General features: G+C 37.7%; 3 protein-coding genes across 11 annotated transcripts in view; 2 read left to right on the forward strand and 1 right to left on the reverse strand.

The window, feature by feature from the left end:
* Positions 1–1,534: 1,534 nt before the first annotated feature.
* Positions 1,535–74,959, forward strand: JMY (junction mediating and regulatory protein, p53 cofactor; the record flags this gene model as incomplete). The annotated part of the gene is made up of 11 exons (XM_082651162.1): positions 1,535–2,575; positions 31,607–31,780; positions 41,921–42,071; positions 45,866–46,035; positions 48,864–49,029; positions 49,508–49,695; positions 52,034–52,120; positions 62,734–62,829; positions 64,007–64,595; positions 65,641–65,948; positions 69,671–74,959. The coding sequence occupies 10 exons, from the start codon at positions 1,535–1,537 to the stop codon at positions 65,943–65,945; spliced, it is 2,967 nt and encodes a 988-aa protein (XP_082507288.1). The 3' UTR covers positions 65,946–65,948; positions 69,671–74,959.
* A 23,662-nt stretch (positions 74,960–98,621) lies between these two features.
* Positions 98,622–224,509, reverse strand: HOMER1 (homer scaffold protein 1). Of its 5 annotated transcripts, XM_082651018.1 has the most exons (11): positions 224,401–224,509; positions 223,148–223,467; positions 219,937–220,187; positions 178,988–179,144; positions 174,406–174,537; positions 170,517–170,624; positions 160,276–160,415; positions 125,125–125,281; positions 120,962–121,072; positions 120,264–120,344; positions 98,622–101,928 (listed from the first exon to the last, which is right to left on the reverse strand). In XM_082651018.1, the coding sequence occupies exons 3-11, from the start codon at positions 220,029–220,031 to the stop codon at positions 101,740–101,742; spliced, it is 1,170 nt and encodes a 389-aa protein (XP_082507144.1). In that variant the 5' UTR covers positions 220,032–220,187; positions 223,148–223,467; positions 224,401–224,509; the 3' UTR covers positions 98,622–101,739. The 5 variants fall into 5 exon arrangements, with proteins under 5 accessions (XP_082507144.1, XP_082507143.1, XP_082507145.1 ...); XM_082651017.1 differs by lacking the exon at positions 224,401–224,509 and having other exon boundaries at positions 223,148–224,247; XM_082651019.1 differs by lacking the exons at positions 223,148–223,467; positions 224,401–224,509 and adding an exon at positions 221,663–221,715.
* A 61,842-nt stretch (positions 224,510–286,351) lies between these two features.
* Positions 286,352–288,358, forward strand: part of TENT2 (terminal nucleotidyltransferase 2) — a 58,514-nt gene continuing 56,507 nt past the window's right edge. For 4 of the 5 annotated variants that reach the window (XM_082651163.1, XM_082651166.1, XM_082651165.1 and 1 more), the window contains exons 1-2: positions 286,352–286,674; positions 286,901–286,969. The gene's annotated coding sequence lies outside the window, so the exon portion shown is untranslated. The remainder of the gene's footprint in view (positions 286,675–286,900; positions 286,970–288,358) is intronic. The other variant, XM_082651164.1, reaches the window with a different exon arrangement.

A 288,358-nucleotide genomic window follows, 5' to 3' on the forward strand; every position in this document is an offset into this window, starting at 1 on the left:
AAAGCTTTTGGCTGTTTATTCAGATGTCAGGACAATACTGAAGTAAGTATGGCTAACAATGCCAGGTTAATCCAAATGGTCTTGCATATATTTTAGAAATATGGATAAAAGTAACAATTCCCATTGTACTTTACTGTGAATGCAGAATACCTGCAATATGAATTGGATACTAGCAGGAAAAAAAGAATGCCAATAATATAAACTAGATTATAAGATCCACTAGGCAATTTTAAGAATGTGTTTCGTCATAGTTCAGTATGAACAGAATTCTTCAGATCTACATGATTTTTTTTTTTTGGTATGTGCTTTCTGGTAACTTATAATTGAATACTATTTCAAAAGGCTCAAGTCAGTGATCTCACAACGAGGTTCACAGAACAGCACACAATGATGAATCCTGAAGCAATAAAACACTGATGAACTGAGATGTAAACATTCATACTATTGGGACATGACTGAATTTTCATTTAATTTAATTTTATTTTGGAGTTCTACTGAGTTGTCTTCAGACACCTTCCTTTCATATCTTAAACTGTATCGCAAGGGTGCTAGGAGAGAACCCAATAGTCTAGGGGATCCCAATAAAGTTTAGCACATAGTTCACATAACGTTACGGACTACTTTCTGAATATAGGAGTTACCCCTCTGGGTGAATGGAGGAAAATTTACACCTGAGAGTCCCTTTGAATGACTGGAGTTCAAAAATTCTCAGCTCCTCCACATTCGTTCTTCTTTTCCTGGGTTCGGAGGCCACCTGTCCCGCAGGGTACACCTGCCTCTCTCTGCGTGCGGATCACCAGCTCCAGAGCGCCGGAGTAGGAGGCTCAGTCGGAGGAAGAGAAGACTCAGGCGCGCGGCCGCGAGCAGGCGGGGGCGGGAGACGCAGAGAGGCGGGGCCGACGCGCGCGAGCGGGGTGTGCGCGCCTCCGCCGCCGCGTCACCAGCGTGCGGCACGTGCCCGTGTTTACGTCCCTCGTGGAGCCGCGACGTCAGCAGCCGAATGGCAACATTGTGGCGATACTGAGGCGCAGAGTTTAGGAGACGCGTCCCTCCGTCACGCCGGCTCCAGTGGGTCGGGAAGAAGAGGAGGGGCGGGGAGATCGGCCCGGGCGAGCGGCGGAGGCTCGCAAGCCGCCGGTCCCGACCACCTACCCGCCTGCGCGGCGCTAGGCAACCCGCGCCTCACCTCCGGAGCGCCGCAGACGCAGCACCGCGGCCTCGCTCGGGGGGCGGCCCGGGCGGGCGCGAGGCGCTGCCGCAGCGCAGGGCTTGTAAACAGATCCGGCCGCACGTGACCATGTGAACTACCTGCTCCTGCGACGCGTATTGTCTTTCCCGCGAGCCGCACCACAAAGGAGCGCGGTGGGTGCGAGTGCGAAGAGACTGGCGAGCGAGCGGGGAGAGCCGGCCGGCGCGCTAAGATGGCTGAAGGCTCCCGGCGAGGGTGAGCTGGGGGCGCGGTGCAGTCAGCCGGTGAGTCCTCGGGCGGGCAGGGCCGGCGGCGCCTTCCCCGCGGCCTGGCGCCGGAGCCACCATGTCGTTCGCGCTCGAGGAGACGCTCGAGTCGGACTGGGTGGCCGTGCGGCCCCATGTGTTCGACGAGCGCGAGAAGCACAAGTTCGTCTTCATCGTAGCCTGGAACGAGATTGAGGGCAAGTTTGCCATAACCTGCCACAACCGGACGGCCCAGAGGCAGAGAAGCGGCACCCGGGAGCAGGCAGGGGCGCGAGGGGGCGCTGAGCCTGGTGCACCCGCGTCCGACGGGACCCGGGGGCCGGGCAGCCCGGCGGGCAAGGGTCGCCCCGAGGCCACTGCCTCCGCGACTCTGGGCAGGAGCCCCGGGTCCCGGAGGCGCCCGGCCTGGGCGGAGGGAGGCTCTCCGCGGAGCGCGTGCAGCCTTCGGGGGGACCCACTGCTGCGGAGTTCGGCCGGCAAAGGGGCGGAGAGCCCTCTCCGGAGCCTAGTGCGGGCCAACTCCAGCCCGGTCCGGAGGACATCTGGAGGCAGGGATGTGGCGGGGGCTGCGACTGCGGCAGCCCCGCCGGCGCCCAAGGAGGCGCCGGTGTCGTCGGTGCGGGTAGTGAGCGCCTGCGGGACGGTCACCGAGGAGATCGAGGTGCTGGAAATGGTTAGGGAGGACGAGGCGGACCCGGCGGCGCTGGCGCTCTCGGACGCTGAGCAGCCGCAGCCCGCCGCCGAGCTGGAGTCCCCGGCCGAGGAGTGCAGCTGGGCCGGGCTCTTCTCCTTCCAGGATCTGCGCGCGGTGCACCAGCAGCTGTGCTCCGTGAACTCGCAGCTGGAGCCGTGCCTGCCTGTGTTCCCCGAGGAGCCCTCGGGCATGTGGACGGTGCTGTTCGGGGGCGCCCCGGAGATGACCGAGCAGGAGATAGACACGCTGTGTTACCAGCTACAGGTTTACCTGGGTCACGGCCTGGACACCTGTGGCTGGAAGATCCTCTCCCAGGTACTCTTCACCGAGACCGATGACCCGGAGGAGTATTACGAAAGCCTTAGCGAGCTGCGGCAGAAGGGCTACGAAGAAGTGCTTCAGCGGGCCAGGAAGCGCATCCAGGAGGTAAGAACGTAGTCTGGGCTCCACTCATTGCTTTTGGTTCCTCCTCACTGCCGGAGGCTGGAGCCTCGGTCTAGGTTGTGCGCATTTGGGGCGCTTGTGTTTCTAGCTAGACAAGGGAAAAGGAATGGCTCCTGACCTATGTCCCCCTTTATTCCTTTCAATAGTGGGGAAAACCGTGGCTTTCCTTAGTTTGCTTTGTGAAGGAACTTTGATAAGTCTTTAGAGTTCTGCCTCCCACTTATCACATAGCTTCTATAAAGTGCTCTGTTTGCTACTAAGTACTGGTAGTAAGATTAAAGCCATTTAGCAGAAAGCTGTCCCATAAGTATAAGCTAAATGAGTGTTTCTCTTTGTCCCTGAAGTTGTTTCCAGCAATAATTGCCCAGATTATTAACCTTACTTTCCTGGCGTCATGCTCATTTATTCAAAATGGTTTGTCTTATGGAGCAAAAACGGTCAGTTTTTTGTCTCCATGTGTGATTTGGCAACTTAGGCAAATTTACAAATCATTTTCCTCCAGATGAGTGGCCTGTCCAAATGAAAAAGCCCCTACTGACAATTGGATGCAAATGGACTTTGAAAGGTTTTATACACACTCTAGGAATATAGCAAGTCTTTAAAGAGAGCTCATGTTTCACTCTTGTTTTAGGGAGAAAAAAGGCCCTGGGCAGGAATGTTTATTATGCTTTTGGACTTGAGAAGTAAAAGTAGTGCAAACACTTTTTCAAACGAATCTTTAAAATAACAGGAAACAATGGGAAAAGGTCTGAATGGTTATACACAGGGAGCTCTACGATGAGGAAAAGATATGTATAATTTGAGGTCATGTGTACTTATGAGCTTCTGCTGAAAAAACTACTAAAGAAGTACTCTCGTTCTCAAAGCAATTTATTATTTTTAGTATTAGTATCAATTGAGGTTGGAGTTGGGGTGGGGAAATGCCCCCTTTTATCGTGTTTATATTGCTGACATTGTGTTGTCATCTGTCAGCCTTGCCTATGTTTCTGTACTACTTGAATCCTATTAGTGCTAGGAAGCTGGAGCCTTCTGGTTTCTTCATAGAATATTATGAAGTCTTTGCTAGACTTAAGGATTTAGGAAATAATACTTTATTGCTTATCCCACAGTGCTCTCTTAAAACTTAGAGTGAATCCAGGTTTTGACTTCTGTTAGTTTACTTTATGCTAAACATCACCCATCATAGTATGATCCTGTAGTTCCAGGAATCTGTTTTTATTTCCCTTTTTATCATCTCATTTCTGGAGTCTGTGTTCTACCTTAAATCCTTTCTGGAAGGAAGTGACAAATCTTAAAATGGTCACATTCTCTTTAGAGTTTTCATAGTGACCCGTATTTCTTTTAAACTGCAAGAACAAAGTTATTCATTTTACAAGTATATATTATCCTTTTTTTAAAACTTTCTGTGTTTTAATCCCTGAATGATGTAGGTATGTCTGCTTTTAACTTTACTGATACTCAGAAAAAATAATTATTTCTGGTTATTTCATTCAAACTGGGTCAAAAATGAAGGCTGCTGAAAAATATAGTTTATTACAGTTTTCTAGAACTCATGTACTTTTTTGAAAAAGAGTATTTTTCCTAATTAAGGTTATATTGACCATAATGTTTTATTCTCTTCAACAGAGAAAATTTAAACTTTTAAAGAGTATTTTGTTTTGGGAAAAACTCTAAATGAAGTCTGTTCATTGAACATTAAATACATAAATTTTTGGTTCTTCGCTTAGTTGAACAGTATTTAAAAAATAGCTATCAAGGACAACAAATAGGTTCAGTTATAATGCCCACCCTGATTTCTACTGGAAGGTTATTTTGGAAGAAATTAAGCTCAGTAGGGGGAAAGGATTGCATGATTAATTAGTGATGTCTGCCATGGGTGTGACAGTGGGAGTGTATGGCATAACTGCCATATATTGTTTTCTTCCCCATCTGCTTAAATTTTTTGCTGTCTTAATAGTTCGCAGTACCATTTTTTTTGGTAAAATCGTTGTATAAGTTGTCATTTTATCAATTCTATTGAGTTAGTAATTATGTCTGAATCTTTTTTTTTTTTAATTTCCCAGTTCCACAATTCTTGTGGAATTGGTTATAGGTTTTTAAAAACTAGGTATATGTGGTAAATCAAACATATTCTTAGGTATGTGTTGCTGGAAAATTTGATCCTTTGGTCATGTTTTTCCTTCAATTTCTCTGAATCTGTTTTCCGGTTCTTTTTTCTACAGTCTTCCTTTTCCTATCCATTTAAAGGTTTCAGTTTAGAGACCACACCTATTTGTGCAAAATGGTCAGTAAATTGTGGAAGGAGGGTTTTTTTTTTTAATAGAACAGACTGTACAACGAGACTGTAAACTTCTCAAGGTCACCAGCCTTGACAGTATCATGGAATTCTCTTCTTTGCCACCCCTAGTTCAGGGCCACACATCTTGTGAGCACTCTTAATAACAGTGGACAAAGGACACCAGTTTTTGTTGTTGTTGTTGTTTTTTAGTGTTGCAGGAATTTAAAAGATTTAGAAGTGTCATTTTAATGTAAAGTTGTGAGTAAATAAAAATTTTGAGCTGATAAATGTAAATTCCTCAAGGACCATACTGTTTAAAAACAAGGAGAAAAATCTCTTAAAACTGTAAATACTGTACATAACTTCCTAAATAAGGAGTTGTTATCTGGGGTTGGTGAATTTCCTATAAATTGAGAGGAGCTATAGATGGACTTTAATGGAGTACCTTAAGTAGAATGCATAGGTGTCTGTATATGCATAGGCATAGTCACAGTTTTGGAGGGAAAGGCTTAAAGGTGTTCTTCAAAAAGAGCCTTAAAACCACAATTATAAATTATCTGCTTTGTAAGCTTAGGACATAACCTCTATTGGAATTTAATTTTTGGAATATATTTATGATTTAATATGGGGTTATAAGAAGTAGTCCTATATGTGTCTTGTGGAGTATTGAAGAATTAAACCTTAAGTTTTCTGCCAGAAGTTTTTATTAATGGTTTACAAATTTGGTCAGTTGACTAGTTTGTGAGGTGGTACAATTTATACAATATTAATGAAATTATTTTTATGACATAAGAATTGTAGATTGTGTACTACTTAGGGCTTTAATCTTGAGTGCAAATGAAATGTGAAATTTATTACATGGTAGGCTTGTCTTGGACTTTTACAAGGATTTACTGTAAGTAGTGCTATTTATATAGCAAGCACTAAATCCCTGAATGAATCGAGTGCCACCAAGGCCTCTTGGAATGGTTTCAGCAGTAGCCTTGGTTGTTGGTTAAAGCTGAGTATCATATCACAAGCCATACCATGGTTTACCTTTGATGACGTGGATTTTGTAAATAATGGTTTCAGTATAAGGACCACTATTGAAATGATTGTGGTCCTTTAGATAGTAAACCTTAACCATGACGGTAGGCTTGATTAAAATCTAAAAATCATTGTTCACTTTGGAATTTATGATGTTTACAAAACTGCTCAATTCTAACTTTTCCAGTTGAAACCACTGAGAGAAGCATGTGTTTTCAAAAGCAGCCATGTAAGGCACACAGTAGACAGAGCGTACTCTGTTTGGAGTCAGGAAAACCTGGGCTTGAATTAGTACTCATCACTTCTGTGACCTGTTTAGTTATTTAACCTCTTTAAAACAGAGAAATGGGGAAAATGCTTAAAGCATTTCCGAAGACTTAAGACATGAAAAAGTACCTAAAATGTGTTTGGCACTTATAAAGGAGGCTTCCAGAAAGTGTTGCTTCAAGGCAGTGTAAATATTGGCACTACTTAGGTATTGGGGCGCTTCACATTACCTATCCCCTTTCATCCTCCACTCTATCTTCTGAGACAGGTGGCATTTTATACATATTTTACTGAAGCAGAAGTTGAGATTTGGCCAATTTTAAACTGCTGAGCAGTGACGAAACTCAGAGATTCAAACTTGATTTGTCCTAATCCAGACATAGGCCTTTTCTACACATGCCTTGTTTCCCTGATGACATTAGAAAGGATGTCAGTCTCCGCACCTGAGAATGGGACGGTGGCATCAGTAATTTAAAATCTAGGCAGGGAAATAATGAACTTTTAAATTAAGGTAACTTGTTCGTTTTACTTCAAATTAATCATGATAGGCATAGTGTAGGGCATAGTCCACACGTTGTGTTTTAGAAGTAGGTTGCCTGGGGTGCAAGGATGGGTTTATGTTAGACAAGAGTGCCCAATCACTGTTTTCCTTTGTATTTTAAAATGACTATAAACAACTCCTGACTTGAATTGTTTAAGAGAAGGAGCAAGGAGCTCTATGAAGATTGTTTACTTATCACCCCTCTTCCCAATTATGACTTTACTAATTTTCCTGGAAAACTAAGATTAGCTATAAAACTCCAGAGCACTGCTGAAGCCCCAACTACAGACAGTCCCCGACTTAAGGTGGTTCAGTTTTAAGATGATATGAAAGTGATACCCATTCAGTAGGAACCGTATTTCAAATTTTGATCTTTTCCTGGGTACCTTACTCTTGTAACACTGGGCAGCACGCTGCAGCTCCCAGTCAGCCACAGGGTCAGTAGGGTAAAGAACCGTTCTGTGCCCATACAACCTTTCTGTTTTCACTTTCAGTACAGTATTCAATCAATTACATGAGATATTTAACACTTTATTATAAAATAAGCTTTTGTTAGATGATTTTTACCCAAGTGTAGGCTAATGTGAGTGTTCTGAGCATATTTAAGGTAGGCTAGCCTCAGCTATAATGTTCAGTGGGTTAGGTGTATTAAATGCAGTTCTGATTTACAATACTTTAAACTTATGATGGGTTTATCGGGCAGTAACCCCAGTGTAAGTCAAGGAAGATCTGTGTATACATTAGAGAAATGACAGTCGTTTAGGAGTCCTAGGATGCTGGTCTTTGGGCCAGTGAGCCACAACCCATGATTAGGTATAAATAGTAGAAGCAGTCTCAGGAAGGACATAATGTACTTAGTTGCAGAGGACAGAGCTGTTCTGCCTGGATATTTCCATGAACATGGTGCAAACTGCTCTTTTACTGTAAAACAGTTAAGGAATAATGAAGCTAAATGAATTTTGTGGGATTCTTGAAAGTTGTGATGAAAGACAACAGTTGTGATGAAAGACAACAACGTTGTTTTAACAGCTGGAAACTGTTAAAATAATGACTTAGATATTTATCTCTTTCTTCAATCCTATGTCCCAATGAACTTTTGGCCATTTGTCATATTACTGAAAAAAAAAAAGGTAGGTGTAGAAAAAAAGTTGAATATATGTTTCTCAGTTAGTGTTTCTGTAAAACAGAAACATGGAGGCTGGTGGCAGGATGGCAGCTTTCCTGGTAAATAATTTATGTGGTGGTTTCTCTGCTTGCCATTTAACATCACATGATTCCTGGCCCACCAGGTATTTCACAGACATGTTTCCTCCTTGCTAAAACAAGACCAACTTGGACAAATACTTTCGTAATGTGAGTACTTATCTTGTGTGTGTGTGTGTGTGTGTGTGTGTGTGTGTGTGTGTGTGTGTGTGTGTGTGTGTGTGTGTGTGTGTGTGTGTGTGTGTGTGTATGTGTTGAAGGGAGAAGGTGAGTGGGAGGTTTGGTTTGTCAGACATAACAGTTGTTGTGGTTGAATTAGCAATCTTCATTCCCAAAATCTTAACATGTAACTTTAGTCTCACTGTTCTCCATTGCTGCTTTATTTGACCTTTTATTGATTGTAGAATATTGTTGGAAGTGGTACTTGAAAGCACAGGGTGGCTTTCCATTGATGGTTAGATGTATGTGTGCTTATATTTTTGTAATGGGAAATTTCCCTGTGGCTCTTTTTACTACTCATTAATAGGCCAGGATCTGCTCCCTCTGAATCTACCCAGTTTCCTTAGTTGTCATAGGAGAAAAATTAAGTTGTATGAGTAAGAGACATAGGCAGTGAAGACTGAACAATAGTTCTTGGTGCTGTTTGTTTTTTGATAGAGGTGGTGAAGTTCATTTGGCTTTTCAAGCTTCTTGTAGGGGACTGTTAATACCAAGTAGCCTTAACACAGAGTTAAGTTACTAAAACTGCATAGGAGCAGAGAAGGATTCATTCAGCAAAAAGCTAGAAATTTTTGAGTTGTTTTCTTAAGTGTGGGGAATTGCCCTTATGCTGGTCCTTGAATTTTAAATTTTATATAGTTATAATTGCATATAATAGACTTTTCAGATTATAGTGAAGGTTTTGTATAATAGGCTATGAAATAAAAATAGGCCTTGTAAGCTAGACATTTTATAGAGAGTGGTCTTAAGGATAAATGAAGTTCATTTAATGATTTGGGGCTTTATTGTAACTTCTAAGGTTACAGTGAGGGTGATGGCTTGGGGCTTAGTTTATTCAACAAATGTTATTAGTGCAATGAAGTAATATAGGCACAGGGAGAATACAGTGATAAACAAGAATGATCATTTTCTTCAGGAAAAAAATTTTAATTAAAATTGGTTACCAAGTCATCCTGCTGCTAACAATTAGTTGAGGTAGGGTACTTTTTAAGAAATGTCTCACTACACTATCTTAATTAATGCTTAGTGGAAAGAAAATTTATTGAACATGGCTCAGGAAAATCTGTGTTTTTGTCCTAGTTGTGATACTAGTTGCTTGACCTTATGCTGTCACTTACCCTCTGTGGGCGTTAATTTCATGTTTGCAGAATGAAATTACAGTCTTCTTTTCCATAAGGATCCAGGGCAGTTTACAAACACAGTGTGGCAACTGTTGGGACCTGAGCCACTTGTTTTATGTGCTTGTATCCAGGTTTGGGTCCCTCTGCAGTAAGGTGACTGTCTAAGACATAGCACTTCTAATGTTGCTAGAGTTTCTTCAGGCTTTGAAAAAGCTCTGATTCATTTTTGGTACACGAGGGCACTGAAGCAGGCAGGAGTGGTGTTTCTGCCTGTTTTTTTTTTACTTGTTTTCTAGTCCTCACTTTGTTCATTATCATTACTTGAGGGTTTTTTGTGTGTGTGTGCTTTTCCCTATGGACTTTATTGTTAAAACTGCTTTCCCATTATTTTTTTGATAACTGGCTGAAGTTACACTTACAAAACCGTTTAATTACTAAAATTATTTCTGAAAGCCATTCTTCCTCTTCACCTTGCTATCTGAGTCTGTCCCGTCTTTACTGACTCTTAACAGGGTAATAACTGGGGCAACCAATATGTAGAGACGTATGTGAGGCTCTAGGTTTTTTTTGTTGTTTTTTTTTTAATTGATTCATTAGTTAATGTATTTGTTTGGCAGCGTTGGGTTTTCGTTGCTGTGCACGGGCTTTCTCTTGTTGCGGCGAGCAGGGGCTACTCTTCGTTGCCCTCTATGGGCTTCTCATTCTGGTGGCTTCTCGTTGTGGAGCACGGGCTCTAGGCGGGTGGGCTTCAGTAGTTGCAGCACATGTGCTCAGTAGTTGAGCACGCAGGGTCAGTAGTTGTGGCACACGGTCTTGGTTGCTCTGCGGCATGTGGGATCTTCCCGGATCAGGGCTCGAACCTGTGTCCCCTGCGTTGGCAGGCAGATTCTCAACCACTGTGCGACCAGGAAAGTCCTGAGGCTCTAGTTTTTAATGATCACAATAACTAATTTTTATTGAATGCTTCCTGTGGGTCAAGCACTGTGCAGACGTATTTAAATATTGATACATTAAGTTAGCATGTTGATAGGAGTTAAGAGGTAGGGTTCAAGTGAGTTTGAGCCCTGCTCCTCCACTTAATAGCTTTATGTATTTGGGCCCACCTAATTCTCTCAGTGCCTTAGCTTCCTCATGTGTAAAGTGAGGAGAATAATACTGCTGCCTCATAGAGTGATTTAAAAGTAGCATTTATGTAAGGTACTTAGAACAGTGCCATTTACTCAATAAACACTTGATAAATGTTAACTCTTATTAATATTAATCTTCATATCAACCTAACAGGTAGGGATTTTACAATAGAGGAAACAGGTTCAAAGCAATTAGATAAACTTGCCTAAGATAACATATCTGTGTAAGAGAACCAGATTCAAATCCATGCCTGATTCCAGCTGGTTTTCTTAACCACTAGACTATCTTCACCCCTGTAGAAAGGGAATAAGGCTAACTGATAAACTTAGCCTTTGTCAAATTGAAATACATGGTTAATGTCTCATCATTGGACAGAAACATTAACAGTGTCTGGCTGATGACTTTTTTTGGGCCTTTGTCAAATTGAAGTACATGGTTAATGTCTCATCATTGGACAGAAACATTAACAGTGTTTGGCTGATGACTGTTTTTGGAAAACCTTGATTATGTTCATATACTGTAACCAACCATGTTGTCTGTCATTGGAGAACATTGTAATCCCAGAGGAGGTGAATTTAAATTTGTGCATGTATGATACATAAAACTCTAATGTGAGACAGAATGCATATGTCTTTCTTATACAGACTCATAAAAATAATTTTCCTGTAACCACAGGAAGAATAAATATTACACTGATGTTTAAATATCTGTTGTAATTTCTGTTCTATATTAAGCTAGCTAAGGGTGAGTTGGTTTAGATGGTGTGATAATAGCTTACTTTCGAGAAAATTTATTTTCTCCTCTAAACATTTCCTGATACTTTTTCCCCCCACAGTAGAAATAGGGAATTTGGTGTATTTTAAGGTAAGACCTGAAATCTACCTCGTTTCTCATGCTGTTTATTCCCATTTCAAACAATTGGTACATAACTTTGAATAGTTAATATTATACTCCCCTTCCCCTCATAACTATACTAAATAATTATCTTACTTTTCTGGCTAGGCAGAGGAGGAAGGCAGTTAAGGATGTTAACTCTCTTGATATATTTTCAGTTGGAAATCCTGCCTCCTTTTTTTTCCCTTTTATATTAGGTGATGTGAGTTTGGGTATTGGGGTTGCCAAATGAAAATGAAAGGTTATGCCAAGTAGGGTTAGAGAAAGGGAGTTTGGGATTGACATGTACACACTGCTGTATTTAATATAGATAACCAACAAAGATCTACTGTATAGCACAGGGAACTCTGCTCAATACTCTGTAATAACCTAAATGGAAAAAGAATTTGAAGAATAGATACATGTACTATATGTATAACTGAATCACTTTGCTGTACACCCGAAACTAACACAACATTGTTAATCAACCATACTCCAATATAAAATTAAAAAAAAAAAGAAATGGAGGATTAAGAGAGAAAGGGACAAGAATTAACTTTAGCAATAGCTGAACATGCATTATTTTGGTAAAAGGAAATTATGTGCCAGCTCACAGTGAAGCCTGTCAAGGTGCTTGATTTTTGTAAACAGTGTGTTAAAAGGTCTCTGGCTCCCTGGAGGGCCTTGGAGTTTGCTCTTGAGCAGGTTTTACTCTATATGTGAAGTGCTATGAGACCTAAAACTTGAAAGAAAAAAAAACTTATTTATTTTTATTGAGTTATAATTGATTTTCAATATTATATTAGTTTCAGGTGTACAACATAGTGATTCAAAATTTTTGTAGATTATACTCCATCTAAAGTTGCTGTAGGACTTTCCTGGTAGCACAGTGGTTAAGAATCCGCCTGCCAGTGCAGGGGACATAGGTTCGATCCCTGGTCTGAGAAGATCCCACAGACCATGGAGCAACTAAGCCCGTGTGCCACAACTACTGAGCCTGTGCTCTAGAGCCTGCAAGCCACAACTACTGAGCCCGTGTGCCACAACTGTTGAAGCCCGCACACCTAGAGCCTGTGCTCTGCAACGAGAGAAGCCCCCGCTCACTACAACTAGAGAAAGCCCGCGCACAGCAACGAAGACCCAATGCAGCCAAAAATAAATAAATAAATTTATATATAAAACAAAAATTTACTGTAAAATATTAGCTATGTTCCCTTTGCTGTACAGCATATCCTTGTAGCTTATTTACTTTATACATAATACTTTGTCCCTTTTAATCCCCTTACCTCTATTTCCCATCCCCCTTGCCCTCTCCCCACTGGTAACCACTAGTTTGTTCTCTATATCTCTGAGTCTGTTTCTTTTTTTTTGTTATGTTCATTCCTTTGTTTTATTTTTTAGACTCCATATATATGTGATATCATACCGTATTTGTCTTTGCTGAGTTGTTTTACTAAGCATAATACCCTCCAGGTCCATCCATGTTGTTCAGATGGCAAAATTTCATTTTTTTAAAATGGCTGAGTATTATTCCATTGTATATATATTTCATCGTATTTTCAGTCTTCCTAGACCCAGAAGATTGGTATCATTCACGTAAGGGAAAGATGATAGACTGGTTATGAGTAGGGACAAATAAGGTAGTGGTTAAGAGCTTGAGTTAAGCTGTGGAGGATTCACTTCTGTCTTTCACCAGCTACCTAACTTTAGGCAAGTTCTGGTTCTTTGCCTCTGGTTCTTTGTAAAATGGCATAATAGTTATACCTACATCACTGTGTTATATGTACGTACTGATTAGTAAATGCATACTGATTCAGAAATGTTAAATATGAATTTTAGAACTGAAGAACTATGGAGTCATTCATGCATTGGTTACTGCTTTCTCATGTTGCTCCTACACCCACTTTAGTTTAATCTCACTGTTTCATCCTTGGACTATTTCAAGGATGAAAATATTGAAACTATTCAATAGTTTGAATAGTTTGGATGTATGGACTATTTCATCTCACTATTTCATCCTTAGCTCCCCTTCAGTGTCTTCCTTGCATTGTAGCCTTTGTATACCTTGCTCCCAAACTATTTTATGATGTGGACCATTTTTAAAGTCTTTATTGAATTTGTTACAATGTTGCTTCTGTTTTATGTTTTGGTTTTTTGGCCCTGCGGCATGTGGGATCCTAGCTCCCCGACCAGGGATCGAACCTGCACCCCCTGCATTGGATGGCAAAGTCTTAACCACTGGACCACCACGGAAGTTCCCCAAACTATTTTAAAGCATTACTTTGCACATCTTCATACCCAACTCTTTAGCTGTAACATACACACACCAAACCAAACTCCTCCATTGCTTACCATTGTCCTGTGAACAGATTCCAAATTCCTGACATTCAGAGTCACGCATATTTTGGTTAGCTTGCCAGTCTCTTATCTCTTTCTCTGCTCTACGTGAACCTTTCATTATTCTAGTCAAGCTCTTTTACCCATTATTCACTGAGCTCACTGTACACCATGCTCCATTGTATAGGACACCCACCCCACCCATGTTGTCATTCTTTTGTCTAAGTTCCACCCTTCTTTCCAGGGCCAGGTCAGGTGCCCTTCCTGAAGAAAGTCATTTCTGACCACTGTCAGAAACCAGAGGACTTGCTGTCAGAAATTCGGAGATCAGAGAGGCCTTATGTTACATACGGTTCATATCATGCATAACTGCTGCCCTGGTTTTTCTCCTTATGGACCCCTTCTACCCTTTAAAATGCATTTAACCAGGAGACAGAGATGGGGTTTGTTGTTAGTTTTTTCTAATGCCTGAATTCCCCAGTGTTTCTGTACACAGCAGGTGCTCGGTAGATGTTTTTTGATATGTTATAAAGGTGGTTTCTGTGTATGACATGTATACATGTACCTAACATTTTTTTTTTTTTTTTGCGGTAAGCGGGCCTCTCACTGTTGTGGCCTCTCCTGTTGCAGAGCACAGGCTCCGGACGCGCAGGCTCAGCGGCCATGGCTCACGGGCCCAGCCGCTCCGCGGCATGTGGGATCTTCCTGGACCGGGGCACGAACCCGTGTCCCCTGCATCGGCAGGTGGACTCTCAACCACTGCGCCACCAGGGAAACCCACATGTACCTAACATTTTAATTAAAGGTGTCTCCTCCCCAGGAGTAAAATGAAGTCAAATTTGCCACTCACCTATGAAGTGAAGAATCTGAAAACCAATTTTTATTTATTTTTTATTTTTTTTTGCAGTACGTGGGCCTCTCACTGCTGTGGCCTCTCCCGTTGCGGAGCACAGGCTCCGGACGCGCAGGCTCAGTGGCCATGGCTCACGGGCCCAGCCGCTCCGCGGCATGTGGGTTCTTCCCGGACCGGGGCACGAACCCATGCCCCCTGCATCGGCAGGCAGACTCTCAACCACTGTGCCACCAGGGAAGCCCTGAAAACCAATTTTTAAAATATCAGAATGGGCCATTACTGTCAGTAGCCCTTACACTTTGTAAAATTGGATTTCAGCATTAACAGTTGTTGACAATCAGTGATTAACATAGAAATAACAAAAATGATTGAAACAAGAACAGAATTGAGCAGTACTTTGTGAATGTGGAAAATGTGTGTGGCATTGGTCCTTACTTGACAGTTGGGGAAACAAGTCACCTAGACCTAAGGGCAGTTCCTAGGGCCACAGATCCAATTTCATTGCTGGTATAGGCCTCTCCCATCTGAGAACCTCATTGCTAGTCTTGAGTCACCCTTTTCCACAAACAGATGATTGTTTGCATGTCTTAATAATTAATGATGATATTATTTGTAGATTTTTATGTTGCTTCTTAAACATCTTTTTTTTTTTGGCTGTGTTGGGTCTTTGTTGCTGCGCACCGGCTTTCTCTAGTTGCAGCGAGCAGGGGCTACTCTTCGTTGTGGTGCACGGGCTTCTCATCGCGTTGGCTTCTCTTGCTGCGGAGCACGGGTTCTAGGTGCGAGGGCTTCAGTAGTTGTGGCTCGCAGGCCCCTAGAGCTCATGGGGGGTGTCAGTTGCGGAGCATGGGCTCAGTAGTTGTGGTGCACAGGCTTACTTGCTCTGTGGCATGTGGGATCTTCCTGGACCAGGGATCAAATCCATGTCTGCTGCATTGGCAGGCGGATTCTTAACCACTGCACCACCAGGGAAGTCCTAAACATCTTTTTTTTTTTCTTTTTTCCTGGCTGTACCTCGAGGCATGTGGGATCTTAGTTCCCAGACCAGGGATCGAACCCACACCCTGTGCAGTGGAAGCACAGAGTCTTTAATCACTGGACCACCGGGGAAGTCCCTAAACATCTTATTAATTAAGGGGAAAAAAATGAGGCGCTCTTTGGGGATTGACACATTAAAGTAGGAAGAAAGTTATGAAACTCTGCTCAGGAGAGAGTTTAGCTTCTAAATTTTTTACCTAGGACTTCAGAAATTATTCTAGGATCTTCAAGGATAGTGGCAGTCCTATAATCCTGAAGTCAGAAAGAGGACTCTAGAACTAACTCTGATTGGCACGGTACAGGATGGGGACTCCACAGTTAAGCACAGGAGGTGCTCTTTTTCCCTCCTGTATTTGTAACTTTTCACTGGGTTAGAAGCCAAGTTGAATAGGATTAGGGAAGGGAGTAAATGGCACAAGGTAGTTTTGTTCTTTCTCTGTTGCAGTGGTTAGGGTTAGGGGAGTCTTGAAAGAAATTATTTAAAAGCTGTTGTCACTATCTCCTTTAACAACCTGATGAAAGTTGTGGGTCCTTGCCCTAGAGAAATTTTGCAATAAGCAGAGCTTTGTTTCAAAAATCAGTGTAGGTTAAAAGCTTAGTTTTTATCAGGTTAGATCAGGGGAGGCAAAAAAGTGTCCATTAGGAAAGCTGGAAAGAAGGGTAAGGGAGAAGTGTTCTACTTATTAGGCTAATATATTTAATTAATGCTTTATATAATTCTGCTTCATTTCTTTTAAGTGAATCGGTAGAGCAAAATAACTTTCTAAAATTGCATTAGAGATGTGTCAGATTTGGAAACAAATAATTCAGCTCTTTACTTTCAGCCCCTGTTCCCGCCTGTCCTCCTTTCCTCTGCATCCTGTAGTGAGCTTGTATTGGGTGCAGTTGAGCCCTTCTGAAATCATCCTTTGCAGGCATGTTGTATTCTCAGATACATCTGCGTTCTGACTCCGTTTGTGTCCATCAATGAATCTTCTCAAATTAGCAAACAGCATTTTCTCCATTTTAAATTCAGGCCTTCACTGTACATCCCAAACATCCTTAATCCTAAGCAAGCTGCCTCTCTTTCCAATTTCTTTGTACGCTTTTTTGTGTGTATTATTTATAGCACCTTTTACATTTCACAGTTCATAACCTGCAGATAGCCACAGTTCAGTTTATTTAGTCCCTGGATTTAGTCAGCTTTAGTTAGCAAAATAGAAAATTAAATACGTTACTATAACAGGTTGTGATTATATTTTACAGTTGAATTCTTTTATCTGAGTTTATAGGAAATGGTTTAGACTAAACAGTGTAATGCTTAGTAAATTGCATCTTTTGACATTTTAAAATACATTTCCTTTAAGATTATTTTCGGATCCTTAGATTAAAATAGATTGCGAGTAGAAGCTATAATTGGTTTTTAGGTAATCGAATGTTAGAAAAACATGAAACTTTATAGCAAAGAAGACAAATTAATAAATTAGCAGTGTTAGGTGAGATGCCTTGAGCTTCTCTGCAGGAGTATTAAGTTTAGTTGGTTCATAATAGCTTTGCAGAAGTACTGCTCTGTTGATCAAAGGCATTTGGGAAATAAATAAATGTTAATATTTGAATAGAATAACTGATTTTCTTTCTTGTGGTTGCATGTCTGTGTAGAGTCCTATTATGATTTAATTAACAAGCATATAGTGACTTGATGTTTTTGTGTTGGTACAAAATAGTATCTAAACTGTTTGTTGCGTTATATTTACTTTAGTGTCTCTGTAAGAAGAGCTCAAAGAAGCTTAGTATTTGAGGATTGTCTTACTGATGAATCCTGTCATTTGAGTGCTTGTAAATGGCTCGGGGAAATTTATTATTGAGGGACGTTGCTACCATGTTGGGTTTTTTCTTATTCTTTTAACAGTTTTGCTATTCCTAGGACTCGGTAGAAAATCAACGTAAATGTTCCATTTTCAAGTGGAATAAAAAATAAAGGGCTTCTGTGAATGCACATTTTCTTGCAAGGAGAGAATTATTGCCTTTATTAATACTATAAAAAGATAGTTTAGGGAATTCCCTGGAGGTCCAGTGACTAGGACTCCGTGCTTTCACTGCTGAGGGTTCGGGTTCGATCTCTGGGGGACTAAGATCCCACAAGCTGCAAGGCGTGGCCAAAAAAAAAAAATTCATGATTCATTGTAAAGATTACCATTGTTTTGCTGCTATTATACACTCACCTCACCCCCACCCCCCCATTTTCTTGTCCTGTTCTTCCTTAATCTGGTTATTTTATTTCTGACGTGCTGCAGCCTTGGTGTTAAGCCATGGTGGAGGTGAGCACCTTTGCCACGAGTTAGAACTGATTTCTGGGACTTGAGAAGAGTGTCGTGATTAGAAATTGATTATTCACACAACTGCTATTACTTTCATAATCCTCCTTTTCAATTGTAGCTTAAAATAGATGACAACACATGACTTAGCTACTTATGAATAATTAGGTGAGCAAAGGAAGAGAAGTGTGTATCATTTTCATATTTCTCATACTTTAGTAAAAGTTATATGTGTAGTTTTGGATATTGTGGCAAAGGGGATAATTTAATTTTCCTTTTTTGATGTGTAAGCCAGGATACTTTTGGGGTGGGAAAGTGAAGAAGAAATAGAGTATAAGACTTTCCTTTTAAAAAAAGAGTGTATTTACTTGATAGATCATGATTGAAAAGTGGAATGTAAACCCAGCTCCTTCCCCCATCTCCTCATCTCTTCAGAGGCACCTCAGAGGCAGTCACCCATAAGTTTCTTGTGTGTCTTGCAGATTCAGTTACATGTACAAAGACATAGAGTATATATATGTCCTATTTTCCGCCTTTAAGCAACTCAAATGGTAGCATGTTATATATATCTTGGGTTTTTTTTCCTCAATAAACACTATTTCTTCCAGTTGCTAGATAATGCTCCATTGAATCGATTTGGTTTGGTATATAGGTTTTTCCTGATCTTTTGCTGTTGAAATAGCATATCTTTTCCCACATGTGCATGTATATCTACAGGATAAAGTTCTGTAAGAGGAATTGCTGGGTCAAAGAGAAATATGCATTTTGTTGAAATTGCTTTCTGTAGAGGATGTATCAATTTACACTTTTTCAAACAAAAGGAGGAGGTTGCTGTTTGTTTCTGTATCCTTTTAAACACAAGACTGTATTTTCAAAACCTTTTGATCTTATCCATGAAAAGTTTCAGTTTGTGATTTATTTTGAGGTATGAATGAGTCTTCATTTGTTCAGGAGTAATTTCTGTGAACTCATTCATTCCATTTTTTACCTATTTGTTGTTTAGTTTGTTTTGATCTTGGAAATTGTCTATATTGCAAATATTTTTCCCATTGTTATTTGTTTCTTGATTTCGTTTTTTTGTCTGTAGCCAGATGATTTTGTTCTTTGCATTTAAATTGTTGACACTGCTGTAATTTATTTTGGTGTAAGGAATAAGGTGGGAATCCAACTTTTTTTTATTCCTGACTAAATGACAATTATCACAAACATTTCTTGAATGATTCATGCTTATTGTGCAGTAAACTTTCATATATCTGAACTCTTTACTACTTCATTGTACTTGGTGCTTATATTAAATATTTATGCTACCTGGTAGGCCATTGCCTTTCTCCACAATTACTCTTTATAAAAAAATTGTGGGGCGGGGGGAACTTCCCTGGTGGTACAGTGGTTAAGACTCCATGCTTCCAATGCAGGGGGCACGGGTTCGATCCCTGGTTGGAGAACTGAGATCCCACATGCCTAACAGCACAGCCAAAAAAAAAATTATTTTTTTGCTATTTTATTCTCTTATTTTTCCATGTAAACTTTATTTTTTTAACATCTTTATTGGAGAATAATTGCTTTACAATGGTGTGTTAGTTTCTGCTATTCACTGCTATAACAAAGTGAATCAGCTATACATATACATACATCCCCATATATCCTCCCTCTTACATCTCGCTCTCACCCTCCCTATCCCACACCTTCAGGTGGACACAAAGCACCGAGCTGATTGCCCTGTAATATGCGGCTGCTTCCCACTAGCTGTCTATTTTACATTTGGTAGTGTATATATGTCCATGCCACCCTCTCACTTTGTCCCAGCTTACGCTCTCCCCACCCGCGTCCTCATGTCCATTCTCTATGTCTGCGTCTTTATTCCTGTCCTGCCCCTAGGTTCTTCAGAACCTTTTTTTTTTTAGATTCCATATATATGTGTTAGCATATGGTATTTGTTTTTCTCTTTCTGACTTACTTCACTCTGTATGACAGTCTCCAGGTCCATCCACCTTGCTACAAATGACCCAATTTCGTTTCTTTCTATGGCTGAGTAATATTCCATTGTATATATGTGCCACATCTTCTTTATCCATTCATCCAATGATGGACACTTAGGTTGCTTTCATGTCCTGGCTATTGTAAATAGAGCTGCAATGAACACTTTGGTACATGACTCTTTTTGAATTATGGTTTTCTCAGGGTATATGCCCAGTAGGGGGATTGCTAGGTTGTATGGTAGTTCTATTTATAGTTTTTTGAGGAACCTCCATGCTGTTCTCCATAGTGGCTGTATCAATTTATATTCCCAGCAACAGTGCAAGAGGGTTCCCTTTTCTCCACACCCTCTCCAGCATTTATTGTTTGTAGATTTTTTGATGATGACCATTCTGACTTGGTGTGAGGCGATACCTCATTGTAGTTTTGATTTGCATTTCTCTAATGATTAATGTTGTTGAGCATCCTTTCATGTGTTTGTTGGCAATCTGTATATCTTCTTTGGAGAAATGTCTATTTAGGTCTTCTGCCCATTTGGATTGGGTTGTTTGTCTTTTTGATATTGAGCTGCATGAGTTGCTTGTATATTTTGGAGATTAATCCTTTGTCAGTTGCTTCATTTGCAAATATTTTCTCCCATTCTGAGGGTTGTCTTTTCGTCTTGTTTATGGTTAACTGTGCAAAAGCTTTGAAGTTTCATTAGGTCCCATTTGTTTATTTTTGTTTTTATTTCCATTTCTCTAGGAGGTGGGTCAAAAAGGGTCTTGCTGTGATTTATGTCATAGAGTGTTCTGCTTATGTTTTCCTCTAAGAGTTTTATAGTATCTGGCCTTACATTTAGGTTTTTAATCGATTTTGAGTTTATTTTTGTGTATGGTGTTAGAAAGTGTTCTAATTTCATTCTTTTACATGTAACTGTCCAGTTTTCCCACACCACCTATTGGAAGATGCTGTCTTTTCTCCATTATATATTCTTGCCTCCTTTATCAAAGATAAGGTGACCATATGTGTGTGAGTTTATCTCTGGGCTTTCTATCCTGTTCCACTGATCTATATTTCTGGTTTTGTTCCAGTACCATACTGTCTTGATTACTGTCACTTTGTAGTATAGTCTAAAGTCAGGGAGCCTGATTCCTCCAGCTCCATTTTTCTTTCCCAAGATTGCTTTGGCTATTCGGGGTCTATTGTGTTTCCATACAAATTGTGAATTTTTTTGTTCTAGTTCTGTGAAAAATGCCATTGGTCATTTGATAGGCACTGCATTGAATCTGTAGATTGCTTTGGGTAGTAGAGTCATTTTCACAATGTTGATTCTTCCAACCCAGGAACACGGTATATCTCTCCATCTGTTTGTATCATCTTTAATTTCTTTCATTAGTGTCTTATAGTTTTCTCCATACAGGTCTTTTGTCTCCTTAGGTAGGTTTATTCCTAGATTTTTAAAATTCTTTTTGTTGCAATGGTAAATGGGAGTGTTTCCTTAATTTCTCTTTCAGATTTTTCATCATTAGTGTATAAGAATGCAAGAGAGTTCTGTGCATTAATTTTGTATCCTGCTACTTTACCAAATGCATTGATTAGCTCTAGTAGTTTTCTGGTAGCATCTTTAGGATTCTCTACGTATGGTATCATGTCATCCGCGAACAGTGACAGTTTTACTTCTTCTTTCTGATTTGGATTCCTTTTATTTCTTTTTCTTCTCTGATTGCTGTGGCTAAAACTTCCAGAACTATGTTGAATAATAGTGGTGAGGATGGGCAACCTTGTCTTGTTCCTGATGGTTTCAGTTTTTCACCACTGAGAACGATGTTGGCTCTAGGCTTGTCATATATGGCCTTTTTTATGTTGAGGTAAGTTCCCTCTATGTCTACTTTCTGGAGGGTTTTTATCATAAATGGGTGTTGAATTTCGTCAAAAGCTTTTTCTGCGTCTATTGAGATGATCGTATGGTTTTTCTCCTTCAATTTGTTAATATGGTGTATCACATTGATTGATTTGCATATATTGAAGAATCATTGCATTCCTGGAATAAACCCCACTTGATCATGATGTATGATCCTTTTAATGTGATGTTGGATTCTGTTTGCTAGTATTTTGTTGAGGATTTTTGCATCTATGTTCATCAGTGACATTAGCCTGTAGTTTTCTTTTTTTGTGACATCTTTGTCTGGTTTTGGTATCAGGGTGATGGTGGCCTTGTAGAATGAGTTTGGGAGTGTTCTTCCCTCTGCTATACTTTGGAAGAGTTTTGAGAAGGATAGCTGTTAGCTCTTCTCTAAATGCTAGAATTCTCCTGTGAAGCCATCTGGTCCTGGGCTTTTGTTTGTTGGAAGATATTTAATGACAGTTTCAATTTCAGTGCTTGTGATTGGTCTGTTTATATTTTCTATTTCTTCCTGGTTCAGTCTCGGAAGGTTGTGCATTTCTAAGAATTTGTCCATTTCTTCCAGGTTGTCCTTTTTATTGGCACAGAGTTACTTGTAGTAATCTCTCATGATCCTTTGTATTTCTGCAGTGTCAGTTGTTATTTCTCCTTTTTCATTCCTATTGATTTGAGTCTTCTCCCTTTTTGTCTTGATGAGTCTGGCTAATGGTTTATCAATTTTGTTTATCTTCTCAAAGAACCAGCTTTTAGTTTTATTGATCTTTGCTATCGTTTCCTTCATTTCTTTTTCATTTATTTCTGATCTCATCTTTATGATTTCTTTCCTTCTGCTAACTTTGGGTTTTTTTTTTTTTGGTTCTTCTTTCTCTAATTGCTTTAGGTGTAAGGTTAGGTTGTTTATTTGAGATGTTTCTTGTTTGTTGAGGTAGGATTGTATTGCTATAAACTTCCCTCTTAGAACTGCTTTTGCTGCGTCCCATAGGTTTTGGGTCCTCGTGTTTTCATTGTCATTTCTTTCTAGGAATTTTTTGATTTTCTCAGTGATCTCTTGGTTATTAAGTAGTGTATTGTTTAGCCTCCATGTGTTTGTATTTTTTACAGATTTTTTCCTGTAATTGATACCTAGTCTCATAGCGTTTTGGTCGGAAAAGATACTTGACACGGTTTCACGTTTCTCAAATTTACCAAGGCTTGATTTGTGACCCAAGATATGATCTATCCTCGAGAATGTTCCATGAGCAGTTGAGAGGAAAGTGTAATATGCTGTTTTTGAACAGAATGACCTATAAATATCAATTAAGTCCATCTTGTTTAATGTATCATTTAAAGCTTGTGTTGCCTTATTTATTTTCATTTTGGATGATCTGTCCATTGGTGAAAGTGGGGTGTTGAAGTCCCCTACTATTATTGTGTTACTGTCGATTTCCCCTTTTATGGCTGTTAGCGTTTGTCTTATGTATCGAGGTGCTCGTATGTTGGGTGCATAAATATTTACAATTCTTATATTTCTTGGATTGATCCTTTGATCGTTATGTAGTGTCCTCCTTTGTCTCTTGTAATAGTCTTTAAAGTCTATTTTGTCTGATAAGAGAATTGCTACTCCAGCTTTCTTTTGATTTTCATTTGCATGGAATATCTTTTTCCATCCCCTCACTTTCAGTCTGTATGGGTCCTTAGGTCTGAAGTGGGTCTGTTGTAGACAGCATACGTATGGGTCTTGTTTTTGTTTCCAGTCAGCCAGTCTGTGTCTTTTGGTTGGGGCATTTAAACCATTTACATTTAATTATAGGTATGCATGTTTCTATTACCATTTTCTTAATTGTTTTGGGGTTGTTATTGTAAGTCTTTTCCTTCTCTTGTGTTTCCTGCCTAGAGAAGTTCCTTTAGCATTTGTTGTGGAGCTGGGTTGGTGGTGCTGAATTCTCTTAGCTTTTGCTTATCTGTAAAGGTTTTAATTTCTCCATCGAATCTGAATGAGATCCTTGCTGGGTAGAGTAATCTTGGTTGTAGATTTTTCCTTTCATCACTTTAAACATGTCCTGCCACTCCCTTCTGGCTTGCAGAGTTTCTGCTGAAAGATCAGCTGTTAACCTTTTGGGGATTCCCTTGTGTGTTAATTATTGCTTTTCCCTTGCTGCTTTTAATATTTTTCTTTGTATTTAATTTTTGATAGTTTGATTAATATATGTCTTGGCATGTTTCTCCTTGGGTTTATCCTGTATGGGACTTTCTGTGCTTCTTGGACTTGATTATTTCCTTACCCATATTAGGGAAGTTTTTAACTATAATCTCTTCAGATATTTTCTCAGTCCCTTTCTTCTTCTCTTCTTCTTTTTGGGACCCCAATAACTCGAATGTTGGTGCATTTAATGTTTTCCCAGAAGTCTCTGAGATTGGCCTCAATTCTTTTCATTCTTTTCTCTTTATTTTGTTCTGTGGTAGTTATTTTCACTATTTTATCTTACAGATCACTAATCGGTTCTCCTGCCTCAGTTATTCTGCTATTGATTCCTTTTAGAGAAAATTCTTAATTTCATATTGTGTTGTTCATCATTGTTTGCTCTTTAGTTCTTCTAGGCCCTTGTTAAACATTTCTTCTGTTTTCTCCATTCTGTTTCCAAGATTTTGGGTCATTACTGTCATTACTCTGAATTGTTTTTCAGGTAGACTGTCTATTTCCTCTTCATTTGTTTGGTCTGGTGGGTTTTTACCTTGCTCCTTCATCTGCTGCGTATTTTTCTGTTTTCTCATTTTGCTTAACTTACTCTGTTGGGGTCTGCATTTCCCAGGTTGCAGGTTTGTAGTTCCCATTGATTTTGGTGTCTGCTCCCAGAGGGTAAAAGGTTGGTTCAGTGGATTGTGTAGACTTCCTGGTGTAGGGGACTGGTGCCTGTGTTCTGGTGGATGAGGCTGGATGTTGTCTTTTTGGTGGGCAAGACCTCGTCCGGTCGTGTGTTTTGGGGTATCTGTGAACTTGTTATGATTTTAGGCAGCCTCTGTGCTAATAGGTGGTGTTGTGCTCCTGTCTTGCTAGTTGTTTGGCATAGGGTGTCCAGCACTGTAGCTTGCTGGTCGTTGAGTGGAGCTGGGTCTTAGCGTTGAGATGGAGATCTCTGGGAGAGCTTTCGCCGTTTGATACTATGTGCGGCCGGGAGGTCTCTGGTGGACCATAGTCTTAAACTTGGCTCTCCCACCTCAGAGGCTCAGGCCTGCTACCCGGCCAGAGCACCAAGACCCTGTCAGCCACACGCCTCAGAAGAAAAGGGAGACAAAAAAAGAAAGAATGAAATTTAATTAACTAAATAAAGTCATTAAAATAGAAAAAATTATTTAAAAAAAAGTAATAGAAAAAAGAAAAGAAAGGAAGAGAGCAGCTAAACCAAATAACAAATCCACCGATGATAACAAGCCCTAAAAACTATACTAAAAAGAAACAATGGACAGTCAGAACCCTAGGACAAATGGGAAAAGCAAAGCTGTACAGAGAAAATCACACGAAGAAGCATACACATACACACTCACAAAAAGAAAAAAGAAAGTTTTATATATATATATATATATATATATAAATTAAAAAAGGAAGAGAGCAACCAAATCAGTAAACAAATCTACCAATGATAATAAGCTGTAACTACTAAACTAAGATAAACATATAACCGGAAACAAATCAGATGCAGAAAGCAAACCCCAAGTCTACAGTTGCTCCCAAAGTCCACCACCTCAATTTTGGGATGATTCGTTGTCTATTCAGGTATTCCACAGGTGCAGGGTACATCAAGGTGATTGTGGAGATTTAATCCGCTGCTCCTGAGGCTGCTGGGAGAAATTTGCCTTTCTCTTCTTTGTTCACTTAGCTCCTGCGGTTCAGCTTTGGATTTGGTCCCGCCTCTGTGGGTAGGTCACCTGAGGGTGTCTTTTGGGAAGTCTGAGGTCTTCTGGCAGCATTCAGTCGGTGTTCTGTAGGAGTTGTTCCACATGTAGATGTAGTTTTGATGTGTTTGTGGGGAGGACGGTGATCTCCACGTCTTACTCCTCTGCCATCTTGAAGGCACCCCCTCCATGTGAACTTTAAAATTGGCCTTTTCTTATGCCATGAAAGTGTGAAGAGGTTGTTTTATTACCATGTGAAATTTATAGATTAGTGAGAATTGATATTTTTATTTTTACTCTTCCATTTATTTACTTTTTTTGTACCTTAACATTTTATTTACATGGCTCTTAAAATATTTAAGTTTATTCCTAGGTATTTTCTGTTTTGTTGCAGATGGAATCCTGGCTGGTTGTTTTGTATTTAATATGAAAGGGGCTGTTGGTTTCTGCATGTAAATTATAACACCTTACTGAATTCTATTTCTCTTGTGATTTTTCAGTTTATTCTAAATTGGGATTCTCAATTGCTAGTTTTTAAATTAATGGATAGAATTCTATCAAAAGAACTGGAAATGTCTTCATGATCATTTCGCTGTTTCTTTGTAGTAGTAAAAGGCTAAATTATAATTTTAAAAAAACAAGTAAACACATCAGAATGAAGGGAGTTATTTAATTTGATGATTTTAATGGCCATCGCTTTTATTTTTTAATTTTTTGTTTATTCTTTTTTTTTCTTCTTTTGCGGTACGCGGGCCTCTCACTGTTGTGGCCTCTCCCGTTGCGGAGCACAGGCTCCAGACGCGCAGGCTCAGCGGCCATGGCTCACGGGCCCAGCCGCTCCGTGGCATGTGGGATCTTCCCGGACTAGGGCACGAACCCGCGTCCCCTGCATCAGCAGGCGGACTCTCAGCCACTGCACCACCAGGGAAGCCCTGTTTATTCTTATTTATTTATTTATTTAATGTATTTGCCAGGGGTTGGGGGTGAGTTATTGCTTATAAACATCCAGTTTCATTGAATGGCCCATGTATTAGAGGTAAGATCCTGGCCAGGCCTGGAGTTAAGGCCAGGCTGACTTTGTCTCTTTGTACCTTTTTTTTTTAAACAGGATTTTCTTTTTGTTTTTTTTTTTGGCCACTTTGGGTCTTTGTTGCTGCACGCGGGCTTTCTCTCTAGTTGCGGTGAGCAGAGGCTACTCTTGGTTGCAGTGCACGGGCTTCTCATTGTGGTGGCTTGTTGCGGAGCATGGGCTCTAGGTGCTCAGGCTTCAGTAGTTGCAGCACGCAGGCTTCAGTAGTTGTGGCTCACGGGCTCTAGAGCGTAGGCTCAGTAGTTGTAGCGTATGGGCTTAGTTGCTCTGCGGCATGTGGGATCTTCCTGGACCGGGGATTGAACCCGTGTCCCCTGCATTGGCAGGCAGAATCTTAACCACTGCACCACCAGGGCAAGTCCCTGTACCTGTCTTCTAAAGATGAAGATCGTTCTGGAGTTGGCTTCAGTAGTAACTGTTTTTTTTAGATTAGCTAAAAATGCTTTAATAGGGAACTGAACCATGAGAAAAGGGAGTTTTGGCTTAATTTTAGTCTGAATAGTGGTAATTGAGCTAAAATAAAATAATACTTAAATAGTAAGAGAAAGAGTGAGAGGGGAAAATGATTTTAGATCCAGGAAAAAAAATGTTACATAACGTAATTCTACAGTTTTCAGTTTGAAAATTCAGTTTGAAAATGGATTATAATTTGTATAATTTACAGAGACTTTTGCCTCATGTTGTAGTTAATGTGGCCATATAAGGTGTTTACTGAAGCAGTGCTTCTGAAACTTTGCTGTGCATACTCATCACTCATTCTGATTCTGGGGGTCTGGAGTGGGCTCTGAGGTTCTATATTTCTAACAAGTAATCAGATGTTGCTGATCCCAGACCATGCTTCAAGTAACCAGGTACTAAATGACCATGACTTTAATATGGTTATTTAGGTAAGTTTAACTTTGTAAACTAAAAGTCAAACAGGTCCCATTGATCGAATGCATCATTCTTTTTTTCTACTTCATCATTGGTTTCACTGCTTATTAGAATGTGCTGCTTTTACAGTCTCAATGTGATGTCCTGCTCACTAGTGTGTACCCTCTACCCCAGGGAGCACGGCACTCTGCCACCCCCGTCCTCCCATCCAGGATTCAATTGTGTGACGCTTTTTATTCATGTGATTTCTCCAGACTGGGTTGCTCTTCTTCACCTGTCTAGCACTTCCCATCCTTCGAGACCCAGTTCAAATCCTAGCTTTAGAACATCTTTTTCAGCTGCTTTAGCCCACTATGAACCGTGATTGTCTTCTACAGTCAGTATTTTACTTACATGTCTGTTTGTTTGTTTCCCTAGTTAGATTGTAGACTTTTTAAAGATAAGATTTATCTTGGACATTTTGCATTCCCTTCATGACCTCATGGATATCTAAAAAAACACTTTGGACACAGTGTCTCTGAATCCGTAATTTTTGCCTCTAAAAACCTGTTTCTATTCCTGTGTTCTTTGTATCAATGAATACCAAAGACCTTAGGGTAAAGAGAAAATCCAGTCTTTCATCAAGTCCTGTTAATTTTATCTCCAAAGCATTTCTTAAATCTTTGCTTTTCTCTTCCTCCAATCTAGGCTTACATGGACTGACCCAGGAGATTATGAACTGATCTATCTGCATCCACTCTGGTGCCCCTTCTCACCACTGTAGTATAACTCAGGTCTATCATGTATGTTAGTGCCTCCAGAATTGTCTTTCATTATGTTCCCTTTCTCTGTTTACTCCATTTTGTAAACCTTATTTTATGGTATCCAGGGATATGCCCTTCTGTCTTTCTAACCCAGTCTTCCCTTTACACTTTTATCCCATTTTATCCTTCAGAATAAAAGTCAAGATTCCCTTACTTGGGAAAGTATTTATTCCCTAATGCTTCCCTGGAACCAGAGAGGTTTTTGAAGGAAAAACAAAACAACAGTCCTTTTATGGCATCTCTTTGCTTTCGGCATAAAGCAAGATCCCACTTGGTCTGGCCTCTGTCTGCATCTGTAAATTATTTATGTGTTATCTGTTGTTAAAATCCCTGATGTTTGAATTGATTTCTGTCTTCTAGTGGACCTCTATTAAAAACAAACAACAAACAAAACCAACCTACCGAAAACTACTTGTTAACAAAGCAGAAAGATATTGTTTGATTAGTCTGATCACCTTCAAACAGTAGGGCTTAACAGGGATGAAAATCAGTGTTAATTGGATATTACAGATTTATTTTTAATGATTCTCGGTTTTATTTAAAAAATAAAAAGCATGGATACAGTGAAATATAAAACTATGTCTTTAAATAGGTTTGCTATCATTTAAAAGTTAATAGACTAAAAAAAAGTTAATAGACTGTTTTATCACTTTCAGGTTTATAGAAAAATTGAGTAGAAAAGCATTGTGCTTTTGTGTTATATCTAAAAAGTCATCAAACCCAAGCTTACCTAGATTTTCCCGTGTTATTTTCTAAGAGTTTTATAACTTTGCATCTTACCTTTAGGTTTGTGATCCATTTTGAGTTAATTTTTGAGTTAAGGTCTGTAGATTTCTTTTTTCTTTCGTACGCGGATGTCCATTTGTTGAAAAGGCTGATCTCTTCATTGAATTCCCTTTGCTCTTTTGTCAAAAGATTACTTGACTGTGTGTGGGGGGGTTTACTTTTGGAATCTCTTCCATTGATCTATTCTTTTACCAATACCACACTGTCTTGATTACTGTAGATTTATAGTAACTAGTGAAGTTGAATGGAGAGCGTCAGTCTTTTAACTTTGTTCGTCAATATTGTGTTGGTTATTCTGGATCTTTTGCCTTTCCATATAAACTTGAGAATTCATTTGTTGATATCCACAAAATAACTTGCTGAGACTTTAAATGGCATTGCATTGATCCTATAGATCAAGTTTGGAAGAACTGACACCTTGACAGTACTGAGTTTTCCAATCCATATGTGGAATACTTCCATTTAATTTGGGTCTTTGAGTTCTTTCATCAGAGTTGTGTAATTTTCCTCATAGATTCTGTACATAATTAGATTTATACCTGTGTATTTCATTTTTTGAATACTTGTATGCAGAACTGTGGATTGGGAGGGAGGGTTGTCTGTAAAGTTATATGCTGATTTTTAACTAGGCAGGGGTTGGCGCCCCTAACCCCATATTACAGTTGTTCAAGGGTCAACTGTAATATGTACAACACAATATGATAACCAAAGCAAGAAGCTGGGAGAGAGGATAGTAGTGGAAACTTTAGGTATGAGAAAGAATAGCAGAATTTTGTGCTTTTGGGGAGATGAGACTGTCACCAAGTAAATGGACACAAAGAATAAGTATATAAAATAGTGTCCTGGGAGTCCCTGGCGGTCCAGTGGTAAGGTCTCAGTGCTTTCACTGCTGTGGGCCTGGGTTCAATCCCTGGGGACTAAGATCCCACAAGCTATGCAGCATGGCCAAAAATGAATAAATAAAAATAAAATAGTGTCTTGCCACATGGTTCATTCAAAGGTTCTTTAAATTTCAGCTTAAGCTTCCGTGGATAGCCTTTTCTCTCTAACCTGCTCTGAACTAGGTCATAGTTTTTCACCATCTCCCCACCTCTTATTCTTTCTCTTGGCACCCATTGTTTAATTGTGTTACTTTTTTTTTTTTTTTTTTTTTGCGGTCCGCGGACCTCTCAGTGCTGTGGCCTCTCCCGCTGCGGAGCACAGGCTCCGGACGCGCAGGCTCAGCGGCCATGGCTCACGGGCCCAGCCGCTCCGCGGCATGTGGGATCCTCCCGGACTGGGGCACGAACCCGCGCCCCCTGCATCGGCAGGCGGACTCTCAACCACTGCACCACCAGGGAAGCCCCCATTGTGTTACTTTTATTCTTTACTTTTTATTTAAATTTTTTTTTTTTTGGTGGTACGCGGGCCTCTCACTGCCGTGGCCTCTCCCGTTGCAGAGCACAGGCTCCAGACGCGCAGGCTCAGCAGCCATGGCTCACGGGCCCAGCTGCTCCGCGGCATGTGGGATCCTCCCGGACCGGGGCACGAACCCGTGTCCCCTGCATCGGCAGGTGGACTCTCAACCACTGCGCCACCAGGGAAGCCCTATTCTTTACTTTTTAAAAAGTAATAATTTTCATAGCATTTATCACAGTTTGTAATTTTTTAAAACTTTATTTAGTTTGCTTATTTACTACACAGTAAATTCCATGAAGAAAGGAACCATGTTTTTTTAAAAAATTTAATTTATTTTTTATACAACAGGTTCTTATTAGTTACCTATTTTATACATACTAGCATATATATGTCAGTCCCAGTCTCCCAGTTCATTCCACCCCCACTTTCCTCCCTTAGTGTCCATACGTTTGTTCTCTGCATCTGTCTCTCTATTTCTGCTTTGCAAACTGAAGAAAGGAACCATGTTTTTGTATGCCCAGTGCCTAACATGTATTAAGATGCTCAGTCCTTACTTGTTGAGAAATGAATGAATATCTTTATAAACATACATATACACATGAGTATCAAAGAATGCAAAGTAAGAAAGTTATAAAAATCTATTATAGTCAGTTTTAAACTCTTCAATAGAGTTGAGGGGTGTTTTCACCTAGAGTTTGAAGGAAGTGATAGGCATGAGTTGAAGTTTTTGAAGGAATGTTCCAAATTTGGAGGAGGAAAAGAGTGGCAAGATTATTTGGGGAAATCAGCAAAATAATGTTGGCAAGAGTTGATAACTACTTTGTAGATTAGCAATGATTATATAAGTATGGAGAAAACTACTAGATGCTGGGAAAAAAATTTTAAGAGTTAAGGGTAGGCAGATAGTATGGAATTCCAGAAAATGCAGAGAACAGGGATAATATGGTAACAGTAGTTAGAAAAGGATGTTTAGGCAGTGGTCTTGTAGTAAGACACCTAAGGCATGGAGATAAGTGATGAAAGCAATTAGTGCTCCTCGTTCTCTTTAGTTCTGCATTTCAGAGTTCCAAGGTCCTGAGATGATAGGGAATTTGCAAGTTTTATAGGTTATTACAGTTGGATTTCTTTGTAGTGAAATTTTCTTGTTCCACAGCTCTTGGATAAGCACAAGAATACAGAGAGCATGGTAGAGCTTCTGGACTTGTATCAGATGGAGGATGAAGCCTACAGCAGCCTTGCAGAAGCCACAACTGAACTCTATCAGTATTTACTACAGCCATTCCGAGACATGCGAGAACTTGCCATGCTACGAAGACAGCAGATCAAGGTATTTTTTTTTAAATCTAAATAGTAACCTGCCTGTTTCATAGTTCTCAGCGTGGCTGGCTATACATTTTAATTATTAGAGGAGCTTTTATAAATGTAAATATCTGATCCATTGTCCCCAGAGATTCTAGTTTGGTAGTTTTGAGATACATAGAGCCTGAACACCTCATTTTAAAAGCATCTGAAAAGGCGACTTTGCTGAGTAGCCAGGGCTGAGAAAAGCCTAGAAAATTTGTAAATACATTGAGATTCTCATCTTTCCCCCTTTCCTGTGCTTTTTTTCCCCTCTCTATCTACTCCTGTCTCCCTTTTAATGTTTTGGGTATTATCTAGTCTTAGACTTATTTAGTAGGAGTTTTGAGAACATTTGTTTTGGGAAGACCTTGTTTTGAAAGTTACAAGGCATTAATGGTACAGCTTTAAAATTCATGACATTTACTTTTGTGTGTAAAATATATATTACTTTTTTTGAGGCAAGTGTTAAGGGTTTGGTTTTATAGCTGACCTCAAATCAATGTTGCTGTGTTTAATTCACATGGAAATATTGCTGAACTAGGATATTAAAAAACTTTGTGTATTAATGCGTGAATTTGAAACATTATTTACGAAATTTATATCTGGGAAATTGCCACTTATTCTGAAAACTTTATGCTTGGGGGCAAGAATGAGTAGTATAATATTTGAAAAATTATTACAAGGTAAAGCATGTCTGTCTTTTTCCCTTTACTAATGATGAGTCAAGATATGGAGCAATACAGACTGTCACATAATTGACACACTCTCCTTTATTAATACTTTCGAAAAATATTGGGTTGTTAAGTCAGTTTTATCATAAACTTGGCATTTTGGGTAAAATGGTAACTAGTAACTAAGAATTTTTAGACACTACAGTTTCCTCCAATTTAAAAAAAATGAACTATAGATATTTGTCCATTGAAAACTTGACTGGAAGGCTAGGGATGAACTGGATGATATACATGGAGGCCCCATCTACTTCTACACTAAGCTGCAGTGTTTAGCTGAGATAATCTATATACAGCTTAACATTGATTATCAGAATCTATGTGAATTTTTGCTTTCATATTATATCATGGTTTGTATTGAGTATTAATATTAGCAAATGGATTGAACCTTCTTGTCAGGCTGTATTGTCCACTAGCGTCAGTTATTACTCCATTTTTTTCCCCTGGGAAGCAGAGTATAGGTGAGGAGGAACAGACAACATATTTCTTAAACTGTTAGCATTTTCAAAGGTAAAAATCGTATTTTACTGCATTGCCCCTCAAATGCCCCATCAACTATGATGATGAGCTAGTAAGAGAATGTGAACAAATTTGTGCCAAGAAATTCTACAACTTAGATGAAATGGATACACTTCTTAGAGAAATACAAATTGTCAAAATAGAGTCAAGAAAAAATAGAAAAAATTTGGTAGCTCTGTATTAACAAAGTTGAATTCATAATTTAAAACCTTCTCACAAAGAAAACTCCAGGGCCAGGTAAAGGATCATTGGAGGATTTAAAAGAGGGAACACTTCCCAACTCATTTTTGAGGCCAGCATTATCCAAATCAAACGACATTATAGAAAAAAAGAAAACTACAGATAAACGTCCCTCATGAATGTAGATGCAGTAATTCTTAACATAATATTGAAAAATAGGATTCAATAATATACTGTGATTAGGGTTTATCTTAGAAAGGCAAGATTGGTTTAACATTACAAAAACTAATCAATGTAACTCACCATATTATTAATAAAGGAAAAAAATCAATATGTCTGGGTGCAGAAATGCACTTGATAAAAAGTTCATTGCCCATCCATGGTAAAATCTCAGCAACCTAGAAAGAGAAGGGAACTTCTTTGAGCTGATAAAGGGTATGTGTGGAAAGCCTGTCTAACATCACACATGATGGTGAATGACTGAATTCTTCCCCCACTAAGATTGGTAACTAGGTAAGATTGTCTGCTCCCACAACTTTTATTCAGTATTTCTCTGGAGTTTGTCGCCAGTTCAATAAAGCAAAAAAAAATAAAAGGCATATATAAATTAGAAAAAAAGTAGATTATTTGTTTGTAGATCATGTGATCACACATGTAAAAAAAATTAAGAATCTAAAAAAGCTACTGGAAATAATCTGTAAGTTTAGTTACAAGGTCAGTATTAATGATTCAATTGCATTTTCTATCTTCCAGAAATGAAGTTGAAATCAAAAATTTTTAAATGCCTTTTACATTAGCATCTCTGAACATGAAATGTTTAGGGATAAATTTTATAAAATATATGAAAGGACTATATACTGAAAAATTATAAGATTTTGATGAGGAAAATTAAAGCATACCTAAATAAACGGGAGATAGACTATGTTAATAGATTGGAAGATAATCTATTAACAATAATCAATAATGTTTAGATGTCAGTTCTCAACTGATCTGTAGATTCAAATTAATATTCCAGTAGGGTGTTTTTTTTTTTAAACTAACCAGCCAATTATAAAATAGAGAAATCCAGACATTGTGATGATAGTATAGGATAGGCGTGTAAATGAATGGAACTAAACAGAATCCAGAAATAAACCTGTGGTTATATAGTCAATTAGTTTTCTACAAAGGTGACAAGGCAATTCAGTGGGGAGAAAGAATAGTCTTATCAACAGATGGTGCTAGAAGTGGATACCCATATAGAAATAATGAAGTCCAGGCTTCCTTATCTTATACCATACACAAAAATTAATTTGAAATACATGTTAGACCCAAACATAAAGCTCATAGTATAAAACTTTTATAACAAAACTAGGAAGTTTTTACAATCTTTCAGAAGGAAAGACAAAGGTTTTTTAGGTAGGATGCAGAAAACTTCAGCTAAAAAAAAAAAAAGATAAAATTGGACTTCACTAAAATTAAAATTAAATACTTTTGCTATTTTAAAGATTAAGAAAATGAGGAGGCGACACACTGAGAGAAAATAACTTGTAATACATCTGAAAGAGGAACTGTACAACTCAGTAAGACAAAACCCCCAAATTTTCAATATGAGCTAAATATTTAAAAAGACACAAAGAAATGGCTAATAATCACATGTGAAGATGCTCAACACACTCATCTAGGAAATCCAAATTGGTACCACAGTGAGATACTATTACACACCCATTGAAGTGAGTATAATGAAAAAATTCTGGCCCTCGCAAGAGCTAGTGAGGATGTAGAGTAAGTGGAATTTTCATACATTGCTAACAGAATTTTAAAGTCGTACAACCACTTTGGAAAACAGTTTGGCACTTTCTTCAAAAGTTAAACATATATGGTTGATCTTTGAACAACCCTTGGGTGTGGTTCCAGGACCCGCCAACGGTACCAAAATTTTCAGATGCTTAAGTCCCAAAGTGGCTTTCCAGATCGTCGTTCCCCATCCGTGGATTCAACTAACAGCAGATCTTGTAGCACTGTAATATTTATGGGGAAAAAAATCTGCATGTAAGTGGACTCATGCAGTTCAAATCCATGTTGTTCAAGGGTCAACTGTACAATACCTTACAACTCAGCTGTTTGTCTCTTAGTTACTTATACAAGAGAAACGAAAACATCCGTTCACAAAAAAGACTTACATACCAGTGTTCATGCCAACTGTATTCCCGGTAGCCCCAAACTGGGACAACCCAAATAACCATCGACAGGTGAATGGATAAACAAAATGTGGATAAAATGGATAAACAAAACCGTCCTGTATATGTGTGAAGGTATGGATGGCAAAGCAGTACGAGAAGGTGTGGATGGCAAAGTAGTACGAACATGTTTTGGAGGTGATGGAAATGTTTTGTATCATGATTGTAGTGGTTGTTTCTTGGGTGTATACAGCAATCAAAACTCATCAAATTGAGCACTTTAGATGGATTTACTTGAACACAGTGTATGTAAATTAAATCCTGATTAAATAGCTTATAAAAAATTGTGCTGAGCAAAAGATGCTAGACAAAGAGTATGTGCTGCGCAAAAGATGCCAGACAAACTGTGCCTCCATTTACATGGAATTCTAGAAGATTGTCCTAAACAGCTGTTGCCTGGGGTGGGGCCAGGGAGATCCACTGAGAGGAAGCGGATGTAACAGAATCCTTTGGGGAAATTGATGTGCTTCAAATCTTGATTATGGTGCCTGTTATCACGGGTATATATATTTGTCAAAATTTACACTTAAAACAGGTACATTTTGTTGTATGTAAATTATAACTCAGATGATTTTTTAAAAGAAAAATGAGCAGTATGTACAAGTTTATGTAGAGACACAAAATGAGGTGATCACCATTGCCTGAAGATATATGGAAAAAGGGGATGATCAAGCTTCACCACTGAAGAATAAGAATTCAGTAGGAAGTGAGTACATATGTCTGTATTGGAGATTGAGAATATTCCAGATAGATATATAAAAACAGGAATGGTATAGTGAACAGGCATAATACCAGGGCTTTTAGTCACAATAAGTTATTCAAACATACTGAATCACCAACCCAGCACCATGAGTGCAGGCCAATAAGTGGCATGGCTGGGATTGAAACACATGTTTGACTGCAAAGCCTGCTCATTTAGTTATACCACAGGGTTTGAATTGTTTGATATGCCTCAGTCTAAGGATTTGTAGGAGAGGAATGATGGTCAGGGGCTAGAATGCTGTCTCATCCTATGGAATTTGACCTTTAGCCTCTTTAAAATACACACCTCTTTCGGAAGCTCCCAGACTCTAATTCGCTGGTTCTTAAAATGTGACCCCCAGACGAGGAGCATCAGTATCACCTAGAACCTTGTTAAAAATACAGATTCTTAGGCCTCACCTCAAATCTCCTTTGCTGAAACTCTAGGGAGAAGCTCAGCAGTCTTTGTTTTAACAAGTCTTCCCGGTAATTCTGATATGAAGTTTGAGAACCACGTGTCGAATAAAATTTGAAACAGCTAAGAGATGGAGCACACTAAATTCAAAGTTGCATTCTCTCTGGGCCCCAGTTTTTCATCCATAAAATGAGATTTAAACTACATGATGCTTGGGAGATTCCCTGGTGGTCCGGTGGATAGGACTTTCACCGCCGGGGCCCAGGTTCAATCCCTAGTCGGGGAACTAAGATCCTGCAAGCTGCGTGGCGTGACCAAAAAAAAAAGCTTAAATAAATAAATAAAAATAAATAAACTAGATGATCCTCTCTAGATTTTTAGGCCCAGTGTCTTAACGAGTCAGGGTTAGCAAGGTGACCTACTGATAGTCTTCCTGGATTAACTATAAGCACTTCAGACACATTGTCCAACTTATTTCTAATGATTTGCTGGAAGTACATAAGCTAGAAACTAGAAGACACCCTCAGCTTTTCCCTCCCCTTTGTAGCCAGTCATGTCATTTTGCAATTCAGCTGTCTTCTAGTTGAAACTTGAATGTACTCTTCTTCCTCCACCCTTCCCCAGGACCAGGCAAATCTATAGGTGTCTTTGTGTGAAATAGAAAAAGTCACCCACCTCCACCCTTATTCCAGCAGACAGATGGGCATATGCAGCAGTACGCATGGCTTGGCAAACCCCCTGGTTTTGTGCAGCGTGCAATTTTTACACCACTGGACCACTATATACTCTGCCACGTACACTATGAAATATATAGTGCTACCACTATACATTAAGGTACTTACCTCTTACCTCAACTATTTTTTCCTTTGGTTTCCTTGTCTTTAGATGTCTCTTACCTTCAAAAAATGCCTCATTTCACACTCTTACCTGGGAATAGTACACTTAATATTTGCTTTGAATGTAAAAATGCATGAAATAGATGATGCCAAGTCTAGTCATGTCATTCTCTTAATCAAGAGTCACCTTCAGATGACTCCTGGGCCTGGAAAATTCACATTAAGGTTTCTACTACATCAGTATATTCACAAGTTTATCTTGGCATTTGTTTCACCTAAGAATTGGAATTTTTTTTAACTTACAATCTCAGCAATAGACAGAAGTAACACTTCAGCTTCTCATATAAAACCCAGTATCCAAGCTAGTGATGTACTTTATAATAAGCAATTCCTTGCCAAGAAATTTGTGTTTATAAACTAGTCTCACTGTCCTAGCTACCTAAACTGACACATTTTTTTCCATCTTAAAAACAAACACTGTTTTCTTTCTAGCCCTAAAATTGAAAACGGAGGTGTCATTGTTATTAGCACATGATCCACCTGACCAATGCTGTACATCTTCAAATTTGCCAAGTTAGGAAGAGAACTCAGTATCCTAGCTTAATGTCTTAGGTACAGTAAACTGTAATCATGTTTTTAAACAGTTGGCTGCAGCATTAGCTACTGAGTTTCAGAAGTCAGTTAAAAAACCAGCATTTAAAAACCATAGCATGTTTGTTTTCTGTATTTTTGAATATACATGCACAATGAAGGTAAAAATAATCTAACAACAAAGAACAGGTTATCGCCAAATAATTACCACCAGATTTTTAATATTATTTTTTCTCTTCAAAAAGATAATGCAAGATTTCTCATTTCTGTACAGTGTTTATGCAAGTGAAAAGGGTTTCTATCTTCATGATCTGAGTTAAGATTTTTGAATTTTGAGCACTGCCTGTTTTGGTTATTACATTTCTGTTCCACAGTTGTGTCTGTTGGTCTGACCAGAAGATCAAATCAGTTATTTCAACAGAGGGAATTTTAAGAACCAGGTATAAAGTTGTTAACAAGGTAGATAAGAAGGCAACTCTTAAGATATCAGAGTTAATTGCAAAAGCAGCCACCACTCCTAGGATCGGGGGTTACAAAGGGAAGAGGTGATAATTATTAAAGGATAGGTCCTGTGGAGGTGACCTCTGAGAAAGAAGACATTGCTCTTCTAGTGCTGGTGTGTCTGATCTCAGTGGAGAGGACCAGATCTCTGGGGATAGGGCAATGGTGGACAGGTGCTGGTTTGTCCTGAGCACACAAATGAGGTCAGTTCTGTGAAGGTTAAAAAACTGCAAACTCGATTCTGTTAACTCCTTCAAGAAGGTACTGCAGATGCTGGGATGAAGAAGCGAGTCTGGGATGATGGTCACAGGAACAGCAAACAGGAAAGTCAAGTGATACAGATAGGAAGAAGCAAATCTTCTCTTTCCTTCAACTCTGAAATCTCCTCCAGCCCTTTCTGTTGGCAAAGGCTAAATGTGGTTTTCAGAGCCTGAACCCTAGCATCACAAGGCAGAAGGTTGAACTTCGGAGTTGATAGAATCTAAATACATTTTGACTTTCAAAGTCAGGGAAAAAACTTAGCTAACCTAGCTTATGGTCTTAGGTATAATAAACTTACGAAGTTTAATCATGTCATTGAAAAGGACTTCCATCATAACGTGCCGAGTAAGAATTTAAATTTTTGCTACAATTTATTAAATTTATCATAATATCAATTTATTAAATTTCTTTTTCATACTTCTGAACACTAATCTTTTGCTTTTTAACTTGGCTTAAAAATCAAAGGTAATCACAATAAATGAAAGCACAAAACCTTGATGGTTTTATTACAGAAAACAAGTTTTCTAAAACCTTAAATGTAAACTGAAGTCTAAATATGCCCCTTACTATTGCTGAGAAGCCCTCAGTGGTTTCCAGGTGCCTGTCATATGCAATACAAACTCCTCAGCCTCCTCATTGAACTAACCTACTTCTCTAGTGTTATCTCCCACTACCTTCATCTGTTTTACCTAAACTCCAGCTAGGCTGGACTGCTCTCTGTCCTTTACCATGCATTGAACTTAGTTACTTACCTCAAGGCTTTTGTTCAGGTTAATTCTTACCTACAGCATTCCTTTTGGGTGGTTCTCTTTTCCCATATGCTCCCCATGTAACTGTCAAAATCCTACCCCTCCTTCAAAGCCCTCTGCAATTTATGGGCCTCAGTAAAGTTTGTCCTGATCTAAACAGCTAAATGTGTTCAAAGACTATGGTATCATAAAATACTTTCCAGAAAAGGTTTTAATCAATTTATAGTTCCACCAGCAGTATATTATGTGTGCCTGTTTCACCATGACTTCACTAACCCTCTTCCTACGATAAATGGTTTGTCACCCTACCATCTAAAAACAGCTATCTTGTGTCTTCTCCCGTCTCCTCTACCAATTTATTTTTAACTGGATTCTTTCTTTCTTTTTTTAATTTTTATATTATTTTGGAGTATAGTTGATTTACAATGTTCTGTTACTTTCAGTTGTACAGCAAAGTGATTCAGTTATACATATACATAATTCTTGTTCATATTCTTTTCATAACTGGGTTCTTTCTTCACAGGGGAAGACATAGGTTCTCCCTCTCAACCTGCTCTGTGATCTCCCATTAAAATAAAGCAAGAGTGCCTACCCTTAAGCCTTATCCTCTTCTCCACCCTTTTCCCCTCTATTCACTCACACAAATTTCTCAAAAGAGTATTATACATGTGTCTGCATTTCTCTCCTCATTAAAAACATGTATGGAAGTGAATTTTTATTCACTCATTCAGGAAATATTGTAGATTACCTAGTTCATGCCCAGCAGTGTGCTAGTGAAAAGCAAGCAAGCAGAGATAAAAACCACTTGTGCATTCTCTGCCCTCATGGAACATTCAGAGCAGAAAGGAGGTGATATAAAATAATATAAAGTATGATTGTGATAAGACTTAAGAATGAAGGCTATTTTTTAGATTGAAGAGCTTATACTGCCTATAATGGTGAGTCAGGGATGACATCCATGAACCAGTAATTGAACTGAGGTCTGAAGATATGGTGGGAATTAATAGGCAAAAGGAATTTGCCTGTACTCCAGAACTGTTGTCGCCAAGTTCACGCTGTTAGGTCCATGGGTGCTGGTTGTGTATCTACTTGATCCCTAAGCAGTGTTTGATAGTGTTGATTTCTCCTCCATTGAATCTTGCTACTTATATGATTACAATTCCTTACATGAACTTATTCACTCTCGTTGCTTTAAATGTCTTCTAGTGTGTCAAGGGTACCCAAGCTTATATCTCTGGACATGACTTGCAAAGTTAAACTTAGTATGCAAAATGAAATCCTTGGCAATTCCATGTACATATTTTTTCCCAGTAACCCTAGGATCATTCTTGACCTCTTCCTCTACCTTGCCACTGTCGCCTTAACATTGCTAATTAATTGTTCTGTGTGTGCTGAGCACTACAGTGAGTGCTCATACGTTTTTCCCTCTTTCTGGAAGACTTCATTTGCTTAAGGAGCAGTATATTGTTGCTTCAAGACTCAATCAGCTGTTTTAGACTGTTCCTTTGATTTCTGTTTATTGTACTGTTTAGAGACTATGACCTGCATTATTTCTACTTTTGAAATTCATTATAATTTTTTAGTGGTGTATGATAACTTACTTGATCAATTTTTTTTTAAGTGCCAGGGGTGGCACATTTTTCTCTATAATATTTTTTCCCCATCATCCTAATATGGTGCTATTGTTTAAGTTTTAAGTTTCTTTCTCAGTATGTGGTAAAGCAGTACAGAGGGTCTATTGCTGTTCTTCCTGGACTGTAACTTTCTTCCATATTAACATACCGGTTTAGCACTTTTCTATATTTTAATATTGATATTGTTACTTCTGTGACATTCACTTGGCATACCTCTGTCCATCATTTGATTTTCAACTTTCCTTTGTCCTTTTGTTTTAGTTGTGACTCTTATAAATAATACATAGCCAGTTTTTCTGTTACTTATATCCAGAGTCCTTCAGTAGGCAGATAGGCTGATTTTTATGTATTGTCAATCTTAACTTTATTTATTTATGTCAATGATTAAATAAGCATTTTATTGGCACAAATAATTCTTAAACTGAAAATACAATTATCGTAAAGGAGGAAATAAATTTCTCATCCCAGCACTTGAAAATCATCAGTCTTAAACATTTTGTCATATGTCCTTTATATATAGAAGAGGGAAGGATGAAGAAGAAGATAGAGGAGGAAGGGGGAACAATTTCTGCATCAACTGTCTTCAACATTATTGTTAATTTAATTGTTTTGTAAATTGATAGCTTCTACTGCAGAGCAGGGAAAAACAAGTATTCTTAGTACCAAGCACAATGCCTGGTATATAAACATTCAGTAAATGTTAAAAGAGAGAAAGAAATGATCTTTTCCATTTTTCTTTTTTCTCTCTACAGATTTCTATAGAGAATGATTACCTGGGTCCCCGAAGAATTGAAAGTCTACAAAAAGAAGATGCTGACTGGCAGCGGAAAGCTCATATGGCTGTGCTGTCCATTCAAGATCTTACTGTCAAATATTTTGAAATAACAGCTAAAGCTCAAAAAGGTGAGTTTCCCAGTAGAATTATTTTTGCTAGGTATTTTCAAAATGGATGGAGGTATTTTCAAAAATGAGTGGTTTAAGTATTTTATGTTCGAAATAGTTATATAGAAAAGAATTAAAGACCACTCATAATCCTAGCAGTTAAAGAAGACCACTATTAACAAGTTAAGGTATATCCTTTCAGTCTTTTCTAGGCATATGTGTTTACATATAGCCCACCTTTAAAAAAATTAAAAGTGATGGGTATTAGTATAGCATAATTCAATTCTGACAATAATCGTTCACAGTTACAGATGTCATAGCTTAAAGTCCCAGTCACCAGCAAGACTCCCTGCCCTTCAGACACTACTTGCAAATTTGGGGTGTCCTTAGGCCATCTGTACGTCTAACCAACTGGCTACAAATTTGGGGTTCCTACAGCCCTTTTAGGTTCAAAAATTCACTCGCAGAACTCAGGAAAACACATACTTACCATTACAATTTATAAAGGATACAAATCAAGCCAAATGAAGAGATACATCTGGCAAGGTCTGTCTGGCAAGGTCCATTCCTTCCAACTCCCTTCCACAGGAGGCCACAGAAATCGTTCCACCACTCCCTGAGAAGCAGTTTAAATTATTCGTTATTTTAATAATCTCTCTATTTGTATACCTGGCATTAAAGTCGTTATTCAGGTTATTCTTTCAGCAAATCCACGTTTCCTTAAAAGTTTCACTCGAAGCCATTGTGCTGAATGAGAATACTTCCCTTGATTCCTCAGCATCATCTGGCATTGTCATTAAAAAAAAAACAGTTTAATGGATGAAAAGTAGTACCATGTTTTTAAAATTTGCATTTCTTTGCTTATTACTGAGTGTTCATCTTTTTTGTTTTCATGTAATAATTGGTATTTGCATATCCTTCCTTTTTTCCCAGTTACTGTCTTCTGCCTATTTTTCTATTGGGCTGTTTTCCCCCTATTGATCTATATAAGATCTCCTTGTATTCTCTATATATTAGAAGAGGAGTAAAATAGGCCTTTATTTCCTTCCTTTTGCAAAGCCAGGTGTAGCCCAATTTTACTGCTTAGCTTTTAAAAACATCTTAAATGGGCCCTTTTCTGACAGGTATATGTATGTTAGAACATTAAGGTTTTTTAAACAAATTTAACATGATTCCTTGTAAACACCAGGACTGTTGCCTTCAGAGCTTTTTTACATATAATGATCACCATAGGGTGCTATTACATGGTGTTATCCTGTTAATGTTATCAGTCATCTTAGCAAGAATCTTTATTCTTGCCAGCAGAGGGAGAGAAGAATCTGGGGTTTTTTTGTTTTTTTTTTGTTTTTTTTTGTTTTTTTGTGGTACGCGGGGCTCTCACTGTTGTGGCCTCTCCCGTTGCGGAGCACGGGCTCCGGATGCGCAGGCTCAGTGGCCGTGGCTCATGGGCCCAGCCACTCCGCGGCATGTGGGATCTTCCCAGACCGGGGCACGAACCCGTGTCCCCTGCATCGGCAGGCGGACTCTCAACCACTGGGCCACTAGGGAAGCCCAAGAATCTGTTTTAGAGGTGTTCCAATATTGTTCTAGGGATATTCCAAGCATTCTGTATTCATACTTTTCTACATTATCTTTATATTCCTGAGCTGTTGGAAAATAACTCCAGGTGAAGTGAGCAGCCATTAGGCAGAAGAATACATTCTATCTAAAGATGTTGGAAGACAAAGTATTGACTAGCTCTTGTGGTAGATAACAACCTGAGACTGAATTAGGACAGGGAACTGCTCCACAGACACAGTCCTTAAGTGGGAAGCAAGAGATAAGGCTCCAGACTATTTTTGTTTATGCAGAATGTTTGACTATATGCTGTGATTACAAGTTCAGGTAAAAATGATAGAAGCAGCAGACTAGGTATTTAAGCAACTTGGGTACTCATATAACTCTCCTTTTATAGGTGTGTAACCTTGGTCTTAAGTCACCAAGTTTCACATATCTATGGTGAAGGTGTTGATAATGCATACCATGCCTATTCTATAGGATTGCTGGGCAGATAAATAGAACACTTGGAAAAAGCACTTTGAAATTAACACAACGTCGTATAAATATGAGTGATTGTGGTCACGTGTGCATGAGGGAGAGAAGAAACAAAACAGACCATGTATTTGATTAATATTGCCATGTGAAGTGAGAGAAACATTTAAATATCTGTTATTCTCTCATTTAATTTCCACAAGTCTTCCGAGGAGGTACTGTATTTCCTTATGTTTATTATTCAAGGGAATTTAGCCCAAGAACAGTTAAGTTTCTTCTGAAAGTTACATGTTGATGGGTAGAAGTGAGAATTTAACTCCAAACTGTCTAACTCCAAACCCCCTGCTGTTATTTTTTCCCCTACAGTGCACTACTGTATTGATCTTATGGTTGCATAAATATTATCATACATTTTTAAAAGATAGAGATTTAAGATGGCAGAATCATTTTGCTATGTAAGCAACAGAAGTAGTTATTATTTGTTAGAAACCCTAAAATAAAGGATCAGATCAATATTCAAATATGTTAGCATTTAAAGGCCAAAGAAAAACCAGAGAAACCAAAAGAACTATATTGAGAGGAGATTCTGAGTAAATAGATTGCTCATTTGTCATAAGAACTCAACAGATTTTTAAGACTAAATCAAGAAATGGTAACGTTCTTGAATGGAGGTAACTACCCAGGAGCAGGTTCCAAGTTGGTTGCATTTAGTCATTGGGATTAAGGGTGGGGGGAGAGCTGAGCATGAGAAACTGCTCTTTTCCACTATCAGCCTCTCTGTACAGTTTTAATTTTCAAGTATGTACTCGTATTATTGTCAAAAAATTGAGGCAAATGTTACTGAGATACTTCTTGCAAAGAGGGTTATGATATAGTAGCATTACAAAAGTATTAATCACCTCTGAACGTATTAAAGAAACTACTAGAGAATGTACACTAATCTAAAGACTACATTAGGTACTGTGTAATCACATTGCCTGACTCTTTTATGATAGTTAAAGCATGTCTGACCTATTAGGCATAAGGATCATAGGATGGTTGGGTTCATTTGTATAAGGACCCAAGATGAGCCAGCACCATGCTATTATCAGTGATAAACTTCTTTAACTGGAAGATACTAGGTGTTTGATTGTCAAGAAATGTTTCTTGAATGAGGCCTCTATTGTGGCAAACTAAAAAGTTCTTCCTTTTTCTGTGTGGTGGCAAGGAGAAGTTGGGTGTCTTCTTTGGGGCTTAGTTAGTTAAGCCCAGCGCTAACTGATTTTGCTCCAGCACTAACCTTAGCAGAATCAGCTCCATGCTAATGTCTAGGATTTATTTCATCCTACCATTATCATTAAAATACGTTTGGAGAACTCAAAAGTACATGAATTTAAATAATTTTTAAATACCCTTTAATAGTTATGGTTCTGATTTCAACTAACATACCTAGGAAAAACCGTGACAGAATAAAGTTTTATAGAAACTTAGAAATTTAATAACACTGGACGATGTGAAAAGAGTATTTTTTTAAGTAAGTTTTAAAATTAACCTGAAAACTCAGTTTCATTTTCAGAAAGTTATTTCTGAGAATGACTATTTAAAATTCTTATTGGAGACATTAGAGAGAATCTAACATACTGTTGAATTATATTTTAGAGCTGTTATAGGTAGTTTATCATGAGGGTAGCATTTGTGTGTTTATCTTTGAGTGTGTGATCAGTGGAATCTAAGACTTTCAATTCTTTAGTATCAAGTTGTTTCATGTCTTAATGTCTCAATGTCTTTTTAAAAATTATCAATAGCTGTATATGATCGAATGCGAGCAGATCAGAAGAAATTTGGTAAAGCATCATGGGCAGCAGCTGCTGAACGTATGGAAAAACTCCAGTATGCAGTTTCTAAGGAGACTCTGCAGATGATGAGAGCTAAAGAGATCTGTTTGGAACAGAGGAAACATGCACTAAAAGAAGAGGTAACAGGGCTTCCTTGGTGGCGCAGTGGTTGGGAGTCCGCCTGCCGATGCAGGGGACACGGGTTCGTGCCCCGGTCTGGGAGGATCCCACATGCCGCGGAGCGGCTGGGCCCGTGAGCCATGGCTGCTGAGCCTGCGCGTCCGGAGCCTGTGCTCCGCAGCGGGAGAGGCCACACAGTGAGAGGCCCGTGTACCGGGAAAATTAAAATAAAGAAGAGGTAACAAAAGCCGTGAGAAAAATATATTTAAAAATTTTTTTTAATAAGATGTGCTATTTGACTTTTTTTTGGTATAAGACTTAAATTTTTCTGACTCTACAGAAAGTTGTTAATTTTGCAGTACCTCCATGAGATGATGATAACTTTCACAATGGGGCCTCTGATAGAAGAGTTAGAGTTATGGCATTTTCACAGCATGCCAGCATGACTGTAGGCAGCAACTGTTAAAAGAAAAAGGAGCACTCATTTCCTATCTCCCCTTCGGTCCTCCCCACACCTAGGCAACTATTTTCTGTCTCTATAGATTTGCTGTTCTCAACATTTCATATAAATGGAATCATAAAAGATGTAACTTTTTTAATGCTTTTTCCCCCACGGAGTGTAATGTTTTCAAGGTGCATCCATATTGTAGCATGCATCATTACTTAATTTACTTTTTTTGGCCGAATGATACACCACATTTTGTGCATTCATCAGTTGATGAACTTTGGGGTTCTTTCTACTTTTGGAGCTTTACGAATAAAGCTGCTGTGAACATCCATGCGCAAGGTTTTCATTTATCTTGGCGTGAAATGCTATTTAGCCTATTGAGGAACTATCAGACTGTTTTCCAAAGCAGCTGTACCATTTACATTCCCACCAGCAATGTACAAAGGATAGAATTTCTCCACATCTTTCTTTACGTTACACTAAACAGTCTTTTATATATATTTTTTATATATATATATAATAATAGCCATCCTGGTGGGTGTGAAGTGGTATCTCGTGGCTTTGATTTGCCTTTCTCTGATGGCATTTATGTCCATTATCTTTCCATGTGCTTATTGGCCACTTATATATTTTCTTTGGAGAAGTGTCTGTTCCGGTCATTTGCCCATTAAAAATTTTTTTGTGTGTGTGGGAGCTGTGCTGCTAGGCTTTCGGGATCCACTGGACTGCCGGGAAACTCCCTAAAATTGGGTTTTTTAAATCACTGAATTGAAAGTGTTCTTTACATATTCCAGATACAAGTCTTATCAAATATATGATTTGCAAATATTTGTTCCCATTCTGTGGCTTGACCACATTGGCTTCTAAATACATTGAGTATGTATGTGTGAAAGTTGTATATTCTCTAGAGAAGAACAAAATGTCATCACTGCTTTTATTCATACAGCTTTATGTAAAATATATTCTATGAATGTGCATATGCATGTCTAACTCTTGTTTAAAAAATAGTGTATGAGGTGATCTGTAATATTTTAAGGGTACGATCTAGAAAAATCTTTTTGTTAATGGATTTTAAATTATGGATTTAGATTTGTTAACGGATTTATTTTTCCCTTACATTTTCTGATTTGCTACTGTTGTTAAAGGAAAAATTAGAACTTGTTCTGAACTTTTCCACACTATTCAGAATCTCTTCACAGATTTCAGCTCCATCTCTCCTTCACCTGAGGCATTTCCACTCTAGTCTTCTTTTCTAGTTAGCTTTCTCCTTTATGTTACTAGGTATCTGGAATTTTCTTAAGGTCTTGAACTTTAAAACTTGATATGCTAGCATTTTATTGACTGAAATAGAGTGCCACTGTCTTTATCAGATTGACTAGCTTTATTCTAACCAGGATGAATTGTAATGACAATATAGGGTGCCCAAAAGAGCTGCTGAGGTAAGATTTATAACTATGTGCTATTGCAAGAACATTTCTTACTGGAATTGGTCTCCTATGGTAGAGGAAGGGTGAGGCTGAAATGGGCCAGGGAGTCTGGCATGTTTATCTGTGGGGTCATTTTCCCTGGGGTTATCCTTAATAGTACCTTAATAGTCTGTTTTTGAATGTTCTCGATTGTGTTTGAATTCTTCAGAGGATTTGGTAAAGCTGTCAGTTAGTCATTCTTGCCAGGTTTATGCCTGTTGAATGATACAATATATGCATTGTGCTTTTTATACATATCTGTGATGATGGCTGCACTAGTTTTATTAGCATTAATTTAACATGACCACATGACTCAGGAGAAACAGACCAAATGTGATTTATTAAGCCCATCCCAAACAAATCCCTTGCTTTATAGTACAGTACAACTCTGTGGTTTAAATTATGGGGAGACTTTTGTTCTTTAAAAAAAATGTTGATATGTCACATCTCCTTAGGTTATTTTAAAAACAAAAACGTCTTCCTGATGTGACAGTGGTATTTGCCATGGTATAATGCTAAACATCAAACAGTTTCTAAAGTAACACTGAAACATTAAATATCACCCAGGCAAGCAAAATTACATTTGACTTAAGAATTTTTTAACCACACTTAGGAGTAAGTACTATTCCTTTTTAACCGAGTCTTGATTATCGTCATTCTCACCTCTTTTAAGCCACAGACTCTTGTCCCTTTATGAATTTGAAAGCTAGGAACACTGTACTCAGAGAAAAATATACATGTTCACACAGCTTTATACACAAATTTAGTAGGTTCTTAAATTATCTGTACACGAGCCTCTGATCCCACATTGTCTGCTGGTGTTCAGTTGCTTCATGGATTTATCCTGTCTGATTAGTTAGTATTCATTTCTAATCATACCTTAATTTCTTGTTCCCTCAAACTAGATATGTCCTTATTTTTATTTTCAATGCAGATGCAGAGTTTGCAGGGCGGTACAGAAGCCATCGCTCAGTTGGATCAATTAGAAGCTGATTATTATGATCTGCAACTTCAGTTGTATGAAGTGCAGTTTGAAATCTTAAAGTGTGAAGAGTTACTGTTGACAGCACAACTGGAAAGCATCAAAAGACTTATATCGGGTATGATGTGTGTCTAATACATAAGTCCACAAAAAGACATTTGAATGAATGATGGAATTTCCCCATGTATTTGTTTGCGTACATAGGGAAAATGTACATGGACACCAGTTTTATTTCTTCTGTTGAGGTTAAGAAAACTTAATGTAAAGTCAAACAAGTGATTTAGTAGATGTAGCAGTGCAACTATGTTATTCCTTCCTACTTACTTTGTAAGTAACTTGCTTTGTTGCTTCAGCCAGAATCTGTATTCTCAGATTTTTTATTTGGGAAACAAGGTTCTTGGCATTTTATATTGAGCACTTAACTATGTGCCAGGCACTGGCACACACATTCCCCCAAAGAGGTATATTTCCTATTTTACAAAGGGGTAATGGCTTTGCCTGAGCTTATAGAATCAGTGAGTGGATCAGAGCCCTGTGCTGTCTGGCTCCATAGCCCATGCTCTTAACCACTACCCCTTGTTGCTGTTTTGTAACAGAAAAGAGAGATGAAGTGGTATACTATGACACTTATGAAAGCATGGAGGCCATGCTGGAGAAGGAAGAGATGGCAGTGTCTGTGCATTTACAGAGAGAAGAGCTACAGAAACTTCAGCAGAAAGCACGCCAGCTGGAGGCAAGACGTGGACGGGTTTCAGCCAAGAAAGCATACCTCAGAAATAAAAAGGTATAATAGTTACATATTAATTGAATATAACCTTAATTTTACATCTTGCTTTTATTCCATTAAGTAATCTTTTATTTATTTATTTTTCCATTACTTAATCTTTGACCCATATCCAATAATTCTAACGCAGTTTGTCACTAATACACATACCTTTTAAAACTGAGTAAGAGTTATATCTTCTCAATACTTGGGCCATTGTATTGACATTATATGGTTGTCTGAGCATTATCCTCTTAAACACATTAGAACAGCCAGTGGTGATATGCTGTTTGCCTCAGCCACCCAAAGGTGACTCTGATCATGACTACAGGATTCCATGTAATGCAATTCCCGGCTCCTTTTTATTTTAAGGAGGCCAGGGATGCTCTACAATTAAGTTGACTGGTTCTGACCTCAGTCTTCAAGGAAATTTTTATTTATATATAAAAGTGTGTACCAATTTAATCTATATTCTTCACTCTTCATTCTTATATTAAACTAAATCTGAGGTAGGAACTCAGCCCTGTAGATTCTGCCCATTTACACCGCAGCCTCTGATCTGCTGTGACCTATCACAGCACACAGCCAAGGGTCTCTGAATGGTCTTACCCCCTGTCCTCCCCTTTCCCTGCCCCCAGACCCCCAAATCCAACGGCTTAGGTGACAGAACTGCAGAGGGAAGGAGGAATGACAAAAGAAGGCTGGAAAGAGAGGAACTTGGAAACACTGTTCTGAGAAGAACGATCAATCATACTTTACCAAAGATCAGAATGACTCTCTTTGTAACAGCACCCTACGTTCCTTGTGGTCTGCATGTCAGCATCCCCAGGGTCACAGGCTCCGTGGTTAACCTGGCACCCACAATAGAATTTCATACCCAGGGGTAGTTCTCTGGCTATAAGTAAATCATGCCCTGCTTCTCCTCTTGAAAGAACAAAGACGGTCTCTGGCTATGCCATGAGGACTTGAGGTCTATGCTTTGTGATTAAACTTTTCAGGAAGAATAATAGAAATAACATTGTTCTTCATGTATGTTATCTTCTTTTATTCTCCCAGTAGCCAAAAAGCATTCTGATACTTGATTTGGTGGCAAACCCAGACCTGAACATTTTTTTGTCCTACTTACTTTGACTATTCATCTGTTTTCACTGCAAAAACATCAGTAATACTTATTATGGGGTGTTGTGTCAGATCCTGCTGGAGTTACTAGGCAATAGATGGTGTATGCAACATATCACCTTTCTAAAATTAAAAAAAAAAATAATTTTGAAACACATCTGAGTTCTGTTCTTGATAAGGAATTGTAGACTTGTATCCTCATTTTATAACCAGAGGAACTAAGGCTTCCAGTCGTTAAATAAATTACCTAAGGAAAAGCAGCTAGTATGGGTCAAAGCAGGATACTATCCTAGGTCTGTGTGACTTGGAAGCCTGAGCCATTATATCACTATATCATGCCACTTCTCCCCCTTGGAGACTGCCTTGGACAGGTTCGATCTGTGATCAATACTTGTTAGGCAGTAGAGTCAACACAGTGTGGGTAAAGATAGGAAGGAGATAAAAGAGCTGCTTTAAAATACAGCTTCCTGGCCTGAAAGGTTATTCATGTATGACTTAACGAGGTTATAAGAGTAATCTTTTGGTATAGCTTTGAGAGTGTTAGAAACTGTTTATCTGGAGGACTTCTCCAGAAGGACCCAGAGAAAATGAAGACTTAGCATGGTGCCACTAGGAAGTTGCCAGATGATAGGGTATGTGTAAAGAGCACATGTCTCTTAATATTATTTTCATGTAAATCTGTAGCATACGATTATTGTACTTTCTAGTCTTTAAGGTCTCTTTTTAGCTCTGAAGTCTGTGATCAGAAGATTCAGATTTCATGATATTGTTTAAGCCAATCCGGGCAAAATCATGTTCTTTAATTCATCAGAAAGCACTTAAGAAACAGTGTTTAAGTCAAGCGTTATGTGTCCTTTTTTTGCTCAGACTAGTTTAAAGAGTACAATAATACTTAGAATCTTCTGGCCACAGTCTTCAGATTTGAAAGAGACTTTTGAGACTATCTAGGTACACCCCCCTTCCACTCTACCATGCCCCATTCCTCCCCTTCCAAAAAAAGGGAGAAATCAGGAATTCTACAGATGTTAAGTAGTTTAATAAAAGAATCTTTTAAGATCCTAATTATTTGGCTTATGCTGCTTCGATATTCCGGATGAGAAACCAGAGAAACCAGAGGTAGCTTACTTGATATTTTGCTGTGTAGGTATATGTTAAGATTAAAATTTAATTTATCAAATTGAATTAGATTTTGAGTCTTTCAAGTTTCACTTATATTAAAACACATTTCATGTATTTATAGGAAATTTGTATTGCAAAACACAATGAAAAATTCCAACAGCGCCTTCGGAGTGAAGATGAATATAGAACCCACCACACAGTACAACTAGTAAGTTTGCACTCTGCAAGACTTAGAATAAAACTTCGAATTTTACATATCTCAAAGTGAGTAAAATCTGTAGAGAATAAGAAAATGTTATAGCTAGATGTTAGCATTAAGTCACTGTTCAGCCATTCCTCAGTGTCCATAGGGAAATTGGTTCCAGGACACCTGCCCTTCCAACTCCCCCAACCTCCCCACCAAAATCTGTGGATGCTCCAGTCCCTTATATAAAATAGCCTAGTACTTGCATGTAACTTGTGCACATCCTCCTGTATTCTTCATCTCTAGATTACATGTAATACCTTATATAATGTAAATGCTATGTAAGTAGTTGCCAGTAGGCAAATTCTTCAAATTTTGCTTTTTGGAACCTTCTGTGGGTTTTTTGCCCCCTGAGTATTTTCAATCCGAGGTTGTTTGAACCCAAGGATGTGGAACCCACAGGTTCAGAGGCCCAATTGTGTATATACTTCCTTATAGCACAGCTTCCTCTACCAGTGCAGTACCACACAAGAGTGGTATATTTGTTACAGTCTGAACCAACATTGGCACATCATTACCACCCAAAGTCCACAGTTCATCCTTTGTTCTGTACATTCTATTGTTTTTGCTAAATATATAATGACATGAATCCACCATTATAGTATCATATAGAATATTTTCACTGCCCTAAAAATTCCCTGTGCTCCACCTTTTCATACCCCTCTCTCCACAAACTCATGGCAACCACTGATCTTTTGTTTTGCCTTTCCCCCTAACGTTTAATTGGAACCCTATATGTAGCTGTTTCATATTGGCTTATGTAACTTGTAATTTGCACTTAAGGTTCCTCTTTGTATTTGCATGGCATGGTAGATTATTTCTTAGCACTGAACAATATTCCATTGTCTGGATATACCAGTTTATTTGTCCATTCACCTGGTGAAGACATCTTGCTTCCAAGTTTTGACACTTAAGAATAAAGCTGATAATATGGGAAGGTTTTTGTGTGCACATTAAGTTTTCAGCTCTTTTGGGTAAAATAGCAAAGAGCGTGATTGCTGGATCTTATGGGAAGAGTATGCTTACCTTGTAGGAAACTGCCAAACTGTCTTCCAAAGTGGCTGCACCATTTTACGTTCTCACTAGCAATGAATTTAGAGTTCCGTGTGCTCCACATCCTCCATTTAATGTTGTCAGCGTTTTGGAATTTAGCCATTCTAATAAGTGTGTAGTGGTACCTCATAGTTGTTTTAGTTTGCAGTTCCCTGATGGTGTAGGATGTTGGGCATGTTCTCACAAGGCTTATCTACTGTCTGTACCTCTTCTTTAGTAAGTGTTAGATATTTTGTTCATTTTTAATAAGGTTATTTATTTTCTTATTGTGGATAATAGCCCCTTTCAGATATATCTGTTGCAAATACTTGCTCCTAATCTGTGGCTTGCCTTTTCATTCTTTGACATTATCTCAAAGAGCAGTGTTTTTTTTTTGTTTTAATATTATTTTTTTTATACAGCAGGTTCTTACAAGTCATCTGTTTTATACATATTGATGTATATATGTCAATCCCAATCTCCCAATTCATCCCCCCCACGTGCCGCTTTCCCCGCTTGGTGTCCATACGTTTGTTCTTTACACCTATGTCTCTGTTTTTGCCTTGCAAACTGGTTCATCTGTACCATTTTTCTAGATTCCACATATATGCGTTAACATATGATACTTGTTTTTCTCTTTCTGACTTACCGCACTCTGTATGACAGTCTCTAGGTACATCCGCATCTCTACAAATGACCCAATTTCGTTCCTTTTTATGGCTGAGTAATAGTTCCTTGTATATATATACCACAACTTCTTTTTTTTTTTTTTAACATCTTTATTGGAGTATAATTGCTTTACAATGGTGTGTTAGTTTCTGCTGTATAACAAAGTGAATCAGTTATACATGTGTTCCCATATCTCTTCCCTCTTGCATCTCCTTCCCTCCCACCCTCCCTATCCTACCCCTCTAGGTGGTCACAAACCGCCTAGCTGACTTCCCTGTGCTATGCGGCTGCTTCCCGCTAGCTATCTATTTTACGTTTGGTAGTGTATATATGTCCATGCCACTCTCTCACTTCGTCCCAGCTTACCCTTCCCCCTCCCCATATCCTCAACTCCATGTTCTAATAGGTCTGTGTCTTTATTGGTGTCTTACCCCTAGGTTCTTCATGACATTTTTTTTCTTAGATTCCTTCTATATGTGTTAGCATATAGTATTTGTTTTTCTCTTTCTGACTTACTTCACTCTGTGTGACAGAGTCTAGGTCCATCCACCTCACCACAAATAACTCAATTGCGTTTCTTTTTAATGGCTGAGTAATATTCCATTGTATATATGTACCACAACTTCTTTATCCATTCATCTGTCGATGGGCATTTAGGTTGCTTCCATGACCTGGCTGTTGTAAATAGTGCTGCAATGAATATTGGGGTGCATGTGCTTTTTTGAATTATGGTTTTCTCTGGGTATATGCCCAGTATATGCTGGGTCATATGGTAATTCTATTTTTAGTTTCTTTTTTTTTTTTTTATTATTATTATATTTTTTTTAATTATTATTTTTTTTATTTTTAGTTTCTTAAGGAACCTCCATACTGTTCTCCATAGTGGCTGTATCCATTTACATTCCCACCAGCAGTGCAAGAGGGTTTCCTTTTCTCCACACCCTCTCCAGCATTTGTTGTTTGTAGATTTTCTGATGATGCCCATTCTAACTGGTGTGAGGTGATATCTCATTGTAGTTTTGATTTGCATTTCTCTAATAATTAGTGATGTTGAGCAGCTTTTCATGTGCCTCTTGGCCATCTGTATGTCTTCTTTGGAGAGAGGTCTGTTTAGGTCTTCTGCCCACCCCCCCTTTTTTTTTTTTGCGGTACGTGGGCCTCTCACTGTTGTGGCCTCTCCTGTTGCGGAGCACAGGCTCTGGACACGCAGGCTCAGCGGCCATGGCTCATGGTCCCAGCCGCTCCGCGGCATGTGGGATCCTCGCGGACCGGGGCATGAACCTGTGTCTCCTGCATCAGCAGGTGGACTCTCAACCACTGCGCCACCAGGGAAGCCCTGCCCATTTTTTGATTGGGTTTGTTTTTTTAATATGGAGCTGCATGAACTACTTGTATATTTTGAAGATTAATCCTTTGTCCGTTGATTCGTTTGCAAATATTTTCTCCCATTCTGAGGGTTGTCTTTTTATCTTGTTTGTAGTTTCCTTTGCTGTGCAAAAGCTTTGAAGTTTCATTAGGTACCATTTGTTTATTTTTGTTTTTATTTCCATTACTCTAGGAGGTGGGTCAAAAAAGATCTTGCTGTGATTTTTGTCAAAGGGTGTTCTTCCTATGTTTTCCTCTAGGAGTTTTATAGTGTCTGGTCTTACATTTAGGTCTTTAATCCATTTTGAGTTTATTTTTGTGTATGGTGTCAGAGAGTGTTCTAATTTCATTCTTTTACATGTAGCTGTCCAGTTTTCCCAGGACCACTTAAGAGGCTGTCTTTTCTCCATTGTATATCCTTACCTCCTTTGTCATAGATTAGTTGACCATAGGTGCATGGGTTTATCACTGGGCTTTCTGTCCTGTTCCATTGATGTATATATCTGTTTTTGTGCCAGTACCATATTGTCTTGATTACTGTAGCTTTGTAGTATAGTCTGAAGTCAGGGAGTCTGATTTCTCCAGCTCCGTTTTCTCCCCTCAAGATTGCTTTGGCTATTTGGGGTCTTCTGTGTCTCCATACATTTTAAGATTTTTTTGTTCTATTTCTGTAAAAAGTGCCATTGGTAATTTGATAGGGATTGCACTGAATTTGTAGATTGCTTTGGGTAGTATAGTCATTTTCACAATATTGATTCTTCCAATCCACGAACATGATACATCTCTCCATCTGTTTGTGTCATCTTTGATTTCTTTCATCAGTGTCTTATAGTTTCCTGAGTACAGGTCTTTTACCTTCTTAGGTAGGTTTATTCCTAGGTATTTTATTCTTTTTGTTGCAGTGGTGAATGGGATTGTTTCCTTAATTTCTCTTTCTGATCTTTTGTTGTTAGCATATAGGAATGCAAGAGATTTCTGTGCATTAATTTTGTATCCTGCAACTTTATACCATATTCATTGATTAGCTCTAGTAGTCTTCTGGTGGCATCTTTAGGATTCGTTATGTATAGTATCATGTCATCTGCAAACAGTGACAGTTTTACTTCTTCTTTTCCAGTTTGTATTCCTTTTATTTCTTTTTCTTCTCTGATTGCCGTGGCTAGGACTTCCAAAACTGTGTTGAATAATAGTGGTGAGAGTGGACATCCTTGTCTCATTCCTGATGTTAGAGGAAATGCTTTCAGTTTTTCACCATTGAGAATGATGTTTGTTGCGGGTTTGTCATATATGGTCTTTCTTATGTTGAGGTAGGTTCCCTCTGTGCCCACTTTCTGGAGAGTTTTTATCATAAAATGGTGTTCAGTTTTGTCAGAAGCTTTTTCTGCATCTGTTGAGATGATCATATACTTTTTATTCTTCCATTTGTTAATATGGTGTATCACATTGATTGACTTGTGTATATTGGAGAATCCTTGCATCCTGGGGATAAATCCCACTTGATCATGGTGTATGATCCTTTTAATTTGTTGTTGGATTCTGTTTGCTAGTATTTTGTTGAGGACTTTTGCATCTATATTCATCAGTGATATTGGTCTGTAATTTTCTTTTTTTGTAGTATCTTCGTCTGGTTTTGGTATCAGGGTGATGGTGGCCTTGTAGAATGAGTTTGGGAGTGTTCCTTCCTCTGCAATTTTTTGGAAGAGTTTGAGAAGGATGGGTGTTAGCTCTTCTCTAAATATTTGATAGAATTCACCTGTGAAGCCATCTGGTCCTGGGCTTTTGTTTGTTGGAAGATTTTTAATCACAGTTTCAATTTCATTAGTTGTGATTGGTCTGTTCATATTTTCTATTTCTTCCTTGTTCAGTCTTGGAAGGTTATACCTTTCTAAGAATTTGTTCATTTCTTCCAGGTTGTCTGTTTTGTTGGCATAGAGTTGCTTGTAGTAGTCTCCTAGGATGCTTTGTATTTCTGTGGTGTCTGTTGTAACTTCTCCTTTTTCATTTCTAATTTTATTGATTTGAATCCTCTCTTTTTCTTGATGAGTCTGGCTAAAGGCTTATAAATTTTGTTTATCTTCTCAAAGAACCAGCTTTTAGTTTTATTGATCTTTGCTATTGTTTTCTTTGTTTCTGTTTCATTTATTTCTGATGTGATCTTTATGATTTCTTTCCTTCTACTAACTTTGGGTTTGTTTGTTCTTCTTTCTCTAGGTGTAAGGTTAGATTGTTTGACATTTTTCTTGTTTCTTAAGGTAGGATTGTATTGCTATAAACTTTCCTCTTAGAACTGCTTTTACTGCATCCCATAGGTTTTGGATCATTGCATTTTCATTGTCATTTGTCCCTAGGTATTTTTTGATTTCCTGTTGACTTCTTCAGTGATCTCTTGGTTATTTAGTAACGTATTGTTTAGCCTCCGTGTGTTTGTGTTTTTTACGGTTTTTTCCCTGTAATTTATTTCTAATCTCATAGCATTGTGGTCGGAAACGATGCTTGATATGATTTCAGTTTTCTTATATTTACCAAGGCTTGATTTGTGACCCAAGATGTGATCTGTCCTGGAGAGTGTTCTGTATACACTTGAGAAGAAAGTGTAATCTGTTATCAGATGGAATGTCCTATAAATATCAATTAAATCTATCTGGTCTGTTGTGTCATTTAAAGCTTGTGTTTCCTTAAGTTTCTGTCTGGATGCTCTGTCCATTGGTGTAAGTGAGGTGTTAAAGTCCCCCACTATTGTTGTGTTACTGTTGATTTCCTCTTTTATAGCTGTTAGCATTTTCCTTATGTATTGAGGTGTTCCTATGTTGAGTGCATATATATTTATAATTGTTATATCTTCTTTTTGGATTGATCCCTTGATCATTATGTAGTGTCCTTCCTTGTCTCTTGTAATAGTCTTTATTTTAAAGTCTATTTTATCTGATATGAGTATTGCTGCTCCAGCTTTCTTTTGATTTCCATTTGCATGGTATATCTTTTTCCATCCCCTCACTTTCAGTCTGTATGTGTCCCTAGGTCTGAAGTGGGTCTCTTGTAGACAGCATATATATGGGTCTTGTCTTTGTATCCATTCAGCCAGCCTATGTCTTTTGGTTGGAGCATTTAATCCATTCACATTTAAGGTAATTATCGATACATATGTTCATATTACCATTTTCTTAATTGTTTTGGGTTCGTTTTATAGGTCCTTTTCTTGTTTTTCCCACTTAGAGAAGTTCCTTTAGCATTTTTTGTAGAGCTGGTTTGGTGGTGCTAGATTCTCTTAGCTTTTGTTTGTCTGTAAAGCTTTTGATTTCTCCATCAAATCTGAATGAGATCTTTTCTGGGTAGAGTAATCTTGGGTTGTAAGTTCTTCCCTTTCATTACTTTAAATATATCATGCCACTCCCTCTGGCCTGTAGTGTTTCTGCTGAGAAATCAGCTGTTAAGCTTATGGGATTCCCTTGTATGTTATTTGTCGTTTTTCCCTTGTATCTTTTAATAATTTTTCTTTGTCTTTAATTTTTGTCAATTTGATTACTATGTGTCTTGGCGTGTTTTCCCTTGGATTTATCCTGCCTGGGACTCGTTGTGCTTCCTGGACTTGGATGGCTGTTTCCTTTCCCATGTTAGGGAAGTTTTCGACTATGATCTCTTCAAATATTTCCTCGGGTTCTTTCTCTCTCTCTCCTCCTTCTGGGACCCCTATAATGAGAATGTTGGTGCATTTAATGTTGTCCCAGAGGTCTCTTAGGCTGTCTTCATTTCTTTTCATTCTTTTTTCTTTATTCTGTTCTGTGGCAGTGAATTCTACCATTCTGTCTCCCAGGTCAGTTATCCGTTCTTCTCCCTCAGTTACTCTGCTATTGATTCCTTCTAGTGTATTTTTCATTTCAGTTTTTGTATTCTCTGTTTGTTCTTTAATTCTTCTAGGTCTTCATTAAATATTTGTTGCATCTTCTCGATCTTTGCCTCCATTCTTTTTCCGAGGTCCTGGATCATCTTCACTATCATTATTCTGAATTCTTTTTCTGGGAGGTTGCCTATCTCCACTTCATTTAGTTGATTTTCTGGGGTTTTATCTTGTTCCTTCATCTGGTACATAGCCCTCTGCCTTTTCATTTTGTGTATCTTCTGTGAATGTGGTTTTCGTTCCACAGGCTGCAGGATTATAGTTCTTCTTGCTTCTGCTGTCTGCCCTCTCGATAATTGATATGTTAATAGTATTGAGTCTTCCTATACATGAACAAGGAATATGTCTTTATTTAGTTCTTCTTTGGTTTCTTTTCTAAGAGTTATAGCTTGCTTCATTGATCTTGTTCACATTTTATTAGATTTATAGCTAAATTTATCTATCTGCTTTTTGGGGTGTGGTAATGTAAATAGTTTTGTAGGGGTAATATAAAAGGTTCATAATTCCAGTGTTTCATTGCTGTTACATTAGAAAGCAGTTGGCTTTTATATGTCATCCCTGTACCTTGCAGTCTTGTTATAATTGTGTATTAGTTCTAGTAGCTTTTTTGGTGGTTCTTTGAGATTTTCTACATAGACAATCAGGTCTTATGCAAATAAAGGCAGTTTAGTTATTTTGTAGCAGTCTGTATACCTTTTATTTGCTCTTCTTATTGTGTCAGCTAGGATTTCCAGTAGGGTGTTGAAAAAGAGTGGTGAGGGCTTCCCTGGTGGCGCAGTGGTTGAGAGTCCGCCTGCCGATGCAGGGGATACAGGTTTGTGCCCCGGTCCAGGAAGATCCCACATGCCGTGGAGCGGCTGGGCCCGTGAGCCATGGCCGCTGAGCCTGCACGTCTGGAGCCTGTTATTCTGCAACTGGAGAGGCCACGGCAGTGAGAGGCCCAAGTACCGCCAAAAAAAAAAAAAGAAAAAGAGTGATAAGAGGAGACTTCTTTGTCTTTTCCTGGTCTTAAGAAGGCTTCTAATTTGTTGTGATTAAGAATGACGTTAGCTGCTGTAGGGGTTTTGATGTTATCCTTCAAGCTCATATCGGCACATATTAGCTAAAACTCTTGAATTTTAACACGTAAGAGTAGCCAAACTACCCGTAAACTGTAAGATTCATCTGAAATCAACAGCAAATTTATTGTATTTTTATTGTTCAGTACCGTTTTCATGGGCCAGGAACTGCTCTGTAAGGAAAGTCAGACTGTGGGCCAGCTTAAGAGTTAAATGAATAAGAATGCCTCCTACTCTCACCGTCGGCACCTGCGCTGTCAGCTTGTGATTAAACTCCACACTTAGAATGCATTCCTTATTGCGTGAAGATCTTGGATTCTGATAAAATGCCAATATTTTTATGGATGGAGGAACTAATTAGCCTTTTAGAATGAATGAGTATCAAATCCTTTCTCAGAGTTTTACGTGGCAAAGTTGAGTAAAAAGAGGAAATTGATATTTGGGGGAATCTGAAAGATGAATGTCATTTGCCTTATAATTTTGCCTACTACCGACTTTGGGTGGAATACCTCACTGTAGGAGAATGAATCCATTAATCATCAATTCTTAACATGCAAAGCTAGAGGAAAATGAAAGTTGGCTTAGATCAAATCTGGTTTTAAACCACCTTTGTCACACACACAAGTGTACAGCTCATAAGTTTTAATTTTCACTAGATGAACATATGCATACAGCTAGCACCAGCTTGTTAAACAATGTTAACAGAAACTCAAAGCCCCTGTGTCACCATCTAGCATCATCTAGTAAGTATTCCCTACCCACCCTCCACCACCCCCTGCCCCCGCCGTCACAAAAGGGTAAATTATCTTCGTTAAATAACTTTCCCCTAGCTAGCCAGAGGGGGCCTGTTACTCACTAGGCTCTTAAATACAATACTGTGCTCTATGAAAAGTCCATACAAACCCATCAGTTCATGCCTGAACATGTCTGAAACTTTCTCTTTCCATTTGGGATCTTTTAGATAATAGTATGATCTGACTCTGGTTATACCAGCTATACCAACAAAATGATTGATCAGTTTTATTTCTGAACTTCACATTCAGCTATTTGTATATTATGTTTAGAGATGCAGGTTCACAGTTTGAAAATGCTGAATATCTCTTAGACAACTAATTTCTTCCTCAAGTACTAAGCACTATATTCATTTGCTAATACACTCTAAGTATAGAAAAATCTCTTCATCTCTGAGCCAGTGCCACTCGATAGGCCTTAGAAGACCCTTTGTCCCTGAGTATCCCATGGCATGTATCCCAGCGTGGGAAAGTACAAGCTCACTCCCAATTCCAGGTGGTTACCAGTTGTAAATATGAGACTTTTTCAGTTCCTTCCTTTTGTTGGCTCAGCTGTGTGAATGGAACTGAGTATGCAGTAGGAGTGAGGAGTTGGGATAAGTTCTTGCCTCACTGTGTCCTTGAGCCATTCTGGGCTTTCCTCTATAAAGGACAGAATCCACATGGGACCTTTATTTCTTTTAATGAAGAGCTCAGGTCATATCTTCTTTAATTTCCCATCTGGAAACCTTTAGGATTATATATAGCGATCTGGGATTGTTACTGAGAGATACGTGACTTTTTATCTACTAATAAATGGCCTTTGCGACTCTCTTAAGACTCCCCAGGTGAGAGCTCTCTAAAGGGAAAAGGTCTTCTTGACCTGCCATAAGAAGAGATGGAAGAATGTTCATGTTTACTCACCCTTGGCACCCCCCTGCACCCTGACCATAAGTTCCATGGGCTGATTTGTATACAAAGGATTCAACCCACCTCACCAAGAGAAAGTGGAACCAGTCTGTATTGTGTGTGATAGTCACATCTCTCTGGGGACGTGGTTGGCCATCGTGGCACTCTTCAGTGCATTCCCTAATTGGTAACTACCTGTCACCTGACCCTCAGCAGTGAGGTTGTCAGAAGCACTACTCCCACTCTTTATCCTCCTGCCAAGAATTCCGCTTTCTTTCCTTTAGAAAGAGCAATTCGTATTTAACTTGGCCAACATTGGGTGGGTGGTGATACTGTTAATCCAGTTTGGGAATACAAAATCAAAGAGGTTTGGGATTGGGGAATGGGAAGGAAAAAAATTGAATGAGGTATTAAAACACACACTTAGATTTGTGGCAAGAGGAACAGGTTCAGTAATAGTAGACATTATCTACAGAACATCAGGCTTAACCCATATATAATATCTAAATTACCGACCAAGTGGTTATTTTTTGTTTTTAAGGTCAACTATTTGAGTTAGCAGAATATAGCAGTTACAAGTATTGCATAATAAAATTGTTCAAGCCAGAACCCCAAAGATGAAACATTTTTCAGTTCAGAGAAAATATTTACAGAGTAAACGTCTTTTAATTGGTAGGTCATGCAGAAAGTGAAACAACAATATAATTTCAATTAAAACTGATAGTGTTTCATGCCACAGAACATTGCTTAATACATCATTCTTTGGAGTAATCCAGCTTACATATTGGGAGAACTCTCTTTTTTTCTATTAATGATAAAATATAATGGGACACATTGTAATAGAATTACTTTTTTTTTTTTTTTTTTTTTTTTTACCAGAAAAGAGAAAAATTACATGATGAAGAAGAAAGAAAAAGTGCCTGGGTTAGCCAAGAAAGACAGAGAACACTGGATAGACTTCGAACCTTTAAACAGGTAGTAAAAGTATGGTCAATTTATTATTTTTCATTGCTTTTTAAACAGAGGTACATATATACTTCTATTGTAAGATTTCTTTTATGAGAAAAACTTGATTTTCCCTTTATTATCCAGAAAACAATTTTAGTTATGGCAGTCCTTGGCTTACCACTTCAGTGATAGAAGAGGAATGGTCAGGGCCTCTGGGAAGCCTGGATTCATTAGTTCACAACTGACTATCCAATTTAAGCATCAACTTGTTATTAGTTCTGTGTACATCAACACTGTGGTGTAATAATAGGACCAATGGCAGAATTAAAGGGTGGATCAACACACGTGAGAAATGCTTCAGCAGTTCTCTTGCCAGGCTTATCCATGACTCTGGACACTGATATCACAGCAGCTAAGCATTTCCTTGGAATGTGCTTAAACTAGGTAGTTCTGGTTCTCAGCAGCACTCAAGAGCCTTACTTCTACTCTTTATTCTGAGGGGTCTCCTTACAGGTGAAGGGAGCTTTTGATCAAGTGAAAGAGTGGGGGTGGGTGGGAATGGGGTCCTTAACACAAGGATAAGCTTTGTGTTAAGAAAATGTCGTCTGCCAAATGCGTTAATGCTAGGTTTTACCATAGTAAAAGAATGAGAGTTCTGTGTATCAGTACTCCAAAAAATTTTATTCATTCTCCTTCTATTCTATCATAAAATGCATATATTGTTTTCAGAGCTTTAAAAAAATGCCACGTTACCCTTTGAAGAACATTAATGTTTTAATTTTTTATCTGTAAGCATTTGAAAATAATACATGTAAGAATCTAAGAACAGTTTTTTAGCTTTCTGCCTACCAATAGCATATATATATTTGACATCATTTGTTTTTTATTTTACACTGCTACTATTTTCCCATTTAAATTAGTACTTTTTATTCACTAAGGATCTTTCTTTAATCATATGGTAATTCTGAACAGTTGACCTCTTAAGTGGATAAGAGGGGAGAAGGATTTGATGATAAGCAAATAATAAAGAATTTGGTGATAATTATTTGTAAGGTATTACATTTTGGTATTTTGGTTTTCAGTATATTTTCCCTGAAAAATCACAAAAGCTCTAAAATAAAATCTTGCATTGGAGGGAGAAAATAAACAGCCATTTGTTCATAAATTGTAATCTAACCAGTTATAATAACTTCTGATTTCTTAGAGATACCCAGGCCAGGTCATACTTAAATCAACCAGATTGCGACTGGCTCACGCAAGAAGAAGAAGTGCAGCCAGTCCCGTGTCCTGTGAAGACCAGTGTGACCCTCTGCCAGGAGCGCTACAGGTAGAAGAGAAAAGTGAGGGAGTGGAGGAAGGAAGGGGCAAGCTCGGGTCATCACAGACAACAGAAGCCCAAAGCCTCACACAGCTTGAAGACAATTCAGCACAACTTGAAGCTACTTCGTTACCTCCCGGTGGTGTTACCTCTGAACCGCCTCCCGCCGCATCTCCTCCACTTCTGAGTAAGATTGACCCTAAACCAGGTTCTGCCACAGCAGATCCACTCCCCCCACCTCTTCCTCCAGCACCTCCCCCGCCACCTCCTCCTCCCCCACCACCACCGCCTCTGCCTGTCGGTAAGGACGGCGCCCCAGAGACACTGGAGGAAGGTCTGCCTAGAGTGGAGGGGAACGAGAAGAGGATCCCAGAGTCAGCTAGTGCCCCCTCAGCACACCTCTTCGACAGCAGCCAGCTCGTCAGTGCCAGGAAGAAGCTCAAAAAGACTGCTGAAGGTTTGCAGAGGAAGAGAGGTGAGTTAAAAAAAGATTTTTGAGTTCATCTGTTGACTGAGGCATGTAGTTAAAGGACGGTTTATTTCCTAGGACATTACAAAGCTTTAAACATTTTATTTTTGGACATTATTTGATAGCAAACAGGTTTTCAGGGTCTCAGCATGGCAGAATTCTTACCAACCCATGTTTGCACATGTGTACAGACACAAATATCGTACAGACCTGCTTGAGCTCTTAGCGATGCTTTTTAAATTATATCTTTTGACTTGATCTGTTTGGTAACATGTATTATGTGGCTCCTTTTGTGTTACAGTACGATTTTAAATCTCATAAATACAAGAAAAGGGAAGCTGTCTGGTCAGGAGAACATTGGCAAAACCATGTAACATTTGGCTACATATTTATTGAGGACCCTGGCATATCTTTTATAAAGAAGCAAAGAATAGGGAGTAATATGTATAATTTATTGCATGTCAGATATGCCTTAATAAAGATGTTTTTGAAACAGCAAATAATTTTGGCCCTTAGGAGCTTTAGCATTCACGGAGAGAACATTTTATTTGTATATTACATTTTAATCTGAGAGACCATCCTATAAAATATTTCTTACCATAGCCCAAGTAGAATTTCATATGTAAAGCAGTTATTAAAAAAAAAAAAACACACACAGTCACCATAATGAACCAGAATTTAATTTTTTAAAATTAAATGTGCAGTCCAGTCACTGTCTGGATTTGATTGGACTTTTGCATTATGGAAACTCTTTAGGAGTCTCACCCATAATAATACTAAAGATCACCCCCCAGCCCCCAATCTGCTCACTTCTCTCACATGAGAAATGATAGGAATACCAGTAATGCCTGACATGGAATTTGGGTCTTGGGATTTTTTTAAACAAGCATCATTAGTATCCCCTGTGTTCTGGCAATGTTGTGTCCACGCTTCATGGTCCCTTCTCTAGATACGTTCTTAGCATCCTGGGCTATCACAGTCCTAAAGTCTGGAGGTTATACAGTTCCTGACTCTAAGTGCAATCATAATTGTTCTCTTTCATTTTCTAAAGTGAGCTCACCCATGGATGAGGTGCTAGCTTCCTTGAAGCGTGGTAGTTTTCATCTGAGAAAGGTTGAACAGCGAACTCTGCCTCCTTTTCCTGATGAAGATGATAATAATATCTTGGCACAAATAAGGAAGGGGGTAAAATTGAAGAAGGTACAGAAGGAAGTCTTGAGAGAATCCTTCACGCTTCTGCCCGACACGGACCCTCTAACACGGAGCATCCATGAAGCTCTTAGAAGAATCAAAGAAGCATCCCCTGAGTCAGAGGATGACGAGGAGGCTTTGCCTTGCACAGACTGGGAAAACTAACAAGTAAATGGTCTTACTTTTCTTCAGTAGTGTTCCAGTAATACAGCTTTTGTATTGGATGATGAGGTCTGTTATACGTCATTGAATCTGAGGTTCATTATTTATTATACAGCTCATTATAGCCTGGATCATAACTTCAGGTTTTACTTCTGCAGTTTCTGGAAACATAACAAAAAAAGTACAGAGATGTTCCTGTGTAAATGCTGTGTTTTTTTATATCCTGCTCATTAAAATTTTCTCTAGTACGAGCTATATCCCAAGTAAAAAGGATAGTCTTATTCTAGTAAAGTGACAGTCTTATTCTAGCTTTAAAAAAACAGAAAAGGTTTTTTCTAACTTAGGTATTTCAGTTGCAAACTGTTATGCGTATTGAATTTTGATGTTTTGTTAGCTGCCCACAAGGGAATCTAGAAAAGTCATTGCATTGTCGGATTATTTAGCTTTCTAAGCCTTTAAAGTTTATCATTTAGGGCTTATTGTAATTACTGCATTGTCTAGATAAAATGGCAGCCGACATAATATACATACCTTATTGAGTACCCTGTGGGAATTGGTACACATTGGGCATTCTCCCAAGGTAATACAGAGCTGTCCCCCACTACGCTTTAATAAGCTAATTTATATAGTTATGTGGCACAAATTATGCTAAATACATAGAATTGGTAAAGATAACACATGCTATAAATCAAATAGTATATCAAATTGCTGAGGACCATAACTGAAATATTATTTGTGCAAAATATAAAGTATGCAAATATATTCTATTAATCATTATGCTCTCTTGATGGAATATGTTTCTATGGGCTTTACAAAAGGGGGAAGTAGGTGGGAGTAGGTAAAGGAAGAATCACTGTGCCTGATCTTAAGAACTACCAGGGGGAGCTTACTAAAAATGCATATTCATGGCCTTCACTCCCAGAGATTCTGAAAGAGTAGAACTGATATATATATAGGCATACATCTGGATTTTAAAGACTTATTACAAAAAGGTAAAACAAAACCCAGAAACTGTGTCATTAGTTTTTAAAATATTGATTAAATGTTGGAAGATACTCTTTTGGATATATCAAAATATTACTAAAAGCAGTTTTTACCCTTTTGGGCATGGGTCCATCAGGAAAATGTGCCAATTCCACACTCCCCAACTCCACCCCTCCCCACCAGCATCTGCACTGTAGCTTAACAAAAAGCATGAAGAATCTTGATAAGTGGTTGGGTGTTAACTTTAATGTGCTCTAACCAACATTTGATAGTAACACCGTCTGCCATGGCCATGGGTCTTGGGACTGTTGGCACCCTTTTTTCCTGTTAGTTGTAGAGGCCTTAATTATCGGTCACTTACTGTTTTTGGATCCCCAAATAATTTCAGACTATTTGTGCTTGTACATATGTACACCATGCTTTGTAGAGGAATGTAAATGTGTCCACTCAAGTGTGTGAGTGTGTCTAGAGACTCGGGTGTGCCTGACTGGGAATCTTTCCCACACTGGATGACTGTAGATTGTGTCCCACTTCACAGTGCTTGCTACCTCTTGCCTTGTCCCCTTCAGTATGTAGCTTCTCAGTAAACCCCTAAACCTATGCCAGAAGCTACCATGTTGGCACTGATTAGGTAATCCCAGTGCTGGACCGTCACATAAGCATGCATTTCGTATATTCAAGTAGCTGGGATGTTACTTATAGCTTTTGGCTGCTAATTTAACCTTATGTCAGGTGTTAAGAATATGTCCATAATGAATACCGCTCTGAAAATCGCCTAAAACCTTCCCTTTTTTTGGCTGATTGTTCATGGCTGGTGTATGTAGTATAATGTTGAGAGGAACAATGAAATACTGCCAGAAAATGCATGAACTGGGATAGTGGCAAAGTCACTAAAGACTAAATGTGTCCCACACCAGAAGCAAACCACAGACTAGTTGTGATCCCTACCAGTTGAGCAGCCATTGATAAAGAGCTATATATCACTGCCTGTGTGTGGTCTTAGGGAGTCTTTTTTTTTTTTAATATTTTAATTTATTTGGCTGTGCTGGGTCTTAGTTGCAGCATGTGGGATCTTTTTAGCTGCGGCATGCAGGCTCTTAGTTGTGGCATGCGGGATCTAGTTCCCTGACCAGGGGTTGAGCCCGGGCCCCCTGCACTGGGAGCGTGGAGTCTTAACCACTGAACCACCAGGGAGGTCCCTAGGAAGTCATTTTTAAAGGCTCTGAACTTTTAGACACTTTTCTACAGATGGCTAAAAAGGCTGTAATTTGTATTTCCTATTAATTGGTTTCTTTCTTATAGATTCAAAATAATTAATTACATACTTGTTTTTGAAGAACTAATTTCTTAAAACTTCATGAAATAAAAACTGAAGGTCCTGGACATGTTCAGCTTCATCCTCCTCTAAAAACTCATCTCAGACCTAGCCATAGGTAATAGTATCTTTGAAGGGGTTTTCTAAACATAAGGGAATATATATAATTGTATAGACTTTTTATTATTTCTAACTTGTTTCCTGTGGGGTCCTTCTTAAACTCATGAGTAACTATAATGATGGTGTCCAATAGAAATATAATGTGAGTCACATTAAAAAAGTTAAAAGTGATGGGTGAAATTGATTCTAGTAATATTTTACTAAATGATATATCCAAAAGAGTATCTTGTCAATATCTTTACTTTTTTGGGGGGTACTGAGTCTTCAAAATCCAATGAGTATTTTACACTTACTAGTAGCACCATCTCAGTTTGGATGCCACGTATTCATTGGTTACATTGAATAGTCATACCAAAACAACCAAGTTGTGCTTAATGGAAAAGTATTTTTTACAGAGTTTTAGATTTTAATTTAAGTCAAATTCAAATCACTTTCTCAGTCACGCTAGACATATTTCAAGTCCTCAAAAGCCACATGTCAGCCTTTACCTGACAAGTAGGCCATATATATGTTTCTCCTGTGCTGTGGGTCAGCGCATGGATCTCAAACACAACTATTTTGAATTTTACAAAGTCCTGGTAAAGTCATCCATTTAAAGACAGTACTAGCTCTGTCCTCTAAATCTCAATTATAATGACAACTCTCTCTGGTGTATTTTAAACTTGCCATTTGATAGTTCTTATTATACTGACAGTTTTTGAGGCAAAGATTTTGGATTGTATTTATCTTCTTAGTGTATAGTTTTGACATAAAATGTTAAGAGTAAAAGGAAGAAAAGTGAAAGTGAATCTAACATACAACCTTTTTAAAAAACTCTTTTTCCCAGCTTTATTGAGAATAATTGGCGTACATCACTGTATAAGGTTAAGGCGTACAGCATGATGGTTTGATTTACATATATTGTGAAATGATTACCACAGTAGGTTCAGCCAACATCCATCTTAAAGAAAAGAAAGAAAAAGGAGAGAAAATAAAAAATATTCTCCTGTGACGAGAACTCTTTAGGATTCACTCTCTTAGCTACTTTCCTGTATATCACACAGCAGTGTTAACTATGTCATCTTGACATACGATCTTTTAACAGTGATCAAAATCCATGTTCAAATTTTGTTTTACTTTTTTTTTAAGAATACAAACATATCCTGTTGTAAGATGTTTTTTATACATCATCTATATAAAAAGGTCATTTGAAAGAAAAAACCATCAGTGTTCATACTGGATTTTGTGAAAGGTGTGAGGGAATATATATACATACTGTCTTTAATAGGCTGTCCTTTTTAACATACAGTATTACTTTGTTTGTAAACAGGTGACTCAACAGAATGAAAAAAATACCTACAGTTGAACATCGGCTCTTACAAAATTGTAAACATGTGGTCCCACAATTGGATTCCATTAGATCCAAAGTGTATTGGCTCAGTGGTGTGAAAAAGGAAGCACAATTGGCAAGTTACCACTTTTCCAGTCATTCCAACAGATGGTGGTTAACATGAGTTTTAGATGTGCAATGTTCCTGACTGCAACGGAGAAAAGGCCTTGTGAAGATTCCTGTTTTTTAAGCACCTTCCCCACCTGTCTACCCATTTACATCCTTGTAGTGGCCAGTAAAGCTAGGAGTCGCTATGAGTTGGAAGAACACTGGGTTGACAGATCTACTGTGAGCTGCGTTGAGATTGCTTTGAAATCCATCGTTCAGTGCACTGAATAGTCATCTGCCCAAAATACAGAGCTTCTTCCATATCAGCTTAAATAGTGTGACATTCTGAAAAAGAAGTTAATCATGATAGCTATAGGGCAGGAATTGGAAGAAATCAGATGGAAATGCACTGATAATTCCCACATTACTCATCTACAAAGGAATTTTCATAAAGATGTTCCACAACATCTGAAAAGATACATAACCATGGAGATATACACCTATAAATGTGTTTAGCACAACGTGATACATTTAACATGACCTATTTTTAGAAGCCCACACACTTACAATTTGTAAGGTTTCAGAGTAAAAATTTCCATGCTTTTAAATAGCCCTTCATAACTGTGAATTTATAATAGTTTGAATTTTATGTGCAGCATTGTTTATGAGAAGCAATACTTTGTAATTTGATATTTCAAATTATTTTTAGTCTTTTTGGTTGAACTATTGCTTGATTACTATAACTCAACATGACTTTCCTATTGAGAATCAAAAATCAGGATTCAATAGTAGGGATGCAGATCTTAAGTCTTTTTTAACATGCACCATTTGTTTTTATTTTTATGCTCCACAATGGAAAAAAAAAACGTGCTCTACAAATGTACAGAAAGTAGATGGGCAGAAAAGCCTCTTTGGCATTTCGCTATCTTCACATGCTTGGAGTTGAATTTTGGGAGAGAGGCTTTGTTATCGTCACTAAATTCTTAAACATATGTATGTAGCTCTAGGTGCTGATTTTGCTGTAATGGAGTCCTGAAGAATGCGTGGAGCCGATACGAATTCTCAGCAGGACTGTTGTGGGCTTGAATGAAGGTAGATATGTTGGACCCAGTTTACAGTACTCTGTAGAGTGTAATTCTGTGTAAGACAGGTCTTGGCCATTATATGAATGGCTGACATACCAAAATGAACTTTCTTTCTTATGAGGCAATTCTCTGGCCTAGACCCAGAAAGCAGTCCTGAAGTAAAAGCCCTCAGATGTATCTGAATTAGTGATCCTGAAGGACAAAAATGCTCACACCTTTGTTACTTGAAAATGTTATTTCCTTTAAAATAATTATGGAGAAAATTTTCTGGCAACAGGTTATATAAAACAAAATCTGCTTAAATATTGACTATGTTTATTGATGAGAATATGAGCATTTTCACAATATATTGGCTTTATTCTAGCATCATTCTTACACCTTGTCTGAGAATATTAGAAATACAGATCTAATATAAAATTAATCTCAATCCCCTGATTACAGTGGGGATGGGTTGTAGATTTTTGTAACACACCTTCAGCAACGCATTGAAACATGCCTTTTAACCTAAAGAATGATTGATTTGATTGATATATTTGAAAAAAAATTTTAAAGCAAATTTGCAAATCTTAAATCATGTATCTATTTTATGCCTTTGGATGCTTGTTCATAACAGTTTTTTCAGTTTTGTTTCATTTATTGACATTTAGAAAAATACAGGAGGATCTTATGTCATTATTGACAGCAGAAGCACTGGAACCTTAATATGTCTAGAGGAAATTGCTACCCACTTAGTGTTATAGCTGGGATTCCATTAAGAGACAATGCTCACTTTTAAAAGGGTCCTATAATCTGTTTTCCTGAGCCATGTTGTAATAAGTCTCTAGCAAAGAATGCAGGGTGTTCAGATCTGCATGAGCCCTTCAGGAGTGTATCCACAGCTAGAAGCATACCCCACCACAGCACTCCTTGAAGGTTGTCCTCACACTTGTAGAGCCTCATTAGCAACCCCTGTGCTCATTCTCTGGTAGCAACTTTCTCTCCAACACATCCACTTCCCTTCCTCCAGATTCAGGTTCCTCCTTCCACAAAATTACATGTTACTATAGGTCATCAACCTTTGGAGTTCTCACAAATATTAGAATTTCAGATAACTACAGTCCATGTGTCCAGTTGAATCCACATGTTAATTAAAAAGCAGTTTTAGAGCCCAACAAAAATTATACAAGCATGGTTTCCTTCTTATCCTTGCCCCTAATAAAATGAGCATCTTTGTCCTTAGTATAAAATTTGTATATATTGTTATGATGGTACTTATATATGATCATGTTTCCAGTTCCAAATTTGCCTGTACTACTTATATGGTTTAAAATACTTGACAGTTACATTTCTGTTAATGTATCATTTCTGTATCAAGAATCTACAAACAGCTGCTTGCTTATGCTGAATCAATTTAGCAGTTAATTTACCAATCTAGTCTCAACTGCAGTATACTTAAAATAGGGAAACAAGTAGATGATGACTTGGATGTTTGGTGGTTAATGTTACTGCTCACTTGAATGTCAATTTTGAATATTTCTTCTACTAATACAACTAAAATTATGTATATATAATCAATGTGGCCTGTATAGAAAAGGTATTCCTAATGATTTAAAATCCTGGTGGTACTGTAGGGTAGCAGTATGAGGAAGAAATACCTGGCTAAAGAGGAATTTTAAAAGATGAGAATTGCTCACTTCGTGTATACTTTATAGGTTTATTGAGTTTGTGAGCAGTATAAAAACAATCATTCTTTAGTTCTTCATTGTGGAACTGAAACGTTTCTATAAAATGCACAGCTGTAACAGTTCATCAGGTGTAGTATTTCCACAGTGAGGATATGGGGGCTTTTCTCATTATGCGAACCCACAGAATATTTTCTACTCTATATCATGGGGGTGGGGGAGCCTTGTTTCTACAAAGCTGAACTATGTAGCAATATTTGTTAACATGTGGCATGACGTCTCTATGTCATAAAATGTGATGTGTTAGATACTTTGGCCATAGCAGACACTAAGAATTAAAACTCTTGTATCAGTGGGACAAAAATCAATGGGCAGTACCCTCTCTGTTTGGAATGGGACCAGTATACAATTAATACAATTTAAATTTATACATTCCCTAAGACTCCATTTTTAAATTGCATTCATTGCGTGTGTGCATAAGGAAAGCTTTTCTTTCACTAAATAGAAGCTTGTTTTTTTAACCTTTATAATTTAATTATTATGTACGTAACATCAGATACCAACCTGTAAATTGCTAATGGGTCCCTAAAGGCCTTATCAGGGAGTTGAAATTTCATATACTTATACCAGGTTATTTGTAAAAAGTCTTTTTGAACAGCTGTAAAACATTTAAAAACTGTGGCAGATGCATTGTTAACATGCATCCATTTGATAGTGAAAGCAGAAACCTGAACAAGTTTTACCTAATTCTTGCACTGAATTTAAATAATATAAAATGTGCATTTTAAATAGATTTTATTTCCCATTTATTGCTTAGCATAGAAGAACAACTATGCTTAGAGGATTGACCACAAGATTGATTTTTAGATGGAAGAGAGGTAAGAAAGTAGAAGCACCTTACTATTGGAGCATGTTGCATTCATTTAGTGCTACTGAACAATTCAGTAGTTATTTCTGAACTTTGCTGCAAAGTGCTCTTTATTTAAAGCACATTAAAGTCTCTGCTTAATTGCTTTGTAAAATGAAGCAGTGGTATTTTTTATCCTATAAATATAGTCTAATTTAAAAGTTTTTCCTACAAAATTAGTTTATATTGCTGCCTAAACTATCATCTATGTAAAGGATTTTTAAAGGCAAGAGGGAGTCTGGATTCCGTGTGTGTGTGTGTGTGTGTGTGTGTGTGTGTGTGTGTGTGTCTGTCTGTTGTAAATGTTTGCCCATTGAAATATTTCAAAGATATGTTCATTCTAAAATTTTCTGTTTTACCCACAGTAAATGTACCGCTTGGTATTTGAGGGACTTAATTGATGGAAATCCAAATTCATGTGTCTCTCCCCTTCTCCAAACACATTTATTATGCCACTGTAAGGTGCATGTACAGAAAATACTTCTGAGGCTGATATATGAAATATTTTATCAATGTTATCTTATACTGAATCTCAAAGCAGTCATTTGTTTTGAGGATTAAGAGAAAGTTTTGGGTTTTTTGGTCAGGTATGACTAAGAGAGGCTCCAATTGGTGAGTTAAGGGAAGTCTGTGGTAAGTGATTTGAGATGTATACTAAAGGTGTGGGTGTTGGTTAAAGAGTTCAATTTTAACAAGGGATTTTTTTTTTAATTTGCATGTTCTGTGGTTAACTATCAAAGAGTGCAACAGGTTATTCCAGCTTTTCCCAGTACTAATTATATTGGTTTTAAGAATTCTTCATAATCACAAGATGACATTTTCCCTTCATTGGTGACCAAAGAAGGGTGCACAGTACAACCCATGCAAGTGACTTCTGACTTTTTCGACTTGGACAGAATCCCCACTGTTCCATTGAGTTTCTTATTGTACTATATGTCTTGCAAAGTGTGAAACCATAATGTATAATTTATTAAAAATCGAAGGCTACAGATCCTTTTGCATGAATAAAAGCCCATTAGGGCGAATGAAACTGGTATGTTCTTTTAGCCTTTCTGGTTAAATGAAAATTTTAATGGCAAACCAACTCACCACTTACTAGCTTTGTGCAATATTAAGCAAAACACTAGCACACTGTGCTTGGCTTTTCAGGATGGCTTTAACACCGTTACACTAAATGGACAGTGTGCAGAATGTAAGTGACAACTCCTGCAAATTTTACAGTACTTACTTAAATATGCTCAGTTAACATTCTAAAGTATTAAAAGTACAAAGAAAAAAACTAAGCAAGCATTTAGAGCAATACTATGAACTCTCCAATAATGGTTTTGACTGTTGCCTTTTGCTCTTTAGTGCAACTTTCTGCATTGTAATTATTGTATCGCTTTGTATTTCATGTTTTTTACACTCACGACTTCAAAGTACTTGTACACTAAGTATTGCAATCACCTTTCTCTTCTTGTACATGCAATATAACAACATACAGTTTTGGTGCTTAACAATATTCCTTTTTTCTTTAATAAAAGATATTTATTGAGTTAAGCTCATTTTGTTTGTTTAAAATAGCAATGGTGGTATATAATGTCACTTCATTTCTAATAAGAAGGAGCATAGCAAGTTGTGCATTTGTTACCACATGATGAACAGGATTCAGACTCTCCACCCCTGTACTTCTGCCTCTTCCCGACCACTGTTTGTAACAAAATATGGTTTAGAAATGTTGACCTCCAAAGTTGGAGGGTCCTTAAATGCCTTTCATTTTAGCAGTCAATTTGTGATCCTCTAAATTGGGGGAGATTAAGGGAGACACTTCTCCCAAGGAAGGGCCCTACTTCCATGTATTCCCTCCATAAATATATCTGAAACTAAACAGAGGGCTTTGATTACTAGATAGTTTTTCTGTGAGAGTTTAGAGAATGCACTTAATAGAAGTGCTTTAGCTAAACTGATAGAATCACCTTCTGCCTCAAAACGAGTTCGTTAGTAACACATTAATTCCGCTCTCAACACAGTACATCCTAGTCCACCCTTGTGAAGATCATGCTGTGGCTGGTTTGGAATGGGCTTACTGGGTGACTTACCAAGACAGGCGACAGCCTCCCCTGGAAATCTAGGCCCTGTGGAATTCCTTAGTCCTTTGTGATTCTGTCGTTCATCCTGACCTTGCTGAGTTCTGTAAACTGGTTGAAACTTCATTTCTTTGCTACAGGAAGCTGTGTGGGAGAGGTTTAAAATTCTTTGGTGCAAACCCACCAACATACCGTCTATTTCTGACAGTTACTGAAGTTTAAGCACATTTCCCAAGCGCTCTGTCCCAGTGCCAAGTGGATACCTTTCCCACAGCGACCCACAGCTTTGTTGCTCACCAGAGACTTAGTTCTTCCTCACTGCTAACATTTTCTCCAGAGCTCTCTACTAATAATCTTGCTTGTTCACAAGAGCTCACCAGTTTTGTGCTCTCGCTATTCTCTGAACTCAACTATTTGTCAGCTTAACCTCTAACAGACCGCTGACCCGTTAATTCTTCTGCAGAGTTCAAGCGGGCCCATCCTCTAATCACAGTCACTTCCTACTTCCCCTCATTCCTGCCTCTTCCACCTGCTTTTCCAGTTGCTGTGGAGGACTTCATATACTCAGGCCATTAAGCATCTTTCTTCCCTGTCACCAATTCCAATGGCCAGGCCTTGCTGTAGAGTCCTGGGCTTCCTGGCTCCATTGCTGGTTAAGGAAATCGTGCACCAATGCCACAAGGCTTTCTGTGGGCCAACTTTGGTCTCCTAAGTCTACCTCTAGTATCTACATTTTCATGCTCAGCTCATGCCTTTCCACCTGCACATGTTTCTAAAATGCTGTTCTTATCTCATCATAATCTAAATTCCATCAGGTATGTTCATTTGGAAAGCACATAGGCAGTAGGTGTCTGGCCCTCCTTGTGTGTCAACATTCTTAATCAGAACATTGAAAGGAAAACAAGACATGAAAGGAAGAATCACAGAATCCGATTTAATCTTCACAATTCATATGAGGCACAAGAAAAGGGTTAGATAGTAAACGTGTCTGGGGTGACTACTGGTTTGGCAGGCTTTGCTTTAAACACTACCTGCCCAATTATCTCCCACAGCATCTTCAACTTCCTCTTAACCCTAACCCTGTAAGATGCAAGTGGTGCTCAGTGTTCACTTCAGATGGTCTGGAGAAGAGCACTTCATTCTAGGCTAAAACTAGGCCTGAGTCTCCTGTGTTGAGATGTGCTAGAGAAACACTTGATCACTAAACATTTTCAAGAAGAATAAAAACAGAGTTTCAAAGACATCAAGATGTGACTTCAAATAATATTCAAATAAAGTCAGTCCAAAAAAAGCTATTAAGTTCAAATCTCTTCAGAGGCAACTTATTTTAAGACATGAATGAGTTATATAGCAGATTCCTTTGAAGTGCTTTAGGTGTAACATAGTGCTATTATGCTCTGTGGCTTTAGGAACTTTGTTCCCCAGAACATAGTTCCTGCAAGGAGAGTCATGGGGACATATATATCCCCACATAAAAACTCCTAGACCATTATTTGTCTCACTTCCAGTGACGTCTGAGAGTTGCAGATGCTGGGATGTTCTCTTGGCCTCAGCAACTTATCTGTATTCATGTGCTTCTAGAGCTAGAAAATTCCTGGTGACTGCAACCAGTTTGAATTGTTTCAACCCTGAATAAATGTCTTAGTCTATCTCTGTGGTTATCTGGAGGCCTTTTATATTGAAATATTTAAAAGTCCTTTTATCAAGTTATAGCAGGCCTATGAGTATGAGGATATTGGTTTTTGAGGAAAAGCCTTAAGCAACTAAAGCCACTGGCCAATTTTTGTCAGAATAGTTTACCACCAAGAACAATTAAAAAGTTACTCATCCTCAAGGGCACTGAACTTCCTCCACCAACAGATGTTTTGTGTAATTGAAGATGATAGATTGGCAAACTTCAAAGAAACCTTAGCTTGTTTGTAACCATTTTCCAATGGAAAGAAAAGGAAGTCTTGCAGGAATCAGTCACAGTTATTCCTAAAACTTCTTAATGAAAGATTTAGAATAAGAAGCACTACTCGGAATTATTTTGCAGATATTCTACAGTGTGTAAATATCTATTTATGCTAGAACAGTAAATTCACATTATTGACTTGGGAGAGGAGTGAGATGAGGGAAAGTAGCCAACGTGGGCATTTTGCAATATAATCTTACTCAAAATTACATTATGCAAAAGCCACACTATGGCTCTATGGTGGAAGTAGTCCAGTTGGCAAAAACATCCTATAAATGTTTTAGGCCAAAATGATCTTTTTCATGCTTAAAGACCCTAAACCTCTGGAATCTTCTTTAAGTAAAAGTTCAAGTGTTTCAGTGGCTCAAATCTCAATTTAAAAATTCTCTGGTCTTACCTACAGGCCACTTTGTGACCCACCTCTTGTCAGAAATAGGATGGCCTACCCCGGCAAGTGTGTGGGTCAGGGCCAAGTTTTTGAAACAGAAGGTTAACTCTTCCAACAACCATCAGAAGATTCAACAATAAATTCACTGTGACCCAGAACTTGCTGATAGGTTTTTACATTTCAGTTATGAGTTTCTCTAATGTTATCTAAGCTTTGGTATTGCATTAAGGTGAATCATCAGAAGGTAACACGTAGAATATTATCTCCCCAACTCCAGCAATTCTTTCACTGCACTATATGTAAGCAATATTTCTAGACCTTCTTCATAACCCTTTTCTCAATCTTCTTAGTCTCACCTTTCCCCATGGTTCTAAATGACATCTGTGTCGTAATGATTCCCAATTTTATCTGGCCTGTACCTCTTCTCAGAACACTGGATCTGTATGTATGCAACTGCCCCCTGATCTCTTCATTAGGATGCTTCCTGCAATTTCAAGTATAACATGTCCAAAATGGTTCCCTTCCTATTCTATTAAAACCTGGACCCAATCCTTCTCAGTTTTATCTTTTTTCTTTCTTTCTTCTTCTTCTTCTTTTTTTTTTTTTTAATCAGTTCTGGAATTCAGAACCTGGAAGTTATCCTTGCTGCCCTTCTCACCCTCATCCTCCGTATCCAACGAGTCCTCTCAACCCTAACTTTTACATCTGGCATACATCCACTGCTTCCTCTGTCCCTAACCCCTACACTGGTCCAGACCACATCCATCTCTCAAGTAGGGTACTGCAGTAGCCTCCTAACTGATCTTTCACTGCCACTCTTTGTCTCCTTCCAACTAATCCTCCACTCAAAAGTGGTGAGATCATGTCTCTCCACTGCATAAGACCCTCCGGTTACTTTCCATTGCACTTAGAATAAAATCCCAAATCTTCTTCCTATGGACTATAAGGCTGAATGTGATTTGGCCCTTCTATCAGCCTCATGGCTTACTGAGCGCTAGCATTGTGTATAATCTCTCTCTTACCTTAGGGCCTATGCACAAACTGTCCTCTTTCTAGAATTGTTCCTTGTTTTAGTATGACCAACTTTGTTGTGTACCTCAAAAAGTTCATATGTTGAAGTCCTGACCCTCAGTATGTGTCCTTTTTTGGAGATAGGGTCTTTACAGAGGTAATCAAGTTAAAATAAGGTCATTAGGGTGGGCCGTATTCCACTGACTGGTATGTTTATGAAGTGGGGGAATTTGGATATAGACATGTATAGATGGAACATGATGGGAAGAGACATAAAGAAAATATGGTCACCCAATGACCCAGTTGAAATGTGTGTATCCTTGAATCAGAAGACATATGCAAGAATGCTTAAGGCAGCATTCTTCCTAATAGCCAAAAACTAAACAACCCAAGGGTCTATCAGCTGATGAACGGACAATTGTGGTATATCCCTAAAATGTGGTATAGTCAGACAATGGAGTACTATAGAATAAAAATGAATACAGCTACACAAAATAATCTGGATGAATTTCACTGACATAAAGTCGAGCAAAAAGCAAAAATATCTAATACATGATTCCAGTCAAAGTTTTTAAAAAATACGCAAAACTAAACTATAGTGTTTAGGATATTATTTAGGTGGTAAAACTAACAAAGAAAAAAAAAGATGATTGGCACAAAAGTCATGATAATGGTACGTTTGGGGAGACCAGAGCTTCATGACCAGAAAGGAGCATACAGAGGGCTTCTGTGGGGCTAAGCTTTTCTTTCCTGACCAGGGTAGTGGTGAGATGGGGGTTCGCTTTATAATAATTCACTAAGCTGTGTGTTTATGTTTTTGTATTTTTCAGATTATGTATTACATTTCCAATAAAAAGCTTTTTAAAAACCCTAGAGTTCTTTCATTAGCATTGTAGAAATTGCTTCTAGAATTCAGTTGCCAAAAAATTTTTTCTCTGAAAAATAATGTGCATGCTTGCTCTACAAAACAATGAGAACCGTATAATCTAACATTTCACTTTTTAAAATTAGTTGACAGTAGATCAGAGCCAAATTTAGTGCTCCAGTGGAAAAACCAGCTCATCTCAGACTTCGGGTCTACACAGCTTCTTTTAATTGGCTGTGTGTGTGCACGTGTGTGTGTTTTAAACTCTCTCTCTAGGTGTTTTCATATTGTAAGTTTCCTCTGGGGAAGTAGGTGGGAAAATCTTTAGAAGTTTCATCAGATAGGAGAAAAAGATTTTGCAACAGAGCATGGCATAGTGGTGAAGAGCAAGGACTCTTGAGACACGAGCCATGTGAATGTGGACATACTACTCTCTGTGCTTCAGTTTTGTGTTCCAAAGAGAGAGACAAATAATGATACCAACTTCATATGGTTGTTGTACAGGTTAAATGAGGGCACAGAAGAGTGCCTGGCACATATATGAATGTTAGCTATTATTACTCGGAAGATCTGATACCAAAATCCTTCACAAAGAACTGCAAAGATCTGAGTAACTTAGAAGCAAGGACATCTGAGAGTAGGATAGATGCTCCTGGATAATTTGAAAAAGCAGCAATAACCATATACATTTCTTTCTTCAGTAGAACATAATTTCACTTACATGACACAAAATATTATGTAACAGGCAACATTTTAAATTAACAACAAAAATCCTTACCTTCATGTTTACTCTTTGTAGAAAGAACTGGGTGTAGCTGAAAAAGTCAGAATTTCTATTTTCTGACCTTCTGTGGAAAGGCAGACCTAAAGAATCAAAATATAATCCGAAGTTATAAAGAATGCCAACATACTTCCAGTTAAATATGGTGGCTTGAAACATGCCTTAATTGATACTCCCTCCTAAAGCCCTAACATGACAGTAAAGGAATAAAGAACAAAAGAGGAGAAAATTATGGACAAAAAATGTGCAGGCTTTGAAAGATGTATGGGAGGTAAACGGCTTAAGCGAGTGGAGGGAGCTGACCTGAGAGCTTGCAGTGAGACACTTGAGGAGCCGGCCGAGTCCTGAGGGGTCTGGCACCGCTGGGGGGGCACTGTGTTCTATGAAAGGTGGGGAGAGGTATCAGGTGAAAAGAAGGAGAATGGTGGGAGTCTCAAACAGGAGCAAGAGACCTTCCCTCCCCCCACCTTCCAGACCTTCCTTTCCCACAGCAAGAGTCTAGAAGTTCATTCCCTGGAAAAAGTGAGCCAGAGAAGATCTAGACTCAAATAGCAGTCCAAGAGGAGGGCAGAGGTAATGCTGAACACTGTAGGATCGAGTTACAATCTACCTTCAGAATCACAAGGCCCCTGGCTGCCTCCTGCTTGGTTTTGACATGGCTCTCAGCGAGGCATCTGTCCCCACCCCGCCTCCGAGGAGTCTGGAAGATCCCTTTCCGGAGAAACTAAATCACCCCAGACAAAAGACCAGCACACGGTAATATTTGGGTGTGAGGAGAGATGGAGATTTACCAAATGACAAAGCTGGCCTCCCACCCAATCAACCTACCCCCAAAGCCACCAGTCCACCAGCTCCACCCTCGTGGTCCCCTAGAGCTCCCAGGGTCTCCCTGTAGAATATGAACAGACTACTTTGAGTCACAGACATTTTCGGAAAGTCCCCACACAACAGAGATCAAAACAAACAAGGTAACTCAGAAAACAGACAATTCAGGAAGTAGTAGGAAAAATTAAAATTAATTTTGCCAGAAAAGTAAGGCAAAATACTACATCCATGAAACAAGAATGTGTTGCAATAAAAAGGAATCATCTGAGAACAAGGGATGACACTGAGAAAAACTCTGACAGCTGACATTACACATGCAATACAAGGTTTAAAAGATAGGCAAGGAACTCTTAGAGCTGAATAAACAGCTAAGGAGATAGAAAAGATAGAGGATCAATTCAACTAATCTAATATCTGATTAATGCCAGAAAGAAGGGAGAAATAGAGGGGAGAAAATTATTAAAGAAACCATACGATAAACTTACTGCTTTGTTTGCCACAATGTGAGTTGGATTTTCTTCCGTGTGCAGTAGAAGGATTCTCAGATGGTCCTCCAAGGAGCATTCCAGGAAGATGAGGACTCAGAAATGCTCCCCGGAATGGACGACATAGAGGTTACTGGTTACCTTGGAGAGACACTTTTGGCAGAGCAGTGTGGGCAGAAGCCAGAGTGGAGAAGTCTGAAGAACAAATGGAAAGATAAGAAATGGAGATAATTCATGAGCCCACAATTCTTTCAGTTTTTCAGTGAAGAGGGGAGAAATCAACTGATAGCTCTAAGGATTAAGGGCAGATTCTTTTTTTAAAGGTAAGAGACACTAGAACATGCTTGTGTGCTGATAAAAAAAAATAATAGTAAATAGAAAGTAAAAGTGACTTGAAATAGCAATTGTATTCCTGTCTCTTAGGTAAACAAAAGACTACATTTATAATTAATAAATCAACAGAAAATGGAGAAGAAAATTAATTCTGTACTTCAGGTGGCCCAAACACCTTTGACCTCAATGATGGGAATGATTTAAATGCAAAGGATTAGAGGAGGTGGGGAGAATATGTTTTTTTGGTTGTTTTTTTCTTTCAAGTACCCATCTCAATTCTCCATGATTGTACGTAGATTATATAATCTATTCTGGTCATTAACGAACTTTCTAGAGAAAGTTTCAGCTCTTCGCCCGCAGTTTTTCAATGATTTCTTGTGTCACTACTACACTGGTTTGATTAGACCATTAAGGTCAGTACCTTTATTATCCACTTGCTCAACAAGGAATTCAGCGCTGACAAATGGCCTTGTGGATGCACAGGTGTCGGCAGTGTTAGGGAGTCTGTCCCTCACGGTGCTCAGTGGAGGGACGCACTGGGTACAGGGTTAGACCCGCCCATCCACGGTGCCCACACACGAAAGGTGTGTCCCCCAGCCACGGCACAGCATGGCCCTCAGGACAAGACAGAGTGACCCAGAAAACACCACCACGGGGAAGGGTGGGCCCCAGCACTGCCGACACCTCCAGGACGTGCCGTCGCTTGGTGATCCAGGAGCCCCCTCACAGAAGCAGGGGCCGCCGGTGTTGCTTCTTCAGCTTGGGGTGATTCCACCAATCCGAAGTCTTCTTCCAGAAGTTACTGTCCTAGTCATTCTACCAAACGCTACAACAGACCTTCTGGGGAGTCTGCGGGAAGAGCAGAACATGTTACCAGCACACCGGCCAACCAAAGGGCCAAGGGCACTGCTAAATTACACAGCTATCATCTTGGTCTCCCCTGCACCAGCACCAGCTGGCAGGTGCCATCCAGATACCCCTGGGAAGCAACATCACGACCCCCAAGGGGACGTCTCGGCCCCGTGAAACCCAGGCGCTGTGGGGTCAGATGCAAGAGGAGGAGGTTGGGGACAGTGCTGAGACCTGGCCCTGCCAAACTGTAGTTTGGAAATTAAAGCCATATTAGACTGGGGGGTGGTGGAGCTTCCAGGAGGCCTAATTTACTCCCTGGTAGCGGCTGCTTCACGGCAGAATCTGACTCAACTTCAATCAAGAATCTGCTGTGATGAATGTTCTCTCTGTATGAAATATCTGCTATTTCAAAAGCCATCAAGGGGAAATATATGAAGAGTAAAAGGGGCAGCAACGAACAAGAAGCACTTCCCAGTCACAGAGGATGCTTCTACCCAAGAAATAATTTTATTCTATTTTTGCAAATGCAAATAAGAATGGAAATTTAACATGGTCATTTCCACCATGGAGCAGGCTTTTGTAATTGCTGCCAAGTTCTACAAGAATCATAAATGCCTCACATTCATGCCCGTGCTGAGGTTGGATCCTTACGTTTCCTCGCAGTAGGGCCGGAACTGGGAATCTGCTGCTTTTCTCTCAGCTAGAATCCAACCATTTTACAGCTTTCATTAAAAAAAAATAAAACATTTTTAAAAATTTTAAAAAATAAAGGTGCAGCAGGCTAATTAAGCCTGGATTTAGGATCTGGCTAGAGATTTGGGGTTGTACTTTTTCAATAAGTGATGAGCCAGTGTATTAAAGGGGAGAGACTCCCGGAGAGCAGTGATTTTTAGTCCTGCTGGTGCTTTGTGTTCTTAGGCCACTCACTTACCCTCTCTGGGCCTCAGCTTCCTCCTTTGGGAAGTTGGACAGGAGAATCTCTGAGGCTCCTTCCAAATCTCACATCCTGTGATTCTACAAGTTGGTGCAACTAAAATCGGTCGCCCCTTGTGGCCTATAAAGGAAGAACATGCCCTACAGCTTTCTAGTTTTCTGAATAGACATTCATAAAGTAGAATGGAATCCGCCCCTGAGTAGACCCGTAAATACCACCTCGGGCAGAGTGAAGGACGAAATCGGTATGCAGGAGCCTGACTTGCTGCAAAGACAGGAAGCTGCTCACCACCATGTACCTGCCTTTGTTTGTGGAGCAACATACCTTGCTTAGCTTCCAAGGCAGTTCTTTGTTCTGGGCTTTACCTGAAATCAGAAGATAAGTTATTTTCCTACAAATTCATACATGCTGCCCAGAAACTAAAGGGCTTTCCAGAATGTTTAAGAATATTTTGGGTTTGTCATTCCTTTTTTGATATCATGGCCCCTCAAAACTTTATCCGCTGCCCATTATGTATTTTCTTCAAGCCCGAGATTGAACAGTCAAGAACTTACAAAAAAATTTCCCCTGATAACTTTGAGAAACAATTTACATAAGTTGTATTCATTTAAAGTGCACATTTTGATGAGCTTTGACAGTTGCATCCACCTGTGAAACTACCGTCACAATCAAAATACAGAACATTTCCCTCCACAAAAAGGTCCCTTGTACCTTTTGCAGACCACAGGCAAGCACTGACCTGCCTTGTGTAACTGTAATAGATTAGTCTGCATTGTCCAGAATTTTACATAACCAGAATGTACAGTATGTCGTCTTGTGTCTGGCTTCCTTCATTCAGCATAATGAGATTCATTTATGTTATTGCATGTATCATTTTGTTCCTTTTGATTGCTCAATAGTAATCCATTGTATGGATGTACAACATTTTGTTTATTCTTTCATCTATTAATGGGCATTTGGGTTGTTTCCAGTTTGTGGTTTGGGGGAATAAAGCTTCCTGTACAAGTCTTTGTGCAGACATGTTTTTATTTCTCTTGAGTAAGTAGCTAGGAGTAGAATGGCTGGATCATATGGTAGGTCCATGTTTAAAGAAAGGTCTTAATTTTTTGAGACAATAAATGACTTGCAGGCCCACCTTTGCCCTCAGATGATAGAAATCTTAGAGTTTCTTTCGAAGCAATGATTCTTAACCCTGTCCTCTTAATGTATTGAATATTCTAGAGATGGAAGAAGAGGTTGGAAGGAGTTATAGGCCATTTCCCTCATTTGCAGAGGAGGAAACGGGGGCCTGGGGAGATGAGGAGCCTGTCAAAAGCAGAGTTGCAGGTCACACGTGTGTGAAGAACACTGAATGGCAAACACAGGTGTGTGGAATTGTGTGCAATTGTTCATGGAAGGAAATGTCAGGAAGAACTGCATAGTCCCAAGATGTGGCTCATATTGTCAGAGTCTGAAAAGATCCAGTCATCATTTATAGTGGATGACATACCTTTTGGTTTTTTTTAACATCTTTATTGGAGTATAATTGCTTTACAATGTGTGTTAGTTTCTGCTGTATAACAAAGTGAATCAGTTATACATATACATATGTCCCCATATCTCTTCCCTCTTGCATCTCCCTCCCTCCCACCCTCCCAATCCCACCCCTCTAGGTGGTCACAAAGCACCAAGCTGATCTCCCTGTGCTATGCGGCTGCTTCCCACTAGCTATCTATTTTACATTTGGTAGTGTATATATGTCCATGCCACTCTCTCACTTCGTCCCAGCTTACCCTTCCCCCTCCCCGTATCCTCAAGTCCATTCTCTAGTAGGTCTGCGTCTTTATTCCCGAGGTTCCTTAAAAAACTAAAAATAGAACTACCATACGACCTAGCAATCCCACTACTGGGCATATACCCTGAGAAACCATAATTCAAAAAGAGTCATGTACCAAAATGTTCACTGCAGCTCTATTTACAATAGCCAGGACATGGAAGCAACCTAAGTGTCCATCAACAGATGAATGGATGACATACCTTTTCTACCTAGAATCTGGTGGGGAAAAAGATCGTTTTTAGCATGAGCTTCTGACCAAACCCTAGAAGCCCCTGGGACTTAACAGATGTGCAGAGAAGGCCACTTCTCCCACGCCAGCACTGCCCACCAAAGGGCTGGGCCCTGCTGAATTGGAGCAAATCAACACCTCTATGGGCACAATTTTACACCTTTGCCAGATGCAAAACCACTAGTAATGAACTTTGCTTGAATTCATTCAAGGGGAATCCAGTGTGGAAATATTTTTTCTCTTTTTCATTCTTGTTTGCAATAAAAATGGAATAAAACCATTAACTGACCACATCTCTTTCTTAATCCAAAACATAAGGCTAACAAAATTCTAATTTAAAAAATCAGTTCATGTCTGCTTTCTGTTGTCACTTGGAGGGATATTTGTAAAATCATCTTTAGCAGTAACAACAAATCATTTTAGATGAGATGCCACTGGATGTATAACATTTTAAGTATTGTAATCAGGTAGATCAGGAAGTGCCTATTTCATGGAAAAAAAACAGGTCATTTGCAAGTACTTGACCATAACCCAACAACAAATAAAATTACTTTCATTCCTCCCAGAAAAAAACTTTGAGAAGAGAATTTGTGATATGAAAAGAATATATTGGTCAAGTCTTTCTTGCTATGACTGTTTTTCTTGATACACAAAGTGAAAAGAATTGGAATGAAATTCAAAAAATTCTTTGACCCAAATAATAAAGAGGGAGAAATAACAGCTTATTGAAAAGCGTTATCTTTACCACATTTACAAATTTGTGAGTTTTCTCAAAGGGAGCCTAGGCTCTGCAAAGAAAACAAAAGCCCCCATCATCACGTAGCTGGTTTCAGAGCTGGAAGATTAAGTTGATTCTCAAAAGCATTTCTAAGGTTTTCATGCTGCTCCATGCTGCGTGTTTTTAAGGAATTCTACATATCCTGGCTCTGGAGAGCTGCTGCCAGCTCCCAGTCTGCAACAAAAACTGTCTCAGTGTTTAGACAAGGCAGAATCAAAATCTTCATTTTGAAATCTGTGGATCCCAGCAAGGCTGAAGTGGAAGGAGTTCTTTACTAGAGAACATGTCTGGGGAAAGGCTAAGAAGGTTCTCTAGGTGGAGGAATGAGGGGGTGTCATCACCTTTGTTACTACTGACCCCTCATTTGACCCCGACTCCAGCAAACCCAACCCCGGGACTCTTTCCAGGGGGATGAGACAGGAACAGGAGTGCTCTGTAGTAAGAGTACTAAGCTTCCAGAACCCCAAGGCCTGATTTTCCAAAAACCTGTCCCCGAGGCTCCTCTAAGTCCACATGAATGAGTCTATCCGGCACAAGTGGGAAGCTGTATTTGGAGTGTTGTTCAGTCACTGCATGTAACTTCCTTGTATGCATTTCCCCCGTTATGTATAAAGTAGGCATCTCAGGAATCACAGCATTAGATGGGAGCTGAGAATACTGTATGGATTCTTAGCTTTGTTTTTTCACTCCAAAGTTACAGCACAGTCTTGTGATCAGATGATAAAATCAGGCAACAGAAAGGACTGAATGAGTCACGGTCAGTAATTTAGGAATCTTCCTGAGGACCCTGCCCTGGAGACTCTAGCAATAGCCACCAAGCTCCAACCTTGTTACAGCCTCTTAAGTGAGCAGTCACTCCATTTTTTAGATTATCTTTCTGCCTCTTTTTCTCTCGTTGTTGAGGTTGGCAAAGAAAAACATGTCTCTTAGAGAAAAAAAGGAGTCAAGCCCATCTGAGTTCAAACTAGATTCCACTCTTTGCTAGTTATATGGCGTTGGGTGACCACTGGTTTCCTGGGGTCCCTGGGTGCTACTCTGTGAAGCAGAGCCACTACTGCCCTTCCCAGGGCTGTTTTAAGGACCAAATGACCTGACATGTCCAGGGCCCAATACACACTCTGTGGTTAATAAAAGTTCTTACTCTCCTCCCCTGAAGCTATTGCTCTTTCAAACAGAATGCAGTCAATTAAAACTAGAATTATAGGTTTGAGACATCTTGGTTTGACAATCAAATCATTAGCCAAAAGGAGAGTTTGGACCTTGTTTCTCTTTGTTGGGGTCCAAGCTGGTATTTAGCAGGCATTGGCTGAGGAAGCAGGCTACATTAAGTCCTGTGATGAGCCTTATTCAAAGGAGAGTTTCATCCAACTTTCAGTTCAGGTGGCTAAGCGCCATCTAAGTTGGGAGAATTAAAGCAATGGTGATTGGTGACTGCATTCTAACCTGGCATACGTGGCTTAAAGGTTAACTTAGTAGCCAGTGGAGGAAAAGGAGAATTACATGGTGCATCCTCCCCAGGGGCCAATCTTTGGCAGGACTCTTGGGGAAAAATTTTGTCTTGACAAAGTCTCTTTCAATCATTCAGTCTTCACCTTGGAGGAAAGCCTTGTATCTTCCTCACTGGTGATGGTAAAAGTAGATCCTGACACCTAAAACAGATGTGATCGTCCAAAAGATGTGACAAATGAAAGCATGCCCACAGTTATGAACCTAGCACAGTACATATGCTATTATTTACTTTTGTTGAGTTCTTCCTCATGATAGTTCAACAGTCAGAGCAAGAAGCTTGTTATCAGCTCTGAGATATGGAGAGATATGAGATATGGAGAAAAAAAATCTATGTCAATGACATAAGATTACTGGCCACTATTCTAACCAATGTGCCATGACAGATAAGCAGAGCTAACAGACAAAAGAGGAAAGCTAATTTTATCACTTCACTGGGGTTACCTTGTTTTCTTAAATGCTCTATAATATCAAGCAATCACATGTTTAAGTTTTGCTATTGTTAATATATGGGTTGACTATAGAGAAAAAAAGATTCTCTGAATTATTCAACAGAATGAACTTTGCAACTAATAAATGAAGACAGTTACTAACATAGACCAATGGCTAGCCTTAGACGTACAGGTTAAAAAAAACCTGCAAAATTATGATGACATATCCTTTATTTTTCTGTAGCTATTCTAATCTTGCCAAACTCAAAAAAAGATTTGAAGTAGCTTACTATAAAAATATTACCGGGACTTCCCTGGTGGTGCAGTGGTTAAGAATCAGCCTGCCGATGCAGGGGACACAGGTTCCACCCCTGGCCCGGGAAGACCCCACATACCGCGGAGCAACTAACCCCATGCACCACAACTACTGAGCCTGCAATCTAGAGCCCACGAGCCACAACTACTGAGTCCACACGCTGCAACTACTGAAGCCCGCATGCCTAGAGTCCATGCTCTGCAACAACAGAAGCCACCGCAATGAGAAGGCTGCGCACCACAACAAAGAGTAGCCCCTGTTCGCCACAACTAGAGAAAAGCCTGTGCAGCAATGAAGACCCAACGCAGCCTCCCCCCTCCAAAAAAAAAAAAAATATATATATACCTATATATATATGAGTACCATCAGGCCAGTATAACAAAATCAAACTACTGAGCAAAAAAACAGGAACAGGAACAAATAAATAAGGGCCAAAAGGAAGAAAAAAACCTAGAATTCTAAGAACACCTATCTGAGGAACCCTACAGCAATTAAGCCCAAAATCTGGTCTTGAGCTTCCTAGCAGCCAGGGTGATAAGGGAATAATGGATGTATGTAGTTGTCAATGCCTAGAAATAAGCAGCACAGGTCAAAAGAACAAATTTTTTTAGTCTTAATCTCTGAAAATAATTTGTGAGCGCTCTTTTCTTAAAAGGGGAATTGGGTAAGATAGTGAAAAAAAAAGTCCTGACAGCTCCTTGGCATAACATGCAAAAATGCTCTCCGTGTACATGAACTACGATCTACCTTGCAGGAACACTATGGAAATAAGTAAGGCTTCACCATTTTAACACAAATTAGGCCCTCGTAGTCGGAATCCCGGCATCCTCAGGCAACCAGAATGTGGCCTTGAGTTTGGACATGAGGAAGATCATTTCCTGGATAATAAGGAGAAGAGATGTCACAAAGAATTTTAGTTTGTATCCATGAACTCTCCTGGAGCTGGATCCTACTGATTTAGTATAAAATTAAATGAGAGCTATCAATTGGATTGTCTGGTGTCACCTGCTAGTTCTTCTCTAGTTTACTTTGGACCTTTCCTCATGGGCTCTTTTCTAATTCCGTTTTCTCTGCATACCCTTTTACATGTCAGGGCTTTCCAGGGCTCCGGTCCTGTAATCCTCACCCTCTGTTTGATTTCATCTACTCATGGCTTCACCAACAGCCTGTTTTCTGGTAATTTTCAAATTCATTTCTTCAGCCTACACTTCTCTCCCAAGCTTCAGATCCATGAGGCTTCTGGAAGAGTACCTCAAACTCACCAGATCCAAACGGAATTTATCTTTCTTCAAACCCAATCTGGAAACCTAGAAGTCCTCGACAGTTACCAAGTCCTGCAATGTCTACTGCTAGTATATACATTTTCCCAGGCCACAACTAGAGTGTGCAAAGAATATAATTTTGTTCTAAAATACATTCTGCAGAGCAGCAGAAATTGTTTTTGTCAATTCAACATAAACTCAGCCAATCAGAGTTTCCCTTCTACCATCTCCTCCCTGCAGTTACAATTAAGTTTCACCTCGTATCAAGCGCCTGGGAGGACTTGGAGAGTATGGGTCTTTGCTCTTTATCCACTTCTGTTGATGCTGCATTTGCTTACATGGCTGGTTCCCTCTGGCTCTCGTCACTGGCATGTTTCTGTACCAGCATCCACTGAGATGTCCATCTGGTCATTGGTGCCAGATCCACCAGGTGACCCTCTGTCCCGATTCACTGGCTCCTTTGCCAGTGGCTTCTGTGCCTGCTAGAGAGGGTGAGGCAGGGGAACTTCTCAGCTGCTTCCCTATGCCACCCTGGACCCCCAGGAAACTTCCAGGCAAAACTTGGAAACTGAGGCAGAGCTGTCTTCTGCACTTTGATCCTCCATCCTCTCTGGGGACTCACTTATTTGTCCCCCAAACTCTCATCTCAGGCAGTGTTGGCAGGAGGGGCAGTGCTCGGGGCTCCTTCTTGGTGATACTTGCTGCCCTCTCATTGTCTTGTTTCCCTTCCATTCCTCTTCCTTGACATGAGGAGGGAGGGTCTTTTTTAAAAAAACCTCATTTGAGGGGAGAAATTCAAAAGTAGGGACTTGCCTCTCTCATTACTACAGTAACAACCCAATCCTGAGGGCCAGGGAAGAGGATGTTTTTGCTGTTGCCTGAATTGCTGAGAGTGCAGGGGAGGGAAAGGAACAATAAATGTCAGGAAAGAAAGAGAAACTAAAAATTTCAAAATAGCACCCCAACACGTATCTCTTGAACATCTCATATTTAGTTCAGCTGTTTTTGCATCACTTCCTTTTTTTTTTTTTTTGTCTCTTACCTGGATTGCTACAATTGGAAACAAACAAAAAACCACCCTGACCCTGAATCTGGTCTTGCAGAACCTTTCTTTAACCCATTCTTTTCCCCAGCTTTACTGAGATATAATTGACATGTAACATTGCGTGAGTTTAAGGTGTACAACGTGATGATTGGATACATGTATATGTTGTGAAATGATCACCAGGATAGGTTAGTTAACACCTCCATCACCTCCCATAGTCTTGAACTCATTCTTGATACTGTGGCCAGAGTAACTTACTTTTTCTAAAATGTAAATCCAGTCCTACTACTTCCCTCCCCTGAGGTTTCAGTGGCTTTCCGCTCCCTTTAGGAAGAGTCAGAACTGCTGAGAACACAAGACAGGGTCCCATCTGGAATCTGTCCACCGTTGTCTGCTCTGATGCTCCAAGCTAAGCCACTGGGCATTAAACTGAATTTGAGCACGTCTCTCTGTTCTTGTGATAAGCCTTTCTCCTCGGCTCTCCATCCGTTCACCTGATCTTCAAAGCGGACTGCTATTCATCTTTTACATTCAAATGCCACCTCCTCAATGACACTGACTATCTCCCCTCTCTGTATATTCCCCAGAAGGTATGACTCCTTTCATGATAAGGTTAATGTCTTATGGTACTTATTGTCTAACATACATGCTTCTTCCTTCACTACAGTATAAGCTTCTTGAGGGTAGGGACTCTGTCTTATCATCTTTGTATTTCCAGGGCCCAGCACAGTCCCTTGTGAACATTGCAGGTGCTCAAAAAATCTTTCACTGAATGAACAGCCAAATATGGCAGGGGATGGACCAGAAGCAAAGCCACCCCACCATTAAGGTGACAAAAGGCTCCTGGCATAAGAGGGAGACAGTAGCTGGATACACCACAGTTTAAGCATCTCCTTTCCTTTTTAAACTTATGTCCTTCTTCCCCACTTTGAAGGCTATAAAGCACAGCATTTTGGGTTTTAAACTGTCCTACACACCCTTGGGGGTCCTCCAGGCATCCCCAGATGGTGGCCCTGTACAGTGGTTGGTGGACCAAGTCACTAAGCAAAGGTAAACATTTACACTAAGCATCTTCTCTTTTCTAAGACAGTAAGCGTGTTCAGTCATGCAGCACATTTACTGAGTGATGACTACATCCAAAGCATGTTGCTGGTTGCTGCGTGTAGTGTAATTTAGAAAGATTTTCATCAAGATCAGTTAAAAATTTTTTGGAGTTTTAGTTTTTAGGAAAAGTTATTTATCCAGAGTTCATTCTGACTCCCCGGGGACACGAGAGGGACTATGGAACATTTGACTTGATTAACTGAGTATTAATCAATCTTGAATATCCCTGATACTTGAAAAAGTAGCATCAAGGTCAGAAAGAAGGGGATAGAACAAAAAGTAAGAAAAAAATATGGAAATGCTTAAATAAACTATCATCCATCCACAAAATGTAATAGTCTGAAGAAGCTAAAAAGCATGAGGTAGGTCTATGTGTACCAACTTGCACAGATCTTCCCAAGAGATTAGGTAAAAAATAGCAAATTTATAACAAGACATACCATTTGATGAAATTTATGTACTCCCTCCCCTCCAAACAACTAGTTATTTCTATAAGCACATATATGTTGTATATAAATGCATATAAAAATGCTGGAGGGACATACATGGAACAGATTACACTAGTAATTTCTAGGGCTGGAACTGAAAGATCAAGGGTGACATTTGTTTATCTGTATTTTTAAAGACATTTGAAAAAGGAAAGCATATATGAACCACTTGCATAATTAAAATGAAAATAAAGGGGTTTTTTTTTCTAAAAAAGAGAAGCAGGGAGATAAGCATTCAAAGACATAATACCTTTGTGAAATGGAAAACGAACGATTTTTCTCATTAAGTGATAGATTGTTAAATATCGTGAGTTGATAAATTTTTGTACCTGCCTTCTTACAAAAGGTCTGCCGTTCATAGTTCAGACACGATGGAGTGGGAAGGGAACACGATTAGCGGGCAGAGCACCTGTGTTCTACTCTTCCTTCTGCCTCTTACTTGGCCCATCACTTAATCTTGCTGAATCTCAGACTCTACAAAATCTATAAAATGGGGATAACAATAACACTTAGGTCATGACATTGCCGTGAAAATTTGTTGTGAGCTGTTGTGAGATGGCCATGTGCCATAGACATTCTGTTTTATACTATTATATAGAACATGGGATTTTAATGCACAGAATATATTCTAAAATAAAGGCTCTGCCAAAGGAGACCAAGATTAATCACTACATAAGAAAAATATGAACAAAGGTGGTTGAAAAGTTAGAGTTTATTTGACAATTCACAAGTGATTTGCAAGTTTTATGGATTAGTTGGAGCCAAATTTGAAAACCAGTAGCTCCTCTTTTCTTCCTGGAAGTCTAACATGCTCTAATTTGTTGCCCAAGTAGTGCAAGCCGTGTCTACTCAAGGAATTCAAGCTAATTTTAACTTAAACTAGAAATAAAAATCAAATATACCATACAGCATTCTAAAACCAAATACAGAGAGTATTTTGTGGTTGTTGTCCTTGTTTGAGATAATTTCTACCAGAGATAATTTGTATACAGTTATCTGTTTATGAATCAGTATGAAAAAAAGAGTAAGGATCATTTAAGATAACAGAAATGTTAACTCTCAAAACTTTCTATAGCAATGCAAACACAAACGCCATCTGCTCCTAGTGGTGAATTTAGTATCAAAATAACACATTTAAAAAGGTACATGTAATACACTTAAGCCTCTAGAACTTGACTTTGAGGGGAGGCAGCTGAGCCACAGAAAGATAATAACCCAAGTTCTACTAGGAAACAGTGACCCTCACCCCTGTAACCTTTTAGAAATGACAGCCACCTGGAAAACCAATATATTAACAGAAAGAATGGTATGTAACATTTAATTTAATAAGTCAATAAGAAAAGTGAAGTTATTTTCATAAACAGCATTTGAGACTGGGTTTACAGAAGACAGACATTATCTTACGTAGACCCTACTTCTGTTATTTTGTTTCAGTTGCACAGTATTGAGAAAGTCCTGATTCACATTAAGAAATGGGAGCAGTTCTTTAACAGCTCACCTTGAAACACCAAGGCGCTCTTCATGAAGTTTATCAGAGATGGCTTTAGTCTGGCATCTGCACAAAAAGAGTTAACCTGGTACTGATGTTTGCTGGATTGCAGTATGTTAAAATGTTATAAACTGCATATCTGAGTTTGTTGGCTTTTAATTTTTTATGTTCAAATATATTTATCAAATATTAATGAAGAGTCTCAACAGAACACAGCTGGAATATCATGGCCTCAAGACATGAGTTGATTTGTTGATTTATTTATTCGCGTGTGAAATCTGGCTACTCTGCGCTTCCACGAGTCCCTCACTCTGTCTACTCACTGCTCTCGGTCATTCCTTCTGTCTCTTTCACAAGCTCTTGTCTTGTACCTGGCTCAAAGTGACATTTTCATCTTGCAATCTCCCCATTTCTCATGCTCTCAATTACAATTATCAATGCATATGCTGACAATTCCCAAATATCTATCTCCAGCTCATGTTTTTCTCCTAAGCTCCAACTAGAACTACATTTCTACTTGGATATTCCATAGGCATCTTAAACTCAAAACAGATCTAACCCATCATTCATCTTGCTTTGTCTTGCCGCCACCAGAACTAACCCTTTCCCCATGTTGAATTCACTGTCTGAGTAAATGGGATGGTAACACCTGGCTGTCCAACTCAAGAGATCTAGGAATCATCCTACATTCTTCTCTTTTCTTTGCCATCTACTGATTCCACCAAGAAGCCCCACTCATTCTACCTCCCCAATACTCTCTGAATCCATTTCACCTTTTCCATCCCAGTACAACCACCATAAAGCAGCCTCTCAACAGGGACTACTATGATTTGCAGAACTAACTAGACTTTTAAACCATATATTTTAACACTATATCACTTCTTTACAAAAAAAAAAATCCTTCAATATCTCTAGATTTTCTTCAGAATAAAACCCAAATCTTTTATATGACTTACAAGGTCTTTCCTGATCTACCCTTCGCCTACTCCTCCATCACCATCTTTTGCCATATACTTTTCCCTAACACTCTGTGTGTCAGTGTACTAACCCATTCTAACCTTCTAAATGTCTCAATGCTTTCATCCCTCTAAGCCTTTACACATGACACATTCTCTGCAATTCTCTCACACCCCTTCAACTAGCTAGCTCTTACTCCCTCACCCAAACTCAGCTAGGTATCATCTCTTCTGGAAAAGATTTCTTGACTCTTCTTCCCTCTGGGCTCCCTCATGCTAGTCCTCTTGATCAGAGTACTTATGCACTGTAAACTGTCTGTGTCCTGCACTGAAGTATGAGCTTCTCTCTTGTGTCTCTATTCTTGGGATATACCAGGTGCTCAACAAATATTTTAGGTAAGAGAATAGAAGGCATGACTTAAGAGACCAATGGATCACTTACAGACCTATTAACAAAATACTAACCCCACAACTGTGATTTCCCAATGAGAAGGCAACTTGCTCTATGAGTCTTTTTAATTAATTCAATTCAAACCCAACCCTTCCTTAAAAAGTTAAACATAGAATTACCATATGATCCAGCAATTCCACTCCTAGGTATATATTCAAAGAAATGAAAGTAGGACTCAAATCTTTGTATATGAATGTTCACTGCAGAATTATTCACAATAGCCAAAAGGTGGAAATGACCCAAATGTCCATCAATAGATAAATGGATAAACAAAATGTGGTATATCCATACAATGGAATATTCAACATCGAAAGAGAATGAAATTCTGACATAAGCCACAACATGGATAAACCTTGAAAACATTATGCTAAGTGAAATATGCCAAATACAAAAAGACAAATATTATATGATTCCATTTAATTGAGGGCTACCACCCATCTAAAGAACCTAGGGCCATGAGTCACTTCTGTAAATGATCTAATGGCCTGATCAGTCACAGAGGCCTTAACTTCTGTGGAAACAGAATTGACCACAAAGTTACCTAGTACTGACTGCAAAACCCACATCCTGCTGAACTATTATTTAGTGTTGGAGGATGAGTTTTACAGGTTTACAACTTATTTCATCAGGGAACTTAAGAGATAAATTGTCTTCCCAAGGCCTTTATAAACAGTTTGCTACTTAAATTTTATAGACTGAAATTCTGCATATGAAACGTACTTTCCTTGGATTATCTGAAGCCTGTAAGTTTAAAAAAACTGGGGAGTAAAACATATTGCATAAACATAACACCTGCAAACAAAGTATGACTTGCAACTGAATGATGACAAGCATTGTAAACCCTAAAGGAGCCTGAAGGAAGAAGTTCAAGAAGAGCAAATATAAAATATATAGTTAAGAAGTGTCCTAACAGACATATTCTAGACAGGCAAGCTCAAGGGAAAAACGGTACCAGCAACATGAGTAAGATGTCCACCTTCTGACAGTGGACTGGATGACCAGACTGACTGCTGTGGGAACATAGCAGGTGCAATCATTTGAGCCTTTTTCCCTCATCCCCCCTCCAAAGGAAAACCCCTGGCAGGGACCCTATACGTAGAAATGAAATGTCAAACAGTTAGTACAGTGCCTGTCACATAGCAGATATTCAACAAACACCCATTTCTATTCCATTTTATACTGAAGTTGTTGAGAAAGCATTTGCTTCAAGTACGTCTGCTTTCTAGCCCTGTTTTCTGAAACAGTCATTCCACTTAAGGTATAACAATCAAATAAGTCATATACACAAGTCATATAGATATGACTTACTATATATATATATATGCATATATAGTAACATAGTTATAAAACACAGATAACAAGATAAAATCATGAATGTAGTTAGAAAAAATACCCACAAATTTTTCTATATTACAGAAATGGGCTTAATTTTGGCGGGCACCCATTGTCATCTTAATTTGGTTTTATTAGGAGAAAACAGAGCAACATTTCTGTCCCTGGGCAGATCTGACGTGAAAATAATTGACAAAAGTAGGTCAGAATCCCATGGAATGGTGAGGTCTGAGTGCTAGGTGTCTTATATTAGGTTATAAATCCTGACAGACAATAATGACAGGATCTTCTGAAAGCCTTTGAAATTCACTAGGGCAGTCCCAACTTGTTTAGTTAAAAGCAGCAGCAAGGTAGGAAATAGAACTTCCTGTGACTCTGGCTACCCTGATGTGTCTTAGATAAAAACTGAAGTCATCACGATCCTACTCTTTTTGCTGGCTTTGTTTTCACAAAAAAATATCCTCTCCTTACCCACATACACTTCTGGTAGCCTTTGGAATGTGTCCTTTAATCTAAAAGATAAAAAGCGTACTTAAAGAGATCAACGAATTGACTAGAAATCTGTTGGGAGCTTATGGCCTTTCCCCTATTTTAGATGCAATTTCTCTCCCTGGGTCACCTGTTTTTGGTAAAAATAACTCAATTCTTTTTTATCTAATATACTAAGCAGAAATCACTTGGCAGTGTAGTGCTGACTGAGTTTTTCCTTGGATAAAATTGTTAGCAACTTGTAGCTACTTTACTAGGTAATATCAATATATAAACAAAAAGAGAAAAACATTCATTTCTTTTAATTCATTAACTATGCTTATTTGTGTGACACCTATATATTGGTTTCCCATAGAGAAAAACTGCCATAAAAATTTAAGGTCTAATTTAACATGAATATTAGTTAAAAATACACTTTCACAATTTAGAATAAGGTGAATGATACATCTGTTTCCATTCTAAAATGATCCTTTTCTAGTAATTTTTACAATATTTTCTCACATGAAAATTATCTTCTCAACAAATACTTACTATAGCATAGTATCCTACTTGAGAAATTTTTTAAAAATGTGTCTTTCTCAACTACTTCTTACCTGAAAGTTTTCCTCTTTAAGATTTATATAAATTAATTGACTTCATGAATGATAAAGGAACAATGTTAAATACCCAGAAGAAAAAAGTTCAATGAAGACTATTTCATGGCTTCAAGCACTGAATATCAGGATGTTAAAATCATTTGATATCAAATAAACAAAAGGATTTCTTTAGAAAACAAGAAACCACTGCCACCAAACACATTTTCCCAAATGGCCTGCCTCGCATTCCAGAGCTGACAGAAAATCAGGTCTGCAAGGAGACAGCAGCTGAGCTGCCTACTCCAGAGTTAAGTAAAAACATGGGAGGCCGGAGCACACATGTGAAAGAATACATTTAATTTTAACAAGGCAAAGAAATGAGTTTTAAAAGGTGGTGGTGGTTTAACTGAGTGTCTCTTTTAGTTCCACTTGAAAAAAAGGTGTAAGTTTTTCCTCTAACTGCTTCCCAACAGTTCAATGACAGCAAAACTTTAAATCTATGGTGGTGCTGGAGTTCTTCTATTAGGGACAGGAGGGATGCAACTTCATGAACTTTTTTTAATCTGCAGAAAGAAAGGGGGAGGAAAAAAAAGACAGAAAGAAAGAAAGAAAGAGAGAGAGAGAGGAGAAACAAAAACTAATTTTCCAGGCAGGGAAATACTTATAAAACCTTTTATGTCAAAGTTAGGATTTCACAACATAACACACTAATGCAAAATCCAGTAGCACCTGTAAGATTTAAGTAAATGCTGCCATCACTTAAATGCTTTTTAAAAAGTATCTGTAAAAGACTGAAGGAAAAAAAGATACATTCTCCAGAGAACAACAAATGTATTTCAAAATAAAAACTGTATTTTTGTTTTTCTTTTTTTCAATTGTTTTTTTGTACAAGAATTCATAGTTATAATAACTTACACACAATGGGATCAATCTCTGCTCTCCTTTTCTGTGTCACTTCAAGTCCACATGTTCAGGCTATAGTCCCCAACATTATTTTCTGATAAATATATTACCACAGTTTGATCTAAATATACATTATATAATACTTGTCTCTGGGAAAAATCAAATTTTAATATGCAAACTTTTATTTATATAATACAGAAATGAAGAAAACTACAGTAGGCACACAAACTAATTATGACTTGTAGATGATGATTTCTAGATACTCTCCTACTGTAAATGAATGTTTAAAATAGTCTTAATAAGAAAATTTTATTTATATGTGCACTTGTGTCCACCTTATCCCATATACTGTACACGTCTAATGACAAGCTGGGAATTTAAAGGTGCAGCCCTCAAGAAATTGTTGAATCACTAAAAAAAGAAAAAATTAGACTCTATTGGAAAGGAAAAAACTCACAAAATTTCCAATTTTAGATTTCGTGTCCATAGGAAAATATTAAAAATAATTTTCTCTATATACATATGAGTATATGTATATATTGAATTACAGATGTCTCATGTATCAATACAATTCAAGTGGAGACATTTTGGTGAGTTATTTTCCCATTAAATGACAACTATGTCAAAATTTAAAAGTATCTTATTACATCATTAAAATAATTCACTTACCATTTCAACAGCTTGTCCTATTTTTTTTTGAATTTTTAACTCTTCATAACCAAATTTCCTGATCCCTAGTGCTAAATCCCCTATTTTAATTAAAATCTGGTGCTCTGTTACTCAGAAACTGATGGATAAAATCACATCTACTTCAAAATTCCATCAATCAAATAAATTTTATTACCTGATTTATCAGAGAAATAGCTCTGAGCTTGTGTACCTAAATTATCCTCCCTATTATAAACAGGTGAGGCAAATACCCTAAAATAGATGGAGGTAACTTACATGATATCATAGCACATATAATACAAGATGATTAAGTGTCTGATATAAACTTCAGAGACACCTGAAAACTCACTTTAGAAACTAACTTTAGAAACAAACCATTTATTTTTCACTCTAATATAAATTAATATGTATGTATTTACATACATACACATACATATATATAAAACAAAATTGTCTAGTGTTGATTAGCTGTTTGTGAGTGAAAAAATGGTTACAAATTGATTAACCAGCTTAATTCTGTACTTAACAATTCAACTGTTTTGGGGTACAAACACAAAGTCAGTGCATTTGTAAACTCCATGGAGTCAGATACTCAAGCATACACTTTAAATAAGAACCCTCCTCAACGTCACAAGCATTGGACAGCAAGAATATATGGACTCTGATGCAGTTCCTACTCCATAAGCAGACTAGACAGCACTTGACTTACTTTTAAAACAGTTTCTTAAAAGAAATATATAAAGAAATGCATGTTTGCTGAAAGTCCTTTAAAATTACCTCAAAACAACATTAACTCCTGTTCACTGAGAAGAGCCCGCTGAATTGAATTCCTGTTTTGAAATGCCTAGTTAACAGTTTAGAATATTGCCTTGTGAGGATTGACTAGAGACGTGGTTGATGTGAAGACCCAGACAGAGTACACGGCTCCAATCCCAATAGTCCTCTGATTGGCTGCTCGATGGAAATGGATCGCCTTTAAAATAGCTATACACCTTAAAATGATCTATAATAAACAGTTTCCCAACAACCATTATTATTTGTAAATTGAAATGCATTAATCATTCAGAAAAGATTTCTTGCAAAATATATAAATAAATGTAACTGCATATTCTGTAAATATACTTAACATTGCTAGACCAGACCGCCAGTGACGGGCTGCTGTATTTCAGTACTGTGTGTCAAATTTATTAGAAATTTAAAAAGAAAAATTTTGGAGGGACTCAGCTGCCTTCATTAGTTGGCTTTAAAATGTGTAATAAAATGGGAGACAGTATCTTCTCATAAATACATGGAATCAATATGGAAAAGTAAACTATACAGCAGACAAGATTAGAGAACACCAGAGTGTACCAGAGTGGTCACCAGAGTGAAATATCTTCCAGTATAAAAAAAGGGAAGAACTCTATACACCCAGTTATAGTAAGTATGTTTCAATTAAAGATGCAGCTCACTCTCACTCCTGGCAAGAATTAATTGGTAATGGCACTGCTGCCAGCAGTGCAAAAATATCCTGAGAAATTATTCAGATTACAACAAAAGACAGGGCTTTCATCACTAAGTTTTTGCACAAAACACAGCTTTAGATATCATAAATAAATTAATTTAAAAAGCAGATAACCTTCACTGTGTTGAACACAAAAAGGGGATGTGACCCAGACATTTGTTAATTCTCCCATTGGCTAATATCAGAAAAAAAGATTGCATTAAGTGTCTGTTTATAACTTTCTAGTTAACTATGGCCAATAATATACATGGAGGTAATCTGTAGTTCAAGTTTTTCATCTCTTTTTCCCCAACTAGCTACAAGCTGAACTCTAAAATTTACACTGAAATATACAATTCCAATTTTCAAAAGATCCTCCTCCTGGACAAGGGATATTCAAATTTTTTGTGCAATCTTGATGCAGAGCCCAAACAGTCCTATGAAGAGAGACAGTATATTTTTTAATCAATTGGCACTGAAATTTAACTTTCCTTAGCTGCGTTCTAGTAGCTTGGCCAAGTTATCTCGTAATTCTGTTAGTTCAAAGATTTTTCCATCAAGAATTTCTAACAGTGTCTTCAGGTTATTGCGAAAAGCTTCTTGTTCATTCTGACTTTTCTCCAGACGTTGCTCCAAGTCAGACAGTTGTCCCTCCAGGTCTTTGTTCCGAATTTCTACTTCCTTTAGAAACAAAAGTGTGATATATATGTGTGTGTCAGTTTAAGACTTAAACAATATAACTTTTGTTATGACTAATATTGTGGTAGTTAATGCAGTTTGATAATTAGGATGATCTTCTGAGTCTCAATACAATTTAAGGAGGTTTTTAGATTTTGCCATCTGAGAAATACATGTGGTTTTATTGATTGGCTTGTTCATGAATACATCTGTCCCCCCAACACAAATTTCCTGACTGCTTGCTTTGTGCCAGGCAACACTAGTCTAGGCACTTCAAATACTGAGATCGGATGAAGACCCATTTTGTGGATTATCTGCATCTCTTTTCTATTTCTGCCCATGTTCTTTTCCTCTGGCACAACTGTTAGCAATCTCAGATGAAAGAAGGCAGAGAAAAAGAGACAAATTAATTTTTTCTCCTTATTGGAAATTTTGGAGAAAGATGTAGAGAAGAAAAATGACTCAAATAAGGTTTTAGGATCCTCTGAATATGTTAATTATTCTTTGTTTCGCCTCAGTATCAAATGAATGCATACGGTAGAGAATATAGCTCACCTGCTAAAAACTGTAGTGAAGATATATAATAACTGTACATACAAGAGAATTATACAACTAACAATTCCAATATACTACAGATTAAGGAAAGAAAAAAATGACAAAAGGGAAGTAAAAGTTCATGACAACAAAAAAATTTTTAACTTTTTAAACAGAATAAAATCTGGCATACTTAAAAATTATTTAGAAGTTACTATATATCTGAAGGACAGTAGATTGTTTTTAAAAAATTATTGAAAGGCAATCTGGTAAACGTTAAATGAAAATAACAGAACATGAAGCAGCACACTGCAACGAGGCAAAAATTAGTATGCATGAGGACAAACAATAGGAATTAAAGTACACACAGAAAATGGGAAACAGTTCTGGTTGTTGGGATTATGAGCACTTCTTTCCAAAATGTATTTGTCCTATAATACCAGCAAAATTAAACTTTTGAGAAAAATAATTGGAAAACTGACTTGAATACATATAAGAAAGTAACCATTGATTTAGCATTCTCAACACAAAGAAATATTCACATGTTTAACTAAGAGCAAAGCTCAAGCAAAAAGACACCACAGATGAGTCGGAAGAGCCTGGGAAAATACAAAAAAAGGAAGAAAGCAGTTATAATGATTTATAAAGAAAGAATTTAGGGAATTCCAATCTAATCTTAAAGTATTTACGGTTAGATGTTAAGCAGGTATGTTTCTAATCTTTTTCCTTTGAATAATCTACAAGGTGAAGATAAGTAAACTGAGAGCAGATTCTGAAACCAATAAAATATTTATAAATTCAGAAGCCAAGTTCATGGAGGCTCTAAACTATGGGGGAGAAAACAGACTCTGGGATCAAATGTAAAAATTCCACTCATGATTGCACAGCATGCTCTCTTGCCTGCTTAAACAATAAGCTTAAGAGTACTGTAGAATGTTTCCAACTGTAAAAATAGACCAAATGTCATTCACTAGAAAACACCCACTTCACCAGGCACCACCCAGTTTGCCCTCTAAAGCCGTCCTTAAAAATGAAAGGCTTCCTTGTTCTCCTTGCCAATCAATGAAACATCCAACCATTTTCAGTGGAAGCAAGCAAAACACCAAATTCCCTCAGCTATTAAAATTGAGCTGTTCTCTCCAGGAGTCTTGTGCTCTAAGCCATTTCTCTGATGGAGGAATTTCACTAGGCCCGTAACAAAAGGGATCCAATACAATGATGTTGGTGCTGGTCTATTCTGAGGCAGAGAATAAGATCCCAGAGGAAGAACAGACAACCCAGGATCAGTATGAAGCAAACTGATTGGTGGCATGTCCCAGTTTTCTACCTTCTGTCTATATTTTCCATCCCTTCTTCTTGACTTTTATTCTCCCTCCCAACTCATTCTTCTGCTTATTATCATTTTTGTGCTACTATTTCCCCTTCCCCTTTACCCATATGTGAGCATATGCCAGGGGCACCAAGATAAAGCACTAAGGCCAGAATTTGCTAAATCCCTTTTGAGTGCTTTAAAAGGCAGTAACTGAAAGTATATAAATACAAATGCTCTGTATTTGTTAGATATGGAGTCTACAACACTACAGTGATTAAAAAAATGTAGACAATTATTACCACCATCAATGGGACCAGGTCAGGTTATAAATTTAAATCTTGCATCATTTAATCTAAATAAAAGCTACAAAAAATTGTCTTTATTGATATCTGATTCACACCTTAAACTCTTAAAAGATAAATTATTGTTCTATTAGAGTATTAACCTTCATATATAACACGACATAAATCATCAAAACAAGTATTAATAATTCAACAGAAAAATGGGTTAAAGAAGAAGTTATTCAACAATTATTTACTGAGTGTCTTCTACATACTAAGCACTGAAGATAAAGTAGAAAATAAAGACGAGCCCTGTTTTGATGGAGCATGCATTCTAGAAGGAAGATACTGGTAACAAAGAAGTCAACAGAACAGACGTCTGTGTAACTGAGGAAATCACTGTGTGCACTGAAATCTTTCAACCATCTTTCCAAACTGTGTAAACCAATAATAAGAACAAAAAAAATGACACGAATTCCACAACTTCAACTAGAAGAAAGAGAACAATACAAACTTCAAGTTACCTATAATTAGGAGATATAAGCACCAGTTTCTAGCAAAGATATTTCTCAAGTTCTTATTCTCTTCGCAGAGGGCAAGGCAGGGTTGTGGGGAAATGCACAGAAGAAGGAAGAGGAGAATGAAAGGCCTAAGACTGAACTCTAATAATCCAAAGAAAGAGAAAGACCACTGAAAGTGCCAAAATACTGGTGGAAAACAAAAAGTCCTGGTAGACCAGAGCAGCCTACAAGAAGCGAATTCACAGTATACAGGACACTCGAGAAGGCAACCTTGGAAAGGCATACTTCTGAGAGTAAAAAGAAGAGAAAGGCACTTTGGGGATAGCTAATCATAAAATAAATGGTCCTTCCACTGGGAAATTCATTTAGAAAGACCAAAAATTATGATATGGGCAAAGGTATACCAGGCAGGGGTTGTAACAGTGGTAGAAAAAGTGGCAAAGAAAGACACCTTTAATGCTAAAAGTGACAACACACAATGAAGATATAACAATTATGTTTATGTACCAAGAAACACAGTAGCCACCTTTATAAAGTAGAAACTACAGGAGGTCTAAGGAGACATAGAAAAAAGTACACTGATAAGAGCTTTTAATATTCCACTCTCAATATAGGACAGATCAAGAGGAACAACAACAAAAAAGGTAAGGATATAGAAGTCTTAAACTACAAAATCAATAAAGAGCATTCATAAAATTGATCATATGCTAGATTACACAAAAAATCGGTAAATTAGGCAAAGCAGACATTACATAAACAAACCCTTGTGATCACAATGCAGTAAAACTAGAAATAAGTAACTAAATCATAAAACTAAAAGGCCCTTCCACAAGCAAATTAAAACACGTTCTTTTAAACACTTCTAGCGTGAAAGGGAAATAAAACCAAAACTACAGAATTTCAAGAAATAATGATAATGGAAACACTGTCAGAATCTATGGGACACATGAAAGCAATGACCAGAGAAAAATCTATAGCCTTAAACACAAATAAATAAAAATGAAAATAAAGGATTAAATTCCCTTCTCAAAATGCTAGAAAAACAATAAAAAAGTAAACCAAAACAAAAGGCAGAAATAAAGATAAAAGTAAAAATTCATTAGGTAGAGGACAGAAAGAGTAACACTAATTAATAAGTCAAAATCTCCTTTCGCAAAAAGCTTAAAATAGACATATCATTACTTAAGAAAGAAAAAACCTATATAAAATAAGAAATTATAAGAGTTCCCACTGAATATTTGAAAACCCAGATGTAAAGCTTAAACAGTCCAATACCTGCAGAAGAAATAGAGAGTAATCATGGAATTACTCCATAAAAAGCACCAGGCCCAGGTGGTTTCAAGGGGAAGTTCTATTAAACTTTCAAAGACCAGACAGTTCCAATATGACATAAGTTATTCCAGAGCATAGAAAATAAACAAAATCGTCCAAATTATCTTATGAAGCTAGTATAGCCTTGATACCTAAATCTTATAAATTCAGCCCCCACCTGAAAATGGAAGAAAGTTACAGACCAATATTACAAATGAATATCATGTAAAAACTGTCAATAATAGGGAATAAAAATCTGGTACCACATTAATAAAATGATACACCACAGCTAAGTGGTATTTATTCTAGGAATGCAAATGTGGTTCAGTTTTAGAAAATCCATTAATAAACCATATCAATGGATCTGTGGATAAAAACTATGATTATCTAGATAGATACTAAAAAAGCTATTAACAAAGTTCACTCATTTGTGGTAAAAACACTCAAGAAAATAGGAATTAGCCACTCTCATAATATGGTAAGATACCTATATTTTAGTGGTAAAGCCAGCATTTCAATTAATGGAAAAATATTAGAGGCATTTCCACAAAGATCAGGAACAAGAGAAGTCTGTCACCTCCACTATTGTTTAACACTGTACCTGTATTTTTGGTTTGTTTACTCCTCAGTGCATGAGATCTTTTTTTTTTTTTTAACATCTTTATTGGAGTATAATTGCTTCACAGTGTAGTGTTAGTTTCTGCTGTAAAACAAAGTGAATCAGCTATATGCATACGTATATCCCCATATCCCCTCCCACTTGAGTCTCCCTCCCTCCCACCCTCCCTATCCCACCCCTCTAGGTGGTCACAAAGCACAGAGCTGATTTCCCTGTGCTATGCAGCTGCTTGCCACTAGCTATCTATTTTATATTTGGTAGTGTATATATGTCCATGCCACTCTCTCAGTTCGTCCCAGCTTAACCTTCCCCCTCCCGGTGTCAAGTCCATTCTCTATGTCTGTGTCTTTATTCCTGTCCTGCCCCTAGGTTCATCAGAACCATTTCTTTTCCGATTCCATATATATATGTTAGCATACAGTATTTGTTTTTCTCTTTCTGACGTACTTCACTCTGTATGACAGACTCTAGGTCCAACCACCTCACTACAAATAACTCAATTTCGATTTCTTTTTATGGCTTAGTAATATTCCATTGTATATATGTGCCACACCTTCTTTATCCATTCATCTGTCGGTGGATACTTAGGCTGTTTCCATGTACTGGCTATTGTAAATAGTGCTACACTGAACATTGTGGTACATGACTCTTTTTGAATTATGGTTTCCTCAGGGTACCTGCCCAGTAGTGGGATTGCTGGATTGTACTGTAGTTCTATTTTTAGTTTTTTAAGGAACCTCCATACTGTTCTCCATAGTGGCTGTATCAATTTACATTCCCACCAACAGTGCAAGAGGGTTCCCTTTTCTCCACACCCTCTCCAGCATTTGTTGTTTGTAGATTTTTTGATGATGGCCGTTCTAACTGGTGTGAGATGATACCTCATTGTAGTTTTGATTTTCTCTAATGATTACTGATGTTGAGCATCTTTTCACCTGTTTGTTGGCAATCTGTGTATCTTCTTTGGAGAAATGTCTGTTTAGGTCTTCTGCCCATTTTTGGATTGGGTTGTTTGTTTTTCTGATATTGAGGTCATGAGCTGCTTATAAATTTTGGAGATTAATCCTTTATCATTGCTTCGCTTGCAAATATTTTCTCCCATTCTGAGAGTTGTCTTTTTCTCTTGTTTATGGTTTCTGTTGCTGTGTAAAAGCTTTTCTTTCATTAGGTCCCATTTATTATTTTTGTTTTTATTTCCATTTGTCTAGGAGGTGGGTCAAAAAGGATCTTGATGTAATTTATGTCATACAGTGTTCTGCCTATGCTTTCCTCTAATAGTTTTAAAGTGCCTAGCCTTACATTTAGGTTTTTTTTCTCTTTTTAACATCTTTATTGGAGTATAACTGCTTCACAATGGTGTGTTAGTTTCTGCTTTATAACAAAGTAAGTCAGTTATACATATACATATGTCCCCATATCTCTTCCCTCTTGCATCTACCTCCCTCCCACCCTCCCTATCCCACCCCTCTAGGTGGTCACAAAGCACCTAGCTGATCTCCCTGTGCTATGCGGCTGCTTCCCACTAGCTATCTATTTTACGTTTGGTAGTGTATATATGTCCATGCCACTCTCTCACTTTGTCCCAGCTTACCCTTCCCCCTCCCCATATCCTCAAGTCCATTCTCTGGCAGGTCTGCATCTTTATTCCCATCTTGCCCCTAGGTTCTTCATGACCAGTTTTTAAATTTTAGATTCCATATATATGTGTTAGCATACGGTATTTGTTTTTCTCTGACTTACTTCACTCTGTATGACAGGCTCTAGGTCCATCCACCTCACTACAAATAACTCAGTTTTGTTCCTTTTTATGGCTGAGTAATATTCCATTGTATATATGTGCCACATCTTCTTTATCCATTCATCTGTCAATGGACACTTCGATTGCTTCCATGTCCTGGCTATTGTAATAGAGCTGCAGTGAACATTGTGGTACATGACTCTTTCTGAATTATGGTTTTCTCAGGGTATATGCCCAGTAGTGGAACTGCTGGGTTGTATGGTAGTTCTATTTTTAGTATTTTAAGGAACATCCATACTGTTCTCCATAGTGGCTGTATCAATTTACATTCCCACCAACAGTGCAAGAGGGTTCCCTTTTCTCCACACCCTCACCAGCATTTATTGTTTCTAGATATTTTGATGATGGCCATTCTGACCAGTGTGAGATGATATCTCATTGTAGTTCGGATTTGCATTTCTCTAATAATTAATGATCTTTAGCATTCTTTCACATGTCTGTTGGCAATCTGTATATCTTTTTTGAAGAAATGTCTATTTAGATGTTCTGCCCATTTTTGGATTGGGTTGTTTGTTTTTTTAATATTGAGCTGCATGAGCTGCTTGTAAATTTTGGAGATTAATCCTTTGTCAGTTGCTTCATTTGCAAATATTTTCTCCCATTCTGAGGGTTGTTTTTTCACCTTTATGGTTTGTGGTTTATGGTTATGGTTTATGGTTTCCTTTGCTGTGCAAAAGCTTTTAAGTTTCATTAGGTCCCATTTGTTTATTTGTGCTTTTATTTCCATTTCTCTAGGAGGTGGGTCAAAAAGGATCTTGCTGTGATTTATCTCATAGAATGCTCTGCCTATGTTTTCCTCTAAGAGTTTGATATTGTCTGGCCTTACATTTAGGTCTTCAATCCATTTTGAGTTTATTTTTGTGTATGGTGTTAGGGGGTGTTCTAATCTCATACTTTTACATGTAGCTGTCCAGTTTTCCCAGCACCACTTATTGAAGAGGCTGCCTTTTCTCCACTGTACACTGTTGCCTCCTTTATCAAAGATAAGGTGACCATATGTGTGTGGGTTTATCTCTGGGCTTTCTATCCTGTTGCATTGATCTATATTTCTGTTTCTGTGTCAGTACCACACTGTCTTGGTTACTATAGCTTTGTAGTATAGTCTGAAGTCAGGGAGCCTGATTCCTCCAGCTCCATTTTTCGTTCTCAAGATTGCTTTGGCTATTCAGGGTTTTTTGTGTTTCCATACAAATTGTGAAATTTTTTGTTCTAGTTCTGGGAAAAGTGCCAGTGGTAGCTTGACAGGGATTGCATTGAATCTGTAGATTGCTTTGGGTAGTATAGTCATTTTCACAATGTTGATTCTTCCAATCCAAGAACATTTAATTTCTTTAATTTCTTTAATTTCATTTAATTTCTTTAATTTCTTTAATTTCTTTCATCAGTGTCTTATAATAAGTTTTCTGCATACAGGTCTTTTGTCTCCTTAGGTAGCTTTATTCCTAGGTATTTTATTCTCTTTGTTGCAAAGGTAAATGGGAGTGTTTCCTTAATTTCTCTTTCAGATTTTTCATCATTAGTGTATAGGAATGCAAGAGATTTCTGTGCATTAATTTTGTATCCTGCTACTTTACCAAATTCATTGATTAGCTCTAGTAGTTTTCTGGTAGCATCTTAGGATTCTCTATGTATAGTATCATGTCATCTGCAAACACTGACAGCTTTACTTCTTCTTTTCTGATTTGGATTCCTTTTATTTCTTTTTCTTCGCTGATTGCTGTGGCTAAAACTTCCAAAACTGTGTTGAATAATAGTGGTGAGTGTGGACAACCTTGTCCTGTTCCTAAACTTAGTGGAAATGGTTTCAGTTTTTCACCACTGAGAATGATGCTGGCTATGGGTTTGTCATATATAGCCTTTATTATATTGAGGTAGGTTCCCTCTATGCCTACTTTCTGGAGAGTTTTTATCATAAATGGGTGTTGAATTTTGTCAAAAGCTTTTTCTGCATCTATTGAGATGATCATATGGTTTTTATCCTTCAATTTGTTAATATGGTGTATCACATTGATTGATTAGCGTATATTGAAGAATCCTTGTGTTCCTGGGATAAACCCCACTTGATCGTGGTGTATGACCCTTTTAATGTACTGTTGGATTCTGTTTGCTAGTATTTTGTTGAGGATTTCTGCATCTATGTTCGTCAGTGATATAGGCCTGTAGTTTTCTTTCTTTGTGACATCTTTGTCTGGTTTTGGTATCAGGGTGATAGTGGCCTCGTAGAGAATGAGTTTGGGAGTGTTCCTTCCTCTGATATATTTTGGAAGAGTTTGAGAAGGATAAGTGTTAGCTCTTCTCTAAATGTTTGATAGAATTCGCCTGTGAAGCCATCTGGTCCTGTGCTTTTGTTGGAAGATTTTTAATGACAGTTTCAATTTCAGTGCTTGTGATTGGTCTGTTTATATTTTCTATTTCTTCCTGGTTTAGTCTCCGAAGGTTGTGCGTTTCTAAGAATTTCTTCCATTTCTTCCAGGTTGTCCATTTTATTGGCATACAGTTGCTTGTAATAATCTCTCACGATTCTTTCTTTTTCTGCAATGTCAGTTGTTACTTCTCCTTTTTCATTTCTAATTCTATTGATGAGTCTTCTCCCTTTCTTTCTTGATGAGTCTGGCTAATGGTTTATCTATTTTGTTTATCTTCTCAAAGAACCAGCTTTTAGTTTTATTGATCTTTGCTATCGTTTCCTTCATTTCTTTTTCATTTATTTCTGATCTCATCTTTATGATTTCTTTCCTTCTCCTAACTTTGGGATTTTTTTGTTCTTTCTCTAATTGCTTTAGGTGTAAGGTTAGGTTGTTTATTTGAGATGTTTCTTGTTTAGTGAGGTAGGATTGTATTGCTATAAACTTCCCTCTTAGAACTGCTTTTGCTGCATCCCATAGGTTTTGGGTCGTCGTGTTTTCATTGTCATTTCTTTCTAGGAATTTTTTGATTTCCTCAGTCATCGCTTGGTTATTAAGCAGTGTATTGTTTAGCCTCTATGTGTTTGTATTTTTTACAGATTTTTTTCCTGTAATTGATATCTAGTCTCATAGTGTTTTGGTCAGAAAAGATACTTGACACGATTTCAATTTTCTTAAATTTACCAAGGCTTGATTTGTAACCCAAGATATGATCTATCCTGGAGAATGTTCCATAAGCCCTTGAGAAGAAAGTGTATTCTGTTGTTTTGGGATGGAATGTCCTACCTCGTTTCATGTGTCATTCAAAGCTTGTGTTTCATTATTTATTTTCATTTTGGATGATTTGTCCATTGGTGAAACTGGGGTGTTAAAGTCCCCTACTATGATTGTGTTACTGTCGATTTCCCCTTTTATGGCTGTTAGCATTTGCCTTATGTATTGAGGTGCTCCTATATTGGGTGCATAAATATTTACAGTTGTTATATCTTCTTCTTGGATTGATCCCTTGATCATTATGTAGTGTCCTTCTTTGTCTCCTGTAATAGTCTTTATTTTAAAGTCTATTTTCTCTGATATGAGAATTGCTACTCCAGCTTTCTTCTGATTTCCATATGCATGGAATACCTTTTTCCATGCCCTCACTTTCAGTCTGTATGTATCCCTAGGTCTGAAGTGGGTCTCTTGTAGACAGCATAAGTATGGGTCCTGTTTTTGTATCCATTCAGCCAGTCTATGTCTTTTGGTTGGAGCATTTAATCCATTTACATTTAATGCAGTTATCGATATGTATGTTCCTATTACCATTTTCTTAATTTTGGGGGTTTGTTATTGTTGGTCTTTTCCTTCTCTTGTGTTTCCTGCCTAGAGAAGTTCCTTTAGCATTCGTTGTAAGGCTGGTTTGGTGGTGCTGAATTCTCTTAGCTTTTGCTTGTCTGTAAAGGTTTTAATTTCTCCATCGAATCTGAATGAGATCCTTGCTGGGTAGAGTAATCTTGGCTGTAAGTTTTTCCCCTTCATCACTTTAAATATGTCCTGCCACTCCCTTCTGGCTTGCAGAGTTTCTGCTGAAAGATCAGCTGTTAACCTTATGGGGATTCCCTTGTATGTTATTTGTTGTTTTTCCCTTGCTGCTTTTAATATTTTTTCTTTGTATTTAATTTTTGATAGTTTGATTAATATGTGTCTCGGTGTGTTTCTCTTTGCATTTATCCTGCATGGTACTCTCTGTGTTTCCTCGATTTGATTGACTATTTCCTTTCCCACGTTAGGAAAGTTTTCTACTATAATCTCTTCAAATATTTTCCCAGACCCTTTCTTTTTCTCTTCTTCTTCTGGGACCCCTATAATTCGAATGTTGGCGTGTTGAATGTTGTCCCAGAGGTCTCTGAGACTGTCCTCAATTCTTTTCATTCTTTTTTCTTTATTCTGCTCCCTGGCAGTTATTTCCACCATTTTATCTTCTAGCTCACTTATCTGTTCTTCTGCCTAGTTATTCTGTTATTGATTCTTTCCAGAGTATTTTTAATTTCCCTATTGTGTTGTTCATCACTGTCTGTTTGCTCTTTAGTTCTTCTAGATCCTTGTTAAGTGTTTCTTGTATTTTTTCCATATTGTTTCCAAGATTTTGGATCATCTTTACTATCATTACTCTGAATTCTTTTTCAGGGAGGTCACCTATTTTGTCTTCATTTATTTGGTCTTGTAGTTTTTTACCTTGCTCCTTCATCTGTAACATTTTTTTTTGTCGTTTCATTTTTGTTTTTTTTTTTTGATGGGTGGTGCTGTATTCCTGTCTTACTGGTTGTTTGGTCTGAGATGTCCAGCATTGGAGTTTGCAGTCAGTTGGAAAGAGCCGGAACTTGGTGCTGAGATGCGGACCTGCGCGAGGCCTCACTCCAACTGATATTCCCTGGGGTCTGAGGTTCTCTGTTAGTCCAGCAGTTTGGACTTGGAGCTCCCACCACAGGAGTTTGGGCCCGACCTACGGCCTGGGAACCGAGATCCTGCAAGCCGGTCGCTGGGGGTTCCTCCCGTCCCCTTAGGTGTCCGTGGTCCCCCACTGGTGCCTGGTAGGTGACCTAGTTGTGAGGAGACGCAAATTCTGCGTCCTTCTAGTAGGCCATCTTGACTCCACCTCTGTACCTGTATTTTTAACAGGTGTAATTCAACAGGAAAAATCAATAGAGGCATAAGAACTAGAAGAAAAGAAGTAAAATTATTTCTATTTGCAGAATATATGTTAGTATACCTAGGAAATCTTAGAGAATAAATGGAATAAATGACAAAACTAGTTCAAACAATGAAATAATTTAGTAAGGTAGAGGGATATAAAATTAGCAAACAGAATTCAACAGCTTTCATATATTGGGATGGCCAAAAAGCTCATTCCGGTTTTCCGTAACATCTTATGGAAAAACCCGAATGAACTTTTTGGCCGACCCAATATATAAACAATAATCAATTAAAAGATACGATGGTAGAGAAAACTCCATTGTCAATAGAAGAAAAGAAGATTAAATATTTACAAATAAACAAGAAACATGACAAATTCACAGCATGAAAACCCTAAAATGCTCCTGAAAAACACAGAAGTAGATGTGGACAAATAAGAAGACACCCCTTGTTCTTGGATAGGATGGAAACCACACTTCTGCTAAACTAGCATTATAAATTTTAAGCAATCCCAATGAAATTTTTTATAGAGCTAAAGTTTCCATTGACACTAAAATTGGTACTAACGTTAATACTAAAATTTGTATGGAAAAATAAACATGTAAGAATATATTAAAAAACAATGAAAAAGGAAGGCTATGAGGACTGATTGGCCTTATCAGATATTAAAACATACTGTAAAGCCTCTACAATTAAAGAAGTGTGGTACTAGGAATACATAAGAGTGACTAGTAGAATAGCATAGGAAGTACAGATATACACCAGAACACACATGGAAATTGAATATTTAAAATCTCTGGAAAAAAAGGCTAAAGTTTTAAATAAATGGTACTGATAAGTAGATAGACATTTGGAAAAAGATAAAGTTAGATCCATATCTCACACCACACACAGAAGGACAAACCCCAAATGACTCAGAGATCTAAATGTAAAAAATGAAACCACAGAAGTACTAAAGGTAAATATGGATGGATTCCCATATGATTTGAGTTTGGAAAAGAGCTATCTAACTATGATTGACAGCTAGAGCAATGAAAGAAAAGAATGGTGTATATTTGACTACTACATAAAACAACACCACCATCTTACGCAAAGTCAAAAACTTTTACAAACTGGGAGAAAATACGTGTAACATATAATTGCAGATACATAAAGAACTCTTCAAATTTTGTGGAAGAAGGATCAAAAAAGGGCAAAGACAAGAATACACAATCTATATAGGTACAAAAAGATACCGAAATGGCCTTTAAGCTTATGAAAGATGTTTAATCTCACTCATAATATGGGATACACAAATTAAAACTATCATTTCCCACCTATCATACATTGCCACAAGTTAAAAAAGTACTAGAACACATTTTGTTGGTGAGGCTGTGGAGAAACAGGCATTCTCTCATACTGATGATACAAGGGAAAACTGGCACAACCCATCATGGAGAGGAATTTGACTACATGATGTTCTCACTTAGAAATCTCACTCCAAAGAGTTCACCCTGTAGATACACCTCCAACAATAACAAAACACCTATGCATAAGGTTACTCATTGTAGTACTGCTGCAAAATACTGGAAACAACCTAATTACCCACATAAAGGAGTGTGGTTTTAAAAACTATCACACATGCAAATGAAGTACTATACAGCTAAAAAAAAAAAGAATGAACAAGGTCTCTCTCTATGAACTGACAGGACATAGAGTGACTTCCAGGACATAACTTAGATTAAAAAAAAGCAAAGTGCGGAAGAGTAATCTAGAGTATGTTACCATTTGTATAGGAAAAAAAGGGGAGGAAATTAAGAAAGAGACATATCTGTTCATTTGTGTAAAAAGAAACACAGAAAGGATAACCCAGAAACTAATGAGATTGGTTACCACAGGGGGCAGCCGGGAATGGGGGGCAAGAATGGGGGTAGACTGGATTGGACAGGATGACGTGTCCCTGAAGATATCTTCCTGAATAGTTCTGACTTTTAGAACCATGTTAATTGTTTCATATGCTCTGTAAATGCATACAAATACAAAATAAAGAATGGGGAAGAAAAAACTAAAATGGAATATAATAAGATACAAATGAACATAAATGTGTTTCAAATGAATAACTAACCAATTGAAAAGGGGGAGTGGAAGAACTAACCTAACTTTTGAACACAAGCTAAGGACAAAAAGAATACTGATCTCTAGTTAGTAGGGTTTTGTTGTTGTTGTTTTGGCAGTGGTATGAATTAGAAACTACTTTCTGTGCTTTCAAGGACTAAGCAAGCAAATAAACATATTGTGGTTTCTTTTTTGTGTGTTTTATTTATTTAACATCTTTATTGGAGTATAATGGCTTCACAATGGTGTGTTAGTTTCTGCTTTATAACAATATTGGGGAAAGGAGTTACTAACAGGAAAATGGGGAAGGCTAAAATGAACTCCATAGTACTGGACTGCAGCAGGAGGTATGAGTATGATTTCAGGTTTGTTTTTTTTCGATATAGCTATTGTAATGGACATAATGTGCTATGTGTGTACTTCTAGCTCTGATCATTAATAGGGCCTAGAAACAATGACATCTCAATAGCAAAAGGTATATCTTGTGCCCAGAACTTGGTTTCTAAACGCCAAACTTTGCTAAAAGAAATTTTTCTTTGAAGAAATAGCTAATTTCAAGGCTGAAGCTGATAAATACAACTAGGAATATCTAGTTGAGCTAAAACATGAAGTTCTTTAAATGATAGGGTCACATCCAAAGGACACAGAAGCAGGATTAAAAAGGTTCCCACTTGCCAAATCTGGGACAATTTAAACAACAAAATAAATAGACATGACAACTAAATACAACTTGTGATCCTGGAATGAAGCCTGGACCAGAAAAACAATTTTTAAAATTTTGTTATAAAGAGGATTATTAGGACAATTATGGGAATTTGAATAAAGTCTTTAGATAATTTCTTGATTTTGATGGTAATCTAAGAGACTGTCCTACTCTTAGAAAAAACATTGAAAAGATTGTCATACTGAGTGAAGTCAGACAGAGAAAGACAAATATCGTATGATATCGCTTATATGTGGAATCTAAAAAAATGGTACAAATGAACTTATTTACAAAACAGAAATAGAGTCACAGATGTGGAAAACAAACTTATGGTTACCAAAGGGGAAAGGGGGGCAATAAATTGGGAGGCTGGGATTGACATATACACACTACTCTCTATAAAACAGATAATAAGAGCCTACTGTATAACACATGGAACTCTACTCAGTACTCTGTCATGACCTATATGGGAAAATAATCTAAAAAAGAGTGGATATGTATATTATAACTGACTCACTCTGCTGTACAGCAGAAACTAACACAACATTGTAAATCAACTATACTCCAATAAAATTAATTTAAAAATTAAATATGAAAAAAAAGAATATACATTAAAGTGTTTAGAGGCAAAGGGATGGCACATTTGGAACTTATTCTCAAACATTTAGAAAAAAATATGAATATATACAGAGAGAGTTCCATAATGATAAAACGAAACAAATATGGCAAAGATGTTAACATCTGGGGGATGTGGGTGAAAGGTACATGAAAAATCTTTGTCTTATTCATGCAACTTTTCTGTAAGTGTGAAATTTCTTCAAAATAAAAAGTTTAAAAATAAATTAAAAAAACAAGATCATTGGGACTTCCCTGGTGGTTGAGAATCCTCCTTCCAATGCAGGGGATGCAGGTTCGATCCCTGGTTAGGAAACTAAGATCCCACATGCTGCAACTACTGAGCCTGTGCACCACAACTAGAGAGCCACGTGCCACAACTACAGAGCCCACGCACTCTGGAGTCCATACACTGCAACTACTGAGCCTGCGTACTCTGGAGCCCGCGCACCACAACTACATAGAAGCCCACATGCTGCAATGAAAGATCCTGCATGCCAAAAATACGACCCGAGGCAGCCATAAATAAATAAATATTTTAAAAATTAAAAAAAACCAAGATCATTTCATATGGTGATGACTGCTACAAGGAAAATAAGACATGGTAATATTATAAAGAGTACTGGGGGAGGGGGCGTGGCGGCCTGCAAAGTAGTGCTTAAATTGGGAAATCAGAGAAATTAACATGTGAGCCAAGATGTAAATTACATTAGAAACCAGCGCATTTGAAGATCTTGGGGCTCAGACCTCCAGGCAAGGATACGCCAGGTACTCTAAGGTGAAAATGTACTTGGTGCCTTCAAGATACAGAAAGATGACAATAAGCATATGGAAAATTCGTAATCAAAAAATGATAATACTAAAAAAATAGTAAACTACTCCTTTGTTCCTTATCAGACAGCAAAGATGGCAGGAGACCAATATCCAGAGGGTATCCTGCTGTTCCTGACATCAATTTCTCAGCATAAGTAATTTAAAAACGTTTACAACTAGTAATTCTTCTTAAAAAGCTCATCTTAAAGAAATAATGAGAAAGGATTATGTAAAAAGATTCATTATGACATTATTTACTATAGATAACATTGAAAACAAATAACCATCCCTGTAAGAATGTTGGAAGAAAATTATGGTATATCTATATAGGAGAACACTATACAGCCATATAACATATGCAGCTTATGACAAAATGTTGTTAGGAAAGTAAGACAACAAATTGGTATCTATATGTCTCACATAAAGAAAAAGTTATCCAAAGAAACATTGGGGGAAGAAAATTCTAAACACTTTGCCTTAGGATGATGGGATTATGGGGTTTCTTTCCCTGCTAAATTACATTTTTCTAAATTTTTTACAATGAGCATACGTCACATTGACATTTGAGGAAAAAAACACTTGCAAATTAGAAAAATCATATCATACTATTTTTAATTTACCCATAACTACAAATTTTTTATCCATATCCATACCTACAATCCAAATCCATGCACTGCAATTTCAAAGTTCCTCTACCATTCCAAAAATTTAATGATCCCAATTTTTTGGACTGAATTTATGAATGGAGGTTCAAGAGTGTTGGAACTTTTGACAAGCAGATCTTTAGGTAGGAGGGGCCAGGCTATAAAGGAGGAACTTTCTTCAAGTTGGAAAAAATACAGGTTATTTCTGTGGCTTGGCCTTTTAGAATTCACCCTTAGGTTTTCTGAAAGTTTCCCTGTCCTATTCCAGGTAGGCTGTTTTGATAAGTATTTTTGATATTCAGTGAAAGAGCAGGTAAGAATTGACAGTCACAATTCTAGGTGCCAGCTGTAAGATTCAATTACTGCTCAATCAATGATGAAATACATTTAGAAGTTTGATATGAATAAATCACTTCTTGGTTTCTCTGGGACAATGTAAATGTATACATAACTGAAAAAAAATTTCCCAAGAATTGTTAGGGATGGCTTGGATGCTTGGCTGCTGAAACAGTGTGGTAATGCAGAAAGAACAGAGATTTTAGAATCAAAACAAATCTAGGTGTCACTACTTTCTAAGTGCTTTAATTAAACTTGTTAACACCTCTAAACTGCTGCCTTCTCTTTGAAAATGGGGATACCACACCTGTTACTGTGAGAGTTAGAGCTAATATATGTAAGTGCTTAGCAACTGCCTGTATCAAAGCAAGTAATTAAACAATGGGAGCCAAACCAAAACAAAAGACAAAACTAGCCTGCATTTCCCCCATTTCTTCCAGCCCTGATTACATGCTTCATATTTTAATTCTACACCAAGATTTTCTCAACTTTGGCACTCTTGAAATTTTGGGCTGGATAATTCAACGTTCAGTAGCAACCTTGGCTTCAATTTACTAAATATCAATTCCACTACCCTAGCTGCAAAAATCAAAAATGTCTCCATACATTGCTGAACGTCCCCTGGGGCACAAAACTACCCCTAGCTGAGAACCACTAATCTACACAAATGGTTAAATATAGGAACACTGTTTAATAGGGCAGACCAAAACAAGCAACTTCATTTTTCCCAGACTGCTGAAAGTCAGTGATGGGAGAGAAAGAAGGAAATATCTCATTTCATATAAAGAAACTGTTTTATGAAGGGTCTCTGTTACAGAATTTGCGCTCATTTAAATGTAGGTTGGACAAGTTAACTTATCCAAGGCTTAGTTTCCTCATATGACTGTTCTATGGATTAAATGCATAATATAAGTAAAGCACAGTATCTGGTACATAATAAGCACTCAATAAATGTTGGTCATTCTTATAATAATCTAGGTACTCTTTCCAATCCTAGGCTTCCAGGTCCCATTTATCACCCTTTGTCCCAAATTCATCACTTCATACACACATTTATAACTACTCCAAACCCTGAAGTGGTCCTGACCCTTCTTGAGGTCATGGGGTATAAGAAAAGTGCCTGAGCTGGCAGCAGGAGATTTGGGTTGTAATTTTGAGAAATCTTCCCCAACCAAGGCTGATTACCACTGAAAAGGATATGTATATGTGAATTAGAGTCAGGAAGCATAATATTTATGCAGAGAAAAGTGAGTAAAATTAGTTAGGGCAAGGAAAGAAAAAGAACACTACCTTGATTTCCATTAGGGCACAACTATTGCTGTAATTCATACATTAGTTCAGAGTGAAAAAAAAAACGAGAATTCCAAAACTGAATATAATCCATTTGAGAAATTTTCTTTAAGTTCAGAGTACTTTTTATGTTAAAAAGTAGACATTTCTAAAATAATTTACTAATGACAATTTATAAAATGACCATCTATGATGATAAGCTATGTAGATGAAGTTATCAAGTAATTTTTGAAAAATCAATGATCAGGCATGAATCAGAAGTCCTGGAAAAGAAAAGTGACCAATAACCTATAAAACGGAGTTGCAGAAAAAAAGTCATTACTAAGTGAAAGAATGATTGATGACTCTCACTTATGCAGAAATGAATAAAAAATTTTATTATAGCTCACCTGTAGTTTCTGAGTCAAAGAGTCCCTCTGTTCTTGTAGTTCTCTGGCATTATCAATTTCTTGTTTTAATCTTTCTATTTCCTAGAAAAAGTAGAGCAATGTCTTTAACAATATTTTAACTATATCAAGGAGAGAGAAGGCCTTATTTTTCCCTGAAATTATTGTCCCAGTCCTTAGAAAAAAGATGACTTAAAAAACACTCCTTTATACTGATTTCAAGGGGTAAATTCATCTTTATGGGTATGTTGTCTAGTACAGCATAATCTTAAGCAACAAATCAGCTTGGTTGCTTTGGTACAGCACTGCTTAGAAACAGCAGTCTGAACATTTTAAGGTTGCTTCAAGCTTTGTGGATATAATTCTTTCCTGGGATATTAAATCTTTTGACTGGAAACTAGACAAAGAACAGCTTGTAAAATTCATTTAACTTCTAATGGTTTTCTGTTGATCGTATGAATGCAACTCTCATTACAGAAGTCAAGAGGCAGTATCTCAGTCTGACTGCCTCACTGTAGTTCATAACAGACACAGGGATGGGAAAAATATGAACAAGCTTAATATCACTCAAGAAAAATTTCATCCTAAAAACACCCCACAACCTGACCTAACTGCATAAAGTACCTTTAAATCTGACATAGACTATAATGTTTGTACACATATTTTAGTGAGATTACAGACAAGTGAGAAGTAGCAAATACCTCTTCCTTCACTTTCAGCGTCTCTTCCAATTCTTGTATTGTCTGATTTAATTCTGTCTTATGGGTATGCACCGCATTTGCTTGACTACTAACACATTCAAGCTCAGTAACCTAAAATTAAATGAGAACACAGATTAAATTACACGACAATTTCAAAGGATTTCTTGCTATAGACATATAAGTCCCTGATAGGTGACTAATGAATTTTGAATCAATATATGAAAATTAATTTTGAGAAATATTGACAGGGTAGGATGAATAGAATTGATTTGTTAAAAATATCAATTTAGGGGACTTCCCTGGTGGCACAGTGGTTAAGAATCCGCCTGTCAATGCAGGGGACACAGGTTTCACCTCTGGTCCGGGAAGATCCCACATGCCATGGAGCAACTAACCCCTGTGCCACAACTACTGAGCCTGCACTCTAGAGCCCGAGAGCCACAACTACTGAGCCTGTGTGCTGAAACTACTGAAGCCCGTGCACCTAGAGCCCATGCTCCGCAACAAGAGAAGCCACCACGATGAGAGGCCCGCACACCACAACGAAGAGTAGCCCCCACTTGCTGCAACTAGAGGAAGCCTGCACGCAGCAACGAAGACCCAGCGCAGCCAAAAATAAATAAATAAAATTTAAAAATTAAAAATAAAATCAATTTAGGACTAAGGATAAAGAACAAAGGAACTAATTAGACTTGGTCATGAAAAGGTTAAGAAAACTTAAATTAAGTGATTAATGACAGTAGAGAACCCCTGTAACAAAAGTCTTCTTTAAAAATTTCTTCTGAAAACAAATTCAAAATCAGCCATCTGCCCTCCATCTGTAGCCTTCAAATTAAATATGGGTTCTGAAAACTGGCCTTGCAGAAGTGAAAAATTTTTCAAAGACATTTCTAAAATGTAAAGGAATCTGGAAGAAAAGATATGCTTAAAATACAACTTAAATCATTTGATACTAGAATATCTTCACATCAATTTGTTCTTAGAGCAAAAGGGAACAGTTCTCTACTCAATACAAATTTACTGAGGGTCCAGAGAGCAACATAACTTCTAATGTGCACTTGCTATTTTTTGAGAGAACAGAGAACGGCATTATCCCTAAAAGTTATACCATCCAAAAACAGTCAAAATAGACAGAAGTCAACATAAACACACACACACCTTATCAAAGCTCTCTACACATGTCAGGATCTCATACATTTTGACTGACTAGAATATAATAAATTGTAGACTACTAAGGAAACAGCAAATCTCTCTCCCTCACATTTTCCAAGTATTGAATTAACCTCCATATTCTGTCACTCTACCTCTCATATCACTTTCTTGCTTTCTATTCATGCTCTAATAGCCTTGTGCAGACCCTTATCATCCAGGTGTAAACAAAAACAATGACCTGCCAGTGGACCTAATTATATCCTTTGTCTATTTTTATCTCTTCTGCAAACTGCTAATATCCATCTTTCATTGTGTGACTGTCCCATTAAAAGCCTTTCAATGGCTCATCTTTTTCACAGCATCAAATCTAAACTCTCAGGTCCTCCATAAGCTAGCCACAAACTACTTAAACATCTCATTGCCCAAGACACCTAGTTATGCACTTTCAGCTAAAAGCAGGCAAATCTCCCTGTCCTAAGAACAAACCACGCTCATATCCATCTTGTTGACTTAACTACAATGTCTTCTCTTACCTTTGAAAACCATTCAAAACTAACCAAACCCTCAACTCTCAGCTCAGAATGCACTTCTCTAGAAAGCCATTCCTATCTACTCAAGTGCTCAAGGCTCTCCTGACCTCTGGTCCACAACACTGAACATCTGTTCAAAAATCTTGGGAATTATTTCCCTATTGTTTAATATATATTAGTTTTCTTTGCTCAATTAGGTAGTATATTCCTCACGAGGAGTTCTAGCTTTGATAATGATGGAGTAGCTTTTACTGGATTACCTTTCCCTCAGATAACAATTGCAAATCATGGGCAAAATGTAAACATCAACTGTTAGAAGGCCCTGGTGAATGACCAAATTGGGCAAAAGACTGAAAGAAAGCATCACACTGGGTGAGACACACATTTACACATTTTTTGCCTGAAGGCACTGTGCAGTCTGGCTGAGTTGCTTGACTAGAACTCAAGCAAAAACCTGAGATCTTATTTTCTCAAGGAGTCTGAGGAGTTGGGGATGCCTCAGAACAGGTTAAGCAACTAGAAATTCAGGGAACTGTATGAAAAAATGACCTCTAAAAAGCGTATAGACACCCCTTCAATCTTTGGCTGACTTCTGAACTGAACATGTAAAAGCAGGAATCCAGGGAGTTCAGCGGTATGGGAGAGAAGCTAGAAGGCTGAAAGAGCTAACCCGTGGTAGTGCTCACCACAGAGAAGACACTTGGAGGTTAGAGTCCCACCAAATTAGGTCTTAGCAAGCACCTTAAGCTTCCCACTGAAACCCCAGAAGGGTTATGCCTTAGAAATAAAGATTTTCCAGGACTCAAGGATTCACCCTAGAATTAAGAACAAAATGGAAATAAACCAACTAGTAAAGCATAAGTCTATACCTCCCAAACTTCAAAGTACAGTCAGCCCTCCATACCCACGGTGGATGTGAAACCTGTGGATACAAAGGGACGAATGTACTATGCCATTTTATATAAGGGACTTGAGCACTTGTGGATACTGGTATCCAGGAGGTGGTTGGGGTGGGGGTGGGAGTCCTGGAACCAATCCCCCTCAGATACCAAGGGATGACTATACAAGTCATTTAGCTGCTCACTGAAACAAAATTCAACACTGAATATTCAGAGAAAGATAACAGAATCTATGGGCTCTATAACATCATCTCATTTACCATTTCCAATATACAACCAAAAATGACTAGACGTGAAGAAATAGGAAAACACAACCTGTAGTAAAGACAAAATATATATGTATATATATTTATAAATATATATAAAAAATGCTAAAGGAGGTTACTCAGGCTGAAGGGAACTGGTACCTGATGGAAATTCAGACCTACAGGAAGGAAAGAAGAGCACTGGAAATTATAATTATGTGAGTAAATAAAAATACTTTGTTTCTTTAAAATTCAATTGACTACTTAAAGCAAAAATTCCTCAAGGGCAGGGAATATGTAAAAAGGATAGCTCCTCAATGAATGTTTTTTGGATTATGAATCAGTTGTCCTAAGTTAATTTTTCTTATTGTGGCAAAAAACAATAAAAAACACAGTAAAAGTTTATCATCTTAACCATTTTTAAATGTATAGTTCAGTAGCGTTAAGTATATTCATATTGTTGCAAAAGTATATTCATCTTGCAAAATGGAAACACTATATTCATTAAATAACAACTTCCCTCTTTCCCCCTCATGAGTTGACTTTTATACTTAGGATAGAACGGTGTTTACTCAGGGTTCTTACTCTCCCTCCAGTCTCTACTCCAACTTCTACCTTACTTCCCCGGTCATCCTGGTCCACTAAGTACACTCCTCAAACTGTGCTCTAAGTCCATTTCCTTTTGTCTATGGGGTTCACTTCTTTGGCAGCTGTCTGGAAAACAGAAACTAGTGGCATCTGCTTCCTACTGGGTGAATGCATATGCTTTGAATAAAATAATTCTTTATTAAGTAATTGTTTAGTCTTCTGATATTAATGGTATTGCGATGTCTGATTTTTCTTTTACTGCCCCATATTTGTATTGTTACCAACTTTTATAAAGAATTTTCTACCTGTATTTTTCAAATTTACTGTTGTTTCTTTAAGAAATAACAATAAAATAATAAAAGCATTATCATTAACTCTGGAATTACATGTCAATTCAGTATCTCAATTTTCACAGGAATTACAGAGTCTATGTTATTATTCCTATTTTATAGATGAGAATACTGAGTAGAAAGTGGGGAACAACTTACCAAAGGTCAGACAGCTAATAAGTGGCACAACAGGAATGTGAAATCAGGTGTTTGGACTCCAAAAGCTGTATATTCTTCATTCCCATTAAACTGCAGAAAATATTTTTCTTAACCAATAAACATATAATACAAACCATATATGTTTTGATAACCAACAAAAATCTCCATAAGATGTTCCTGTGCTGAACCTACATGTAAATTTCCTCTGATCAAGAAAATCTGTTAGCCATAAATCCTTACCCATAGCAGCCCTGAACTTACCCGTTTGTGCAGACGTTCTGCTTCCTCTTGATATGCAGCAAGTTGCTGTTTCCATTGTTTCACATTGGCAGTGGACTCCAACAGGGCTGCAGTGAGTTTGGCATTATTTCCTTTGAGGGTAGCCAGTTCAGCCTCCCAATGTTTGCTGATTGCTGAACTAAAATAAAAGAAAATTCTACCCATTATGCTGAATATTGTTACATTGAAGAGACAACAGTACTCACTTCTATTATTTGGTTTATAATCCATGAATGTTTCAAAAACAACCCCAAAAGAATAAAAACACAAATATTTCACTGAAATGTTCCTAGTGAATAAAACCTACCAAGTAAAGAAATATAAAAGCTACCAAAGTAGGAGGCTTAATATGGAAGAGTTCCCTTCTTTATGACAGATACAAGTATCTACAGAAGAGATTCTACCCATTCTCTTTTGAGGAATAAACATTATATCTTGAAAAATATTTATAAGCAAAACCTAACAACGTACTTTATTTTTTAAGAGCGTCAAAGCCTGAAGTACAATTTCATTCCTTCATATAAAACATATGAGGATGCTTCAATGTTAATAAGGTCTGGAACATGTAATACAGTATTTCTTTTGAAATTGTTGATTTATGTCATCTTTATTCAGAATTTTTAAATGCCCCAAATACAAAATTTGCTGTAATAAATTGAATTCAGGTCATATGATAGGCTAGACCTAGAAACTGGTTCTAAACACTTAACTTCTGATAGAATTCCAGTGTCACTTATAGAACAAAACTAAAGCAATCACCTTTTTCCTCATTTAATGTTCTACTTGATAAGTTACCCAGAATTAAGTATCTCAACCAAGATAATTTTCTATTACAAAGACTATTCCATTAGGTGAGAAGACCCCTCTCTTGATAATTCCTTCTTAACTTTCCAATGAAGAAAGAATTATCTCATTTGAAAGAAAAAGATGGTTTCTCTTTCTCATTATTGAACCGTTTATTCCTATTAGTGAAATTCTACTAACTTCATCCCATTAACTAGTGATGATAATAGCTTTTTTAATCAGCATTTTGGGTTTTAAAAAGTCATTTGCATCACAGAGCAAATGTTTTGGTGGATTGATATTTTATAGTAATCTTAATATATATTGTATAAAAGAAAGTATCATTTCAATCATCAAGATTTCTAGAGCTCATCACCAGGAAGAAGACATATCAGCATAACAAGATCATTTCTGTGGCATTCTTCCCAAAAATGCATAGCCATCATTCCAATTTTGTAAAAACATCATATATATTCTACAAAATAACTGATAGGCACGATTCAAAAGTGTCAAAAAAAGGTAAGTTTGAGAAACAGAATGGAGGAGACTAAGAAGAAATAATGAAATGCAATGTGGGATCCTGGATGGGATCCTAGAACAGAAAAGGGACACTGGTGAAAACTGAGATCTGTAGTTTAGTTAGTAGCATTATATCAATGTTAATTTCCTGATTTTGATAATTATATTATGGTTATGTAAGATGTTAACATGAAGAGAAGCTGGATGAGGGTATATGAGGATTCCCTGTACAGTTTTTGCAATTTTTCTGTAAAAAACTGATTTCTAAAATCAGTTTTAAATGAAAAGTTAAAAAATTTTCTGAAGTTTACAGAAAAAACTTCATCAACCACAATGAAAGGACAAAATCAAACAATCAGTTAAGCTATTAATTTAACAATCCATTTCTATCCTTAAAAAGAAAGCTCTTTCCATTTCTTCTTTTGTGGAATGATTTTCCAGGTTCAGATTTTCTGAGTAAACCATGCACCAATTCACCTGCCCTAACTGAATTACAGATTTTTAAACCATCTACCAATTTTTATGCTACAGATGTTAGTTTTATTTAAATGGACTCTACAATCTGACAACAAAAATCTTACTGAACTAATTTAAACACTTGATACATGCAAATATCAAACCTCTTAAAAATTAAAGAGCAGGGCTTCCCTGGTGGCGCAGTGGTTGAGAGTCCGCCTGCCGATGCAGGGGACGCGGGTTCGTACCCCGGTCCGGGAGGATCGCACATGCCGCGGAGCGGCTGGGCCTGTGAGCCATGGCCGCTGAGCCTGCGCGTCCGGAGCCTGTGCTCCGCGACAGGAGAGGCCACGGCAGTGAGAGGCCCGCGTACCGCAAAAAAAAAAAAAAAAAAAAAAAAAAAAAATTAAAGAGCAGAAAAAATGATTTTGAATATTTCTAAAACACATTTGTTGAAAATTTCACAATTATAAAGTAAGATTACCATCTTTATAAAAGGAAAAAGAACAAAAATGAGAGTGCTTTATTTTTTATTTCTCTAGGTTTCATCTTACAATCTGTATGTAGCAAAGTCCATTAAGAATTTGAGAACTCAGCCTACATCACAATTATTTCAGTCATTATTTGTGTATTGTCCAAATGTTAGCCGCTAGCTGCATGTGACCATTTACATTTAAATTGCTCAGAATTAAAGTAAAAAATTCAGCTTCTCAGTCCCTTTGGGCACATTTCATATGCTCAACAGCCACACATGACTAGTGGCTACCATACTGGACAGCAAAGATACAGAACTTTTCATCATCACAGAAAGTTCTACTGGACAGTACTGTCCTAGATGATCTCTACATTTCCGTTTTTTTCCCCAATTCTTTGCATTATGGGCTGAATTGTGTCTGCTCACGAATGAATGTGTTAAAATACTAACCCCCAGTACCTCAAGATATGAGTATATTTGAAGACAGGGTCTTAAAAGAGGTAATTAAGTTAAATGGGGTAATTAGGGTGATCCCTGATCCGATATGACTGGTGTCCTTATAAGAAGATGAATTAGAACACAGACATGCACTGAGGAAGGTCATGTGAAGACACTGGAAAAAAGTATCTGCAAGCCAAGGAGAGGTCTCAGGAGAAACAATCCTGTCAACACCTTGATCTTCAGACTTCCAGCCTACAGAAAATAAAAGTCTACTGTTTAAGCCACCCAGACTGTGGTATATGTTAGGGCAGCCCTAGCAAACTAATACTACATATAACTTAAAAAAAACCCACTATATATCTGTAATATTGCGATTTATAATAAACATACATTTTGGTCTTTGTCCATGGTTCCTAGTTCAATAGTTCCCCAAACCCTTAGACTTTCCTAAGCAATAGAGCAATGGGAGCATCTTTTTTATAATATTTGGTCTTTTGTCCTTAGTTCCTGAAACTGATCCAGAACCATAAAGGTGAAATGTGTCCTGTTATTCATAATAAGCCCTGTTCAGCCACAAGTAAGTTTATGTTAATGAGGTGACTTTGGGAAACCCCTAAAGATGGGGGGACTGGCTGCCAAGGAAACCAACCATGAGAACAGAGTTGGAACTTTCAGTCCCAATCCCTGATTTCCAGGGAGAGAAGAGGGGCTGCAGACTGAATCAATGACTAATGGCCAATGAGTTAATCAATTATGTCTACATAATGGAGCCTCCATAAAAACCCAAAAGGATGAGGTTTGGAGAGCTTCCATGTCAGTGAACCAGAATGCATTCACATACCACTGTGCTGGGCCCCAAACTCCACAGTGACAGAAGTTCCAGGGATCCTTGGGTGAGGGAAGAGGCCACCACTGTGGAAAAGCCACAAAGCATGGTCAGGATTCTTTTCCTCTTTGGAAACAAAGCCTTAAATCACTGGGAGAAGGGGAGAAAATCTTGTTACCCCCACCCTCCCAGACACAGATGAAGACCCGTGATGGCTAGGGGAAAAGTAGGGAATAAAACTCTATAACCCTGTGAAAAGAACAAAAAACAGTCCTAGACTACTAGAGGTCCTAGATCATTAGAGGTCTCCAACCTTGGGGGATGGGGCAGGAAACTCCTGCATAAGACTGTTAGATTTACAAGGTTGAATTTGTCTGCTACTTGGAGGGGTACAGGATCACTGAGAGAACCCCACCCTGATACCCCAGGACACAGGGCCTGCCCAAGGTTGAGGCTGGACAAGGACAATAGAGAAACCTACCCTATCCCCTACCACCAAGCTGATAGCAGCCTTCTACTGGGGGGAGGTCAAGAGACAGACCCCCTCTGAGGCAAAGGTACATAGAAAAGACCAAAAGCTGAGGGTGGAGCAGAAACAGTAAGAAAATCTTCCAGCAACCCAAACCCAACTCTAAGCACATGGTAATGCTAGACATGTTTAAAGCCTGTGATGTACTCATGGTAACCACAGCAACAACAAATTCCAAATCCAGGTCAACCCCTGAATAAACCAGCTTAACCTTCACACTAACAACCTAGCAGAAGAGTCAGGCCCATCTCCAGGAGTAAATACTATTTATGTTTATTGAATGCCTTACTTTTGGCATTCAATAAAAAATTATAAGACATACCAAAAAGCAAGGGAAAAAACCTACTGCCAAGAGAGAAAGCAGTCAACAGAGTCACACCCATAGATGACCACAAAGTAGTATTTCTCAAACAAGGAATGTAAAATAGCTATGCTAAAGGTTTTAATGGAAAAGGAGGACACCCTGTATCATCAGATGTTGAATTTCAACAGAGATGGAAACTATAAGAGTCAAATGGAAATGCTAGAGGTAAAGAACATGATAATAGAGATGAACAATTCTTCTGACAGGCTCATCAGTAAACGTGACATGGCTGCATAAAAGTCAGTGAACTTGAAACTAAATAGAAATTAGCCAAACTGAAACACAAACAGAAAAAAGAATGAAAAAAAAGAAACAAGGTATTCAAGATGTGGGGCAATGTCAAACTGTTCAACAAATGTGTAGCTGGAATCCCAAAAGGAGAAGAGAAAAAAAGGCAGAAGAAATATTTTGAAGAGAATCTGGCTAAGAATTTTCAAAAAATAATAAAAGACATTAAACCTCAGATCCAAAAAACTCAAAAACATATTACATATAGAGGAACAAAAGTAACAATTACAGTAGGTTTCTGATCACAAACTAAGTAATTCAAAAGACAATGGAGTGACAGTCATGAAAGAAAACAATTCTCAGCTCAGAATTCTACACGTAACAAAAATACCTCTCTAAATGAAAGTGAAATAGAGTTTTTCAGACAAACAATAGATGAGAGAATTCATTAACAGCAGACATACACTATAAGAAATATTAAAGAAAGTTCTTCAGGTGAAAGACTATGATACAAGAGCAAAACCTGGATCTCCAAGGGAGACAGGAAAGACAGGAAAATATCTGAAAATGATTAAAATGAAGATAGTTATAAATGGTCTAAGACAATCCAAAGGAGAAAAAATAGTCTTTTAAACAAATGGTGCTGAAACAACTGGATAACCACATACAAAAGGAAAAACAAAGAATCTTGACTCATATCTCATATTCAATACAAAAATTAACTCAAAATATAAAACTATAAACTTCTAGAAGAATCCATAGGAAAAAATGTTTGTCTCCCTCAGTTAGGCAAAGGTTTCTTAGATACAACACCAAAAGGATGATCCATTTTAAAAAACTGAGAAAAGGGATTTTATAAAAATTGAAACATTCTCTTTGAAAGACACTATTTAAAAATGAAAAGAGATTCTGGAATGCAAGAGTGGATCAACAAAGCAAAAATCAATATAGCATACCACATTAACAGAATGAAGGGGAAAAAAACCATGTGATCATCTCAATTGATGTAAAAAAGGCACTTGACAAATTTCAACATCCTTTTGTGATTTTTCAAAACACTCAATAAACTAGGAATAGAAAGAAACTACCTAACATAATAAAGGCCATGTAAGAAAAGCACATAGCTAATATCAGATTCAAAGGTGAAAGACAGAAGCCTTTTCCTTTAAGACCAGAAATAAGAGAAGGATGACTATTTCATCATTTTAAATTCAATATGATACAGGAAGTCCCAGCCAGAGGAATTAGGCAAGAACAATAAATAAAAGGCATTTAAATTGGAAAGGAAGAAGTGAAATTATCTCTGTTGCAGATGACATGATCTTATATGTGGATAACTCTAAAGATTCCACAAAAAAGCTGTTAGAACTAACAAATGAATTCAGCAAAGATGCAGGATACAAAACTCAGCACACAAAAACTAGCTGTGATTCTATATACACTGAACAATCTGCAAAGGAAATTAAGAAAACAATTCTGTTCACAATAGTATTAAATAGAATAAACTACTTAGGAATAAACTTAACCAAGAAGGTGAAAGACTTGGACAATGAAAATTATAAAATGTTACTGAATGAAATTAAAGAAGACACAAATAAACAGAAAGACGTACCATGTAGATGGACTGGAAGATTTAATATTGTGAAGATGTCAATACAACCCAAAGTGATCTACAAATTCAATGTAATCTCTATCAAAATCCCAACAGTGCTTTTTGGAGAAACAGAAAAATCCATCCTAAAATTCATATGGCACCTCAAGAAACTCTGAACAGATAAAACAATCTTGAAAAAGAAGAACAAAGTTAGAGGTCTCACATTTCCTGATTTCAAATGTATTATAAAGCTACGGTAATCAAAATAATGTGGTATTGGCATAAAGGCAGACATACAGACCAAAGGAAGAGAGAGTCCAGAAATAAACCCTCACATATGTGGTCAAATGATTTTCACATACATGGTTGCCATGGCCATTCAATGAGGAAATGACAGTTTTTTTCAACAAATGGTGCTGGGAAAACTGGATATCCACATGCAAAAGAATGAACTTAGTTCTGTGTCTCACACCATATACAAAAATTAACTAAAAATGGATCAAGCATAAAAGCAAAAACTATAAAACCCTTAAGAAGAAAACATATGTGAAAAGCTCCATGACATTGGACTTATGATGATTTCTTGGATATATCACAGAAAGCACAGGTAATAAAAGAAAAAAATAGATACAGCTGGAGTATGGCAAAATTTAAAACTTCTGTGCATCAAAGGATACAATCAAGAGAGTTAAAAGGCAACCCACAAATTGGAAAAGATATTTGCAAATCATATATCCAGAATATATGAAGAATTCCTACAACTCAACAACAACAAAAAACAAGCAGCCTGGGCTTCCCTGGTGGCGCAGTGGTTGAGAGTCCGCCTGCCGATGCAGGGGACACAGGTTCGTACCCCGGTCCGGGAAGATCCCACATGCTGCGGAGCGGCTGGGCCCGTGAGCCATGGCTGCTGGGCCTGTGCGTCCGGAGCCTGTGCTCTGCAACGGGAGAGGCCACAACAGTGAGAGGCCCGTGTACCGCTAAAAAAAAAAAAAAAAGAATCCACCTGCCAATGCAGAGGACACGGGTTCCAGCCCTGGTCCAGGAAGATCCCACATGTCGCAGAGCAAATAAGCCCGGGCACCACAGCTACTTAGCCTGCGTGCTGCAACTACTGAAGCCCACGTGCCTAGAGCCCGCACTTTGCAACAAGAAAAGCCACTGCAATGAGAAGCCCGCACACTGCTATGAAGAGTAGCTCTCGCTCGCCGCAACTAGAGAAAGCCCGCGCACAGCAATGAAGACCCAACATAGCCAAATCAAACAAACAAACAAAAACTTTAAAAAAAAAAAAAAGGAAGGAAATTCTTATACATACTACGACATGGAGAAACCCAGAGGACATTATGCTAAGTGAAATAAATTAGTCACAAAAAGACAAACACCATATGATTCCACCTATGTAAGTTAGATAGAGTAGTCAGATTCGTAGAGACAAAAAGTAGCAGGGTAGTTTCCAGGTGCTAGGGGGAAGAGAAGAATGGAGAATTTTTGTTTAAAGGGTATATAATGTGTCAGTTTTGCAAGATGGAAGAGTTCTATAGATTGGTTCCACAACAACGTGAATATACTTAACAGTATTGAACTGTACACTTAAAAATGGTTAAGATGGGGCTTCCCTGGTGGCGCAGTGGTTTAGAGTCTGCCTGCCGATGCAGGGGACACGGGTTCATGCCCCGGTCTGGGAAGATCCCACATGCCGCGGAGCAGCTAGGCCCGTGAGCCATGGCCGCTGAACCTGCGTGTCTGGAGCCTGTGCTCCACAACGGGAGAGGCCACAACAGTGAGAGGCCCGTGTACCACAAAAAAAAAAAAAAAAAAAAAAAAAGGTTAAGATGATAAATTTTATGTTATATATATTTTACCCCAGTTTTTTTAAAAAGGAAAAAAAGGGCTACATACTGTATGATTCCATTCTTTCTTTAATGTATGATTCCATTTATATGACATTAGGGAAAAGCCAAAACTATAGCGACAGAAAACAGATCACTGGTTGCTAGGAGCTGGGGGTAATGGGGAGAGGCTGACTACAAAAGAGCAGGAGAGAATTTTGGGGGGTGATTGAACCCTTCTTTACCTTGATTGTGTTGATGTGTACACAACTGTACAAATTTGTCAAACCTCATAAAACTGTACAGTAGAAAAGGTGAATTTTACTATACATAAATTATACTTCAAATAAAAATATCACACAGCTAAAAGAAAAAAAAGTCTATCGAAGCACTCCTAGATACTCTTTCTATGACTTGTAGGATTCCAAATAATAGGAGCTCTGGAAAGTCAGGTCTTCTTAAAATGGGTAGAATGGTCTCTAAGCTGCTCCACTCATGTATTTGTCGGCATAGGAAGAGACTGGGTGGGCAGGAAACAGAACAGCTGTGACACATAATAAGAGAGTTGAAAATTAAAAGGAAGGAGATGAGGGCAACTGGAGATGGTGATAAGAAGTAGATAGGAGAAATAGGATTAGAGAGGCAGAGATATACACAAAGGAAAGGAATGGGACATAGACAAGGTATAATTAAAATTGATTTGGGCAGGAAAAAATTAAAACAATGCCTCTGGAACAGGAAAGAAAAAGATGAACAAAGTTTTGATATACTATAGCTTGTTTACTTCATATCCCTGAACATGTTTTGAACCTCTAATGTATTAAGTAGTGATGTCTGGCCACAGATAAGCTGATCAATGGATTCCCATTAACCTTTTTCTTATTTCCTCTGCAGAGCCCAAAGTACTGCTGATTGCACTAAAAAACAAATGTTGAAAAAACTGTCATATCAAATACTTTTTCGCACATTGCACAAGAGTACAGTAAACCATAACAATTTGAGACTTAATAGTGCCGAAATGAATACTACAGCAGAGCAGTTCAATGCTAAGTTTTTGTTTCTGCATTTTTTATACTTGGTTCCAAGGTAAATAAATATGTGTTGTTAAGGCTATTTTGCCATATCAACCAAAATTTCATCTTTGTTGGTAAATCTGAATCTTTCAGAACATTCTTGCTACCTGTACTTAATGAGCTGCTCCTCTAATAATCTGTCTTTCTACAGCACAACTTAGGAAATAAAATGTTTTTGATTTTGGTCAATCTGCCCTGTTTTCTCTCTACAGCTTCTTTATATATTCCTTTCACCATCCAGTATATTAGAATACCTTCCACAATTTCGGTTTATAATGAATTCTAGAGTGCCCTGAAGGAAGTTCCACATGTGAGCTATCTCAGACGTGTTCAGCCCTTACATATAATGTTAAATACTTGGCACACTTTCGCAAGTTTGCAAAAACAATGTTCCTTGCTTTAATCTACAACTCTAAGGTATCACGTTCCTGATTTTTAGCGGTAATGAATACCTTGGGATTAATTCTGATACCAACATTTTAAGTTAGCATTTTACATTTCAGAACACTTGTTTTTTTTAAAGAATATTGGGGTTCTCTGGCTACTAACTTGGTCCTTTTTTACAGGTACAGTTTTGATAGTTTCACATTAACTGTTTGCAAAGAAATTGCTTAGCTGGAGACACTGTTGAGTCAGAAGATATACTGAAATACAACTATGATCTCATGTCTGAATGCTGGAATAAAGGGCAAAATAATTCTTTATTCTTGTGACTGTTTGGTAGAGTTTCCCTTCAAAAAGGACCAGCTGATTTCCTGTTGGCTTGAGATCTAGAAGTCAGATGAAGGAGTTCAAAACACTCCAAAAACATCATTTGAAAGGTTCCTTAAACTGGAATTTTACTGTTTTCCTTCATCTAATGTCAGAGTTCTGCAAGAAAGTAGTAAACTTCATTAAATTAGTTACATAAAATCTAGAAGAAAAAGTACTTCAAAAGTACTATCTAACAAATAGACTGTCTAACAAAATAAGAATCTTATGCACAAACAATGCACTTATTTAACCTGTGGAGTGAATCCTCTATGTGAATGGTCAGTTGTAGCATTGAAGAAAGATGCCTCTCTCCCATGCCTCCAGGACCCAGGATCCACCATCAGAGTCTCTGGAATGGTAGCCCCTTGTATTGATATATATTTCCTAATAAGCATGTTAATTATGTAGAACTGTGAAAAATATCCAGATAAGCTTTTAAAAGAGGATTTAAGATTAGGTTGCAATAGGCTTACTTCTTGACATTAAGCTTGGTAGTGAGGTCACTCCCTAACTATGAAAGTAAGAGGGCTGATGTGAGCACCCCACAATACTGCCTTGTCTCAGAACCTGCCTGTTGGTTTCTCTCCTCACTCCCTCTCCACACCTGTGGATGCAGTTGCAGCCACCATGGCGTTCAACCTGTTTGTGTGCCACTTCTGGGCTAGGTGCTCTCATGCCCACCTACTGGCCCCAAGCTAGTGCCACTGAGAAACTAAGGCCTTCTTCAACAGTTTGGATCGAAATTTGTTTTTCTTAATACAATGTAAGCTATTCTTTTAGAGCAAATAAATACCTCTTAAATGAAAACAGTAATTTTGCATTGTGTATAAACGGTATTTAAAGAACCTAGTATACTAAGAATTTTTCTACTAGATATGGCTGAAAGCCCCAATTTGCCTAAATCCTTAACAAGGTGCCTCTCAAAGCTGACTGGAATTTTGGCAACTTCCTTCCTTATCTTTATGCTTATCCTTGGGGCCTTCTTATCAGATGTTCCTTTTGCTCTGTTCCTTACCCTCCTGTTGGCACCTGCTTCTGAAAGCTGCCTCCTCTGACCATTGCTTTCAAGTTTGCCTTGATAATGTCCCAAATTTTACTTTCCTTCCCTGCCTCACAATCCATTATCTTTGCACAGAGCCTGGTGTGTCTGGATTAACATACAATATAGAAAGTGATCGCTAATGGTAAACAGATGAAGATACGTTTGCCAATAAAGTTTTAAAGACAGCCCTGTCGTGAACTGGAAATCACATGGTTATAATTGGGAAACACAGTTTTTAGAAGTGAAATGGAATTTAAGTATTAAAGCTTTTAATAAACAGTGGTTTGGAAGAAAATCTCAGAGACAAGAGTAAAGTAGTTTTTAAAGAAACACTGTATCACTAACGTTATTGACAGCCCCAAAAGATGTTACTGGGTTGAAAAACTGGACATAGGGCTTCCCTGGTGGCGCAGTGGTTGAGAATCCACCTGCCGATGCAGGGGATACGGGTTCGTGCCCCGGTCCGGGAAGTTCCCACATGCCGCGAAAGAGTTGGACTCTGCATATGATGAAATTATAGGAACGTCTTAAACCATTTATTTTACATATATTACGTATGTACAAAAGAGTTACATAGATATATTAATATGTTTAAATATACGTGAAAGAGCTGTTATAGTCAGTTTAATTGACAATGTTTTTTCTTGGTAGTATATAAATAATAGTGTGTCTTATCAAAGGCATCTGGAATCAGATAAACTACAGAATTTTCCTTAGTTCTGGTAAAGAAACTGAAATACCACTGACTTTTCTGAGGAAGTTATGAAATTAATCTGAAGCAAATTACTTCCAAATGTATAATGCATGTCTGTATCAGTCTATAAATAGAAATTTCTAAGTTGTGAAGAATTCTGTTAAAAGTACACATTAAGCAAGAACCAACTGTGAAACAGTGATTAAAAGTATAGGCTCAGATACACTGAAAACTAATACAATGTTATATGTCAATTGTATCTCAATTTTAAAAAGGCACAGGCTCAGGACTCTGTTGTTGATATGGTTCAAATCATGGCTCTGGCCATTTGCTAGTTATAGGACTTCAGGGATGTTATCTAACCTCACGGGGTCTCAGCTTCCTCATCTGTAAAATGAGGATTAATACTAACTCTCCTCATTAATTTTGAGGAATAAACAGCCCAAATAAAAGTACCCTTGAAGAAAGCACCTAACCGTCATATGTTAGTGCCTTTTGTACATGTACAGGCAATAAAGAATCCTGAAAGAATCTTCAGTGAGCTATAAAGCTAAAGAGATTTACATTAAATATTTTAAGGGAGATATTTTTGACTAGTGATGTAAATAACTTAAGCAGAGATAATTCAAGTGAAACCACATCAGGTGTGCACTCCATGATTTCTGCTGTCACCCTTAGGTAAAATAGATGTATTATTTATAAGTTTAAACCTTTGGTGTAGACCTCAGAATAAATTTATCAAGCTAATGAAGGAGTGAGAAAATAAGTTAACAAATATGATTCTCATGAAGTGGTAAGGTTGCTTTCTGATTGTGAGGGGTGAGAAGAGAAGGTGAAATCTGAATTTGAACTATGCTATGTTTACCTCATAAAAACATAATGCACTTTGATGCAGAGTTTCCCATTTGACTTTAGAGGACACAAAAAGTCTAGCCCTAGGCCTGTTTTTATTCACTAAAATGGAGGGACCCATAAACCCACTAAAAAGAGGCCCTTAGAAATCCCCTACCACCCACAACTGTGCTCCTAGCAGTAATGGAAGCATATCTATGTGCTAGAGTAGCTTTCACTGGAGATGGCTTCATACTATAGTATCTGCTAACATCTGCACACGGCCTGCCTGGCACAGTAATGTCTGTGGTCTCTGCCATGTGCCTTAAAGTACCTGTGGTCAAGGAATGGGGATACAAGGTGAAGGGACCACGGAGGTCCCAATTTCATTTTCCCTTTTTACTCTCACTGCAACTCCCTACCTCTTTGACCTCTAAAACCTTTAAAGAGATTCCCTTTGAAAACGTAAAGCAGCCTATTCTCTTTAAAGTAAAGTAGGCGTGGATACCAACTTCTTGCTCAAAGATATTTATTTGTGAAAGGCTCAAACTACTTTAGAGGTGTTTAAAATATTTTAATGTAAATCATACTTCCCCTACCATCAGTGAATTTGAGAGGGTTGGATGCTGGATGTAAGGGAAGGGAGGAAAAGCTATTTAGTGGGCCTACTGCTAGTTCATAAATGAGAAAAGAAAAGAATTTACTCAAGGTCATACTGTGAATTGTGCATCTACTGCCTTTAGGCAAGTCAATAATTGTGTTGATTTCCCTCTTATAAAAACTGGTCAGTGACTAAAAACTTTCTTTGGAAACTTATTCAGAGAACGATGTTAGATTATCCTATTGGGGAGATGTCTTCAGGGAAACAACCTTAAATACTAAGAATTACATTCCTCTTATCTCTTATGAATATACATCTACCTTTTACAAAGAGTGAGATCAATTAATATTGAGGCTGTTCTTTTATTTACAGGGTAATAGCATTATAATCATCATACTTTATTCAAGACAGAAATGAATATTTTTATCTGTCTATCCATAATTTGATAGAGTTTTAGAGGCTAAGATGTCTCTGTTTCCTTGCAAAGTAGGTCACTTAAAGAAAATCCATGCTAAAACTGTTCAGCACAATATTTAGTATTGTTGGGGAAAAACAAGATAAATAAAATAGAAATCTCGCTCAGTACTAGCAGAATGGAAAAGATGCTATTAGCAGAGATTTTGCAAGAGCTAAAATTGAGTAGAAATATATGGATAATTTTACAGTAAAATCTGTTTTCCAATTTCTTGTCATGAAAACTTTTCATTTTTTTAGAAACCAATTGCAATAAATAATTTAATTGACCATTACTTAACACTCAGAATCAGAGAACTTTTGCATTTCAGTTTAAATTTGTTTTTAAAGGTAAGGCCAGAGTCAAAAGACATAACTTCAAATTACTTGAAAGTTTGAGTTGTAGAATGAACAAAATTTTACTTGCAACTATTATTGTTTTTTAGTTGAGGCAGATCATCATTACTAACTTCTTTTATTTAATGTATATGTGAGCTATGTAAATAATATGCAAAGATAAAGGCCCTGACCAGAAGTATTATGCAAACGAACTTTAAAAAGGGGGAGATGATAGGTGAATATACCTCAGAATTAATAATAGCTTAGTCTACTACTGATTGATTGGCTATTAACAAGACAGGCTTTTTTGGTTTTCCCTCTAAAGCCTGCCTGCTCAGCCTGGATGGAAGCCAAAGTAACTCCAAGAACCAACTTTATTGGCCAAGTTGATGAAGACTGGCTGTACTCCAACTGCAGATTAGTTCTGCAAGAGTCACCACTTTAGCAATAGAAAGATGATACAACTAAAATCACTGTCAGCAGGATACTGCTTTGTGTTGTTTTTCTAGTAACAGTGACAGATTTGAACATAACCATCCCACAAATTTAAGTTTCCCTTTTGCTCTAACACCTCTTCTGTAATCTGTGACTTGGAAAGAGTTTTTGTTTGTGTGAAGCTATCACATATGATGTCAAGATCAGTGATGTGGGCTTCATTTACACCAAGCTTAAGCAACTGAATTAACTAACTCAACTATTGAATCCAAATGCTGTAATGGATGGGGGCTTTCTGCCTTCTATATAGCAGCAACAGAGCTAAAACTTGAATTAAGATTCCTGCCTTAAGGTTTTTCCAACTAAACCATAAAGCATTTTTTCACATGTGCTCCTCTGCTCTATTATTTATCACAATAGGCTACACGCAATCATATGTAAGGGTGTTGAGAATGCCATGCAGGTGACTACTTTTCAACTAGCTTAGAATGTGGATTAATAAAAATAATTATCAGATTATACTAATTTAAACAGATTAAGTTTGGATCAAACAGATTTAAGTTATTGCTCCAAAGGTCTTCGACATCATAGCAAAATTTGCAAAACATATTTTGAAATGGAGAATGGTTACAAGTATGGATTGACTAATAAAGCAGGATCTCTATACTTCTTTTTGAGGATATGAAAACAATAGACATCCATATCACTAAATAACTCAAAATCAAAAGACTTTATATTATAGAGATGGATGACTTGTTTTATTTACATTTACATGTAAAAGTAAATAATTTTATAAAACATATAAATGTGAATATCTGCATAATTACTTTAAGGGCCTTCTATTACTTTTTGCTATGCTGTTTTCTACAAATGAGTGCAGAGTCTACTAAATCTAGGCTCTTCGCACTAAAATATGCTTTGAGGTTTATTTGGTTTATTAACAGCCTTTGGAAAATAACCCCAAATAACTATATATCCCAAGCTTCAGAGGAGCTTCTATCATATATATTAGTTTGCCCATATTAGTGAAGTCCTTATGTAAATATTTTATGAGCTTGTAATGACTGATTTTTTTTTTTTGCCTTTCAATTAATTAAATCTCTATGATTGTTACTGATTTATAAAAAACAAGTTAAAGGCTTATGAGCCCAGGGTCACTGCAGCATTATTCACAATAGCCAAAATATGGAAACAACCTAAGTGTTCATCAATAGAGGAATAAAGATGTGGTATACACACAATGAAATATTATTCAGCCACCAGAAAGAAGTACATCCTGCCAGCTGCAACAACATTGGATGGGCCTTAAGGGCGTTCATGCTAAGTGAAATAAGTCAGAGAAAGGCAAATACTATATGACAGCAGTCCCCAACCTTTTTGGCACCAGGGACCAGTTTCGTGGAAGACAATTTTTCCACGGAAGGTGGGTGGGGGGCGGGGGCGGTGGTGGTTCAGGCGGAAACGCAAGCGATGGGGAGCGACGGGGAGCAGCAGATGAAGCTTTGCTTGCTCACCCACCCACCGCGCACCTCCTGCTGTGCGGCCCGGCTCCTAAGAGGCGGAAGACCAGTAGTGGTCCAAGGTCCGGGGGTTGGGGACCCCTGCTATATTCTATCACTTATACGTGGAATCTAAAAAAGCCAAACGCAAGAAACAGAGACCACAATGGCAGTTACCAGGGGATGGGGTTGGGGAAAAGGAATCGAGATGTTGGTCAAAGATTGCAAACTTCCAGGTAGTAGACGCATAAGTTCTGGGGATCTAATGTACAGCAAGGTGATTACAGTTAATAATACTGTATTATATACTTGAAAGTTGCTACGAGTAGATCTTAAATGTTCTCACCACAAAAAAAAGAAATGGTAATTATGTAACCTGACACAGGTGTTAGCTAACACAATCATCTGCAACATATAAATGCACCAAATCAACACACATTGTACACCTTAAACTTATACAATACAGCAATTATATCTCAAGCTGGAAAAAAAATACTTAGGAGAAAGTCTATGCAAATATAGATCTGGAAAGCTAGCTTCCATGCTGAGTTTTTCAAGAATTATATTAAAATGACATGACTTGTGGCAGCTAACTTCATAGGCAACTTAAAAATGTTAATCTTTTGAGAGTATAAATACTCTTTCAGATGCATTTTTGTAAAACTGAACAGAGAAATTCAAGAAGGAAGACAAGCCTATTTTAGATTCCATTTACTGATACCACTTATCACTAAATAGATGTATATATTTTTCTCTTCCTCAAAGGAATTTCTACCCTAATTGTAGAAAAAAAAATTCTAATACATAGGGAACAATTAATCAGTCACCTGAGTCAACAAATGTTTTTTGCACACCTACTATGTGTCAAGCACTCTACCAGACAATGTGAATTTAAGGATAAATAATCATGGCTATTGTTCTCAAATGGTTTACAAGCTCGTGGAGTAGAAACACCTTTATCTTTTATATTTCCTTGCTCTCAGAGCTGCAGAGTGAAAAAACCCTCTCTTTTTTCCCATCCCAGTTTTCCTCTACAGATTCCTTCCATTGTCACCACCAAGACCTCAGATAAGGGCACTAAACACCCAAGGGCTTCAGGGCGAAGGCAGGCACCCCTCCCTCTGCCTGGATTACTCCTCCCCCAGTCTTCTAGGTGTTTTCTATTCTCTGGAAGATGACTGATAAGTGACCCCTCAAGGAGGCCTCCTCTTCTGATCTAGACAGACTACTACCTGCCCTCTCCCTCTCCCTTTAATCTCCTCTTACATGATACTTTTCATAACAGTAATTATACAGTCATTTATTTCTTTTTCTTGCACCCCCTCCTTAAGTTTAAACACCATGAGAACAGAGATGTTTGCCTTGTGCACTGATGTATTCACAGTACCTGGCACTCAAATATGTCAAAAAGAGTATAAAGGGAAGCATGAGATCAGAGAGTAGCTATGAAGACAGCTGGGGCTCTCTGGGGCTTGCAGAGCACTTCATGAATCACTACCTCTGCATCATCATCATCACCACCAAATATATGTTCCACTGCCTCACAAAGCTCCTTGAGGGCAATCTTAGTCCCTTTGTCCTGGCACACAGACATGCTCAATAAATGATTTTGAACGAATGAGTATTAAAAAGGACCTATACATGGATAACTTCCAGAAACAGCTGGTCATGTTTATTTTGACCACGCTTTTGCATGTGGTTCATGGTAATTTTTACATATATAATGGGTTAGCTAAATGATTTCTAATCCATGTGATTATATATGTGTATATAATATATATACATATAAAAACACTCCACAAAGATAATTGTGCTTTCCAGGTGCTCCTCACCTCTGGACACATCTTTAGAATCACTGGTTTATAGTAGAGCTACTTTTAACCTCTCTACCTTCAAATAAAATTTAGAATCTAATTTTGAACTATTCAGGGCCTATGACCATATTTTGTAGAATACCTCTGAAGCTATTTGCAAGTTTCAACTTGCTGCTCCTAAGAAATGACGTTTGCTATGAGACCCTCTCTAGATGCTATTAAGTTGTCATATCCTTGCACGCAAATCTGAGAACTCTTAGGACAAGTGTTCCAAATGTTTGTTCATGCCATGATGGTTTTGGAAACATAAAGGTGAGCTCTAAGCAGTATTAAAACCATTAGCCAGCTACTTAGTAAACACCCAGATTGTATTCTTAACTATATTACTAGATCAATAGACTAAAGAGCAAAGAAAGTGTATAATGTGTAAGTTTACTATGACACTAATATAAATTACCTAAATCTAAGATTCCCTAATGATTTTCCTTTGCTTGCAGCTATATAATCAAGAATACTATGACTATACACATATACAAGCACACACGATAAACTATTAAAATATCTGTCAGTGTAAATAACTCTAAAATAAATACGACCATGCTGACTTAACCAAAATATATAATACATTCTCAAATGAATTAAATGCCTACAGACCTACCACTTACTGGTGAATTTCAACCACATATTTAAAAACTATTGTGCCAAACAACAAATGAATTTTGTTAATTATCATCTTTTTCAACTTTGGTCTCCACGTGGGCTTAAAATTTATTCAGGATAAACTGGAAAAAGACTGGGGCAGAGAAGTGGAGGGTTAGAGTCAAATTCTAATTCTGAAATCTATAGATTTTAGAAAAATTCCCTAACCTCCTTACACCTCAGATTTTTTTTTCCTGGAAAATGAAGAAATTGTATCTGTTCTTCTTCTCATGAGACAATTATAAAATAAAATGAGTAGAGATAAAACTATAAAAAAGTATATGTATATACTCATCTAAGGCCCTTTAATAAATAGACTTCCATACACACCATACCACCTAATCTTTAGAAGCACTAAGGATAGTGCACATAGCCTAGCATTCAGAGTTCTGAACTGAAATAAAGTATTATAAGGTGAAAATGGATAAGTAATAATAACCTATTGTATAGCACAAGGGAACTCTTCTCAATACTCTGTAATGACCTATATGGGAAAAGAATCTAAAAGAGGCTGGATATATGTATATTTATAACTGATTCACTTTGCTGTACAGCAGAAACTAACACAACATTGTAAATTGACTATACTCCAATAAAATTTTTAAAAAGCCAAACAAACACAAGATGATCTCTTAAGGTAGAAAATAAAGGAAGAAGAAACATAAAGATGATTTTTCCCTCAATTGGTATCACTGAACTTCAGTGAATTAAAAGAAAGGACTATTCTCCCCTCGCCTTTTTGGGCACAATGCTTTCTACAAATTAGTTTAGAAGTTGTATTAAACTGTGAGGTATGATTCACAGATGAGACATCAAACAACACTATTTGAAGTGTTAAATGCCTACACTATTATTTCCAGCTGTAGCAATATATTACTTATTAAATTTTTACATCTTTCTTTCTCAAAGAACGGCATAACCGACCTCACCATTTTCCATTGGTTAATATCATGTTTCAAAGTGAGCCACTACATAAAGCAAGTTTCTTTCAGTTTGTTGTTTATGATTTGATACTGCTAAAATCCATTCCCAAGTATAGAAGATTTACTTGTCATTATGGGTTTCAATCTATAAGTCTAGTTATTAGGTAGTATTATAGCTCAGAAATTCATCCCATTATAATAATCCAATCCAGGACATTACAATACTATGCTATCTCCTGTGCTAGCACTCTAATTTTAAATGAAATTATCATTGAAAAGTAATAACTGATGGATCACACATTTTGAATCCACAGTGTCATCTGGAAGGAATTTAAATAATTTTAATTATGTGTGCACATAATGCAAAAGCATAAGACACTTCTTTTTCCTAATGTTCTATTTAAAGACAGAGATGGCTAATTTGACTTACGTAGTACAATTTTTTATGTAGCACAGTAACATATCAAAGTTCTTAATGATTATAAACTCAGTACTAAATCTCATGCCCAGCAACAGAACACTGCAAGAGGATATCTTATTTCCTGGATTAAAGGCAGGATCACTTCAAGATAAACAAAAGACAGGACCTTATAAATCATTACTCACCCCCATCCCTCCGCTTTTACTTAATAGATGAGGAAACCAGCTCAGAGTGATTAAGTAATTTGCCTGAAAGAATACTACTGGTGGCATAACCAGAAGAACCCAAGTTCACCTTTTTATTTTTGAGAGGTATATGATGGTAAGAACATCTTTTATTTTTAGAGACCAACAAAATAATCACAAAACCATTATATTATTCACATTTCCTCCCAGGAAATCATTCTCTCTAGAATTATGTCAGGCTCAGGATGTATTTTATAAACTGTTCCCATAATAAAATGGACACTGATACAAGATAGCCCTTCTAAGCTTTAAACATCAGAAAAAGAATACTGTTAAGGTAATGACTAATGTGGTTATATTTCTTCATTATTTCTGAAGCACATGTGCACCAACTTTAGTATTTGCTTTCTATGATATAGACTGGTTAGAACACACATACTATATTAGATGCTAATCATATTTGAGGGGAAAAGAAAGCACTGTCTACTTTTTTTAATCAAAAGATAACTTCTCAGTGTTTCTGATGTTAAAAAAAATCAGTATGGGCAACAGAAACCAGGTTCAGAATTATTCTTAAAGGAGTTTATTTTTATTAATGCTTACACATAAAATTTACAAATAATTTCATAATTATCCTCAAACTAGCTGTTTACACAGTGTTTTTCTCATTATTATGAGGTTAGAATTTCCAAGATATTATTCTCCCTGCAGTATTCAAACATATCAGCATTAAACTGGATAAAGAGGAAAACACTATGAACCAATGTATATGATTCATATCGGTAGTTGATATGAACATACGCATAAAATGCTTAAATGAGGGCAAATTATAAAATGTTGAAAAGAGGGATAAACCAAGTTAGCCAAAGAAAGGCCCCTCAACAGTCACCTCCCTATACAAGTTAAAGAAACTAATAATTTAAACAACATGAGTGAGTGAATTTTGTGGTATATGTGACCGTAGGGAGCAGTAGGATCTCTGGTAAAATAAAGCATACAAAGTTCAACTAAAGCCGTTAAATTTATTTAAAGTGAGGCATTCAAAAAATATGGTATTCTGGTTTCAAATGCTTTCTTGATACTAACACACTTAACCCAGGACTATGTCCATTCCCATTTTTAAAGCATACAGAATAAGTTATAAAACACACATTTAAATAATATGGTAATTTAGAAAATATTTTCTAAATTATTTGTTTACAAATGCCAGATTATAAGGCTGACTCCAAAGATTCACTTTGAATTGATTTGTCTTTTGATACTATACACAGTGAAAACAAAGCAGCATAAAGTAGACATTTGATAGCAATTTAAAAACCTCACTCTGGGAGTCATTATCTGATAATTCACACACTATATCTAAGTTTGATTTGCAAAATCGGGCTGGTTGATTTATGTGGAAGAGAGTATGTTATACAATTACTTTCTAAAATATGTTATGAAAATGAAATTGTATAAATGAAATCAAATTCTGCAGGCTAATAATTTTTCTCTAGGCATGAATTTTAGCTAATATTTAAACATTTTTCCTTTATTTAATGAGGCAAATTTCCTTTATAACCCTTTTTGCTGTGATGTGAAGCAAGTGCTTATCAAATCTCTATTCCTATATTAATCCTATTTTTAATGAAAATGTTACTAAAATTTCACCTCTATCTAATTAATAACACAGAGTTTTACTCAAAACCCAAATTCTGGGCACCTCTCTATAACTTTTTCCCTTAAATTTTATCTATTTCATTGTATTTTTCATTTCCTATTCATTAGAAATTGATGAATTGGGTTACCTTTCATCTCTCTAAGACATATGAGTAATTAAATCTCAACTAAATAAAAGGGGAAAACAGACACTTTTACTTTAGCTTTTCTTTAATTATAATTGTATAAAAGCTCTTCGTTGAAAAAAAATCAATGCAACATTCCATTCAGTTAAATTATTTACAAGGATGCTCAGTGATAAATCAAATACAACTTCATTATCTTACTTCCATTTTAATACACCTAATATCCATTTATAACTATAGGAAAGCACTTGTAAATTTTAAAATAAAATCTTATGGTTGTAGAAACTACCAACAAAGAGACAGTCAAGAGTTATAAATTCTACACTTTTCTTAGAAACATTTAAAACTTGCCTCACAACATCCCTGTGAGGTGGGGAGTTAAGTGTTGTCATATGACAACAAAAGAAATGGACCAAGAAATGAGTATCAGATTACATGTAGGAAAATAACTACATTAAAGTCTTAATAGAAACAGCATCTATGAACCACTTCTACTTTGAAGTCCAGGAAAATTTGATTGCTTATTTTTTTCACTATCTTTATCAGGAATAATAGCTATTTTAATTTTTAAGAAACAGAAAATTTTCTCCATCAAGGGCTAAGACTTCTGAAAATTAAGTGGAGCAAGTATAATAACATTTTGTCAAAGGAATGAAACACAAGATGCCATGCCAAGTCATTTTTTTTTCTGCTACTCAGAGATATTTTAAATACTATCTAGGCATAGTGAGGAACTGATACATTTCAGTATCTTCCCTATAGGTACTAATTCTTTTGGCTCTTCAAAGTTAAATCTGTGAAGACTGGGTCTTTTTAAAGTGTCATGTTTCTTCCATGTCAGTTACTCTCTCTCGGTCAGGGTCTATTTGCATCTTTTCAATTAGGATAAACTGCAGATCCTCTTCTTCCATGGAAATGGTGACTCCACTACGTTCCAAAACTAGAGGTGGTCACAGAAGTCATCTACCAAGGAAAACTGGTTGTTTCCGCAGTAGGAAAAAAATCCAAACTGGGCGACTGATCTTTTCTGACTTTCAAAAAAAGTAAAAGTACCCTATCCAGCAGGTATAAGGATGTAAGGAAGTAAGGGGTCCAGTTTTTCCATAAAAATAAAAAATGTTCAAACAGAAATTTTTCTTAAAGTGGGAAGCGGGGGAAAGGGAAATGAGTTCATTTAGGTATATGATTTTTCTTCTTTATTGTTTCTGCCCAAGATACCTATTTCTCTCCAAAAAACCAAAATGTAATATATGTCTAGTACTAGTTAAGGGCTTGACATCTAGTAGGTCCCATGGATTGTGAGACCTGTAAGATAAAGTACATCTCCTTTGCTATGGAAACTAAGACTTTCTGACAATATGTAATAATGACAGAATGGCTTAGCTATACCTTTTAAAAGAAGTTGAAAAGGTATGGCTACTATACAATAGCAGTGTTTGTGCACTCAGATAATACCCAATGATGTGTTTCTTCCTGTAATTTAACAAATTACTAATATTCATTCTCTATATCTCTAGAGAAAAAAAAATCTATTATTTCATAGAGCCAGAGAGGCTTCAGGTCGTCTCTTTAATAATAAGTTACCTTGTGAGTAAAGCATACCCTAAAATGATCCAATTACAAAAAATTATTAACCCAAAGGATCATATATACTTTCTAAAGTCACTTTTGCTAACATGCTTTTCCATAAACCTCATGTTATAGACGCCAAAGCAGCTATGAAGGAAATCTCTCTATGGAACTGTGTCTAAGGTTTCATATTAAGTATCATGGAGAAATTTTATTGTAAGATTTTTAAATTAATAAAAAAAACCTTTGGTTCCCCTGGTAAATGACACTAAAAAAATCTGACTAAATTTACCTAGTGACTTAATTTTCTACTTTGTATGGAAAGGCAGGCTTTAAAATGTCCTGCGGCATGATTATAACATGCTTATGTTGCTTAAAGGTTAATGTACAACTATGCTGAAAACTCTTTTAGACTATATGCATCCCGAAACACAACTCCTTTATGGTAAACTAGGTAGAACACTATTGGCGTAAAACAAGTACTGATCACGTAACTGATCATTTAAAATAATCATCAGCTAACATTTCTATAATGCAATAAGGAAAAAATGCAGGATTAGTCTTTTCAAGAGTAATATTTACACTAGAAATCAGAGTTATTTGCAGTGAATAACTTAATATGTGTATTTCTATTCATATTTAATAAGGACATGTTTTATATTCATTGAAATAATGCCATGATTTATCCAGTATCATTTAAAAAAGACTATTTACATTCTTTCTCTTCTTAAAAAAAGGGCATTTTAATCAGTTCTTTTCTCTTAATTAAAAAATATGAAGAAAAAAGTCAACTATATCACTTACAAAATCAGATAAGAAGTAAATGTACCACCATTCCCACTGTCTATAAAAGCTGCTTCACATATTCTGGAGATAAAAAGCTAGAAAACTGGAAGGTTTCATACGTTTAGATAGAAAATCTGAAGCCTAGTGATAAACTTTTAAAAATTAATGACAGTTTTATAAGGAAAATTCTTCCCCTCAAATCGAGTTCTTTTTTTTCCTTTTAAACTATCAAAAATGGTACAAATGAACCTATATACAAAACAGAAACTGAGTCACAGATGTAGAAAACAAACTTATGGTTGCCAAGGGGGGAAGCAGGGGAGGGATAAATTGGGAGATTGGGATGGACATATACACACTACTGTATATAAAATAGATAACTAATAAGAACCTACTGTATAGCACAGGGAACTCTATTCATTACTCTGTAATGACCTATATGGGAATGGAATCTAAAAAAGATTGGATATATGTATATGTATAACTGACTCACTTTGCTGTACAGCAGAAACTAACACAACATTGTAAATCAACTATACTCCAATAAAAAAATTAATTTAAAAAAATTACCTTTTAAGAACAATTCCATGTAAGGAAAGCATATGGTTACATTTGTCAAAGCATAGTTTCCTAAAGCTACCAATTGAGGGGAGGTAATCATTAACCAATCAGAATAAATATTAATGGAAAAAACACTAAAATGCTAGGAATATATGGGAACTTCCTCAACATCATAAGGAGCATCTACGAAAAGCCACAACTAATAGCAAACCTAACAATGAAAGACTGAAAGCTTTCCCCCTAAGATCTGGAACAAGAAGGAGATGTCCACTCTTGTCACTTCTATTCAGCATTGTACTGAAGGTTTTAGACAGGGCAATTAGTCAAGAAAATGAAATAAAAGACATCAAGAATGGAAAGGAAGAAGTAAAATTATCTCTATTTGCGGATGACGTAATTTTGTATACAGAAAATCTTAAGGAAGCTATGAAAAAACTATTAAGACTAATGAGTTTTACAAGTTTATAGGCCACAATATCACTCTACAAAATCAACTGTATTTCTAGATACATCATGACAATTAGAAAATAAGATTAAGAAACAATTCCACTAATAACAGCATCAAAAAGAATGCTTAGGAATAAATTTAACAAAAGAAATGCAAAACTTATACTCTGAAAACTAAACACCATTGAAAGAATTGAAGAGCTAAGTGCGAAAACATCACATGTTCATGAATTGACAGACTTAACATTATTAAGATGGCCATCCAAATTTTTCTACAGATTCAGTGGAGTTCCTATCAGAATCCCAACTGATTTCTTTACAGAAATTCACAAGCTGATCCAAAAATCACATGGAAATCCTAGGGACTCAGGACTGTCAGAATAATCTTAAATCTTAAAAAAGGAAGGATAAAATTGGAGAACTCACATTCCCAATTTCAAAACTTAATACAAAGCTACAATAATGAAGAATGGCATGAGGATAGATCAATGGGATAGAACTGAGAGTTCAGATATAAACATTTATGGTCAACTGATTTTTGACAAGGATGCCAAGAGAACTCAATGGGAAAAGAACAGTCTTTTCAACAAATGATGCTGGGATAACTGGATATCCACATGCAAAAGAATAAAGTTGGGTCTCTATCCTACATCATATACAAAAATACTCAAAATTGGCCAGATCTAAACATAAGAGCTAAAATCACAGAACTCTCAAGGAAAACAGGTGTAAATCTTTGTGCCCATGGATTAGGCAATGGTTTCTTAGATATGACAACAAAAGCACAAGCAACAAAAGAATAAAAAAAAGATAAATGGGACTTAATTAAAATTAACAGCTTTTGTGTTGCAAAGAACACCATCAAGAAAGTGAAAAAGACAACGCACAGAATTGGAGAAAATATCTGCAAATCATTTATCCGATAAGGAGTTAACATCTAGAATATATAAGTAATTACAACTCAACAACAAAGAGACAAACAACCCGATTAAAAATGGGCAAAGGATCTAAGTAGCCACTTCTCTAAAGAAGATATGCAAGTGGACAATAACTAAATGAAAAGATGGTCAACATTAGCCATCAAGGAAATACAAATCAAAACCACAATGAGATACCACATCACACCTATGAAGATGGCTATAATAAAAAAGAGATAATAACGTGTTGATGATGATGTGGAGAAACTGGAACACTTATATACCACTGGTGGGAATTTTAAATGGTGCAGCTGCTTTGCAAAACAGTCTGGCAGTTCCTCCCAAAGGTTAACCATAGAATTACCATATGACCTAGCAGTTCCACTACTAGGTATATACGTGGAGAACTGAAAACTATGTCCACACAAAAACTCGTATACAAATGCTCACAGCAGCATTATTCATAACAATAGTGGAACTTCCAGAAAGTGGAAACAATCCAAATGTTTATCAACTGATGGGTGGGTTAATAGAATATTATTCAGCAATAAAAGGAAATGAAGTATTGACACATTCTACAACATAGATAAAACTTGAAAACACATCCTAAGTAAAAGAAACTAGTCGTAAAAGACCACATATTATGTGATTCCATTTATACACAACATCCAAAACAGACAAATCTGCAGAGACAGAAAGTAGACTAGTGGTTGCCTAGGATTGGGGGAGGCAGCAAGTGTGTGAAGGGAAATAGGGAAGTGACTGCTAACTGGTACAGGCTTTGGGGAGAGGTAATGAAAGTGTTCTAAAATTGACTGTGGTGATGGTTGCAGAAACTCTTGTACAATTTTGGTTGTACCAGATATCACTGAATTATACACTTTAAACAGGTGAATTGTCTAGTATGTGAATCGTATCTCAATAAAACTGTTATTAACAATATTAATGGGAATATTAATAGCTAAGCAGACCCCGTTAGAATTTAAAAGGTAAACTAATTATTCTTTATACCAGTATATTTTTTAGTCCTGCCTAGCATATGGTATGTTTTTGATGCTAATGATCAACTTGCACCGATTTATTTACCCCTTTCTGTCATCTCAGTAGCAGTAAGAGCATACACAGTTTTTTATGCAACACATTTATTCCTTATCTCTTACATGCCTAAATGACTAGAAACAATATGGGCTACCAAGAAATACTGGTACCAATATAATTCTAATATTGTACCAATACAACTCAACAAGGCTTAGCCGAAAGCTAAGACTCTAGCAGGGGAATTTGGCAAGTGGTGCTAAATATGCGTTCAACAATGATTAAAAACTGAGACGTCGAGTATCGGAAAGGTCATACAGAAAACAAACCCTCTTAAGGGTTTAGTAGAAGGAGAGCTGCCACAACCAGGATGGACCCTAATGACCACTGACTCTGGAGTCCTTTCTGGTCTTACCTAGCCATCAGCAAACAGTGATGCTGAATACCTCCTTCCCTGGACTTGCTTCCATTTCTGTAAAATGAAGTAGCTGGACTATTAATAGTGGAGGTTCCTTCTATATCCAAAGTTCTAATATCAACAATTAGACTTCAATTTAGGCCAGCGTCAAAAAGATTAACTATTTTGTCTACAATGAATATACAGCTAATCTAAACTGTTAAAGGAAAATGGCAAACTGATAAACAAAAGTAAAATTTACACGTATTTCAATGGTTTAGTTGTATTCACATTTTACATACTCTACGAGGAAGACAGTCCCTGGAACAGGACTACTTTCAATACGTTTCACTGAATTACTTGTCAGCTTATTTCCTTGTGAAATGTATTATCCCACAAAGCAAGAGCTGGTCTCCATCTTCACTTTTGCCAAATGTACATAGTACAATTCTCAATTTCAAGAAATCTGTAGTCCCTAAATTCACTTATTTGAGTCAAATAGTACGTACTTGTGCTGAACTTTATAAGAGATGATATTTTTAAAAACACAGTTTGCTTCTAACTGGTTTTAAAAACACAGAATATAAATACTGCCTAATTTCACAGAAACTACATCATTGAATTACTCTGTACTGCTTCTGAAATAAAAATTATTCTCAAGAAAGGGATGAAAAATGATTCCATTACACTGAAAATGCACATTTTAGTATCTTTCACATTATTAGGTACTTAATAACACTGTTATTATTTATAACACTATCTTTAACATTTCTTTACACAAACTACGAAATTTTGAAGAAAATTAGACGAAGTCAGTTAAACTCAAGTCTTAAGTTTGACAAGAGTGACTGCTTTTCAAAGAATATAACTAGTTTTACATTTTACCTTCAAGGTCTTATGAAACTGTAGGTGTAACTTTAGCTGACTGAAGCACCGTACCAAGGGCATTCAGAGTATATACTCAATTTCTGTGAGGGAAATTGTTTCCTTCGTATGTTTAATGAATGTCTACTGTACTAAGCACCGGTGATACAAATGAATAAAGCACAATCCTTGTTCCAGGAGACACTGAAAAGCTAATGTTAACCTGTATATGTTGGTTTAGAGGCAAAAGGGATTTAATAGAGGAGACATAATTCAGTCTGAGGACATGAAAGAGAGCTTACTGGAGGAGATGATGCTGGACCTTATGAGGATATACCAGGGTTCACCAGTTGGTGATCAAGTTAGAGGGGCAGAGGTGGGTTGCAAGGAAGTATGGTGTGTGTGTGTGTGTGTGTGTGTGTGTGTGTGTGTGTGTATGTAGCGACTCTAAAGAGAAGGGAGAATGTTGCAAAAACGAGGGAGCAAAGACTTGCAGATGAGCAATAGCATGGTTGCTTGGTTGTAAGTAGTTACAAGCAAATGCAAGTAACTACTACAGAATCACAAAGTGATGAGTCTGGGGAAGCCTCATCTGATGATCATGGATTAGTCTACATACATCATGCCACTGAAATATTTTAAGGAGAAAAGTGACATGGTCAGATTTTTGTGTTTGAGAGTAGTAATAACACCTATCAGAGTAATATGTCAACAAAGAGCAAATATCCAGGATTCCAAATTTGCAAATCATATCCTCCCAAATACCACCACCAAGAATTTAATAATCATGCCAACGGATATTACTAGCTGGGAATTTGCTTAAAATCCTTACCTTGGGCTAAACCATATGTAAATCACAAAGATTTCTTTTGAAAGTCTAAGCTAGAAACCAGATGGGTCATCGAATCCTCATCTCTCTGTTTGGCCTTATTTTTTAAAAACTTTAGTATCTCCAGATGAACCGTGTACATTCCACCTTACCACAGACCTCACAATTCCATATCGTCATACACATCACAAACTTCACACATTTATGTGACTTGCTTGGCCTCTGCCTACATTCACTATTTCATCTTGTCCCTTACTATTCTAGTAAGAGGAAAGATAGAAAGCCAAATCCAAAGGAAGAGTATTTTTCCCTAAGTCCTAGAGCAGAACTGTTATCACACACCTCCCTTCCAATGGAAGCCCCACTATGGTCTTCTAAGAACAAAAATGGAAGGAAAAAAGAATTCTTAGAAGCCCTCCACGGGAAAAAGGTCATAATTTACCTAAGATCAATCTGTTCCACTGTGAATGATCACACCTCTAACTTCAAGCCAATCATCCTGAAAATAGAAACTAACAATCACTAGGGATGGACTGGTGAAAATTCTTCCCATTAATTACAACGGTAAGGCAGAGAAGAAGAAGGGCAAGGGAACGATCCCTATTGAAGGTGGGTTAGTAATGTCCTTATCTCATACGAATAGTATTTTTCTTCTTGCAAACAATCCATATTAAGTGATAATTCCCAACAAAATGCATTAGCAAATTTTTATATTTTCTTCAACATCTTTTAGAAGATATTAAAATAGAATAAAAATTAGTTCTTAAAAACTTAAGATAGGAAATTTAAGTATACATACCTAAAAACCTAATAAACAGTCTTGGTCACTAAACTGTATTTTTTCCTGTGCCTTATTCAAAAATACATGAATTGCTTCTTAGTTCCCAGAAAATGCAGACCTATATATACTGCCAAATTACCACAGCACCTCTTACAAAATGCTATCTGTTCACAATTATGGTACAGGAAATTCTGACATCTCCAAATTGTTTAGTTGCGATCTCTCACAAATTGTCTTGGCCTTCAAATTAATTTTTTAAAACTAATTCTAATTTTGAGGTTCAATGGTAGAGGAATAACAATATTCAAGTCAATTGTAACTAATAATAAGGGGAATCCTACAAGTTAAATTTTTCATCTGCAATTTTATTAATGATAAGGCACTTCTTGTGAAATCAACCCCCAGCTTTATACACAGTTTTATTCAAACAAGAGTTATCCACAGAAATTATTTATATTTTACTTCATAACTATAATCTTATAAGTTTTGCTTACTATCCATAAAAAAGAGAGACAAATGGCACAGCTGTGGAGAATATAGTACCCCAGAGCTCTTAATAGTCATTCAGTTTTTTCCTGTTTGTATCATCTTCAAAGCACGTACAAAATATATTTGATTCAAGATAAAACACTGCTTGTTTTTTTAACATATAACTAAAATGGTGTGTATATTTTCCAATGAAACTTAGTTTTTGAGATTACAAAAGTCCCTAGACACAGTTTTAAAGTAGTAGCTTTTGGAAGCTCTGATAATAAATGAAGAAATTAATCTATTAAATACAAATGGAATAAACCCACCCAGATTACGGTAAAATTGTAGTTATACTGCTTTAAAGCAAAATCAACCTACTAAGGAGTGATGATTCTACACATATCCTTTAATGAATATCTGTTGGAAACACACAAAGTGACAGAAAAAAAAATCTCTTTAACAGAATAGAAGATACATGCAGAAACCCCAAAATGCATAAATTCTAGCAGCACCATGAGAATACATTATCTAAACATTAGAAGAATTTAAATATAATTAGTGCTCAAAACAGCCTATTTTCCATTAAGATAATCAAACTTTTGAAAATTTATCAGTACAAAAATAGCTTCACGAACTACTGCTGTATACACATATCTGCTTTCAACTCTCAAAAATAGGATACCAGCAGTTATTTATCAATATATCACTATATATCTGAGGATCATATATTCACAATGAACAAAATAAAAAGTTTCAGTTTTCAGTATTATATTTCAGTATTACATTCTGACAGCGCTGGGAAACTATAAAATTAACTATTTCCAAGAGAATTTTAGATAGTTTTAAATCTTTTTTAAAAATCCTAGAATTCATTAAGAAATAACAAGTAAATTCCAGACAGCTGATGCTATGAAGCAAATCCCTCCTGGAATCAGAGTACAAAACTTTCCTCCATATATATATAAATACTATATTTATATATATAGTATAGTATATAGTAGTTATTTTATTTCGTATATAGATGACCCTTGAACAATGCAGGGAGTTAGGGGTGCCAACCCTCCGTGCAGACAAAAAGCCATGCATAACTTTACAGGTAGTCCTCTGCATCCGTGGTTCCACATCCACAGATTCAACCAACTGCGGATTCTGTAATACTGTAATATTTACTATCGAAAGAAATCCACTCATGAGTGGACCCTCGCAATTCAAACCTGTGTTGTTCAAGGGTCAACCATATAGCTAATCTAAGGCTACAGTCTCAAAGGATGCCCTGAATACTTCAGTAGGTCAGAGTGTACACCTGTTCAGTCCCAAAAGGATATTATCATTTAGGTTAAAAAAATATTTTTTAAGAAAAAATAGCAAGTTAGATAAAATTTATTACCATTTCCCCAAAGAAATTAGTAAACATTTTCATCCTCATAATCTTCCTATTTTACACATCTCTAGACTTTTAAAAGCATTTAAATAAATATACTAAAAAAGTGTTAATTTATCTAAACTTATTCAATGAGAATGTTTTTGCATAGTTTATAACAAGGACACAACACAGTACTATATAGCACTTGACTTAAGCATTGAGCAGTCCATACATTTTACAATTTAGTTCAGCAGTGTAATTTTTAAAAAAACAAAGAAAAGAGTAAATAAAGGTAACTCTATAATGCCAGTGAGTTAGATGGAATATAAAAAGTTGTACTAGCTTAGTAAATAAGTTTTTTAAAAGTTCAAAAGTAATTTTAAAAAAGTATTTGTGGATGAAATTATATGTCTGGAATTTGCTCTAAAAATAATACAAAAGTGGAAGAGTGGGTAGGATTAGAAAAGAAACAAGCCTGGCCATTTTTTCCTAAATGTTGAAGCTGGGAGACGTGCTCATGGGAGTTCACTGTAGTGTTATCTCTTTCAAATATACTTGAAAATTTGTGTTAGTTTAAAGACTAACAAACAAATCTTGCTTTTCTCTTTAAAGTTAAGTAATACTTTTTAAAAAATAAATAAAGTTTACAGAGAGTAAATAAACTATAAACACATTACTAAATTTTCAGGACCAAATGAAAATCAGGGTTTCCTTTTGTTATGTTAATTAATGAATTAATAAGATTTAGGTATACAATTTAAATTTTAAGAAGAGCACAAGCTGGCTTGCTAAGTAGCTATTACTACAATCAACTCAATCAACTTGACTGACTAGATCATTGTTCCCTATATCCTTCCACCTTTAAAAGAAAAAACAAAAAACACAGATATTCTAGTGATTTTGCTCCTAATTTAGCAATAAAATGGTATCAACCAGAACAGAGGAATGTTGGCAAAGTATCTTTTTTCCTATTCATTCTTTTCTGTTGAAATAAGTACTAAGGAAGAAAGACAAAAATAAATAGTATAAGTAAGCCTTAAAAACATAGATTTTAAATGTTCTCTGCCATGGGAAAAAAGGATAGTGTATCAAGTTTAAACATTTGTGAGTTTCAGATTTGAATAGAAATTATTTTAATATTCTTTGTGTCTCTCATTAATGAAACACTGATCTTATTTCTATATAGTTCTCCCAAAATAGAAACAGTTATTAACTTCCTGACACAACAATGTGCTTGTTTTGGGGATTAGACTAAAATGCACTATTAACTAACTGGCAGTACATAGTAGGGTCAAAAGAGCTGAGCTGTAGTTCTAAAGCTGTTACTAATGAACTGTATGACCTAGGACAAATCACCTAACTTCTGGGATGTGTCAAAGGCCCATGCTTTCAAACTTTGACGTTTTACCCTATAATCCAGCCCACACTTAAATATGTATGTTACTGAAACACAATTTCATCTCTTAATGTGGGTTTTATCCTGGTGTTACTTATTTCATTTTATTTTTCATTTTTTCAGAATGCCATGAATAACCTAAGTTGATTTCAAACCACTGCAGTTTGAAAAATCCTAGATTACACCATCTCTGAGGTCCCCTCTGTTATTTTGAGGTTCTAACATTAGCTGTAAAATACTCAATTTTCTATCTCAGGTAGAAATCTTAATTTCAATCAAGTAACAAGGAGAATATTCATTGATACTGATTGATGTAAAAACAAGTTCAGAGAATAAGTCTTCTAAAATCCTATGCTGAAGTGTTTTTTAAATAATAAGAAAACTATAAGATTATATAATGCCTTTAACATAATTAAAAGCTTAAATTGACCTGTTAAATTTCATTTTCAGAACTCAAATATCTCCCTGGCTAATCTACATATTCCAGTAGTCAAAGAAGCTGTACCTCACATCAAAGAAAGTAAACTCCTATTTGACTCCCCAAAACAGAGAAAATCAATAGATGACCAATCACAGTTAATAACTCCAAACACTAAGGATTAGCAAAATAATAAACACTCAGAAAATTTTAGGTACATAAAGTAAACTAGAAATAGCTTTTACAAATGATAAATACAAAAGTTCTTATTTCATAATGCTACAGTATCCAATGCACGTCTTGTTTAAGTGTTAGCCAAAGAAATCAAGTTTATAATTATGTTCAGTGTAGTTACATCTATTTATTAATTGGACGTGTTAAATATAATAGGAAAGAAATTTTTGCTTCCATCAACACAAATATTTTTAAAACTGCATATGAATCACATTGCTCTTTAGTAGTAATTGCGTATTTTAAAAACCAGTATGGTTTACAAATCAATGTAAACATATAGTCTTCAGATTGGAAGAACCAAAAATGTTCATGTGTTCAGTCATTTTTTAGCTATAGAAAAGAGAATACACTTATACTGCAATAGTTAAAGCATTACCTCTATGAAAATTCTAAAATATGCCTAACCCTTTTATGCAAAATTATTACCATTTTTAGGAACATATTAGAATAGCCTCATAGTCAGAGTTTTTCCCCATTCATTCCTAAAAAACTCTTTAACAAATTCCTTCTTCTTCCTCAGCTTGACTATGAGGTCCCTCAATGTGAGTCTCTAATAAGATTAGTCCTATGCCCCTAATATTCAACCAATAAAATCAAAATTAAAATTCTCATGAAAAAGACAGTTTGGAATATCTCACTTCACAATTCTTCTGAATATGCTAAAGAATTTGATCTTTTTGAACTGGTCCAAAGAGATGCACAACAAAGGAAAACTTTTTTCTGAATTTTAATTAAAATTATCTAGGTCAAAAGTTTCCAAAGAAGGATAAAAATTAACTTTAAGACAATGACTGAGAGGTATTTGTTTACATTTACAGTTTCACAGACCTCCTTACATCCTAAAAATACCACAATATGGCCAATAATTAATGTAACTGGTTTTGAACATATTTAGGATAAAGTGCATCTTTTTAAAGTATCAAATTCTTTAAAATTCAGAAGCATGTGAAGATTTATCTCCTGTTAGTTGGTGTGCAAAAATGAACCTGACATTAACATTAACAGGTCCATGCTGGAAGTTACACCAATAACTTGTCTTCTTCTTTGAAATAATACAGTGAGATTACCTCTAAGACTGGCAAAGCTTAATTTCAGAATAGGAAACCTATTTTTTTAAAAAAATTTTTATAACCCTCAAGAACATACATGAAAATGGAAACCAGGTTAACAGAGAGGGCTTTTTAGGAGCTGGGTTAAGAAATAAGTAAAAGAGATTTGCAATATGTTGTTTCACTGAAAAACAATTTGTACTATAATTAGCTCAGTAGCCCTTTTTCTACAAAGGTAATGGAAATGTCCACTCCAGTCCATCTAAGCAACTATAAATTATTAAAACTTTCCTGAGGTTAACAGTTAAAAAAAAAGTCTGACCTGGAATTTTCACTCAGGGTTGTAACTTTGCAAGATTTATCTGAAACCAAGTAAGTTTCTACACATTTTACTTAATCATGATGGTTGAATTGAATTTGTACCTATGTGAAAATGGCAATGCATTCTGAGTCGGTTCAGGCCTTGGCTCTGAGTTCTGGGTCACATCAGGTGTTCTTTCATCATCTGTCCCATTGATACTTTCTGGTGTTAAAGGAGACTGAAGATCCCCTCCTGCTGATTCCTTTAAAAAAAAAAAAAAAAGGGAGTGGGGATAAAAAAGTGTTACACTTTTGTTAAAATACACAAGATCATCTAAAAGTTAAAACTGACTCTGATGTATGCTTACTTATGAAATATAGTTATTTCAATTGAAATTGGAGTCAAAGACGTAAAAATGAAATTTGAAGGAAAAAAAATTTTAAACCAAAGCAACGCACAAGAAAACTGAAACAATACAATTTAAAAATGTAAACATAACACAATTTAGAAATGTAGTTTCAAAGAACTGAAAAACTTTTAGGTTATATAAGCAATTAATTGGTTAAAAGAAGATATTCAACTAATTACTTAAGAAGAAAAAGAAGATGGGACAAAAATGCAAGAAGATTTTATTTTTTATTTGGGAGGGTAGGAAGAGAAAGGGAACGAAATCTTCAACAAGTCAATTTTTTTGATCTGCCATAGCTTTCAATTCCAAGAGACATTTAGAAAAGTAACTGGAAATATTTCTATAGCACATTATATATAATGTATTTCAGCTTTTCTTGCCTGCTACTCATAATGAAATTATTTCTCTTTGCAATATTTCCTGTTTTATTTCTATCAAGGTAAATTTAGTTTATCCCACTGGAAAATAGATGGGATTTAAAACAAAGGTCACCCTGACACCTACTCTTATGACTGCCATCATCAGATTATCTAAATTTGATATTAGAAGTCAGAATGAGGGGTCATTTGATAACCCTGGTAACCAGGGGTGGTCCTAGCACCAGACTCTTAAAGAGCAGCTTGACAGACCCCTTGCAATCTCTGACCAATAAAACTTCACAATAAAACATCAGTGTCCAACAGGGGAGTAGTTGGGGATAGTCATAATTTGTCAACTTGAAAGAATATAAGATTTCCTCTCAAATAAAAATAAGAATATGTGTAATATAGGAAAATGCTTATAACTAGAAAAAAGAACAATATAAGGAGATATCTAGATTATGATAATTTATATATTTTACATAAAAATTATTGCACGTGAAGAAGCACCAGAAAGAAATATGGAAAATATTGATATTAATGGGGTGAGACCAACTTCCTTTTTTGGGGCTTCTGGTTTTATATTGCTGTATGTGTTTTATTTTACATTTAAATATTTTAACTAATAGTACCATAGTGCTATAAATTATACAAGCTATCAAAGATCAAAAGACTAGTTTCTTGATTCCACATCCTCACTTAACTATTTTTCAATTATTAATGGAATCTCTAGTTTGACCTTTAATTTCATTCTTTTAAAATCTTTCCTCTGGGGCTTCCCTGGTGGCGCAGTGGTTGAGAGTCCGCCTACCGATGCAGGGGACACGGGTTCGTGCCCCGGTCCGGGAAGATCCCACATGCCGCGGAGCGGCTGGGCCCGTGAGCCATGGCCGCTGAGCCTGTGCATCCGGAGCCTGTGCTCCGCAACGGGAGAGGCCACAACAGTGAGAGGCCCACGTATTGGGGAAAAAAAAAAAAAAAAAAAAAAAACTTTCCTCTGAATCTACTGTTTCTATTAACTGAGAGTCAGTGTATGAATAGTTTGTAGTATACTGTGAAAACATGAAATTTTGTTTTACAACAAAGTCAAATCCTACTGAGGGAACAGTATCCAAAATGACTATCTCTAGATCAATTATGGACCATGTCAATTAGCCTGAAAAAGTTTAAGCAGCCAGTAAGAGACCATGAGGTATTCATATTTGGTTTCAATAAATTGGGAAAATTTTTCTCCAAGAAAGGCCAAACTAAAATAATCAAGGTTGACTGTCCAATCAACTAAACAGTAAGTTGGCCAAGACCTAATTCAGTGGAAATGATAACAGAAAAAATTACCTTGTTAACCTGAAAGGGCATAACCAGTATTAGCAACTAAGGATTTGTTAGATTTGGTTGATAAGAGTGTGAGGGCCAAAAGTAGATTAGGATTAAAAGAAAGTCAGAGGAGGAGTAGTGTGATTTCTGGTTCTTATTACCTTCTGGGGTGAAATAAGAAAGATTATGAGGCATGGGTGTTGGGAGGCTATAACTGTTGATGATACTGAAGTAGACTCTTCTTAGAGACAAGCTAAGAAGGAGAGAAGGAAGAAAGGGATAGAGGTTGCAACAATTCCAGCATCTCAACAGAGCAAGATTTTCTTCTGAAATCTCGATTATTAGCTATATTTAACAAAAGGCATATTGAAATTACCCTAGACACTATACCTAAAATGAAAACAAAAGCCCAAAGCATATTTCATTTTCAAGGATGTTTAAAAAAAATTAACATTTGCTCAAGAGAACAAGAAATAGTTCCAACAGTACATAAGGGAAATGAAACTCCTTTGCCTTCTAACTATTCCAACTAGGTAGCCGCACAGGTAGCCAAAAGTGTTGTGTGAAACCTTCTAGAAATTTTACATAGGCTAAAAATAGCACTGCGAAACTAGTTTTATTTAACATATTCCAAACATCTAGTTGTTTTTTAGTTAAAATTTTGTGTAATTTCCTAAACATTCCCCTTTAGTTATTCCTTAAAGACCCTAACTTTCATAAAACCTGCATTTTATATCTTTAAATCAAACATTAAAATAAAAAGCATGGAGGTATATCTGTTAGACTACAAACTTTTGAGAAAGTAGGATAATTCCTCTTTAGAAAGAGATTCCTAAACTAATATGGCTAGCCACTTCTATGGTAAATGTTTAAGGAAAAAATTATCAAATAATATATTCTTTGATCACAGTTGATAAAAAAATTAAAAGTGTAAAATATAAATAAAAACAGATTTAATCAACTTCTATCACCTCTCCATCCTTATTTTGAGAAAATAAAATTCACATCTCACTGTTTCTGGGAAATTTCCCTCACACCCCACACCAAAACAAATAATCTGAAAAAGAAAAATAACAGTCAAATTGAAAAAAAAGTTTGCATATTAAAATATGAGAGAGTATCAAGGAAGCCAAAACTAACACATGTGACCACACTATAAAAAAGGAATCTGAGCAATGATGTAAGATTCAGAAAGTGCTAAAGAATTCTCTCTACTCATTTATGAAGTGGCAAGAAAGTCCTCCTGCAAAAAGCAAAAAGCTCCAGAAATATCTTGAATCACATGGAAAAGAAAGCAGGTTGGCCCTCACTCCAGGCCAGGCCTTCAGGGTGGTGTCACCAGTCTACTCTCAGGTGTATGTGCCATAGAAGGAGGATGGGGTGTCAAGGGTTAGCTCTACTTAAAGAAAAAAAACTCAGGAAATTGCGGACGATCAATTACTGGTATGATTTATGTAAGAAAGATTAACAATCAAAGAAAAGCCTTCAGCTTTAAATCAAAATACTAGTGAACAAATGAAACATAATATTATTGAATTTTAATTTATAAATGTAAAAGAATCTTTTTTTAAAAAAAGTCTTTACATTAACTGACTTTTTTTTTTTTAAAGATCTTTTTGTTTTAATTTTTTTTGCTGTGTTTCTGTGCAAGGGCTTTCTCTAGTTGTGGCAAGCAGGGGCCACTCTTCATTGCGGTGCACGGGCCTCTCAACTGACTTTTTAGATTAACTCATCAATTACTGGCTTTGATTCCAACAGATAAGAGGGCTTATGCTGTACAACCTCCTATCCTCCCAACCTGTCCCACCCCCTTTCCACCTGCTCTTCAACCTCATCAGGACTTACATCCTCTTGGCCCTCTGCTATTATGCTAGTTGTCAGGCTCAACCTGGCTTTATTTCTCTCCATACCCAGCCTGCAATAGAAAGTCAATCATCTCAATTATATTCTCAGTAGCATCATCCCAACTTCCGGGCTTCCTTACCTACCACAACACCCATCTTGCCAATTTCTAATTCATATCATCATTCCCTATTCTCATGTGCCCAAGCTACCAAATGCTATGGGAGAAAATACGTTAAATATGCTGGTTAGTGTCATGAAAATAATTTTGAGCTCTGACTTCAATTATGCTCTTGAAGTGATGAGTATTCTTTAATTTTACTTATTCCCACTTGACTCTTCTTTTTCTTTACCTAACAGCAATCTCAAACCTCTGTTCAAGCTTTCTCTTGTTCGGTTGTCCTTCCTCTCAGAGAATGATCTAACTCTTCCAGAAAAAATGGAAATAAATTGGCATAGACTTCCTCGATCTCACACCTATCTGCATCTAAATCTGTTTTTATCCTTCCTTCCTATCTCAAATAAAGTAGCTAATTTGTTTCCACCCTTCCCTCTCACATTACCCTCTTCTGCACAATGCTCCATCAATGATCCCTTCCTTCTCGTCTCTTTTTCCTTCTCTAACTCCTTCCTTCCATTTAAGAACACATTCCAGTCACCCCCACACATACATTCCAGAAAAAAAATTCTTAGCTCCATATCCTCCTGAGATTATCACGCTAACCCTTTTTCTCCTCATACAAGAGAACCAAATATTTGTTACCTTATTCTTATTACTAAGCATTTTGGCCTCAAGAATAACCTGAAGTCACTAACTATCTCCTTTCATTCTACAAAGTGCTTCACATTGCCCTTCCTTCCCAACAGTCCCTGTATTTACAAGTGGACTCCACTTTGTTAGGTTGAAAGTCCTCTTAAAGTCTCAACCTAGTGGAACTCTGCTCCCTGCACTGCAAAGTCATTGTCTCCAACTTAAAATGCTCTTCTCTTGACTTTTGTGCTAACATTCTCTGCTGGTTCATTTCCTACTTCTGTGTTTTTCCCTATATCTCCCTCAAATTCCTTAAGTGACCATCTTTTTTTTTTTAATTAATTAATTAATTTTTATTTTTGGCTGTGTTGGGTCTTTGTTGGGGGGGTGCACGTGGGCTTTCTCTAGTTGCGGGGAGCGGGTACTATTCTTCGTTGTGGTGCACAGGCTTCTCATTGAAGTGGCTTCTCTTGTTGCGGAGCACAGGCTCTAGGTGCATGGGCTTCAGTAGTTGGGGCTCGCGGGCTCTCGAGCGCAGGCTCAGTAGTTGTGGCGCACGGGCTTAGTTGCTCCGCGGCATGTGGAATCCTCCCGGACCAGGGCTTGAAACCGTGTCCCCTGCATTGGCAAGCGGATTCTTAACCACTGTGCCACCAGGGAAGTCCCTTTAAGTGACAATCTTTAAGTGACAATTTTTGACCCTTGTCTCTCCTGTCTTTCCATCCTATTTTTTTCTGGATGATATCATTCTCACCTACAGCTTTAACTATTACTCATTTGTTGATGATTCTTGAGACTTAGTTCCAATTCCAAATTTCTAACTACACACTATTCACCTGTATGTCCAATAGGATTGAAATTCATTCTCTGAAGTAGATATCCTCCTTTGAAGTTCACGCTACAAACCAAGAATAGAAGTTTCAGAAACATCTAACGTAATATCTTACTTTACCATTCTCCCTTGCCCTCACTATTTCCTCAATTCTTACATTTCCTCCAAGTTCAGTCAAGTTCACTATTATGTCTATTCCCTCCCTCTCTATTTTCACTGCCAATAACTAGTAGGTAAACCCAATAGAGAAACAGATAAATACTCCATTGGGACAAGTAACAGGATTAAAGACACATATCTCCACTGCCCTTACTTTGGAGAGCAAAAAAAATATCCAGAGAACTCTAGTGAACCTTTCCTGAAGTTGTAAAACTTGTTCTCGTGGTATTTGGTTCAGTAAAACCACACTTGTCATATGATACTAAGAAGGCATCATATTAATGTATAGGCATTCACTAATTCTAATGGTATATTTGTGGGCTAGATATATAAATAATATAGTTTACGATAGTAACAGTTGGCTACTGCAGACCACTTTTCAAAAAATCCATTTATAGCAGGAAAATCTAAAACATTCGAGATTTACTGCACTTGAAATGTCCTTAGAAATGATATAGTTCAAACCTCTGACCTTACAGATTCAAGAACCATGGCCAAAGAGATCAACTGACTTTCACAGGATCAAACAGCTAGTCACAGAGAGCCTAATAATCACTTACAATAAACCAGTGCCATTGGGTAAATATAATTTATCGTTAAAATGAACATTTTAAAAATTATGGTATTTATAACAAAGCTAAATAAACTTTATTTTTCTCTGAATACACACATTCACACACACATATAATCCGTTTTTTCTATAAAGTGAATTCTAAAAAATCTTGAGGAAGAGGTTTAGACATATTAAATATAAATCAAGGTAGCTACTACAATATATTTAATGCTATACAACCTGATATCTTAAATGGAAAAAAAAAGCCCATGAATATTCTTTGGCTTCAAACAAGTGATGGAGTAAATAGATTTTACTCAATTTAAAAGTCTTAGTCAACTGAAGCTAAAAATTATTTTTTTTCTAAACTCCAATGAAGAAAAATGTGGATTAAATGATCATATAGCCCCTTTTTCTTCAATGCATATTCTGAGGAAAGTGCCTAACAAGTTAACTGAAATACAGTATTTTTAAAACTGTGAACTATGTAAGAAATTTCAAGTTTAAAGTCAATCATCTCTCTTGATTTTATATCAAATTGACTATTTAAAATATTCCCATGGAAACATGAGAACATAAGATCTCCAACAGAGGAAAAGTTCTAAATTAATGTCTGTTATTTAAAGAGAGATGGGAAAGAAACTGACAACTAATATGTGATTCAAAGCATTCCTAGAGATGTTACCTTGATGAAGACAACATGAAGATTATCTGATATGACCACATATTTATATCAAGTATACAACCTTAGCTCAAGAGTCTAAGAGGGAATTGGCCAACTTTGTTCTAAACGCCAGACTCCTTTCATCACAAGCCTTTAGGGAGATGGAATGGTTTGTCTACAGCACTACTTCTCAAAGTCTGATTCCCCAGATCAACAGCCATCAGCATCTCTTGGAAACCTGTTAGAAATGCAAATTCTCAGGTCCCACCTCAGCCCTTCTAAATCAGAAATGCTAAGGTTGGGACTCAGCAATTTGTGTTTTAACATGTCTTCCAGGGGCTTCTGATATAGGCTTTATTCAATTAAGGCATCTGTATTTTTCTAAATAACTATGTCAAGGCTTTACATCATCATCTTCACCATTACAGCCACATTGGAAACTCAGCTGTTAACATTTATTAAGCCTTTACTATATGCTAAGCACTTTGTAATCCTTATTTAATTCTCACAATAACTTTGTAAGAAAATATCATCCTTATTCCCGTTTTATGGACTAAAGAAAATACTAACATGCCTAAGTTCAGAAAACTAAAAAAGGTTAGAGCCCAGATCAAAGCCAAGCTCTAGAGTGTACATTATTGCCATTATTGTATGACAGTGTCAACATGACATTACCATTATCATACTTATTCCACCCAACAATCCTGTAAGGTAAGTAATGTAATACTCATGCTGCAGATGTATAAACAGACTTGGGTTAAGCAATTTTTCCAAGATCACATAGAGGCAGAAAAAGAATTTATGTCTAGTTTGTTTGACTTGAAAATACATACACCTAACTGGTCTGCTATACCACCTCGAATAAAAGTGAAAGCTATGACCAACTCAGTGTCTACTATTATCAATTATCCCATTTAATCTCTCTACCCACTTTGCTGAATTCCTGAGTAACATTCTAGTCTTCAGGCAGAGTGTTAATTTAGTAGATTGGGTTAAACCAGTGAGAATCAAGCTGTGCTTTCTAGCTGAATGGAATCAGAGTGGCCAAAGGTCATACAATTCGAGTCAAAACAGAAATAGTAATGACCTCTGTAAGGGACTGTCATAAAAAAAAAAAAGAAAGGAGAGGAAAGAGAAATGAAAATACCATTTTCCCCCTATTTCTCTGGCTCTGTAATTAACAATCAGACTTCAAATATTTTAAAAAGATAAATTAAGGTCAGTATATTTTGGCTCTCAAATACTAATGAACTTAAGACATTTCTTTATTCTTTATATTTCACAGCACTTTCCAAATACAAACATCTTTGATATATTCCTTTGATGAAAGGCTTAAAGACATTCCTTCCACCAAAGAGAAGCAGGTATCTTAGCAGCAACTTGTAACACTTTATGACCAATTAAACAAACACAAGTTATTATTAGAGAAGCAGGAACTAAGTACAAGGGCAAAGTGTAAACCATTACAATTTTACTGGAGTTTTTTCAGTATTCTCTTAGTGAATGTGTTATAGCATCCTCCTGTGACACTGGAATCATTCACCTGAGGAACTGGAGCTCCCAACGTGTACTGGTACTAAATTTTAAATAGGCCTTTATGCTTAAAAGCATCGCTACGTTATCACAGCACTTAGGGAGACAGGTTCAAGGGAAGTTTCAAAATGATCATTCTTGTTATTCCAGGTCACTGCAAGTACAGAGGAGGTATCATGGAGCTTTGGCTTCAATCCAGAGTACACCTTTAGTCTATGAGGAAATATGAACTTTAAGCATACTCAACAGAACTCTTCTTTCCTCTGAAAACACTCAAAACTATTTATACCAGTAGGGTTTACCAAACAGAGTTGGGTGCCAGGGGTGGGGAGGAAGGTGAAGAGCAAAATATTTTCTAAAATGTTCCAATCATTTGGCTAGTCACAAAATTCCAAGGCAATTACTATTTACTCACTTAAGAAAGTTTTATGTAAATCAGCTACTACTGACATATTCCACAGAAACATTTGTTAATATCCAATCCTTCCTTTTATAAAATCTCCTAAGTACACTTCAAAAACAATTACTCTAGAGAAGAACCCAGCACAAAGCTGAACCTTACTCTTAAGATGACAACTGAAATAAAGATTAACTTTAGAAAAGTCTATTATTAAAAAGCTGAAAATTATTGGCTTTCTATAAGTGATATTATTACATTAAAACCTTTGTGAAAGTACTCAAATGTAACTATTTAATGAATTTTATTTAGAGATGTAATTAATTTCCAACTGAAGAAAGATTACAATGGACAAGTAATAACTCATTTTGTTAAAGGAAAAAGGGATGCTTTTTCTTTTTCTTTATTTATTTTTTATTGGAGTATAGTTGCTTTACAATATTGTGTTAGTTTCTACTGTACAGCAAAGTGAATCAGCTATACGTATACATATACCCCCTTTTTTTGGATTTCCTTCTCATTTAGGTCACCAAAGAGCATTGAGTAGAGTTTCCTGTGCTATACAGTAGGTTCTCATTAGTTATATATTTTATACATGGTATCAATCCCAATCTCAAAAAGGGATACTTTTTTAAAAACTACAACCTTTGGGTCTCAGTGCTGAGATGTAAAATGTCCCAACTGTCAGATTTAAACACACCTTAAAATCAGGTAGAACAAACTATATTGTTTATATATTTTTATTTTCTGTATATTGTGATGTTTTGACATCTTAAAAAACCTTTCTGGCTAGCCAATTCTTAGAGATAGCAGGGGGCTAAGGTGGGAGCATGGCTTTGATATGCAAATTAACCACACCAGGCCATACCTCCTCTATCTGGCCCCTCCATCCCAGGAGACAATATTCCTCTGCCTTAATCATCCAAGGAGCTCGATACGAGGCAACTAGGAACTAACTCTCTATAGTTTACGGCCCACTGAAATCATTCAGGCTAGCCAGTCCTAAACTGTTCACCCTGCCCTGCCATTCCCAACAGAAACCCCAATACAGGCTCTAGCCTTGGTGTTCCCCTGTACTCTTGCTTTCTGCCCTCTGACCACCCTGAGGCATCCCTGGTGCCCCACCCAGAGGTGTGATGTGCCTCCTGTTTCTAGGACCTGTGAGGACAATAAACTTCTGTTTTCCCAAGCCTCTCCTATGTCTTCTCTTGCGGGGCTGCACCCGACTGACCATCACAGAACACAGAATACAAACAATAGGGCAATCTATGTTTTTTATATACAATTGTTTTTAAGTTGTATGCACATTAAAAAACTGAGTTTTAATTACTAAACAGATTTTTTCCCCCTGAGATTCTTGTACACATTGGTATATAGGAAAAAAACCCTTTCTCCACTAGTATGGATTAACTGAAGGGTGCATTTCTATGTCTACTTTGGAATCCAATCACCTTAATTTTGCCATTATTTTCCTAAATTTATCTCTGGCATAAAGGATACCATCTAAAATGAACAAGGCTTATAAGTAAGAATAGAAATTAGATACCCACCTGTGAAGGTGTACTGGTAAGTTCCATCTTTTCTTGAGATTTCTCCTTGGCTAGTCGAGCAGCTTCTTTAAATTCCTGAAACTTTTCTGCAAACTGAATGTAGAAAGACTATATACATTAATCAAATGAAAATAGGTCTTAATGCCCACTTTCATCTTAGTTTTCTTCCATTTTATGGAATAACAGACTCTTACACAGCAACTTAGCCCTCAAATCAATTACAGGCATAATATGAAAATGACAGGAAAATAAACCTAATATCAAACATTTGCGCACTATAAAGTACTCTGACAGATCTCATTAAAAAAAATCATGATGGGGCTTCCCTGGTGGCGCAGTGGTTGAGAGTCTGCCTGCCGATGCAGGGGATGCGGGTTCGTGCCCCGGCCCGGGAAGATCCCACATGCCGCGGAGCGGCTAGGCCGGTTAGCCATGGCCGCTGAGCCTGCGCATCCGGAGCCTGTGCTCCGCAACGGGAGAGGCCACAACGGTGAGAGGTCTGCGTACCGCAAAAAAAAAAAAAAAAATCATAATAAAACTAAGTTAGAATTTGGTTTCAGCTAGCTTAGTTTTGTCTCTCCTTGGTTGTTCAGATATACTTTACTAAGACCAAGGTGTGGGGTACAGGTTGGGAGTGGAATCAGTAAAGATGGGCATACTATGTTTGTTTCTCATGGAGAAAACTAAATCGCTTAAGTGTCCATTCCTAATCATCTCTGTATCTGGAGCATGCTTTTAACTTTTACTAGAATATAAACTCTTGTATTATGTAAGGCATTTTATTTGCAGCAGTACAAACAGCAACGTTTACTACTGTCACTAACTGACATTACTAAAACTTCATTTCCAAAGATTCCTAAACAGCTAATACACAGCAGCAGAAAGGAAAAGCAGGACCCCACAAAGGTCTTTAAGATTGGTAACAATTTAAAAAAATTACTTTATATGAAATGCTAACTCTTTGGAACCCATGGTAATCAAATAAATGTCATGGCCACAAACAGTATCTATTTATGAACTGGAAGTGGAAACCAGTCTGCCACTGTTCTCAGAGAGAATAAGGCAAGGCTACAAAATAACCAAATTTAAAAAATCTAAAATCTTTGTGCAACTCAAAACATCTGTTATAGCTAGCAATAAAAATATGAAATTATAGGTCCCTCTTCGAACCCCATAAGCCAACCCTGATTTCATTGCCATCTTGGGAAGGAAAGCTTTGTAAGGAAAGGCTCATGATACTCTGACCTGCCAACAGGGAGACGGAGGAGGGTCAAAATTAAAGTTGTCATTATTACAACTTTCCTTCTTAAACACTGTTACCCCCACCTACAACTTGTAGATCAGGAAACTGAATCTGTATTATTATACTTATCTAATTAAAGAGAATATCTCATTACTGTAAAAAAAAAAAAAGTCTGAATATAGAGCTAAAAAGGTCTCATTCACATTGTTGGAATTGAAATAAAAGCAAAACCATAATTAATTTCTCTTCATGTAATTTGAAATAATACACAAAGTTTTTCTTACACTAATTTGGCATTCCAAAGTAGTTAATGTTTAAAATTCTTCTCAACTTCATAAAGACCCATGCTGTTGCTAATTTTTATAGGTTTAGGTTTCCATGATAACAAAATACAACTTGGTAAGCACTCTAACAATCCAAGCATAGTTGGAATTTTCCTCATACATCAACCTTAGGAGACCAGAAATTTCTTTCAATGCTGCTGCTCTCTCATATTTTGAGAGTACCTTGCCTAGAATTGCCTTCAGAGCCTTCTCCAAACTCTTACAATGTTTCATTTCATGTATGATTTTAGTGACAAAACAAGCCAGAATATTTACAGGCTTGCTTCACTTATGTAAAAGATTATGTACTCCTTTGGGTCCCTTATAGTTTACAAAGCGCTGACATTAATCTTCAAGGTAGCTTGGAAAATAAGTCATGATTTTGTGATCTTTGGACCAAAACATTCTGAAGAGACTGATCATAAGCTCTTAGAGCCAAGTCTAGTGAATAAACAAACTAGAGTTGGCTCCAGGAGCTACTGAGTTGTTTCCTAATGGTTAATCCACCCTCACAATACAATACTAGAATTCGCTACCAGTTTGGTCAAAAGCATATGCTAACTTTAAAGAGGAAAAATAAAATTCTTTAACTATAAAAGCTATTCTTAGAAAAAAGATCAGATAAGAGGAGACAATATGAGTGACAGAATTTAATAAACTATTTCTTTGCCACATTAGCTATCTGCCCAGTAACTTGAAAGATGTAGTAAAAAAACAACAACAACTTAATATAGTCAAAATTACTTAGGCTCAAAAATCATTTCATGCAGGTTTGAGAAATTAATCCACAATTTAGTTCCTTTGTTGTCAAGAAATTCAGCAAGTGTAATATAATTATAGTTTTAATGTTTTTGCTATAGGCTTTAATAGACAATTTCAAAAGAAAATTTCCAAAAAGGTTCTGAGTAACGGCAAAAATATTAGAATAAATGTGTAATTTCCTAAGGGGATTGTTTATGGAGGGACAATGCTTAACTCGATGCCTGTGTCCCTGCTATGTTGAAATACTTTAAGTCTAAAACTTATAACTTTACCATAGCTCAAGAAATATATTTAGAGAATATAATGGGTGTAAGAGAAATGAAATCAGTTAACACTTGTTTGTTTTAATCACCTTACAGAGAATGACATAATCATCAAGACAAAAGTTAAAATAGTTGTAAAATTGAGCTTTCAACTCTAATTTATATCAAAAAGATAACAAAAGCACTTGAAAACAACAGTGTTAAGGAAAGTTTGCAACTAAAACAAAAGGAAAGAAAGATTATTTTAACTACTGAACTATCTAATTATAACTTCAAGTCAATAAATATTCACAAAAGTGTAAGATTTTTTAAAAGAAATAATTTTTAAGAATCTCAATGATTTCTATAACGAACAGCTTAGGTTTCACTTAAGTATTAACGGTGTATATCTAACAAGAGACTGATTACCCTGCACTTGAGCTATTTCAACTCTCAAGCCATCAGATCCTATGTATACCAAATCATACATAAAATATGGTTCAAATGTAGGGCTATTCTTTTAACTGAATGCTTCAAACAGAAGTTTTAAGCATAACTCTTTGGGTCTGGTGAGCATCAAATGTGAAGGGTAAAAGTGAGTAATCCTCATCTCCTTGATCATCTTGTTATCCTGAGATTGTTTCCTTTTCCTTATAAACTCTTTGTGACATCCACAAGAATTCAGGATGCTGCTGGTATGAACACCGCATGGCTTTTGTTTATATGCAGGAAAACTGTTTTATTTCCAGTATTTAGCCTGGTGATGCTCTGTATTTTATCAGCCATTCTAGCCACAGTAATTTACTTGGTCAGTTCCGAGAACTCCTCACGGTGTCTCTTAGATCTTACTCTGTGTTGCATCAGAGGCCTCAGAGTAATTCTCACCCAGACAAAGCACCACTTTCCTAAACAGTAACTTATATGTGCCTGCTATTATGTCTGAAATATCACTATCAGCTTGAGTTTTCACAATTCAGAAGCGTTTGGTGTCTACCTATCTTACAGAACATCAACCAAGGGTGCTAACTCCCGAGCAAAGTCCATTCTGAAGTGATAATTCCCACATTTTATTTCCTATCATACCTAGTTAACCACAAAAACCCTCCTCAATCAATGGTGACTGTTTTTAATGTATACAATGTTTCCAACTGACAGTGGGATCCACTGATCTCTCACTTCTTGCTCTGCTGTCACTACAGTTGTTCTGAAAATACCAAAGAAATTTCTCCTACATTTTATACTCTCCATTTTCTATTATATATTTAAGACGTCTGATTTGAAGATGTAGATTTCCACTCAGATCTTATGATTTAACTTACTTTCGAAAGATGATGCTCAGAGGAAAACCCCAGTCCATAAACAGTGTTTGCCCTGCTATCAGCCCACTGGCCAAACTTCTGAGATGTTTTAGTAAATGTCATGTTTGGGGTGATGGTGCTGTTAATTATTGCCTGAAAAATAAAACAAGTATGAGTAACCAGCCAAAAATTCGCAAATAGGCATTTAAGCACAGGACTATTCAGATACATAAAAACTCAGGACTCCTATTGAGCCACAATGTTAAATATATAAAGAGAGTTAGAGAAACAGTTTTTAACATTATAAGTGACTGTGGCAATATGGTAATAAGAAAACTATAAGTATAATGGCACTCTACTATAAATTTCAATACTTTACAAGCAAAATAAGTTTTCCTGTGATGCAAAAACTTTTAAAGAGTTTTTAATGTGGTCAGTGTCTTCTCTTTGAACATTTAGGATCAATATCTATGAATTTTGGATGATATTCACCAGAAGCAAGTAGGTTTTAATAGTTGTTTATTTAAAAAAGTAAGGACCCCTCTCCAAAGAATCTTTCAAAAATAAAGGCAGCAATAGAACAAATTTTCTATTTGATCACTATTTTCTAAAATCCATCAACAAGAATTTTCTTAAAGCCAACTTACCTGAAATATACTGTGATACAGAAAAAACTTTCGATCCTTTAGTAAGTTTTCCTTTACTCAAGAGAAAAACAAACCCTTAAATATACACTTTGCTTCTTTACATATAAAGTCGTATAAAATCATGGTAATAAGAATCACTATCACTTCTGTTTATAACATAGTTTCTTAGAAAACTAGTCTTTTAGTACTTTATTAAATATTAACTTTGCTGATCACTTTAATAAACTTCAACTACTCTTTAACTCATTAATTTCAGTTCACTCATCCCCTCTGCCAGTACTATTAAGGTATAGAATCAGTTTTAGTTAAGTAGTCTAATGACTCTGTAACTGAGATTGAGATTACAAAGTGATCCCATAATAATAAAAAGATACATTATCAAATCCATAAGCAGTTATTTGGTGAACTATTAAATGTGGAATAAGAATCAAGCATTCCAGAACAAAGCAAAATCTGTACACCACATGAACAACAGTATAAACGTAAATATTTATGAGCTATGCAGGTATTGATGAAGTTATAATGAATGTATGACATTTGTCCTACTAAAGTAGACAGTAAGAGAGTGGTGGCTTGCCTTCTCTCACAGACAGTAGACATGTTATCTGCCAGTAGACACGTTATCTGTTGTTACATGAGAGCCCTTATTCTCTATAAGCATTTTCACCTCTGACAAAATTTATACACTAATATACTGCTTTACCCTTTGGTTCAAAAGCTGTTTTTCCTGGCATGTCATTTTAGATCCTGTAAAATGTAGCTAACAACTGCTCTGACATGCAGGGTTGTCATCAAATGAAAGACTGAGTGGGAAAGAACATACTAACGAATGGTAAGGACTCGTTTGGATATGCAACTTTTCGCGTGTGCAAATACCTACTAAATACCAAGCACAACTCTAGGAACTTGAGATACAACAGTGAGAAACAACGTAACTGTGCATTACGTTTTAGAGCAAGAAGAGTCAGTCATTGAACAAGTAAACAAGTAGCCGACCAATGAAATTTCAGGGAGTGGTAAGTGCTGTGAAGACCACAGACCAGGATGGGATCAAGACTGAGAGGCAGAAAGGCAAGGGCTGGCCAGAACTACTTTAGATTTGGTGGTCCTTGAGTGTTCCCTGAGGAGGGCACATGTACATGTGAGCTGGGATCTGAGTGTTTCCAAGGAGAGATGGGCATCTTACAGGTGACCCTAACAACTCTCACATAGTGAGGCGACCACGGGCTTTATAAGGCATGTAAAATGTGTGACTCATGAGTTGCCGGTCACTGACCTTCTGGTTTGGCTATTTCAGACTAACTTCTTTCTGCTTTTATGTTTAAGAGTTCCATTTTAATCCCCATTCTGAACCTTTCCTTGCCTCCATATGACTTGTTTTGGGATTCTTTAATCAGTGAATAAAACTTTAAAATAATAGATGATTCTGCACTTAAAATTATTTATTAGAATTCTTAAAATAGAATGCTACTATAAATCCATTTTTTTAAATTTTTAGTTCTTTAAAATAAATGTCTCTCAATCCCATAGTTCTTGTCTTTTCAAGGAAAAGAAGTAGAAATGCTGTGTCATTACCAACCATATAGTGCCCTGATCCTGGCCCTTGGCCATACTGACGTCTCTGCAGCAGGATTAGAAAACCTTCAAGCAAACTTGACATGCACAGAAAAGGCCTTAAGTGAGAACAAATGGATGTTTTCTAATCAGGGGCACCTAAGGTTTTCCCAACTCATCATGTTGTGCAGAAACAGAAGTGAGGGTGGGGAAAAGAAACCCACCCATTTAGCTGCATCAAATAAACCACTACTGCTTACCAAAAAACTACTCCTGCAGGAAACTGCAATAGTTAATAGCATCAGTTCAGAAAAGTAACTAGAAAATGGAAAATGTGATAGAAAATATAACTCCAGTACAGAGAGTAGATTTTATTAAAAGAAACAAAAAAACTTTTTCACAAGAGTTATATAAGAGCCTAATAATTACAAGCTACAAAGTATATTCAAAAATGGAAATGACAGAAGCAATAGTTCATACTGCTTCAGGAGAAAAACACATGAGGATTATTTAATCACAATGGACTTGGGCCTACTTTACTTTTATATATCATTTAACTGCCCTCTCTAATAAAACCACATCTTATCCATGGTTTGGGCCAAGAGAGAAATACAAATTACAGAGAATTGAAGGATCAAGTCAGGGAAAAGAAATAAATTAACACTCTAGGGTCTGAGATTATAATAATTAATATCTGTTAATTTCACTAAACAGTTACAAAATGTGGCAAAATTATTCTTCATTAAATAAAGCTTCAGATAAATTAACTATTGCTATTTCCCAAGTCCTATAAATCCTGAGCAAAAATGAAAAGAGGATCAATTATTCAAATAAATACATGTTAGTCACTTATGTACAAGACAAAAAGTGCACATAGCCCCTGGGGTCCTATAATCCAGTTAAGGAGATAAGGAATGAGCACATAGAAAAAACAGACTGAAAGTTCAGCATTAAATTAAATTATCTTTGATTCCCCCAAACCACTAGGCAATACATAATTAAAAGCTGGGGGCTTCCCTGGTGGCGCAGTGGTTGAGAATCTGCCTGCTAATGCAGGGGACACCGGTTCGAGCCCTGGTCTGGGAGGATCCCACATGCCGCGGAGCAACTAGGCCCGTGAGCCACAACTACTGAGCCTGCGCGTCTGGAGCCTGCGCTCCGCAACAAGAGAGGCCGCAATAGTGAGAGGCCCGCACACTGCGATGAAGAGTGGCCCCCGCTTGCCACAACTAGAGAAAGCCCTCACACGAAGACCCAACGCAGCAAAAATAAATAAATAAACTCCTACCCCCAACATCTTAAAAAAAAAAAAAGCTGAATAATATTAATAATAACAATAGCAGTAAGTGTTTGCATAGTGATTACTATACACACTTTAAGTGCTTTTGCCTAAATTAATTTATTTAATCTTCACAATAATCCCACGGTGTAATGATGCAGTTATTTACATTAGTTCTTTTTTACAGATGAGAAAACTGAGACATGAAGAGTTTAAATATCTTGCTCTAGGTCACATGGCTAGTAAGTATTAAAGTAAAAATTCAAACCAGATGGTCCAGCTTCAGAGTTTGTGGTCTTAACTCTACACTGAACTGTGAAAATTTCCTAGGAATTATCTACATGTATTATTCAAAACTCATTGAGGAAAAAATGGAACTTCCCCCCTATTGAAGGGTATACTCCACCAGGCACTGAGGTAACCAAGTGCTTTGTAGATACCAACTCAATCCTTACAACTACCACTGAGGTGAGAACAATGAAACTCAGAGAAGTAAACACATAATTTGCCCCAAATCAAAAACTTCATAGATGGTAGAATTGAGATAGAAACCCAGGCAGTCCATGCTCATAAACATTTTACTATCTGCCTCTCCTAACAAATAAAAACAGGTCTTGTCCATACGCTTCTCTTCTGAATAATGGATGTCAGCTTTATTATTGAATACTGAACTTAATATTGAAAGACTTCCTATGATTTAGGGATTCTGAACTGCCTACTAGACTGTAGAAGTATATCTGAAAAGAAGTCTAGTTCCTCACTAGATTACATGCTCCAAGAGTAGAAACTGTGTCCGTTCTGTTGAAAACTATATTCCTAGCACCTAACACAGTGCCTGACACAACAGATATGCAATGAATATTTATCAAATAAACTGACTTCAAATTTGTAGAATATTTTGGCATGTAACTCAACATATATATAAGGTGGTTAATCCAAGTAATTTAGGGGATGAAAAAGTTGCTACCCTAAAAATGATCAATTTTGTTTTTTTAAAAGGTAAGTTTTTAAAGCTCAAAAGAAAATATTTTATTTTAATGAAGATAAAAATCTTCTGAATAAAACTGAAGTGTATACTATATAAAGCAAAACAGCAAGGTTATTTAATGTAAATGTAACTTACCTTTGAGCCATCTAAACTGATTATCCTATACACGTTTCTTGTGCTGTCATAGAAATAAGACACAGTAACTGCGTGCTTGCTGGTGGGTACCCAGTTCTTCTTTGTGTTTGGGTCGATCTGGAAGACATGAGCTCGAGTGCTGAAGATGGGTTGTTCCCTGTAGGGGAGAAAACAAAATGACAGGATGAAAGCAGCCACTTTTATTCCACTGGACAATAGAACATGAAAACTGTATGATTCCACTTACCCAAAAATTCCCACATCCTTGAAAATAAGAGAAACTTTCTTTTAAATTTGAATACTCAGTATTATAACCTTCTTTAAAACAATTACAGTCAATCCTTATTATTTGAAGATTCTGTATCTGTGATTTTGCCTACTCACTAAAATGCATTTGTAACCCCAAAATCCATACTTGAGGTACTTCCTTGGTCTCTTCCAGTTACCTGACATGTACGTTTCCACCTGAGGTTGATCAAGGTAGCACTCTGCCTTCTTGTTTCAGCTTTCATACTATAAACAAGTGTTCTTTTTGCAATCTGTTTAGCACCATGAAGTCTGCATTTTTGTGCTTTTTGTTGGTGCTTTCACTGTTTCAAAGGGCCCCCAAGCACAGTGCTGAGTGCTGTTTGTTCCTAGATGTAAGCAGACTGTGATGTGCCTCATGGAGAAAAAATGTTACATAAGTTTTGTTCAGGCATGAGTTACAGTGCTTTTGGCCATGAGTTCAATGGTAATGAATCAACAATATATATTAAATAGGGTGTCTTTAGATAGAAACATACATCAAACAAGGTTATTATTGATTGGCTGATGAAAATGTTGTGACCAGAGGCTCACAGGAATCTAACACTGTGTTTCCCTCCAGACAATGGTTCAACACTCATTAATTCAGTGTTTGTGGTGCCTTTATAGAACAAAACCACTGTAAATAATTAGAATTGATGATATGCTGTTTAAATACAAGTATCTTATATGTGACTCTCACTAAGTTAAAAGTTTTTACCCATTTAAAAATTACATTATTCTGGTAACAGGTAAAGAATTTACTGGGAAAGTTTACTTTCAATATAATCTCTACTATACTGAAAAATATAAGGAAAACAAAGTAGCCCATCATCACAGTATCTTTTACTTAGATCAAGTAAGGCCTTAAAGATAAATAGAGGTTTTAAAAATTATAATTTCAATAATCAAAACTTATCAAAAATATATATTCGAAATATGATCATTACAGATTTCTTTTACAGTCTGAAAAAACAAGCATGAGATGATCTGTATGTGATAGAAGCATTATAAGGCAAAATTTTCCAAGCTCTCAGTAAGAATTTTCTTGTAAAGAGCATTTACCAAAAATTTTTTTGGAGTCCAAATGTTTCTTTCATTTACATAACACTTTTCTTTCCTAAAGCAGCTTAAGGTCCTAAAGAAACTTTTAACTGGTATTATATATATAATGTTAAAATTAAGTAAGTTTAAATTTTTTAATTTTAAAGAATTAAAAATGTTTTCCAATTTTAAATTTAAAGAAGGGAAAAGAGAGTATGGAAAAGAGTGAAATTAGAAAACAGGCAAGGCAAATTTTGGTCTTTGGCAAAATTTTTCTTCAGATTAATAATAATGGGCTGGGTGTCACATATGTCTCCTATGATTTACTTTAGCCCTTAGAGAGCTATTAGGAAAGGGAGGTACCTTCCCTGTATGTAACTGGGCTCTTCCCAGTTTCATTTCTGGAAACCACCATAACAACTGTTCTTATTAAAGAATCACTTTTGAAAGGAAGTGAGCGATACATTTTATGCCCCTCCCTAAAAAATGAAGCAGAAAGTCATCACTTCTGGCTTAACTGCTATTATACATGGGTTCATTCAGCAAATAATTATTAATAATCTGGCAAGGCGCTATGCCAGGATACAGAATTCTTCCAAATTAGGAGTAGGCCCTATTCATTCCCTTTCCCCATCCTCAATCCTTGACTTTCACAGTAAGGCTGGTGCTACATTTGGGTTATCGTCCAAAAGCCCTGCAACCTCTGCTTTTTTTTTTTTTCCACCTTTTAATTAAAGTTCAGTGACTGCAGCTAGTTCCAATTCACAGGGAAATTCATTCACACAAAATTCTATTTTTTAAGACACATAAGGAAGGGAAGTGGGCCATTCTTGGCTCTATTGACTTGATAGTATTTTTTTCATTTGACAGGGGATAAATTTCTAGATAGCGTAGGCTGATAATTACAAGAATGTGTTCTAATAAATGTATTTTCCAAAAAAGTAAAATTGTTAAGACAATGATATTGCTTTTGCACAAGCCTTATATGACAAATCATCAAATCCTTATTCAATGGAAGTGCGATGTTTTGAGTCCAATAAATACTTTCCACACCATATTAATTCACACAGTGTAATTAATCTGCACAATTATTCCACACAATTTAATTCCATTCTGAATAAAAACCTTTAGGGTAAACTAGCTATTTTACAAGCAAATGACATCTGACATCAACTAAATACGCTGTTTTCTTCAACTCTTTTCTGAATAGCTGATTTCTTAAAGAAAGTTATATAGTTCATTCAAAGAAAAAAAAAGTTGTAGTTCAACATCTCTGTCGTTAAAGGCCTAGCCATCAACATCTGGATGATAAAGACTAGGGAAATAATTTTACAGCTGATACCCAGGGAAGAGAATTCCTAGAAGTAACGAGGATGTTACTACATCTGTCAGGGCATACAAGCAGATGACTCACCCTTTTATGGACTATCTACTACATGGTAAAAACAGAGAGAGATGGTCTTTGCCCTTGAAAAGTTCAGTCTGGTGAGGGAAGACAGATATGTTAAACAAATAAAATGCCCTTCACCATGATAGAGTCTCTGAAAATAAGTGGGTAAAGGTTACTGTGGAGAAACTGATGCCTACGGAGAGTCTGAAACCATGGCACAGTGGTTAGAGAGCATAGTACTTAGGCATGTGTAGCAAGAACCTCAGTGAGTATGCGTGCCTTTGAAGAATGAGGCTAGAGATAGAGAAGCCAGTTCATGAGGGTACCCACTGGAATCTACTGAGAGATGTAAATAGGAACAGCTTTGCATTTTAGAAAGATAAATTTAGTAGCACTGAAAAGGGTGGGTTGAAGGGAAACAACATTGGACATAGGGACACTAGTCAGAACCTTACAAAGGATCCCAAGTATTAAAAAAATAAAAAGAATAGGAGGTTAGGGAGTGGAATAAAGACATGAGGAGGGGTTAAAGGTAAATTTAGAAAGTAGAATCAATAAGATAAAGGAACAGTTTGGATGTAGGGCAGTGGTTTATCAAACAGGGGTGAGTTGTCTTCCAGGGGACATTTTACAATGTCTGGAGACGTTTTTGGTGGTCACAACGGAGGGAGATTGCTACTGGCTTCTAGTAGGAAGAAGGGTGTTGCTGAACATCTACAATGTACAGGACAGCCTCCTACAACAAAAAACTATCCAGCCAAAAATGTCAACAGTGTCAAGGTTGAGAAATCATGATGTAGGAGATGAAAGAGGAATCTGAGTCTCCTGGGCTTCTGGTCTGGGTGACTGAAAAGAAGACAGTGCCACTAGGCAGTGTGGTAAACAGAAAATAAAGTCTGGAACAGGGGGGATGGTGAGGGAAAGGATGAGCTCAGTTTTGACCAAGTTCTGATGCCTATAGGGTTTGCATGTAAAACTGTCAGGAAGGGAACTTAAAATGTTAGTTTGGAGCTCAGTAGAGAAAACCAGGCTGGAGTGAAAAGTTTTGGGAATCATCAAGAGAGCTTATCTCGTCTGTTTAAGGTACATTTCAACATTAAAATGGAAAAATTTCATTTTAGAGAAAAGCTGTAGAAGCAGCAGTAGAGAAGCTATACCCGAAATCTTAAAGCACTTATCTCTTAAAGGATCTGAAAAGCATCTGACACTGATTATCCCAAGTGTTCAAGTGCTAATACGTTTTCAAATAAACTGGATGGCACTCGTAAATAAAGGTTAGACACACTACTTCCTCTATAACAATTCACACAAAACTAACTGCGTCAAATACCAGCATTTTCCAAAGTATGTTCTATGGAACAAAAGTCCTAGAACTGAGTGTTCCATACTTATATAAGTTCTGCAAACACCTACATGTTCCACTCTGAAACATTTATAATGCACGTTAATATACTAAAGGTTCTGAGAAGTCCTGCAGTAAAGAAACCCATTTAACCCTGAATAACCCAGCATGCAGCAAAGTGATCTGATCCTAGAATTCTTTTTCACGTAACACAGTAACATCTCATAGGACTTACATTTATAGCCACAATATGAGAATCAAAAGATAAATTTTGAGGTAAACACATCTCACTGAAAGCCAATCTGTATATTCTACCATCTTTATTGACATTACTGTTACTAGAATATATATATATATGGCATAATACAAAATTGAGGCGTTAGTCATGACTACAGTATTATTTCTTAAACAGATATGACACAAAGTAATTCTCCTAAGAAATTAAACATTAATCTAAAAATCAATTTTGAAAGCAAATAGATTTTTGCATGAAATGCTTTAAACTAGCTTAGAGAAACAAAACTAAACACAGAACACACAGAGACACACACACACTTCAATCCTAGAGAATCATCTACTTTGTAACTTCTTACATCAATAGTCAAGACAGAACTTCCCTGGTGGTGCAGTGGTTAAGAATCCGCCTGCCAACACAGGGAACACGGGTTCGAGCCCTGCTCCAGGAAGATCCCACATGCCATGGAGCAACTAAGCCCATGTGCCACAACACCTGAGCCTGTGCTCTAGAGTCCGTGAGCCACAACTACTGAGCCCATGTGCCACAACTACTGAAGCCCGCCTGCCTAGAGCCTGTGTTCCTCAACAAGAGAAGCCACTGCAATGAGAAGCCCGTGTGCCACAATGAAGAGTAGCCCCTGCTCACTGCAACTAGAGAAAGCCCGCATGCAGCAACGAAGATCCAATGCAACCAAAAGAAAGAAAGAAAAATTAAAAAAAAAAGTCAAGGCAATGAGTAGGTCAAATGACCTTACTGTTAGAAAAGGTTACTGAAGTGTTTTCCAGAAGGTTCGTAAAATAATTCTAGGAAGTTGGTATAAGAAGAATTCTGAAGGTCTTAACCGTGGGCTAAAACTCTGTAAAAGTATTGATACTACATACATAGCAAAGCGGATATGAAGGAAGTTATGGTTTCAATCAAACAATTGCCAGACTTTCCACTTAATTTTCCAAAAGAAAGTAGCCTGGCAGAGGTTAAAGGTATAAGGTAAATGACACCTTCCACTAAGAGTTTGACATTGCTACAGACACTGCTGGTTGACCATCCGCCAACTATTCCTCCTGGCCCCTTCCTAACACACCTCAGATGTTGTTCTCTATCCTCCTCCACATGACTGTGAGCTTCACTAAGATCATCAATGCAATCCCATTCTCCTTGCCAGAAGTCTGTTTAGGAATGGACCTCTGAAGCAGTTCTGGCTAATGAGATAATCAGGGAAGGTCTGCTGGAAGCTCCTGGGTACACTCACAAAAAGATACACACATAAGAGCTTCCCTGGTGGGGCAGTGGTTGAGAGTCCGCCTGCCAATGCAGGGGACACGGGTTTGTAACCCAGTCCGGGAAGATCCCACATGCCGCGGAGCGGCTGGGCCCGTGAGCCATGGCCGCTGAGCCTGCGCGTCCGGAGCCTGTGCTCCGCAACGGGAGGGGCCACAACAGTGAGAGGCCCGCGTACCACAAAAAAAAACAACAACAACAACAAAAAAAACCACACACATAAGAAGGGACGTTCTCTTAAATAACGTTGTGTTTGCAGTGACACTCGGACCTGAAGAGTCATCTTAGGACCTTGAGGGCAGCTAACCTGAGAACAAAGCCAACATTGTGAACAAGAGCAGATGGAAAAACCAGGAATCTGTTTCCTTGATTATGTCATTGAATCGATGACTCAGCCTCTAGGCTTTTTATGTGATAAAACAAGTTTCCTAGTTGTTCCAAGCAGTTGTCATTTAAAAAATTACACAAATAATAATTGAGGAAAGAGGCTTACATATAATAAATTCTGCAATAATGTGCTCCCCAATAAAATGTGATTGGTGGTCTTCCAGTTCTCCTGGCTAGCTAGCACACACTGGTCATTCATTAACTTTGTAACACAGATCCACATACAATTAGATTTTTAGGGCCCCATTTAATACTGTAGAGGTAATCAATGGAAAAATTTATAAGGCTAACTGATTGAGATGGGTGGAAGAAACATGGAAATCATAAAAGTTCATTATCAATTGACTTTCTGCTATAAGGATTTAATATTCAAGTCTTTTAATCAAGAAACAGCAGTATAACAGCATATTAGAGATATGCAGACAACTACCAAGAGAAATAAAAATGGGAATTTGTAAAAGCAGTTGCCTGGGGGGACGGGGCTAGATGAAGGACAAGATGAGATAGGAAACTAGTACTTGTCTTTACAAACCTTTAAGTACTATTTAACTTTTAAAACTTGTTCTAGTACTAAAAGATTTTCTTAAGTGGCACAGTGTAGGAAGCTACACTTACATCACAGTTAAGGCTGAGAAAAGAATGCTTTAGGGGCCACTTTTGAAGACTGTCAAAGAACCATAGAATAAGTGACAATTTTTAATAGCTTGGAACTCAACTAACTTAACAGGACATCATCTGAAAGCATTCTTATTATTCATAAAGAGGAATAAAGGGAAAGTAAGACAGGAGCAGAAATTCCAAATGGCTCTATGGCTCTGGAAGTGCTGAAGGTATGTCCACTTCCTTCCTTCATTAGAAGTAAATACACAGGAAGTAAGACAAAAAACATTCTACCTTTAGCTTGGTTTTTGGAGTTTGAAGTGGGAAGAGAAGCGGGACAATAGGTGTTAAGGCCAAAATGACATGGGCAAGGATAAGACAAGGAGTGGATGGACACAAGTGACATTTAACGTCAAATGCAATGCCTGAAGAATTTAGTCTCAGTGCCATTATGAGTTGGCACAGCATGTCTTCAGACAAGCTGGAGCTCAAGCACTGGAATGTCCTCAAAAGAACTGTCCTGTACTAGTTAATAATATAAAGTGTTAATTCCACTGGATTATCAGGTAATTGGTTTACTTCCGCTATCCCACCACCCACCTCTACTCTCCCAGCACAGGCCTGTAAGAAAAATCTTACTGACTGAAACAGCTGTTTTGACGCGGCTCAAAGATTATGACTGCATATTATCAGCTATGTATTTCTATTACCATGTTATGTGTTTAACAGGTGATTACTTATCCATTTTGAATTTTCTTTAAAACAAACAAATAACACATGCTTCCTCTGAGGCAAGCAAAGCTTATCCGACTAATGGCTACCGCACACATAGTTGTACCACAAGGGCGCCATCTAGTGATGAACCAAAAACATAGCAGGTGTTTGTTTAAACTTCCAAGTCACTATACAGCAAAAACAAAATTGTAAAGGAGATTGCTATAACATAGGTATACAGAATTAAAATGTGACACCAACAACTACAAAACGTCTTTTCTGGAAGAATTCTTAAAAACTGTATGATCTGAATTCCTTGGTCTTTGAACTGGTTAATTACACATTCAAACGAAAGATTTTTTTAAGAAAATCATTGTATCATAACAATTGTGCATCAGAAATATCTTCATGACATCAGGTATTTGACTTAATTAGCATATCTGAAGAAAATATAATCAAATAAATTAAAAATTTCAATCTGGAGTTTAAGATTACTAAATTATAAAACTGTACTTCAAACAGTAACAACATTGTTTATACTCCTTATATACAGCCTTCATTTTAAGTTTTCTTTTTTTTTTTCTCAGTCTCAGTCCTTTCATTAAGGCACAGCACTAGTTATTAAAAGGGATTACAGTACTTATTTACTTTGGGCACCTTAATCAGTAGCTACATTTAAAAGATCAAAGGAATATGTTCAAATTCATTGGAAAGAGCAAGTAAACCCACTCAATGTATATATTTAAGCAACATCTTCAGTACTCAAAGGACCTGGCTTGCTAGGTCCTTTGAGTATTGACTTCCAAGTGACATCATCTCTGCCCCACTCCCCCTTTTAAAACTCTATTTATTTCAGATAAAATACTTGGTGTTTTAAAATATATGAGGAGGTATTCCTGGTAACTCAGTTACATTTAAAATTAGTACTGTACTTTCAATTTCACTAGACTTTAAACATTCTTCTTTTCCCAGTTGATTTCCACTAAATAAAGCTATATTCTGAGAACTCACAGTATACACTAGGGAAATCTAAGGAAAATAGCCTCTTGTTAATGAGAATTTAATTCTTGTTAATATATATGGCATATTCCTAAAAATCCAAAATAAGTAATTTTCTAGTAGACATCCAATTCCTAGAAACTTTTTAAGTGAATTAAATGTTAAAAGATTATTTAAGTTATAATACCAACAATACTTCAAGGAACAATAATACTCTTAGGTACTCTTTTCCTTTACACTTACTACGAACTAACCAAGTGAATATGCAATCCATTTTCTATCTGAACAAGCAAATACTCTAAAAAATAAACCTATGATTGAAGAGAAAGATCCAAAGGTATTTTGGCAAAATATTGAACAGAAAGATCCAAAGGTATTTTGGCAAAATATTAACATTTGCTACATTTGAATAGTGGTTGCATAGATGTTACATTATTCCCTGTATTACTCTGAATATGTTTAATTGCTCAAAACAAACAATAAAACCGCACACCATTTCTCTAGAATTCTTATTAACACTGAGAAATCTGACTAAATCAGCCACATTTTATTTTATGCATATGTAGATCTTTTTTTTTAAACTGCAGTGCAGAAGTTGGCACTATGATCAGAACTGCACTATCCAATACGGTGACTACTGAGCATCTGAAATGTGGCTAGGGAAATTGAGAAAGTGAATTAGTTTATTTGATACTCAAGTAAGTCAGTTACTGCAATACTTCTAAGCATGTATGGAACAACTTGGATATGTGAATCTACTGCTTCAAGTGTAAATTTTATGAAATTTAAATTCAGATCAAGTATTTTTTGATAAAAATTTTAGCATCCAAACTGAGAGGTGCTCTAAGTGCAAAATACACAGTGGATAGTATGAAAAAAGAATGTAATATCTGAATCTCTTTACATATGTTAAAAATATTATGGATAAACAGTTGACCCTTGAACATGGACTTGAACTGTACAGGTCTACTTACACTCGGATTTTTTCCAATAAATATATTAGAAAATTTTTTGCAGATTACACAACAGTTTGAAAAAGCTCACAGACAAACCACATAGCCTAGGAAAATTGAAAAAAATAAGAAAAAGTTAGGTATGTCATGAATGCATAAAATATATGTAGATACTGGTCTATCCTCACATAGTTATAAGGTGAGTAATACTTAATATAAAATTAATAATGAGGGCTTCCCTGGTGGTGCAGTGGTTGAGAATCTGCCTGCTAATGCAGGGGACACGGGTTCGAGCCCTGGTCTGGGAGGATCCCACATGCCGTGGAGCAACTAGGCCCGTGAGCCACAACTACTGAGCCTGCGCGTCTGAAGCCTGTGCTCCGCAACAAGAGAGTCCGCGATAGTGAGAGGCCCGCGCACCACGATGAAGAGTGGCCCCCTCTTGCCACACTAGAGAAAGCCCTCGCATAGAAACGACGACGCAACACAACAAAAATAAATTAATTAATTAATAAACTCCTACCCCCAACATCTTCTTAAAAAAAAATTAATGAGTTAGTTTTCTTACTGTTTAACTTTGCTTTCAAAGAATTACATTACCGTACAGTATGCCCCTCTCTCTCTGATAATTGGAGAAACTGTGTATCAGCCTATCATCACAGGTAAGCAGTTTAAAAAAAAAGTAACGGCGGTCTGGTGGTTAAAACTCCATGCTTCCAATGCAGGGGGTGCGGGTTCGATCCCTGGTGGGGGAATTAAGATCCCGCATGCCACTTGGCGTGGCCAAAAAAAAAAAAGGTAACAATGTTTCTAATACTATATTATGAATATGACTGTAATACTGTATGCCATAAAAATTTTATAATCATTCATTCATTAGTGTATAGGCTAGGCTACTGTGAAGCAATTGTATTGATTATTAACACTAGGCTACCATAAAGCCATCACATTGCTGCCTCTTCGTTATCAATGCATGAATTGTTACACCTGTAAATAAAAATGAATTTCTTTTTCACATTATCTTACCACTTTTGATGTCTAGTGTTAGCAATATATATAACATCTACACTGTTTTGAATCATATAAGACAATATCGATGTAGGTACTGACAGGTGATTCATCTCGTAAACAGATGATATATACTTAATGATATTGATAAGTACAATACTGTAAATGTATTTTCACTTCCTTATGATTTTCTTAATGACGTTTCATTTTTGTCTAGCTTATTGTATTATAAGAATACACTATATAATACATATAGCATATAAAATATGTGTTAACCAACTATTAATGTTACTTGTAACAGTACTTGTCAATAATAGGATATCAGTAGTTAGGTTTTGGGGGCGTCAGAAGTTATAAGCAGATTTTTGACTGAGTGGGAGGTTGGTTCCCCTAACCCCAGCACTGTTCAAGGGTCAACTGTATTGTCAACATATATTAAAATTTATCTTACCTTTTAGAAACTGTAAATTTAAAATTACATGTATTACTCATACTGTATTTCAAGTGGAAAATACTGGACAATTTTTGTAGCCACTTCCTTACTGATAGACATATAGGTTGTTCCAATTTCTGCACTATTACAAACAATGACCCTGTATGTTCACTTGTGTACACATGCAAGAGAGATACTAGAAGCTGAATTCCTGGTCACGGGGTATGCACCATAGCACATTTCCGTATTGCTTCTCACAACACATGTACCAGTTTATACTTTAATAGTCTAATATTATTTCCTCCCAACACTTGGTAAGGTCCAAGTAATTTGTGCCAACTTGATGGGCATGAAATGGTATTTCACCATTGCTGAATTTGCACATCCCTGATTACTAGTGAGGCTAAGGAGGTCTTCATATATTTCTGGGCCATTTGAGCCCAAAAGATTTCTACCCTTATTCCTAAGCTTGTTTAAAACCCTATCTTAGCTGCAGAGAGTGAAAAGACCAGAATCCAAAGTCATCACTCAAACTATATGCATGGAAACATCTCATATATACAATTCTAACCACATGTTAGAATTTAGGTGGACTTAATTAAGGTGAACACCCACTAACATAGAGAAAGGCAGAGTTGCTTGTTTTTCTAAATCTGATGACATTTAATGTTTAAAAATCAATATAGTATAGATATAGCATATATATTCTGCTATTTTTCAAAGGTAAATTACAGTTCTTTGGTATAAAATTTAGTTTTCATATTTTTGTACCAAATTGTTTCTGACATGCCTTAAAATTTTCTCCTTTGTGGAGGGGCGAGTAGAATGGAAAATGTGTATTAGTCAAATTTTTAACTTAGAGTCATCAAAAAATTTTTCTGTCTTAGCATCAAAAAATAATTTTAACAGATAAAACATATTTAATATTAAACTAGAGGTCAAAAGTAACAACACAATTCTCTTCTCAAATACATTAAACTCCCGGATGCTTTCCAAATAGTAAACGCCACCAGTCCATTCCCACTCTGTTTCTCTCTGCAATTTTCATTCCAACAGCCCTCAAGCTTGGAAGTGATTCTCACTTTCATCTGATCAAGTTTCCTCTAGTCACAGCTAATAATTAGATTTATCTCTTTTCTGAGTGGTCCTCAAGTAGTTTAGCTACAAGTCCGACCAATGAACAGCATCTGGTATTTTATGCATGGTCGCACACATTCCCAGTATCTCAGGATTACCTAGCTTTCATACTGTTTTATTTTTCCATTGAAAAAGGCTGTACTAAATATAACTAAATGTGACCTATGTTTTCCATTTTTGTCGGCTTTTCAGGTAACAAAAATCATAGGCAAAACTATCAGATGCTATGTCCCAATTTGGGGTTTTGCAAATACAATCAATCCCTGTAATTATGTGGTGTTTTGCTCAAATGCATTAGATCTATTACACAACAACTGTGTTAACAATTCAGTCATTATGGTATCACAAAAGCCCAAACAAACACATTTTCTGACTGTGAAGTTATTTAACATTTTTCACTGACCAAAAATTTGATTCAACAGTACAGTAAGCTAGATTTGGTTGTTTGTTTCCTCTTTATCTTTTCTGAAAATGAATTTAGTAGAGGTAAAGGGAGGCTGACTTCTGAGCTACCTGGAAGAGATAATCACTAAAGATAAAAGAGCACCTGACAAGATATAGTACTCCAGAGCTTATGAGAGTGTTTTTCAAACACTGGGTCACAACCCAGAGGGTTATAATTAATTTAATGGGCATTTTAAGAAATGAATGAGAATGTAAAACATCAGACTGTATCACACTTGGTAAGGGTATATGTATCATTTCATGAAACTTTTAGCTACATATTTATATATGCTTGTCACAAAGCAGGATGTCTTTTTTTTTTTTTTTCCTACTGTGGATCAAAAAGTTTAAAAACCTAGAGATAAAAAATGCTTTTACTTAATGTTTATGAAAACTCTGTGAAGCAGGTATACAACACCCATTTCATAGTACAAAAGCATAGGTCCTAAGTGACTTATCCAAAGTCACACAGCTAGAAAATGATATAATAAGCGTATTTTTTAAAAAATGCAAATGGAAATGAAATTCAACCTCACTAGGAATCAAAGAACTGCAAATTAAAACCATGAGTTATCATTTTTTCACCTGTCAAAACAAATAAAAGGAAATCTTTTATTTTTTTAATGAAAAAATTCAATGTTTGAGTTTAAGGAAATCTGACACTTTCAGAAACACCTAGTGGGGGTATAAATTAGTAAAGGCTTTACAAAAACACTTTGACAATGCATATCAAAAGCTTTAAATTTCTGTGCATATCTTTTGACATAGCAATTCCATTCTAGGAACTTACCTTAAGGAAATTATATATATATATGCAGATATTTAGCTATAGGGATGTATCACCACACTGTTTATGATAAGCAAATATTGTAAATTAAAACATCTAATGACATAAGATCAAATAAATCATGGTAGATCCACATAACGAAATCCTATGTAGCCATTAAAAAACAAAGTTCCAGAATATTCAGTGACATAAGGTGTCCAATATAGTAAGTGAAAAGAGTTTATGTAAAACTGTTTACACAGCACAATTCAATTTTTGTTTAAAAATTTATCTACAGTTGAATCCTGAACAACGTGAGGGTTAAGGGCACCAATACTCTGAGCAGTCAAAAACCCAAGTACAACTTTACAGTCAGCTCTCTATATCCTTGGATTCAACCAACCTTAGATCGTGCAGTATCGTGATATGTATCTAGCAAAAAAAATCCAAGCGTAAGTGGACCCTCGCAGCGCAAACCCGTGTTGTTCAAGGGTCAACTGTATATTCAGAGAAAAAAATCCATGGAAGATATACTTATATTCTGCCCTTGCCCTGCCTTGCCTTTTCCCAACACAGAAACCAGAGTGATCCTTCTAAAAACTGAAGCTAGTATTTAAATACTCCAGGAAAAAGATAAAGAAGGGGCGAGAGGTTAGGATAAACCAAGTAAGGCAAAATGAGGTTGCTACTGAAGTGGGTGGGAAAATGGTGGTATAGGAGACTGTATTTTCTACTTTTTTGTATGTCTAAAAAATTTCATAATATAGAGTTTTAAAGTAATAAAACCTAAATCAGGTGGAACATTGCTCAAAACCCTCTAATGGCTTCCCATCTAACTCATAGTAAAAGCCAAAGTCCTTAAAATGGTCTAAAGACCTGCCATCAGTGTTTCTCAACCCTGGCTGCATTACAAACACCTGGCCCCAAGCCCTAGAATCACTGGTCTGGTGGGCAGCCCCGCTTCCAAGGTGATTCTCATGTGGAATCACCTCTCAGGAGGAAAAACCACTACAGGATAGGACCCCTGCTCCCTCTCCAACCTTTCTGTAGCTTACTGTTTTGTTTTGTTTTAATTTTTATTGGAGTATAGTTGATTTACAATGTTGTGTTAGTTTCAAGTGTAGAGCAAAGTAAATCAGTTATACCTATACATATATTCACTCTTTCTTTTTTTTAGATTCTTTTCCCATATAGGCCATTACAAAGTATTGAGTAGAGTTCCCTGTGCTATACAGCAGGTTCTTATTAGTTATCTGTTTTATACATAGTAGTATGTATATGTCAATTCCAATCTCCCAATTTATCCCTCCTCCCCCTTACCCGCTGGTAACCATGAGTTTGTTTTCTACATCTGTGACTCTACTTCTGTTTTGTACGTAAGTTCATTCATACCCCTTTTTTTAGATTCCACATATAAGTGATATCATATGATATTTGTCTTTCTCTGACTTACTTCACTCCGTATGACAATCTCTAGGTCCATTCATTTTGCTGCAAATGGCATTATTTTGTTCTTTTTTATGGCTGAGTAATATTCGAAAAGATACATGCACCCCAGTGTTCACTGCAGCACTGTTTACAATAGCCAGGACATGGAAGCAACCTAAGTGTCCATCAACAGAGGAATGGATAAAGAAGATGTGGCACATACATACAATGGAATATTACTCAGCCATAAAAAAGAACAAAATGCCATTTGCTTACTGTTTTTTGCCCAGCCACAATGGCCCTCCTTGTTTCTCAAACAATGCCAAGCACACCCTACCTCAGGGCCTTTGCCTGAAGCACTCTTTCCCCTCAGATCTGTCTAGAATCTTCCTTTGCCTCCTTCAGGTGTTTGCTCAAATGTTACTTTCGCAGTGAGGCCTTCCTGGTTGCCCTATATAAAAACTGTAGCCCCTTCCTCTCCTCTCCCAGGACTTCCTATCCCCCTTCTTTTACTGTTCCCCACTGCACTTATCACCATCTGACATACAACATATTTTCTTATTTATTATCCCTCTCCCCCAGCTAAAGTGTTATCTCCTTAAGGGCAAGGATTTTGCCATTTTTAATCAGGGCTGTGTTCCCAGCAACTCAAACACCTGGCACATATTAAGCACCCAGAAAATACTTAACAAATAAATGAATAAATGACTATATACCAAGACATTAGAGTTGTTGCTGGTGGGATTACAAATGACTTATTTTTTCTTATCTCAACTTTTCAATATGTGAACATGTACTATATTTATAAGAAAAAAATCTGAGCAAACAATATTAATGCAATGTATTTCCTTGCTTTAAAAAAACACAGTTAGTGGAATGTTATCTCGGTGATTACACAAATAAATAGCTATGTAAACATCCAGTGAGCTTTAGATTTGTGCATTTTACTGAATATATGCCTTAAATTTTTAAAAAAGTGAAAGACAGTTAAAAATATTACAGCCTGAGTGATAATGGATTCATCTGGCAAACAGAGATTTGGAGACACTCTTGCCTGTGGAATACTTCCTACAAATCATCCACAAATCTCCACTGACGCAAGTTTTTTCATCAACTAGGTCTCCTCAGAATTCTTTTCATGGTGTGTAACAATACCTAGAGTTATCCTATACAACAATAATCTAAAACTACTTGTGTGCCTTTAATTGTGAACCAGCAAGCTTGTCCTAAGAAATCCTGTAAAATATCAACTCTAAGAAAGCCAATCATCTAAACCTGGAGAAAGTTCCCTAACTGGTTCTCCAGCTAACAAAGCATAGAAGATGATGATGGATTAACTAAACATTTAAGTACAAATATTAGCTGAACCAATTGATAAATAGAAAAGTATCAATTCTGCTAAAGCCTTTGTGTTTGGCAGACATTCCACACTACCTAAGTGGATAGTAACAGAACTCGGATTAAGGTTGCCTCATCCAACTATTCAGTGGCCATTTAGGAACCAGTTCTCTTCAGTTCTTCTGTAAAAGTCTAAAACCTGGATTCTGGACAAAGTGGTAAAATCTACTCTTGAATCTTTCCTACTCAAACATAGCCTCTCATCATGTGAAAAAGTGCTCTAAAGCCTCAATTGAATGCTCTTTTTGAGACATTTGAGAAAAAACAAGTTAGCCTTATTTCTCAAGAAGAGAGCAGTGGTCTTAACAGCAAGGGTACTACAAACAGCACAGGAGCACGGCATGTCATCCTACAACAATTTTACATCATGGTAATAAAAAAAATCATATCAAAAATAAATATGGCTAGAGAAAAATGCAAAGTTTATATGAATTTATAAGCTAGGCCATAACACTTTTAAAAAAAATCAACACCTTCCTATCCCCAGTATCCTAAATGCATTCATTCTTTTCTACTATTTTCTACTTTGGCAGAAATATCAAAAGTATTTGTTGAGTCATTTGTAGTGATGTGGATGCACCTAGAGTCTGTCATACAGAGTGAAGTCAGAAAGAAAAAAACAAATACCGTATATTAACACATATATATGGCATCTAGAAAAATGGTACCGATAAACCTAGTGGTCGGGCAGGAATAGAGACACAGACATAGAGAACAAACCTGTGGACATGGGAGGGGAAGGGGCGGGTGGGATGAACTGAGAGAGTAGCATTGACATATATACACTACCATGTGTAAAATAGGGAGCTAGCGATAAGCAGCTGCATAGCACAGGGAGATCAGCTCGGTGCTTTGCGACGGCCTAGAGAGGTGGGGTGAGGAGGGTGGGAGGGAGATGCAAGAGGGAGGGGATATATATACACATATAGCTGATTCACTTTGTTGTACAGCAGAAACTAACACAACATTGTAAAGCAATTATAATCGAATAAAGATTAAAAAAAAGCCTGCTAACTATTATAAATTCTCCAAGACTAAACTTTCCCTCCCCCTATATTATTAATAGAGCCAGAAGGCAAATTTCTGCTTATCGCAATTTCTTAGAAGAAAGCCTTCACTGAATTAAGATTTAAAGTTCTCCCTTGAATCTCTTAACAGACTAACAACAAACTCCCTTTGGATCCCCATATTATTCAGTATTTCACATGACAGTGCTAGGAAAAAACTTGTCTGCTTGCTGTTATGCCGAGACAAGACTACAACTCAACACACTTCTCACTCATTTGTCAAGAAGCTCAGCCATGTTCTGTTTTCCACTAATACTGATCTTATCTCAGGTGTCTGCTGTATCTACTCATATTTCTTTTCAACACTGTATCTTTAACCATCCTGTTTTACCTTGTTCCTGATTTTACAAATTACTGGAAATTCTCTGTAGTAACTGAAAGATTACAGAACTAATATAATAAAAACTGAATAGCTTAAACACTAGTTATTGAATTTTAAAAAGTAATAGTGACAAAAAAGTTGAGTTTTTAACCTTTTGCAGTTGGAGTGATAGAACATCTTAACTGTTTCCCTTTTATAAATCAATAAGCATACAACTTCCATCATTTGTGCCAAAGGAAGAGATCCGTAGACTGGATAATTCAAACTAAGAAATTCAAATATGCCACTTTTAAGCCTGAAAACAAAAGCCTAAACTTACAAAATGGATACGTGGTAAATTCTTTGGTTATAATTAACATTTTTGAGAGCTTACCATATGGCCACTGTTATAAGCACTACGCCTGTGTTATTTAATCCTCTCAACCTGTGTGAGGTAGTTGCTATTCACCCTCTTTTGCAGATGAGGAACCTGGGGCATAGAGAGGGTATGTAACTTGCACAAGATGACACATGGTAGAGCCAGCACACAAACACGGCCTGGCTCCACAGCCCACATCTTTATCCTATACTGACTCCTTGGATGGGAAAAGAATACTTTTGCCAGGTAAACCCGAGTTCACTGATGTAGCCAAATTCTTGCCTGACCTTTGAGCTGAAATTTTGTTGACAGAAGTGGGATAGTATAGCTAGACAACTCTGCTTACTATGCATGTTAAGCACTGTTAAGAGTACTTAAAGGGCTTCCCTGGTGCCACAGTGGTTGAGAGTCCACCTGCCGATGCTGGGGACGTGGGTTCGTGCCCCGGTCTGGGAAGATCCCACATGCCGCAGAGCGGCTGGCCCCGTGAGCCATGGCTGCTGAGCCTGCGCGTCCGGAGCCTGTACTCCACAACGGGAGAGGCCACAACAGTGACAGGCCCGCGTACCGCAAAAAAGAAAAAAGAAAAAAAAAAAGAGTACTTAAGTGTTTTCATGGGATATATGTATGTGCACTGGCACCACTTACCTTTTGCTTATATTTTGAAAACAATTTGTATTATAACACTTTATTGAAATGATAGTGTAGTTTGGAAGAATCCAAAAACTTACTTTTAGTCATGCCAATTAGCATAGTTCTTGAGCTTTCCTTCTGCAAAGGAAGATAACTCTCTGATCTGTATTTTGATACAATGATTTCACCTCTGTAACAAAATACAATAATAACAACAATAACAATAATAGTGTTAGCCTGTCTGAGGTGAAAACATTGGTCTTTGAGACTAAAGTTACTAATTCCAATGTATCTTATATCTGCTTCAGACATTAACTAGGTTTCATCACATGCGGCATTTCTGAAAAGGATTACACGACAGGAATAATACGCATATTTTGATGAAAGAGGAGCTATACACTTGTGAAGATACTTTCTACTTTCTCCTTGTTGTTTTTCCTTTCTTGATTTGGTTTCTTTCTGGCAGAAAACATCTTAAGAATTTAATTCTTCCAGCATTTTATTGAACACTTCTCCTCTGATAAAGAAGTTTTTCCCAGGAAAGTGTTTCCCTTCAGTTTTAAAAATGTAATTCCCTAACTAGTTGTACTTTATACTTTCTGTAAAAGCTGTCTGAACCATTACAGGATTCCTACACACACATGCACGCACACACACACACAGTCAGAAAGGTTAGATTACATACAAACAAGTTTTATAAAGTGGGCTGTATGAACTACTTTAGGAAATACTTTTAAAGTCTTTTTCTTATCAATCATCACAACTAAATATTTGTGACGTGGACATAGAAAAAAACATACTTCACTAGGTGAAATTGTAAATAATCAATGTAAAATGGGAGAGCAACAGAAGACTTCAGTAAATTGACAGATCTTTTAAATGTAGGGCTGCAAAAAAAAAATTATACCATGTGAAAAATAGGATTTATTGATATCCTCTTTAAATAACTGTGGAAGGTTGAATAATTGCCCCCAAAGATATCCAGCTCCTAATACCCAGAACTTGTGAATGTTACCTTGTTGGTAAACAGGATTTTGCAGCTGTGATTAAGACTCCTTAGATGGAGAGATTCTTCTGGATTATGCTGGTGGACCCGAAATGTAACCACAAGTGTCCTTATAAGAAGGTGGCAGAGGGAGATTTAACTAAAGAAGAAGCTTATGTGACAAAAGGAGAAGAGTCAGGGAGATTGGAAGATGTTACACTGATGGCTTTGAAATGGAAGAAGAGGCCATGAACGATGAATACAAGGAATGCAGCTCCAGAAAGTGGAAAAGGCAAGGAGACCATTCTCCCCTAGAGCTTCCTGAGGGACTGCAGCCCTGCTGACACCTTGGTTTCACCCCGTGAAACTGATTTTGGACTTCTGACATCTAGAACCGTAAGAGAATAAATGTGTGTTATCTTAATACCAACTTTGTGGTAATTTGTTACAGCAGACAAAGGAAACTAATACACTAACAGACGGTACAAATCTTCAGTTAAAATCTATTAACCCTCTGCCATTTACAGAATTAATTTATTCTAAACTATGTTAAAAATAAGTTTCTCATCATATATCTCAAATAATATGTTTACTTAATAGGAACAGAATAACTGAAAAAAATAGCATAAAATCTTAATAGAAGCAAATTTGAATATATTAAAGCAATTTTAGGCAAGTTGTTTGCCAACTGGGTATTTTCAACTGCAGGTAATTTGATGAAAATTAAAGCTCAAGAATAACTCTTGCCATGGGAAGAGTTACAATAATTGTTCAAGAGTAACAAGAGTAGGGACTTCCCTGGTGGCGCAGTGGCTGAGAATCTGCCTGCTAATGCAGGGGACACGGGTTCGAGCCCTGGTCTGGGAGGATCCCACATGCCACGGAGCAACTAGGCCCGTGAGCCACAACTACTGAGCCTGCGCATCTGGAGCCTGTGCTCCGCAACAAGAGAGGCCGCGATAGTGAGAGGCCTGCGCACCGCGATGAAGAGTGGCCCCCGCTTGCCGCAACTAGAGAAAGCCCTCACACAGAAACAAAGACCCAACACAGCAAAAATAAATAAATAAATTTAAAAAAAAAAAAAAAAAAGAGTAACAAGAGTAGTTGAGTAGTGACTATTTTCCTCCCATTTCAAACCAACATGTGATTCAAAAGCAGCACTGTTGCAAAATGAAACAGCTAAAAGGAGAAAAGGCAGAGGAAGAAAGTAACATTTTGTTGAATTCCTATTACATGTAAACGCCTTATATAAATTCTCATTTCCATCTCAAAACAACTCTAAGATATAAAAGAAGTTAGATTAAAAACAAACAAACAAACAAAAAAGGACTTGGAGGAGGGGATAGTTTAAATAATTGGCCAAAGGTCACAGCCAGTACTGGTATCTCTAGGATTCAAATCCAAGACCAACTGCAAAGCCCAGGACTTTTCACTACTCCCAAAGAAGAGAATGTTGTCTGGCAATGAAAACTAGACTTAAGTTTCTTTCTTCTTCATTTTTGAATTACTCACTGACTGATTCAAAATCTCATAAGTTATAAATCTTTGTTATTGTCATGCTAACAAATATGTTTTACTTCCTCATTCCCTCTGAGATGAGTGTTATAACTATACAAGTTACTATCTCCATATAAATATTAGAAAATATCCTGCTTCTTTCATTAGGCCCTTCTACAAGAATATTTAAAATACAAAAATATTCAGCACTCAATAAACTAAAAAATTCTAAATATCTAACACTCAGTCAACAGAAACAGACCCAGAAATGACACAGATGATAGGACTAGTAGACAAGGACATTAAGATAGTTATTATAATGATAGTCCACATGTTCAAGAAGGCAGAGGAAAGCATAAGCATTTTAGGGAGAGACTTGAAGATATATAAAAGCCCCAAATCAGTTTTCTGGAGATGAAAAACAAACTGGATGAAATTAACAGCAAATTAAACACTGCCAAAGGAAAGAAAACTAATTTGAAGATACAGAAATAGAAACTACTCAAAATAAAGCACAGAGAAAAAAAAACACAAAAATAGAGTATCAATGTAATTATTATAGAACAACTTCAAGTAGCCTAATATACATGCAATTGAAATCCTCAAAGATGGGAAGAATGGAAAAAAATATCTGAAGAAATTACGGTTGGAAAATTTACAAACTGGATAATATCCCAAAGCCACAAACCCAAAAAGCTTGACAAACTTGAAGCACAAAGAAACATGAAAAAAACTACACCAAGGGACATCATAATTAAATTGCTTAAAACCAATGATAAAGAGAAAACCTTAAACACAATCTCAGGATTGTGGGGCACATTACATACAGAGGAACAAAGGAAAAATGATAGCAGACTTCTCACTGGAAACAACACAAGCCAGAAGACAGTGAAACAACATCTTAAAAGTATGAAAAGAAAAACTCATCAAGAATTCCCTACCCAGTAAAAACATATTTCAAAAATGAAAGTGAGGGCTTCCCTGGTGGCGCAGTGGTTGAGAGTCCACCTGCCGATGCAGGGGACACGCATTCATGCCCCAGTCCGGGAAGATCCCACATGCCGCAGAGCGGCATGGCTGCTGAGGCTGTGCGTGCGGAGCCTGTGCTCTGCAATGGGAGAGGCCACAACAGTGAGAGGCCCGCGTACCGCAAAAAAAAAAAAAAAAAAAAGAAAGTGAATTTAGGGTGATGAAAATATCTTGGAACTAGACAGAGGCGATGTTTACATAACCTCTTCAATGTGCTAAATGCTATATGCTTTAAAATAGTTAATGGTTACTTTCATGTTACATGAATTTTACCTCAAAAAAAAAAAACCTTTAAAAAAATGAGGGTGAACTTATTTTCTCAAGACACACAAAACCTGAAAGAATTCACCATTGGTAGACCTGTACTGTGAGACAATGTTAAAGGGAAGTTTTAGGTAGAAGAAAATGATACCATATGGATATCGATATCTAGAGCTACTCAAAGGAATGAAGAGCACCAAAAATGGTAAATATGTGGGTAAATATAATGTTTTTTGCCTTATTTTAAAAATAATTAAGGGACTTCCCTAGTGGAACAGTGGTTAAGAATCCACCTGCCAATGCTGGGGACATGGGTTCAATCCCTGGTCCAGGAGGATCCCACATGCTGCAGAGCAACTAAGCCCGTGTGCCACAACTACTGAGCCTGCCCTCTAGAGCCCGTGAGCCACAACTACTGAACCTGCATGCCACAACTACTGAAGCCCGCGCACCTAAAGCCCATGCTCCGCAACAAGAAAAGTCACCGCAATGAGAAGCCTGCGCACTGCAACGAAGAGCACGCCCTGCTTGCCATAACTAGAGAAAGCCCATGCACAGCAACGAAGACCCAATACAGCCAAAAATAGATTAATAAAATAAATTTTAAAAACATAATTGATTAAGTAAAAATAATAACAATTTATTTTGAGGGTTATGTTATTAATAGAAGTAAAATGTATAATAATAGCACAAACACTATACTACTGTAAGGTTCTTATTATATGTGAAGAGATATAATACCATCTGAAGGTAGAGTGTGATGAGTGCATACTATAAACACTAAAGAATCACTAAACAACAACAAAACATATTTAGAGGTATAGTTAGTAAGCCAACATAGTAAATAAAAGGAATTATAAAATATACTCAAGTAAGTATGCCAAAACAAGGCAAAAGAGCAAGAAGAGAGGGCAACAAAGAATAGATGGGACAAACTGCAAACAAGTAAGATGGTAGACTTAAACCCAAATAATACCAATAATCATATTAAATGTATATGGTCTAAAGACCCCAATTAAAAGGCAGAGACTGTCATACTGGATATAAAGGAACACCTAACCATATGATGTTTATAAGAAAATCATTTTAAAAATCATTTAACATATAAAGACACATGTAGGTTAAAAGTCAAAGTAACCATAAAGTCTACTCCCATCCCCAGATTGCAAGCTCCAAGAGTTTGTTCACCCTTCTGTCTCTGACACTCAGCAACTGGCATGCTATGTTTATTAACTAATAAAAGCCTTTAGAATTTGTGAAAACTTCTACACCATCTAACTATTCCCAGGCCACAATATCTGAGGCACCAACAGCTGTTTTTCTTGCTGTTATCTATATCTCACTTCAAAAAGTCTATTCTCTCTTTCCTACCCAGTCTCCCAGGGGCTGAGAAAGCTGGAACCTAATCTTGTTAGATCTGTGCCAAAAGTAAAAGAACACTGTTTCTGAGTGAGGGTTCGGTTAGCTTTTCTTAAATAAAGTACATCTATTTGGCTGCTCCCTGAGAGTCGTGAGTATTTCTTTGTCAGACCAGCTAGAAGCCTTTTGCCATGAACTGGATCCTAGAGGAATAGGGGAATAGAAAATAGACTTGTGGGTTTAGGTTTAAAAGTACAGGGAGAATAGTAGGAATTCAGCCGTTCAAACTGCTTCCTCCTCCTACCTCCTCTCCCTCACAAAATTTATATATGTGTTTCTCCTCTACCCCATCCTCACCCTAAGCTAACAGTAGGAGATGAACTCTGAGGAGCTAAAGGACTGACTCCTGGTGTTTCTGTATCTCTGTTCCTTTCTTCCAACAAAGTTTGGAATATGCTATTGCTAATGAAAATATGATATATGATGCTTGTATTTGTAAGTTACAAAGAATACATTTTAACATTTCAAAGGATTCTAGGCAAGGTACTGGATATATAACAGGCCTTAACCTTCATGGACTTAAAGAGATAATTACCAGCTGTGATCAGTATTGCCAAAGAAAATAGAGAGCTGTGGGAAAGAGTGTGCACATCAGGAATGGAGGAAGAGATTTAGATTGGATAGTTAGCTAAAGAGTGGGAATCGGAGTGATAATAGTGTTTCATAGGCTCAGACAATAGCATGTGTGTGACAAAATGCATTTTCCAAAGATGGCTGCAACAATAACTCCTGTCCCTCTTCTAGAACCATGTCATCTGCCTATCAGGAGGTGGAATTTATGTCCTCTTCCCTTAAATCTGAATGGACCTTTGTGATTGCTAGACCAAAACAATGAGGCCAGAGTGATGCAGTATGACTTCTGAGACCAGGTGGCAATAGGCCATCCAGCTTTCGGCCTGGTTCTTGTAGGGCACTCACTCTTCAAACTTGACCACGATGCAGAAAGGAAAGCTAAACAGACTGCGGAGAAGAACCAAGGTCCCTGGCTGAGTTCACAGTCAAGAGCCAACACTATCTTGCCAACCATATGAATGACCCATTTAAAAGTAGATCTCGCAGCCCCCGGTTGAGCCACCCCAGACAGTGCCACACAGAGCAGATATGAGCTGTCCTCACCAAGCTCTACCCAACTTGCATATTGGTGAGCTAGATAAATGATACTGTTGTTTTAGGCCACTCAATTCTGAGTGGTTTGTCATGTAGAAAGAGATAATCAGAACAATGTGGATAGATCTTGAGGCTGGCAAGAGCTTGGCAGTTCCAGAAACTGAAAAATACAGTGTGGCTGCAACACAGAGAGAGAGATAACACCAGCATCAGCAACAACCAACAGTTAATATTTGGTATTTATTATTTTGTATGGCATTGTTTTAAGTGATTTATATGTATTACTTTATCATTAGAATCCTATTGCATATACTCTTAAAACGCTGACTTTAAAATATGGGGAAACCGAGGCACAGAGCAGTTAAAATGACTTGCCCAAGATCACACACTCAGGCAGTCTACTACAAGAGCCTATGCTATGAATAAAGGCGTACTTCCGCTCAAAGGACAGAATGGCATAACATGAGGTGTAGAAAGGCAGATCAAGCCCAGGTTATGCAGATCTTCACAGAATGGGTGGAAGTTCAGGTGTTAGTTTATGAGTAATAGGATACTACTGAACAGTTTTAAGCAGGGTAGTACATGATCTAACTAATATTTAAAAGATCATTCTGGCTGCATGTGAAGAACAAATTAGAAGAAAGGCAATAATGTTTGACAGCAAGGTACTCCTTGAGAATAAAATTAGAAATAACTAAAATATAATGGTTTCACTGAAAGAATATAATTGATGGATCAAGTTGATAATACCAAGCCCCATGATCAACGTTAACATACAAAAAGAGAACTGCCAAGACACTGCTATGTGCCTTCTGGTATAATGCAACAGACAGGAAGTAAACCACAACCATCTATGACATATTCTTAGGGGAAAAATTTCAAACCTGAATCCAATCAAGCCTAGACCTAGCCACAAGTTTACCAAAGACAGGAGAACAGAGGAACAAGTTAAACAACACTGTGAGGATACTGCCTGCCAAATCCAGAATATGTAAAATTCTAGATGACAAATTTGATAAACAGCAAGAAAGGGAGGATGCTGTTATAGATTAAAAGGAACCCAAGAAATGTATCAACCAAGTGCAATGTGTGAAACATGTCTGGAAGCTGATTTGAACAATTCAATGATTTAAAAAGACTGATGAGGTAATTGGGGAGCTCTGATCACTGATCAGATGTTAAGAAATTATTAGTGGGATTTTTTGGTATGATGATAGTATTGTACATATTTTTTTAAATAGTCCTATTTCTTAGTGATACATACTTAATATTTACAGATAAAATTATATCATGTCTAGAATTTGCTTTAAAATAATGTGGAGAGGGACAGGCAGTATAGATGAAACAATATGTGCCATATGTCAATAACTGTTGAAGCTGGATGATGGATGCATAGGGGTTAATTATACAAATCTCTTTAGGTTTTCGTATGCTTAAAACTTTTCGTAATACAAAATTTAAATTTTAAAAATTTAGGAGTCTATCTAAGCTCCCCTAATCCAACCAAAGTGAGGCTGTAAACTCAGGCAGAAATGACAGGCTAATGACTAAGTATAAAACCTCCAAGTGTTTTGCTTTTTCCTTCAAGAATATGCAACACAAAAGCAGATGACGTGTAAGAACAGGCGATTCATGAGAGGTGATTAGGCAGTGCCCCTAGCACTCTCTGGGGGTGAGGGGGTCCCAACAATCCCAGTGGCAGGTGAAGATTGATTCATGAGACTACTGTAGCACTAAACATCCAATCAATTACCTTTACTCGTCAAGCAACCTCCTGATTGCAAGGGTTCCACTGTGGCATTTTTTTCCATGGGAGAGGATGTATTTCTAATGACTTATTAATAAATTGCCATTCTAGTTTATTTATCAGTCGCTTTTAAGTTTTCGCAGTGTAAATCAGTCCATAGAGCCCCAAATCAGACATCCTAAATAAATAACTAGTAAGCCAAACACCCCAGACTTTACAATCTGATAACCACACCAAAATATTGTCAACTTTTCACCACAGAACTTCCTCTGTTATTATAAATCCTGCACATAGTAATAGAGCTATTACTAAAATCTGCACATTTATAATAAATAGAAAATAAATTTCAAAATGGAATAGTTACCATTTATTGAGCGGCTATTAAGTACATAAAGCACTAGATCCTTTGGATACATTTTACTACCTAAATCTTCAATCTAGATGGAGCACATACTATTTCCATTTTACAGATGAAGAAAAGGATGTAAGTGAGCTATTGAAGATCACAAAGCCAAGTTGAGGATGAAGCCAGAATTCAAACCTAGATTTGAGGCTAAACCAAAGAACTTCTTAAATTGTTGTAGGCTAAATAGATTCTTGTGGGTTTTCATGGTTACCAGACCCAAAATATAATCTGTGAGTACATGTTTAATAATTTGAGTACCTAGTGAATGCCAGGCATTCGGTTAAGAGCTATGGGGAATATACAAAGAGGAACCACATATACATCCTATTCTCAGAGAGGTTTCAACTAGAAAAAAATTTTTTCTAATAGAAGATAATTATGTAAGAGTACAAAGTGATAAATGCCACAGGAGAGGTAATATAAAGTGCTAAGAGAATTCAGAAAAGGGAGAGATTTCAAGATTTCAAAATACAAGAAATGTATAAACTTGTTAAACAACCGATTTTTAGGTTGGCTTGTACTAATGGATGGTGTACTGAGTGGTGTATGTACACCACTCAGAAAGAACACAAGGCCAAGCAATAGAAGGCTAGGCTCTACCACCATCTAACATTGGGACTCTGGGCAAAGCCCTCACCTGCTTCACTTAAAAACAACACAGGTACCGACTTACAAGGTTATTTCTGCCTCTGAAAACAAAGGGAAACAAAACATTAATTAAAAAAAAAAAACCAGGCAGAATATCTCTAAGGTTCTTTCCTCCATCTACATGAAAACTCTACTTGAAAAAGTTAATATACTACTTTAATTTTTAACTTATATTCAAGTTAGACCCAACATTCAGTTACTAAAAGAGGAAAAACAGGCCCTCTGGGGTCAAACAAGTATTTCAACTGCATAAATGCAACACTTTGACGTGAACTGAAATTTCACTCTGCTGCTTAAAATCCTCCAGGGTCCCATGACCTCTGCAGACAGACTCATGGAGGGGACATACGAAGCCCCCTAGCATAACTTGACTTGTAGCCCCTAACAGTAACTGGCTAGGGAAGGAGACTATTTGCACCTTTATACTCAGCCTCTGGGGCAGCTAAAGGGTGTAGAGGAACATATTCCTCAACACCTGTCATGTGCCAAGCAGTGCAGATACAATTTACATTAAAATGTGATCTCATGAGGACTGGAATTTTTGTCTATTATGTTCCCTGCAATATTCCCAGCACCTGAAAAAGTGCTGGGTGCACGGTGGACGCTCAATAAACATCTGTTACTTGAATTAATAGACAAGGCAGTTTCTGCCCTCATGACACTTATGGTCTAAACTAATGCTATCATAAGAATTTAGAAACATATTTTTAGGTAATAAGTATGAGTATATTTTATTCTTTTGTATTTTACTTACCTTTTCCTATATTAAACTCTAATCTGAGTAATTTAATAATATCTGACTTTAAAGATTCTTGTAATTGGTGAACATGTCTAATAAGAAAGACCTAATCAGATATTTAAATAATCTTCTGTAGACCTATTAAGATGACCAACAAGATGACTTAACTATACAAAAGAGTTTTCATAAAAACAGTTGTATGTGCATCTTATAAAATTAATTACAGTAGAATAGGTGATTATTCCTATCACATATAATATTTAAACCTCAACTTCCTTACTGAGAATTAATATTTTCATGGTTCCATCAAGGCCCCCCAAATCAGGATATTCCAAGATAATCAATGAAATTAGAACATTAAACAGCTTAAGTTCTTTGGATATAAAATACAGGAGGAAGGGGTTTATTAATGGGTATTTTATTAGAAGGCGATAAAGTCTAAAATCTTATCTTTGGCTTTCAGTAATACTAGAAGTTAAAAAATTTTTTTCATGTTCTTTATTTAGAAGTCAGAAAAACACAAAACTTAGTTTTAATACCAGAAATTTAACTGTATAAAAACTAGTTATAATAACTGTGATTTATTAAGTAGTTCCTATTGCCACAATGTTTTAACAACTTGTTTATATCTGATCCTTTAACCTTCATAATTCTATCCCCATTTTACAGATGAGGCAACTGAGACATACAAAACTTAAGTAACCTGCCCAAGATCACAGAGCTAAGAGGATCAATAATTTAAATGCAGCCACTGGCTGGTTCAAAAGACCTCATTTGATTTCTAAACTGCTCTGCCTGTATTATGCTATGCTGTTCTATATCACAGCTAGAGCTTCTGCAGCCTAAATCCATCTCTCGAGGTTAAATTAAAAAAAAAAAAAACTTTAAAAAATGGTGCCAGTCCCATCAATTTAGAGCTTGATGGTGAAATTAAACTTTATAGAACAAAAGCTGAAGTAAAATTTATTTCACTTCAAAGTCTCTGTTTCTTAACTGATTCTAACTACTACAAAAAAGAAAAATGCTGTTCAATTTGCTAGTTAAGACATATTCCCCCAGCATGAAAGTCCCCATAAAAAATAAAATGCTATCCAAGCTGTCATGATAGTGAAACTAGAATTAGCCAAGGAGTACAGGTATTTTGAATGACTAGAAAGAAAACAAAGCCCACCCATCCAAGAAGACTAAGAATATTTACATTTATCAAGAGTAAGAAAGACAGGGTAAGTTAAAGTTGCAAAACTGCTTCCAAAATAGTAATACTATACTGAGTTCTCGATAGGCATCAGAGCAATGTTCGAGTGCTCACGCCAATCAATTAACCTCTGTGACTTTCCCCAGTATGACAGAAGAAAAAATTCAGTAAAGGACCCCTCTACACTCTGGTTCCCCATGAGTGCATGTGTGTTGTGTTTGGCATGTGTACAGGGCACAAGTGAGGGATGGGGAGATAAATATTAAATGGAGCCCCAAAACTCAGGAGAGCTCCAGGACATGCCACAGGACTAGGTTCCAGGATGCTTCCCGCAGACAAGGCTTTAAATGTTAAGAAACTGGTGCCATTCTGGCAAACTTAATACTTACTAGGTTGGTTTCCTAAGATAAGAATGTTCTCTACAGAAGGAAAAGGGGACTGGGGTGGGGAAAAGTGGCATATGTAAATAACTCTAAATAGAACACTACCAAAATTGGACATACCTCTTTCGTGCTTCATTTTTAGCAGAATGGAGGCCAGGAAAGCCCTTCTAAGACACAGTTCTTTTCTCCTCAGGTACAGGAGCAACCTGGATTTAGACTGTTTCCACAACAGGAGCACCAAAACCTGTGCTTTAACCTCAGGTGGGCCCTCCAAGCTCCTCACTGTTCATGGTCAGTAATCTCTCCCACTCTTCACCTCTCTTCCCAAGGCTCTGACCAACCTTCATCCTCTACACCAGGGGTCCGCAACCCCCGGGGCCGCGGAATGGTACCGGTCCGCGGCCTGTTAGGAACCGGGCCGCACAGCAGGAGGTGAGTGGTGGATGAGTGAGCGAAGCTTCATCTGTTGCGCCCCATCGTTCCCCAGCGCTCGCATTACTGCCCGAACCATACTTTTTTTTTTTTTTTTTTTTTTTTTTTTTGCGGTACGCGGGCCTCTCACTGTTGTGGCCTCTCGCGTTGCGGAGCACAGGCTCCGGACGCGCAGGCTCAGCGGCCATGGCTCACGGGCCCAGCCGCTCCGCGGCATGTGGGATCTTCCTGGACCGGGGCACGAACCCGTGTCCCCTGTATCGGCAGGCGGACTCTCAACCACTGCGCCACCAGGGAAGCCCCCGAACCATATTGCTCCCCCAACCCCATGGAAAAACTGTCTTCCACAAAACCGGTCCCCCGTGCCACAAAGGTTGGGGACCGCTGCTCTACACTCTCAGAAGATGGCCTTGTCTTTCATCATTTTCTAGAATACATGCCCATGAAGGCAAGGCTCTTTGTTCACAGATGTAGCTCATATACTTAGAATAGTGCCTGACACATAGCAGGCATTTAGAATATTTGTTTATTACATGAATCAGGGAATGAATTGAGGAAATGGAGTCCCCCAGCTAAGGAACTCCCTCCCAGTCTCCTGCCCTTTAACCTACAAACTTAACCCAATCATATCCTTCCATACATACATCGCTCCAGTCTACAAGGAAGATATGCCTCTTATTTAAGGTTAACTATTTCTCCTGTGCTCCAGATTGCACTCTCTCCCATCTCCTTTCTCAGTAATTATCCCTCTGTACTCTAATTTTTAAATACCCCTAGCTATGCACTCCTTTCTCAGGGCCTAAAATGAATGCTTAGTCCCATTTTGAAAACAAAACCACAACAATTTCTTGAACTCTAGAGCTTGCTGAAGCTACACTCTATTTCAGAGAAGCTTAGTCTTAAAGGAGAAGCCTACACTTATGGTCCCTGCTTCCTCATCCTTCATTAGCACCATCACCTGGTGGCAATTTGGATTCATCCCAGGCTGCTCAAACTTCTCAAGGTAAGGTCGTTAAAGGACCACTACTTACCCAACCTAATAGATACTTTTTGCCTCATTTGATGTTTTTGCTACATTTGATCCTGGCTACCCAATTCTGGAAACTCCCTTTCTTGGCTTTTTGACACTGTTCTCTCACTGTGCTAGCCTGAGAGCTCTCTCAGCTTCTTTGCTGCCCCTTAAATGACTATTCCCCCAGAGAGGCCTGATCTGCCCTTTTCTATAAATATCCTGAATGAGCTCATCCACATTCAAAGTTTCAACCACTACTTATATATTCTAATGATTCCCAAAACTCTATCATCAGCCTAATTCTCTTTTCCTGAATACCAGACCTGGATACCCAACTATAAGACATTCCCACGTAGTTGGCCATAAATACATCAATTTTTACTCAATTTGTCATCTCACCTCACTGCAAACTTGCTTTTCTCCTTGTTCCCTATCTCAGCTAATGGCTGACCAAGCCAATCTCCTTACCCCTCTATATCAACAGGGTTCATTGTCAACGCCTATAGATAGTACTACTTAAATCTCTTTTTGACTTCAGCCCATGTTCTACTCTACCTTAATTCAAGCCATTATTCTTGACTAAGCTGCTGCCATTAACCTATTACACAATTAAACTTGAGGATCTCCAAGACCCCCACTCATTTCTCTCTCATATACACACACCCCTCCTCCAAGTCTAAAACTTCATCCCATATTGTAACCTGAGTAGTTAATCTAAAACACAGGCATGGTATTAACTCTACCAGCTTAAAACTGTTCCTTTGCTCACCACTATGTAAAGCAATGGCCTCTAAAGTGGGGTACAGGAATAAATTATTTTCTCTTCTTTCATTTCTATTTTTATGTTTTATAATATATATGTATGTGTGTTTACACACACACAGTAGGACATGCAACTTATAAATATACACATATGAAGGAATATGCCCAACATCTTTCATTGATATGGGTGCCACAAAAACATGTGGAGACCACTAATCTACAGAAAGTACAATCCTCTGACATGACACAGCCATCATCTGTCCCTGGACTAACTTTCTAGCCAAATCTACTTTTATATTATATCTGAGTTATGCCAAACTACCTTAAACTTTCTAACTAGCATATGCCACCTTTGAAGCTGTACCTTTGCCACTCCCCTGCCCAAAATACCCTAACAACCTCCTCACACATTTTCCCTCTCCTCACTGCCCCCACCCCCCGGCCCTCATCAACTCTTGTTTGTTCTTTAATGCTCCAAACAAACATAACTGGCTATGTGAAGCTTTCTCTGACCTTCCCAGGTAGAGGAGGGCACTTCCTTCTCTGTGCTGGCAAATACAACATACATCTCTGTTACAGCACTTAAGTCACAGTAATGTAATTTCTTGTTTACATGACTGTCTACTCATCTTTGTATTGCCAGGGCCTAGCGTGACTCATAACACAAATAAAGTGCTTAATGTTTGTTATACAAATGCTCAAGAGGCACAGTGCTAAGGAACAAACTGTAGCAACACCTTAGCTACCTGACACAGTTGAGAGAGTAAGTGCTCTGCTTTGCTGAGGTTTGGGCTGATGATCAACTTTAACTTTTAAATTTTAAGATGTGGTTACATCATGCACTGAGTTTTCCGGTCAAGTCAGAGAGATGTTTAGAAAGTCAACACTTCATCATCCACCAAATGCTAATCAATTAACCATCAACAGTGTCAACACATTCTGAAAGATGCCTTATATAAATTCAAAAGCTAAGGCTCAGTGATTCGGGTCAAACATGGCAAATTAATTGCACACATATATCTTCCATTTCTGAAACTACACTAAAATGAAAGTGAAGGGAAAAAGAAGGTATAAACCCATAAAACCAAGGAACAGAAGTGACTCCACTGTGTAATTTTAATACAGTTTTGAAAGAAGTAATTTGGAAGAAGGAATAGTACGTGACTTGGCAGAGCCAAGGAAACTGTATAGTGCCTGCAAAAAAGGGAACTAAAAAGTGAACAACTTGCTGGCCAGAATTCAGAGGCAAAGGAATTGCAGGAGAGGGTGTGAGGTATGGGGCTGATACTGGGGAGTTGATCCAAAGTTTAAGTAACAGAACAATGAGAGCTCCCTTCCCCCCTTCCCACCCTCCATAGTCAAGCAACTACCTTTACCAATAGCAGAAAACAAGGATGAAGCATTAAGAGAAAGGCTGCAAACCCTCCCCTTCATGTTTTTCAGTTTACAGCAGGTAATATGCCTCCTGGGTATATAATGGTATATACCTTGCTCTCAGAATGCCAAGAGGTATATACATTGGAAGATTGTTCTCTAGAGTGAACAGTCTCAAAGAAAAGACCTACAATCTCAGAGAACAGATCTCTACTTACTGATACCTGGAAATCACCCAAGAAAATGGCCTGTTCACCACCTAAATGCCTAACACGAAGCCCACCGGTGACAGGACTCACTGGGTCACAGAGAGCTTCTAACCGGCTTTTTAGTATCTTACTCTTACACACAGCTCAGGATTACCAGATATTCCAGGAAAGTTTCCATCATGAAAGAAGAAACTAAACAAAAAAGGAACACAAAAGAAAATTTAGGGAACAGAAAACAAAACTTCAAAACACTGTTAAGTGTCCTCAAATCGATGACATATTGAGAAAGAAGACCTGGAAATTTAAAATTATGTGAAAATTAAAAATCCAGTAAAAGTATTAGAAGATGAAGTCAAGGAAATTTCCTTAGAAGGCAGAATAAAAAGAAAAAAACTGGTAGATAAGACAAAAAGGTTACCATCCAACTAATAGGTCAGAAAGAGAAAAAAATGTATGAAATGATATTTTTTAAAAATAGAAGAAAATCTCCCAAACTTAGGGAAGTTGACGGCTGATATGGTCCAGCAGTGACCAAAAGAACAATTAAAAAAAAACAAAAAAAACATACAAACAAAAAGTGCCACACCACATCATTGTGAAATTTTTGAACAGCAGAGAAAAAAAATAAATCCTAAAACATTCCAAAGTGGGGTAAGAGTAACACATGAAGGAACAGGCATCAGAAACAAGCAGGCTTCAACAGGAACACTGGAAACTAGAAGACGACAGATCAGTGCCTTCACAGTAATAAGAGAAAATTACTTCCTGTCTAGAGATCTAGCCTCAGTTCAGGGGGAGGGCACTTTCACATATGTCTCAAAAAAGTTATCTCCTACCTAGTCATTTTCAGGTAACTACAGGAAAAAGAGATTCACTAAAACAAAAGGATAAATGAAGAAAACAGTGTCCAGGAAACAGGAGATATGATGCCTCACCACCCACCCCCCAAAAAAATTAAGGGAAAGTCTAGTATGAGACTACATAATCCATCTAAAGAGTAACCAGTCCATAGTGGAGCAGGAATGCAGAGGACTACAGATTTTTAAAAGTTAAAAAAAAAAAACAAAAATAAATGGAATGGACATACTGATACTTGAGCATTTGGAAAATATCCATAGGTATTTGATGTGGTGCAGCAGGCAGAATTCTAAGATGGCCCCTAGATTACTGCCTCCTGGTGGGCATTTTCTGCATAAAACTCTCACCTTCAGTATGGGTAGAAGGCTTGAATATGATGGGATGTCACACAGGTAATTAGGTCACTAATCAGTTGACTTTCAACTAATCAAAAGGGAGGGTACTCTGGGTGGCCCTGACTTATTTAGGCGAGTCCTTTAGAACAAGATGAAGCACCAGAGAGGGGCTCCTCCTGGCTGCCTTGAAGTCACAGCCACTTTGAGTTCTATAGCTGCAAGGAAATGAATTCAGCCAACAACCACATGAGCTTTGAAGGAGATGCTGATCCACAGATAAGACTCTAGTTCGAGCTGCCACCTTGACTGCTGCTGCCTTGTGAGACCCTGAGCAGAAGACCCCGTTAAGGTGTCTGGATTCCTGACTCACAGAAACTGAGATAAATGGGTGTTGTTTTAAAGCCACTAAAATTATGGTGATTTGTCACACAGCAACAGAAAACTAATACGATAGCATGTGGACAAACTTAAGGATAGCTAAACAGGATAAACAACTTAGAAGGAAATCATACTTCCTCCAAAAGCATAAAAACTTCAGGAGTCAGACTTCCCTGGTGGCAGAGTGGTTAAGAATCCGCCTGCTAGTGCAGGGGACACGGGTTTGAGCCCTGGTCCAGGAAGATCCCACATGCCGCAGAGCAACTAAGCCTGTGCGCCACAACTACTGAGCCCGCGCTCCAGAACCTGTGAGCCACAACTACTGAGCCCGCGCGCCTAGAGCCCGTGCTCCGCGACAGAAGAAGCCTGCGCACTGCAGTGAAGAGTAGCTACCGCTTGCCGCAACTAGAGAAAGCCCGCATGCAGCAACGAAGACCCAACGCAGCCAAAAATAAAAATAAATTTTAAAAAAATCACAAAAAAACCTTCGAAGTCAAAGCAGTGTCAGGTAGTTTAGAAATAATACATTCCGAAATGCCAGAAAGCAGAAGTCACTCTGAAGCAAGTGGCATTAACTGGTAAGTACTGCTGGAGGTAATCAGGTTTAAAGAGATAGAGATCAGTTTCAAGTTGTCCTGGATCTTTTAGCTTATAAACAGTAGATAAAAGGTTCAATCAAGGTTTCCCCCTTTAGTTCAAATTTATAACGTTTTTCAATTTGCAAGCAGAGAAAAGAAAGCTTCAAGAATCATCGAGGCTTCTGAATGGACAGAAGTTTCTCATACGTAAGCTTCGTTTTTCAAACGCCGTGACTCTAAGTAAGGTCCTTGGACCAACATCAACATCACCTGAGAAGTCATTGGAACAGCAAATTCGTGGGCCTCACTCCCAGACCTACTGAATCAAAAACGTGGGTTGAAGTCCAGCAATCTGTGTTTTTAACAAGCCCTCTAGGTGATTCTGATGCAAATTCAAATTTGAGAACCACTAATCTAGTGTGAATTTCTGCCGCTACCCTGCTATGCTCTGGTCTTCCTTCTTGAGTCAAGAGTTAAAGCATTTCCAAACCTACTGTATCCAACCTAGATCAAAGTATCACAGTCACTAACACATGGTAGGAGCTCAAAAAGTGCCAAATAAATAAGAGACTAGGCTTCAGGTGTATTTCTTTCACCAGAGGGTTTTTAGAACACTGGCTACAAATGCTTTCAGGCAGGACATGCTCTCTTCACTTTCCCACGGTCCCCACCAATCCTTACTGCCTTCTGCCTTATATATTCACACATTTTTCTGCCCAGCCAATGATAGCATTAGAGTTTGGGACCTCTGGGGGAAAAGATTCAGAAAGAATAACAATTTTAAATCTGGATACAATAAGGCCCAGCTGTCTCTTATGAATTCTAGAGAATCAAACAACTTAGAGCTGTTGCATGATGATTCAGAAATTGTACTGTAGGCCACAAGTGATCCTTCCACTTATGGGTCTCATGGTCCAACATTAAGCTCTAGGAAAAGTGTTTCAAGATAACATCTTAAGCATTCTTTTTCTGGTCTGAAGTCTTCAGAGAAGTAGACTGTTGCCTCACACATTCTTGAGGCTCATGTGTCCATTAACTACAAGAGCAGTTAACAGGGCTTTGACTGATGGAATTTACACTGTAGAATCAACTTTGGAAACTATACAAAACATATGTAATAACATTTCAATTCATTTATGAGAAAGACTTCAATGTATTTAAAATATAATGCATTGAGCAGACACTGATTACGCTAAAATTAGAATGCACTTTCTTTCAGTACCATCTAAAAGGAAGACAACATCCATTTAGTTAAAACTCACTATCAAGACACTAAGCTTACATTAAATTATATATATTTTTTTAACTATGAGGGGTTAGAAACCCCCTATAAATCAGTCTCTGTATATGTGAGCATCCATTTAGGATCCCCTGAGCTAATGGTAGGAACCCCAAGGAGCTGGAGATCTAGCACATGTTCTGCCTCTGCATGACCTCCCCTAGTCACATTTTCCTTTTGAGCTCTGGCTCCAAAAAAAGTGGAGATTAGTACTAACATTCTGAACTACTCCTTACACTTAAACAAGAAACCATTTTTGCTATGATTCGTGTAATTACTTTAGCCAATTTTGAAAAGAAAAATAAAATTTGAGATAAACAAGCTAAAATTGATACAAACACATAAGTATCTATGTATATGTAGGAACAGTGACTGATCCTGATAACTCTGTACTGTAGATATTAGTATTTTTTAAGACCTTCACTCTTTAAACCCAAGAGAAGTTCTAAAACTTAATATATTAATCACAGAGAAACTTAAAGATTCAGAAAGACTCAACAAAATTTCACAATTGTATGTCCCAGAAATAAACATGGTAGCACTTTAATGAATTTCCTTCAAATCTTTTTATGCATGTACAGATGTATTTTATATAGTTGAGAATATACAGCTTTGCATCCTGGTTTCTAATCGACCACTGCACCATCTTTGAAAATATTTTTCAGGCTAGCTTTGTACCGTATGACTAACCTACAGTTTACCACAGATCATATACTAATTACTCCAAATATACTAATATGCTACCAAGTAAAACTAAGTAGCAATATTTCCATTAATGTCTTATTACCCTCACATTAACATAGGCATAGCAATAAATGTCAATTTAGCATTAAAAAATAGTAAATGAAAGCAACAATAAAAATAGACAACTAAAATCCTATATATTTTCAGTTGAGTAGGGAAAAAAGGCAGCCTGCAAGATCCAGAACTTTTTTTTTTAATCAACAGAACCTCAAGGAAGATGAGTTGAAGGGTGATTTGTGAGTCTTTCCATTCAGCTGAATGTATACAGATCCCTGGCAAAACTGAGTACACAAGAGTAGGTGGAATCCTCATTCTGTAAACATCTTGGGAGCTGGCAGGGTGATTAAGCAAAGCACATGAATTTTAATGTTAAAAGTCATATGACAGAGATTCATAACTACAGAGGACAGAAAACAGCAGTTTTACAAGATAAGCAAAAAGAAAGCACAGAAACGTAAAAGGATAAGCTAAGCACACTCAAGTATTACAGTTGGTTCAAAATAATTGTCCTACCTAAGTTTAGTCATGTACAGACTTACCTTCCACAAAGGAACACGGACAGAAATTTTCTAGTATGAGTACTTTGAGCTCTTTGATAGTCAAATCCACTTAAGATAATTTCCTAGCGACCATTACTAAGAGCCTAATGGGGGAAACTGAAAGTAAGTAGGGCAAATTCCAACTCACAGAAAAGGCTTATTCAAAATAACCGTCTTAAACTTCTTAAATGAAACAGAAGGAAGGCAACACTACTTAAGTAAGATTGAGCCATGCGTAAATGTAAAGGTTAAAGGATCCAACAATTTACCAAGAAAGTTTATCAGAAAAATAATTGGTACATCCAACTTATACCCAACTGCTAGGAATCGGCATTTTCTGTACACTAAGAGTGGGGTCTAATTCCCCAGATTCTTTCAACTTACACTGCACGTGTGTGCTCTGCTACGACCTAGGTGGTTAGGAAACACACTGTACGGTACTCAGAGAGATACCAGAGCTGTGGTTATCTATCTCCGCCCTCCTACTAAAGACAGGGACAAATGAGGAGCAAGCCCTTCTATAGGTGGGGCGGGGGTCAAGAACACTCTCTTCCACAGCCTTCTGGACTCTGAGGCATGTGGACACATGGATCCAGATGTGCCCATGACATAATAAACATGACTTAAAACAACCTAATAAAGGAATAAAAGCTGTTTGGTATCTGTGATCCCTCAGTACACTTTTTTTGTTTGTGTTTAATTTCTGTCTAACTCTTGTTTGGTAATTTCACAAAAAGTCCACAATTCTTAAAACTGCTCTGCCTTAAGGAACTGGTGCCGACTCTTTTCAAAGATAACACGGAAATGCTTCATGTTTTAGGGAAGAACATTAAAAGAAAATGTCCATAAAGCAAAGCAATTTTTAAAAAGCTAATATTAGGTGTTAAAAGATTAAAGTGAAAAAAAAAGATTAAAGTGATTTTTCAAAAGCTAGAGAAAGTGCAAAGGTAAACTGTACTATGAAGAGAAAGTATTGGCTAGACTGCTAATTTTTCGGATTTTATAATTTTATTTTCTGAAACAAAAAAGAAAACAATGATGCTCTGCCTTCTTCCAGTAGCCTATCTTAAAAAAGATAATTATGTGTAAATGAAATTCAGATCTTAACTAAGTCAAATGTTTGTTTTACATATTTAAAATTCTTTTAGCTACACAAGAGCCATACTGGGTTCACAATTAATCACTGTGTGTGTGGGGGGGGGAGAAACCTCATGAGAAAGAATAGTTTGTTTCTTTTCTTTTGCAAGGTCACTAAAAAGTAATTTAGGGACTTCCCTGGTGGCTCAGTGGTTGGGAATCTGCCTGCCAGGACACGGGGTCGATCCCTGGTCCAGGAAGATCACACGTGCCACGGAGCAACTAAGCCCGTGCACCACAACTACTGAGCCTGTGAGACGCAACTGCTGAGGCTCGCACGCCTGGAGCCCGTGCTCTGTGACAAGAGAAGCCACCGCGATGAGAAGCCCTCACACTGCAGTGAAGAGTAGCCCCTGCTCGCCGAGAAAGCCGGCAAGCAGCAACAAAGACCCAACGCAGCCAAAAAAACCCAAGTAATTTAGTTTTGTACCTGTAAAAGTAATTCTAAATTATACCTACCAGAGAAGTGAGATTTTTAAAAACAAGATGAGAAATAAATAAAATACAAGTGGAGGGTAATGACAAAGCACAAAAAAAGGTAACATATACATGTGATTAATTTCAACTGCTTCCCTAAAAAATGTTACTTAAAACAAGCAACACTGATTCTCATCAATTTCATCTTTTTTTCAAATCAGATATTTTATTAGGGAGCACAGAAATAACCAATGTGTTAGACTTATGATGGATGAAGAAAGGAAAATCAAACTGCAATTAAGAGCACAAGTTCACTGATAAATCTGTCTCTTTTAACAGTGTGATAATGGATGTCCTAATTTTATAGTATACAGAGATATGTTGTGAAAATTAAGACTTTTTAACCTAAAAGATTCAGTTCTATATGATTACACATGTTAAAGACCACTGAATGATTAGCCTTTAAAAAGTTTTACTTACTCTTGCAATGCCCATTCAATAAGATTGGAAAATTTTATCTCAATTCCTGTAATGTATATAAATGCTGCTTATCACATGGAGATTCTTTCGAAATGAAGATACTTAATGAGGATGAAACATTATATTGTCTCAAAAAGCACTCAACTTTTCAAACCTTAACAGAGAAGTCTTTTTGATTTCTAGGAAGATCTCAATCATTCCACAAACATAATGAATCTCGTAAACTATAGGGTCACTTTATAAGCCATGGGTCATTACAAATATGCAACACAAACAAGAAACTGCACATTTCACTCAACTAAACAGATCCTAACTGAGAAATAAAGCTACTTAAAATGCCTTATATTCAGTCATTTAAAAATTACATCAGGAAACACTTAAATATTTGGAACTCATTTTCCCTACTCTTCTATCCAGTGAGTTGGATTAATCTTAAAATAACAAAACAAAGCAATGGAGTAACTAAAAATAAATATTTCAACTAAACACCATAGGTCTGGAAAAACAAACAAACACACTGCAGTAGTGATGTTGAACCTTCTGAGATTTTAACCACCTTTTCATCTGAGACATTTAATCACTTAAAACTAAACTGAGTTTACAACTAAGTATAAAGACACTTTTGTCAGTCGCTTAACTGCCATGAATTCCATTCAGGTAATTATCCTAGATCAACTTCTAAGCTATAAACTCCCTAAGGGAAGAAGCACATGTTACTGGTCTCTGTATCAGCAGTACTGAGCTGCTGTACATGCCACATGATAGGGGTTCAAACCTGGTAAAAGGAACAGACTTCCATCTAACTTTCCTGATGTTAGAAGTGATTAAGTGGTTGCCTTTGCAACAAAGCCCATTCAGATTGCAGTGCATGCTGGATCAAGATTTCTGCGTTTTAGCTAAAGTCCCCGGAGAGCAGCACCCAGTAGCATGGGGCAGAAAGAGGTGTCAGCTTCCTCTCCCAGCAAAGAAGCGACTTGGTTCAGGTTGCAATGAGGCAGCACTCACTTCCACGCTTCAGGAAGTTATCTGAGGAAAGGCGGAGAAGAGGGTTTCCAGAGGCGCCCACAGGCAGGTGAGATAAATCACAAAGAGCATTATCAACCTCATTTGCAGGGAAAGTCACATTTTAAAAATAACTCACTCTTAATAAGAGGGGGGAGGGAATATTCCCTTGTTGAGATCACTAAGTTGCCAATATGAGCTAAGTAAAACAAAAGGTAGCATGAAAAAAAAAAAAAGGTAGCATGAAATACCTCACTGAAGTTATGTGATTTCTGTTGCCTACTCTCATCATTCCAAAATAGCTCCTGACTCACTGCTCTCCTTAGGAGATACTACTTGGAGGGCTGGGGGGTCATACCTAACAAGGGCTCCTCGCTGGGGCCCGGAAGTTTTCCTAGACTTTACCTCACATACCTGCTCTCATTTTTAGGGGTTCTGATACACCTATTTCACAAACCAATACTTCAACCACCTTCACTGTAATTAAAAACAGCTCAGGCAGCATCCAGGATACTTTGACAGATTCTGCCAACTGTCAGTTTCAGCTGTTCTTTTTCATTTCCACCATAGTTCATAAACTACTATCACAGGAGCCTTAGATTTGTTTTTGGCCTGAACTAATCACTCATTTTCTTTCAAAATCATTCCTTTTGTTTTGATTTTGCCCCTAGACTTGCAATTATATCCAAAACTAAGGCAGAGATAAATTTTTATTATAACCTAACATTAGTCAAAAATATATTCATAAAACATGAAACTCTCCACCCACAATATTAAATTTTAGATACAGATACCTGTCAGAGTAAGGTAATTTAGGATTGCCTAGGTAAAACTTTAAAGGCCATTTAAAGCTCTGTTCCCTTTTGTTTTAAGTAGGTGCAGGAGGCTGTGCTTATTCCACAAACACTTATTAGGTACAAACACCTACTAAGTGTGGAAACTTCCACAAATGCCTTCTCTTGACAACTTAGATGAAACAAGTCACTATTACTGAGAGTCACAGCCCCAAATGCAGACTTGCAGAAAAATTATGCCATAAACATTCACTCCTTTGCCTCTCCAGTCCACCTTTAAGACTTTATTAAGGACTAATAAATTAGTTTATAAACACATTTAATTACACTGAAGTATCTAAAATCTGGGCTATGTGCAGGGGCTTATTTTCATGTTTTAAAGACCAATCCCCTTCGTTTTAAGTTCATCTCAAGCTTCCCTTGGTAAAACCATGGACATTCATGCAACTTAAATGTTGTGGAAAACCATGAATTTTCTTTCATGATGCTATCACTCCACAGCTTAGAGAGAATGCAGCCTTCAACATGAAAAACTGCCACTTGATTTTTCTTCTCTGACACATTTTAAACAGAAGAGCTGCGGACTCTCAAGGGAAGCCATATTTCAAAGATTTTGAATAGTAGTATTTGTCAGTATTTTCTCTCATTAAAATTGGTACAATTCATCCAAAACATTTTTCAAATGCCATTATTTTCCAAGCTTACATGCTTCAAAACTGCTTAGAGAAAATCTCTCCATCTGAGAGATTTACTTCAAGAAACCAACAGCAATTATGAAAACTGCAGGAGAAAAAGAAATAATTCACTTTTACAGGCTGGAAAAAATTTTAAAACTCACCTAAGACCTTCATTTTACAGATTAAAAAAACAAGAGTCCACAAAGGTCAAGCAATTTGCCTCAGATCACCAAGCTACTAATAGCAGCACTAGAAATAGAATGAGGTATTTTAATTGCTGTTAGCAGTATCCCAAATCATGCAAGTTATATATATTCTCATCACTTTGTCATTTAAGTTTTAAAAACAAGTATCACTCCTTCTCATCAATTCCTGATGGACTCCTACAACGTACATTCTACATCTTCAAACTTAAGTTTATGAACTTCAAGTTCTAATTCCAACAAAAAAGGGTAGTACTAGTAAGAACTTTCCTCTGAACGTTCTAAGAATGAAAGTTTAGGTGTGCACACCCCTAAACTGTCACAACGAATTTCAGTGTCTGTCCTTTCAATCTCTGTCCCTTAACTACACTTTAGATGTGTTTATTCAACTACGAAAAAGAGAGACAGAGAAAATTCTAGAAGTTCCTCTTTGACAAAAAATCATTGAAAATCTGTCAATGAAACTAGATCATTACTCCATTAATATATTATGGAAGTCTGGCTTAAATTAGTAAGAGTCACTAGCATTTTATCGAGTTACTGTGTGAAAAGTTAAAAAAGGTAGGAAAACGGCACTCTTGGTTGACTTTGGATCTGAAAGAAGGTATACATCTGACATTGTTAACACAAACTGAAGACTTGATCATAAAAGCAAAAAAAAAAAAAAAAAAACAGAGAAAGTGAACAAGTTCCTTTAACAAAAAGCTGTTTCCTATTCAGGCTCTGATCTTTAAATGCAGGGCACTGTGGACTCCTCCTAAGGCTTTCAGATTTTCGTTTTAAATGCCCCAATAGAGCAATTCTATAGATTTTAGCTTCGGCTATTCAAGGGCAAAAAGGAGGGCACAGTGAGGACAATTTACACTGGATCATTTTCAAGGACTGTAGTCTAACCACTCATTACTTAACAATTGTCCTTTGTGCACCTGATTATTCTCAAAGTACTGAGAGAACGCAGGACTTCTTTTTGAAAGATACCGGCAACAAAACCTAAGAGAACACGACTTTGATTATAAACTGCTGCGGCACTTCGACCAGGAAAGGGCAGTACGTGTGGTCTTCTTAAATACCCCTAATAAAGCTACATTCTGGTTACAATAATAGACGTATGTTCCTTAATTACGGCCTCCGGTGTTACTCCACAAAAATAACTTCTTAAAAGGTTAATACACCTATATTTTTAAAGCACGACCAGCTTGGCAAGGTGGCAAATTTGTTTGAAAACATAAAACACAGACAATTCACCACCACCGCTCAGTAACACACATACATAAACAGACTCGAAGCGGGGTTAAGCACAAAATCCTTACCCCATTTTGCCCAGTGAAAACTTGCTCGGAAGTTTCTGCTCTTATGCTACGGAACAACTCCAAAGGAATTTCTCCGTCCGTTATTTCGCAGTTGCTTTTCCACCCCCCGAGATCCTTTTGTGGAGGTATTTCAGTGATGCTGAAAATTCAGTTAGTTCCCTTAGGTAAAATGATTTCTCTCTGGGAAATACCAAAATGTTCAAACAGAGGTGGCATTTGCTTATTAGAGTTAAAATGCTGCGCGGAGGAGACGGCGGTCAACTCTATTCCACAAAATGAGTCTATGAATCGGGAAATGCAGAATCCAGCTTCACGGAGTCCTATAAAAAATGAGTTCAGTGGTCATTTCTCTCCTGTCCTCCTCCACACTCAGGGAGAGCCCAGGTAACTCGGCCTTTTCGGTGCTACTAAGGCTGCGGGTTCAAATTTCTCCACCACACCAGGTCCCTGGGGGTGGAGCGTGCAACCCAATGCGACGAGCACTTGAGAGATCCCTACGAGAAAATAAAAATCCTAAGCGCAGTAATGCCACTGCTTCCCTGCGCTCACATTAGAAAAAGCTATGTAGAAAAATCTCTTCCAAGTGCAAACCCAGCGGCTCGCGACGTGCATGGCACTCCACATTGGAATCTGTCTTTTAATTTTTTTCCCCCCTCCTAAGACTGGGAGCAGAGAGGAGGCGGGGAGGAGGAAGAGAAGGCTGGGCAGGATCGATTCATTCTCCCGAGGAGAACACACGGAGCCATTTCCAGGCTGGCAGCAGGCTGGGGGCGCAGCGCACGCCGGGGAGCAGGGGGAGGGGGCCGGATCCCACCTCCCTCAGCCCCTGCCCGCCCCCCGCCGCCGAGCACAATGGAGCCCGGCTCGCGCCCGGCCCTTCATTCGCTGCTGCCGCTCTTCCCTCCGCTCTTCGGAGCACCGCAAGTTCGAGGCTCCGGCGGCGGAGAATGAATGAATCAGAGAGCCAAGCCCCACGCTGCCCCCCGGCACCCTGCCCCCAGCTCCGGGACGGGCCGAGCAGCGGCGAAGGACGGGGCTGAAGGGTCGACGGGAGCCCGCCCGAGCCGAGGCGGGCGGCTAATCCCGCGTCGGGACCAGGGGAAAGGGGCTCGAAGCCGCAGAACAGCCGCTGCTCCAGCGCCCCCACCCCTGCTCCTCGCCTCTCCCGCTCCGCGCCGCCGCCACGCGCCGCCGCCACGCGCCGCCGCCACACGCCGCCTCACAGTTCTCGGGCCCCGCCGCCTCCTTCTCACACTTCCATCACCGCCCGCCTTCGCCGGCCTCCAGCTCCTGCTCGGCGGAGCAGCGCTGGCCGGGCGGCCCGAAGCCCGCCGCTGCCTCCGCCTCCACCGGCCGCTCACAGAGCGGAGGGCGCCGCTTCCCAGGTCAGCGCCGCCCGCAAGAGGCGAGCGCGGCAGCGGAGCTGGCTGCGAGGGGCGGGGGAGGGGGCGGGGAGAATCGGGAGCAGTGCGGTCCCTCCCCCTGCTCGCGGGAGGGGGCGGCCGCGGAGACGCGGCCGGGCACCAGGGACTGGGGTGCTGACCCGTCCCGAGAGCCCGGCGGGGCCCTGAGGGTAGCGGGAGGAGGCGGCAGCTGCGAGGGCGGCGGGGACGCTGGTGGTCACGGGCCGAGCCGGCCCTCGTGGGGAGCTAGGCCGGGCGGCAGGTCCGGCGGTCCGTCCTTCCTTTCCCCCCTCCCCTAGTGGTCGGCGGCGCGCGTGCCGTGCGCTCTGCTCCTCTGCTGGCTCCTGGCCCCGCTCCCTGCCGCCACAGCCTCCTCCGCGCCCCACACCGGGTGCTCTCGCTGAGTCTCCATCCTCCCCGCAGGAGGACCTTTAAATAGCAACGTCAGCGCGCTCCTCTCCGCACACACGTCACCCGCCGTTCACGTCACCGGGGTGCGGGGGATGATGTCACGCGGCCGGAAGTACTGCTAAATTAGGGAAGGAGCAGGGGGAGGAGGACTCGGCGAGCTCTTCTGTGCCCACCTGCTCTCGCTTCTCCTTAAAGGCCAAAGCGCAGGAGACAGCCGAGAGGAGCGGCGGGAGGAGGAGATTTCCTTGCAACAAATGTGCCAAACACAAGTGAATCATTCATAGCAACAGTGCCGAAGTGTCAAGCGGGTGATAGCCTATCTCCCACTCCCACCCCTGTTGCAGCAGCTTTCCCGGGTTTCTCAAGTCCCCACTAGCACGGAAATGTGGGAGGAGAGACTGAGCACAGTGGTAGATATGTTTCCAGCAAGACTTGGGGAAAAGCACCTTAATTTTCGAAAGAGTTATTAAATGCCATTCTGGACTTAGTAGGCTTTAAAACTTTTTTTCTTTCTTAGTGGCTACCTAAATCACTAAAGAATAAAGAGCAGAGCCATGAACACTATCTTAATGATATGAAGTATAATAATGGGGTGGGAGGCATCAAATGATCTAAACGTTTTCATTTGCAAAACAGCAATGTTTCGGCATAGGATAATGAGTCAATCTTGACTTTGTTCCCTTATAATTATCGTCATGTACAACACATAGCAAATCCCAGTGTACCCTTTCAGTTCTGGTTTATCAAGAATATGAGTTTCAGTCTATGGAAATTGAAAATAAGAAAGACTACCAAATCCTTTTTATTTAAGTATTAATACAAGCACAGTTAGACTAATTTTGTCTTCCTTAGTTTTGACCGTATAACGTATACCACAATATCTCTTAAGTATGCTGTTTTTCATTTCCTATATGGCAACGATGAGGAGCCATCTATCTTTAGGTTTACTAGCTATGTGTGTGTTTGTGTCTATAATAAATCATGCTATGAATGCTCTTCAAATTCCAAATTACTACAAAGTTTTTTAAATGTCTCCATTATTTCATAGTTTATTATTAGGTCAACTCAAATAATGAACTTTGATTTGATCTGATTAAACATGATAACCATGGCCCCAAAACAGAGCTACTACAAAATGCCAAAGGCTATTGCTATTTCAGAGTTAGTCTATAAGCTCAGTGACCATGTTTTCCAAACCAAAATCCAAACACATCATTTAACAATAGACAAAATATTTGGAATCTGAAGTGACCTGGGAAATTCAGGACATAGGATTGCCAACCTATTCAGTGATTGTCAGGAGAGCTGTAAATGGATATCAGTGCAGTTTAAATACAAGGAGCTAAAACTCTACGGAATTTATATCACATGTATTTTTAATGTTTTGAATATTAAACTACTCACATGATTCCTAATTAAGGAACATTGGTTTTTACTTCTTTCTGCATTTACGCTTTCTTGATCAAGTTAGGAGCCCAGGACTAAAGAACAACAGCCAAAAGAATTAGGACCAAGTTGCAACTAAATCAGGCTTTCTGTTATCTTCACATTACAAAATCATGATCTTGCTTATAGTTTGAAATATCGAAACTAGTTTTTATTAAGGTTATAACAACAAAAGTTGATCAAAAGCAAACCCCTGCTTGCCAATTTGTCTAATATATATATATATATCATATTAATAGAAATTGTACTAATTTATATATCAAACAAATGGAGCTTCTTAAGTGTGTATAAAATCTTAAAGCAATAGAGCTATCATTCTTCAAATAAAGTCAACTCTTGGCCCTTGCAAATTAAAATACAAATTATTACTCTACTCAAATTTCTCTACAAGCCATTTCCTATCTAAACTAAATCACTTTTCTCTCTTTTGTGCTCTTGCCATTGATGTTAATTAAAGGTCTCAATTTACCATTTTCAAACACTTCATTCTACCCTTTTATCATGACTTCCTCTGGTTTACAATCTTTTTTCCCCTCATCTTTACTCAGCTGTCAAAACAGTATGTTATCTGCCTCCCTGCTTTTACAATGTTCACCCGTCATTAGCGTTTCTGCTTTTCAAACCTACATGGTCCCTCCTCAACTGCTCTTTTGGTCAACTGAAAATTGAGAACAACTTTTTTTTTCTATATAAATCTCAGTGTGCACTGTGATATAATTACTCGAAGTTTGTGTGATTATTTTTTATTTTAACCTCTGCACTTAATCTAGAAAATTCTACCAATAATTGGTCAATTTTTCTTTCTAACTTATGTGGGATTAGCATATAAGGTAATACATGCGTTCATGTACCCAAAGGAATAAGTAAAACTTTGTAACATTTTATGTATCATGGTATGTCTGCTCAGAAAATATAATAATAAATTGTCTTTCTCCTCCCTTGAAACAATTCCAGTACCATTTTGAGAGGAGTCAGAGAAACATTCTATATGGCTTTCCATCTAAAAGTAAATATTTTCTCTCCTAAAACTGAGCTGATGTAACCCAAATGCTAGTCATGAATTTCCCATCCTGATTGTTTTGTTTTTTAAAGTAGTGAGCTTCCTAGAAAGCAATATATTTTCTTTTACCGGAAGAGGCAGAAAGTACTTTAGTAGAGTTTCAAATTTTTAACAGTTCCTTTTTCCCACTATGCTCTGAAAATTTGTGGCAACGTTTATGAATACCCACTGATTTTAGAATCTGTGGGTGGAGGCATCTGTTTTAGTTACAGAGTTTACTTCCATGCCCTCAATAGGGGATGGTGCTGTTCAATGGGATGTTCATAGATAGGTCATGAGATATGTCTTTTTCAATGAAAAGATATCTAGGTGATAGAAAAACCTTCCATGAAAGAGGGTTAAAGCCAGATTTTATTTTTAATTGCTTAACATTAGATAATAGCAACTCCCCTTCCACGTTCTTTTTCATTACCAAAATACCACTATTGCTTCAAATAAAGTCATAGGTAGAAACAATAGATTAAAAGATATCTCTCCATATCACAGAAATCTCTAGATTCCTCACTTCTGTGACATAGTTATGAAGAAACTAAATAATCAGCAAAGATTAAAAGTAATAATAAGAAAAGCCTTTTTGAAAAGTTGTAGGGAAATAGAATTTATCCAGTTGATGCTCCAAAGTTATTCCATCTCCTCCATAAATGTAGCAGGTACTGGGTGCCAGTAATTTGTTTGGCCTGTTTAAAACCATCTTTTACTATTATCAGTAATGTTCTGAATAGAAACAGGGTAGTTAACAGTCTCAGGGGTGAAAGTCTAAGCATTTAGCACCTCCAAGGCAATGGCTTGAGGACAACTTTTACCCTTCTGAGTATCTGCACTGTTTTATCAGAGGGCTTGGGAGTGGTAGAGGAAGGGAAGTCAGAGAACTACCCTTAGGAAAGATATGATATAAAGCCCATGGGCAGTGATCCCATAGAACTATCTCCTGCTCTGATTTTTACTGTAAATTCATTATTTGTTTTCTAAACATGGTTAAAGAGATACAACTAGAATCCCAGACTTGTGAAAGAACATACCAGAAAGTTTTCAGTTGGTGCTGTGAGAAAATCATTGTACAACGGTTTATGTAAATTTTTAAAAGATTCAGAAGAGAAGGGGATATGGTGCCTTTGAAAAAATTATCTGGCTTAACTCCAAGTTGTTTGTTTGGTTGGTTGATTGATTGTTCTAAACAGCGGTTACAGAGTACAAAAAATTCAGAGTACAGGCTGGAAAAATATGCAAATCTGCAGAGACCTAGGGTAAAGAACGCAAAGTAAAGCTTGCGCTCTACCTGTGCAGTTCCTTAGAATGCAAGGCTGTGGAAGCTGATTGCCATGGTAACCAATAATCTTTCTGCTGAATGGGGGAACAGGACAACCATGAGGAAAATGTTTTAAATGATCTACCTTATTTTGTGATGGTTTTGGTGCCAGCTAGGAGAAAAACACCATCCAAGGTATTTAGGACAGCCATGCTTAAAGGAAGCTGCCTTCTTTTCAAAGACACAAGGCTGAGGCAAAAACTGGGGGCTCTTTCAAAGAGAGATAAGGGGTTGAGGTGACAATTGCAAGCTCTCTGAAGCAGAACATAATTGGTAAAGACTGACACGGCTAAAGCAGGCAGAAGCAATACCTAGAAACTGTGTTGAAGGGTCTCCCGAGCATAAGAGGTCAGACATGAATAAAGATTCTCAACATTTGGGAGTTTCAGCCAAGTTAGCTTATGTTACTCGTGAGACTTTTTATTTCTTTTTATCTGGTTGTAAATAGTAATTTCTCTAAAATTTAAAATGGAAATGGTAAACATATCTTTAGTCAGTATCTATTATTTTAATAATAAATAATATTCTTATCATATACATGATAAATATGTATATTGATATAGTCAGATAGCTAGATAGATCTGTATAATATGCCTGTATTGACTGGGTCATCTGCAAAAATCTCTTACCCTTGGAATAAAATCCAAATTCCACGCCTTGGCCTAAGAGACACTGCATGACAGACCGCTGCCCACCTCTCTTACCTTGGTTACAGTTCCTCACCACCTCCGCTGCTACTGTGTGAGCTGGTGTGTCAACTGCAAAGGATCAGAAACCCCACCTAATGGTGACGTAAGCTAAGACTGGCTTTTATTTGCTTATTTACTTAACAAGAAGTCTGCAGTTAGGTGGTCCTAAAGTTGGTTTGGAAGGTCCAGTGTATCATTAGGGTCCAGGTTCTTTCCAACCTTTCGCTCTTCTATCTTCATATGTTGGTTTTTAAACCTGGTCCTTTGTCTCATGGTTGTTAAAAGACTATTGCGTTTCCAGGCATCATATTCTCACAAAAAGCATCCAAAGCAGAAAAGGAGAGAAAGAGGCAGGAATTTTCTCCTTTATGCCTGTTTGTACCAGAGAGAAAAATTCTCAAGAGGACCCCAGAAAATTCCCTCTCATTTCTCATTGGCTAGAACTGGGTTACATGCCCATCCCTAAATCAATCACTGACGCTTTGGAACAGAATTTTCATGATTCTCTTAGACAAATGACGGTTCATCCTTTGAATCTTCCTATTGTGTCTGAACAAAATTAGAGCTCTCTCAGCAAGGAAGAAGAGGCAATGGCTCTTGGACAAGCAAACCATATATTTGCCACTCGGCCCAAAGCTGCTCTGCTATTCCTGCTGCTCTTCAACTATGACAAGCTTGTTCCAAACTCAGGGCCGTTGCCACCTGGAACACATATGCCTAAGATAGTTACACTCCTCCTTATCATTCAGGTCTATGTTCACATTGCATCTCTTGAGAGATACCTCCTGAACATCCTGGGGAATCTCTCTAAGTGGAGCTTTCAGGAATGAGAACTGGCAGGAAACAGAATATTCAAATTGGGTACTTCAAGGCATGCTTATTAAAGATACTACTTACAAAGGTGGGACAGGGTGTAGGAAAACCATAAGAGAGGGGGCAATATCTGGCTTAGCAGGGCAGACCACCCTTCTACACCTGAAAGGACAAGAATAGAAAGCAGTGGCTAGAAATGAAACAGAGAAGATTGTGTGGACAGGAGCTGAGTCCTTGGCTAAGGGTCACAGCCAGCCCACAGAGACCCCACAAGGAGGGAGCCCAGGAAATAAACATCTCAACTTCACCAATAAATACCTCTCCCCTTACCCCCTCCCCACCTCCTACTGGTGGCCCCCTTCCTAAACTTGACATATAGGAAGCTAGAGGGCACAGGAGTCCAGTGATGTAGTCTATACACGTTGTCTTCCTGGGGCAAAGAGCAGGGAGAAGAGTGCAGGGTGTATCTGGTGGGGCGAACAGAAGGAATCCAGCCCAAATCATATTCTACTTGTCAGCTGTTAGATTAACAATTATTTAGAGTTTGGCACATGGAAAAACAAGTACAGTTAAGCCCTGAGCAACATGGGGATTAGGGCACCGTCCCTCCACCCAGTGGAAAATCCGAAAATCTGAGTATAACTTTACAGTCACCGTCCCCACCTCTCCCATTTAACCAGCTACCAATCACGTACTATTACAAAATCCACATGTAAGTGGACTGTGCAGTTTAAACCCATGTTGTTCAGGGGTCCACCATACTACCACAGACTGTTAGCAGGAGTGTAAATTGGTGTACCCTTGAAGGCGTACATAAATTTTGACATAGCGGTTCTAAATACTTTAAAGAAATTATCCTACAGATATACTTTCTCATGCATTCAAAGAAACACATGCAAAAATCTATTGTATTGCTATAAAATAAAAAAAGGAGAGCAAACAACACCTATGTCCATCAAAGGGGACTGATAAATAAAAATGGTATAACCATATAATAAAATACTATGCAGCTATTAAAAAGAATGAGATAGACCCATAGTGCTGATAAGGAAAGATGCCCAATATAAAAAAATTCTGGATGAATACAGTAAACTAAATTGTGCTTTAAGGAGTGGGATTATAAGTTTGAGAGTTAGGGGGATTTTTTTAAAACTTTTCCCTATTACTATTTGTATTGTTTGAATTTTTTTTTACCATTAACACATTATCTTCATAATATAAAACCAAACCAAATTATTTAAAAATATTATTTAAAACACACAAATATGTTAAAACTTAACAGTAGGAGGACAGAATAACACATTAATATACATTTTACGTTCCTGTCTCCCTCATATCCTTTTTTGAAGAAGACTGTGTAAGTTCAAAAATATATTTATAGAAAGAGAAGAAATTGAAATAAGATACTTTATTGGAAATAGTGATTTCATTATACTCTTCACTGATGCAACAATATCTGGATATTTTATTTTAGGAAAGATGCTAATGAGATAGCAAGATAACAAAGGTGGTGGGAACCAAGACAAGACCATGTGAGGTGTGGGTGAAGGCAGATGTTTAATTTGCTGAAGACAAAACCAAGGGGAGACATGATGATTGACTTCATAGCATGTCTGTCCCAAACAACAGTTAATAGCTGTGTGAATATGTGCTACATGAGGTAGTAAAGGGTCAATGGTAAAATTTATTAAAAGGTAACTGTTAGCTCAGTATGAGAAAGAATGCAAAAATGATCAGATCTCTATCAATAGAATTGATTACCCTGAGAATAATTGGCTTATTGGTTCCTCACTATGTCTATTTCAGCATAAACTGGCTTTATGACCAATTGTTGGGATGATGTTACTCTTACCAGGTAAGAGGTTGGATATAAGACCTTTAAAGTCATTTTTTATTCAAAGATTTTATGACTCTTCAAGTCTGAGCTCACATCAAAGTCATCCTTCACCATTAGCTTCTCTACACTGTCTCCTTCAGAAAACTTACCCTCTCCTCTGATGTCAGTCATTGCCACTGCACAACTTACCTTCTTTGCTACCCTCCATGCTCTGATCTCACATCTAGCCTACTGAACAGCCCCACTGAGTGTTCTTAAAAATCAAAATGGCTAAAGCAAATTAAACACCTTAATACCCCATACTTGTCCTCTTGGGATTTTCTTATTTCTGTACGTGATAGGTCAAGCAAGGCTAACACATGTGACTTGTAAAGAAACAACAAGCCCTTTTAAAATTCAGATAGTTTATTACTTACATAAATAGCAAAAGCAAAGACAGCAGAAGTGCCAGCTGCTCATGTCCCTTGTCCCACAAGACAACACAGAAACAAAAGGACCTGGGTGACAATGCAACATGAGTTGTGGGACACACTGTTGCTGAGGAACTGATTCCACACTGCAGCTAAGTAGTTTTATAGCCTGCAGTGGTGTGCTAAGGGGGGTGGTGTTATATAATAAAGGATTTGGCTGACATTTTTATTTCTGGTTTCTAGGAGATAACCTCTAAATCCTTGGAATTTCCCAAGGCATAAGAGTGTCTTCAGTATTTATGGTGGGTACCTTGGGCCATACCTGAATTTTTTGCTAATGCAATGACTTGGGACAGGAACTGGACATGCCAGAAAAAACAACCATATAATTAGAGAGCTGGGGCTTTGAGCCAGGTGATATCAGCCCCAATCTCTGGGAAGGAGAGAGGGACTAGAGATCAATTCAATCATTTTTTCAATGAGTCAATTAATCCTGCCTACATAAAGAAACCCCAATAAAAACTCTAGACACAGAGGCTCAAGTAAGCTTCCCTGATTGGTAACCACACAGGATGTGTGGGAGGGTTACACAGCCTAAAGATATGGAAGCTTCATATTTGGGACCCTCCAGAACTTGCCCTATGTGTCTCTTCAGTTTTCTGGTCCTGATTTATCCTTTATAATAAAACCATAATCATAAGTCTAGTGCTTTCCTGAGTTCCGTGAGTTGTTCTAGTGAATTATCAAACTTGAGGGGATAGTGGAAGCACCTGAATTTGTAGCTAGTTGGTCAGAAGCGTGGGTGGCCTGAGAATCCCTGAGCTAATGGCTAGTGTCCTAAGTGAGCACAGCCTTGTGGGGACTGGGTTTTTTATTTATTTGTTTGTTTATATTGAAGTATAGTTGATTTACAATGTTGTGTTCGTTTCATGTGTATAGCAAGGAACTGTGCTCTTTTTTTTTTTTTTTTTTTTTGCAGTATGCAGGCCTCTCACTGTTGTGGCCTCTCCCGTTGCGGAGCACAGGCTCTGGACACGCAGGCCCAGCGGCCACGGCTCACGGGCCCAGCCGCTCCGCGGCATGTGGGATCTTCCCGGACTGGGGCACGAACCCGTGTCCCCTGCATCGGCAGGCGGACTCTCAACCACTGCCCCACCAGGGAAGCCCAGGAACTGTGCTCTTAACCTGTGAAGTCTGACCTGATTCTGGGTGGTTAGCATCATAATTGCATTGCAGAGGGGAAGGCAGAAAACCTCATACCGGTTCAGAACCTAAGAGATGATGAGAAATGGTCTCATGATACCCTCCCAGAAAGATGTGGAGACAAGTGAGAAATGGCTTTGCAGCAGCAGTTCCTCACAAGCTTCCCACGGTCTCACGTTCCAAGAGGATCACAGAACAGTCTGCCAAACTTAGATCAGCTGCAGGTAAGCTTTGCATCGAAAAGGGTCTGGAAATACGTTTACCAAAATGATGGCAGTTGTTGTCCCTGAGTCGTGGAATCAGAGTTTTTGGCTTTCTTCTTAATGCCTTTCTTTTTTATATGTTATAGAGGCAATTTAGGGAGTGTTTCAGTGTGGGCTTTGGGGACATCCTGCCTGGGTTTGAATCTCAACTCTGTCATTTAGCATCTACATGTTCTTGACAGTGACCCACTACCTGTCCTGAGACCCAGGGCTCAGCCAGCTCCGGATTCTCCTAGGTGTGCATCCACCCTCCCTTTACCTTCTTCATCTATAAGAACATCACGTGGAACTTGATCATTTTATTTCCCAAAATGAAACTATAATATGTCCATGACAAGGTTCTAATTCATCATCTTTGTTTCTCATTAAAACAACTCAGTGAACGAATAAAAACCAGGCTGTTTGGCATGATTGTTTTCCTAATAAACCAAGACTTCACGCAATTTACTTAGCTTCTCAATGCCTAAGTTTTCTCATTTGTAAAATAAAAACAATAAATAATAGTCCCTACTTCATAGAATTATTGTGAGGATTAAATGAGTTAATATAAACAAAACCCTTAGAACAGTGCCTGGCACATAGAAAGCACTCAACAAATGTTAATTATTTTTAATACTTTTATGTGTTATTTGATTTGTGTACAAGGACCACATATTATCTTTGTAAACAGGAAAATTAAAAGGTGCAAAAATTAAAATTTCCTATTATGTATAAATCACATTAATATTTTTCAATTCTCATCTAGACAAATTGGCCAAATTTTTGCTTATAGTCATAACATCTCATAGTCACCATATAGAGAAATGGAATTAACTTTACAGAATATTTGAAAACTTTAATGAATATCTTAGATGAATATATACATATATAAAATAGAAGTATTTTTAAAATGTACATATACATAATTTTAAATTACTTGAAATTCTTCAACCACCTTCCAAAATAATCCACAGTTAACATTTTGTTCTCATATACATTTAAAGGAAGAACATTAGATGTTTATAATGTTTTATCTGTGGGTAATGGAATTCTGGATACTTTTTTCTTTATACCTTTATACATATTCTAAATTCTGTCAAGTCATCATGTATTATTTTTTATAATTAGAAAAATATTATACGTAACTATAAAATTATTTTTATCAGAATCTTTTTTGCACTATATGTAAAAGAAAGTAGAAACAGAAAGCATTTGAGAATCCAGTGACATGAGAGATTGCTTTTAAAACATTCTGAAATTACATTTTTATTGGTTTTAACAAGATTTACAACCTACTCAATGCAATAGAGTGGGCACGACAAAACAAATTTGTCTGAAAGCACTAGAGCCAGCACATGAATAGTCATGACATTCAGTGGCATGTCCCTTGTTGAAAAATATTTTTTATAATCTGTAATGGTGGATTCTTTACTAACAGGGTAAGCTGCATGTAGAATAAAATGAAAAGATTTTAAAAGTAGAGATTAAAATATTATAGATTAAAGATGATAAAGTATTTTAATTAAACTTCCTTTTGTTGTGTTAATACAAATTATAATCAAACATGGACTTAAAGAACATCAGCAAGTTTATACATATGGATATTAAGAATATGGAGTTTGGAATCAGACAGACTTTAACTTTGAGTCTTCTTGGCCTTGCCAGGTAGCCTGGATAAATTATTGAATATCTCTGAGCCTCAACTTTCCAGTCCCTAAAATGTGTATAATAATAATACCATGGACTTCCCTGGTGGCACAGTGGTTGAGAGTCCTCCTGCCGATGCAGGGGACACAGGTTCGTGCCCCGGTCCGGGAAGATCCCACATGCCGCGGAGCGGCTGGGCCCGTGAGCCATGGCCGCTGAGCCCGCGCGCCCGGAGCCTGTGCTCCGCAACGGGAGAGGCCACAACAATGAGAGGCCCGCGAACTGCAAAAAAAAAATAAAATACCTGAAGGGTTTGCTATAATAATTAAATGAAAAATAAAACACTGGTACATTGCAAATGCTTAGTAAATGCAACTTTTATGTATGAAAGGAAGCTGTCAGTTTTTTATTTCTTTTACTGGCATGAAAATTAATGGCATTCTTCCTACTCCTTCTGTAATCAGCTGTATAAGAGGAACTATATACATGGAAAAGCAACATTAGACTATGTAAGAATTGGAGAAGCTGACTTCAAAGTTGTTTCTAAAATGCATTCCTTTCCTTTAAAGCATACAAAACCTTTGAGAGTTTTACACAGAGGCATACCATACCAACTCTGTGATCTTATCAAGTGTAAAAGGAAACCAAATACAGAGAATCTAGCATAAAAATACAAAATCTTTTCTACTTTGCCCAGTGATCTCTGAATCCTTCTGAACTACTACATTGTAGTCTCTTCCATCCATGAACTGGTCTGCAGATTATCATTGACCCTGGATTTACCACATAGGTAACAGAGTAAACTCCCAGCCTTTAAAGAATGCCGTTCCTGGGCTTCCCTGGTGGTGCAGTGGTTGGGAGTCCACCTGCCGATGCAGGGGACGCGGGTTCGTGCCCCGGTCCGGGAAGATCCCGCATGCCGCGGAGCGGCTGGGCCCGTGAGCCATGGCCGCTGAGCCTGCGCGTCCGGAGCCTGTGCTCCGCAAGGGGAGAGGCCACAGCAGTGAGAGGCCAGCGTACCGCAAAAGAAAAAAAAAAGAATGCCTTTCCTTGCACAAAGGCTCATGTCAAACTTCAAAGGCCTTTGGACATCTCAGTCAAAGTTGACCTCAAAGCTTACCGCATGAGTTAACTGAGCCCTTAAGAGTACATTAGTGTAGGGACTTCCCTGGCGGTCCAGTGGTTGAGACTGTGCTTCCGCTGCAGGAGGGGGATGGGTTCGATCCCTGGTTGGGGAACTAAGATCTCACATGCCAAGCAGTGCGGCCAAAAAAATAAAAATAAAAAGAGTACATTAGGGTACCTATTACAGTTTTTAGCTAAATGTCCACAAAACATTTTTCCTTAAGGGGAAAATCTTTCTTCATTGTTCTTCTGCCCTTCCCACTCCTACAAGAAGACTTCTCTGGAACGACAGAACATCCCACAGTTTGGAGCCAGAAAGAAAGTGGTCTACCTCTATCCTTCACCCAGCACCTACTCTGGAGTGACCACTGAGGCTTCAGCTACATGGAGAATTCCTCCAGTCCATGGCATTCCCTTAACTAACAGCATCTCCCTGGGACCCTCTCATCTAAAAAGGGGGTCAACACTCTTGAGCATGAAGTGTACAGGAATGAGAGCCGCTACCTTTCTGCCTACTTACCCAAACTCTCAGATTTTTCCTATCATTTCTCCCATTGCTCTCATAGGTACTTTCTACTTGGAGGAGCTTATTATCATCTATGAATCTGATATTGTCTTCCAGATTACCTCCACAAATTTTAAATAGGTTTGCCTCAGCACAGAGGTATCTCTGAAATCCTGCTGTTTATGCTTCTCTACATTAAGACATGTTCATATACTCTGTTTCCTCATTTTAAGCCAGGTCTCTATCCTTATTTTATTTTTAAAGTACTGCTTATCCATTGATGACCTCATCAAAATTTCTTATTAAATAGTAGGAAATGTCTTTGCATTTAAGGATTTGGTGGAAGTCTTATAAGTTTTGCCCACTAGTTTTCCCTTTGGCACAACAGTCTTTATTTTGCTAAAGACCTCATAATATTTCTATGTGAATTTCTCTTTCAAGCTATGGTGCCTTTTCCCCAGTAGGTTGTTTTATACGTTTTTCAATGGTCCTACCAGTTAATTACAGATTCAGCTTGTTTATCCAGTATGGTGCAATACTCGCTGTCTGTAAGTTTCCACAGCTATGCCTGCAATTCTTCATTTAGATAGAATTCAGATAAGCAATCCATCAGTCCCCGGGAAAGTTTGCCAGCCGTTGCACCATTTAACACTTGATGTTCTTTAAAAACCTATGTAGATCAAGTTCTGTTGATTCATCTCTTTCTGGTGTGTTAACTAGTAACCAGGCACTTCTCAGTATTTATTCTTAAGAATAATATGACCTTGTATCTGTATAGTGCTTTATGCTTTTCAATTATTTTCCGCTTTTCCATGGGTCCAATAGTATTAATCTCTGTGAATCAAAAGATAAACTACGTTAAAAAAATAAAGCCTATTAATCAAAAAAACATAATTTAAAAGTGGGACTCAGGGTCATATTTCCTTAGTAAAGACAGAGGAGAAAAAAGAAAACCAATTCATTTACTGTTAGGACTGTCTGTTGTATTCCTTTCCACTCCAGTTAAGTAATTCCCCTCATTCTCTGCTTTACCTCTTCTGATTGACTTAAAGTTTCTTTTCTTGGTTTAGGGTTTCCTACAAAATGCTTCTCAAATTCTTATTGACCATCATCTATTACTAAATTATCAGTTGATTTTCAAAGAAAACTACTATACGATAGTTTTTATTTATTGGACATCTACTACCTGCCAAGCACTGTGCTGAACATTTTATATTTTTTTAGGCCCACAATAACTTTAATGGAGTGGGTATTCACCCTGCTTTATGGACGAGGAACCAGAAGCGCAGCAGGAATTTATTTGTTGCTTGCCTGAAGTCCAGCTGGAGTTAAACACAAATCTGCCTAATTCCAAACCTTTGCCCTCAACGCCTATACTCTTTTGCCATTTAATTGGAGCTAAATCAAGCATTTCTAGAACTGTGAGTGGCCAGATTAGGATGTTGACAATCTGCATTCTGGGCTGGTTCTGCCACAGGGCAGGGCAGGTGACTTGTGGGAACCTGTTTCTTTATGTGTTAAAAGTGTTAGCAGATTACAAGACCTTTAACGTTCTGTCCTTCTATTTATGTAAATATTCACTAACCCTATGTGGTCAATAGATAGGCACCAAATAAAAGGAAAAAATGTGAAAACGTTCTCCTCTTTTAAGTGGAAAGAGAACAGTCTGATAGTATTCATAACAATTCCTCCACACAGGAGGAACACGTGTGTTCTATTATTTTACTTCACAGCCCTACCTGCCCCAAAACCCCCACTGAGGCGCCCATTGAGCAGTACAGCCCCCACTTTGAATGTGATGGCACGTATATCTGCAAATAAATTTTATTCATTGCTATGAGTCATGGATATACATGTTCATTGCTTGACTTGAAACTGCAATAATTGAAAGTTTGAATGTAACAGAGTGCTTATTCCCTTATTCAGATTGTATTCGGAGTGATCTAGTGAAGAAAATTAACAGTCAGGGCTTAGATTTGGCTAAGTCAGGCTTAGTTTTTCCCCAGATAATTTTTAGATTTCTAGGCTTCTCTTATTCTTTACATAATAATTCAGCCTTGGGACTTCCCTCGTGGTGCAGTGGTTAAGAATCCGCCTGCCAGTGTAGGGGACACGGGTTCGAGCCCTGGTCCGGGAAGATCCCACATGCCGCAGAGGAACTAAGCCCATGCGGCACAACTACTGAGCCTGCGCTCTAGAGCCTGCAAGCCACAACCACTGAAGCCCGTGAGCTCTAGGACCGGTGCTCCACAACAAGAGAAGCCACTGCAATGAGAAGCCCGTGCACTGCAACAAAGACCCAATGCAGCAAAAAAAAAGTCAGCCTTTTTCTTGTTTCCGTTTATAGTAGAAACCTTCTATGGGGGTTACTTTGCATGCCTTCCCTCCTACCCCATCCCCAGTCCTGCCCAAGTCCTAGCCACACCAATCTTCCTCCACCCTTTTCTGCCCTGCTCTGTGCCTCAGAAGACTGAAATTTGCTGACTATATCTCCATGACTCTTTGTGAGCTGGAACACATAGGAGATCTGAGGGTGGAAAGTGGGGTATTTTTTGTTCCCCCCTGCTTTGGCACCCCAGCTCTTGGTCATCAATCTTCAACCACATTTTCTCTCAGATCACTCTTTTTTTCCAGCTCCAGCTCTCACTGGGTTCTGCTAACTCTATTTCCTTTCTTCGTTTCTTCATCCCCAGGGGGGAATTGGTTCTCTCTCTGTAGCTGGCTGCTGGGTGCCTCACCATACTTTATCTTATCCTTGTCTGTATATCTTTGAGTAGTCTTTTCATTAAAGTCTCTTCATTTGAACCACCTAGGGTGAATTTTGTTTCTTCCTTAGGACCCCAACTGATTTACCATCTCTTACCTAAAAGCCATTGAATTGGAACTTAAGCACTTCAATCTAAAGATGACATTGACTTCAGTCAATGAATACATATTGAACATCTTGAAATGCTCAGGATTATACTAAATGCTGTGAGAGGTACCAAAGTCATTGGTGACATGATTCTTGTCCTTGAGAAGTTTATAATCTAATTAGAAAGTCCATGGTCAATATATTAAAAAATGAACATGTAACACAGCACTTTAAATTTTATTTTATTTTTTGGCCATGCCATGCAGCTTGCGGGATCTTAGTTCCCTGACCAGGAATTGAACCTGGGCCCATGGCAGTGAAAGTGTTATGACCTAAACGCTGGACCGCCAGGGAATTCCCAGGACTTTAAATCTTTTTTTAAAAAAATAAATAAATTTATTTATGGCTGCGTTGGGTCTTCGTTGCCGCACGCAGGCTTTCTCTAGTTACGGTGAGCAGGGGCTACTCTTCATTGTGCTATGCGGGCTTCTCATTGCGGTGGCTTCTCTTGTTGTGGAGCATGGGCTCTAGGCGCATGGGCTTCCGTAGTTGTGGTTTGCAGGTTCTAGAGCGCAGGCTCAGTAGTTGTGGTGCACAGGCTTAGTTGCTCTATGGCATGTGGGATCCTCCCAGACCAGGGCTCGAACCCACGTCCCCTGCATTGGCAGGCAGATTCTTAATCACTGCGCCACCAGGGAAGTCCAGGATTTTAAATCTTAAATTAGGTAGTTCATAAGACTAGTCAGGAGACAGGAGATAAAATTATCATAGGAAATGCTCACCCTCCAGATATGCCATACTTCTTGTATTTTTAAATTTTCTGAATTGGAAACATTTTTTATTTATTACACATAAAATATATTATTCTGAATGAGAAAGTATTAGTGAAATTTTAACCAGCTATGGAATACTGATGCTAGAAATATCCTGAGTAAGTGAAATGTGTCCAAAGGTACCTGCTGTAAAAACACCATGAGGGCCAAAAGGTCATTCTTGTGTACATAAGAGGAATTTGTTAGTCAAGTAAGAAGAATGGTAGGGCATTTGCCATTGATCAGTTTGAAACTCTCCACCATTCCCATACACTATGTGAGTAAGAAACTGATCAACTGCAGCTGACTCTGAACTTCAATGGGAGTCCTCTGATAGGTCCAGAGGTATGCACTAAAACCCAACCTTGCTCATCAGTATATCTCCCTACTAGGTTCAGAGAGAAAGCCCAGAGGTGGGAGAATGGGAAAGGCATACACTGTACTCTGGTGCCTAATACGATTATTGCAATCCAGTAAACAGGTTACTATTTTAAGAGTTTGAATGTCAAGAGTACAAACTTGATATTTCAGCCACAGGTTGGGAAGGGAAAGACAGAATGTGCAGAAAGGTGTTGAGTTTCTCTGCCTGTGTATAAACATCAGGAAAGGCTGTCATAACAGGAAAGGCTTTATCAGGACATGGGGATTTGTTTTCAAATTCAATTAGAATTCAATTAGGCAAGAGAGAAAAAGAACTTGTAGGAAAGAGAAAAAATATAAGGTTGGACAGAAAGATGGAAATGAACTAGGTATTACACATGGGACAATGAAAAAACCAGCTTGACTTTACAGTCAAGTATACTTTGAAAAGTATAAAGTAATATTGGACAGATGAAATAGGGACAGATCAACTTCCTGTAATGGTGCTGATGTGAAGAGAGCACCAGAATTTCTAAGTATTATCAGCAATGTGATTTTTAAAAATTTTTTATTGAATATAGTTGATTTACAATGTTGTGTTAGTTTCAGGTGTACAGCCAAGTGATTCAGCTATACATATATCCATTCTCTTTCAGATTCTTTTCCCATATAGGTTATTACAGAATATTGAGTAGAGTTCCCTGTGCTATATAGTAGGTCCTTGTTGATTATCTATTTTATATATAGTAGTATGTATATATTAATCCCAGTAGCCACTCTGTAGAATCATGGTTGGTTCGAAATGCTATCATATTCAACAAGCAGGGCTTGAAGTGGATACCATCTCATAAGATTCCAGATCTGGAAGCTGATTTTGTGGTCCTGTGCATGTTACAATAGATGTAGGAAGAGAGGAAGTTCAGAAGTGCATTCTCAGCTAAACTCAGGGTGGGGATAGATCCACTAATGAGGCAACATAAATTTGCAGCTACTGCAACAATAGTCATTCAAGATTGCTTCCTTTCCCAAAACTGGAGGCAACATAACAAAGATTTCCTTTCCCTGCACAGGAGCCTGCTTCCTACCAGGAGTGTGGGAAATCAGAGAAGGTTCACCATTTATTACTAGCCTACCATGATAGGCACTGGGTAAAGGAAGGGTCATAAAAATACAGAAATGATAATCGATGGAGAGAGTAGTTTCTAAGGTTTTAGCAAGCACTGTCCTCTTCATGCTACATTCTACAGACTTTTGTTTTCTCCCATTACTCTCAGGTCTCCCAATTCCAAATGAGGTAAAGTGGCACTGAGATTCCTCCATCATTAACTACTGCTGCATAAATGTCTTTTAAATACTTGGTTCTGGAGTAGCAATTATTGGAGCATTTAGCTAATAAATGCCTGGTGAGTCTGATCTCTGGATATGACAATTAAAAAAAATTGCCTGAAAACTGGATAGTAAATTAGCAACACCAGTTATTGAAGTGTCACATAAGTGTTTTTTCACATTAAGGTACCAGTATGATATAACGCTCTTATCATGACAGTGGCCTTGACTCCTTGAGTTAGCAGAACAGACGACTTACACTCTATATAACTATTTTAGGCCGTGAAAAATTCCAAGTCAGCACCATTTTTTCCTATAAACCTGCACTGCACACATCACACTGATGTGAAGTCAGATAATTATATTAATATATTATTAATGAGATAATTATATGAAGGTGCTTTGTAAACTGAGCCACCGAGTTAAATTTTTGAAATGTTATTTATTACAAGTTTGGTATGCTGGTAACAATAATCTGGAGTGCTAACAAGAATTAAATACATACATGAAAACAGTATTATGCCATTACCTATTTTTAATGCTTTAAAATAGTGTTCCAACTGTACACAGATATGTTTAAAAGGATATTCACTGCAACATTGGTATGGCAAACCAAACCAAACCAACCAATCAAACAAACAAACGAACAAAACCAACCTGGAAACAACCCATGTGCCCATAATTATGAAAATGAACTATGGTACATTTGTATAATGGGATGACATTTAGCCAAAGAAAAGAATGAAGTAGACTTTGTAAGTACTAACATGTAAAGATATCCAAGAGATATTAACGAGAAATACGATGTGCAAAATAGTATGTATTGTATGATTAGTATGTTTCAAGAGCTATATAATTGTCAAGGAATTATTGAAAAAAAGGTCTCTCAGGACAGTAATACATGCTAGTAAACAGGAAAACATTCTTGTGGAATACTGCTACTCCTCTGTTAATAATGGCTCACCATATCACAAGAGCTTGACTTTCTACAATAATTTTGTAATGTTTGGACTTTTTTTTAATGATGAGCTTATCCTCTTTTCATAAGCCTAAAAATTCAAGGCTTTTAAAAATGAATAAAACACCTGTGCTTAAACAAAACCTAAACACATTTATGAGCAGATATGATTGACTTTCAATCATGTATTGAAAGAAATATTGGAGGTTTGAATTGCTAAAGTCAAATAAAGTTTAGTTCAACTTGCTGAGACTGATTTGGAACTGTGGGCCTTGGAACAAATGCCTCAAAATATTGATCCCACTGCTCAAAGGCACCAGGCAATAAGTTCAAAATAAGGTTCAGAGTCTCTGTGGGGCTAAAACAACTTTTCCTGCTAACATAAGCTGAAACAATGATGAGTTTTATCCTCTTGGAAGATTTTTAGTTTTTATTTGTGACCAATAAATCAAAGGTCCACATGTCTGTTGAATGCGCTCTAAGCCCCAGAGAGAAATCAACAAAAATGGCTTGAATGTAAGTTGAACAAAGTCAACTTGGACTTACACAGTAGGAAATACTAGTAATGACCAAAGTTAGCGTTGCTTTTTGCCATCAGGAGCAAAGCAGCAAGAGTGTAAACTGTTCGTGAAGGGAGATATTTAAAAGATTCAGCCATTTCAGAGATTAATGATTACTTTTCCTTCATTTGTCCATCCCCATACTAGTTAAAATGACTAGTTACTGGCTGAATATAGAGAAAACTATGATGTTATTAAAATGCACATGTTACAGGCTAGTTAGCAATATGCAAAACAAATCTTATGCAGACACACAAAATAATAAAATCTCAGTTTGTGAAGCTGGTGAGGTTGTAGGCCATTAAAATTTTTTCCCATCATGGTTTTAAAATTGGGCAAGCCACAAACTTAAAAACAAACATATTTTTTATTGTTTTTTTATTTTATTTATTTATTTATTTGCAGTACGTGGGCCTCTCACTGTTGTGGCCTCTCCCGTTGCGGAGCACAGGCTCCGGACGTGCAGGCTCAGCGGCCATGGCTCAAGGGCCCAGCCGCTCCGCGGCATGTGGGATCCTCCCAGACCGGGGCACGAACCCGTGTCCCCTGCATCGGCAGGTGGACTCTCAACCACTGCGCCACCAGGGAAGCCCCAAACATATTTTTTTAAAGCAAGATGATTTCACAAAAATTACGGCTTCCTTTTACACATCAAACGGTGCACATGAAGGAAAAAGTCATTCAGTACTATGTTTGCAAAAAGAGTTTGGTTCTAGATTGACACTTAGAAATCTTCAAGACTAGTTGTAAGTGTAGTATAAGAGAGGAAATTGTTCTTTTGGTATCCTGTGATTCTCTAATTGTTTCAGCTTGTTCAACAGACTTTCATTATAGGCAAACATTCACAATATAAAAAGCCTTTTGGAATTTGGAAGTTAAGTTCCATAAATTCACGCTGTCCCCTTTGCATTATCGTATGAAAATATAGAATAAATATAGATGAATTAAATAATATCTCTTTTCTTTCTAAAAAAATAAAGATTGGGAATTCCCTGGTGGTCCAGTGGTTAGGACTCAGCACTCTCACTGCCAAGAGCCCGGGTTCAATCTCTGGTTGGGAACTAAAATCCCACAAGCCACATGGCATGACCAAAAAAATAAAATTAAATGAAATTAAAAAGAAAGATTAAAATAAGAAAAGAAAGCTCATATCCTCTAATAAATATTTACCACAAGTTTCTAAAAGCCCCTTAGGAAATCTGAGGTCCAAGATCCGTACGGCTTGTAATAAAAATATTATAAACACCAGTATGTTTATAATTTAAACATATGAAATCACAGTTAATTATCTTAAAATGGCATAAATAAATTCCAAATTTTAATTTAAAATATAATAAACTTAAGAAACCAGTCAGTAGATAGCATAAGTTTAAATTTTGCTTTAATTCAAGCTAAACTAATATGTTTAACAGCAGGAATTACATAAATTGGAGGGGTTTGAAAAGCTGAAAAGATTCACTGCTAGGTGAGTTACAACATAACATGTTAGAGCTATATTGGTTTTCAACTAACTTTAATCAAAGATTATGCAACATAATTACTTTGCTTTTATTCTTGTTAAAAAAACAGTGAAAATTTAAGCTGTAACATAAATGTATTTGCTTCTGTAAAAAAACAGTGAAAATTTAAGCTGTAACATAAATGTATTTGCTTCTACAAAGAGCTCTGTGCTCTTTGTTTCTTCAACTAAAATCTGGTGTTTGTATATTTGCTAAACATTTTATCCTGTGTACAATGACATTTCCTTCATAGAATAACAACGAGAAGTGACAGCGTGTAGAAAACAAAATTAAAAAGCAAGGATACATTTTCTAATTATAATACATAAGACACAATAGGGAAATAGTAAGAAAAAAATCAGATCACAATGATTTCATGTAACTCTTAAAAACTTTGAGTCCAAAAGATTTTAGAATAAATGGTAGATAAACATGAATAGCTACACAGTTATTAATGTTGGAAGAATGGATTACAAATATTCCATGATGGGAAGACTACAGTTCTCTAGAATGAATGCAGATAAGTTATTCCATATTTTTTCACACTCAGTATTTCAAATAGGAGAATTTTTTTATAAGAGTATCAGTGATGGACTTCCCTGGTGGCACAGTGGTTAGGAGTCTATCTGCCAGTGCAGGGTACACGGGTTCGATCCCTGGTCCGGGAGGATCCCACATCCCACAGAGCAACTAAGCCCGTGTGCCACAACTACTGAGCCCATGTGCTGCAGCTACTGAAGCCCACACGCCTAGAGCCCAAGCTCCGCAACAAAAGAAGCACCGCAATGAGAAGACAGCGCACTGCAACGAAGAGTAGCCCCTGCTCACTGCAACTAGAGAAAGCCCGTGTGCAGCAATGAAGACCCAACACAGCCAAAAATAAATAAAATAAATCAATAAATTTATTTTAAAAATTGAAAAAAAGAGTATCAGTGATCATGTAACTCCAGAACTTTCTCTTATATTAAATCTGCCTGATCAGCTGAAAAAGACATTTCACATAAAAGAAATCTATTTGAATAAAAGCATTTTCCTCAGATACAGTTCAATGAACATTTGTTCTTTGTTGACTTTATTACACAAATTCAGACATGAAGAAAAATATAGATCCTGTCCAGTTGAGCAGGGGCCATAAATGAGATACACAAATAATTACAATGCAATGTGATGAGTGCAATTATAGATATGTGTATAGTTGTAGGAGTAGCAGAGGAGGAAGTAATGAACTCCTGGGTTTTGAAGGATGTATAGGAAGACAACATGAAGATAAAGGGTGGAAGGAGTATACTTCCTATCATCGGTCTCACTGTTTAGCCGCAAAATAAAACATATTATAATTCTATAATAATTTTTGCAAGGAACTAACAATAAATTAAAAGTTCTTAAAAGAGTGCAAATTGCCTTAGTATCAAAATCAATTATTGTAAATCATTTCGATTAAAAAAATAGACTTTTAAATCTACATATTCGGACTTCCCTAGTGGCTCAGTGGTTAAGAATCCGCCTGCCAATGCAGGGGACACGGGTTCAAGCCCTGGTCCGGGAAGATCCCAGAAGATCCCACATGCCGAGGAGCAACCTAGCCCGTGCACCACAACAACTGAGCCTGTGCTCTAGAGCCCGTGAGCCACAACTATGGAGCCCATGTGACACAACAAGAGAAGCCACCACGATGAGAAGCCCACACACCACAACGAAGAGTAGCCCGCACTCACCACAACTAGAGAAAGCCCGTGTGTAGCAACGAAGACCCAATGCAACCAAAAAAAAATACGTAAAATAAATAAAAAATTTTAAAAATCTACATTTTTGCAGTTCCATTGAAAAAACTGGTCGAAAATAAAAAGGCACCTCCTAACTTGTAGATGGGGGAAGAGGGAAATAAAGGCACAGACTCTGGTGCCAGACTGCCTAGGATTGATCTCAGGCTCTGCTTCTTACTTGCTGTGTGATCTTGGGCAAATTACTCAACCTCACTGTCCTTCAGTTTCGTAAAATAGGGTTGATAATTACTGTAGCTGATGATTGGTTCACAACCAACCTGCTATTCTATCTAAGGGGCTGAGTTTTCCTTGATAAATGTCCCAGGAAAGAACACCCAGCGCTGTCACCTTTGTCTCTGGCCAGTAATTCCAAATATGCTGAGTTGAATCCATTCTGCAGGAAACGTGATCAATGAGTCAGCAGGGAAGGGAACCCACCTCTTCTTCACTGGCTGAACAACTGCTGAAGGACTGTTTTATAAAGACTCTTGGTCCTGGAGGGCAAGTTTCCCAACACAGGATGCAAACTTGAAGCTACTCTCATGTTGTTTTTCCCAGAAAGAAGGCAGATTAACCAAAGCAAACTAAAGTCAGCTAGCAGTGCACAAGCTTATGAAAATGAAACACTGTTATAAAGAAGCAAAACTCAGCTTTAGAATTCTGAAGAACTTACCTAGCAAGTAATAAAAGCAAAATGCCCAGTGAGATTCACTGGGGAACTCCACATCATCACGTCCAGCTGCCCAGTCGCTGATCTTGAAGCATGAATAATGGAGGATTCAGTGACACAGTCAGATTCCACTACTTTCCATGCACACAATTTAATATATACCACCAATATTCCCATAAACGTGGTAGAGCATCTGTGAATCACCGACAGTCACTTGCAGGTATAAGCACACTGGTAGCTCCTCTCCTGCTTCTTGAATCCTGTTTTCAGAATGAGAATACTAGCTAAGATTAATTGAGTACTTAATATGTGATATTTATTGTGCTAAAAACTTTTTCCATATTGCTTCATTTAATATTCAGTCCAATGTGGTAAGTACTGTTATCATGCCTATTTTACAGAGAAGGAAACTAAGCCACAAACTTGTGCCAAGGCCATATCATTTTTAAAAGGAGGATCTGGGGTTCATACCAACTCCAAAGCACATAGCTTTTGCCCTCTACCGCAATCTTCTCCAGACTCTGGAAGGAAAGAAAGGTTTTTCTGTCGTGGAGGAGGGGCAAGATATGAATAAATTTAAAAGCAAACACAATTGGTCTTAGGCAAACTTGTAAATAAGATGCAGCTCTCTTTGGTGCCTGTCCACTTCCATTTCTGAACCTTTCTCCTACACTGCTATGTTTCTTCTGTGATTTGGATTACAAATTTAATACTACTGATTCTGTTATAAAATTCGGTATTGCAAACTAAAATTTCATTATCTAATCATGGTCACGGTTCTCTATCCCCTAATTTCCCATAGGTATTATGCCAGATCAATTTCCTCACTGTCCTACCCTCCTGTCCTTTGTAACAGACCCTGATGCTGGTTAGCAGAGAAAGGAAACCCTTCTGCTGCCCTGAATGGGCCCTAACACCAGTCCCTTCTTTGCTTTTTCACTGCTCAGCAGTGGCCTTCTTGGATCATCTCCAAAATCTCTTGAGAACATAACACTGATGCTGTGAGAGCTTCTGTGACAAAGGTATCAGGCTTTAGGCTTGTTCCTGATTACTGACATGTAAATTTGAATGGATGAATTACCTAAAATTCTGGCCCCTAAAAGCTTTAAGTTATGGTGACAACCTACATGGTCTTGAATTCATATCTACACACAGCTTCTTAGGAACAGAATTCTTGGGCAAAATGACTGCGGTGTATTCTGGTTTTCAAACCAACATGTTTGATTGTCACATAACATGAGAACTTAAAGATCACTCAGTCCTAATGCTTTTAGAGATGAGGAAATGAAAATCCTGGAAGCTAAGAACTATCCCAAAGTCACACAACTTATTGATGCTTGTACAAAATTAGAAACCAGGTCTCCTTATCATAGCTCTTCTAGTAAACAAACAGTAAGACCAAAGGCAGTATGCTGTGGAAGGACCACTTGCCTAGGAATAACGAGAGCTAGGTTTAGTGCCTGATTCTTCCACTATGTGACTTTAAACTCTTAACCTCTCTGGACCAATTTCTTCAATTATAAACTGATGGATTTGGCCTAGAATTGTCCAATAATTTGGTCATTAGCTATAGATGTGGCTATTGAGCATAAGTTCAAATTAAGATGGTCTGTAAGTATAAAATATTTTTATGATTTCAAAGACTTAGTACTATAAAAATGTAAAATATCTCATTATATCATTTTGATATTAATTACATGTTGAAATGATAACATTTTTGGTATTTGGGGTTAAATAAAACATATTACTAAAATTATTTTTATCTGTTTCTTTTCCTTTTTTAAATGTAGCTACTTGGAAATTTTAAATTACCTATATGGTTTGCATTATCTTTTTACTTGGCACACTGCAATAGGAGATCTCTCAGGTGTTTTTTAGATCAGGAGTCAGCAAACTTTTTTTTTTGGTGGAAGTCCCGATAGTAAATATTTTAGGCTCTGGGGACCATATGGTCTCTTTTGCAACTGCTCAAGTCCACCCTTGCAGCACTAAAGCAACCACAGACAATACGTATGAGCTTGGCTATGTTTCAATAAAACTTTATACGTACATACAAATGGGTATATTTATACAATACATACACCAAAAGATGTGGCTGTTTTTCAATAAAACTACAATTACAAAAACAGGCGATGGGCCAGATGTGGTCCACAGGCTCGCTATAGTTTGCCATCCGCAGTCTATGAGTCTATTCAGTCTTTCTTCCACTCAACATTTCCCAAGAAGCTAGTCGGTATTTTAAAATATGGAAGATAAAGATCCAGCCTCTGCCTCAAGTCTAGAGGGGCAGCCAGGAGCATAAACACATAAGCCGTCATGATACAGTGTGAACAACACTATAATCAAGGTGGTTAGACAAGGCTTCTCAGGGAAGCAACAATTGAGTTAGGGGCCTGAAGAATGAGGAAGGGAGTTTCTAGATTAAACAAGCAAACAAACAAACAGGTATATCTAGGGAAACGTGATAATGTAAGGAGAAGTGTGTGGGGCAGGGGTGGGAGAGGTGCTGGTGGTGGTGGAGGGGAGTGAGGTGGGAAAAAGGCCACGGCCCAGATGATGAAGTGCCTTCTATACCACACTGAGAGCATACTAAGACACTGTGATAGTACATATTCAACGGGAACCCTGAGCGCCAAAGTTTTCCACCGTGGGGGCCAGCCCTGAGTGAAGCACCAGACATGGAGGGCAGCCAGGCTGGCAGGGCGTGGAGAGGCCCTGGAGAACCACAGAAGCAGCTGCAGAAGTGATGAGTGGGCAATCTACAGGTAATTAGATCAGTGTGTTTTGCCTCAGAGAGCTGAAAACCTGGCTCACTTCTGGCCACCAGTAGGGCCAAACAACCTTACCAGGTACTGTTGGCAGGCCTGAGGCAGAAGCAGAAATAATGGGGACAAGAAGTAAAGGAAAGGGAGGAAAGTAGTGGAAAGAAAAAGCAAGTGAGGGTGAGAGCTGAGGTCTCTATGGAGGTAATAAATCGCTAATGACCTTAGGAGACCCTCAGAGGTGCTGGGTAGGAGGCTGCTAGGGACTGATAGGCTAGGTGCACCGGTTCTTGGCCCAGACTGTGCATTAGAATCTCTTGTATAATTGGAGTTAAATACATATATTTACCCACCAGAGATCCTGATTTAATTGGAATCAGGGGCCCATGCATCAGTAATTTTAAAAGACGATTCCGGTCACAGCCAAGGTTAAGACCCACTGGTTTGGCTGACTGGAAGCTGAACTGATGCCGTGTGACTATTAGGCCAGTAAGAACGATGCTCAAGAGAGTCCAGGCAAAGCAAGACAGAGAATCTAAACCCATTTTCATTTGTGGGAAAACAATGACAATTGCATGCCATACTAATCCCCAAATATTTATAGTTGGTTAGTACTGTTATTTGAAGTGTATGCATATAAGCTTCTTCTGCATTAGTCTGAAATAACTAAAATCAGGTGGCTTCGCCAGAGGCTTCTGGTTCCAGATATTCTAGAGTACTGCACTCTCTAGTCACAGGATCTTCAACTCTTAGAGACAGGTCTTCTGATGCCCAAGATTTCTATTCACTTCAGAAAGTGGAATGCTGCTATAAAGCGATCAATTAAAGCAGCTGCACACAACCAGCAAACCATGAACTCTGGTTTAGGATTTTTTTTTTTCCTGGCAGATGATAGAGCCACATAAAAATACTTAATCAAGGGTGTATAAGTTCAGAAGCAATTAAAAATAGTATTTCACCTTTTTATAGTGGGAGGATTATAAATGGATATATCTTTGCTTTTAAAGTTAAGAAGAGAAAACATGAAACTGTTTCAAAAGACTCAGCCTACCTGGCCGTTTTATTTACTATTGCAACTCCCACCCCCTACCCCCCTACCCCCCTACCTTCCTTTATTTTTTCTACCGCACTTCACGTTTTAAGATAGTACATAATGGTTAGCTACTTTGTTTTTCTCCCCTATCATCAGTAGGAGGTAAACTCCAAGAGGGCAAGGATTGTTGTCTGTTTTATTCAGCTGTATTCCCAGTACCCAGCCCAGTAGGGGCTCACTAAATGTTTGTTGAAAAATCAAATTAATTGTTTAAAAACTCTGGTTATTTTAACATATTGAAAACTGTTTTAGAATAAGAGAGGGAAGATCTGATACCACTTTAAGAGTGAGTTTCTATAAGAAGCTAGTTTTAAAAGAGAATTTGGAATTGTGCTAAAGCTGTTTGAAACAAGTTAATAATACATAGATGGCAAGTGAAGGTAAAAAAATCAATTACGAGGCTGAGAGAAATCGGATGAAGTTAGTCAATAGTTGTAGAATTGGCTGTTGACAAAGGGAATCCTAGGATTTTCATTCAGGTCTGGATTATGCTAAACATTGTTTCTCTCTCTCTCTCTTGCTATGAGGCTCAAAAGATGAGGTCAAAGACAGAAACAGGGGTGCTTCCCTGGTAGCGCAGTGGTTGAGAGTCCGCCTGCCTGCCGATGCAGGGGACACGGGTTCGTGCCCCGGTCCGGGAGGATCCCACATGCCGCGGAGCGGCTGGGCCCGTGAGCCATGGCCGCTGAGCCTGCGCATCCGGAGCCTGTGCTCCGCAGCGGGAGAGGCCACAGCAGTGAGAGGCCCATGTACCGCAAAAAAAAAAAAAAAAAAAAAAAAAAAAGAAACAGGGAGAATAAGAGAAATTAAATGAATGTTTTCTTTCTATACATTGTAAGCAAATAGTTACGGATCCACTTAGGGTTTAAAAGCAGGGTGGAAACTGCCTGTGATAATTTGTTTATGAAAAGTAGCTCTGCAGTCTACAGTTCTGGAACCAGGACATCCCTGCAGACTTCTGATTCTAAAAGATTTATGGCAAATTTAATCTGCATGGGCCTAAGTGAACCTCGGTTAGTTTAAGCAGTGGACTGTAGAGCAAGGTACTTAGCTATAATTATGTTAAAGGTTAATAAGAAAGGTTCTTGCCTGTAGAAGGATGTTAGGTTTCCTTGACATTTTTACACATTGGGATCTCTTTCTAATAAAAAAACATTCTTGTCTATTGTCATTATGAATTTTACATAATGCATCATGCATTTCAGTAACTAAGTTTTGAGTGAAAAGGCGTCTCTTAGTGGCAGTTATTCACTCCTGTAAAAAGTCTTCCAATTTAGGCCCTTGGCTGGGTCCTTACTTCTCACCTGTTGATGGCTGCTACCAAGTGGTAATCCAGTCCTGAGGTACTCATCTCCAATCCCAGCCCAATGAAGTGATGGCACCGGCAGAAAACATTGCCTTTAGTTCTGTTTTACATAAGTTGAGAGAAACAACAGACTCGGAGTCCGTGGGAAGAGGGAGGAGAACAAGACAAAGAGGTGAGAGAGAGAGAGAAAGAGATGAACAGCAAAGAGATAGAGATGGTGCTATCAAGAGGCAGCGAGAATATTATGCCACATAAACTTTTGTGCACACACAAACACACCTGTGCACATGCACATAGTGATCCCAGAGAGACAGGTAGACTCACAAAGAAAGATGCATTTTAATGGAGTTCAGGGCTTGGTCCTAAAGGCTTCTAAAGTCGTTTCTTTTTTCCCCAACTATAGATATAAATGGGAATAACAACATCTAGTAATTGCAAAGTGAGCTGATACAGTTAAATCAAGAGTAAAAAGTTACCCATCCTCTCTCGGGCTACATGCTTCAGGCGTTAAAAAACATTACAAACCCTTCCAGTATTACACATACTTAGGATATGTAAGAATGTATTCAGATATCATGGTGGCCTTGAATGGATCAAAGAAGATCAAAAGAATGCTTTTAAAACCATATATGAGATATTTAAGATGTGAAGGAAAATAAAGTAAGGGAATATGAGTAATAAAGAGAAGATTCAAACTAAAATTGCACCAAAGTCTCTGTGCCTGCACACACCTCCTTTTAGGAACTCTGTCCTGATCAATTTTGGGTGACCAGGTGACCACATTTTCTACCACATGACCCTGCCTCTCTCCACTGCCAACCACACATGATGGTGCTGAAAAGTGGCATCTGGTCTAGGGATAGCCAGTTTAGGGTCTTGTCTGTGGCCAGTAGAATGTAAACTCTGGCAGCAGACATTTTTATTCGTCTCTTCCACTACCTTTACCCCAGCACCTAAAAGAGTGCCTTGCATATATCAGGTGTTCCATAAATATTTAATGAATGAATGAATGAATGTGGCTTGGCCCAAGGAGATGAGCTGTGTCAATTCGAGTCCTCTCTTGTGGATGTGAAATTTGAGAAAACAGAGGAAGTGTGGGGCAAAGGGTGAAAGGATATAGGGGACTTGAACTGTAGCCAAAATTCAGGGGCAAGCTATTAGGAAATTGAAAACAGATGGAGCTGGGAAAGAAGGCCTAGAGAACATACATAGAATGATGTGAAGATGTGACAAGAGAGGGAGAAACTGCTCTGTACTCACCACATTTCCCTTGAGGCCTCCCCTAGGATGCCCACAATATCCCTGCAGAGTCTTAAAAACAACCCCACCCTCACCCATTCCCTTGAGTTAGCTTGAGTAATTCTCTGTTCCTTCTAATTATAAATACCCTAACTTAAGCAAGAATGTTGTATTTGATACAGCAATGCTGTCCCAAGATAAGGTTGTTACAACTTTTGATACTTACATGAGAGTGAAGGTAGGAGGCCAAACTGGTATACAGAAATGATTTAAACTTGTAAAAATAGAAAAATAAGATGTATAAAATGAAATCAGTCCAGGGCTAAGCATACTAGAAAATAGACATTCATGCAACAAAAAAAGTTAAATGTTTGCTAGGTGCAGGCCTTGTGCAACATGAAAAGACATGATCCACCCTTGTTAAGAATCCACATTCTGAAAGAGGGACAACAATCCAGTTAAAACTCTGAAGAGGGCGTCCCTGGTGGCGCAGTGGTTGAGAGTCCGCCTGCCGATGCAGGGGACACGGGTTCGTGCCCCAGTCCGGGAAGATCCCACATGCCGCGGAGCGGTTGGGCCCGTGAGCCATGGCCACTGAGCCTGCGCGTCTGGAGCTTGTGCTCCGCAGCGGGAGAGGCCACAGCAGTGAGAGGCCCGCGTACCACAAAAAAACAAAAAAACAAAAAAACAAAAAAACTCTGAAGATCTCAACATAGTGCAAAGGGAGCATGTGAAAGGGAGAGAGTTTGAACTAAGGTGTGAAGAGTAAGTCGAATTTTGCCAGCAATCAGTGAGAAGATTCCACAGAAAAATTGTACTAGAGTTGCTGAGTGGGAGGAGGAGGACGTTTTAGGCAGGAGAAATAAATGTGCAAGTGCATGCAGACAGGAAAAAGAGACAATTATGGAATTATGAGTCTGTGAAGTACAAGAAAGGACGAGCAGAAGATGCAGGGAACAGGTAGGCAGGGCTAGATGGTGAAGGAACTGAGATTTTATTCTGCAGGGCATTAGGAGCCAGAAAGAATACCGATCACTAGAAGGGTGTGCCTATAGGCTCCGGACGCACAGGCTCAGCGGCCATGGCTCACGGGCCCAGCTGCTCTGCGGCATGTGAGATCTTCCCGGACCGGGACACGAACCCGTGTCCCCTGCATCGGCAGGCGTACTTCAACCACTGCGCCACCAGGGAAGCCCGGTGTGCCCATATTTTCAGGTGAGAAATTTCACCCTGGTGGTGGATTGGTTTGACTGGAGCTGGGGGAGAGTCCGGGGCGGGGTTTAGGGAGAGGTGGGCCCGTGAATAGAAAGGTCCTAGTGGAATCCAGGGCGGAAGAGGTGGGAATATAGAGGAAGAGCTGGAGTTTTGAGGGTAAAATCATCAAGACTTGATAAAGACAAGATGGGTAAGTTTGTATAGACAAAAAAAAATAATAAATAAAGATATGAAAAACAGTCATTAACATTTGGAAATAATTTTGCAGTCGCTAAAGAGAATTTACACACTCTTAATCATCAGAACGGCACTGGGACAGAGCTACTGCTGTTATCAAAACCTCCATTTTATAGAACAGAGTAAATCTCAGAGAGCTCAAGGGGCTTGCCCAAGGTCACTTATACTTTAAGAGGCAGAGCCAGAGCTACAACTTAGTTTCCCTGATTTGAAGCTCATTTTTCCCCCCTCAATTGGGCTGTCTCTATGAGTCAGGTGAACAGATAAGAGAGCATAGGAAAAGATTTCCCAAGGCAGCGCCACTGTTGAAAAGACAACAACAGAAAGACAAAGCTAAACTTCTGTCAAAGTATTTTTATATAATTAAACTTATTTTTCATTTATTCATTAAAATGCTGAAAGAACAAAAAACATTCAGGACTCAGAACCTGATTCTTTTCTTTTATGTATCGATTTGGTGTTTAAATTCAAAGGTAAGAGTCTTTGTTTTTCTAATTTTCCTCTCTTTGAAGAAAAATGACATTTTATAGTTTTGTGAGCAGGGCTATTTCTCATGTTGGGATTTTATACTCTATTTCAAAAATGACAGGTACACAGTGCCCTTGTAGCCAGTTTCTGATGATACTGACCTGAGTCTTTACATAACACTGCTCTATAAGGAATATGATATTCTTTACCAACATTCGACTCACTAATCTTTATGATGTCCCTGTCATTTCAACAAGCATCAGGAATTTTATTCCCTCCTTGCAAATAGAGAAACTCATTCTTAAAGTGGTTAAGCAAGTCTGTTCCCAAGAGCTTTACAAAGTAGATCAATGCCATTCTCTTTTACTTTCAATCCACTAGACAACTCAGGCTCCAGCTGAAAAAATAGTGTTGTTGTTGGTTTTTTTCAGATGAAGATTCACACTCATTTAACCTGTATTGAATGCCTACTATGGGCAGGGTACTATGTAATTTATTTTCTTTAATCCTCAGGAACTCTCCAATCTTTTATCTACAGTACTTAAATAATAATTAATGGCATTAATTTAGTAGAAGGGAAATGTATTAATTAATTTCTTTTTACATCTTGGGCGAAGAAGACAGAACTTTTTTTTCTCATTTTGTATTTAAAGTTATTAAAATAAATACAAAAATTATAAGTGTGCAACTCAAGGACATTATTGTTAAAACCAAATATTAATTCTTGTCAATGAAAAAAACCTTTTATTTAAGTGTGTGTTTTAAAAAAATTTAATAACTTCACAAAAAGCTTCCTTTCATTTTCATGCCTTTTAATTATAATGCCTAAAATACACTGTACAAGGAAGTTTTTGAGAGACAATAACCACCAGTTTAAACCGGTTTCTCCAGTTGCAAGGCAAGAGGACACCACTAGGGGGCGAGCAAAGCTGTCGTTTCCAAAAGAACTTAAAATCACTGAATCAGAATTAGAGCCGGAAGTGACCCAAAGGTCATTGAATCTAAACTTCATATTTTATGGACATGAAAACGGAGAATCAGTGATATTACCTGATTTGCTCAAAAACCACACAGCCATCTATAGATAGAAGCAGCTTAGAAGTCAAGCTTTCTTGTTGCTATCCAGCCCATATTTCTCCCCATAGCAGTCAGTTCTTCGTTCTGAAATCACTTGGCAAACCTTTACCATCAATTGATAACCCCCTTCATTAAGACTTCCATACTCTTCGCTCTTGTCTCCTATCAGGAAAAACCTGGGGACTTGAGTTAAGTTTCTTGGAATTTCTTTCTGTGAGATTGGTGATATTTAGTAATGTTCTGAAGCCAGAGCTAGTAAGCAAAGCATGAGCTCTCCGATTTTGTCACTCTTCAGCAAGGAGATTATCATCATCATCATCATCATTGTCATCAAACATATGTTCTGTGAATACTGTGGTTTGACATTTATTTCTTAATCTATTTTGATGGATACTAAAACTCTCCACTTCTAGGTTTATATTCCAAAGAAACTTGTGCACATGTACATGGGAGATGTGAATTTAAAAAACTCACAGCAGCATTGTTCACAAAAAGACAAAAAAAAAAAAAAAAAAGGGAAACAGCCCAAACACCCATCAGTAGTAGAACTGATAACTAAATTGTGGTTCACTCATAACAAAGGAATACCAGAGTAGCAAAACTGAATGAAATACAACTTTGTGTATCAATAGATGATAAAACTCAAAAATATATTGAACAGAAAAGCAAATCATACAAGCCTATATATGTATGATTTCATTTACATCAATTGTAAAAGAAGGCAAAATTAGACAATATATTGCTTAAGGATACACGTATATGATAAAACAATTAATAGAACCATGGAGTGATTAACAAAGTTTCAACATATGGTTAATTATGGTGGACAGGGAAAGGAGCATCACCAGGGAGAGGTAGAAAGGAAACTTCTAAGGTACTGGTTATGTTCTATTTCTTAAGACGGATAGTAGGTACATAGCTCTTCTTTTATTATTCTTCTTTAAACAGCACATATACACATATACACTATTGTGAAGGTATGATATATTTTACACTAAGAAAGTTTAAACAGTAACAAGCTAATATTTTTTAATTAACTTGGAAATTCTATATTGCAGTTACAAAGATACACCTTAAAAACTGTTTTCTTTTTTATTTAGAATTAAAGCTTGGTTTTAGCTTAAATCTCAGAACATATTGAGAATTAAACATAGTACAAAATATTGCAATAAGGACCATGTTTTAAGAAATACACTTATACTAAGGGTGGGAAGGCTAAAAATGGCTAGGTCTGATGTTGTTGGAAATAGCTGTATGTATACTGGGCCAACACATTTGAAAAACCAAACGTTCTCTTTTCATTGATGTTTCAGGAATTATGACATCATATCTAGTGAGTGTTACATTGAAAACCAAATCAACCTAGTAATATTTTCCTCATGTTTTAGATGTGATATTATAAAAGCTTAAGTTGTCAAAGCGAACAGCAGATATAATCTATTATTCAATTTAATACATCCTCAGCCATTTGGGTAACAGAAATTTGTTCTTCCTGAAATTAACATGGCCTTAAAATAAACAACTCTGCATGTGTGTATCTTAGAAACTTTATAAGGAAATCATTTTCTATTACCATGTGTGTATTTATTGTTGTAGGTTATTGTATTATATGAATCTAGTTATATCATTAAGCTCTGCAAAAGTAAAGACCTCTTGGCTGAAGGGTGGAGCAATTCTCTATGTCAATTGCCAGAGGAAGAGGTAAGACCCTAGACAGGAAATGGGAACTGAGAGAGCAGGCTCTAGGTTTGGGGTAACAGCCAGGGAACTGGATCTCTCTTCCTCTTTCTAGACTTTAAACATTCTAGATGCCCAGTCAAGGCCTCCACACCCACATCATACATGTGTACAAAGTGGAAAAGGCACCCCCTCCCCAAGTCTTCCTCAAGGCATTCTAGTTTCAATGATTATAGAAAGTATCACAATGTACTGACTATGTAACAAGATACTTAGCTGCCATTCACCAGAAAATTATTTTGGTAAACATAGAAATCTGTGATGTCTACAATGCGAATGGTGCCTTCTAAGATGTGATATCTTTGTGCAGTGCCCAACCTGCCTAACTGTATGTTAGTTCTGTGTCTGGGATTGTACACCTATGTGGTGGGTACTCGTGTATGGTATTTACCATGATGAGGAAGATTGGAAGCTAGGAGGAATCCAAGCAAAATTTCTTTTCCTAAGGCCTCATGTGGAATGGGGAGATAGCTGTGAGAAAGCAGAGTCCACCTTGGATATACTTTATTTTTATTTATTCTTTTTTTAAACTATCCCCTAGATTTTAGTCGATTCTTTTTTCACAACCCAGCCTGGTCTCGGTGTGTTCAAAGAGGAGCAGCTCCTTATCATCCAGGTAGGATGGTGGCAAGATGATCCACCGGGAGGGGAACTTTACGGGGGAGAGTAGGGGTCCAGCTGCTCTTTTTCACCAGGAAACTTCAGACTTGGATATTCTGGATTTTATTTCCTTACAGATGATCCCTTGAATTTTGTTGTGAGGAACTAAGGATCTGTGAGTTTTGAAAAGGCAAATACAGGGCAGAGTTCAGATACTTCAGATTTTAATACTAATAGCTAATAATAGCTAACACTTATTAAGCACTAATTATGAGCTATGCTAAAATGTTTTACACACTGACATATTTTCATCTTTGCAGCTATCGTATGAAGTGGGTTTACTAATATAGGAAATCGAGGCTTAGAGAATTTAAATAACTTTTCCCAAAAGACACAGGAAGTATCTGGTAGATAGCTGAACTGATCTAATACAGGTCTGCCGATCTGATTGTAGAACCCAATTCACCATTGTACAATCTAGAATAGTCCTTAAAGATTTAACACTTTCATAAATAGACTGAGTCTTGAGTCAGATTTATGGGAAGCCCCTCACTCCCAGAAAGGGCCCTGGCAATGTGCTCACACGGTCCCATGATTTTGTAAAACTTAAAGGCCTAATTTTTTATATTCATTTTCTTAGAGTAGCCTCCCAAATTGTGCAACTACTGAAGCCCACATGCTGCAACTACTGAAGCCCGCGCACCTAGAGCCCGTGCTCCACAACAAGAGAAGCCACCGCAATGAGAGGCCCGCGCACCGCAACAAAGAGTAGCCCCTGCTCGCCGCAACTATAGAAAGCCCACGCGCAGCAACTAAGACCCAATGCAGCCAAATAAATAAATAGATAAACAAATAAGATATTTTAAAATTTACATGAAAATTGAGAAAATGTCAATACTGACTCAGCATTTGGTGGTATTAAGAACTTTTTAAAAAAATTTATTTATTTTTGGCTGCGTTGGGTCTTTGTTGCTGCGCATGGGCTTTCTATAGTTGTGGAGAGCAGGGGCTACTCTTCGTTGTGGTGCACGGGCCTTTCATTGCGGTGGCTTCTCTTGTTGTGGAGCACGGGCTCTAGGTGCACGGGCTTCAGTAGTTGCAGTATTAGGGCTCAGTAGCTGTGGCTCGCAGGCTCTAGAGCACAGGCTCAGTAGTTGTGGTGCACGGGCTTAGTTGCTCCTTGGCGTGTGGGATCTTCCCAGACCAGGGCTCGAACCCATGTCCCCTGCATTGGCAGGCAGATTCTCGGCCACTGCAACACCAGGGAAGCCCAAGAACTTTTTTGTTAATTTTTAAGTGTAATAATTGTGATTGTGTTTTTTATAAAAAATCTGTATCTTCTTGAGATATATAATGAAATATTTACAGATAAATGATATAATATCTGGGATTTGCTTCAAAATAGTTCTGGGGTAGAAGGCCAGGGATGCTGGTGGCTGTGGGCATAGATAAGACAGAACTGACAGTTTGTTGGTGATTGTGGAAACTGGGAGATGTATACATCAGTTCATTTTTATTATTCCCTCTTCTTTCATGTATGTTTTTAAACATCTATAATAAAGTTTTTATAAAATGTAAAAAATTTTCTTTATCTGCATCTATCTCTATCTCTATCGCATACTGTTTCTGTTTCTCTGGAGAACCCTGATTAATGCAATTAGAAATAAGGATCTGAGGAGGCTAATCTACAGGTTTCCTGTGGGCAGCATGTGGATTACATTAAAAAGAACTGGATTTGGGTCATCTTAAAAGAGACTCCGCCAGAGAACAAAAGTATGGACACCAAGGAGGGAAAGTGGGGGGTGGGGGGGTGGGATGAACTGGGAGACTGGGATTGACATACATATACTAATATGTATAAAATAGATAACTAATAAGAACCTGCTGTATAAAAAAATGAATAAAATAAAATTCAAAAAAAAAAGAAAGACTCCATAAAAACAGTCTCTCTAAAGGGTGGTTCTAAAGTTTCAAGCTGAGATGTGGTGATTGGAGTGAGAAGTGGTGGAGAAAGCAATCGTCAGTCTGAAATCATTTTCTGTGAAAGGAAACTGGAGGTTGGAGGTCCTCAGTAGTGAGAACTCAGAAAGTCCACGGCACCAGGCAGAGAACATTGCCTTTGTCCATGAATCCACCTCCTCCATTGATCAGACCATAGAAAAGCCACAAAGAGCAGCCTAGAAAGTGTAGCAGTCAGTGGGTCTAGGAAGAAAGAACACTCCTCCCCCCTCCACCCTGCCCCCGTTCCACACAAACCCACCCTGACCTTTCCCATTTGGGGCTTGCAAGCTTGATTCAGGCCTAAGGATGGAGGGAATGGGGGATGGGGGCATAAATAGAAACTTTGAACCAAATGAGGCCATAACATTTTAATATTAGATGATACTGAGTTTTTAATACACGAACATGACCAGAAAAACTAGGATCTCTGCCTCAGATTTCATCCAAGGTTGGAGAAGAATAATTTGACAGAGAAGGTTTGAAAGAGCAGTGGAGAAAAAGAGCAAAGTGGCTTTCTTTAGTGCCTGATGCAGTCCAGCTCATTCACTTACGCAGTTACGTGCACATAGCTAAAAGAGAAATTTGGGGCGTGCCAATTTATAAAACTCCCTTGTGAGTACCATTACTATTTTACTTCTAAAAGTACAGTGAAAAGCTGAGTCCCCTTCAGATTTAAGCCTCAGGGGATTTTCTCTCTCTTTCATTCTTCAAATGAATGTACAGTAGGCCAGTAAACTCATTTCCTGAATCAACTGGATAATTCAAAGTTTCTCATCTCCAAAGTATAGCCTTAACATCGTTTAAGCAGATTGAATATTGTAGCTTTTATGTATTGCTGTAATAATATATGTATCAAAATGACACCAAAACTTAACGAGTCAACAAGGTATGTTATTAATTCAGGGTGGTAAGAGTCTGTTGAAGAGGAGGGGGTGGTACCTGGCCGGAATCTAATTGCTGTTTATTAAGGAAAGACACCTCCACATGAGATGCAAATCATGAAAGGGGCAGGGCAATAGTCTTCAAACACTGCCCTCTTTTCCAGGAAACAATATCTTCACCCTTAAGTCTTCATAACAATCTCTCAGTGTTTAGCAACTCACTGCTTTTTGCCAGTCAGCGAAGTTCTCTGCTAAAATATTGTCAGATCATCAACCCACAAGCTATAAACCACCTACCCACTAGCTCCGTTCTTCAACGCTAATTTTCTTTTAATGACTGTTTGTTTGCCCGGGAGGTGGGGGAAGAGGGAGCTGTTTTGATGATTTATAGCATCTGCTTGCTCACTAAAATTTGGTTTGTTTAAATATGGAGTCTGATATTTAGAGAACACTTGAAAAGTTTTGCAAGTAAATGAATACCTTTTTCTTGAAATCGAGCCAAAGGAATGATCCTCTTGGTTTCTTCTCGTTTGCCTAAAAGTGGAGAATCAGAAAGCATCAAAATGGAGGGCAACCTCGACTTAAACACTAGAACGGAGTATAAAACCTCCTGCATTATTAATAATCTAGTTTTGGTTTTCCAAAGCAGCCTCCGCACTCTCAGGACCTGATGAATGGGTGGAATTTGAGGACCACCAGACTCATCTTGAATGTTCCACATGACGCTATTTTCAGTTTTCCACATCCTGTCTGTCCTTTATAGAAAATTTTTCTTCTGCTTCCATTCTTACTTTTCAAGCCTCAGGGAAACTTCCCTCTACAACTTCTACATATTGATAAAATGCTAACATCTCCTGGTTACAGGTTCTTTTTTTTCAAAATGGAAACATGAGAACCTTGGTATTACCAGTAATGATTGAGAACCTCATCAAGAGCTCAGTGGGCAACTGTCCCTTGCATATTGGAAGCTGAAAGCCTGGCTAGAGTATATAACTTTATCTCTTTGGGTCACATATTGTACTGAAACATCATTATACTTTGTTGCAATTCTAGCTCAGGAATTAAAGGAAGCCTTTCTTTCTGTTTACTTTCACTTCAGCTTAGACAAGCCTTCAGTAAACTTTTTGGCCTAGAAGGCAACAATGAAGCTGTTGATGGGCTTAAGAGGTAGGCAGAGAGAAAAACGAAAAACAAAAAACAAAAAAACCAGAAAGTAATGGGATTAAGAGAGAGCAAGGGAAAGAGAGGCAAGCCCAGAGGAAGAGAAGAGAGAGGGAAGGAAGAGGGAGAGAGATGGGAGAGGAGTTTATGAGGAAGACTGGCACATCAAGAGTATCACACATGAGATGTGTGACCACAGATGGCCCACGACCTAATATTAACTAATAAGAAGCATACGTATTGTACAAATCTTTTGTACTTTCTTGTAATGTAGAAATCACCAGCACATTTTATTTTCCTTGGTGTATTTGACATTTTTGAACTCAGTCATTTTATTTTTGAAAGAAGAGGTGACACCTACTCTAGGTTTTTGAAGAAAATTATATTAGATGGGATAAAGTAAATATAGCATTTAGCCAAATGCCTGGCATATCATTAAGTGCTCAATGAAATGTTAGATTCCCTTCCCTTTAAACAGTAGGTAAAGCTTCTCATGAAAGAGAAAGAGCATGAGGAAAAAAAAATACAACAACAACGAAGATGAAATCTATCAATAATTACATAGCCTCCTTTCTCTATGGATTCTGAACTCTTCCTCCAGGACTTCTTTTACCAGGGCTGTCAGCTTATAATAGAATTAGCTGATATGTGTTTTTCTTCTTCTGCTTCCTCTATTAGAAGAAGTGGTGTTTGTTTTGCTTTGGGGGGGAGGGGAGAGTTGTTTTCACAGAAACTTTTAATGCATGTTAAGAAGAGTGGACTTTATTCCACAGATGGAGGAGCCAATGGCATTTTTCAAGCTGGGGAGGAGTGTGACAGGCTTTTCATTTCGAAATATCCATAAGGTATAGGAGTGGAGAGTAGAAGACTGAGGCTGTAGGCTAGAAATCATTGATTTAGTCAACAAATATGCCCTGAGTGCCTATTCTATGTCAGGTGCTAGCGGGACAAGGTCCCTGACCTCTTGGAGCATGACCTATATGTATATAAAAGAATAAAAAGACTGGAACGATTCACCGTATAATCTTAGAATTGTTGGAGATTAGAATCTGGAGAATAGGAAAAGGATTGGGTCTGGGTATGGGAACAAAGAAGATTTTATTTCTAATGTTTTTTTTTTCTTTTTGAAAATGTTTTGAGGAAAATATGATAAGGTAATAATTCCCAGTTTGGGGCAGTGAGTATACCACTGTTCATATCTTTTTGTTGTACTCAGTGTGGTTTTAAAGATATATTTATACATATTTTGATATTCTTCCCCTTAAGAGATGAAGCTTACTTTCCCTCCCCTTGAGTTTGGGTTGGACTTGGTGACTTGCTTCCAGCAAATAGATATGGCAGAAGTGATGGAATGTCACCTCCAAGATTAGGAGAGTGGCCGGGACAGAAGACTTCAGCTTCTGCCTTGGGTTCTCTGTCTCTGTCTGTCTCTGTCTCTGTCTCTCGCAGATTTCTCACTCTAAGGAACCAGCTACCAAGTTGTATGAACAGCCTGATGAAGAGGCCCATGTGGGGAGAAACTGAAATCTCCTACCAACAGCCATGAGTATACTTGGAAGCAGATTGTCAGCCCCTTCACGTGACTGCAGCCCTCGCCAATGACATGACTATGAGCTCATGGGAGACCCTGACCCAGAATCACACAGCTAAGCAGAAATTAGGTGAGATAATAAATGTTTATTGTTTAAGCTGCAAAATCTTGGGGTAATTTGTTGTGTAGCAGTAGAAAACTAATATAAGTTATTCATTTTTAATTTTTTCTCAAAAAAGGAAAAAGGACCTCCAAATAAATTTATGTCAATAAAGCTTTGAAACAAAACAAAGTGGAAAGAAACTCCTAGAATAGAAGTTTCTTTCAAATATCAACACAAAGCAAAGAATTCAAGGGTTTGAGGAGATCAGAGAATCACAGGATGAAAGGGTCAGGGCATGAACTCTGGAGCCTGACAACCTAGACCCAAAGCCCTGCCTCTGTCCCTCACTAGCTATGTAACCTTAGGCAAGTCACCTAACCTCTCTGTCCCTCAGTTTCCACATCTGTAAAATGGAAATGATAATAGTAGTACCTGCCTCATAGGTTTGCTGTGAAGATTAAATGAATCAACATATATAATGCAATTAGAACAGTGCTGGTTCTAATACAGTAAACACTTTATACATGTAACTATTATAATTTTTACTATTGTTTCAGTAAAAGGGAACTTAAAGATGATCTAATTCAACCCGTTCATTTTGCAAGTGAGGAAAATGTAGGTTCTTACTCACAGACAACTTAATGGTAAAACCAGAACTGAAGCTTAGGTTTTTGATAACAAAATGAGTGGCACAAATACTTTTTAGCCAGTAAAGGTATTTTATAATGGAATTTTTTGATTACAAAGACTTCTCTGCCTATGACCTTGTAGCAGCGGTCCCCAACCCCCTGTTAGGAACCAGACCGCACAGCAGAAGGTGAGTGGCAGGCCAGCAAGCAAAGCTTCATTTACTGCTCCCCATGGCTTCCCATCACTCACATTCCTGCCTGAACCATTCCCTCCCCACCCCGTGGAAAAACTGTCTTCCATGAAACCGGTCCCTTGTGCCAAAAAGGCTGGCGACCACTGCCTTATAGGATTCTAGAGAAGACATTTTCTTTGTATTTCTGTTTTTGGAGTTTACTTTGGGTCACTTTCATGCTTTTCTAAGGATGATCAAAACTGAGATCTGAATTCATCTTTTCAAAGAACAAGACCTATTTCCACAGGATGCAATGATTTGTCTACTTGATTTCAATAATACTCTTCTACTTGGTTCCCTATACTGTATTCAAAAGAGGAACATTTCAGCCGACTACTAGAAATTGGCAAGTCATCTAATGAGATTCAGCAGATTACAAAAAGGCTGAAGAAATACTCCTAATCTAATATTAGTCAACCATGATGCTTTAGTTTGGTCATTTGATTTTCACAACAATCCTATGAAACATACTGAGGTTTTTCCTTCTCTTAAAGATCAAATAAAAGAATCTCAGGGAGTTGAAATGACTTGCTCAGAGTAACACAGATTAGAAGTGGCAGAGTCAAGCCTAGAATTTAGACTCTCTTACCTAAATGTCCTTTCCAAGACATCACTATAAGTTTCCCCTGTAATTCCACATGTGGGTCTATAGCCTACAAAAATACCACCAAGGTGTGCAAGAATATATGTACAAGGGTGTTCATTGTAGCATTATTCATAGTAGTGAGGGCTTGGAGACTACCTAAATATTCAGTTATAGATGGTTATTAAAAAAATTAACATATCCATCCTATGAAAGGGACACCATGGAAGCAGCCATCCAAAACAATGAGGTACACACTACACAGTGACATGAAGAACAGACCAAAAAACTGTTTAATTTAAAAAAGCAAGTTGCAGAACAATATATGATTCCATTTTTATGTAAGGAAAAACCTTACAAATTAATATGTCTGTGCATGTAAAAAGGTCTGGGAACACACATAAAAAACTTAACAGTGATAAGCAGAGATAGTTGAGAATGCAGGAGAAAAAAAGTACATGAACTCCAACTTACACTATTTACATTTTTTATAATGGTTATATGTTATTTGATACTTAAATGTTTTTAGGTTGAATTATTAACAATTTTTTAAAAAGTAATTCAGCCTCTCAAATATTTATTGAATTCTTCTTATGTGCATGTTCAACACTCTGCCAGGGGTTAAAGAACTCACAAGGAAGTCGTCTTGGGGAAGTTAGCATCTGGTTGGAGAGAAAAGCAGAACTTAGAAAATGATATAAGACATTTTATACTTAGCTGTGGGGGAAATGACCAATTAGTGTTAGGAAGAGTCACACAGATTTCATTCTCTGTCGAAAGTTTTATACAAGGGAAGTTGCCTCAGGCCCCAAATTTCCCTTCATCCTACTGCAACTCTGAGTATCACTAAAAATCATAAATTTCTCATTATTACTTGGGCTCATTAAACTGGAATAATCTGTCTTTTCTTTATTCATCTATCATGTGTAGTTCTCAAAGACAGAATTTGATTGGCTTGTCTGCTGTCACTTTGTATCCACAGAAATTGGGCCACTAGACAGAAATTGGGTGAAGCCACTTCAGAGGAACCTGGTATATTTAATTCCTAGCCCACAGAGATCATTTCTGGCTCATATACCAGTTCTTCATCCAAGCCAAGCCAAATCATTACGGCTTGGGTATCTGGGTTGATTTTACTGACGAAGAATGTTTTTTGAGCCACAGAACTTATATTTAAAAGAACTGATTGGTGCTGCTTTTCTTCATGGCAAATAGTTTCTTCATGGCAAATATTATGGACCCTTCCTCCAGTCTGTTTAGTGCAATAGGTAAAGGAGAGAATAACAGAGGTAAAGGAAGAACATCTTTGAGTATAGCCAGGTTGAGAGGCAGTTAGAGAGAAGTTTGCATCTATTAACTAGCTTTCTGGGGCAGGGCTGCTCTGTACAGTTGAACAGGTTGTACCTGCATAAGAGCATCTGCTGAGGGAGTGAGGGGGCTGAAATTCAGGCTGAGCTCCGCTCACCAAACATCGCGCAGTGCTGGCTGTGGGTAAACCTGGCATGTGATTGGGTGCCGTGGGAGGGATATGCCTTTTCTTCAACTAGCATAAAAGCACCCTGTGGACTAGCAGTGGCCCTATTCTTGTGATAATACCGGCTTGTAAACTTGTAAACTGAAGGATCAGAATTGAGGGCCTTTATGGAAGATAGGGAGGGAAGGGACTTCAGAGGAAAACTCAAGTTAATGTTTCCACCTTGAGCCTGGTACAGAGTAGGTATTTAATAAATATTTATTAAATGAATGAATGGTGCTGGGGATAGAGTAGTGAGGAAAATAGACAAAATCTTTGAGCTTATGCAATAAATTAAAGATACAGAACAATATGTACTACATGATACCATTTATATAAAGGGCATAATAAAATAAAATTGAAATGTGAAAACTCTGTTACTCAGAAGTTCTACTCCTAGGTATAGCCTAGAGAAATTTGTACACCAGAAGACTTGTATAAGACAATTAATAGCACATGTTTTTAATAGCAAAACCAGAAAATACAAATGAAACAAAACCCCCTAAACTGGAAATAATCCAAGTGTCCGTTAACAGGAGAATGGATACAGTGTAGTATATTTGTACAATGAAATTCCACACAATGGTGAAAATTAATTATCTATAGCCACACACTGATTCGTGAATGATAGATACCATGCTTGGAGCTATGGCAGCCATCTTGACATCACTGAACCAATGCTAACAGCTGCCTATCAAACAAACTCCAATTAGCTTAGGTCGTTGATAGCCAGGTTTTCTTGTTAGTTGTAGATGTAAACATTCCTAGTACATAATAGTTAACTGAGAGGAAATTTCAAGAGTTATTAAGGATGATAAGTCAGGGGAACTTTTCAGTTTCTATTGTTGAAAATTTTTACTTTAAGAACATATTTATGGGGCTTCCCTGGTGGCACAGTGGTTAAGATTCTGACTGCCAATGCAAGGGACACGGGTTCGAGTCTTGGTCTGGGAAGATCTCACATACTGTGGAACAAATAAGCCTATGTGCCACAACTACTGAGCCTGCTCTCTAGAGCCTGCAAGCCACAACTACTGAGCCCACATGCCACAACTACTGAAGCCCGTGTGCCTAGAGCCCCTACTCTGCAACAAGAGAAGTCAATGCAATGAGAAGACTGCACACCACAATGAAGAGTAGCCCCTGCTCGTCGCAACTAGAGAAAGCCTGTGTGCAGCAACAAAGACCAAATGCAGCCAAAAATAAATAAACAAAATAAATAAATTTATTTTAAAAAGAACATATTTATGGATTATTTGGATAATTTAAAATTTTAGAAATTTAAGTGCAAGTCTATTTACAATAGCTAAGACTTAGAACCAACCTAAATGTCCATTGACAGAGGGATGGATAAAGAAGACATGGTACATACACACAATGGAATACTACTCAGCCATAAAAAAGAATGAAATCATGCCATTTGCAGCAACATGGATGGACCTAGACATTATCATATTAAATGAAATAAACCAGACAGAGAAGGAAAAAATCATACGATATCGCTTATATGTGGAATCTAAAAAAGAAAAAATGATACAAATGAACTTAAATACAAAAAAGAAATAGATCTACAGACAGAGAAAACAAACTTATGGTTACCTAAGGTGAAAGTGGGGGAGGGATAAATTAGGAGTTTGGGATTAACATATACACACTACTACATATAAAATAGATACACAACAAGAAACTACTGGGCTTCCCTGGTGGCGCAGTGGTTAAGAATCCACCTGCTAATGCAGGGGACAGGGGTTCGAGCCCTGGTCCGGGAAGATCCCACATACCACGGAGCAACTAAGCCCGTGTGCCACAACTACTGAGCCTGCATGCCACAACTACTGAAGCCCGTGTGCCTAGAGCCTGTGATCTGGAACAAGAGAAGCCACTGCAATGAGAAGCCCACGCACCACAACAAAGAGTAGCCCCCGCTTCCCACAACTAGAGAAAGCCCGTGCACAGCAATGAAGACCCAATGCAGTCAAAAAAAAAAAGAAAAGAAAAGAACCTACTGTATAGCACAGCAAACTATACTCGGTATTTTGTAATAACCTATAAGGGAGAAGAATCTGGAAAATATATATATGTGTGTATATGTGTATATATACACCACTGAATCACTTTGCTGTACACCTGAAACTAACACAACATTGTAAATCAACTATACTTCAATTAAAAATAATTTTAAGTGCAAGAAAGCCAAGAAATAGAGTGATATACAATAGATCACATGGGTCAGCTTCTCAATCTTTCTTAACCAAACTTTTACAATATTTACTTCACTTGCCTTCCCTCAGGTTTCCCCCAAACCATCCACCCTTTCTTTTTTTTTTTTTTTTTTTTTTTTTTGCGGTACGTGGGCCTCTCACTGTTGTGGCCTCTCCCGTTGCGGAGCACAGGCTCCAGACGCGCAGGCTCAGCGACCATGGCTCACGGGCCCAGCCGCTCCGCGGCATGTGGGATCTTCCTGGACCAGGGCACGAACCCGTGTTCCCTGTAGCGGCAGGTGGACTCTCAACCACTGCGCCACCAGGGAAGCCCCATCCACCCTTTCTTTACTTAGGATAAAGGTCAAGCTCCTTAATGTGACCCATGATGCTCTGCTTTCTCTGATTCGCAGCTCTATCTCACAAACCATTCTCTCTCTTGCTAACAAAGCTTCAGTTACAGTGGCCTTATTTTAGTTCCACAAATGTTCCAACTTCCCAGCTTTGTGGCCTTCAACATGCTATTTTCATTTCCTGAAATGCTCTCTGGACATGACTTGCATATCCAGCTACCACTCCATTCTTTCTTCATCTTCCCTGCCCTCTCCCCCGAATCTTTCGCTTTCTCATACAGGTGAGCAGAAGGTCTTTAGTAAAATAATATACCCATGTTGTAATATAAGAGGAGAGCAATATTTGCAGGAAAAAAAGTCTTGTTTTTAAAATGTGTTTGTGGTTTATTTTGTAGGTGCTATACTCTAAAGACCCTAAAAGGCTTTAGTCAATTAAAATGAAGGTTTGAGGGGTCTCACAATTGCCCTCCTAGAACTGTACTAGAGACAGGAATTTCCATGGACTTGACCACAGAGAGCATTGACTGATGGAGAGGATCCTGGGGATAGGGCAGAGGGAAAAAAAGGGAAGACAAGAAGAGATGAGAGCAAAAAGGGACCCTGGCACACATCTGATGCTGTCTCTGCATGGAGATAATTTAATGGAAAAAATAAAAAATGTTTCATTCCATCCTCACACCATGACACTGTGCTCATGACTGGTTAGTTGGAGGATTGTTGTTTCTGGGGGTAGACTATATATGATTACTCTTCCAGGCATTCTGAGAGCAAAAGCAGGGTCATGGGGTCAGACTTTTTTGACAGCCTGAAGAAGTGAGGGAAAGAAGCAATGATTGGAACCCGGAGACAGAGAAGGCTGTGTGAAAAAAGCTACTGGAAACCTTCAGTTATGAACATGGCCAGCCTACTATGACACGACAGGAAGAAGCCTGTGGAATAAAAACCCAACCTGTCTTTTCTCCCTCCCTCTGATCTCCTGAGGCTCTCGGCTGATCCAACTCAACAGGAAGCTTGGTGGGCAAGGAAACCCGGTGGTAGAGTCCATATAGGTCAGTCTTTCAGGCAGAAAGCAGAGTGGGATGGGTGGGCTAGATATGCAGGCCAAATGGAAAATATCCAGCACAGTGCTGGTAGATATGTCCATCCTCTCTTTGTAGGGAAGCAATACAGGAAGTCGAATTATAAACACAAAGAGTACGAAATCACAGCAAGGAAAATTAGTTGGCTAATATCATTGTCTGATGGCCTAATAAATACATTCTTGAGATTAGTGATCTTGCTGGGAGTTTGAGTTGATATGTCAAGAGCATTACTGCTGTGTAAATAGAGTCATGCAATAATCTCCTTTCTATAATTTCTTCCCTCTTCATTGTTGGGGTACGTATCTTGGCACCTTCAGAAATCTTCAAATTACAAATTTCTCAATAGCATATGCTTTTTTTAAAGATAAACCTTCTAGTTAGGAACAACTTCTTAGTGTTTGGCCATGTCGCGGCATGCGGAATCTTAGTTCCCTGACCAGAAATCGAACCCGTGCCCGCTGCAGTGGAAGTGCAGAGTACTAACCACTGAACTGCCAGGGAAGTCCCAGGAACCACTTTTTAATTAAGCTGTTTCTCTTTTTCTACAGTTCTAAACCAGCACTAAAAGTTGGCTTTTTTGTGGAGGTCATTTCCACAAAGAAAAAATAATTTAAAAAAATTAGTTCACGTCCCCATGAATATAAAGGTAAGAAGAGAACAATAAAGTTAATTTTTTAGGTGTATTCCAAGCCATCCTAGGTAGACTCATTCAGTAACCAGAAATTCTGTGAAACTAGAATTTATGTATATAGAATTCAAGTTCTTACCACAGAAGAATTACAAACCATTACAAGACCAAAGTTCTACTGAACAATTGGTTATATTCGTAATATTTCAATCCAATCAGACCTCCCTGAGGTTATGTTCGGATTACTTTGGCTGGATTTTGGATGTTTGTAAAACTTAAATCTCACATTAATCGAATATCTCTTACGCTGTATAATTTCTGACTTAAGAATTTTATTTTGTCATTACGTATAACAAATACATAAAGTATTATTATTAATAACAATAAGTGAACACCCAGGTACCCACCACCTAGTTTAAGAAATAGAATATTACCACTCTATGTCCTGTGCACTGTCCTTCAACTATTTCATCCCTCTTCTTTCCTCCCTTTCCCCATGGATATCTGGTACCCTCAATTTTGTATTTATCATTCCCTTGCTTTTCTTTATAGTTTTACCGCATATGAATGTATCACTAAATAACAAATTGTTTAGTTTTGCGTGTTTTTGAACTTTGTATAAATGGAATCATATAGTTCTTTTCCCTTGCAACTTGCTCTTTTTATTTTTCTTCAGCATTCAGATTTGTGAAGTTCATCCATGTTGACATATGTAGCTGCAATTTATTTTCACTGCTGTATTCACTTTATGAATAAACTACAACTTATTCACTCAGTTTCTTGTCAACAGATATTTGAGTTACCAGGCTTCTTTTTTTTTTTTTCTATTTGAAACAATGCTGGTATTAACATAATTGTACATGTCTCCTGGGTAAGAATTTCTTTAGAGTATATACTTAGGGGAGGAATTGCTGGATTTCAAAATATATACTTATTCAAAGTTATTTGAAATGCCAGTGTTTTCCAAAGTGGTTTTAAACAAAGTGGTTTTAAATACCAGAAGTATTTAAGATTTCTCATTGTTTGACATCCTTATCAACACTTGGTATTGGCATATTTCAAAAATTTTGCCAGGGAAGTCATTCTACAGATGGCAGAACATATCTTTGTAATTTTATCTTCATATTTTTCATTTTTGAGTTAAATTTAACCTCAGTTGGAAGGTATCTTTTCCTTCCTTTCATCACTTATATTTCTTATCTATCTTTTTAAATACATCTACTTTCTAGATGCTACATAAAGAGCTGGATGATATTCAGATTGATTTAATGAATAATATCGATTATTTATCAGAGTGGTACCATCTGGGTAGTGTGTTGGTACAATTTGGTGTATTCAGCATCCTTTTTATCCCCTTTCCCTCACTTCCACCTACGCATCCCTCAAAAACATCAAGTCGTGGTCTGCGGGAATCAAACTCCCCTGATTTTGATACTGCAATACCTGAAAGAAGCTGTCTTCTAAAGTTCGTAAGTATAATTTTAATGTCAAGACACATACCTGTTATGTGTTAGGAATTTGGAGCTACCTGCTGAATTCAGTGACTGCTAAAACGAAAATCTAAAATTTCAATTTATTAGATTTTTTTATAGACCTACTTTATTTTATTAATGCTGAAGTTCAGCTTAGGGTTCTTTCCTTACGGTAGCAACCAGGTGTTCAAGTTGCAGGGTGACTCAGAAAGTACTTCTTACTCAGCAATCCTATGCATATTCTCAGTTTCGCCTAAAAACAAAGGGTCTGGTAACTTTGTTTTGGGGCAGGTGGTGGTGGGAGGGAAGGAGTCCCGGCCATTAGTAGTAGTTAAGCCTACCATGATGATACTCAGGAAAAGATGAAATGGACAAGTATCTGAGTTGAAATTTAACAATTCTTAATAATCACTAAGAATCTAATCCTCACAACCAAGACGCAGTTGCTCTTATAATATCCCCAGGCAGATAAGGAAACTGAGATGTGGAGATGTTTAAAGTTACTTGGCCAAAGATCTCATGTGACTTGAAAGATGTAGCTAATATGGAGGCAAAAAACATAGGCAAACAGACTTTTTGTTTTTGAAAGATGCCAAGACTTTTAAGTTATTTTTCTTTTCTTATTTTATTTTAATCACATTTCTATTTTCTGTAAACCAGAAGCCCCACTCCAAAGCTTTATTCTTAGACTTCTGGCAGCTTGGACATCTACCCAGATGACTGGGATTTCAGTCATTTTTCTTTTCAAAGTACTTGTAGGTGGCGGTGTTACTTGCAAACCCTACTTTGATTTTTTTTCCCAAGGAAGATTAGAAAAAGCCATCTGGTTAACATTTCCCTGAAAAATTCTTCTCTGACTGGAGCTCCTCAAGAAGAAATTGCAAGAGAAGAGAGTGTGGTATAAAGCTAGGCGGAATGCAAATAGAAAAATTTAGAAACTGAAGTATTACATTCTGATACTTATGAGAATTACCTTTTTGGACAGTAAGCTCACTTTTCTTCCAGCTCTTGTCTTTACTTTTCCTTTTGAGGAAAGATTCGTTTGAATTAAACCCTGTTTCTCAATAACACTTTTCTAGCTCTTGTGGTTTAATCTTGTTCACATACTGCATGTTTGGTCTTGAAGTTTGGCTCCTTCTCTAATTAGCTGTTTGTTCTATTCAGCTTTTCATTACTACTACCCTCCACCTCCCAAATAGTGACATTCTTATTGTAACTATTTATCCAGAAGATAATGGGTGCTCAATAAATATTTGTTGATTGACTGAATGACTGATTAAATGAATGAACAAATGAGTTAGTGAGTGAAACCTTCCCAGGAAGGAAAGAAACAAGATCAAGAGAGTAAACGTGAAACAAATCCTTAGTGATGAACTATGTAAAGAAGTGTTTGTGATACTGATTTTATTCCTTTACATATCCCTAGAATTTGTTAACCTTTACGTAACGTTGAAAAATCTATATATCCATATAATTTCAGGACTCGGGGTTAGAAAAATCAGATGCCATTTAAAAATTACTGTTGAATCAATGAAAAAAATAAGGGTTTGGGGGTTCTAATTAGCTCATTTAATTGCAGTTATTCTAACAAGTTGTTTGGAACCTACCACTAAGATCGATTTTTTAGATCCTCATTGCCTAGTAAATTATTCTTCCATTCACAGAATTTCTTTTAATTTGAATCTCTTAGAATATTATTTTAGGTTGTTCAGTTCTTGAGTTTCCAAAGTAATAAAAGTTAAAGACTGTGATATTAATCTGGGCCATATTGAATCACATCTGTTAAACAAACATTCATGATAATGAAAATTGAGATTTTGATTGGCATTTAATTCTTATTTTTGTCTTCATAAAATTAACCTTTTAAAAGCCAGCTTTCAGATCACAGATTTTAGTTATATTGTATCCCATCAATTTTAATTTTTTACTTCCTTCTTGATACATTTCTGTATTTTCTAAAAATTTCCCAATAAGGCTTTATTACTTTTATAATCATAGAAAGCAATAAATTTCATTAACTCCTCTCCCCACTAAATCAGGCTTTTAACACTCTGAGCAAATTGCTACTCAAATTTATATTTTACTATAGTAATTTCTGAAGGCATGAGAACCCATGGCAGTAATTTCAACTTGAAATTTCCAAGGGCTCAATCCAGGTGAATGCGTAGCGAACTACATTCACAGTGTATTCATGTAGAATTTGCAACTGCCTTCTTTGATTGTTCTGTCTATTCTCGGACAATATCTAAGTTGAAATTATATGCTGATATACTTTAAATGATTTAGTACATATTAATTTATTTCCTTTTCTATCTTTAATACATCCATTGTTTTCTTACATATAAAATGAGGAGCAGGGATAATTGCTAAACTTCATTTTAGTTCTAATACCCTATAATCATTTGCTGAGATTGTTCTACAATAAATTCATTAGAGATAGAATGATGGAATAGTGTATTTTGAATTCCCAAGAATACTGTTAAATTCAACAGTCAGTATTTGTTCTCAGGTTGCACCCAAAATAATGCACTTTGAAAGTGTCCCCATGACATGTAGAGGATCACACTGGATAGTGAGAAGTTGATAAGTTTGAAGAGTTTTAAAACTATGACAATCATCTAACTCTATCCTGTACCTCTGGTTTCAGTCACGCCTTCCTAATTAGAAAGACATCTGTGTATCTCCAAGTAGCATTACTTTAAGAGGAACTGCCTAGGATTTCTTTCAAACTTCTGTATCTCTGACTATTGAACCCTGCTTGCAACATGGACTCCATTAGTGAAATCCAAACCAGTTACTTCATGACTTTCATACACATCACCAGGGTAATTCAGGATGTCTCTCTTTTTTTTTTTTTAACATCTTTATTGGAGTATAATTGCTTTACAATGGTGTGTTAGTTTCTGCTTTATAACAAAGTGAATCAGTTATACGTATACATATGTCCCCATATCTCTTTCTTCCCTCTTGCAACTCCCTCCCTCCCACCCTCCCTATCCCACCCCTCTAGGTGGTCACAAAGCACCTAGCTGATCTCCCTGTGCTATGAGGCTGCTTGCCACTAGCTACCTATTTTATGTTTGGTAGTGTATATATGTCCATGCCACTCTCTCACTTTGTCCCAGCTTACCTTCCCCCTCCTCGTATCCTCAAGTCCATTCTCTAGCAGTTCTGCATCTTTATTCCCATCTGGCCCCTAGGTTCTTCATGACCTTTTTTTTTTTTTTAGATTCCATATATATGTGTTAGCATACGGTATTTGTTTTTCTCTTTCTGACTTACTTCACTCTGTAGGACAGTCTCTAGGTCCATCCACCTCACACAAATAACTCAGTTTCGTTCCTTTTTATGGCTGAGTAATATTCCATTGTAGATATGTGCCACATCTTCTTTATCCATTCATCTGTTGATGGACACTTTGGTTGCTTCCATGTCCTGGCTATTGTAAATAGAGCTGCAATGAACATTTTGGTACATGACTCTTTTTGAATTATGGTTTTCTCAAGGTATATGCCCAGTAGTGGGATTGCTGGGTCGTATGATAGTTCTATTTTTAGTTTTTTAAGGAACCTCCATACTGTTCTCCATAGTGGCTGTATCAATTTACATTCCCACCAACAGTGCAAGAGGGTTCCCTTTTCTCCACACCCTCTGCCGCATTTCTTGTTTGTAGATTTTTTGATGATGGCCATTCTGACCCGTGTGAGATGATATCTCATTGTAGTTTTGATCTGCATTTCTCTAATGATCAATGATGTAGAGCATTCTTTCATGTGTTTGTTGGCAATCTGTATATCATCTTTGGAGAAATGTATATTTAGGTCTTCTGCCCATTTTTGGATTGGGTTGTTTGTTTTTTTAATATTGAGCTGCATGAGCTGCTTGTAAATTTTGGAGATTAATCCTTTGTCAGTTGCTTCATTTGCAAATATTTTCTCCCATTCTGAGGGTTGACTTTTTGTCTTGTTTATGGTTTCCTTTGCTGGGCAAAAGCTTTTAAGTTTCATTAGGTCCCATCTGTTTATTTTTGTTTTTATTTCCGTTTCTCTAGGAGGTGGGTCAAAAAGCATCTTGCTGTGATTTATGTCACAGAGTCTTCTGCCTATGTTTTCCTCTAAGAGTTTGATGGTGTCTGGCCTTACATTTAGGTCTTTAATCCATTTTGAGTTTATTTTTGTGTATGCTGTTAGGGAGTGTTCTAATTTCATTATTTTATATGTACCTGTCCAGTTTTCCCAACACCACTTACTGAAGAGGCTATCTTTTCTCCACTGTATATTCTTGCCTCCTTTATCAAAGGTAAGGTGACCACATGTGTGTGGGTTTATCTCTGAGCTTTCTATCCTGTTCCATTGATCTATATTTCTGTTTCTGTGCCAGTACCATACTGTCTTGATTACTGTAGCTTTTTAGTATAGTCTGAAGTCAGGGAGCCTGATTCCCCCAGCTCCATTTTTCTTTCTCAAGATTCCTTTGGCTATTCGGGGTCTTTTGTGTTTCCATACAAATTGTGACATTTTTTGTTCTAGTTCTGTGAAAAATGCCAGTGGTAGTTTGATAGGGATTGCATTGAATCTGTAGATTGCTTTGGGTAGTAGAGTCATTTTCACAATGTTGATTCTTCCAATTCAAGAACATGCTATATCTCTCCATCTATTTGTAACATCTTTAATTTCTTTCATCAGTGTCTTACAATTTTCTGCATACAGGTCTTTTGTATCCTTAGGTAGGTTTATTCCTAGATATTTTATTCTTTTTGTTGCAGTGGTAAATGGGAGTGTTTTCTTAATTTCACTTTCAGATTTTTCATCATTAGTGTATAGGAATGCAAGAGATTTCTGTGCATTAATTTTGTATCCTGCTACTTTATCAAATTCATTGATTAGCTCTAGTAGTTTTCTGGTAGCATTTTTAGGATTCTCTATGTATAGTATCATGTCATCTGCAAACAGTGACAGCTTTACTTCTTCTTTTCCAATTTGAATTCCTTTTATTTCTTTTTCTTCTCTCATTGCTGTGGCTAAAACTTCCAAAGCTATGTTGAATAAGAGTGGTGAGAGTGGGCAACCTTGTCTTGTACCTGATCTTAGAGGAAATGTTTTCAGTTTTTCACCATTGAGGACGATGTTTGCTGTGGTTTTGTTATATATGGCCTTTATTATGTTGAGGAAAGTTCCCTCTATGCCTACTTTCTGGGGGATTTTTGTCATAAATGGGTGTTGAATTTTGTCGAAAGCTTTCTCGGCATCTATTGAGATGATCATATGGTTTCTCTCCTTCAATTTGTTAATATGGTGTATCACATTGATTGATTTGTGTATATTGAAGAATCCTTACATTTCTGGGACAAACCCACTTGATCATGGTGTATGATCCTTTTAATGTGCTGTTGGATTCTGTTTGCTAGTATCTTGTTGAGGATTTTTGTATGTATGTTCATCAGTGATATTGGCCTGTGGTTTTCTTTCTTTGTGACATCTTTGTCTGGTTTTGGTATCAGGGTGATGGTGGCCTCATAGAATGAGTTTGGGAGTGTTCCTCTCTCTGCTATATTTTGGAAGAGTTTGAGAAGGATAGGTGATAGCTCTTCTCTAAATGTTTGATGGAATTCTCCTGTGAAGCCATCTGGTCCTGGGCTTTTGTTTGTTGGAGATCACAGTTTCAATTTCAGTGCTTGTGATTGGTCTGTTTATATTTTCTGTTTCTTCCTGGTTCAGTCTCCGAAGGTTGTGCATTTCTAAGAATTTGTCCACTTCTTTCAGGTTGTCCATCTTATTGTCATAGAGTTGCTTTCAGTAATCTCTCATGATCCTTTGTATTTCTGCAGTGTCAGTTGTTACTTCTCCTCTTTCATTTCTTTTTTTTTTTTTTTTGCAGTACGCGGGCCTCTCACTGTTGTGTTCTCTCCCATTGAGGAGTACAGGCTCCGGATGTGCAGGCTCAGCGGCCATGGCTCATGGGCCTAGCTGCTCCGCGACATGTGGGATCTTCCTGGACGGGGGCACCAACCCGTGTCCCCTGCATCGGCAGGTGGACTCTCAACTACTGCGCCACCAGGGAAGCCCCTCCTCTTTCATTTCTATTTCTATTGATTTCAGTCTTCTCCCTTTTTTTCTTGATAAGTCAGGCTAATGGTTTATCAATTTTGTTTATCTTTTGAAAGAACCAGCTTTTAGTTTATTGATCTTTGCTATCATTTCCTTCATTTCTTTTTCATTTATTTCTGATCTGATCTTTATGATTTCTTTCCTTCTGCTAACTTTGGGGGTTTTTGTTCTTCTTTCTCTAATTGTTTTAGGTGTAAGGTTAGGTTGTTTACTTGAGATGTTTCTTGTTTCTTAAGGTAGGTTAGTATTGCTATAAACTTCCCTCTTAGAACTGCATTTGCTGCATCCCATAGGTTTTGGGTCATCATGTTTTCATTGTCATTTGTTTCTAGGTATTTTTTGATTTCCTCTGTGATTTCTTCAGTGATCTCTTGGTTATTAAGTAGTGTGTTGTTTAGCCTCCATGTGTTTGTATTTCTGACAGATATTTTCCTGTAATTGATATCTAGTCTCATAGCGTTGTGGTTGGAAAAGTTACTTGATATGATCTCAATTTTCTTAAATTCACCAAGGCTTGATTTGTGACCCAAGATATGATCTATCCTGGAGAATATTCCATGAGCACTTGAGAAGAATGTGTATTCTCTTGTTTTTGGATGGAATATCATAAAAATATCAATTAAGTCTATGTTGTTTAATGTATCATTTAAAGCTTGTGTTTCCTTATTTATTTTCATTTTGGGTGATCTGTCCATTGGTGAAAGTGGGGTGTTGAAGTTCCCTACTATTACTGAGTTACTGTTGATTTCCCCTTTTATGTCTGTTAGCATATACAGCACCTTTTGTATTGAGGTGCTCTTAAGTTGGGTGCATAAATATTTACAATTGTTATATCTTTTTCTTTGATTGATCCCTTGATCATTATGTAGAGTCCTTCTTTGTCTCTTGTAATAGTCTTTATTTTAAAGTCTATTTTGTCTGATATGAGAATTGCTACTCCAGCTTTCTTTTGATTTCCATTTGCATGGAATATCTTTTTCCATTCAGGATGTCTCTTGCCCTGTTTTTAGAAGAGGCAGTGGTCTTTAGATGGATTACGAATTTAAAAAGATTATATTATACACATTTTCTTTTCAAAGCCCACTTTCAAATCCTCTGAGGCGAGCCAGTATAACTTGATATTTAACCAGTTAAAAATAACAGGCTTGGAAACAAACAAACCTAAGTTTGTATCCTAGTTTGTGCTTTTCAACGGCTGCCTGACCTTGTGCAAGGTACTTTACAGTTCTTATCCTCAGTTTTGTCATTTGTCATAATAGGGATAATAATAGAACTCCGTTTGTAAAACTGTTTTTGAGGAATAATTACTTGCCCTACATAAAGCACTTGTATTCCATTTAGTCAAGCGATGTTTACTGAGTACTAACCGTGTGCCAGGCACTGTGCCAAGCTCCTGTCTAACTCAGGGCTGTTCTCTTTCTTCCTTCAAATTTTCATCTAACTTCTACTCCCTTAGGTCTTGGCTTAAATGGCACTTTCACAGGGAAAGCTTCTGTGTTAGTTTGAGTCCTCCAAGAAGCAGATGCCAAGACAGGATTAGACATGCAAGAGATTTATTAAAAGATATCCCTGTGGAAGATAAAAATGTGGAAGCAAGGGTAAGCAGGGAAAGCCTCAGGTTCCAATGCACGTCTGACATCTATTGAAGGAGGAGAAGGAAGGAGAATTGGGTAGAAGAAGACTGCAGCACTCTTCTAAGAACGTTTTGGCTAGGCAAATGGGGAGTTCCCAAGTCAGAAGTGTCCATTAGAAGGGTCCTTTGTCCTGCAGGAAGGTTGGCTCCAGCATCTCTGCAGTGGTCAGTCACTGGCTGGCCACAGTTCAACAGGGACATGACCTCGGTTCCAAATGTGGTGGTAGATCCAGAGAGGCAGCAGCTGGGGTTGTCAGTCAACTATACTCTGCACACAGGAGATCTGAGTAGTGCACATACTTAGCCATTGTGCTCTTCATGATCGGTTAGATCCCCCGGTTATTTGCTTTTCCTTTTCTTGGTTACTACCATTAAAATTAGATTTTTGGGGACTTCCCTGGTGGTGCAGTCGTTAAGCCTCTGTGCTATCAATGCACAGGGCCCGGGTTCAATCCCTGCTTAGGGAACTAGATCCCACATGCCTGCTGTAACTAAGAGTTCGCATGCCACAACTAAGGAGCCCACAAGTCGCAACTAGGAGACTGCCTCCCACAACTGAGGAACCTGCCTGCTGCAACTAAGACCTGGCACAACCAAATAAATAAATAAATAAATATATATATATATATGTGTGTGTGTGTGTGTGTATAAAGGGCATTCCTTTCAGAAGCACCAGTTTAAAAAAAAATAAAATTAGATTTTTGTTTTCTAAATTTGTAAAGTTTATTCTCTCTGAACTGTAAACTACAGGCGAGAACAGACTGGGTTAATTTTGTTTACTACTCCATCCCCAAGATGCCCCAGATGAGATGGCATATAATAGGTACAAAATACAATAGTAGTCCTTATTTGTATCCATTCTATTCCACATTGCTACATCCAAACCTAGAAGCTGTAGAGGACTCCACATCACAGAAGAGCTCATGTTGCCAATCACATACCAAATATAAAATTAACAATCGCAAAAACCACATCATCAAAACACCCCAAGTCCCTTCTTCCCTGACTCTGCCCCAAAGCTGGGGGTTGGATGCATCTTCTGTTTCTGCCTAGTCTTTTCATTTTCTTAACAGTGTCTTGAAAAGAAGTACTTAATTTTGATAAAGTCCAGTTTATCACTTTTTTTCTTTTAAGGATAGTGTTTTAATACCATACCTAAGAAATCTTTGCCTAGCCTAAGGTTGCAAATAATTTTTTCTTGTTTTCTTCCAGAAGTTTAAAGTTTTACAGCTAGATATATGATCTGTTTTGTGTTTTCACATACAGTATGAGATAGATAGATAGATTGATTGATTTTTACATATGGATATCCAAATATTCCAGCATTATTAGCTGAAAAGTCTTTCTTTTCCCCATTGAATTGTCTTTGTTGAAGATCATTTGGCCATCGAGATATATGTGACTTTTAAAAACCTCACTATTCAATTTCATTGATCTGTTTGTCTCTCTTTATATCAGTTCTATACTATCTGGGTTAACGTAGCTTTATAATAAACATTGAAATCAGGTAGTGTAGTGTAAAATTTCCAACTTTGTTCTTCTCTTTTAAAGTTGTTAAAGTTATTCTATGTCCTTTGTATTTCCATATAAATTTTAGAATCACTTTGTCAATTACTTAAGAAAGCCTGCTGGGATTTTGATTTGGAAATTGACACTTTTACTGTATTGAGTCTTCTAACCCATGATATATATCTTTCTGTTTATCTGTGTCTTCTTAAATTTCTCTCAGTGTATTTTGTAGTTTTCAGTGTACAATATGTATAAATAAATAAATGTATATTTATTTATCAACTCATCTCTAAGCATTTGGTATTTTTAATTTCAATTTCAGATTGTTTGTTGCTAGTATAATACAAATCAATTTACTTTTGTATATTGATTTTTGTATAATGTAGTCTTGATGATCTCATTTGAGTTCCAGTAGCTTTTTTTAGGTTCTATAGAATTTTGACCATATATCATGTCACCTGTAAATAAAGCCAGTTTTACTTCTTCCTTTCCAATTTGGATGCCTTTTATTTCTTTTTCTTGCCTTATTGTGCAGGCTAGAACTCCCCCAGTACAATGTTGAAGAGGTGGTGAGTGCAGAAATTCTTGCCTTATTCCTGATCTTAGGAAGAAAATATTCAGTTCTTTCCCATTAAGTGTGCTGTTTTTTATTGACGTTTTCTATCAAGTTGTGTGTTTTCTCTTATATTCCTAGGAATGGGTATTGAATTTTTCCAATGCTTTTGTTGCACCTATTGAAATGATCATACAATTTTTCTTTCTTAGTCTTAGCTAATGGTGAATTATGTTGTTTGATTTTCCAATGTTAATTCAGCCTAGCATTCCTGGGATAAGCCCTCATTTGTCATAATGTATAATATTTTTTTATATATTGTGGAACAAAAATAGGTAGAATTTTATTAAGGATTTTTGCATCTATGTTTATGAGGCTATTGGCCCATTGTTTTCTTTTCTTGGAACATCTTGAGTTTGGGTACCAGAGTAATGCTGTCTTTATAGAATGATCTGGGAAGTATTTACCTTTCAAATTCCTGGAAGACTTTTGTAGAACTGGAATAACTTTTCCCTTAAAAATAAACCATGTTGGGCTTCCCTGGTGGCGCAGTGGTTGAGAGTCCGCCTGCCAATGCAGGGGACGCGGGTTCGTGCCCCGGGCTGGGAAGATCCCACATGCCGCGGAGCGGCTGGGCCCGTGAGCCATGGCCGCTGGGCCTGTGCGTCCGGAGCCTGTGCTCCCCAACGGGAGAGGCCACAGCGGTGAGAGGCCTGCGTACAGCAAAAAAACAAAACAAAACAAAAAAACCCCCCAAAAAACATGTTAATGCTATAAAAAAGAAAGCTGTAGTGATTGTATTACCATCAGACAGAGTACAGTTAGAGCAAAGAATATTACCAGGAAAAAAAGAGGGTCATTTATAAAGTGAATCATTTCATAATGACATAATAATTTTCATATTCATTTCATTAAAGATAAATTCACCTAAATAATAGAACAATTCTAAATGTTTATGCAACTAACAGCAGAGCTTCACAACACATAAAGCAAAAACTGATAGAACAGCAAGGAAAACTAGAAAAATCCATAATTATAGTGAGGGATTTCAGTGCTCTTCCCTTAATAATTAATAAAATAAGTAGACAGAAAATCAGTAAGTATGTTCTAAATCCCCCCCAGGATTTAGATTTGAACAGTAATATCAGGCAACTTGACGTGATTCACATTTGTGGAGCATTTCACCCAACAGCTACAGAATACACATTTATTTTAAATGTACACTGAACACTTACCAAGACAGACCAACCATATTCTGGGCCACAGAACAAATCTCAATAAATTTAAAATGATTCGAATTATATGAAGTATGTTCTTTGATGATAATGGGATTGTATTAGAAATCAAAAACAGAAAGGTATCCGGAAAGTCTGATACTTGGAGACTAAATAACATAAATAATCCGAGGATCAAAGAAAAAAACCCATATAGGGAAATTAGAAAGTATTTTGAAATGAAGTAAAATGAAAACACAATATATTAAAATGTGTGGGATACAGCTAACACAGTACTTTGAAGGAAACTCATACCACTAAATGCCTATATTACAAAGGAAGAAACATCTCAAATCAAAGACCTCAGTTTCCAAGAAACTGGAAAATTAATTTTAAAAACTTCAAAAAAGAAGAATAAAGGAAATAAACATAACAGTAGAAATCAATGAAAGAGAAAATAAAAATAAAGAAAATCTATGAAACCAAAAGTTGACTTTGAGATTTGAAATCAGTGAGATTAATATTGCCTCTTGCCGGGTCGATCAGGAAAAAGGAAAAAAGACACAAGTTACCAATTTCAGGAGTAAAAAGGACAATAAAGGAATATTGTTAACAGATTTACACGAATAAATTTCAACAACTTATATTTTCACAACTATTAAAGCTCACTCAAGAAGAAATATTAAATGTTTGTTTTATTAGTGAATGTTAGCTACTAAGGCAGGGAGTTGAGTCTGGACTTTATAGGTAAATAAGGGTCCCCAAGCAGCTCTCAGTTCATTAACGGGAAAAAACAAAGCTTAATACTGATCAGTGTAGAAGAGTGAGGGAAAACTTGGCCAGGAAAATCTTCTCTGGGGAGGAGTCACCCGGCTGAGAGACAGGAAGGATCAGTAAAAAAAATGTTTATCAGATTTGAGCTTGAGGAGCGGGTCCAGGGCAGCTCTCCGCCAACCACCCTCCTTCGTCTGCCGCTCCGCCTTTCTCTAGGCAGTCTCAGCCCTTCCCCTACGCGCTCGCGCTCGCTCTCGCAGCTGCTGAACGTCCCACGCCCTCCCAGCCGGGCCCCCAGGAGCCGTGCGCTTGCGCACTCGAGCGAAGACCTCGCAGGAGAGAGTGAAGCGGCTGCCGGAAGTATGACCTCCGTCCCCCTACTCGCCGTTTCCATCCGGGGTCACGTCGGTCTTCCGGGTGTTTCCGACAGGGCTTTCTACGCCGCTTTTTTCCGTCTACATTTTGGTCTTCCGTCTCTTGCCATCTTCCTCGAGTTCCCTCACCCTTGCTGCCCCTGCCTTTTCTTGTGTCGTACCTCCCCGGCCGCCGAGCCCGGGAATTAGATCGCAATCCGGAGCCGGAGCCGGGCCTACCCATTCCGCGCGGGCACTACCACCTTTGGCTCTGGAGAAAGCTAGGACCGAGCGCGCCGGGCCGTCCCTGCTCCGGCTCTGGAGCTCCTGGGCTGGCGGTGCCGGTAGATTCTCCTGCTTAGCCTTCCCCGAGGACACTTGTGAGTTAGGGGGTTTCGGAGAGGAAAGCAACGGTGTAGGCCTGGGTGGGGGGCGGGGCGCCGGGAACTTTTTCGGAAACTGTAGTGTTTTGCGTGGGAGGTTCCGGCATAATCTCTCTGATATCCCAGACGTATGGGCGGCCCCCAGGCTGCGGTACTTTATGAAGAATCTTAGGAACTCTTAAACGTTTCCCATTCGTTTGTCTTTCTCGCGCCCCGTCCTCAGTCTAGGACCAAACAAGGAAGACTGTCTTGGGACACTGCATGGGGTTTCAAAGGGTGGTGAAGAACTAAGGTAAATATCAGGATTAATAATTTAAAATTTAAGACTTTTCACTAAATGGTTGTGAAATTGTCTCGGTTTTTAGCTTTACAGGAAACCGCACAGGTTAGGACTGTCAGATTGTTGTCTATCCCTTTTGTTTTCGCACCGTTCAGCCTTTGTAGATAGGTTCTCCATCTCTCTTTCTAGGTCAGAACACGGGGGGCTTATGTGTCTCATAAATCCTCTACTATCCAAGTTCCCTGCCTTGTTTGATCCTCTCTCAACTCTTTGTTTAAAATAGCAGTCGTTTATTTATATTGGTATACCAATAGGGTGAAAAAAAAGAAAATGAAACTAAAACTCAAGCTACATTGGCAACCTAACAAACGTGTGGTGTATGGTTTTGTGGGGAAAGATCAGAACCGAACACTAAGTCTGCGTATTTGAATTACAGGCGACATACTACTTTTGTAAATACCCTCATATTGTATGCTTTATTACCACAAGGCTTTAAACATGGAATTAATAGCTAGAAGGCTCTTAATATGTACTGATGAATAGCCAAATAATAGTAGCAGTACTCTGTTGGTGTGAATAGTCTCAATTCTGTCTGATCAGGAAGTGTAACAAGCTGTGTGTGAAATAGGTATTTAAGAAATGTCCATTTGGAATCATGTGGCTAGATTATTTTTTAATACTTGGATGGGATCTAATTCTTGATCAGAGGGGATATATGTATAGCTGATTGACTTTGCTGTGCAGTAGAAACTAACACAACATTGTAAAAGCAACTATACTCCAATAAAAATTAATTTAAAAAAAGGACTGTCGTTATCAAAACCTGTGGGTGGTTTGACAGAGGGTGAGCAGGATTTAGGAGTTGGACTTGTTGCATTATGGAGAAAAAAAGTGAGTTTAGGGGATCAAAGGCATTTGGACAAAGTGGACAGATAACTAGATTTGCTACTACATTTCTGGTTTTTATACTAGGTAGATTCCACTTTCCAGAGAATCTTGATGAACGAATTATGTAACCTTGAGTGTTCTCTAATTCCTTGGAGGAGAGGTCAAGTTTAGGACAGAAATTCCGGGTTGTAAGTTATAGGACCAAATGCTATATCACTAGGAATTACTTTGTGAACTACTCCTTTACTACCTTGTCTCATATATGACTATTTACAAATAAATCTGTGTAACTTCCAAATGGGCAACCTTAGTCAAGAAGTAATCCTTAAGATTCTCTCCTTAAGGCAAGAACCAATGCAACAGTTTTAAAGCAGTTCAAAATTTACCTAGATTATTCTTTTTTATAGTCAAGCACAGATTGAGAAATTGATAATTTTCAAACTAAGAAAAATAGGATACCACCAATATCTGGATTTTATTTATCATAAAATTTCTTACACCTGCTACCAATGT

The sequence above is a fragment of the Grampus griseus genome, assembly GCF_964374135.1.
Source record: "Grampus griseus genome assembly, chromosome: 3".
NCBI lineage: Eukaryota > Metazoa > Chordata > Mammalia > Artiodactyla > Delphinidae > Grampus > Grampus griseus.

What these genes read in the sequence shown, in the direction of transcription:
- HOMER1 (XM_082651018.1), bottom strand. Translation starts at nt 220,031, where the DNA reads ATGCACTGCAATCTGAATGGGCTTTGTTGCAAAGGCAACCACTTAATC. An exon ending in GCATTGCCATTTTCACATAG is followed by an intron (nt 125,282 to 160,275) that starts GTACAAATTCAA and finishes CTTTTATTTTAG; the next exon opens with TTCAGCAATCAGCAAACATT. An exon ending in CGCTGAAAGTGAAGGAAGAG is followed by an intron (nt 120,345 to 120,961) that starts GTATTTGCTACT and finishes TACTTTTTCTAG; the next exon opens with GAAATAGAAAGATTAAAACA.